The sequence below is a fragment of the Paramormyrops kingsleyae genome, chromosome 4 (assembly GCF_048594095.1).
Source record: "Paramormyrops kingsleyae isolate MSU_618 chromosome 4, PKINGS_0.4, whole genome shotgun sequence".
NCBI lineage: Eukaryota > Metazoa > Chordata > Actinopteri > Osteoglossiformes > Mormyridae > Paramormyrops > Paramormyrops kingsleyae.
Genome location: NC_132800.1, coordinates 13,134,463 through 13,408,329, shown reverse-complemented (window position 1 = coordinate 13,408,329; position 273,867 = coordinate 13,134,463). Strand labels below are relative to the sequence as shown.

The window sequence follows — 273,867 nt, the reverse complement described above, 5'->3', positions numbered from 1 at the left end:
AGATGATTCGGTCGACTAATAGTAATAACAAAATTAAATGGTGCTTGCATCATGCTGTGATATTTAGTTGTGGATAAATATTTGGTTAAACAATATGTTACATATATGTTTGTGCGACATCAGATGTTTTTTCTTTCCAGGACTATCTAATTATCACTGTGCCGACGGTATAGTTGTAAATTTGAAGTTTATGTTTTATATGATCTGTTCTACTGTGATTATTATCACTCAGTGGTGGACACAATGCACAGGGTCACTGGTGTATGAAGTTGGCGAGTTTTTAGCCTGAAAGCACTTGAGTTTTGTGGGGGGAAATGTGTACTGAGCTTATTTTCAGTTTGCATTAACAATATGTGGTCAGTAGTGGGTGTAGCGTTTCAAGTGTTATTTGTAAAGTGCCATTGCATGCCTGAGCATCATATCGAACCCCAATTGTTTCATTAATAATATAGTTTCATAGATACATAAATAACGTTTTCCATACATTTTCTATTAAGACAAGTACAAAACTTTCATAAACTTTAGAATATGAGTATAATCCAGAAAGGGACCGATTTATATTTCAGATAAATAACTGCTTTTGCAACCTTGACAGCAGTACCTCCCTTGCTAAAGTAAATATATAACAATTGGAAATTGCAAAACGTTTAATTTGGATGAAGGTATTCCCTGAGCAAATAGATGTCATTTTCATGACTTAAGAAGCATTCTTATGCAAACAGTACGAGAGAGCTATCTCTGCCTTGTGTCATAGACACTGAGCAGCGCATGACAGTGATGGTCGGTCTGCAGTTTCGAATGCTGCAACTTCTGTTTGGAAGCAATTAAAACCTAGAAACTGCAGTGTGACAGAGCTGTTCCGAAAGGTATGAAAGCAGGAAAGAGTGTGGTGTGATGTAATAGTTTTTATAAGGAACAAAAACATGCTGCTCTATATTTTGATTATTGTGATTTAGATGATGATGATGATTATTATTATTATTATTAGTAGTAGTAGTAGTAGTAGTGGTAGTAGTAGTAGTACTACATGCAAACTTCTTGGAGGAAATGCAGGTATTATGTTCGTTAAATGACTTGCCTTGAGTAATGTTCAGGAGCATACACTCACATATAATTCAGAAGAAGATGCTCTGTGGTGACACTTTATGCTTGATGCTGACTAGTCGCGGATTACGCAATAATGACACTAAAACATAATTATATTTCCATTATAGAATAGAGGTAATGCCTCTTCCACATTAAAGTGCATTGTGTCTACATGCCATCACTATTGTCAATTGTGTCTGATGAACAAAATGAACTCTTGTACAGCCGTCACTTTCAGTGTTTTTTTGCAGCAATGATAGCACACAGATAATGGAAGGATCGGTTTAAAATAGAGCCACACATGGTCTTAATTCCTGTCTTACAGCTTAGGTGGGGCTAATACCCAGGTCAAGTATTGGGGGTGGGGGGCTACATGGAGGGAACAAAGCCTTTAATTGGCCAGGCACTGTTATTATCAGGGAACTGGTCAGTACGTGGCGTAATAGCTAAGGAACCAAACTGACAAGCAAGGGCACCTGCATCTCCCCCCTAGGAGAAATCCTGCTACCCCCCCTTAAGCTTCTTAACCTCAGTGTTTGAAAAGGCTGATTTAGCTCTCTGTACTTAAGATAAAAGCTTCTAATAAGCAGCTAATTAATTACATTAGTGAACCTGTGGATTAAAATAACAACAATGGGATTGCTTTTATGTGGCATTTCCTAGTTCTATTAATGTTTTACATTAAGTTTGGGGAGTATTTCCTTTCAGTCTCCATCCTCGGCTACGGATATATTTGTAAACCATGTTAATGACACTTTCTTCTATAAATGTATATGTCAAATTATAGTAAAGAGTGTTTAGTAACACTTTACTTAAAGCAATCACATAAATGCATTATAGATACCTTCATAATGCATTATAAAAGTATTGTGAAGATAACTATTTATAAAAAGACTTTACGTGTTATAGCCATGCTTAGTATGTATTATGGATGCTTTATAAAGCTCTAATCTATAATGCACTATAAATACCTTCGTAAGGCAGTATAATTCCTTAATTCTTATACTGACCATTATAATGCAATATGAAGGTATCTATAGGCGAAGGCGTCTATAATAAACATGGAAATAATGTGTTATTCCTTTTTATAAATAGTCATACTCATGTTTATAATATGCATTGTAAAACATTATAATGACTTTAAGTAAAGTGTTACAGAGTGTTTCTTTCAACTATGATACTTGTTCTCTTTGTTAACTCTCTGAAACATCCGTTCTGGGAGTTCAGTGTCATGAAGCACCACAGAATCACCCAAACAGTCCATCCATCCATCCATCCATCCACCCTTTCCTAATCACTTATCTCAGGGCACATAGCCCATAAGGCAGAGGACACTCAGGATTACAGGCCAGTCCAAAGCAGGACATATAATCTTATGCACATCATCCCACAATCTTGGAGGTGCCAATTAATTTGCCATGTCAATGTGGTCCAAATTCCATCAGTCACACAAAGCCACAGTACGTCGGGGTGGGGGTGATTGGGCAGCCTCCTTTCATAAATTTTGCTGACCGCTGGGGGGATCGCATTATGTCCACCATTTCTGTACGCAAGTTCTATCAGAATAAACGAGCTCCTGAACCCACACGGATTAATCCTGCATTTAGAATAGGCCTTCCAGAACAGTCCGTGACCATGTGACAGCGTTCAATCAGCACACCAATGTAAGCTGATCCCATGACCACCAAGGCCTCATTAGGTATGCTAATCTTATACAATATGAACACAAAGGTTTATATAACGTTCTGAAATTGGTATATTGGCATATTCATGTACACGTTTGCAAGGACATTCAGCACAAACTAAGCAGTCAGCATTATTTAATGAAAGCCTCAATGCACCAAATATATGATCCCTGAGGAAGTATTCAGCACAGGTATTATTTTTGCAAGGGAAAGTGGAACAGAGTCATTCCGCTACACTTTTTCCATCTTTGTAGCGCAACAACTGATAACTGAAATCCTTTTGTCTAAAATCATTGGTGCTGGCAGTTGGCAGCACTTATTAGCGGAATAACGTTATATCGTTTTTTATTCTGTGGAAAAGGAAAGATTGATCAGCTGTCCAGATTTAATCATGAATTATAAACTGGTTGTGGGTTATATAAATAACATATGAATAAAAAGCTGTTTTGATTGTGATCGATCCCCCCAATAACTAACAAATAATTAACTAAATTACTTGTTTATCCACCATTGTTTTGGGGTGGCTGAGTAGTTTTTCATGAAATTACGTATTTATTTAACATAAAGGTCACAGTTCCTGTTGTGTGGTGGGAAAGTACTACCAAAGTGGCCAAAAGCTGCAAAAGTTCCCATCAAGATGGCCCAGGAACTAGGTTCCTGAACTTAGGTGAGAAAGCGCCTTACGATAGCGGCTGTGTCCTAATTCAGGGGCTGCATCCTTCAAAGGACATGGTCTACGAATTAGCTGTGTTTGAATTCAGGGGCTGCGTCCTTCTTAGGCTGCATTTGAAGACCAGGCAGTGTGATAAGGCTGTCCCATTTTGAAGGTCCCTTCAAATGTGGTCTAGAAATGCCTCCTTCATTTGCTGGGTAGCAAATAATGCACCCTATGGATCCTTTGCAGCCCAACATGGGATCTGGGTGTGTCCCAGCTAGGTGATAGGAGTGGCACTTTGTGAGTCAAGGGTAAAGGCGGGAACAGCTGGTGGCACACATTGGAAGTTATCCGTAAGCCAGACTGTACCATTTGACAATGCTTTCTGTTCAACCTTCGAAGAATGCAGCCTGCAAAGGCTACGCCTTAGTAGACCACGTCCTTCAAAGGATGCAGCCCCTGAATTCGGACACAGCCATAGCCTTTGCTGGCTGTGTCCCTTGAAGATCTGTGCAATGAATCTTGGGGTACGTTGGGCTGCGAAGGATCCACCTGTCGGATGATTTGCAGCCCAACGTACCTCAAGATTAATTAAAGTTACAGTTTCATTGTACTTCGTACACGATGCTTCTTTCTTAGAGACTTAAATTGCCATTAAATTTTGAAGATGCTGTACACAGAGGGACATTCTTAACAAAACAGATGTTACTAACTACCGAATATAAACACATAGTCCCATGACAAAAGATGACCGTATTGCCACCCCAATTTTTGGTGTACTGCATCTCAGCTGATGCCACCCTCCTCTAAGTCGATCCCACGCCCCTCTCAGTTGATGCCACACCCCTTTCCACAGATACCACGCCCATCTCAATTGATGCCATGCCCCTCTCCGCTGATGCCACGCCCCTCTCAGTTGATACCATGCCCCCCTCAGTTGATACCACGCCCCTCTCCGCTGATGCTATGCCCCACTTCGCTGACGCCACACCCCTCTCCGCTGATGCCACGCCCCACTTCGCTGACGCCACGCCCCACTTCGCTGATGCCACACCCATCTCAGTTGATGCTATGCACCTCTCCGTTGATGCCACGCCCATCTCAGTTGATGCCATGCCCATACGCCAAATCAGTGCCAATTAAATTAACAAAACTATTGGCCCTGATTTAGCACCATATTCCCAGTTTTTGTTGTTTGGTGTGAAAGCGACGCACAAAAGTGGCCAGAAGCTACAATGGTTACATGTACAGATAGTCCAGGGTCAATGAACCAGGAGCAGGTTCTGGAACTTCAGTGTGAAAGTGCCTAATGACGTGATCAGCATTTAGTCAACATCGACGACAGACTTCACTCCACGACTCAAAGTTACCACCATTGTTGGAAGACGAACCAGAAGCAGCCCCTGTGATCACTCTTCCTCCCTTTGCCTACATCTGCTGATCCTTCCCATTCCTGAAATTAAAGAGACATCATCAGCCCCAGCTCGCACTTTAATTTCAGCCCCGGAAAGAATAAGTGAAGCATGACTTCAAATTTCCCAGGCGAACTACGTCAGAGGTAAAAATACATCTTCACAACATCAAGTCCCTCAGCTTTCTTGGCGGTTCACCACCCAACATACGAATCTTTTCTTTGTGGAGTAACAGTGACTGAAAAAAAATCTATTTTTTAAAACAAACACAGAAAAGCCCAGCCCAACATCAGGTTCTCACTGTCAGTAGTCCTGGGATTTTGCCGGCTGTCTTCTTTCCAAAGGTGTCCCTGTATACTTTCTTGGATTAAAAAGTCTCCTAGCTGATCCTTTTTTATCACCTGAGCTTTCAGGCATCGATCCTGTCGAGCTGTGGGGATGCAGCCTTCCTTCTGAACAGGCCACCTAATGAGCCATCTTAACAAGCTAGCGCTTTGCTGCTCACCCATATATATTTTCTTAATGTTGATGTTTGTCAAGCCCAAAGGTTACACTTCAGCTCTGTCATGCTTGCTGAATCTGCAGCGCTTGGAGGACTTTAACTCATCGCCGCCTTGGCGTCGCACGGTTCCCGGCACCTCTGAAGTCTTGCCACACAGGCTTTGACACCTACGAACAGGACAGCAGCACTCAGTGTGAGTTTTCAGAGCTCCTTCTCCTCGAACTTGAAGACAAAGGGATTTAGGCCCTATTTGGACAGAATCAGTTTGACCTGGGGATTTAATGTAATTGAAGGAATTAACAGAGGTCTGTAATTTTAATCCAGTCTGAATCTGCCATATCTGCAATTGTTACATGCCTTCACAGTAAAAAATCAGAGGCAAATTCCCTTCTGTGACTTCACCGAACAGGGACGTCTTTCGGTAAATAGTAGTCTAGTCTGAATTGTCATCTCGGTAATAATGTCTTATCTGCAAAGGCTTCTTTATTGTAAAGTGGAAACAGCATTTATAAACTAAAAATGAAGTTTGAATTGGGTATTGAGTCATCCACATAAACATCTGGCAACCGACACCTACTGCCTTTTTCTGCATTAAGGATTTCACCGATGTATAAGTGACTATATGATTGCGGGGAGAAAGTTAGGTTTTTCATGCTGGATTAGCATGCAAAGGGACAAATGAAAATTCTGCTGTCATTTGCTGCCTAAACATGCTAACTCTGACATTAACATCAACTGATGGAATTTGTCGTATCCCCATTATCTTTGGTAATTTGGGGAAAACATACACATTCCTTATCCCGCCTGAATCAGCCAGACAAATCACTTTACAAACTATCCACTGAAAGTAGCTCAGTGTGCCAGCCCTCTCCCAGAAGGTTGTTGGTTTGAGCTGCAACCTCAGCAGAACAATCACATGTCTGTGGGCCCTTATCCAAGGCCCATAGCCCCGAGCTGCTGGGGTGCTGCATGGACAAGCCTGTGCTGTTACCCCCAGGCTTACTCTCCCCTGCATACGTGTCTGTGTCCCATGGTGGGAGAGATGGCACAGGCAAAGAGAAGCATTCCAATGTACTTGTATTCATACTTGTATTCATGAAAATGACAAGTAAAGGATCATTTCATTTCACCCTCTCTATGTAAAAATGCTCCCATCCAAATAGGACTTTAGTGATGCAAAAATGTGAGAAAGATGTGATGCAGCTTTGCCCATCAGGCCTTCTCCTCTAGTAGTGGGTGGAGCCTGAGAATGACAAAGGCCTTCTGATAGGATGCCTGAGGCAACAGCTTCCCCACCCTGGTGATGGTGATCCCCTGACAACCAGGGTAAATTCAGATACGTTGCAGGGCAAGGGGACAAATCTCACCTTGTGCCACAGTCTGGAAAACAATTATAGTTTTAAAAATAATTATCCAGTAGCTCAGGAATGATCGTTGGTGTTGGTTAGTGTCTTAGCTCCCCTTAATCGATGAAATATTTAAAAAATTGTCTAAGAAATCTGCAGGTCTCCTCCAGGACAGTGAACCCCTCTGAGTGGTGGGGTCCATTGGGAGCTTCAAGTTGGCTGAGGACAACAGAGGGTGTACTCCCACCCTCAGTACATCCGTACTATGGCCAGGCACGTTAGACCCCACAGTCTAGTTCCTTTGAGTAGTGTGATCACTCTGCACTGTGCCCTGGCCCGCTTTAAGAGGTGGACCATTGGATGGTTGGTCAGACTTGGGCACGGTGCGCATCTAGTGTGATCTCCAACCGTGCCTGGGTGTGAAACGCAGACATGGCATCAGTGATGCAATTGACACACGCTTGTGCACATGTACACTATACATGAACCGGACCCGGAAGGAATGAGATTATTTGTTTTGTTCGCAAAACTGCATTGTGAAACAAAAGGAGGTGTTTAGATTGGGTAGATGACAAACGATAAGCGATTTCACAAAGAAGGCAACAAAAGATCACTTTGGCCTAAGGCAGAGGTGCAGTGTTTGCCGGAAATCTGGGCTGTCGAGAATATCCAGTAACAAATGGATGCAACACAGAACAAGTATTTGGTAAAAAAATAGAACTTCTTATTATACACGCAGCACGAATAAATAAAAATCACTGCCTTGCATACTAGATACATTTATCTGTGCCATCATGCCCAAAGCCAATCCAAAAGAGCCACAAAATAAGGACTTTGATTATGAATTTCATTCCGCTGTGTGATGGCGCTTTCCTTCCTATGTTTTCTTCAAAACAAAAAAGTCACATGTGAGCATAGACCAGCGGTGGACTGGGGAGGGAAGACAATCATGCTTGGTCACTGTACAAGGCAACAGGGCAGAGTGCAAGCACACCCTGAGACAGGTAGTCAAAACATTATCAGTCAGAAGCTTATCGTGGATTTAAGAAACACGGCACTGCATCATTGACTGCCTGGACAATCTCCCAAGGACTCAGGCTGACTCAAGTGAACCAAAGAGGGAACCGGTGTTATACACAGGGACAGGTGTCTGGGGCCCCACCTAAAAAGTCACCCCCTCGGTGCAGTGACCGTTTGTGGCCAATAGGGGGCCCCCTTGCAAATGCATTGCTAGAGTGGTGCTAAAGTTATGGGGGCCAGGGAAGTGCAAAGTTCTACGGTGTGGGATTAATCAGAGTGTTAGTGCGCATGCAGGTACCTGCGACTGTGTGGGGGAATGTCAGTGCTGTGGGTGGCCATGGCCTTTGGGCACTTATTATAGAGACAGTGTGGAAGTGATCACCTGACGCAGGCCATCCGTCTGACATCAGGCTTGTACAAGCTGGCCCTCACTCTTCACTCAGCAGTAACTGTAATGTAGGTGTTTTGGTATGATGGCTCAGCGGGTAGCACCTCCTGGGTTGTGGGCTTGATTATTTCCCCATATACAACGGGGAAAATAAGTATGGAACGCGTCAACATTTTTCTCAGTAAATATATTTCCAATGGGGCTATTGACAGGAAATTTACACCAGATGTCGGTAACAGCCCAAGTAAACTACAACTAGAAAGACATCAAAACAAATAAGTCCATAAATTATGTGATGTGTAATAAAGTGAAATGACACAGGGAATGAGTATTGAACAGACTTACTGAAATGTATTTAATACTTAGTAGAAAAGCCTTTGTTGGTAATGGCATCTTCAAGACGCCTCCTGTATGGAGAAACTAGTGTCATGCGTTGCTCAGGTGTGATTTTGGCCCATTCTTCCACACAAACTGTCTTCCAATCTTGAAGGTTCTGTGGGCCTCTCCTATATGAACGCTGATCTTCAGTTCTTTCCATAGATTTTCAATTGGATTCAAGTCTTGTGATTGACTGGGCCATTCTAGCAGCTTTATTTTCTTTCTCTGAAACCAAGTGAGGGTTTCCTTGGCTGTGTGTTTGGGATCATTGTCTTGCTGAAATGTCCACCCTCGTTTCATCCTCAGCGCCCCGGCAAATGGCAGCAGATTCTTATCAAGAATGTCTCGGTAAATTTCTCCATTCATCCTTCCTTCAATCATATGAAGTCTGCCAGTGCCGAATGCTGAAAAGCAGCCCCACACCATGATGTTCCCACCCCCAGAACTTCACTGTTGGTGTGGTGTTTTTGGGCTGATGCACAGTGCCTTTTCTCCCCCAAACATGGTGTGTTCTATGAGAGTTCAATTTTGGTCTCATCTGACCAGACTTTATCTCTCAGTATTTCATTGGCTTGTCCAAAAGTTGTGCAGCAAACCTTAAACAAGATTCAACATGCTTTTTCTTCAGCAGTGAAGTCTTGGGCAAGAAGCATGCATAGAGGCCATGGCGGGTTGAGTGCATTACCTTTTTATAGGCCATCAATTATGACTAAACCAGCTGATATTTCTTTGCACTGAAAGGGGGCAGGATTGCTTTCTAAATATTGCCAGATTTCAGCTGGTTTCTTTCCATGCCTTTTTGCTCCTGCTTTTTTCTGTATTTGTGGATTACTTGGGTCCTTGCCGACGTCTGGTGTAAGTTTCATGTCAATAGCCCCATAAGAAATATATTTACTGAGAAAAATGTTTACGCGTTCATTGCTTATTTTCCCCGCTGTACGTGACGTTTAACAACCCCCCGTGTGGGATTCAACATTGTTCTTAGCGTCTATGTGTAACTGCACTAGTTTTCCACACGTGTCAGCTAAACCGTCTTGGATTTTGAAACTGAAACTTAACACGCGCCTGTTTGTGTTGCTGTTGCTTTATTGTCTGGGAGTAACAGCTGATCTCGGTATAATGTTACGGTTTCCGCTTTTGGGTTTTGTGCTGATTAAAATATGACCCCCTCCCACCTTTGTCTATCGTGATATTACCCACGACTTTATGGGATTTCCATTAATAATAGCATTACAAAAAATAAAATGGAATATGTGTTATAAGTTTCCTAATCCTTCTCATTTCCCTCCCATGCCCTCTTTCAAAGCGGAATGAATAGTATTTAAAAGCGGCCCCGCCGCTTGTCATTAGATGCTCTTACACTCGGCGGTTTTTCTTTAGAAAAATGATGCGTTCGCGTATCAATCCGCATAATCCGGGATAAAGGCTGAAAATAAGTATGATTCCTCTGACACCTGTAAATTAAGCGGTTCTGCCTCTCCTGCACACGACGGCTTCAGCCTATGGCTGGAGGTTGAGAATATTAATCCCCGGAGGGACGGACGCGTCACTTTGCAAACCCTTTATATGTAAGGGTTTAAGATACACTGGGAGGTGAACGTCAGACTCAGACATCCCAGTTGCTTTTCTAATAGTAGAATAACGGCAGGAGGCATTAAATGTGATGTTTAGTTATTTATCATTTTTGTGATTAACTCCATGAAAAACATCTCTTATTTATTTTGTGGATCAATAAACTGAGACCAAGATTTATGAAAAAATGTGTAATTTCTGCTGTCAGCCAGGAAACAAATACTGTCAGTGTTTGATACGAGAAGGAACATGTCAGAACAGTAACTACAGCTAATTAAAGTTTAATTAAGGCTATGCAAAGCCTACATCTTAAATGTAATTAAAATTTGCTGAAACATCCAATTTGCTGCCGTAACACGGACCAGTCATTGTTTAGGCTTATTTTCTATATTCATTTCAAAACAGGAACCCACAAATTACTCCAAATTGCTATTGACTGACTTACATAAAGAAAGCGCTACATCAATCTAAATTCTACCAGTTAATTAATATCCGTAGCATGTGTAGCATACATACCAGTTTTCTCCTGCTCTTTCATAAATTGTGTATATATTATCTATGATTCTGTTTGCAATCATTTTGCTGGGTTTTTGCCCTTTTCAAGAGCATTCAAAGCTGTGTCTGACCCTGCTGTGAACAATGACAGTCTGGGCTCCGGATGCACAAGAGGAAAGTTTCTTTGTTGTGTCTATTTTTAGATGCTGCTTCCTCAGACATGACCAGTCGATTCCCTGTCCACTTCATAAAGCCTGACCTGTTGGCCTACAAATGAATCTTGTCTTCACTACAATGCGCACCTTGCCTTCTCGATGTTGCCGACTGTGAAGGGGGGAAATTTTCAAGGGCCGCCCGGTGTCCATTCAAGGGCAAGTCTCTGTCAACTCGGAGGAGTGCAGTTGCTAAGAAGTTGCTAGGCAGGATGACCTTGTAACCTGGCAACAGAAGGGTCTGATAAAGGCTTCAGATCTGTGGCAGCATTCTGGAGCTGCTGGATCTGCAAGTTCCTAAAAGGGGAATATGATTGTCTGAAGGAAAACTGAAAATAAAGTGTTTCTTTATAATATAACCATCTAAAATCGCTCCAAATTATAAACAGAAGCTGGATAAACAATAATATTTATTGACTAGAGTGCCTGTGCTATGTGATTACAAATTTACATTTCCATTATTTTTATTTGAATTTGAAATTGTTAGCTAAGAGAATGCTACAAAAGGGAGGTCCTTGAACAGTGCACATGAAAAGATAATAATGAATTGATTCTGAGTACCCCATTCCAAGGATAATGAATCCACCCCTTTGCCCCTTTGCTTCATGTACCAGCAGCTCCAGGTAAGTTTTGGGGCTTTGTATGATATATACATTGCCGATTGTGTAAAATTAGTGAGTTGGGAAAGATGTAAGGACACAAAGTTGCAAAGGAAGAAGCTATCTGAGAGGAAGTGTGGCTTGCTCGCAAAATTATATTGAAGCCATGTTTTTGAAACTGTAGAGAATTAGTTCATGATAGGTGATTAAGGTTATGCTATATCCTATAGGGTGAGAATTGTGAAAATGGGACAGTTAAACTTTGAAGTTAATATATGTGTTTAGTAATACTTTATTGACTCATCTACAGTATATTGTATAAAAGGGGCATTCATGTATTTAGAATGGCATCAAGTTGGCATTCAAGACATTGAGATGATTTTTCCCGAAATCAAAATTTCCGAATGTGCCCCATTTTAACAATACTCACCCTACAGTATTTATATAAGGCTACAGTTTAGCCTATATCCTATATTTACCTTGCATCAGAAGCATGTTTATGACAATAATCACAACAAAGGATAAGGAAGTGAAACGATGACCTTGAAAAATACTTCTGATTCTGGCTAGACAGGAAATTAAAAGAGAAGTGAAACTGTACACAAGTATACTAAGGGGCAGGCCCTAGACAGAGATAACACTGGAGCTCCGTCACTGCCTGCTCTGTACATCTCTCCAGTGGATTGCAGTGAAGAACTCAAGCCTCGACCTGTTCTCGTAAGTGTCTTATTATTGTCTCAGGACAGTACAGGACAGGACTGGCATTGTTCTGCTTAGATGCCAGGGGAAAACTTCACAGGGAGAGAGATGCTGATGTAGTGACAGATAATCTCCCTCGGTGCAGTTAAGAAAAGACCTGGGTAATCACATTCAAAAAACAAAAGGCCTGCTATGTAATTACTTGGAAAAGCACAAACTACGGTCTCAAACTCAAAGGAAGTTTCATTGAGCTCGAAGTAGCTCAGTGATGGTGTGATTCTGGTAAGACAATGGTACTTTTCCATCACCTTTAAGAGATTATATTAACTGTGGAAAATGCTTGAATATGGCAATAAATATGTTCCAGTTACTGTATTAGATTTTTAATTGTCCTATAGGTCTACTAAATTAATATATTGCGATAGAACTATAGCCCTATGTAATACACACTAACCTGAAGCAGACAGTACAAAGGAATAATTTAACATATTAGCTGATATATCTGGTTTATGAGTGTATAATTTCCAGGAAACGATTCCCCCAATATTTACCTTTTAACAAATGCTACTCACAGTGATACCTCCAATGTAGTTAAAACCTTCCCACCGTTTTCCTTATGAGTGTGAAAACCTGACTGTTAGCATTTTCAAGCCAGGTGGGGCTGAATTCTATGATTTGAAGGGATGATTAAAAATGATTAAACGTTATTTATCGCTTAAAATTGTTTGGATGACAAAGACAAGACCAGCAGTCTTTGGCTTGACGTAAAAGGAAGGGGGGGGAATCGCCGTTTACCCTGCAAATGCACAAATAATACCGTGCCTGTCTTTATAAATAGGCTTAAGTGCTAAAATGTAACGTATTTGAAATAATCATGTGTTATTTATATGTAAACCTAAAACTTTAATACCTATAATAATACAAATAACCCGCATACAATTCATTTCTAAAGTTGTTTTATTTTGCCAACACCTGGACATGAAACAAAAGCAACGGATTAAAGAAAATAAAAAACAAGGTTTTGATTTTGGCTAAAAGTTAAAATAACAGTGCGGTAGCTAAACGTCATATGTATAAGTTTTCACATCTGTATGATTCACCACAGAAATTATAGCGAGGGAGAACCGTTATAATTCACCAAGCGAGTGCCAGCGCTTTAAAGGAATGACCGTTTAGTGCGCACGCTCAGCACCGCGAGCCCTCCCGTGTCCCAAAATACACTGCGGCGGCCGCCGTCCGCCATATTGCGATAATGTTGAGAAAGCGCAGATTGGTTACGGGGTACACCGAAAACCGTATGCTACACTAAATCAACCAACTTGTTCAATGCACTCCGCAGGCGGTTAAGGAGCTCCGCGCAGCGCCCTGAAGCCGTCCGCCATGGCCGCCAACGCCCGGGGTACGAGGTCGCCTCTCCGCAGTACAGATTTAACCGCAACGGTCTGAAGGCTTTAAACAAAACGAGGCCTGAGTGAGCAACCCCGTAGCCGGACTGTGTGGCCCGTGCCGTCCGTTCGGTGGGGGGTCACTGAAATGTACCCTTTGAGGTATTTTTACGTGGCTAAAAGACCCTTAAACGTCTCCAGGGTCAAGGAGGTTGTCCAGAAAGAACGAAAAATGAAAATGTCAGAGGGTCGCCATCGCGTCCGACTTTCTGCTGTGGTTAACTAGCAGTGCGTGTAGCCGCTTATTTACACCAAGGCCCTCTTTCGATTACAGTAAACAGCGTTGCACGGTGATCTGACGAGAATCGCGTAATAACCCCGAATTATCTCACAAATTTAGTATTGTTATTGTAACTAGGTGTTGGTATGGTAGTAATCCGGGGGCTGAATAAAACAGGCGGTGGTTTTCGTCTCAGTACCCGTACGTACAGCTGCAGATCGCCTCCTTATATATGCTGGAGATGGTCTGGCTTGTAAATAAAGTGCCGTGGACATGCAGCACCGGGCATTGTCTCGGATGGTCACCTTTGTTGATGCAACATGCTGTGGTGCCTGGCCGGCTCCTTGTCCCGTGTATTATAAGCTGGTCTGAAAGGCCGTGCATTGTTTCCCGAATTTGGCTGAAATGTGCCATTGTGATCGCGTGGCCTCCCTTTCCCCCCTCAGATGACGACTTCGACGAGTACGACAAGCCAGGAGCTGAGAGATCGCGAAGGAGAAGGGGAGATGAAGATTTTGACAGGTAATCACCGCCTTGTTTTCGTTTCTAAGGTGGCACCATGCGGACGCGGTAGTCCGTGGGACCTAGGACTACACATGAATGTCTTTTTGTCATTCAGATGATAAAGCATCTGACTTGAATTAACAGTATCTAGTCAAATCACAAACTCATGCAACACCTAGCCTAACCATTTCTATACGATAAACTTAATTTAAGTCTCCCTCTAAATTATTTGTAATTTTATGGCGCTGATTCTTGTAGCGAATGCTCTGTTGTCTTTGTGCCAGTAGTTATGCCAATATATTCATAAACATGAATCGATCTGAAGAAGTTTGTGTGTTTTCTCCCTCCCGCCCAAAAGTGACCTGGAAGGGGAATTGCTTGAGGAGGACTGGCTGACGTCTCGGAAGGTAAGCTTATTGGCCACAGGCAAGGAAGGGGTGGATGTGTCGTGAAAGAATTTAAAACACCTGCCATCTGGAGGTGTAGCCAGTACATGTCATTAAACTTTAAACGTGCGTTCTGTTTATTTGTCCTGTTTTGAGACTGGTCTAAACGATGTTTTAAGTGCAACTATACAGGGGCTGAAAAGCGACAGAATCGCTGTCAAGCTTAGTAACACATTCCCTGTCCCACTAGTGCATTTTCTTTCCGAATGCCTGGTGGTGTGCGTCTCCCGTGTCTTTCTGTTTGTGATGAAATGCAGATGGACCAGGTGACGCTTCAGCCCTTCCCAAAAAATGATGATGATCAAGGGGACACTGTAACGGGCGTGAGCTGGATTTCGGATATAATAAGAATCCTGCTAGGCTAGAGTCATTTTTGGCAGGAGTGGCTTCACTCTGCCCTGATATTGGGTTTGGAGATGATCCTATCAATCGGCAGCTGATTTTAAATCCGCCAGCATTTAGTCTAACCTGATCGGCAACTTTTAATTTGACTGATCTCAAATGTCAACTTTGCTGATAACGTAATAGCTGTATGTTGACGATTATGTGCATGTAGTTTCAAACATGGAAGTGACACTGTCTCATCTCCGGTCTCGCAGTTTTGCCAGATATTTATTAAAGATGAAAAATTTGCAATTTGCATCGTATGTTGAAGTTGGTCGTGGAGCATCATCTGCTAAAGAATTCCATACTAGGAACTTCATTTGACTTTTGTGCCTTCACTGAGAGGAGTACTAGAAATATGAGAGCCCAAGTGCCTTTGGACGCTTTTCCACTGCACTAGGTACCATTCTTTTGGTACTGTGAAAAAGTGTGGTACTTCAGGGTGTTTGGTTTCCCATGAACATATAAACTGGTACAGCCACTGAATGACATCACAATGCGAGGCAGAGTATTTCTTACCGAATTTGAAAAATGGTTGCTGTATATTATAGGGCTGGGCGATGTGTGACGTTATGCATGTGCAATTCTCAATCTTAACTATCACGCTAACTAGATTGAGGCTTTTCATGACTTCATACTATCCAAACACAATAATGTGGGAGTTTAGGTTTCACTTTAAACATTTTTTACTTTTTCATAGGAAACGAGACTTTGTTAGCATTGCAATTTTAATGATTGTTCCTTTTGAAGGTTATCTTGTATATGTTTAAAAAAATCAGTTAAATCAGTTAAAATTTACTATCGTTGCTTTTGCATGAACGCTGCATGCTCTTTCCGAGCCAATCATAATCATTTTCATACTTACTGTTTAAATCTCTCCTAGATGGGTCTATGAGCAATTTATTATATACTCCTTTTTTTTGCTTTATAAATATCCCAATATTTGTTACAACAAATCACAGTGTGATATTAGAATTTTGTCCAATATCGTGTAGTTCTAGTATCATATGTAATCTGTTTCTTGTCATGCTATCCAGTCCTCCTCCTGGTTCTTTTCAGCAGATTGCAGTTAAAGTTTGAGTCTCTTCTTTTGTCCACACATACAGTATATTAGTATTACATATATCACTTTATTTTTCTTCATTATCTTCTGTGTATGTTCTGCGCAAGTAATTTCAAGGCTGGGGTTGTATTTTGTTTCGGAGGCAGGCTATTTATATAACAAGTCAACAGTGGACACGTTTGCAAATCTCACCTCAAGGTGCAGAAGTACCAAAGAAGTATTCCAGCTGGTTTGGTACTTTTGGTACTGGTATTTGACTGGAATTGAACGAAAAAGGGAAAGTACCATACCTGGTGCAGAGGAAAAGCGCCTTTATGATTGTGGAGAGTGTGTGGTTGTTCAGTACAGCTGCACAAATTTTGGTTGAAAAGAGTAATAGACTTTCTTCAGTAAATGCAGAGATTTTTATATTTCTTTTAAAGAAATATACCTTAGTTTCTTGGAGGAACATAGGCCTGTCACCAAGAACCAAGTGCTGGATCGGCCCCAAAAACCCTGATCAGAGCATCTCTAATCAGAATGTCAGCAGTTCACATCCTGTTGCCCAGGGACTGTTTGACCCTGCTTTCTCGTTGTATAAAAGCATTCACAAAATAACAGTGAATGCAAATGTATCTTCCACTTTCCTGCTGCACATTTCTTCTGTGTTTCATAAGTAGGGGCTGGGAGATAACAACATGTTTATCCAGCATTAAGTTAATGTGTTTTAGAAGACAATATGCCATTTGTGTTCCACATAGCGATTCCTTGGCTATTTAAAGTGATGACGATGACTGTAGGACGGGCCTCAAAAGTGATAAATACTGCACGTCTTTTTCATGATTTTAAGCCCTATATTTACATTTATCAGACTCTCTCGTTGAATTGCGTTATGTCTGAGAAATCAGGGTCAGAGATTACCTGGAGCAGTTGCCGGTTAAGGGCCTTGTTCAGGGGCCCGATGGTGATGTCACTCTATCGACTCTTGGATTTGAACCGGCAGCCTTTCTTGCTCCCTCCCATCTTTTTGCCCTAAACGTGAAGACCCTGGGGGTCCTTAGCACTAGTTTGAGAAACACTACTCTAGAACACACTGAAGTCGTTTGCATCGGGCACCCATCATCAGGAAATCGAACCACTGCAAATAAACACATGATCAAAGCCTCGAAGCTCATACTTTACAAGAGGTAGAGCTAGTGCTGGGTGGTATACGGGTTTTCATTTCCGGTATGCTATGAATCTTTCATATACCACTATACCGTTACATAGGTTATGCAACAGCTGTAATGCTAGGCAGCAAATTATATAACATTGCTTGCTGCTAGAAGCACTGTGGATTTTTTTGTAGAGTGGGGACCCCTGTTAACTGCGTACCCATCTTACTAACTGTTACAACTTTTAACACGAGCTCTTCATATATAACTGTTCAGCATTATAGGGTTTAGCTACTGTTTGTCTGTGTGTGAAAATTTTGGTTATGTGTTATATGATTAGGTCTGTAATCAAATGTGTATCCCTAAAGCAGAATCTCTGTCGATTTATCACAGAAATAGTTAACATTTGCTCGACTGGCATGATTTTATCAAGCTAAATATACTGTTATAATCAATAAAACATCTTGATGGAATTAATGAAACATGTTGCTATTAGAGCTGGGCGATATGGCCTAAAAATAAAATCTGATTTTTTTCCACAATAAATCCGATTTTTGATTTTAATCGATTTTCCCCTCCCCTACTAAAAATCAAACTACAGATGACAAATAAATGGTTCAACACAAGTTTTAACTTTTTTTTTTTTTACTTTATAGTTAAAGTGCAATCTGACAAGCCAAAAAAGATGCTTATGAGATGGCAGACCACGCCATTGTAAACACTTTTAGAAACTTGTACAAACTTTTAGCATGTTAATGAATCCCAGGTTTTCCACACTATATATGGGCACCATGTCTTTTGCAATATACATCGCGACAGCGTTTATCGCTTTCCACTGTGCCCCATTCTTATCATATGGCACACAGTTCGAAAACGTGTCGGGGACGGTTGCTTGCTTAACTTTGGATGTTGTGCTGGTGCTGCGGGTATTTTCATTTCGCTGGGAGCTGCACTTCTCCCACTCCGCCGCGTGCCTCTGCTTTAGATGCTGGAATAAATTTGTCGTGCTGCTTCCTTTGGTTGCAACAGTTTTTAAACAGCCTTTGCAACTTGGACTTGTTTGGTCTGTGTGCGACGGCGCAAAACTGAACCATTGCCATGTTGTTTGTGAATCCGCTACAGTGTTTGGGTGCATCGCGCTAATTTATCGAAAAGAACGGTGCGTCGCATCAGTTCCGCTTTTGGCGCTCTCGTGTAAAATAAGTAATAACATTGATTTTCATAAAAACACATCGTCCTGAACTGTAAATTCGAATTAATCGATAAAATCGATTTATCGCCCACCTCTAGTTGCTATCTAGCTAAATACACATTAATCTAATAAAGCATGTCAGTGAAACAATTCTTATCCTACTAAGTACACGTTTATAATCAATGAAACATGTTGCTGTCAAGTTGAATATATATGAATAATCTAATAAAACATTTTGGTTATACCATCAAGCTAAATATAAACGACTTTTTACTCTATAGGTAAAGTGCAATAGGCCAAATTAATAAAACAGATCTTTTTAAAAACCTCTGTAAACATTTTATCTATGTAAAGGCTTGCTGCTGGAAGGGTGAACTTGAGGAAAAAATACCAAGATATACTGTGAAACTGCCAGAATATTTAAAAATACTGTTAAGGTGTGCATGTCCGTTCATGTTTGAGGGAGGGGATGGTTTGGCCATCACGTTAAGTAATTCTTTACACATTTTGCGCCTTGCTTTTCTCCCTTACTTGTATTTGGTGAGCTCCACACCTTGTGACCTTCAGCATGGGCTGAGAAGTTGTTTTCAATATGGCACTATCAAATCTGTTAGGTCGTCTGTTAGTGTCTTCTGGAAAATCACTGCATCGTATCCTTGGCTTTGAGGCTAAGATCACCTTCTTTGTGGAGGGCCCCAGACTGGTTGAAATGCTGAAATGAACTTACACATTTTTCATAGATCCACAATTATTTTTTTTTGTTTAATTTTGAATTAAATTTTACTTTAAATTTACTACACTCCGGAATAGGGCTGTGCGATATGGCATAAAATTAATATTGCGGTATAATTTGAACCATACACGGTATATATTGCGGTATATAATTTGATCTGTAAATTTCAACATAACTGTTTTTGAAAGGGTAACATATGTCCATAGCAAAGGCATTGCAGCAGGAAGTTGTATAATAAACTGTTAACACATTTCAAAGTAGTCGTGAACGTAGAATATTTATTGTACAAATCTGCAATTATAGAAAAAATATGAAAACATTTCAGGTAACTTCCCTGGTTTTTTCTTATATTAAAAACACTGGTTGGTTTTGTAAACTGTAGGTAAGCAGAAAACAAGACAGAACCAAAAGCTACAAAACTAATACAATTAGACTAGTTTCATAACTTCATCTATATTAGTATGACCATCTCTCCCATAAAGGTCCTGCAGGCTGAGTCCTGCACGGGTTCAGGTACCTGATGGGTGACCCGCAAATTTTGATGAAACGGGTGAAAAATATTCTACTTTGTCGGATATGGGTTTGGGTCGGATGCAGGAGGTCGCGGGCCTAAATTGCGGTTTTCAAAACATCATGTGGCAACAAAAAATACCCTAGGACTATATTTTAGTGACACACAAAAAATCCCTGCATTCAAGATGGTAAAACGTTAAATCCATATCAGTTTATGCCTGCAAGCGCATTCCCGGAAATCTCTCCCACTTTCATTTTCAAAAAACGCTTTAGATCTCCTGCAGTTGTTTGAAATGGATGCTGAGGAGTTGAAAAGAAAACTAGCAAGTGTACAGTTTAAAGTTGTGGCCAATACCTCCACTAAAATCAAGTGTGGGAGAATTTCGGAGTTATCTCAGATAACGAAAACAACTCTTTTGACGTCTTGTCTTGGTGGAGAGAGCATGAGTGTTTGTTTCCCAATATTGCTCATATTGCGAGATCTACTCCTCACTATCCCGGCATCCAGTGCCGCAAGTGAGCGAGATTTCTCATGCGCCGGAAATGTCATCCAGGAATGATGGAGTCCACGATATCCTTTTTTACACAGTAATATAAAGCACCACACCAAACACTAGTCTTCGCCTTCGCGTAGGAATTCCAATCGGGTAATCAAAGGAAAATGGACAGTGCATGTAGGTAGCCTATAAAACCCAATACTGTGCAGGGTAGCCTAATGTACATTTTATATCATTTTAGTTTTATTAACACATTTAATTGTAAGCTGGTAAGGCTATGTGTGGGCATGACAATATCAAACGTTATTTGAGTTTGGAGGTTAAGCTACTACCGTTTGTTTTGCTTATTATTAGGTTGTTATTAAGTAGCGTTTTCATTTGGCTATGCCTTTTCAACTGATGTTGCACATGTCACTGGTCATTTGTTGTGGCAATAAACTTTTGTCTTTAATTTTGGCTGTCTGATTATCATTAAGGTGCGGGTCGCGTGTCGGTATTTATAGCGGGTCGAATCGGGTGCGGAATTTTATTTTATTTCTGTCGGATAACGGTTCGGATACGGGTTTAATTATGACTGTATTGGTGGGTGCGGTTTGTCAAAATCAGTCCTATGCGGAACTCTGCTGCCAGGTGCAGCAATAATCATATAAATAATTTTTATATAAATTATATAATAAGTTATTTATTATTTGACACGATTTGATTGTGTAATTTTTGCGGGTGAGGAGCGGAAATTTCTGCAGTAGGGCGGTATAATCAAAATCTCTCCTGTTGACCAAATTTATATCGTATACCATTTATGCTGTATATAGCGCACAGTACTACTCCGGAACTCTGGTCAGTGGTGTCCTTTTTCTTTATTCCAGTCTAGTAGTTTAGGCTTTAGACGAAAGGAAGGTTACCAGAGTTTTTTTCCCCACGTTTTCTCGCACGTCGTGTGTGTGTGTTGCCCTCTGGGGCTGCGGTGTCCTCCTGCTGTGCCATGAACACCATCTCTGTGATCCCTCTTCCCAGAATCCTTCAGAAGGCTCCGATGAAGAGCTAAACGATGACCTTTTGCAGAGTGACGAGGAAGACCAGAACATGAGGTAAGGCGACGCCGTCGGCCCGCATCCTGCCGTAAAGGTCACCCACACCCGAAAGGTTGATATTTTTCGTGCATCGTTCTGTAGCTTTTCGGCCAGGTCGCGTCACGTTCCTAACAGAAAGCCTGAACGCCTGCTTTCGACCCTCGATGGAATTATCACTCCGGTGAAGTGTTGTTCTCCTCATCTGTGCGGTTAAAGCAGGAAAATGCTCATTCCCATTGTGTGGCTGACATTTAATATGCTGGTGCTGGCAGGACGCTAGCTTAGCAGGCCTTGGGGATTAACTGTCATGCATTCCACATATTCCGAAATGGAATATTATTTTTAATTGGTTTTGAGCCCCATTGCTGTTATTCTTAGCAGCTGTAATAGAAAATTATAGCAATCTCATGTATTTTTAGCAAGCAACTAAACTAATCCTGTCTCTTAGTCCTCTGTTGAGTGTTTCAGGAAAGCATGCTAATGATTTCTTCTAGAGAGTTTTCAAGTCATGCAGCAGTGTAGTAAAAGTGTACATGAAGTGGGGGTTTTAGCAGAGTACTGGCCTATAACCAAACTGCATTATTGAATAAACATGGCATCTCGCCGCCGCACTGTTGGTCTCTTCTGTTCTCTTTAGACCAGTGTTTCCCAACCCAGTCCTCGGGGAACCCCACACAGTCCACGTTTTTGCTCCCACCTAGCTCCCAGCCAATCAGGAACACCGAATACATGATACAGGTGCTCTGGGAGCTGAGATGAAGCAAAAACGTGGACTGTACAGGGTTCCCTGAGGACTGGGTTTGGAAACACTGCTTTAGACAGTCTGTTGTGGATGAGTTTATCTGGTTGGAGAAGTCTGTTAGTTTTATTTCCGTATGTTTGTGTAGCGTAGTGTTTGTCTTAATAACTTGTACCATCAGATTTGACCATATTTGTCTTTGGGATGTTGGTACCCTATATATTTGGTGTCGGTCCTTTTGAACTTCAATGGATTCATTTTGGTGAAAAGTGAAATTGTTTAAAATCTTTTTAAAACCATCAGATTCTCAGACCCCAGATTCCAGTTAACCATGTAGATGCTTTAACCTTGTGTTGTGTGCTTTCAGAGAGGTTCCATAGAAAGACCAGCCTGTTTGCAAGTGGTTATTGAAGATGTGTGGAAAATATTTATGAATTAACTCCCTATATGTCAGTTCTATACTCGCCGGTCTACAAAGCCTTTTGGGCATAACATAAACGTTTCATTGTGTTACTTGAATTCCCCTCATAATAAACAAAAATTATAGGTTGTACACAATTTTGGTGTTTTTTTTTCTCATGCATAGGTCTAGATGTTCAAAAAAGAGATGTAAAAATTAATTTCTGATGCTTAGATGAAATCCCTTCACAGAAGGTCTGCAAGCAGCAAAATGCTTGTTAAATAATTTAAAGGAAAAAAGTTTAAGGGTTAGTCTTAATATTTGATCAAATTCTGCTCCGGTTGGTTTCATTCAGAGATGAGATTCCCCGGTTTCATTTTCAGGTGGATTTTTGGGGGACAGTTTGTCTGAAAAGCTAAAGGTGGTACATCCAACAATGATCTGGAAAATTGTTAAATTGTTACTTTTATGCCCTTTGGCAGAATTCAGGAACGGACAGGTGACCTCTGTGAGGGAGTCAATGAGCGGTTGCCAACCAGTGTATCATTGTGCTTTGGTGGATGGCACCCCCTACTTTCCAGAGAGAGGCTGGATGATCAGTTGTAGGCCTGTTCATACTTCTCCGAATGCATACATATGGAGGTGTCGAGTGAACATTTAGGCGGTGAATTGCATAAACATGGTTCTCTGTGGTTGGATCGGGTCGAATCTGAAGTGAAGTTCGTGATAGATTTGTATGACCTGTAATGTTTGAATTATAAAGATTTGTTGTAGTTAAGAGAGTGTGCTTTTGTAATTTATGATTCAAACAGTGTAACTGTTTCAAGATTCAGTTTGCAATTGTGACAGCTGTTTTTGTTCGACATCTAAAATTTATAAATTTGATGCCTGTTTACCTGCTGTTTCAAGAGTTCAAAGTTGTTTCAAACACAGAGATGGCATGTTTTACCTTATTCCAAACACAACATTATTCACAGATTTATCACTGTCTGTTATAAATGTTGTTTTACCCCCAAAAGACACTGGCTTATGCTCAAACTGAAATGCCCTTTAGAACTCAGTCACTTTTGTTGTACACTATTGTAGATAAGTATTTATTGTAAGTAAATAAGTATTTATTGTGCCTTACGGAGAATTCAAGTTCCTGGTCTTGGTTGTGTTGCTGGAAATCCCTCGATTGTCACTTTGTGATTTTTGTGCTTGAAAATAATGGACCTTGTGGATTTGATCTGGATAATGCTTGTAGTCTGCAAACTTCATGTACTTCCCTCTGAAGTAGTGTTTCTCAACTCAGTCTTTGGGGTCCCCATGACAGTCCTCTTTTTTTTGTCCTTGTACCAGGTAGTCAGTGTTTTTGGTTGACTGGTTCAGGAGCTCGCAAGGAGTGGACTGTCTGGGGATCCCTGAGAACTGGGTAGCAGAATACTGCGTTAAAGGAAAGAGTAACTTAATCAGTTTACTGGCTATACCGTGCCATCACTGTGAATGCAGCATGTTCAGGAAGATCAGTTTCGGCTTGATTTTGAAATTTGGTCTGTCTCCGTCCATCCATCCTCCATACCTTCCTGTCCTATTCAGGGTTGTGGGGTTCCATAGAAGCAATGGGCACCAGGCAGGGAATAACCCAGGATGAGGCCTGTTTTGTTTAGTATGGACTGTATCTTTCCCAATCACTGTGCAGTGGCCAAGCAATGGTCATAAGCCTAAATGCCACAGCCGGCTTGGACGTGACCATTGACCTCCAAGAGCAGTCGCTGGAGGAGACCGACTATGCGGGTGATGACGCCGATGGCATGGGCGTGGAAGAATACGAGGGCGGAGACGGGGCAGCGGAGGGATATACGCATGAGGACTACGCGGAAACCTATGGAGCGGACGGCTCTGGGCTGCCCGAGGACCAGCTGGAGTATGGTGAAGAGCAGGCTGAGGAGCAGGCCTACCAGGACGAGGTCCTCGACCTAGAGATCAGCGAACCCCTGGATGACGAGTTTCAAGTGAGTCCTCTGGGGGGGGAGGGGGTGACACACACGATCCACAATGCTGATCCATTATCAACCTCTACCAGTTTATTCATCTGCTGTCTGACAGAGTTGCTGTTGACAGCTTGTTTGCTGGACGGTGATGCCGCTCCACCAGATCATAGCCGTCATGGGATTGTGACCTTGGGTACGGGGGAGGGGGAGGGAGGAAGGGGGGGGGGGACTTTGTGTCCTGCCGGTTTGCAGCTGATTGTCAGAGATGGTTAAAGCCGCAGTCCTTTATCTGGGCTTGAGACAAAATCTGATGGTTCCACACAGGTGAAAAGATAATTGACCTTTTTAAAGACGCGGGTACAGTTCTGTGGGGTGGGGGGGGGCACGGTGACATGATTGATGCTCCTCTCTATTTAGGCCCCTTATATCCCTGTAACAAGCTTAAAGCATGGATCTGGGCGGCTGTCCGTCTGCGGCGGCCCATTTATCATCACGTGAAAGAGACGTGTTACTCTGCTTATCTGAAGATAAGCTCTATTTCTTTGAAATTGGTTTTATGTGGAAAGCCTGAATGGCTGTGTGCAAGGTCGGCTCCACCCCTTTGGGGTCAGCGTCGCCATTCACGGGTATTTAGATGTGACGTTTTGGTGTAAGGGGTTAAGCTGCCTTGGCTGGCTTGGGGCGATGGTGTTTCCTGCTGTGGCCAGATCTTCGCGGGTTTGCATGGGTAATAATAGACAGTTTCCTGGGTAATTACCTATGTCTGGGTCTGTGTGCTGCCTCTGTGCCCAGCATGTGGGATCAGAGTCGCCTCTGTAGGCAGTATTTTGTGATTACGCAGATTGGGGCACGTAAATCGGGTTGCTCGTGGGCCCTGTATCTCTGATGTACACTCAGGGTCGCCGATCGGAAAAGCACGCAGGGTTTCTGTCTGTTCCCCAGTGATGTGCCTTCAGGAATCTTGCCTGCCGTGCATGAGGCTCTGCGTAGGCTTGGGTGATTTTTATTATGACCCTTAAAGGAATGAAAACAAGGGTTATGATGGTTGAGCGAACTCTTTTTGTTATAGCTGAAACCTGAAGCATTTTTTAAAAATGGAACTGTGTGTAAAAAATGTCTGTTACGAAAATAAAGAAGAAAGTGGTGTATCTCTCGTTCGAAGAAGAAACATTAGGAGGAAAAAAGGAGCAGGATCCTTAAAATAAATCTCTAGATAATAATCAATAAAATATGTTGCTATCGAGCTAAATATAGGCTACATTATTAATGTAATAAAACATCAATGAAACAGTTCTTATCAAGCTGAATATATGATTATAATCCATAAAACATATTACTATTGAACTAAATATACATTAATCCAATAAAACATGTCATTATACTATGAAGCTGAATGTAAATGATTTTTAAATAATAATAAAATATGCCTTTTAAAAAACATTTGTAAACGTATTTTAAATGCTCCGTGAAATGTTTTTTTTCTTCTGATCCTACTGATTTGGAATGATATAAATATGTTGGCATCAAATGCAAAATATGCAGAATGAACCAAAGTATGGCAAAATCCCATATTGCTAGATGGTAGTAATTTCAACTGATGGAAATATGCACTAATTTAAGTTATGGGATATTTAGGTAATAGTGTTGATCCAGTAGCAGGAAATAGCCGACCGGAGTGAGTTCTGAAATCAGAGGCCACCTTCTGCCTCTGCTTGCAGGTCGAGGACTACGCTGACGACGGCAACCACGACATGGGGCTACCTGTGGGTGTGCCGGATGTCCCCGATGGTGCCGAAGCCCAGGTGGCCTCTCAGGTCCTGGAGGCTGAAGAGGTGGGGGTCCCGGCCCGTCTGTGGGTTCACGTCAGGCTGTGTGGCGTGCAGTTGGATTCCAGGGTCATTGTGGAGCTTATCTCCCGGCGGGTTTACTGTAACTAAGCTATGCATGCAGGGTTGACATTGATGAGTTTCAGGTTAAAACAACTCGGCCTCAACCAAACCAACTTAACTGTCCCATTAACCGCTGGATGCCCCCTTTGAACTTAGCTAGCTGTTTAGCTCAAATCCAGCTACTTAATCATACTGCCCCCTTCTGTTGGGTGTGTCACATGACATGAGTCTTTTATTGGAGCTCATCCTGCTTTATAGGGCCATGTTTGACTTACGGGGGTCGAGCTCGACACCTTTTGGTCACTGCTCACTTCTGTGAGTCCTCACAGCCATCATCTCTGCCCCCCCCCCCCCCCCCCAAACAGTTGGAGAATGAGAGAGAGCGCGAGGAGGACCTGAGGGAGGAGTCAGATGAGGAGGACGATGAAGATGAGCAGTCAGGCCGACTGCGCTTCAAGACGGAGAGGAAGGACGCCACTGTCATCCGGCTGTCCGATACCTCCAGTAAAAGACGGGACATCCCCGAAACTCTGGGTAACAGGACCCGACGTGTGTCTGCCCTGTGAGGGCCCGGCGGGGTGGCTCTCTGCCCTGTGAGGGCCCGGCTGGGTGGCTCTCTGCCCTGTGAGGGCCCGGCGGGGTGGCTCTCTGCCCTGTGAGGGCCCGGCGGGGTGGCTCTCTGCCCTGTGAGGGCCCGGCTGGGTGGCTCTCTGCCCTGTGAGGGCCCGGCGGGGTGGCTCTCTGCCCTGTGAGGGCCCGGCTGGGTGGCTCTCTGCCCTGTGAGGGCCCGGCGGGGTGGCTCTCTGCCCTGTGAGGGCCCGGCTGGGTGGCTCTCTGCCCTGTGAGGGCCCGGCTGGGTGGCTCTCTGCCCTGTGAGGGCCCGGCTGGGTGGCTCTCTGCCCTGTGAGGGCCCGGCTGGGTGGCTCTCTGCCCTGTGAGGGCCCGGCTGGGTGGCTCTCTGCCCTGTGAGGGCCCGGCTGGGTGGCTCTCTGCCCTGTGAGGGCCCGGCGGGGTGGCTCTCTGCCCTGTGAGGGCCCGGCGGGGTGGCTCTCTGCCCTGTGAGGGCCCGGCTGGGTGGCTCTCTGCCCTGTGAGGGCCCGGCGGGGTGGCTCTCTGCCCTGTGAGGGCCCGGCTGGGTGGCTCTCTGCCCTGTGAGGGCCCGGCTGGGTGGCTCTGTGCCCTGCTGACATTGGTAGATGAAGCAAAGTGGCGTTTCTTGTCCGCATGCGTCCCGTTGACCTTATAAGGTGGATTACCGCTGTTTGAGGGAAAACCGCCTTTATTTGCCAAGTAAAATCACCACCTTAAGCGGACGCTCAAATTAACAGTGACATTTACTCCCCCCTCCCAACACTAATCACTGATTATCAGGGGCAGTAACAAATTTGTGGGAATTGAGTCTATGAGAAGCGAGGATGTGCTCTGCGTCTATTCGCTTCTCGGGTCTGTGTGTATTTAGGGGTTTGATATGGTTGTGTCCATGTTCAGCAAGCACTCTCTTCAGATTAATACCTTTTGTGTGTATGGATCTTAAATATTACAGTCGTTCCTCAGTATCCCCTGGGAATTGGTTCCAGGATTCCCCATGGATACCAAAATCCACGGATACTCAAGAAAGGCATTGAATTTGCTTAGAACCTATGCACATCCTTCATGTATACTTAAAATAATCTTTAGATTACTTATAATACCTAATACATTGTAAATGCTCTGTAGATAGTTATTTTGTATTCTTTAGAGAATAATGACAAGAAAATATAAATTCATTCTTTCTCTCTCTCTACATATCACTGCATCCGTGTGGATTCTGCCTAGTGCTTGGTGTGTGGCAAATAAAAATTTTGCTCTCTGGATCATTCAAAATTTTTTCCCCCCAAAATATTTTCGATCCACAGTTGGTTGAATCCGTGGGTATGGAGCCCACGGCTACAGCAGGCCGTCTGTACTTATGTAATTTATTTTGATGGTTGCTGTATGCAGCTTGGTCATTAAAGAATGGCATTAACATGCATGTTGAGTTTGACATTTTGGGATTTTCCCATCTCGTTTATTTTGTAAATTTAATTTGTCGCCACCCCCCAGAGCTGTCAGAGGAGGCCAAAGCGGACCTTCTGGAGTTCGAGGAGAAGGAGAGGCTCAGGAAGCAAGGGCGCTTCGGAGGTCGGGGCCGTGGAAGGGGAGGAGGAAGAGGACGCGGCGGACGGGGCGGGTTCCCCTTGTTCGGGCTGGGAGACTTCAGGGGGGACATCAGGGGACGCATGAATGACCAGAGGATGGCGCCGCTGCTCACCATGCCCATGGGGGTGCAGGTAAACCGGGGGTCGGGTTTTAATGTTGGGAGTTAAAGTGTCTGTGTCCTCCGGTGATGCCGGAGGTGTCCGTGCGTCGGCTGAAAAGTGTTACACTTGATTTGCTCGTCCTCATTCTCTCCTCCACGGTCTTCCCAGAGTAAACCTCACCCTTATGATAATATTAGCCGGGGTTGCAGCTGGCGAGTGTGATATTTGACTTTAATTTGCTCCCCCTCCCCCCGATTGTGACCTGTTGGATCAGCCCGGGTTTGCTTTTGCACAAAGTCAATTATCCGCAGCACCCTTGTTGATATATGGATTATACCAAATGACTTGGCTCGGGTGGGCCTGCAAAGCGTCATGTGAAATTAAATTTGTGACCCTGGCCTGGATTTAGCCCCTATGGGTTTTTTTTTTTTTAATGATTATTCAGTGTGTACCGAAGCGTGTAATCTGCCCGTTTAGATAGTCGGGGCGGTGGAGCGACTTCTGTAAACTGACAGCCAAGTCGTCGTCCTGCTGGTGGTCACATGACACATTTGTCTGTGTGTCCGTGTTTGTGTGCGTGTCACAGTCACCCCCCCGGATGTCGCCGCTCCACCCGCATCACCAGCTCCACCCGCCACCCCGTGGGCCCTTCCAGGAGCACGGCCCCCCCAGGCAGCCCCCGCAGCCGCTGATCCCACCACACCTGGGCCACCGCTCGGCGCCGGTGCCGCCACCCCACGGCCCGCTGGGTCGCCCCCCCGTCGACGCGGCACAGATGCTGAGCCCCCAGCCGGTGCGCTCCCCCCAGCAGCAGCATCAGCAGCAGCAACATCAGCAACAACCCAAGAACATCCATATCAACCCCCACTTCAGGGGCTTGGCTGCCAACTCCCCCATGCAAGGTCAGCAGCTCCCGGAGACTGGAGGGGAGAGAGATATCAGTCCTGGCACGTGGCATCTCTCACCACGTCGGCCACACCAATCACCCGGCGCTCTGTGTCCCCAAGCTCTGCTTCCTGGCCACTGATTTGCGGCTCTGATTACTGGGCCTGTCTCCTGCCCACAAACACAAAGCACTGCAATCAGCGGCCGTGCCTCCTGGCCCCCGTCCAGTTAGTCTGGCCCCGCCTCCTTCCTCCCGACGCGGGGCTGTCCAGTCACTAGCCCTGCCTGTGGATGTGCATTCTTCCCGACCTCCCCCAACTGGATGCAGACTTAAGATTCGTGCATCCTTTCAAAATCTAAATCGGCCCAGTGAATACCCAGGTGTATGAATGGGGGGGCAAAACACGGATGTATAGGATTCTGGGGATGAGTGTACCTCCCCTGGTAGGAGGGGGGGTGCAGTGCGGTGTGTCCTGTGCTTCAGATTATGGAATGAAAATGTGTACTGAAGGGTTAGGGATGCCCCACAGGGTGGATGCAGGGACACTGTCATATCAGGGCGCTGTCCACATCCTGCCTCCAGACATTATTAAATTCTGGGGGGGGGGGGGGGGGTTGTAGGGGGTATGGGGTTGTGACTGACAAACAATGGCGTGTGTGTGTGTGTGTGTGTGCATGCAGGCACACGCTCCCCAGACATGAATGCCATGCGATGCATATTTCAGTGTGAATTGAGCCCGCATCAGCTGACCTGAGCGGATGCTGTGATTGGCTGACTTGTCCCAGCACCCTGCCATACATGCCCATGTGGCTTGTCATCAGGGCAGATGTGACTCTCACCTGGCCAGGGCCCTGTGGGGTTGCTGAATGCTATCATCTTTTTCCTCGCAGTGCCCCTGATGCCCACCCAGAACCAACCCCGGCCCGCTGTGGTTCCCCCAAGGTTTCCGGTAAGGACTGGACGTGTGAGGGCTGGGTCATTTGTGCTGGTAAAGTTTGGGACAGCTGGTAACTTCTAGTACTTAGTTGGGAGTAGTAGTTTAATGGCTAGTGAATTGGGTTACCTTGGAAACGAGGCTTTGGGGGTAGGAGTGTGAGAGTTTGGGATAATTAGGGATAAAACAGAATCTATTTGATGTTAGTCATTATAAATGGCAGCTTTAGGAAATACTACTTTAATGGAGTGCCACTTTTACACAACACAAGTAGGCTATGGTGGACATGCAGGGACAAAAAGCACCCAAATGCCTCAGTACAAATGACAAGCCTCATCAGTGGTAATAAAAACACTGTGGAATATTATTGATAAAAATAAACGTGTTTAACAGTTAGTTGCTAATTCTGATTGGGAGGCCCGGGATGTTCTTGAAGCTTCTTTTTTTCGCCGGAGTAGTGTGTCGTGACCGTCTGTGAACGGGCAGCTGCGTGTTGCCCGCCGCCGCGCCCGCCAGCCGCTCGCTGGCTCGGATACGGATCGCCGAGCGTGCCCCGGGTCCCCGGGTCCTCTTCCCGGAAAATGCCGCTGGGCAGCAGGTGCTGGCGATTGACACATCCCGGGAAAGGGTGTTTGTTGGCAGTATTTATGCAGATTGGGCCTCGTAGGAAGGCGTCTAGGCCCTGGGGGGGCATCTCCCAGAGCCCCCTGCATTTTTCGCTCATTTCAGGATGTCATCCAGCACTTTTTAATGCCCCCCCCCCCCAAATTCTGTTTACAGCGCATGTGCCGAGCCCATTCGGAACGCCAGGATCACTGTCTGCCTGTGCCATATCCCCGACGGCTAACCCGCCCCCCCCCCCCCCCCAAGCGCACACATACATGGCCGCAGGACTGTCAGGCGAAGAGGGGGAGGGGAATTTTAAAATGCCGGTTACAAAACAGCCAGTGACATCCATTTGCCAGTGGGCATCTGATTAATGGCGATTATCATACATTATCATACTTTATCGTACTTTCTGATTTAACGATAGCTGGCCGCCTGTCTGCAGAGGGGCTGAGCTTCGGCGTTAATCCCGCCCAGCGTTTACAAACTCAATTTGGGGAACTGTTAAAGGCCGCAGGGCTCTGACGTGCTGCAGGGGGCGCTGGGCAGGGTTATGGGGACCAGTCGCAGGCCCACTGCTGATGGCGGAGGACTGGTTAAGGTCATGTGACAGTAGTTGTCTCGAATTATATAATTCTGTATGTGGCTTCATATAACTGCCTGGGATTATAGTTTTAAATTTGAAAGTGTGCAAAATGTCTTTCTCTTTGTGTATCACTGAACAAGGCTCTGGCATATAGGGGTGAGCTGAGGGGAACTGCTGATATTCTGGTGTAGTTGAGATTAATAGGTATACAGTCCCAAACAAAGCCTAATAAATCTTTCCATTGAATGGGAAAACTCGAGCCTCCTGTTGCTCGAATGCCCAAAAGGCCCATGTCACTTATGGCCGATGGATCGCGTGATGCTCATTTCCTGGAGTGGTGGCTGGGCCTTGCGTAGCCCTGTCTGGCTCTCGTTACGCTTCTGTCGTCGGGCGTCACGTGTCCGTGCTGAAGTCGGTTGTCTGGATATTTAAGGATCCCGAGTGCCAGTTGTGGCAGGTTATCGAGCTGCTGGGTCATCATTTCGATTGGGGTGGGAGGTGAAGAGGAGGTTTATATGGCCTTTTGGGAGGACGAGGATTAGGAACGATAGCGTCAAGCCATTTACAATGCGCCTAATTCGGGTTAATCGCCACTTCCCGCCGAAAGGTTAATTTCTTAAGCGAAAGAGGGGTTTGGAAGAATAATGGAGTAATGGAAAAGGTTTCTTATTCGGCGGGCGGATTACGGGATTTTTATCGGACTTTCATGGGAGGATGGTAGGTGTTGCTTATTGAACGTCATTTACGGAAATCTGGTGACAGTAAATTCCGAGACGGGTTCCGTCTTAAAGGCCTGCCGGTGACCCTTTCGGGTTGTGCCAGGATTTTCTAGCGATGTCACCCGATCGTCCTGCCAAGAAGAATCAGGAATGGATGTAGGTTATAGTTATGGGAATGTGGATATGAAAAATACATATGAAAGTGGGCATCATGCTAACTTAAAGTCCATCTTTACCTGTAGATAAGCTCTGTTTTGTGGTCCTTTTCCCCCCTGGGACTCATGAAATCACCATAAGTAAATGGTGACTGAGGTCTGTTAGCAATGACTCCCTTCCCATTACTTTTGTTGCTTTGATAGTTTATTCTTAGATTTGTCCCAGCTTTTGGCAGCAGGGGGCGGTAGCTGCTGTCGTCACACCAGGTGCCTCCGCTCCATTTTTTTGCCTTGTAGTTCAAGCTATTTGCAGATTCCCCCCCACCCCCTCTATCGGAGTTGACCAGTCTGAGGATTAGTGGGGATGGTCTTCTGTGTACTGTAATGTAGAATATCTGTAATGTAGAAATCAGTAAGAATAGGGGACTGGCTGACGGCTTATTTGCCCATTTTGTGAAGATCATCTGTTAAACCATCAAGCAGCTTCACCAAATAGACGCCAGCTGGAGTTGGGAATGTCTGCTTTTTCCAGAAAGAGCAGGACACCGTCACCCCCCCCCCACGCCCCCTTTTAATCTCACCCCCTCCTCCTGTCTCCTCTAGGGACCAGCGGATTTTCAGCAGCACATTCCTCGTAACTTCACCCCCCCACACAGGCCCCACCCACCGGAGCCCTGGAGGGCCCCCCTGCTCCCCCAGGAGAGAGAGCCTTTCTTCATTGGCGGTGAGACAAAGGAACCCCCCTCCCCCCGATCCCCATTTTCATCCCTCCCCCCACCCCTTCCAGAAAGCTCCGTAGCACCTGTGCCCGCAGATTGAGCGCAGGCAGGCTCTCCTCCGTCACCTCCCCTGTTGTGTCTCTCCCTCGAAGTCCCCTGTCCCCAGCTTGAGATTTGAAAGGTCATGCTGTCGTGGTCCCGTGTCCCCCCGGTATACCTGGCGAGACGCCCTCGTTAGCTGCGGCCAGGTCCACAGACTCGGACCCCCCGATCCCGCCAGCCGGTTGGACACCCTGCACGGTTTCCACCCCAGGATTCTTATATAAACACTGGTGCTTGGGGGTTACTGGACGTGCCACACTGGGGGTGATAACTAGTAATTTAATCTGCCCTGTTTTCTGGTCCAGTTGTCTAGGTGGGCGGTTTGTTTTGCAACAAGTATATGTATTTTCAAGGTTGCTGTAGATGTTTTAGATGAGACAAACGATGTGTTATGTATATATACCCTTGTGTATGTACACTATGGACATAAGTGTTGGGACACCTGGCCATTACATCCATAGGAACTTTTATGACGTCTTATTCTTATAAATCCAAAGGCATCAATATGGTCCCACCTTATATACAACATATTGGAGTGTGTCTGTGGGAACAGAATTGTCCAAAATGCCTTGATATGCTAAAGAGTTTGCTTCACCGTAACTAAGGCGGCTTGTCCAGCCCCTGAAAAACAGCCTCATATGTTTATCCCTCCTCTACCAAACTTTACAGTTGGTACAGTGCAGTAAAGCAGGGAATGTCCTGCTGGCATCTGCCAAGCCCAGATTTATCCATCAGACCACCAGACAGAGAAGCGTGATTCGTCACTGCACAGGACGTTTCCGCTGCTCCAGAGTCTGGTGGTAGTACCTTACGCCACTCCATCCGACGCTTCACATTGCGCTTGGTGATGTGAGGCTTGCATGCAGCTGCTCGGCCATGGAAGCCCGTTCCATGACGCTCCCAGTGGTTGTGCTGCGGTTAATGCCAGAGGAAGTTTGGAAGTCTGCGGCTGTTTAGTCAGCAGAGCGATGGTGGCTTGCGCTTTATGTGCCTCAGCACTCTGAGAACCCGCTTGTCGCTTCCACGGTCAGCCACTTCTTGGCTGAATTTCTGTTCTTCCTAAATGCTTCCACTTACAGTTGACCGTGTAATATCTAACAGGGAAGAAATTTCACGAACTGACTTATTGCAAAGGTGGCATCCTGTGACAGAACCACGCTCCAGAACAACTCATCCTTTCACAAATGTTTCTAACCCTGACTGCATGGCTAAGGTGCATGATTATATACACTTGAGGCAGGTGGTCTGAATGAAACGCCTGGATTCAGTGATTCAGAGGTGTATCCCAGTACTTTTGTTCATATAATGTATATAAACCAGCTCCCCTGTTTCACACTGTCCTGTGTTTTGCACCATAATTGCTGTCTCTATGTCACATTGTGGTCTTGTGGAACAGCATTTCATGCCTCCGTATACATGTGTATGGATGGTTCGGCTGTGAATCCTACTTACACGACTAAGCGGCTCCTTGACTGGCAAGGATGCTGGGCAGCGGCGTTACTCTTTGGTGTGTGAAACGTGACCGTCGCCTCCTCTTGATCCTGATTCCTGTGTTACGGGCTTAAACTGTGTTAATCCTTATGTTTCATAGCGTTAGTGATTGACTGTCCCCTGTGCGACAGGGCAGATTAGCACCAGACCAGCAGCAAATGGAGCCCGGCTGTTCACAGGCCCTTTGAGGGCCCGATCGGGTTTCTTCAGTACCCCCCGGTGGCCTGTTGAGTAACCCCGGACACCCCTGGCCTGCCCCTCTGTTAACAAGCTGGTTACCTCTTACCTCACTGCTCTCACATGTCACCGGTTTTCGGGGAGATGAGATGTCCGGAGCTGCCTTGACGATTCCTTAAGGGATACCGTTTTGTCCGTTAAGGCCACGCGTGTCTTTTAATGACAGGGTGATTTCTAGCTTCTCTGCTCTGATTTCGTCTGCTGTCCACTGAGACACAGCTCATATTCACGTCTGAGATAAATTGAACCTTGAGCCCTGCCCATAAACGGTGTGTCGACCATTAGCGAGAACTTTGTGTCTGCAGTCACTTGTTGAAATGTGTGGCGTTATTTAGTTTTTGGATACCTGGAGTCTGTTTCAGTGGAACGTCTTGGTTGTGAAAAATTACCCCAGAATAAGTTTGTGGACTGAAACCTTCCCCATCAGACCCCCCACCCATCACTATCCGCATCTGTATTTCTCTAATTTTTGCTTGATCTTTGTGCCATTTAAATATTACCATATTCCCTTGATATACCACCTGTGCACTGAAATCCCTGTTTGTTAACTTCGATATCGATTTGCCTGCAGTCCAGTTGGACCAGGTGTTGTGATGATTCTGAAGGGTGTGTTTGTGTCCTGTGTGCTCGCTGCCCCTTACCAGTGAGCCACCATGTGCTGATATCGTCCCCCCTCCCCCCCACCGGTCCCGCAGAGCCCCGCTTCCCCGGCCACCACATGCTGGATCAGCAGAATGCCCCAGCTCCCTTGATGAGCCACGGTCACCCCCTTCCTGGCCCCGGCCCCGGGCCCCTGACCTTCGGCCAGGGTCAGCAGCAGCCTCCACCGCCTCCACAACCCCCGCTGGCCCAGCAGCAGCCCCCACCCATCTTCCAGAGGGAGCCGATCCGGCCCGGCCTGCCGCCACAGGGGCCCCTGGGCATGCAGGGCCTGGGCCAGCATGGGCCGCCCAACCCCAGGCAGCATTTCATGCCACCCCGACAGCAGCAGCAGCAGCAGTTCCCCGGGCACCAGCCGGGGCCTCCCTTCCCTCCGCAGCACTTGCAGTTTGGCATGCAGGTACGACAGAGAGTAAGTTGCAGCGCCCTCTGTTGGTGGCACCCGGTGCGGCATGACATGCTTCGTCGAAAATGTTTATCAGGTTCTAATTATCCCTGATTTAAATCAGGGAGTGGTGCTGGCCCCTAAATAAGCTCTCCCTTTCAAGGGATAATTCTGTGTAAAGACCACAAAACCCAGACAAAATATTGGAATAATCTGCATGCGGAGCTTAGAATGCTGCACACTTGACAAATGCCAAATCTACTTTTAACAAAGGGTGTGGGCAGCAGTGGTGGTGTCCCCCTACTCCTGTGCCTTTGTAGTTATAGACGGGCTCCACATCCAGCTGCAGACTGGAGCGCCCTCTAGTGTCAGCATTTGAGTATGACCCCCTTTTCCTCTCCCTGACCTTAGATGGGGTCAGTGCTTGCATAAAAGGCACAGGGAATGGACCTGGTCAGTCACTGTTTTTGAGGAGGGGCTTAGGGGTGAAGTGGACACCCCCCATAAGGCTGCTCCTCCACATGGCACCACACGATCCTAGATCACAGTCCCAGATTCCAAACAGGTCTCTGTTTGGCGGTATAGAACGCCAGTTTGGATGAGCAGTCTGCCTGGTGTTTTTCTGGCCACGCCGTTCCACAGTGTCGCCTGTCAGTCCTGATTACTTTTATATTTATGCAGCAAATTCTCAAATAGTTTCAGTTTTTTAATTTTATCATTATCATGTAAATGAGGACGTTCGTCTTGGGGCTGGGTCGCCCTGAGCTCTTATATATCGTTAGTATATGTTAATGCTTCGATATTCCCTGCTGGGATCCCCGCGTCCCGAGCCAAAATTGAAATGGCCCCCCCCCCCCCCAAAAAAAAAAAAACAGAAAGCCACCAAAGGTTATTTGGTGAAAGGACGGATCCGCTGGCTTGTGGTGAGATTCTGGGGGCCACTGTGGTGCTGATTTGGTCGAGGTTCCAGGCCAGTCCGGTGTTTCACGTTTTTGTTTATGGCTGTTTCAGGGTCTGCCCCCCCCACCGCATGGCCAGCCCCAGCACCACGACATGCAGCAGCAGCCGCCCCCCTTGCCTCCACCCCAGCACCACCATGGCCAGCACCCCCACCACCCAGGGGGCCACGCACAGCCACAAGCCCCCTTTCGGCAGCCCCCGCCACCCCACGGCATCCAGCCACAGCTGCACCACCACCTGCAGCACCCGCCACGCCCGCTACGCCCCCAGCCTCGACTTGTTCCCATCAAGCCCCGCATGGTGAGGACACCCCCACCCCCCCATCATATGCTAAAACTGTCTGTTGCCCTTGTCACTCGCTCGCTCTGTCTCTCTCTCTGTCTGCCTGCCTGTCGCAATCTCTCTAGCTGTCTCGCTGTCGTCTATTGCTCTCTCTCACATTCTATTGCTTTCTGTCGCTCAGTCACTTGCTTACTGTCTGTTGCTCTCTCGCTCTACCACTCTATCAGTCTGTCTCAGTCGCTCACTCGCCCTCTGTGTCTGTCGCACTGTCTGTGTCTCTCTCTCTCTCAATCGCCTGCTCTGTCTCTCTCTCTGTCTGCCTGTCTGTCACAGTCTCTCTGTAGCTGTCTCACTGTCTTGTCTTTCTCTGTCTCTGTCTGTCACATTCTATTGCTTTGTCACTCTCTCACTTGCTCACTGTATCTGTCGCTCTCTCTCGCTCTGTCTGTCGCTTACTTGCCCTCTCTGTGTCTGTCTCCCTGTTTGTCTGCTGGTCTTTCTCTCTATCACTCACTCGCCTGCTCTGTCACTCTCTCTGTCTGCCTGTCAGTCTTTCTGTTGCGCTCTGTCTCTCTCTGTCTACCTGTTTGTCTGTCGCTCTCTGTCACTTGCTCACTGTCTGTTGCTCTCTTGCTCAGTCTCTGTGTCTGTCGCTCTACCTGTTGCTCTACCACTCTCCATTGCTCTCTCTGCCTGTCTGTCATGCTCTCAGTGTCTCGGGCTCTCTGTCGCTCTGTCACTCGCTAACTCTGTCTGTCGGTGGCTCTCGCCGTCTCCTTTCTGTCTTTCCCGTTCTCCTAAATGTGCTGAATTGCTTAGTGTTCTCTGGTTTTGCCAGGTACAGAGCTGAGGGCATTTTGGGTGGCATGCCATTCCTTTGCCCACTTACACACTTTGGGTAATCTGAAGACTGCATTTTCTCATGTTGCGATTTTTTTTATTTGGGGAGTGGGAATCTAGAACAGTGTTTCCCAACCCAGTCCTCAGGAAACCCCACGTTTTTGCTCCCACCTAGCTCCCAGCCAATCAGGAACACCGAATACCTGGTACAGGTGCGCTGGGAGCTGAGAGGAAGCAGAAACGTGGACTGTGTGGGGTTCCCTGAGGAGTGGGTTGGGAAACGCTGCTTTAGAGTACCAAGGCAAAACAAGGGGGATTCCACACGCACACAGGTGGGGAGGAAATCGAACCTGCAGCCCTGGAGTTGAGACTGCACTGCTGTCATTAGTGTTTGTGACGTGCTGCTAACGTGATCTGAAGCCAGGGGTATGAAGTGACTGCCTGACCCGTGGTTAACCAGCACAGCCTGGAAGAAGCAGCTTCCAGCACGTCTTCAGTGATCCAAGTGTGTTGGATTGGCTTAATTATTTGTGAGCTCTGCTGTTCGTGCCCAGGGTGCCCTCTTCTGGCCACAAGTGTAACTGCACTCTCTGTGGTTCAGATTGCGTTAAAGCTGCTTTTGCTGTTTGCTCCAGTGCTGTGTGTGGGTGACCTTTCTGGATCTTCCCACCAGAACCCACCGGCCCCCAATATGATGAAACCCCCCATCCAGCAGGTGCAGGCCCTCCAGCGCAACAGCAACCTGCGCGAGCTCCCCGTGGCCCCCGCCAGTATGAGTGCCGCCGCCTCCCCCCTGCCCACCTCCATGCCTGCCGCGCAGATTCGGCCCACGGCCCGTCGGCTGCCTCCCCCTGGTAAGATGGAGGTGCCCAGGACCCCCGACCGGACGGTGCTTCAGAAGGTCAAGCCGGAGCCCCCAGTTGTGCAGCCTGGACCCAGTCAGATGGTCGAGCCGGAGGTCGGTTGCTCAGCTTTGGTGTGGTTAAATCTTGCCAGCTGGGGCTATAAATGCACCAGCATGCATTGTTCATATGATATGGGCCTGTGTCCTTTGGAAATGTCACAGCTGTCCTGAAGTGTCCAGCCCCCAAGGTGGTAAAATGCAGCTGTAAATGTTATGTGATATCAGTCACCCTCAAGGCTGCAGTTTAAACGCTGCCTGAGATGTTGCTCCACATCGCCCCCTTGTGGGTGCATTTATACGGCCGCGAGTGTGTCGCGCTGCTGCCTGCTCACGCTGCCGTTTATTCCTCTGGTGCCCCAGGACCCAGATGAGGATGAGGAGACCCGCCTGTACCGGCTGAAGATTGAAGAGCAGAAGCGTCTGCGGGAGGAGATCCTGAAACGCAAGGAGCTGCGCAGGCAGCTGCAAGCTGGCATGAGGAAGAAGGAGCTGTTGGAGAGACTGGCCAGTCAGCAGCAGGGTCCGCAGCCCCCCACGCAGCCGCCGCCACAGTTGCCCCTGCCCCAGCCACCTGTGCAGACCCCAGCCTCTAATGGAGCGGCCCAAGCCCTGCCTCCACCCGGCCCCGCCCCCTCGCCCCGGCCCAACGTCAAGGCCCGCCTCCTCCTGAACAAGCCCCCCACTCAGGGATGGCCGGGCCCTCCCCAGCAGAACATCCAGCCCCAGCAGGGCCCCGAGTTCGCGCCCCCGCTAGCCAGGAGCCCCACCCGGCCGGGCCCCCAGTTCCAGAGTCCGCAGGCCCCCGGCAGGCAGCATGTGACCCCGGTTCCCATGTCGGGGCCACAGCCACTGCAGCAGCACCCACCCCCTCCCCAGCAGGCAATCGCCAGGGACGCCCAAAGCCGGCCACAGGACCTGAAGCCCGGCGTGAAGCGCACTGTCATGCAGAGGGCCAATTCCGGAGGGCGGGACGGACACCTGCTGCCTCAGAAAGTCCGCGTGGTCAAGCTTCTCGGGGGGGTGAGTGCTCAATCTGCTGAGAGCACCTGGTCATATTAAACTTGATTATCGCTAGGATGGGCTGTGGCTGCTTATCCCCTTGACGCTCACTCCATTCCTGCTGGCGATCGATCGGTGCCACTTTCGTCGAGACATTGGGGGGGGGGTTCACGCTCGGCATGGGTGGGTGTTAAATTGGCAGGTGGGGTGGTGACATTTATCTAAAGAGCGTAATGGCACATTGGGAAGCTGAGATGGATGGCATCTTTGAAACAGAGATGTCTCTCTCTCCCTCGCTCACGTTCTCTCTCTTTATCTGTCTCTGTGTTACTTTTCTCTTTTAAAGGGGATTTAGGGTGGGGGCTGTAGATAGGTATGAAATATGCCATTCCCCCCCCCCCCCCCCCCCCCCCCCCGCAACCTAACACGTCGTCCCACGCCGCTGATGAAGATAGGGCTGTCTGCAGTAATAAAAACTCGCATCTCAATGCTTGGAGGCTGGGGGGTGGGGGTGGGGTGGGGGGGGCAGACAGGAGCTCGGCACTGCTTAGGACCGCCAGCCTGCAGTCTCTCTCCCGCCTGCTGACTCTGTTATCTCTCTCAGCTTCCGGAAGGGTCCGATATCTCTCAGGTGTGCCGCAACCGATGTCACTCCAAGACATGCAATTAATCTTGCACAGCGTGGCTCGCGAGGCCTGGGCGGGGGGGGGGCGGGGGGGGTTAGCTATAATACCTAAGAAGAAAGAGTTCCCAGTTTGGCAGATTCGGATTTCAGGAGCTTAACAGCCGATAAGGGAAATTAATTTTTCAGAAGGAATAATGCAGGATAAGAGAGACAGGAAGCCTGGGGGCGGACGCGAGGGGTGGGGGGGGGGCTGTGAGGCGTCGTTACCCTGAGCGAGACGCCGCGCGCCGGACGGCTGTGAGGATTATCCTGTCTGTGCCCATGGAAATGGGGGCCCCGTGCTTCTCCGCGACTGAGCCGTCAGATTCCCATCTTACAGCTTTTTAAGGAACGTCATGAGAGGATCCCCTCCCCCCTTACCGCCGAGCTCTTTGTGCAAGCCTAATGGAAATGTCGTCCTGACAAGTCCATCCCATAATTAAAGGCAAATGGCAGCTTTCGTCATAGAAACGTTAAGGTGCATGCTGCCCCCTTGTGGCTGGTGGTCGTTATAAGTGCCGGAGACTTTTAATGAGAAGGGGGGGGAAGTTAATTTCGGCCTCTCCTAACCTCCCCCCTCTAGGGAGGTGAGCTCTGCGACAGCGCCAACGCCCCACCGCACCTGCAGAGGGCGCGCCCCCCCCCCCAGCTGCGGCAGGTGCCTGTGAGGAAGGTCACTGTGGGCAACTTGGGCCAGAACCCCCAGATGCAGGCTCACCCACAGAACCTGCAGCAGCTGACGCCACACATGGGCCGGGGCGCCCCCATCAACCCGTTACAGGCCCGGGTGAGACTCCACTCGCACGCCCTCTCAGGCATGGGGTTAGTCAGCTGGTTTGATGATCCCGGTCCTTAAAGGGGTCTGCAGTCATCACACATATCATCTGATATTGTCAGTTGGCTATTATGGTGCTCTAATGGCTGTGCCCCCCCCCATTTCTGTTCTCACTTCCAACCTGAGGCTTTACCTCCTGCTGTCTGTGACATTTTAACATTTTTTAACAGCTTTTGCCTTAAGCAGTCGTATAACTTTAAGGGGGGGGTTTGTGTGTCTGTGTCTCCCCCTGTATAAAACCATCATTCCAGGTATGAATTGGTGATTTGCTCATCCTTGCAGGGGCGTGGCAGGGGCGGAGCCATGGGGGGCATGGGGGGGCGTGGCAGAGGCAGGGCCATGCCGACCAGACAGGGCATGCGTGCCCCCGACAACCAGCTGTGTGGGGTGTCCATCGAGGGCCTGTCGTCCTCCACCACCGACGTGCAGCTGAAGAACCTTCTGATGTCCATTGGTCCCATCCAGGTAAGTAAGCCCCCCCAAAGCCAGGAGGGCTACAGGGAGAAGCCTGTGGTGGGTGGCCGCTGCTACTAATGCCTCCTCATTCCCCCCACCCCCCCGACATGCCCATAGATGTTCAAGATGATTCCGCACCAACGGAAGGCCATTGCGAAGTTCACCAACCCTCAGCATGCATACAGTTTCCAGCAGAGTTTTCACAGGTAAGTTGTGGTGTCCTGCACCTCCCCTTGTGGCCAGAGGAGGGCGCCGTGAGGAGTAACTCTAACCCCCCCCCCCCTCCCCCGCCACCGATAAATAAAACACACTGTACGTTGTCCCACGCAGGCACATGATAGATCTGTCGCATATCGATGTTTCACTGATCGACGGCTGAAATGAGGCAGTCGAGGGTTGGGGGAGGAGCAGACGGCGGAGGGCGGTCTGGCCTTTGCGGGTGTGACGGCAGCAGCGACGGCGGCAGCGACGCCGGTGACCGCGCACACCTTCATGGCGGGGATTGCCGGACTCCAGCGGCTGTCTGTCCTTGGACGTCATCCTGCAAGACACTCAAAAGAGAAATTGCTCATTTCTGCCCTGCGGTCGTCAAATGTTCAGTCGGGGGTGCAGAAATGGAGGGGCCTCCGTGCAGACCTCCTCCAGTGAAGACTGGGACCTGCTGGCGAGGCCCTTCCCACGTCTAACGGCGAGATTGAGCGAGGACTGGAACCGGAAATAATGGTTGTTCCCATCTTGCGGAATTTCAGTACATCGTCTCTCCTTGAGATGGAAAGCTGTGGCTCCATCTGTTGTACCACAGGACAACTTTATTAACTTACATTCGGGTCTTTGTTCTTTTTTTCAATTCTTGACAATACCGTGTAGAGCCTCTGGGTAGCACTCAGTCAGGTTATCTGACACTCCATGACTTCTGGAATACTTAGTAGTTTTCTATAGCACCACCTACTGGACGAAATATGTATTTGTAAGCCATTATCTTCCTTTTTCTCCGTGGATGAATGTAACGCTACTGTCTAGTGGTTTAAATTTGCAGATCGTCTGTTTTGATATGGGTCTGAGACTCCGGCTTTGATAAGACAGTGTGCCCTTACCAAAATGTGCATGTTTCTCTAGAGTATAAACTGCATAACAGGATTTGCTGGGCTGGCTTTATGGTCCGTTCACACGATGCGAGGAACACCGAAGAATCTTGCAAGCATTTATCTTGCATGCAGATTCGGGCTGATGTGATGTAGCACAGGGAAATAATAGCACCCGTACAGATACGTTTAGGATGCTGTGTAGCTTGTGCAGCTAACTTGATTGGGTCTTCATTCGACACCACATGACCTTAGAGGACCTGTAGAACACTCTCAATTTTGTCCCTGCCCTCTAATGACTGTGCATGGATTTGTTGCCCTCTAGTGACAATCTGTCAAGTCCCTGTGTCTGTCTCCATCAGGGATCCTTAAATGCCTGAGGAACCTGATTTGTCTCCTCGCTGACCGTGATTTTGCTCCATTGTGGATTTTTTTTTTTTTTAATTGTCGCTGCGGTTAGAGTACCTGAGAACTGTGGCTAAATGTATATATATTTTTTACATTTAGAAAGTAGTTTTAATTTTCCTCTGCACGTCTGGTATAGGTGAGACCGACAGAGGGGGGTTTCCGTACCTGTGTGTGTAGCTCAGCCGGGTACCTGAATTGCTTTGTGCGCGGTGACAGCGTTACCCACCCCCCTCTTAAGGGTAAGCCAAACAGTGTAACCCGCTGTGGCTGTGCTGAGTTTAGCTTCCCTGCTTTTTAGCGGGATGTAAAGCTCTGTTACAATGCCTGGATATTCAGGGCCACGTTAGCGTGCCTTGCTTAGGGTTCCCTGTGTTCTCTTGCCTCAAATATTAGTTTTTTTTTTTTTTTTTTAGCAGTGTTCTTTGAAGGTAGACTGAAAAGTCTGTGAGATCGCGCCTGTTGCGTATAGGGCTGAGCAAGTTCAGAACCTGTAGCTTACTACTACAGATTGACTATGTGTCTACTTAGGTGCAGGCTGAACACAGCGTGAGCAGGTGTAGATCTCCGTGCCTTAGCAGGCACCAGGCACCGAGACGTTTAGGTATGTCCAGCTGTAAGACCTAGCCTAGTGGGGTCTATTCCTTCAGATGTTCTGGGGTCTGTTCTGTTCAGATGCTGTCATCAGCACTTGGATAATGCCCCCCTGCTCAAGTCTTTCACCAGAACGTTCTTTTATATGGCATTTATTCTGCGAACGTGGTTTTAATCCCCAGCTTCTTCTTCTTCCTTTAACCTTAGTTGTGCCAGTTAAATACCTTTCAAAGCAAGATGAGTTGACCTCTGAGCCCTTTTAGTCACGGAGATAGTTTTTTTCGCCACGTTATGGTACCAGACGTGTTTATGCCAGTGAAGGAGATGCTGAAGGTAGTTGAGGTTGTAAATTCCTCTATCTAGTGGTATGGTTTCTGTTTCTCAACTAGTCACACTAAAACCCACTATTCTAACTAAGGACCATGAGGGTAGCTGGAATATACCCGTGTTGGGTGGTTGTGTAGAATTAAAGCAAGTGGAATCCCATTCTGCAGGTTATCTCCATTTCAAGCAGCTCACCACAGCATACTGTCTTATCAAAATAATGCCTTTTCATTTTATGGAACAAACAATTTTTTTGACTGTATTCAGATGTAACAGGAAAGGGGGATTTGAACAGTCTTGTGGAAACATGTCCCGATGACTTGGATATGATCCATGTGGGATTCTGATACCCGGGAGAGATTGTTCTTTGGTAAGATGTGGGACAACCATTATCGATTTCACCGGCTGTGTACATTTTAGACCGAGAGGATCGGTCAGGATTCTGTTGAGCACTGTTTATAGATCTTGTTTGAGTTCGTGTGCGTAATCTTTCTCCCCCAGGTTCCTTAAACAGTAACTCCTGTTGCATGTATTAAGTAAACCTTTTTTATGACGATGTTGACATTGGTCTTTTATTTATCATTTCAGTTGATGCTGGTTTTATGAGTCTTGGGTTCAGTTTAGAAGCTTTCGGAAACAGAGCATTTTGGAAACCAAAAGTGTCAAAGAAAAAAATGTTTTTGTGTATTAATTGTGTGTCAGGTGCTTCACCTTTATGACCCTACGGTTTGTCTGACTCGTCCATTTACCCTTTTTCTGTTCTCCTGTCCTTTACGATGATCCGGCCCCACAAATGGAAGAGGTTTGTGTTTCCATCAAACGGAGGGGGGCAGCACTGAGTGCTTGTGTGACATATCAGCTGGAAAACAGGCAACATTTCTGCTTGTTTTGTGTCTGAAGGTTTCAGTTCTCATGTTGGTTTGATATTGTAAGTTCTTATGCAGTGTTTTGGGAAAGTATGAAATATCTTCATCTGCCTTTAATGTTCTTAACAGTTAAATTTATCACTAAGGACTCCTCAGTTTCAGCTCAGTCGAAGCCGATGCTGAAGTGTGTGTGTGTGTGTGCGCGTCTGAGTGTGTGTATGCTGTGTCTGCACTGTAAGTCCGTGGTAAACTACCATTGTTTTATATATATTTGCAAGAGCAATGGGTGCATATTTTTGTTTTTTGTTTTCTTTTTCATTAGTACTTTTTTATTTCTATTTTATGGTCAGAGGTCATGACCTTATGGGTTGAGCACCCGTGGTGCTTGTATGTGCTGTTGTTTTTCTTTTTTTATGTCCCCCCCCTCCCCTCCCCCGTCAGGGGCATTTTAACCTGACCAGTAAAATGCATTTTAAGAAGGTTCTTAATTCTGATGGTTTGCTTGTTTGTGGTGGGTGTACAAACTTTAATGTAAATCCTATGGATTTGGAGAGTTTGTTACACCAATTCCTACGCTAGTTTTAAGCATTTGCTTATGCAGAAATCCAGGTCCATATTGGACCTCCTCGTATCTTTTATAAGACTTAGTCTGGCTAGAAACAGCCTCTGTTATCCTGTATCAGGGTGGCTGTCACCTTCTGTTTAACTTGAAGCTTTGTGGTTGCAAGTTAATTGGTTGCTTTACTTTTTATAAACCTGTAAGGAGGCTTATTTCTAGAAAATTTTCATTAATTGCTGCTAAGCAGCTGTAATACTGTTTTACATCGTTATGTAATCTGTGTAATACCTTGACCAGCTAAGGCATCCTAATCAAAATAACTGCAGGTAAAATGTAGTTCATATTTGCATTACTCTTGCCATTGATATAAAATGGGCTGGGGTTAGGGGTTAGGGGTGTGGGGTGTGGGGTGGATTTTGAGGTATGTGACTGTCATTTTGTCTCTGTGTTTCTCTGGTGTGATGTGGAAACACTGAAATTTGACCAAATATTTGCCTTGTCTGGGAGTAGGGAGGTGTGTTCTGTGTTTTTGTGGGAAGGGCAGTCTGGCATTTTCCCAGTGACCTCTAACCTTTTCTTCCTACAGGGACTCTGGACATGTGCTGATCTCTCAACAACTTTGTTTATCTATCAGATTGCTATTTGCCCCCCCGGTTGGTGCCTGAGGATGTGGCGTGCCCCCTGCATCCCCCCCCCCCCCCCCAAATGCTGCTTGGTCTCTTCCAGTTAATGTGACTCTCTTTTTTTTACAGGTCATTGCTTCCTGGGTCACCCTGAACACTCTCAGCCATGCTAACCAGTCTGTCTGTTTTCAGATGCCCCCCTTGAAGGACTCTGGACCCGTCCCATGTTGTTTGTGCTGTATTTTTAATGACCTTTAACCTCACACTCTCTACACACACATACATAAAATGGGCTTCTATTTTCGTGGGTCTTCTGGAGGTGGGAGGGAGGGTGCACTGTGTTATTAAATGAACTGAACCATTGTGTGTTGAATAGGTCCTGGAACAGCCATTGTTTTGTTAGCCCAGGGGACGGAGGTTCTGGACAGCGACCAGGCTGGCGCTATCATAGTCGGATACTTGCCCCGCTCTCTCCATATCAGCCCCCCACCCCACCCTGTGACCTTGCTCCTCAGGTGCTTGGTTTCTGTGAGGTACCGAGGGCTTCTGTATTACGCTTAAAGGAAGCAGCCTGTTCGTTTTGTTCTCCGAGTCTGGTCGATATAATCCTGTCGTCTGAATTGTTGCAAAGACAAACCCTGTGTGGTACATCTTCTGTATAACGATGATTGGCCTCGCGTGTAAAACGAAAGCCTCTTGTGCAAACCTGTACAAACGAATAAAGCGTCTGACAGCAAATGTTTGCAGTCAGATATTCTCCATTGTTACAAAAGCATTGCTTATGTCCTAGAAGAACAAACGAATAATAAATTTTATATTTCATCAAATCAACTTGTTTGTGTTTGCATCTGTCTCCAGGCTTTATCTTTGGTCATTGTGCGTAAAATATATGCACATCCATCACCCGACACTGGTGTAACACTGTGTGAATCAGTTAATGGCAGAAGACCCCGGTCATTTATTTTATTTTAACCCATTCTTCTTGAAGGAATATGTTGCATGAAGCTGTCAGGTTAAGTACAAATGATAGAGAATGCATGTATAATGACACCATCTTTGCACATCAATGATAAAAGGTGGTAACAGTGATATACTGATACAGATCATGGCAAAGGCATGTACAGACGGTGAATGGCAAACCCACAAAATGCTCAAATGAAAAGTCAAGCTGATTTCAGTTTCGTTTTGCCTCACTTGGATTATTCATGCGGTGCGTTTCCTAGCTGCTTTGTGTCCTGTCGTCCAACTGCCTGCCCCTTTAGAAACATGTGCAACACCTGCGTTTTTACTCATTTATAAGGGTATTTTATTCTAATGATCTTCCCTTAGGGAATACCTGTTACCCAAGGCTAATTGCATGGCTTGAAGTTGTAGTCAAATCCATACGGCTGAGTGTTTCCAGGTAGAAATATGTTTTTCGGGGGGGTGGTTGAGCTACATTCTAATCTGTAAACTAGTCTCTTAACTACTGTTTAGGTTTTGTTGATTGAGTGAACCAATAGTGGAAGGTTTTCTGAGTATGTCCCTCCTCCTCCCCTTCCTGATTGGTTGATTGATAATGTTAGTCTCCTAAATGGCTCAGCAGTTTAAATGAGGGGAAAATCAGATCCTATATCCTTCATGCTGGCACCTGGGTTTCTGTTTTGCTTCCATCCATCTTCCTTCTGGGTGTCCATCTCAGACATTGACAGGGTGTCCGCGGGGTTTTAAAAAGTATTAAAAGGTAGTAAATCACATAAGCAAAAATTAAAGCCATTAAAAAGTATTAAAAGGTATTACACGCAAATTTACGAGGTATTAAATTTTAGATTTTTTTTAACTACAAATTGTCCATTTGTGTTTTAAAGTTTATCTGCTAAATTTCTCGCAAATTATTTTAAATGTGGATTAGCTCATAGATGATCTCTGTGATGCTGACGTCATATTCGGTGGTCGAGCGACGTCTTGCGACAGTTTGCGCGCTGAAGTACATGTTGGCTGCTTACTTTTCAAACTAGAAACCACGCGAAGAAACATTCGCACGCAAACTCGATCAACATCACACCAGCAATAACAATTTATGTTTCATATTTGCCTGTTTTTTTTCCCTCTACAGATCTGATCTGGTATTTGGTACAGAAGTAATGCGTAATGTTTTATGCGTGTAAACTAAGTTAGCTGTGGTAGAAATTGTACGATCGTCAATATGGCACGTGTACATTGCTCAGTGCAATAAGACGACGTAGCCGTCGTCTTCTCGCATTAGATAAACTTTGTGCTTCTTTAAAATAACTGATATGTCATTAAAGAAAATACAATACAGCTTCTTGATGGATCCATTTCGTCAAATCACTACGTAATGCATTTCCTCTTTCCGGTAAAGAAGACTGTAAAAAGGCGCTGCGAGGGCAAGTCTGTCTCAAATCTTTCTTGTGACAGTTACCTTCAGTTTAAGTGCATAGGGCGTGTTGTGAGGGTGACTCGGCGGGAGTGTGACTCGAAATGAAGGCGGAGTGTCGAGGGTATAGTTTGGGATTGGGCCATAGTCATCATGGGTAAGTGCAAATTTGCACGTAAGTGGTTAGAGGACCCAGCGTTTAAGGACTGGAAGTAAATTAATGACAAAAGTCGTTGATGAAAAAAACACGTTGAATTACACTTATCGAATAAAAATGCATTGCATTAATGACGCTTTGAATTTTTGGGGACTGTAATTTAATATGTGCATACATTTAAACATTGAACATTTCAACTGAAAACATTTCAATCGTAATTTCATTGCTTAAATATTCAGTACAAAAATATTCGGCTTCCAAAATTCAGTTCCAAAAGATACGCAGTTTAAAGTGCATGTTTATAATTCAACCACATGAATTAAGTTCATTTAATTTCGCCTCAAAATAAATTTCAAAAGAACAAATTCAGTTGAAAATATTCCATGTGTTTTATTCGCATCTTTATTATTCAAGCAGTAACATTCAGTCCTCTTATTTCTGCTTTACAATATTCAGTCCCGTTATTTTCGTTGTTTCAAATACGCTGCCACAATTTCAGTGGTTTAAAATACGATCCGAAATTCAACCCTCTACACCCGGGACTAGCAGGATGAGCCATAGATTGCAGATAGAGTTCTCTTCGGGAACCGCGATCAAAATGGAGCAAGCGATCAGTACAAGTACTGATTGACTTGGCAGCAGATTTTTGTTGTTAAGGGTCCAAAGCACGTAGTTCTATGGAACCTTATTGTTTTTGTATTTATGTTTCTTGTCGTTTACTGGTCAATACGATAACTTATTGCAACCCCAAGTAGTAGGTTTTTATGTAAGTAATTCGCTAGCTGCATTAATTATCACCAAACTTATCTTGCTAACGTAAGATGCCTGCAGGCAACTACAAGGTTTACACACCAAGAGTTTAAATCAGCGTGATAAATTTATGATAATGACCGTCAGCGCTCTCTTTTCGCATATGCGATGCACAGCTCATAAATCAGGAATGCATGGATGAGAGCAGTTGGTCAACTGGTGCAAATCGACAAACTCATTGAAGAAAAAGCCAAACAATTAAGGCACTTGCCATGAATAGCCTAGTGCAGGGCTATTCAATTCAGGCCCTCGATTCCAAATCCAGGCCTTGTTTTCAGTTCTCCCAGGTAGTTAGTTTAATAATTACTGATTCTATTTGGTCAGAGGCTTCACACCTGACTCACAGGTGAAGGAAGGCTGGAAAATCAGCAGGGCTCGGCCCTTGAGGACCGTGAGTTGAATAGCCCTGGCCTAGTGGATAAAGATATGGACTTGTGACTGAAGAAGTTAAATGCAAGATGTTTTCAAAATCACAGTCACTAAATTTATTCTGTTGACCCATGTTCCCTATTTAAATTCTGTTGTACAGGCCAAAATTGTGTAACATTATAAATCTTTAAATCAGTTTGAAACTTGTTTAAAAACGGTTGCAACTCAATGCCGTGCGGGTTTTAAAAAATATTGAGAAAGTATTAAAAAAGGTATTAAAAAGTGTTAAATTTAACCTCTGGATTTCTGTATATACCCTGATTGACCTGCTACGTCACCAGGAGCAAGTGTCAAGGATCAACGGTATCTTGTCCTTGATGGGCAATTTGTATGGATACTGCTGACTGTACAACAAACATCAGACAAGCAATAATAAATAGGTGATTATAAATCACTCTGGGTTAAAAATAAAAAGTTGACAGACAATAATTACAATATAAAAATTGTCCAAACTGACATTTAAACAGCCAGTGGCACCTGGGACAAATGCGTGTCAGCACAGGTTATAAACCACCACACGCTCCAGAACTGCTGCCTGTTGGTTTTTGCAGCACCAGATGGTTGCTGGGAGAGTGTTGTGTGATTCCTCCAGGGAATGTGGGTTTGACTCGAGACATTTAAATAATATTTAAGCGCGCACGCAAAAGTAAGATCATATAAAATTTTTGCTCCGGTCCCTCCAGGGCCTCCGTATGGCTCTGAGGCTATAAGCTGCTTAATACTCCTGCATTGAGCATTAACTGTAGCCTTGGGAAGTGGCCTAGGCTGCTGTGAGCATTTATACTTGTGCACTGGTGTGTCTGTTGCTCTGCGAATACACCGCCGAAGCGCTATTTGGCTGAGCGTAGTGGGCTTTGTAGTTTCCTAAAACATTCTTACTTTGTTATATACGGAGCCCCCGAAGGGACCTGTGCAAGAAAATAAAATGTTTTTACTTACTTTCACGTGCGCAAATTTTCGTTTGATGAAATGAGGAGATTTCATTGTACACCTGTGCATTGATTGTTTAGCTAATGACTGCCATCTCCCCTGGTCCTAAATGACTGGGGAGACTTGCTTGTTTTCTTCAGGCAATCATTTTTATATGTTTCATTAGAACCGCACCAGACAAAAGTTCCAGCATCATCTCCTTGGCCAATGTAGATCCATGATTCATCACTGAGCATCACTTTCATCCAGTCATCCTCACTTCATGATTGCTTCTCTTTAATCAACTGATACCTTGTTTTCTACTGTTGAGGTATTAGTTCTGGTTTTCATGTAGCTTTTGTATTTGTAAATCCCATTTCATTCGGTCGATTTCTTATAGTTACTTCACAAACATTGACTCCTGTTTCTGCCCATTCGCTTGTCTTTTGTTTTATTGTCCATTTTCTGTTTTCAAGCCATATTGCTTTTAGTTTTCTATCTTGATGCTTTGGCATCTTCCTCGGTCTGCCTGTATGTTTTCCTTTTACATCCTTCCCAGTTTGCTTATACCTGCACCAAAGTTTAGACACAGGTGACTGGGAACAACCAACATGTTTTGCCACATTCCATGTTGCATTTGCCTCTTGAATGAGTTTTATAATCAGTCCTATTATTTTAATTGACAACTCTCTTGTTGGGGGCATTTTTCCTTTCAATCGGCAAAGTTGACAAGCTTGCACAAGATCTGTAAGCACTCTCCTCTAACTGCAGACTAATTTGCATTGTTAGACTTGTGCCACTATTTGTTTTCGAAATGCACATTTGAAATGCAAAGGTGGTTCCATATTTTTTTTCTCTACTTGATCTGAACAAAACCATGCCATTAATTAAAATAATTCTGTTTAATTTGTTTGAGATACATTGAAAATGTTCAGCGATCAAACAAAAATTGTTTCATGGCATATGTGTAATTTGTTTATTGGCCATGAAGTTAAAAAGTTGAGTGAACGTCCTCTAAGTTGGTGATTGCATAATTTTTGCCAGGGGTTGTATGACACCCCCCTCCCTATATAATTTCTTAAGTAAACCTGCTCTTCCAAACAGATAACACATATTAATGGCTCGTGGGTCTGTATGTCATGATTAACCATGGAGACACTGTTGACAGATTGAAGCAGCTATCTGGAAGTTAATGATGGAAGACTGGGTTCAAAGCAAAACCTGTTCATATTTCAAACCAGAATCCATATCTGCCTGTGAAGCATTTTCAGTCACATGTCCACAAGATGGCACTCCTACACTGTACTTTCTAGCAAGTATGGTGGTGTCCAGATTCCCAGAATTGTTAAAAGGGATTTGTTCACTTGATATTGAACTTCTTCTAGTTGGTTTTTTTTAAAGCTTATTTCTAGGCATGCATACGATACTCATCAAATCTTTGCTTCTATTATATTAAATCAATATTGTGGGACAGGTATTGCTGTAGCAGATTTCACTCTGTTTCACATTTGTTCATGTGGGATAGTATGAAGATGCGCCTTCCCGAGCAAAAAAATGTGATTAAGTGTCTTAAGGCAAAGTAACCAACCCCTCCACAAAATCCCAGCATCCTCAGCCCAGTGGAATACTGGGAACCACTACTATAAAAGGTACTGCTACTCCTAAGTGGTGAGAAAACATGAAGAAGTGCCCAAACAGGTGCTGCTCCAGGGGGGCAAAATGTATTGGTGTGCTGTAAAGGTTGTCCATTCATGTATAAGAATATGGGGAATTGTCCTAATGGATGCCCCTTCAGTGGAGAAAATGTGATTTAGTGCCCTCTAGGGTGCCCTTATAACTTAGTAAACCAGAGGTGCCCTCTAGGGTGCCTTTCCAAGTGAGCAACCATGATGAAGTGCCCTTGGGGGTGCCCTTCCAAGTGAGCCACCATGATGAAGTGCCCTTGGGGGTGCCCTTCCAAGTGAGCCACCATGATGAAGTGCCCTTGGGGGTGCCCTTCCAAGTGAGCCACCATGATGAAGTGCCCTTGGGGGTGCCCTTCCAAGTGAGCCACCATGATGAAGTGCCCTTGGGGGTGCCCTTCCAAGTGAGCCACCATGATGAAGTTCCCTTGGGGGTGCCCTTCCGAGTGAGCCACCATGATGAAATGCACTTGAAATGGAGATAAAAAATATCTCTGATGGATGCCCTTCTAGTAAGAAAATGAGATATTAATTCTGTTTAACTCAGTTTACCTCAGACCTAGGGGGTGTAAATCATTGGCTACAAGGATTTGATTTGATTATTGAGGGAATAGGCTCACGGTAACAGTTGAAACAGAACATGAATATTCGGTAATAAACACTGCTGAATAATCATAATGGATTAATAAGATATCCAACAAACACACTACTAGAAATACCAAACAAGCAACTAACTTAATTGTAGGACATTATACTTACATTTAGACGTATACACATGGACTAACTCTGAACCTAAACTTTCAGCAAACCATTCGAACTTCCTCCTCACTCATGCTGAATAGAGTCCATGCTCAACAAAATCTGTCAGCTTTTTATACAATAACCATGTCTGGCCTGCTTGCCTGCTTCCAATTCTGCCCCAATCTCATTCCCTGCAGACATCCCCAAGTGCCCCCTCCCCCCAGTTTTAGACTGACTCCCTGGCTTCTGAACTCCATCACCCTGACTAAGGTTCTACTTGCCGAGTCCATTTCTGTCTGCCTGGTCCCCGATTAAATTCCCTGTGATCCAGACTTGGGTCATTGTGCTTTCTCATACCAGAATATCTTACCAATACCATGGACCCAGCGGACATGCAGTGCCAGTTGCAGGGTACACTGGCACAGATTGAGCAGCTTACCACCTTGCTCCAGCAAGGCACCACTACCACTGTTCTCCTGCGTTGATCTTCTGGACTCCCGATAGCCATGCCAGAGAGGTATATAAGCAACCCTGGCCAGTGTTGCACCTTTGTCATACAGTGCAGGCCCTTCATTGACCACTGCCTTGAGATGTTTCAGGGAGATATAGATAGGGTCATCTCCCTGCTGACAGGAAAAGTCTGCAAGTGGGAGTCTGTGCTCTGGATCGATAAGAGCCTGGTCCTGACTTTGTCGGTCACGTTCCAGGGTCCCTCCAGGACATCTTTGACCACCGTGCTGTTAGACGGAGCTTGGAGTTCGCGCTGGAGTTCTGGATGCTTGCCGCTGGCTTGGGCTTGCCCCTGTGTTCCCTGCAAGTCCTCTACCAATTGGCGCTACACTCAGACCTCAAAGCAGAGCCTGCCTACAATGGTGAAACCTGGAGGTTCAACAAGTATGACCAGCTGGCCATAACACTGGACATTGTCTGGGACCGCTGCTGGTCCCGTGTCCAGACCGAGTTCTCCCACCTCGGCTAACCCCTCCCCCTACCTGACCCTGAGTCCATACAGATCAGCAGAGCTCTATTCTCTCCCACCAGATATCAACGACAATTCCAGCCCTGCCTCTACAGTGGAGAAGCAGGGCATCCAGTCCACACCTGCCTGGTGTGACCTTCCCAAAGTCCTCCGGCTTCATCCCAGGTAGAAGTGCTCTGTAGAGTGGTGGTGACTCAGAAACAGGCTGTGGTCCTGGCCACTCTGTTCTGGGGAGGGGAGCAGGTGGATGAGTGTTGGGTAACAGCCCATCGGCCAATGAACATACTTGTGGCCTCACAAGGCAGGATCGGATGCATGTACTTCATTGTCCCTTCCAAGTGCCGATGGGCCCAAACAATCAAATGTAATTAAAGAAAATAAAAAAGAAAAAGGAAAACCAAAGTAACTTAATTATCACAAAATTCTCCCACACTCAATTACTGGGATTAAGTCCTTCATCAGGACTGAACCAGCACCCTCTGCCTCTGCCTCTGATTGCTGTCTCTCCCTGCTAACCTGGTGAAGCTTCCTTATATCCTGCTGGATCAAACCATATGATTACCAATATGCATATCAATGATACAGATACTACACAACTATTCAAAACATCAACTATACCCCCATAAATATATACTAAAATTGACCAATTACATTTTATAAATGTCAATCATAATAAATTCACAATGAAAAGTCCACTTAATAATACCTTAATACAAATTCAAACTTTCGAAAATATACGGGGATGGAGGTGATGGAGACCTACATCTGGGAAGCACTGGCCTAAGGCGTCATCTGCCTGTTGACCTTCTCCCGGCACCTCCAGCTTCTTCTTTGTGAAGAAGAAGGATGAGGGTCTGCTCCCATGCTTTGATGACACCGGTATACAGTGATTTTGGTGCCAACGATGTCTGAACGGTTTCATATTAAGTTTATGGTGCTGATTAAGAATATTATTTTATTTTTTTTTGGCCAGACTGGCTCTAGTTTCTGATATAATTAATTAATTAATAACGCAACACGTTTGAAAAGCATTCAGAATTGCAAGAATATTTTTATTTTAGTTACAACTAGTAAGTAAACAGTCTAACATCACACAAAAAAGAAATTAAAAATATCTAACAGTGACAGGAGAAAGTTAAGTATGATTTGATTAAATAATACAATATTAATTACTTATTAATTGTTATTAATGTCAATGACTTGGCAGATTTGATCTGGGTAAATATTCACCACCACAGTAACAACAGCAATAAATGAAAATGCAAACACGCACATGTGAACTTTACTCTAATTTTATTTTCAGACTCTCCTTCAACGCTTCATCATTCATTTCATTACCTAAGACAAGTTAAAGAGTCAAAGAGGCATTTGTTATCACACACAAGTCGCATTGGGGGAATGCATTATTTTCATGGATGTCCATTATCTCAAAAACTAGAACCACTTCAGCAAAATAATGTGATTTTTTAATTCAGCCCCCTCAACATACTCTAAATCCATTCAAAAAAACTTGGCACCTGAATTTTTTTTTTTTTTGTAGACCTGTGTTATCAGGCCCTGTATGCCATCAACAGCAAACACCAGGAGCTGCTGCTCCTCATCCCTTTGGCCCTGGAGCAGCTGCGGCCTGACGGCATCTTCACAAAGCATGATCTGTGTAGTCCATATAACGTAATCTGCTTCCAAATAAGTGGTACCTCAGAACTCGAACTTAATCTGTTCAGAACTCCGGATCAGATCCTAAAAAGTTCGAGTTCTGATAGAATTTTCTCCGTAATAAATAATGGAAAACCAATTAATTGGTTCCTGGCCCCAAAAATTACACCTAAATAAGTTTTTTTTAGCATTTAAACACAAAATGAACCGGATAAAACAAGAGCAGCATATACTGTACTAAACACATCTAAGCACATTTATCAAAACAGTATTTTGATCGTCTGCTCCTTCCGTGTGCCACGCCCCCTCGTTAACCCCATGTGGAATCCCCATGTGATCAGCTGTATTTTAGTATGTATTTTATTATATAATAATAATTACTGTTACTGTCTATCATTCTCTAAATGTATTTTTACTGTCTAAATATGTGTTCAGCTAGTGTAAACATGCACGATGCTATCACAGCGAATGCGAGAAGCCTCTTGACTGAGAGAATATCATCCATCCATCCATCCATCCATCCATCCATCGGTCCATCCGCTGACAGACGTGCCTCTTCACTCATTTCCCAGCACGTACAAGTTATCTTAGGTCGGCGTTCACGGTTTGACTTCTGAGACTCAGATCGAGTTCTAGGTAATTTTTTTTCGAACTGGTTGGTTCGACTTTGAGTTCTAATGAGTTGGAGAACTGAGGTACCACTGTATACCTAAAAGGCAGGGTCATGCAAAATTCGAATAGTATTGCTGCTCCATTGAGTAACTTGCTTAGGCCAAAGGTCCCTTTTGTTTGGACTGAGGCCTCTCAATTAGCATTTGAAAATCACTAAACACTGTTGAGTAGCGGTCCTGTGTTAGCCACCCCTGCTTTTAGCAGAACCTTTAAACCAGACGTTGAAGCAAGTGATGCTGGGCTAGGAGTCATCCTACTCCAGGACGATACCTTATGGGTCGAGCATCTCTGGTTTCCTCTGGTTCTCCACTTGTGGTCTATACTGTTCATAACCTCTTTGGTTATTCTAAACAACATGGAAAATGCTAATCAGTGCTTAATGCACTGTAGTTGGCTTCCACAGAGTTACGAGTTAAAGTTCTGCCATATGTGGGGATGGGACAATGTGCTGGCAGGTGCCCTGTCTAGGTTGTAAGTGTTTATGCACACCTGCATTGCCACACGGGTGGATTAGAGTAATCTAGGTTGGATTAGAGTAATCTTAAGGGTGGATCATATGCCTGTGCACCTATGGTTCAGTGTTTGCACTGGGGGTGGGGGCATATAACTGCCCCACAAAAAAAGAGCACAGGTGACATGTCGTCTGTTTGTTGTGGACTGATGCCACCCCACCCTCATAGTCAATAACTTTAACCATCGCCTGTTATTGCTTGACTCACCTGTGGTCTGTTACACTGTGCAGACATGTCTGCTGCTCATTGCTGCCACCTGCTGGTTACCTGTAAAGGACCTGGCCACGTGAACCATTCTATGAGATTCTAACAATAATATCTTGTGATGTCTTGGTCCACAGTCCACTGATCCAGAGGGAAATACACTCTACACAGGTTGAGTATTAACCTCCGTCCATGTTTGATAACCACTTTATACAGGTCAGGGAGCCTATCTCAGGAAGCATAGGGCACAGTTTTATATATTTATATAATGTATATTATGTATAATGCCTTTTAAATATATTCATATTTGCATAATGGTAAATAGACATTTATATAAAAGTAGAGTACAAAAACAGCAACGTCAACTGCAAAAAAGTTCAAATTTATTAGCTTGGCAAATTTTAACTGGGAAAAACACAGAAATCGTTTTAAAAGTTATCATTTACCTTAAAGCAGTCACTGTTAATTATTCAAACATGTAGCTGAATTATTTGAGGAGAGCGTGTGGCTCAGCTGTCTTTGGCAGAATAGTCACATATCTGTGGGTCCTCACAAGGCCCTGAAACAGCCCCCCCATTCCCCCAGCTCCATGGGCGCCGCTGCAGGTGGCTGCCCTTCACTGCCAAGCCTGCTCTCATCTTAATATCTGTTTTTACGTAAGTGTCAGGCAGAGCAAGATGGGGTAGGCAAAAATTTCCCCACAGGGATCAATAAGAAATCAAAACAAAAAACAAAAGTCACTATTATTATTATTATTGCTTGGTAAAAGAGGTATAATTACTGAAATTTTACTGATTTTACTCACTCCAAAAAATACAACTCACTATGTAAAAAATTCATTGTTTCCTAAAAAAAGATCATTTGTAATCGATGGAATTAGTTATTATAAATAATTTTCTAAACAAACTAAACCTTCTATTAGTATTTAAAGGAAACATGGCAGTAGAATAGAATAGAATAAATGTATGTATACAGGTGAGAGCAAACGTGGGAGTCACTGCACAGGGTCCAAAAATTCACATAATTTTCTATAAGTGCATTGATTTTTACTTTTATTTTCAGTTGCAAATCACCTAAACACATAATTCCTGCTCTGTGATGGACTGACATCCCATCCAGGGTGTCCCTAGTGCTGGAAGACACACCTTGGCTTGATCTGTGCACTGATCTCCTGGAATCACTGCCTGCTTCTGTCTTTATAATCCCAGATGGCGCAGTTATAGGGCTCACTGGGGTAAAATGAAGGTCCATTCTGTAGTCGGCAGCAAACTGGTCATAGCCAGTAACCATGTTTTGTAGTATTAGTCATTTAGTTCATTGTTTTTGAGATACTTTTAACAGCCTGTTAACCTAGTCAGCACAGTTTGACTGTACTGTCTTGGAGATAAAACCCAGGATAGAGGGGTTCAGTGAACGTGGTCTGGACCCTGTGCAGGAGGGTCATTGTGTTAGAGACGCTGTAGAAGGACAGAGATCCTGCCCTGTGATCCAGGTACACTCCTATCCTGGAGGAGGGGGGGCCAGATAGAACAGTTTCTACTTTATTGTGACAGAATGAGCCTGAGCAGTACAAACACCAGGACTTGTCATTGTATCCAAGCCCGCTGTTGTTAATTCCTCCTTTCCTGTCAATCCCTTTATATGTGACGGCTATACCAACCCATCCCCTGCTCCACTTAACCTCCCAGTAGCAGCGCCCAGTCAGACCCTCTGTACACAGCACGTGGGTCCATGAGTCAAACCTCTCCTGGTGATCAGGATATGACTGTGTCTCTCTCTTCCATGTCACCACTCTGTTCCCCTCAGACAGATGGAGGTGTCTGTTTGCTGTGTTGGGGTCCAGAGCGAGTTGACAGGAATCTGATGGAGGAGAAGATCAGAAGGTGATGGTTTGGTCTCATTCACTCCTTATATTAAACAAGATTGTGTGCTTTTGGGTATGTTGTAATGCTTTGAAACATAAAGCTAATTTATGTAGTATGCTAATATTCTGTAAAGATTTTTCATCATATGTAATAGCATTTCTTACGTTTTTGAAAAATACATTTTAGAGGAAGTAATTCATAATATCACTGAAAAAAGCCTTTAGTAAATGTTTTTCTCTCCATTTTTAAATGATAATATTCTCAACCTCACAGAACAACCTCATAAGCACAATAATATTAAACATCAGCAGTTGTGTTGCAAACAGATTCAAAGGCTCCTGACATAAACAGCTCATGTAAATGTGAAAGGAGGCAGAGGGAGAGAGAAAGAGAAGCTCATCTAGCAGAAGAAAACGAAAGACAATAAAACACACTCCACCTCATACAGGGAGAGAGAAGCGTGTGTGTGAACAGACTCACATTGTAAGAATTCTGCTCTGGTCCTGGGTACTAATACCGGTAGGATGGTGTCTTTGGTAACTAGAAGGAGACAGAGAGAAACAGGGATGTGAGTAAAAGGAATTTACTTAACAATAATAATATAATACATTGTATTTATACTGCACTTTACATTACCAAAGAATCTCAAAGTGCTTACATAATCAAAAAAGAATAAATAAATTACTATAAAAAATTACTATAAAAAAGTTTAATAATTAAATGCTTTACTAAAAAGAAATGTTTTTAGTCCTCTTTTAAAACTGTCCGTAGATTGCGAAGCCCTCAAATTATCAGGGAGAGCATTCCACAGACGAGGAGCAGCGGCACCGAAAGCCCTGTCCCCCATGGTGCTTAATCTGGTTCTGGGTATTCGAAGTCGGTTTGAGTAGGAAGAGCGAAAGGAACGAGTTGTGGTTTGTGGAATGAGTAGTTCTTTGAGATAGGGAGGGGCATTTCCATAGATACATTGATGGGTGAGAAGAGCAATCTTATATTCAATCCTGGTGGAAACGGGAAGCCAATGAAGTGAATGCAGAATGGGAGTGATATGTTCATATTTCTGTACTCTCATCAGGATCCTGGCTGCAGAGTTTTGAATGTATTGAAGCCTCTGAAGACTCTTGTTAGCAATCCCAATGAGAAGAGCATTGCAGTAATCCAGTCTGGAGGAAACAAAAGCATGGGTCAACTTTTCAGCATCTGGTAGAGTGAGAGTAGGTCGGAGTTTGGCAATACTACGAAGCTGGTGGAAGGAGACCTTGCAAAGGTGATTTATATGAGATTCAAATGTGAGGTGAGAGTCCAATTTAACACCAAGGTTAGTGACTGATGAGGATAGAGCAATATTATGACCAGAGAAAGTGATACCGGTTATGGATGAAGATTTAACCTGCTGGGGGGTACCTATCATGATGGCCTCAGTTTTAGAACTATTTAGCTGGAGAAAATTGTGGCCCATCCACTCCTTTATCTCCTCCAAACATCTGGCAAGTCGAGATGATGATGATGACAATGACTTAGATGTTGATGAAGGTAGGGCCGCAGCAGTTGTTTTAATGTACAGCTGCGTGTCATCAGCATAACAGTGGAAAGAAATTCCATGGCAACCGATAACCTGACCAAGGGGAAGGAGGTAAAGGATAAAAAGGATGGGGCCAAGGACTGACCCCTGAGGAACCCCACAGGTAACTGTATGTGTATATGATCTGGACTGTCCAAGGAAAATGAATTCTGTTCGATTTGTGAGATATGACTTAAACCAGGTAAGAGCAGTGTCTGTAAGTCCAATTGTATGTTGAAGCCGATGAAGGAGGATACTATGGTCAACTGTATCAAATGCAGCAGACAGGTCAAGGAGAATAAGAATAGACGGAGAGCCAGCGTCTGCTGCCATGAGAAGGTCATTTGTGACTCTTAGCAGTGCTGTTTCAGTGCTATGAGCAGAACGGAAACCGGACTGGAATTTTTCATACAGATTATTTTGTTTCAGATGATGCTGAAGGTGGACAGCAACTGCTTTCTCCAGTACTTTTGATAAAAATGGAAGATTAGAGATGGGTCTGTAGTTTGATAGGGTATTTGGATCAAAAGTGGGTTTTTTGAGCATCGGTCTGATCACAGCCATTTTTAAAGCAGGAGGGACATGACTAGCTTGGAGAGAGTAATTGATGACTGAGGTAATAAGGGGACCTAGTGCAGAGATATATGATTTCACCAAAGCGGTTGGAAAAGGATCCAGGAAACAGGTAGAAGGTTTCATCTTCCTGACAATGTCCTGTACCTCTTCCAAAGTGACTTCAGGAAAACAATTTAAAGAGTGATCTATAGCAGGCGGAGCATGTGTTGAATCAAGAGTACGAGTGGAGGGACCAGAGAGAGTAGAGCGAATGGATGTAATTTTTGAACTAAAAAAGGCATAAAATTATTGCATACTTGTGGGAGATGAACTTCACTCACTGTGGAGACACCAGCAGTATTATTACAGTGGGGACAACTTTACTATGTGGGATGACATCAGGCAGTTTAACAAACCGCTAATCCTTCTACATTAAACATATTACATATTGTTGATGTGTTTAATTTTGAAGAATCGTGATTCAGGTTTTGCAGCCTGTAGAAGGTGGAGCATTTTTAAAGCTTTTCATAAAGATTTAATCTAATGAAATCTTAATAATGCTGACTACTGCAAACTCTCTCTGCGTGGTTTATATCAACATGAACAGACAGGAAAATGTATTTATTAACCTGCATGATGCATCTCTGTAGTTTTCTTTTTGCAAACATTCTCCAGTTGATCCTTCAGTTCAGAAACCACCTTCCTCACATTCTCAAAAGAGCGACGTGGATAGACAGAGATTCTGGGTCCAAATCCAGCTTCAGGGGTGACAGGAAGACCCTGGCAACTCTACAGACACACAGTCTGATTAAACAGCTTCATCGAAACAAATGTGTATTGTAATCAGATTAAAAATGGGTTATTGATTTCAGACATGCGACAAACAATTTGAAATACCAAAGAAAAAATACATCCATTTGAATACTATGGTTCTTATATTGTCAAAGTAGCTGTTCTGTTACCTGGAGGAAATGGATGTGATCCTCTGTGTGTGAAAGCTGCTCCAGCTCAGAGTGTCTCCTCTTCAGTTCATCAATATCCTGCTTCAGTCTCTTCGTGTCTCCTTCAGCCTGACTCACTGCAGCTTTCTCCTGATCTCTGATCAGTTTTGTCACCTCAGAGCGTCTTCTCTCAATGGAGCGGATCATCTCAGTGAAGATCCTCTCACTGTCCTCCACTGCTGACTGTGCTGAGCTCTGTTGGTGACACAGGGAGCAGAGGACGGTAAATTACAACTGGACCCTTTTGAGACTCCAGAGAGCCTCATTGTACAATAGTGATGTGAGCTGACAGGAGGTATAAAAACAGCACAGGGCTGGGGTTTGGAGCGTCACCATGCTGGATGCCTCAGGTACTGAAACCCAGCCAGCACTGATTGGAAATGATCCCTCATTAAGCTCATACACTGTCAGATGCAGGGATTTGGCAGAGACTGGTGGCTGTATGGGGCAGGTTGGTTGTCACCATTGGGTCTCAGTTTAATTGGTGACTTTTTGGTGTTTCTTCACATTATACTGGTGTATGAAAAGTTGCTTCTGGGTAACAGGAATACCATTTTATGGCTGTTAGAGAAAGACCTTTGGTGCGTTCAGCTCTCCTGTTCAGTGCCTTTATCCCAAACCTACACTAGAACCCTGACTCATTATAACCCATAGTGACCTTAATTTACCGTAAAGAACTCAAGTCACTTATCTGTGGAAGAACCTCAATTCACGCCTGAAATAGTTCTTACAAGCCAGCTGTTGTTTTCTCTTCAGGTTCATACTCACTGTGATTGAGGCCACAGCCTCTCTCAGCTCCTGCAGCTCCTTCTCTCTCATCTGAATTCTCTGCTGAAATTTCTTCTGCACTTCGCCCATTTGTTTCTACATGTAGCAAAACACATGATAAAATGAATTTATTAACAGGGATTACATTTTAACCATCCTGTGCAGGGTGGACCACAGCCTTGTGCCCTATGCTGCCCTGGAAAGGCTCCTGACTCTCACTGTGACACTGACCGGGTGGTTAGGAGATGGATGGATGGATGATATTCTTAAATGATTTATTCTTGCTGTATTTATTCAGGTGCAGCTATATTATTCACTGTTTAAAGTAGTTTTCAGTATGAATTCAATCTGAACTTTTTAAACTTCTTCACAACATTTTCACGCAGTCAAGGGGTTGAAAATTTCCCCCTAATCAGTTATAGCACATTTTCAGTACCACGTTATTTTTGGAGACATTTTCTTTTGACTTTACCAAAGCAAACTTGATTTCTGTGTCTTCAAATCGCATATAGTCACAAATACATAGACAGAAAAATGTATGCAAGAAAGTTGCTTGTCTAACCTGTAACTCCTCCCTTCCTGTAGCAGCAGAGACTGTATCATGGCCTCTGTGTTTATCCATCGTACAGAGATAACAGATACACTGCTGGTCGGTGCGGCAGTAGACCTCCAGGGGTTTGTCATGGTGAGAGCAGACCTTGTCCTGCAAACAGCTGATGGCATCAATGAGCTTGTGTTGTTTTGTGTGGTGGAGTTTATTGTGAAGTTGCAGGTCAGTGTCACAGTAGGAGGCCAGACACACCAGGCAGGACTTGACAGCTTTGTGTTTTCTCCCAGTACAGATGTCACACTCCACATCTCCAGGTCCAGCATAATGGTCAGCAGGAATAGTTGCTTGTAGTCCAGTATTCTTCAGTTTCTCCACCACTTCAGCCAGCATGGTGTTTCTGCCCAGAACAGGCCTGGGTGTGAAGGTCTGTCTGCACTGGGGGCAGCTGTAAACTCCAGCATGATCCTCCTGATCCCAGCAGCTCTTAATGCAGCTCATACAGTAACTGTGTCCACAGGGAATAGTCACTGGATCCTTCAGTAGATCCAGACAGATTGGACAGCTTAACTGGTTCGGATCCAGTGCTGAACTGGCTTCTGCCATTTTATCATGAACACTGATAGGTTTCAGTTCGTTTTCTTTCACAGTCGTCTGTGTGAGAGTGGGAGGAAGTTCCTGCTTCTCAGGCTGCAGTAGGTGTGGTTTTGGACTGAGGCCAGACTGAGGAGAGCAGACTGGGCAAACACTGGGGTTGGACTCTAAAACAGTACATTATATAAATTATTTACCTAAAACCTCAGTGTCTATTTAGTTTATATTTAGAATTAACTATTTTATAAGTCCTAGCATTAAGCGTTAAAACTGTTTTAAAAGCCTTAGTATAAACACCTCCTTGACAGCCTGGTGGGAATTTTTAAAAATAACTTGGTCTCCACTTTTCCCGTCTAAACTAACACCTATTTGGAACAATCCAGATATTTGCCAGAAAAAGAAAGCATTGAACTTTCCCTTATGGCACGATAAAGGGATTAGAAATCTAGAACATGTCATTCAAAACAGGAAATTTATCCCATTTGATGAACTTGTCTCAAAATATGGAATTAGCAACAATAAATTTCTTGAGTATCAGCAAGTGAAGTCCATTATTCAGGCAAGGTTCAATCCTAATCAGCTTCATTTAGAAATACCTCCATGGGTACTCGAATTTTTAAATCTCTCTTGCCCCAAATTATTATCAAAAATGTATAAGTTATTGTCAAAAATAGATGGTTCAATTTCCCTCCCAACCTCAAAATGAGATCTATCCATCGATCCAGAGCAAAAGTTCTGGAAACAAATATGTTTAAACACCTTCAAAATGACTAAAAGCCCCAACTTACAGCTTATACAATATAAAACTCTCTATAGAATACACTACACAAGACAAAGTGTGACGTTCAGGCGCGGTGCGCGGAACGGGGAAGCAGGAGAGGGACGCGTAGGTCTGGGGAATACGGGATTTAATGGGAAAAGGGTGCAGGGACATGGGACAGGCAATGACAGTGTAGGGGAACCGTCCACTAGCCCAATGTCGGAATCCAATTGGACAGCCGAAGGCTTGAAATGCGTGTGGATCCTTCCGAGCGCTTATGTAAAGTTACTTACCCGTTTTAGGTAAAGACCGAATTATATCTGACTCCAATTTAATTAAAGATCTTTATTGGCAATTTTAGTCATGACATTTCTGTTATTTAGATTACTTCTGGGCTGTGCCTTCTATTGCTGAACTCTCACTAATCCCGGACGATGGGGCGCATCGGATTCGCCTCGGCCGATAAGGCGATCCGTGGATCTGCTATGTAGGTTTAGAAGTTGGACAACCACTACAATGTAATACAGTGCCAGCCTAGATAGCCAAGAAGTAATCAAAACACAGGTTGTTCACAATTAATATACATTACACCAATTTAACCAAATATAGCATTCCAATAATTTTAACATGTGGCCACAATTCCTAAACTATATAATATAATTAAAAGTATACAACAATTCCATACCTCAGCTGAGTGGACACATAGTAACTGCAGAAAATATCTGATTACAGATGAAGATTCATACAGCACTATGTGGGAGCTCTGATTACAGAGTGACTCCCCGTGCTACTCTCGAGCTCTTCCTTAAGTATCCCAAACCAAGTGACAGACTGTATCAAAGGTTGTGATTGATTATTTTAGGGCCTGCTCTGATCTTGTGTGTGTGTCCTGGAGAACTGTTGATCTTATCAATTCTCAGGTCCTCAGCCAATCAAATTGCTATAGGAGGAATGTGACAATTCCTTTGTTCTACCAGGTGATAAGATCCTCCACTTTGGTGGGTTTAGTCTTATTTTCTATATTTCTCTTATGTGAAAACATGCCGCTTTAAGGTTGAGAGTATTGTGCTCGTCGTACTGTGACCATTCAAACGAGACCAAACATGGGTGTATGTGTCCCTAATGTTAGTCTGGGGTAATACCTCCTGTATTGGTGTGAGTTAGTGAGTGTAGGATGCATCTGTGTCTTGACGCAACCAGGCCTTGTCGCTGGAATTTGGCTGCGGGATTCTGGCCGCCCAGTGGGGGTGAGGTGTCCCTTTTGATGTGGTGATCAGGTGATTTGGGTCCAGTCTTGTCGGAGCCGGTGGACCTTTGCTTCAGGACCCTGGGTGGAGCATTACAGGCTTGCCAGAGCTCAGACCGACGGGGCCTGCAAGGCCTCCAGCCTTACAACAGGTAACACTACACAGAGAGACTTTAATGACGAATCTAGGGAGAGAGACTGAACGTGGACTTAAATACACAGGATAAATCAAACTGACAGAAAACAGCTGATCACAATCGAGGCAGCACACGTGGTTAATGAGGGGGCGTGGCACACACGAGGATCGTACGAGCAGGTCATGACACAAAGGATGTTCCAAATGGGCCTTATACACTCAAGCTTATGCACCCATTGCTCAGGCAACTTTGTGGAGAACTACATGCATGCCATATGGTCCTGCAAACCAGTGTGAAGTTCTGGCAGAGGATATGTGAAGATCTATCAATTTGGTTTAATTGTTATATCCCAACTTCACCCACATTGTGCATTGCAAAGAAAACTATTGTTACATCCCTCTTCTTCTGCTTGAAGTGAAATCCTTACACTATAACTAAACATTAACATTACCATGGCTTCTGTAGCCTCCTGAAAGAAATTACGGTTTTATAATTCAGTAAATGTGGGATCTCTTGTCTGGCAAAGTGTGCTTTTAGTTTTCTAATCACTGTGCTTGACTTTGTGTCTGGGGGGTAATCAATTTCCCAAAAACACGGAATGTGAGTCTACCATTATCAGACAGTCTCTGTCTTTCGTAAACAAGTCAATGCCTACTTTTAGTCCATGGTCTGCTTGTAATCTCATGAGAGTATAGTGTCTCTTTTTGCTGTTTTGTACCTGAAGACCTACAGATGTTAAATTTTGCAATAAATGCCTTCATATGCTTGTTCATACCTTGCCGACAGACACATTCCCCGGATCTCCTGAGACATCCCTCAGTCCCCAAATGTGAGGAATGGATGTTCTGAATGATGTAGCCCCTGAATACTGTCCAATCCTGAAACTCAGCTCCGTCTGAAAGGAATAATAATGCCCAGTTTCTACCCGTGTGTCTCTCTTATTCTGTGGCCACCGTCACCTCATGCTGTTAATCAGTGTCTGCAGTTTTGCGTCTGCGTCTGCAACAGAACAAACTGCACTTAGTCTCTCTGCTGACATTAGAACATAGTCTACCCTTCTGTGTCCATCCCTGTTTCAGCTTTGGGGCCCATTGGCAAGTTTTTTTTGCTCTAAGTGTCTGCTAACAACGTGGCGTGTCCTGGAACATAATTGACACTGGCATCATACCTCTGGAATTGCCATAATTATACTGATGGAATTTCTCCACACCAGAAACTATGACGAGGCTCAATCTCTATTTCTGTTTAGGCATACAGTGGCCCCTTCCAGTTTGTGTGAGTGCTCTGCTCCTGTATGCTACGGGTTTACCTCACTGGCATCGCACTGCAACCACAGCTGTTCCTCAGGACTATATTACCTTAAGACTGATACATTTGCTGTGTTGTGTTTCAGTCTAGTGAATGCATCCTCATGCACTGCAGACTAATCCCACGTAGACTCTATGTGTGTGAGCTGTGTCAGAATCTCACAGTTATCTAAAAGGTGTTTATATAACTTTGACCAATAGTTCACCATGCCTACCGGTCTCTGGATGCCTTTCACATGCGCTGGTCATGGCATCTCCTTCATGGCACGCACTTGTTCAGGATCCACTGTGCGTCCTTCAGCAGTAAGAAGATGCCCTATGTATGGTACTTCCAGCCCGTCACTGTCTCCTGTGGTCAGTATATCATCTGCCATGATGTCTCTGCCAGGTAAACCCTCCAGTACTTGGGTTAGCTTATACTGGAAACCTTCTGGTGCTGGGCTAATCCCTATCGTCATCCTTAGCCAATAAAATATGGCGAATGGAGTGGCAAAGGTGGTGAGATACCTGGATTCCTCTGCCAGTTGCACATGCCAAAATCCATGCTTGGCATCACAAACTGTAAAGACTTTAGCTTTTGACAAGTCTGGTGAAATGTCTTCTATGGTTGGCAGGGGGAAAAAGGTAAGTTTTAATGTTCTATTTAATGTTGCGGATCTATGTAGATTCTGGGCGTGTCATTCGATTTCTGCTCTCCAGAGGCATAGTGACCTTTTGCCATCTACAGGACATGTTTTGTGCTGCCCCTGTCCTCCAGCACAGGGTTACCACCTGCATGGATTTCCCTGAACATGTCCTCTTTTTGGGGCCCTGTCCGAGTGTCCAGGCCGTTTTCCAAAACTCTGCAGTTTGTCTGCGTTTAGCACTGCAACCGATATGACCCAGTGCTGCAAGTTACAGTGGAGAACCAAGTGAAGGAAAAGACGCCAATTTTCAGCAAACGTCAGTCACTCTGAGTGAGCCTCTTGCCTTCGCTTCAAGCAAGAAAAAACTGAGTCCAAATCTCAGGGTTGATAAGGTAAAAATCATATTTATTAGTGAGACGATGCAATATAGCGTGACAGAGTGCTCTGCATAACCCGGGTGTTTGCACACCCCCTAAAAGAAATGCCCCCCTTTCAAGACCTTCTTCCACATGGTTGGTCACCATATAGCATGTCCATCCTTGAATTTCCTCTTGCAACCTCCAATCTTGCTTAGTAAGTGCATAAATAATGATTATATGATTGATTAATTACCTATTGTTCTATCGTTACATATTGTTTGTACTGACAGTGGTTATACTGTGATATACCAGTGACATCCTATAATGATGGAAAGCACTTCATATTATTACCTCAAATTATGGCAAACAGGATAATAGGTCTCTCCTCCCAAATGCTCATGCACTGTTCACCAGTATCACGACAGCCTTCCCTTACAAACCCAACAGATGCACCCTTTTCCCAATTAGGACAGTTGTTTGACTGGTGCCAGGTCAGCGTGTTCCATAGTATGTTTTCCCTAGTATACTTCCTCTCATGAGTTTTCCAGAACAACAACACACTCTCACCCAAAGCCCAGGACAAAGTGTTGTTCCCACTCCCCCAAATGTAACAACATCTAAACCTAAGGTCCATCCACAATCCCAGAATGCAACAATATCTTCTTGCCTAAGGTCTAAGACAAAACATTAACCCCATAATTGGGACAAAAATAAGAATTGGGACACACCTCTTAATGATTGAATTCAGGTGTTTTACTCATTGCCATAGGTGCATAAAATAATGTAGTTGTCACGCCCCGCTCCGTCCGCTCCCGATGTGTGCCACGCCCACCTCATTACCTCCTGTTTTCACCCTGATTGTTCTCACCTGTGGCTCGTTCTCCGTGGCATGTCTTGTGTATTTAGTCTTTGTCTGAGTCTGTCTTCGGCAGACTCACCATTAATGTTGCCTGTCGTGCTTCCCCGGTCCTGTTTTCCCAATAAATCCCCGTTTGTTCCGTACGTTCTGGCTCCGATCGCTTGCTTTCCTGCTCGCTTGCCCGCGATCGTGACAGAATGGTGAGTCTCTTGAATAAGCTCAGCGCTACTGGGGAAATCCTCCCCATGGAGGAGGAGGTGATCCGATGGACGGACCAACTCGATCACCACCCGGATCCCGAAGCCCGCCGGCTTGTAGACAGCTGCTGGGAGCTCCTCGACAGGAGGTTCCACACCGGCGAGGAACAACTGCTCCAGCAGGTGGGCGACAACCTGCAGCAGCTGAGGGAGAGAGCGGCTGTTTGGCTACCCCACCCGGGGTATGCCACCCGGGAACCGCCCCCCGACTCGCTACCGGCCACCTTCCCGGTCTCCAAAAGGACTGGGAATAAAAAGCGCAAGACTGAGCTTCAAGCGGCTTCTGCCGCTCAAACCCCGCTTCTTCCAGTAAGTTCCGGCCGGCGGAAGAAGAAGAGACGACGGGGAAAGGGAGAAGACGCCGCCCCGTCTCTCTTCCTGGGAGCCTGCTCTCTGCTCCCCGCCTGGGAGCTACCCAGGGAGCATGACAGCTCACCGCCCGCCTGGGATGACATCGCCTCTGCCCGCCTTGCCAGCTTCCACGCGGAGAAGCCACCTCCGCTGGAGGCTTATTCTTACCGGCCGGAGCGTCTGGGGCACGGCGGCATACGCGCCGTTAGAGACGGCATTCCCCGGGTCTCAAGAGCCCTTAAAGGGACAGCGCCGACGTGCTCGGCATCCCTCCTGCCGGCTCCGGACCTGCCGGCAGCACTGCCTGCTGCTGCTGCCGCCGATCTGCCCGCGGCTGCGCTGCCTGCTGCCGCCGCCGATCTGCCCGCGGCTGCGCTGCCTGCTGCCGCCGCCGATCTGCCCGCGGCTGCGCTGCCTGCTGCCGCCGCCGATCTGCCCGCGGCTGCGCTGCCTGCTGCCGCCGCCGATCTGCCCGCGGCTGCGCTGCCTGCTGCCGCCGCCGATCTACCCGCGGCTGCGCTGCCTGCTGCCACCGCCGATCTACCGGCAGCAGCCGCCGCGATGCCAGCAGCACCGCCCGTCCTGCCCGTCCTGCCTGTCTTCCCTGCTGCAGCTGCTGCCGCTCTGCCTGCGGCACCGCTTGCTGCAGCTTCCGCCGCTTTGTCAGCGGCACCGCCCGTCCCATCTGACCCGCCGGTCCTGCCTGGCTTGCCTGCCGAGGCGGCCCCTGCTGGCCGCGTGGAGGCTGCGCCTGCCGAGGCGGCCCCTGCTGGCCGCGTGGAGGCAGCGCCCGCCGAGGCGGCCCCTGCTGGCCGCGTGCTGGTGGCGCCCGCCGAGGCGCCCCCTGCTGGCCGCGGGGTGGCGACACCCTCCAGGACGCCCCCTGCTGACCACGAGACAGCGGCGCCCGTCCTGCCGGCACCTGAACTGCCTGTCTTGCCTGTCCTGCCGGCACCTGAACTGCCTGTCTTGCCTGTCCTGCCGGCACCTGAACTGCCTGTCTTGCCTGTCCTGCCGGCACCTGAACTGCCTGTCTTGCCTGTCCTGCCGGCACCTGAACTGCCTGTCTTGCCTGTCCTGCCGGCTCCTGAACTGCCTGTCTTGCCTGTCCTGCCGGCTCCTGAGCTGCCTGTCTTGCCTGTCCTGCCGGCTCCTGAGCTGCCTGTCCTGCCGGCTCCTGAGCTGCCTGTCCTGCCGGCTCCTGAGCTGCCTGTCCTGCCGGCTCCTGAACTGCCTGAGGTGGCCACGGTTGCGACCCCTGCTGACCACATGACGGCGGCGCCCGCCGAGGCGCCCCCTGTTGGTCGCACGCCCGAGGTGCCTGCCAAGGCGCCCCCTGCTGGACACACGCCCGTGGTCCTGCCTGAGGCCGCCTCTCCCGCCCTGCCCGCGGCCCTGCCTGCGGCCACGCCCGCGGCTCTGGCTGCCCCGCCTGCGGCCACGCCTGCAGCCCTGACTCCCTCGCCCTTACCCCGGCAAGGCCGACGCCCCCAAGGACCCCGCCTTTCAGTGTCCCGCAAGGGACGGGGACACAGGCGTCGGGCCCGGGTCCCGCCCTCCCTGCCCCCTGGCTCGCCCGTTCGGCCCCTGGCTGTGGCTCGGTGGCTGCCTACGGGTCCTCCGGCTCGGGGTCGGCGGTCTCCTCCGGGTCCCCCCCTGGATCCTCGGTGCCGGTCCTCGGTCCCGCCTCCGGGTCCTCGTCGGCCGCCTCCGGGCCCCCCTGCTCCGGCTGGGCGTCGGACGGCGCCTTCGCCGGCTTCGGCTGCGCCTCCGCCTGCCGCGGCTTCCCCCTTTGGCCGGCCTTCACTGGTGTTCCCTCCTGCTCCCTCCGTGTCCCCTCCGTCACTCCCTCGTCCCGTTCCCTTGGCCCCTGGGTGGTCCCCTCCTGCTCCCTTCTCCCTCTCCCCTGCGGCCCCTCCGGCCGCTGCCTGTCGCCCGCCTGGGCTCCCTTCTGCTCCCCTGTTTCCGCCTCCGTTTCTCTTTGTCCCGCCTGTCTCTGCTCCTGGTCCCTTTGTTCCTCCTCCGTGCACCCCTGGCCCCTTCGTGTCGCCTGTGGGTGTCCCCGCTGGGTCTCCTTTTTCTCTTTGTCTGTCTGTTTTCCCCGTTCTCTGTCAGGTCCTGTCCTTCTTCTCGTCCCTCTTTCTGTTTTGTTTCTCGGTCTTGTTTCCCTGGTCTTGTTGAGGGTTTTGTTCTTGTCTTTCAGGTCCTGTTCCGTCGTCCCGTCCGTCGCCTCCTCCCGGGCGCGCCCGGTGTGCGCGCCTTTGGGGGGGGGTTATGTCACGCCCCGCTCCGTCCGCTCCCGATGTGTGCCACGCCCACCTCATTACCTCCTGTTTTCACCCTGATTGTTCTCACCTGTGGCTCGTTCTCCGTGGCATGTCTTGTGTATTTAGTCTTTGTCTGAGTCTGTCTTCGGCAGACTCACCATTAATGTTGCCTGTCGTGCTTCCCCGGTCCTGTTTTCCCAATAAATCCCCGTTTGTTCCGTACGTTCTGGCTCCGATCGCTTGCTTTCCTGCTCGCTTGCCCGCGATCGTGACAGTAGTCAGGTTTACAAACATTTGTGAAGGTATGGGTCATTTTGAAGAGCTCAGTGAATTCAAACGTGGTACCGTCATAGGATGCCACCATTACAATAAGTCAGTTTGCGAAATTTCTTCCCTGCTTGATATTCCATTGTCAACTATAAGTGGTACTATTGCAAAGAAGCAGCATTTAGGAACAACAGAAACTCAGACAGGAACTGACAGACTGTGTAAAGTAACAGCAGGGTTGCTGAGTGCTGAGGCTCGTAGTCTGTAAAAGTCTCAGTAACCTCAGACTCAGTAACCTCAGAGTTCCACATTTCCACAAAACCTGTTCTGGGAGCTTCATGCTAGCCTCACTTCATCAAGCGTCAGATGGTGAAGATTATATGTCTGGGCCATGTTAACCTGCTGAAACTGTATAATGACCGGAACCTAACTGTGTGCAGAGGTTAAGCCTGCAGTTGTGCTGAAGTCTTTATCTGCTGGTGATGAGTTGATGCCCTTTCTAAAGCAGTTTCTCAGGATGTCTCCATTGATCAAGTTGACTCTGCAGCATTTGTGACCAAGCTGGATCTCTTGAAGGGCAAGTCCCTTTAACACCTTGCAGTCAAGAGTTGTTGGCAATTGTGACACTTGATGACCATATAAGGTCATTGCATTTTTGCATTTGGGGTGTGGAATTCTCCAGAAACAGTCCAGTGCCTGGTTAATGAGGTTTTGGAAAGAGTCGGTGGTTGTGAGTCTTACTTTGATGATTTGGCCTTGGTGAAATACTTGGGTAAAATTCTTGGTCAAATTTGTCCCATAGGAACTAAGATATAGGCCATTGTAAATATCCTTGTTCCTTAGAATGGCAGATTACTATAGGAGTTTTTGCAAAGATTTCGACTAGTATTGCTGCTCCATTGAGTAACTTGCTTAGGCCAAAGGTCCCTTTTGTTTGGACTGAGGCCTCTCAATCAGCCTTTGAAAATCACCAAGCACTGTTGAGTAGCGGTCCTGTGTTAGCCACCCCTGCTTTTAGCAGACCCTTTAAACCAGACGTTGATGCAAGTGAGGCTGGGCTAGGAGTCATCCTACTCCAGGACGATACCTTATGGGTCGAGCATCTCTGGTTTCCTCTGGTTCTCTACTTGTGGTCTATACTGTTCATAACCTCTTTGGTTATTCTAAACAACATGGAAAATGCTAATCAGTGCTTAATGCACTGTAGTTGGCTTCCACAGAGTTATGAGTTACAGTTCTACCATATTTGGGGATGGGGCAATGTGCTGGCGGATGCCCTGTCTAGGTAGTAAGTGTTTATGCACACCTGCATTGCCACACGGGTGGCGGTTTGTTGTGTTCTAGGTTGGATTAGAGTAATCTTAAGGGTGGATCATATGCCTGTGCACCTATGGTTCAGTGTTTGCACTGGGGGGTGGGGGCATATAACTGCCATACAAAAAAAGAGCACAGGTGACGTGTCTTCTGTTTGTTGTGGACTGATGCCACCCCACCCTCATAGTCAATAACTTTAACCATTGCCTGTTATTGCTTGACTCACCTGTGGTCTGTTACACTGTGCAGACATGTCTCCTGCTCATTGCTGCCACCTGTTGGTTACCTGTAAAGGACCTGGCCACGTGAACCATTCTATGAGATTCTAACAATAATATCTTGTGATGTCTTGGTCCACAGTCCACTGATCCAGAGGGAAATACACTCTACACAGGTTGAGTATTAACCTCCGTCCATGTTTGATAACCACTTTATACAGGTCAGGGAGCATATCTCAGGAAGCATAGGGCACAGTTTTATATATTTATATAATATATATTATGTATAATGCCTTTTAAATATATTCATATTTGCATAATGGTAAATAGACATTTATATAAAAGTAGAGTACAAAAACAGCAACGTCAACTGCAAAAAAGTTCAAATTTATTAGCTTGGCAAATTTTAACTGGGAAAAACACAGAAATCGTTTTAAAAGTTATCATTTACCTTAAAGCAGTCACTGTTAATTATTCAAACATGTAGCTGAATTATTTGAGGAGAGCATGTGGCTCAGCTGGCTTTGGCAGAATAGTCACATATCTGTGGGTCCTCGCAAGGCCCTGAAACAGCCCCCCCATTCCCCCAGCTCCATGGGCGCCGCTGCAGGTGGCCGCCCTTCACTGCCAAGCCTGCTCTCATCTTAATATCTGTTTTTACGTAAGTGTCAGGCAGAGCAAGATGGGGTAGGCAAAAATTTCCCCACAGGGATCAATAAGAAATCAAAACAAAAAAACAAAAGTCACTATTATTATTATTATTGCTTGGTAAAAGAGGTGTAATTACTGAAATTTTACAGATTTTACTCACTCCAAAAAATACAACTCACTATGTAAAAAATTAATTGTTTACAAAAAAAAAAGATCATTTGTAATTGATGGAATTAGTTATTATAAATAATTTTCTAAACAAACTAAACCTTCTATTAGTATTTAAAGGAAACATGGCAGTAGAATAGAATAGAATATATGTACGTATACAGGTGAGAGCAAACGTGGGAGTCATTGCACAGGATCCTAAAATTCACATAATTTTCTATAAGTGCATTGATTGTTACTTTTATTTCCAGTTGCAAATCACCTAAACACATAATGCCTGCTCTGTGATGGACTGACATCCCATCCAGGGTGTCCCTAGTGCTGGAGGACACACCTTGGCTTGATCTGTGCACTGATCTCCTGGAATCACTACCTGCTTCTGTCTTTATAATCCCAGATGGCGCAGTTATAGGGCTCAATGGGGTAAAATGAAGGTCCATTCTGTAGTCGGCAGCAAACTGTTCATAGCCATTAACCATGTTTTGTAGTATTAGTCATTTAGATAATTGTTTTTGGGATACTTTTAACAGCCTGTTAATCTTGTCAGCACAGTTCGACTGTACTCCCATGGAGATAAAACCCAGGATAGAGGGGCTCAGTGAATGTGGTCTGGACCCTGTGCAGGAGGGTCACTGTGTCAGAGATGCTGTAGAAGGACAGAGTTCCTGCCCTGAGATCCAGGTACACTCCTATCCTAGGGGAGGGGGGGCCAGATACTGCAGTTTCTACATTATTGTGCCGGAATGAGTAACTGGAGCCTGAGCAGTACAAACGCCAGGACTTGTCATTGAATCCAAGCCCACTGTTGTTACCCACTCCTTTCCTGTCGATCCCTTTATATGTGACGGCTATAGCAACCCATCCCCCGCTCCACTCAACCTCCCAGTAGCAGCACCCAGTCAGACCCTCTGTACACAGCACTTGTTGGAGTGAGTCAAACCTCTCCTGGTGACCAGGATATGACTGTATCTCTCTCTTCCATGTCACCACTCTGTTCCCCTCAGACAGATGGAGGTTTCTGTTTGCTGTGTTGGGGTCCAGAGCGAGTTGACAATAATCTGATGGAGGAGAAGATCAGAAGGTGATGGTTTGGTCTCATTCACTCCTTATATTAAACAAGATCGTGTGCTTTTGGGTATGTTGTAATGCTTTGAAACATAAAGCTAATTTATGTAGTATGTTAATATTCTGTAAAGATTTTTCATCATATGTAATAGAATTTCTTATCTTTTTGAAAAATACATTTTAGAGGAAGTAATTTATAATATCACTGAAAAAAGCCTTTAGTAAATGTTTTTCTCTCCATTTTTAAATGATAATATTCTCAACATGGACACCTCACAGAACAACCTCATAAGCACAATAATATTAAACATCAGCAGTTGTGTTGCAAACAGATTCAAAGGCTCCTGACATAAACAGCTCATGTAAATGTGAAAGACCAGGAGGCAGCAGGAGAGAGAAAGAGAAGCTCCACTTGCAGAAGAAAACGAAACTCAATAAAACACACTCCACCTCATACAGGGAGAGAGAAGCGTGTGTGTGAACAGACTCACATTGTAAAAATTCTGCTCTGGTCCTGGGCACTAATACTGATATGATGGTGTCTTTGGTAACTAGGAGGAGACAGAGAGAAACAGGGATGTGAGTAAAAGGAATTTACTTGTGGGAGATGGACTTCACTCACTGTGGAGACACCAGCAGTATTATTACAGTGGGGACAACTTTACTATGTGGGATAACATCAGGCAGTTTAACAAGCCACTAATCATTCTACATTAAACATATTACATATTGTTGATGTATTTAATTTTGAAGAATCGTGATTCAGGTTTTGCAGCCTGTAGAAGGTGGAGCATTTTTAAAGCTTTTCATAAAGATTTAATCTAATGAAATCTTAATAATGCTGACTACTGCATACTCTCTCTGCGTGGTTTATATCAACATGTACAGACTGGAAAACATATTTTTTTATTAACCTGTATGATGGATCTCTGCCGTTTTCTTTTCGCAAACATTCTCCAGTTGATCCTTCAGCTCAGAAACCACCTTCCTCACGTTCTCAAAAGAGCGGCATGGACTGACGGAGATTCTGGGTCCAAATCCAGCTTCAGAGGTGACAGGAAGACCCTGGCAACTCTACAGACACACAGTCTGATTAAACAGCTTCATCGAAACAAATGTGTATTGTAATCAGATTAAAAAGGGTTATTGATTTCAGACAAGCGACAAACAATTTGAAATACCAAAGAAATCATACATCCATTTGAATACTATGGTTCTTATATTGTCAAAGTAGCTGTTCTGTTACCTGGAGGAAATGGATGTGATCCTCTGTGTGTGAAAGCTGCTCCAGCTCAGAGTGTCTCCTCTTCAGTTCATCGATCTCCTGCTTCAGTCTCTCCATGTGTCCTTCAGCCTGACTCACTGCAGCCTTCTCCTGATCTCTGATCAGCTCTGTCACCTCAGAACATCTTCTATCAATGGAGCGGATCATCTCAGTGAAGATCCTCTCGCTGTCCTGTACTGCTGACTGTGCTGATCTCTGTTGGTGACACAGGGAGCAGAGGACAGTAAATTACAATTGGCCCCTTTTGAGACTCCAGAGAGCCTCATTGTACAATAGTGATGTGAGCTGACAGGAGGTATAAAAACAGCACAGGGCTGGGGTTTGGAGCGTCACGATGCTGGAAGCCTCAGGTACTGAAACCCAGCCAGCACTGATTGGAAATGATCACTCATTAAGCTCATACACTGTCAGCTGCAGGGATTTGGCAGAGACTGGTGGCTGTATGGGGCAGGTTGGTTGTCACCATTGGGTCTCAGTTTAATTGGTGACTTTTTGGTGTTTCTTCACATTATACTGGTATATGAAAAGTTGCTTCTGGGTAACAGAAATACCATTTTATGGCTGTTAGAGAAAGACCTTTGGTTCGTTCAGCTCTCCTGTTCAGTGCCTTTGTCCCAAACCTACGCTAGAACCCTGACTCATTATAACCCATAGTAACCTTAATTTACCTTAAAGGACTCAAGTCACCCATCTGTGGAAGAACCTCAATTCACACCTGAAGTGGTTCTTACAAGCCAGCTGTTATCTTCTCCTCAGGTTCATACTCACTGTGATTGAGGCCACAGCCTCTCTCAGCTCCTGTAGCTCCTTCTCTCTCAACTGAATTCTCTGCTGAAATTTCTTCTGCACTTCGCCCATTTGTTTCTACATGTAGCAAAACACATGATAAAATGAATTTATTAACAGGGATAACATTTTAACCATCCTGTGCAGGGTGGACCACAGCCTTGTGCCCTATGCTGCCCTGGAAAGGCTCCTGACTCTCACTGTGACACTGACCGGGTGGTTAGGAGATGGATGGATGGATGATATTCTTAAATGATTTATTCTTGCTGTATTTATTCAGGTGCAGCTATATTATTCACTGTTTAAAGTAGTTTTCAGTATGAATTCAATCTGAACTTTTTAAACTTCTTCACAACATTTTCACGCAGTCAAGGGGTTGAAAATTTCCCCCTAATCAGTTATAGCAGATTTTCAGTACCACGTTATTTTTGGAGACATTTTCTTTTGACTTTACCAAAGCAAACTTGATTTCTGTGTCTTCAAATCGCATATACTGTAGTCACAAATACATAGACAGAAAAATGTATGCAAGAAAGTTGCTTGTCTAACCTGTAACTCCTCCCTTCCTGTAGCAGCAGAGACTGTATCATGGCCTCTGTGTTTATCCATCGTACAGAGATAACAGATACACTGCTGGTCGGTGCGGCAGTAGACCTCCAGGGGTTTGTCATGGTGAGAGCAGACCTTGTCCTGCAAACAGCTGATGGCATCAATGAGCTTGTGTTGTTTTGTGTGGTGGAGTTTATTGTGAAGTTGCAGGTCAGTGTCACAGTAGGAGGCCAGACACACCAGGCAGGACTTGACAGCTTTGTGTTTTCTCCCAGTACAGATGTCACACTCCACATCTCCAGGTCCAGCATAATGGTCAGCAGGAATAGTTGCTTGTAGTCCAGTATTCTTCAGTTTCTCCACCACTTCAGCCAGCATGGTGTTTCTGCCCAGAACAGGCCTGGGTGTGAAGGTCTGTCTGCACTGGGGGCAGCTGTAAACTCCAGCATGATCCTCCTGATCCCAGCAGCTCTTAATGCAGCTCATACAGTAACTGTGTCCACAGGGAATAGTCACTGGATCCTTCAGTAGATCCAGACAGATTGGACAGCTTAACTGGTTCGGATCCAGTGCTGAACTGGCTTCTGCCATTTTATCATGAACACTGATAGGTTTCAGTTCGTTTTCTTTCACAGTCGTCTGTGTGAGAGTGGGAGGAAGTTCCTGCTTCTCAGGCTGCAGTAGGTGTGGTTTTGGACTGAGGCCAGACTGAGGAGAGCAGACTGGGCAAACACTGGGGTTGGACTCTAAAACAGTACATTATATAAATTATTTACCTAAAACCTGTGTCTCTAGTTTTTATTTAGAACTGTTATTGATATTTTCCCCCAAACAAGCTACAATCCATCAGTTTGATGTTCTCTATAGAAAGCAGCTAGAAGGCAGAATGGTAGAAGAGAGCAGTTATATTAGGACTGAATCTCTGTGTCTGTTTAGATGCTGTTTCAACTTGTTATGTCCTTCTTGATTCTACAAACTGGATGATTAAAGCAGCTGCTCTTGCTTGCTGGATTATATATTAAACAACTATACACATGATGGATTGTACTCACACACTACTAGCAGCCAAGCTCGCCTCCAGCTAACTTCCCGATCCACCTGTGCACACATCAAATCCGCCCATGATGCACCAGTGTAACTTACCAATCCTATCGTTACATCCCTCTTCTTCTGCTTGAAGTGAAATCCTTACACTGTAACTAAAAATGAACATCACCATGTCTTCTGTAGCCTCCTGAAAGAAATTACAGTTTTATAATTCAGTAAATGTGGGATCTCTTGTCTGGCTGTGCTTTTAGTTTTTAGTTTTCTAATCACTGTACTTGACTTTGTGTCTGGGAGGTAATCAATTTCCCAGAAATACGGAATGTATTTATCAGATAGTCTCTGTCTTTCGTAAACAAGTCAATGCCTACTTTTAGCCCATGGTCTGCTTGTAATCTCATGAGAGTATAGTGTCTCTTTTTGCTCTTTTGTACCTGAAGACCTACTGATGTTAAAGACCTACTGATGTTAAATTTTATAATAAATGCCTTCAAATGCTTGTTCATACCTTGCCGACAGACACATTCCCCGGATCTCCTGAGACATCCCTCAGTCCCCAAATGTGAGGAATGGATGTTCTGAATGATGTAGCCCCTGAATACTGTCCAATCCTGAAACTCAGCTCCGTCTGAAAGGAATAATAATGCCCAGTTTCTACCCGTGTGTCTCTCTTATTCTGTGGCCACCGTCACCTCATGCTGTTAATCAGTGTCTGCAGTTTTGCGTCTGCGTCTGCAACAGAACAAACTGCACTTAGTCTCTCTGCTGAGATTAGAACATAGTCTACCATTCTGTGTCCATCCCTGTTTCAGCTTTGGGGCCCTCTGGCAAGTTTGCTTTGCTCTAAGTGTCTGCTAACAACATGGCGTTTCCTGGAACATAATTGACACTGGCATCATACCTCTGGAATTGCCATAATTATACTGATGGAATTTCTCCACACCAGAATCTATGACGAGACTCTCTATTTCTGTTTAGGCATACAGTGGCCCCTTCCAGTTTGAGCGAGTGCTCTGCTCCTATATGCTACGGGTTTACCTCACTGGCATCGCACTGCAACCACAGCTGTTCCTCAGGACTATATTACCTTAAGACTGATACATTTGCTGTGTTGTGTTTCAGTCTAGTGAATGCATCCTCATGCACTGCAGACTAATCCCACGTAGACTCTATGTGTGTGAGCTGTGTCAGAATCTCACAGTTATCTAAAAGGTGTTTATATAACTTTGACCAATAGTTCACCATGCCTACCGGTCTCTGGACGCCTTTCACATGCGCTGGTCATGGCATCTCCTTCATGGCACGCACTTGTTCAGGATCCACTGTGCGTCCTTCAGCAGTAAGAAGATGCCCTATGTATGGTACTTCCAGCCTGTCACTGTCTCCTGTAGCCAGTACATCATCTGCTATGATGTCTCTGCCAGGTAAGCCCTCCAGTACTTGGGTTAGCTTATACTGGAAACCTTCTGGTGCTGGGCTAATCCCTATCGTCATCCTTAGCCAATAAAATATGCCGAATGGAGTGGCAAAGGTGGTGAGATACCTGGATTCCTCTGCCAGTTGCACATGCCAAAATCCATGCTTGGCATCACAAACTGTAAAGACTTTAGCTTTTGACAAGTCTGGTGAAATGTCTTCTATGGTTGGCAGGGGGAAAAAGGTAAGTTTTAATGCTCTATTTAATGTTGCGGATCTATGTAGATTCTGGGCGTGTCATTCGATTTCTGCTCTCCAGAGGCATAGTGACCTTTTGCCATCTACAGGACATGTTTTTGTGCTGCCCCTGTCCTCCAGCACAGGGTTACCACCTGCCTGGGTTTCCCTGAACATGTCCTCTTTTTGGGGCCCTGTCCGAATGTCCAGGCCGTTTTCCAAAAATCCGCAGTTTGTCTGCGTTTAGCACTGCAACCGGTATGACCCAGTGCTGCAAGTTACAGTGGAGAACCAAGCGAAGGAAAAGACGCCAATTTTCAGCAAACGTCAGTCACTCTGAGTGAGCCTCTTGCCTTCGCTTCAAGCAAGAAAAAACTGAGTCCAAATCTCAGGGTTGATAAGGTAAAAATCATATTTAGTAGTGAGACGATGCAATATAGCGTGACAGAGTGCTCTGCATAACCTGGGTGTTTGCACACCCCCCAAAAGAAATGTCCGCCTTTCAAGACCTTCTTCCACATGGTTGGTCACCATATAGCATGTCCATCCTTGAATTTCCTCTTGCAACCTCCAATCTTGCTTAGTAAGTACATACATAATGATTACATGATTGATTAATCACCTATTGTTCTATCCTTACATGTTGTTTGTACTGACAGTGGTTATACTGTGATATACCTGTGACATCCTATAATGATGGAAAGCACTTCATATTATTACCTCAAATTATGGCAAACAGGATAATAGGTCTTTCCTCCCAAATGCTCATGCACTGTTCACCAGTATCACGACAGCCTTCCCTTACAAGCCCAACAGATGCACCCTTTTCCCAATTAGGACAGTTATTTGACTGGTTCCAGGTCAGCGTGTTCCATAGTATGTTTTCCCTAGTATACTTCCTCTCACGAGTTTTCCAGAACAACAACACACTCTCACCCAAAGCCCAGGACAAAGTGTTGTTGCCACTCCCCCGAATGTAACAACATCTAAACCTAAGGTCCATCCACAATCCCAAAATCCCAGAATGCAACAGTATCTTCTTGCCTAAGGTCTAAGACAAAACATTAACCCCATAATTGGGACAAGAATAAGAATTGGGACACAGCTCTTAATGATTGAATTCAGGTGTTTTACTCATTGCCATAGGTGCATAAAATAATGTAGTCAGGCTTACAAACATTTGTGAAGGTATGGGTCATTTTGAAGAGCTCAGTGAATACTGTCATAGGATGCCACCATTACAATAAGTCGGTTTGCGAAATTTCTTCCCTGCTTGATATTCCATTGTCAACTATAAGTGGTACTATTGCAAAGAAGCAGCATTTAGGAACAAGAGAAACTCAGACAGGAACTGACAGACTGTGTAAAGTAACAGCAGGGTTGCTGAGTGCTGAGGTTCGTAGTCTGTAAAAGTCGCAAACACTCTGTTGACTCAGTAACCTCAGAGTTCCACATTTCCACAAAACCTGTTCTGGGAGCTTCATGCTAGCCTCACTTCATCAAGCGTCAGATGGTGAAGATTATATGTCTGGGCCATGTTAAATCTGCTGAAACTGTATAATGACCGGAACCTAACTGTGTGCAGAGGTTAAGCCTGCAGCTGTGCTGAAGTCTTTATCTGCTGGTGATGAGTTGATGCCCTTTGTAAAGCAGTTTCTCAGGATGTCTGCATTGATCAAGTTGACTCTGCAGCATTTATGACCAAGCTGGATCTCTTGAAGGGCAAGTCCCTTTAACACCTTGCAGTCAAGAGTTGTTGGCAATTGTGACACCTGATGACCATATAAGGTCATTGCATTTGGGGTGTGGAATTCTCCAGAAACAGTCCAGTGCCTGGTCAATGGGGTTCTGGAAGGAGTCGGTGGGTGTGAGTCTTACCTTGATGACTTGGCATTCGGCTATGGTGAAATACTTGGTCAGGTTTGTCCCATAGAACATAAAACTTGCAATCTTTCAATCACAAGGGCGTTTCCCTAACCGTTAAGCCACTACTGCCTTAGGAACTAAGGTATAGGCCATTGGAAATATCTTTGTTCCTTAGAATGACAGATTACTATAGGAGTTTTTGCAAAGATTTCGATTAGTATTTCTTCTGCATTGAGTAACTTGTTTAGGCCAAAGGTCCCTTTTGTTTGGACTGAGGCCTCTCAATTAGCCTTTGAAAATCACTAAGCACTGTTGAGTAGCGGTCCTGTGTTAGCCACCCCTGGTTTTAGCAGACCCTTTAAACCAATCGTTGACACAAGTGATGCTGGGCTAGGAGCCATCCTACTCCAGGACGATACCTTACGGGAAGAACATCTCTGGTGTCCTCTGGTTCTCCACTTGTGGTCTATACTGTTCATAACCTCTTTGGTTTTTCTAAACAACATGAAAAATGCTAATCAGTGCTTAATGCACTGTAGTTGGCTTCTACAGAGTTGTGAGTTAAAGTTCTGCCATATTTGGGGATGGGACAATGTGCTGGCAGGTGCCCTGTCTAGGTAGTAAGTGTTTATGCACACCTGCATTGCCACACGGGTGGCGGGTTGTTGTGTTCTAGGTTGGATTAGAGTAATCTTAAGGGTGGATCATATGCCTGTGCACCTATGGTTCAGTGTTTGCACTGGGGGTGGGGGCATATAACTGCCCCACAAAAAAAGAGCACAGGTGACATGTCGTCTGTTTGTTGTGGACTGATGCCACCCCTCCCTCATAGTCAATAACTTTAAGCATCGCCTGTTATGGCTTGACTCACCTGTGGTCTGTTACACTGTGCAGACATGTCTCCTGCTGATTGCTGCCACCTGCTGGTTACCTGTGAAGGACCTGGCCACGTGAACCATTCTATGAGATTCTAACAATTATATCTTGTGATGTCTTGGTTCACAGTCCACTGATCCAGAGGGAAATACACTCTACACAGGTTGAGTATTAACCTCCGTCCATGTTTGATAACCACTTTATACAGGTCAGGGAGCCTATCTCAGGAAGCATAGGGCACAGTTTTATATATTTATATAATGTATATTATGTATAATGCCTTTTAAATATATTCATATTTGCTTAATGGTAAATAGACATTTATATAAAAGTAGAGTACAAAAACAGCAACGTCAACTGCAAAAAAGTTCAAATTTATTAGCTTGGCAAATTTTAACTGGGAAAAACACAGAAATTGTTTTAAAAGTTATCATTTACCTTAAAGCAGTCACTGATAATTATTCAAACATGTAGCTGAATTATTTGAGGAGAGCGTGTGGCTCAGCTGGCTAAGCCTGACTTTGGCAGAATAGTCACATATCTGTGGGTCCTCACAAGGCCCTGAAACAGCCCCCCCATTCCCCCAGCTCCATGGGCGCCGCTGCAGGTGGCTGCCCTTCACTGCCAAGCCTGCTCTCATCTTAATATCTGTTTTTACGTAAGTGTCAGGCAGAGCAAGATGGGGTAGGCAAAAATTACCCCACAGGGATCAATAAGAAATCAAAACAAAAAACAAAAGTCACTATTATTATTATTATTGCTTGGTAAAAGAGGTATAATTACTGAAATTTTACAGATTTTACTCACTCCAAAAAATACAACTGACTATGTAAAAAATTCATTGTTTACAAAAAAAAAGATCATTTGTAATTGATGGAATTAGTTATTATAAATAATTTTCTAAACAAACTAAACCTTCTATTAGTATTTAAAGGAAACATGGCAGTAGAATAGAATAGAATATATGTACGTATACAGGTGAGAGCAAACGTGGGAGTCACTGCACAGGGTCCTAAAATTCACATAATTTTCTATAAGTGCATTGAGTTTTACTTTTATTTCCAGTTGCAAATCACCTAAACACATAATGCCTGCTCTGTGATGGACTGACATCCGCTGGAAGACACACCTTGGCTTGATCTGTGCACTGATCTCCTGGAATCACTGCCTGCTTCTGTCTTTATAATCCCAGATGGTGCAGTTATAGGGCTCAATGGGGTAAAATGAAGGTCCATTCTGTAGTCGGCAGCAAACTGTTCATAGCCATTAACCATGTTTTGTAGTATTAGCCATTTAGATAATTGTTTTTGGGATACTTTTAACAGCCTGTTAATCTTGTCAGCACAGTTCGACTGTACTCCCATGGAGATAAAACCCAGGATAGAGGGGCTCAGTGAACGTGGTCTGGACCCTGTACAGGAGGGTCACTGTGTCAGAGATGCTGTAGAAGGACAGAGTTCCTGCCCTGTGATCCAGGTACACTCCTATCCTGGGGGAGGGGGGGCCTGATACCGCACTTTTCTCCCCATTGTGCCGGAACGAGTAACTGGAGCCTGAGCAGTACAAACACCAGGACTTGTCATTGAATCCAAGCCCGCTGTTGTTACCTCCTCCTTTCCTGCTGATTCCTTTATACGTGACGGCTATAGCTACCACCTGCCCGCTCCACTCAACCTCCCAGTAGCAGCACCCAGTCAGACCCTCTGTACACAGCACTTGTTGGAGTGAGTCAAACCTCTCCTGGTGACCAGGATATGACTGTATCTCTCTCTTCCATGTCACCACTCTGTTCCCCTCAGACAGATGGAGGTTTCTGTTTGCTGTGTTGGGGTCCAGAGCTAGTTGACAATAATCTGATGGAGGAGAAGATCAGAAGGTGATGGTTTGGTCTCATTCACTCCTTATATTAAACAAGATCGTGTGCTTTTGGGTATGTTGTAATGCTTTGAAACATAAAGCTAATTTATGTAGTATGCTAATATTCTGTAAAGATTTTTCATCATATGTAATAGCATTTCTTACGTTTTTGAAAAATACATTTTAGAGGAAGTAATTTATAATATCACTGAAAAAAGCCTTTAGTAAATGTTTTTCTCTCCATTTTTAAATGATAATATTCTCAACCTCACAGAACAACTTCATAAGCACAATAATATTAAACATCAGCAGTTGTGTTGCAAACAGATTCAAAGGCTCCTGACATAAACAGCTCATGTAAATGTGAAAGGAGGCAGCGGGAGAGAGAAAGAGAAGCTCCACTAGCAGAAGAAAATGAAACACAATAAAACACACTCCACCTCATACAGGGAGAGAGAAGCGTGTGTGTGAACAGACTCACATTGTAAGAATTCTGCTCTGGTCCTGGGCACTAATACCGGTAGGATGGTGTCTTTGGTAACTAGAAGGAGACAGAGAGAAACAGGGATGTGAGTAAAAGGAATTTGCTTGTGGGAGATGGACTTCACTCACTGCAGAGACAACAGCAGTATTATTACAGTGGGGACAACTTTACTATGTGGGATGACATCAGGCAGTTTAACAAACCGTCAATCATTCTACATTAAACTTATTACATATTGTTGATGTGTTTAATTTTGAAGAATCGTGATTCAGGTTTTGCAGCCTGTAGAAGGTGGAGCATTTTTAAAGCTTTTCATAAAGATTTAATCTAATGAAATCTTAATAATGCTGACTACTGCATACTCTCTCTGCGTGGTTTATATCAACATGAACAGACAGGAAAACATATTTTTATTAACCTGTATGATGGATCTCTGCCGTTTTCTTTTCGCAAACATTCTCCAGTTGATCCTTCAGTTCAGAAACCACCTTCCTCACATTCTCAAAAGAGCGGCGTGGATAGACAGAGATTCTGGGTCCAAATCCAGCTTCAGGGGTGACAGGAAGACCCTGGCAACTCTACAGACACACAGTCTGAGTAAACAGCTTCATCGAAACAAATGTGTATTGTAATCAGATTAAAAAGGGTTATTGATTTCAGACAAGCGACAAACAATTTGAAATACCAAAGAAATCATACATCCATTTGAATACTATGGTTCTTATATTGTCAAAGTAGCTGTTCTGTTACCTGGAGGAAATGGATGTGATCCTCTGTGTGTGAAAGCTGCTCCAGCTCAGAGTGTCTCCTCTTCAGTTCGTCAATATCCTGCTTCAGTCTCTTCATGTGTCCTTCAGCCTGACTCACTGCAGCCTTCTCCTGATCTCTGATCAGCTTTGTCACCTCAGAGCGTCTTCTCTCAATGGAGCGGATCATCTCAGTGAAGATCCTCTCGCTGTCCTGTACTGCTGAGTGTGCTGATCTCTGTTGGTGACACAGGGAGCAGAGGACGGTAAATTACAATTGGTCCATTTTGAGACTCCAGAGAGCCTCATTGTACAATAGTGATGTGAGCTGACAGGAGGTATAAAAACAGCACAGGGCTGGGGTTTGGAGCGTCACGATGCTGGATGCCTCAGGGACTGAAACCCAGCCAGCGCTGATTGGAAATGATCACTCATTAAGCTCATACACTGTCAGCTGCAGGGATTTGGCAGAGACTGGTGGCTGTATGGGGCAGGTTGGTTGTCACCATTGGGTCTCAGTTTAATAGGTGACTTTTTGGTGTTTCTTCACATTATACTGGTGTATGAAAAGCTGCTTCTGGGTAACAGGAATACCATTTTATGGCTGTTAGAGAAAGACCTTTGGTTCGTTCAGCTCTCCTGTTCAGTGCCTTTGTCCCAAACCTACGCTAGAACCCTGACTCATTATAACCCATAGTGACCTTAATTTACCGTAAAGAACTCAAGTCACTTATCTGTGGAAGAACTTCAATTCACGCCTGAAATAGTTCTTACGAGCCAGCTGTTATCTTCTCCTCAGGTTCATACTCACTGTGATTGAGCCCACAGCTTTTCTCAGCTCCTGCAGCTCCTTCTCTCTCATCTGAATTCTCTGCTGAAATTTCTTCTGCACTTCGCCCATTTGTTTCTATATGTAGCAAAACACATGATAAAATGAATTTACTAACAGGGATTATATTTTAACCATCCTGTGCAGGGTGGACCACAGCCTTGTGCCCTATGCTGCTCTGGAAAGGCTCCAGACTCTCACTGTGACACTGACCGGGTGGTTAGGAGATGGATGGATGGATGGATGGATGATATTCTTAAATGATTTAATCTTGCTGTATTTATTCAGGTGCAGCTATATGATTCACTGTTTAAAGTAGTTTTCAGTAAGAATTCAATCTGAACTTTTTAAACTTCTTAACAACATTTTCACACAGTCGAGGGGGTGAAAATTTCCCCTTAATCAGTTATAGCACATTTTCAGTACCACGTTATTTTTGGGGACATTTTCTTTTCACTTTACCAAAGCAAACTTTGATTTCTGTGTCTTCAAATCAGATATAGTCACAAATACATAGACAGAAAAATGTATGCAAGAAAGTTGCTTGTCTAACCTGTAACTCCTCCCTTCCTGTAGCAGCAGAGACTGTATCATGGCCTCTGTGTTTATCCATCGTACAGAGATAACAAATACACTGCTGGTCAGTGCGGCAGTAGATCTCCAGGGGTTTGTCATGGTGAGAGCAGACCTTGTCCTGCAAACAGCTGATGGCATCAATGAGCTTGTGTTGTTTTGTGTGGTGGAGTTTATTGTGAAGTTGCAGGTCAGTGTCACAGTAGGAGGCCAGACACACCAGGCAGGACTTGACAGCTTTGCATTTTCTCCCAGTACAGACGTCACACTCCACATCTCCAGGTCCAGCATAATGGTCAGCAGGAGTAGCTGCTTGTAGTCCAGTCTTCTTCAGTTTCTCCACCACCTCAGCCAGTATGGTGCTTCTGTTCAGAACAGGTCTGGGTGTGAAGGTCTGTCTGCACTGGGGGCAGCTGTAAACTCCAGCATGATCCTCCTGATCCCAGCAGCTCTTAATGCAGCTGATACAGTAACTGTGTCCACAGGCTGTAGTCACTGGATCCTTCAGTAGATCCAGACAGATTGGACAGCTGAACTGGTTCGGATCCAATGTGGAACTGGCTTCTGCCATTTTACCACAAACACTGATAGGATTTAGTTTCGTCGTCTGTGTGTGAGAGTGAGATGAACTTCCTGCTTCTCAGGCTGCAGTAGGTGTGGTTTTGGACTGAGGCCAGACTGAGAAGAGCAGACTGGGCAAACACTGGAGTTGGACTCTAAAATAGTACATTATATAAATTATTTACCTAAAACCTCAGTGTCTATTTAGTTTATATTTAGAATTAACTATTTTATAAGTCCTAGCATTAAGCGTTAAAACTGTTTTAAAAGCCTTAGTATAAACACCTCCTTGACAGCCTGGTGGGAATTTTTAAAAATAACATTTTTTTTGCCAGATATTTGCCAGAAAAAGAAAACATTGAACTTTCCATTATGGTACGATAAAGGGATTAGAAATCTAGAACATGTCATTCAAAACAGGAAATTTATCCCATTTGATGAACTTGTCTCAAAATATGGAATTAGCAACAATAAATTTCTTGAGTATGAGTAAGTGATATCCATTATTCAGGCAAGGTTCAATCCTAATCAGCTTAATTTAGAAATACCTCCATGGGTACTCGAATTTTTAAATCTCTCTTGCCCCAAATTATTATCAAAAATGTATAAGTTATTGTCAAAAATTTTCACAACCTCAAAATGAGATCTATCCATCGAACCAGAGCAAAAGTTTTGGAAACAAATATGTTTAAACACCTTCAAAATGACTAAAAGACCCAACTTACAGCTTATACAATACAAAACTCTCCATAGAATACACTACACAGGACAAAGTGTGACGTTCAGGCGCGGTGCGCGGAACGGGGAAGCAGGAGAGGGACGCGTAGGTCTGGGGAATACGGGATTTAATGGGAAAAGGGTGCAGGGACATGGGACAGGCAACGACAGGTAACACTACACAGAGAGACTTTAATGACGGATCTAGGGAGAGAGACTGAGTGTGGACTTAAATACAAAGGATAAATCAAACTGACAGAAAACAGCTGATCACAATCAAGGCAGCACACACGAGGATCATACGAGCAGGTCATGACACAAAGGATGTTCCAAATGGGCCTTATACACTCAAGCTTATGCACCCATTGCTCAGGCAACTTTGTGGAGAACTACATGCATCCATATGGTCCTGCACACCAGTGTGAGGTTCTGGCAGAGGATATGTGAAGATCTATCAATTTGGTTTAATTGTTATATCCCAACTTCACCCACATTGTGCATTGCAAAGAAAACTATTGTTACATCCCTCTTCTTCTGCTTGAAGTGAAATCCTTCTGTAGCCTCCTGAAAGAAATTACGGTTTTATAATTCAGTAAATGTGGGATCTCTTGTCTGGCAAAGTGTGCTTTTAGTTTTCTAATCACTGTGCTTGACTTTTGTGTCTGGGATGTAATCAATTTCCCAAAAACACGGAATGTGAGTCTACCATTATCAGACAGTCTCTGTCTTTCGTAAACAAGGCAATGCCTACTTTTAGCCCATAGTCTGCTTGTAATCTCATGAGAGTATAGTGTCTCTTTTTGCTGTTTTGTACCTGAAGACCTACAGATGTTAAATTTTGCAATAAATGCCTTCATATGCTTGTTCATACCTTGCCGACAGACACATTCCCCGGATCTCCTGAGACATCCCTCAGTCCCCAAATGTGAGGAATGGATGTTCTGAACGATGTAGCCCCTGAATACTGTCCAATCCTGAAACTCAGCTCCGTCTGAAAGGAATAATAATGCCCAGTTTCTACCCGTGTGTCTCTCTTATTCTGTGGCCACCGTCACCTCATGCTGTTAATCAGTGTCTGCAGTTTCGCGTCTGCGTCTGCAACAGAACAAACTGCACTTAGTCTCTCTGCTGAGATTAGAACATAGTCTCCCATGTTACTGGATTCTGTGTCCATCCCTGTTTCAGCTTTGGGGCCCTCTGGCAAGTTTGCTTTGCTCTAAGTGTCTGCTAACAACATGGCGTTTCCTGGAACATAATTGACACTGGCATCATACCTCTGGAATTGCCATAATTATACTGATGGAATTTCTCCACACCAGAAACTATGACGAGGCTCTCTATTTCTGTTTAGGCATACAGTGGCCCCTTCCAGTTTGAGCGAGTGCTCTGCTCCTATATGCTACGGGTTTACCTCACTGGCATCGCACTGCAACCACAGCTGTTCCTCAGGACTATATTACCTTAAGACTGATACATTTGCTGTGTTGTGTTTCAGTCTAGTGAATGCATCCTCATGCACTGCAGACTAATCCCATGTAGACTCTATGTGTGTGAGCTGTGTCAGAATCTCACAGTTATCTAAAAGGTGTTTATATAACTTTGACCAATAGTTCACCATGCCTACCAGTCTCTGGACGCCTTTCACATGCGCTGGTCATGGTATCTCCTTGATGGCACGCACTTGTTCAGGATCCACTGTGTGTCGTTCAGCAGTAAGAAGATGCCCTATGTATGGTACTTCCAGCCTGTCACTTTCTCCTGTGATCAGTACATCATCTGCCATGATGTCTCTGCCAGGTAAGCCCTCCAGTACTTGGGTTAGCTTATACTGGAAACCTTCTGGTGCTGGGCTAATCCCTATCGTCATCCTTAGCCAATAAAATATGCCGAATGGAGTGGCAAAGGTGGTGAGATACCTGGATTCCTCTGCCAGTTGCACATGCTAAAATCCATGCTTGGCATCACAAACTGTAAAGACTTTAGCTTTTGACAAGTCTGGTGAAATGTCTTCTATGGTTGGCAGGGGGAAAAAGGTAAGTTTTAATGTTCTATTTAATGGTTGCAGATCTATGTAGATTCTGGGCGTGTCATTCGGTTTCTGCTCTCCAGAGGCATAGTGACCTTTCGCCATCTACAGGACATGTTTTGTGCTGCCCCTGTCCTCCAGCACAGGGTTACCACCTGTCTGGGTTTCCCTGAACATGTCCTCTTTTTGGGGCCCTGTCCGAGTGTCCAGGCCGTTGTCCAAAAATCCGCAGTTTGTCTGCGTTTAGCACTGCAACCGGTATGACCCAGTGCTGCAAGTTACAGTGGAGAACCAAGTGAAGGAGAAGACACCAATTTTCAGCAAACGTCAGTCACTCTGAGTGAGCCTCTCGCCTTCGCTTCAAGCAAGAAACAACTGAGTCCAAATCTCAGGGTTGATAAGGTAAAAATCATATTTATTAGTGAGACGATGCAATATAGCGTGACAGAGTGCTCTGCATAACCTGGGTGTTTGCACACCCCCCAAAAGAAATGTCCCCCTTTCAAGACCTTCTTCCACATGGTTGGTCACCATATAGCATGTCCATCCTTGAATTTCCTCTTGCAACCTCCAATCTTGCTTAGTAAGTACATACATAATGATTACATGATTGATTAATCACCTATTGTTCTATCCTTACATGTTGTTTGTACTGACAGTGGTTATACTGTGATATACCTGTAACATCCTATAATGATGGAAAGCACTTCATATTATTACCTCAAATTATGGCAAACAGGATAATAGGTCTTTCCTCCCTGTTCACTGTTCACTGTTCACCGTTATCACGACAGCCTTCCCTTACAAGCCCAACAGATGCACCCTTTTCCCAATTAGGACAGTTGTTTGACTGGTTCCAGGTCAGCGTGTTCCATAGTATGTTTTCCCTAGTATACTTCCTCTCACGAGTTTTCCAGAACAACAACACACTCTCACCCAAAGCCCAGGACAAAGTGTTGTTCCCACTCCCCCGAATGTAACAACATCTAAACCTAAGGTCCATCCACAATCCCACAATCCCAGAATGCAACAGTATCTTCTTGCCTAAGGTCTAAGACAAAACATTAACCCCATAATTGGGACAAAAATAAGAATTGGGAAACACCTCTTAATGATTGAATTCAGGTGTTTTACTCATTGCCATAGGTGCATAAAATAATGTAGTCAGGTTTACAAACATTTGTGAAGGTACGGGTCATTTTGAAGAGCTCAGTGAATTCAAACGTGGTACCGTCATAGGATGCCACCATTACAATAAGTCAGTTTGCGAAATTTCTTCCCTGCTTGATATTCCATTGTCAACTATAAGTGGTACTATTGCAAAGAAGCAGCATTTAGGAACAACAGAAACTCAGACAGGAACTGACAGACTGTGTAAAGTAACAGCAGGGTTGCTGAGTGCTGAGGCTCGTAGTCTGTAAAACTCGCCAACACTCTGTTGACTCAGTAACCTCAGAGTTCCACATTTCCATAAAACCTGTTCTGGGAGCTTCATGCTAGCCTCACTTCATCAAGCGTCAGATGGTGAAGATTATATGTCTGGGCCATGTTAATCTGCTGAAACTGTATAATGACCGGAACCTAACTGTGTGCAGAGGTTAAGCCTGCAGTTCTGCTGAAGTCTTTATCTGCAGGTGATGAGTTGATGCCCTTTCTAAAGCAGTTTCTCAGGATGTCTCCATTGATCAAGTTGACTCTGCAACATTTGTGACCAAGCTGGATCTCTTGAAGGGCAAGTCTCTTTAACACCTTGCAGTCAAGAGTTGTTGGCAATTGTGACACCTGATGACCATATAAGGTCATTGCATTTGGGGTGTGGAATTCTCCAGAAACAGTCCAGTGCCTGGTCAATGGGGTTTTGGAAGTAGTCGGTGGTTGTGAGTCTTACTTTGATGATTTGGCCTTGGTGAAATACTTGGGTAAAATTCTTGGTCAAATTTGTCCCATAGGAACTAAGGTATAGGCCATTGTAAATATCTGTGTTCCTTAGAATGGCAGATTACCATAGGAGTTTTTGCAAAGATTACGACTAGTATTGCTGCTGCATTGAGTAACTTGCTTAGGCCAAAGGTCCCTTTTGTTTGGACTGAGGCCTCTCAATCAGCCTTTGAAAATCACTAAGCACTGTTGAGTAGCGGTCCTGTGTTAGCCACCCCTGGTTTTAGCAGAACCTTTAAACCAGACGTTGACGCAAGTGATGCTGGGCTAGGAGTCATCCTACTCTAGGACGATACCTTATGGGTCGAGCATCTCTGGTTTCCTCTGGTTCTCTACTTTTGGTCTAAACTGGTCATAACCTCTTTGGTTATTCTAAACAACATGGAAAATGCTAATCAGTGCTTAATGCATTGTAGTTGGCTTCTACAGAGTTATGAGTTAAAGTTCTGCCATATTTGGGGATGGGACAATGTGCTGGCGGGTGCCCTGTCTAGGTAGTAAGTCTTTATGCACACCTGCATTGCCACACGGGTGGTGGTTTGTTGTGTTCTAGGTTGGATTAGAGTAATCTTAAGGGTGGATCATATGCCTGTGCACCTATGGTTCAGTGTTTGCACTGGGGCGTGGGGGCATATAACTGTCTTGTCCCCCCCGCCCACAAAAAAAGAGCACAGATGACATGTCTTCTGTTTGAACCATTCTACAAGATCCTAACAATAGTATTACTGGGAAAAACACAGAAATCGTTTTAAAAGTTATCATTTACCTTAAAGCAGTCACTGTTAATTATTCAAACATGTAGCTGAATTATTTGGGGAGAGCGTGTGGCTCAGCTGGCTAAGCCTGACTTTGGCAGAATAGTCATATATATGTTGGTCCTCGCAAGGCCCTGAAACAGCCCCCCCATTCCCCCAGCTCCATGGGCGCCGGTGCAGGTGGCCGCCCTTCACTGCCAAGCCTGCTCTCATCTTAATATCTGTTTTTACGTAAGTGTCAGGCAGAGCAAGATGGGGTAGGCAAAAATTTCCCCAGAGGGATCAATAAGAAATGAAAACAAAAAACAAAAGTCACTATTATTATTATTATTGCTTGGTAAAAGAGGTATAATTACTGAAATTTTACAGATTTTACTCACTCCAAAAAATACAACTCACTATGTAAAAAATTCATTGTCTACAAAAAAAAAGATCATTTGTAATTGATGGAATTAGTTATTATAAATAATTTTCTAAACAAACTAAACCTTCTATTAGTATTTAAAGGAAACATGGCAGTAGAATAGAATAGAATACATGTACGTATACAGGGACGGATTATGGGTTGTGTGGGCCCCTGGGCAAAACGTTCGCGAGGGTCCCCCCCACCACCACCAGCACCACCACCACAATTCAAGGGCCCTTGGCAGCCAAACGCCCTCCCTCCATGTTTCCATCAGAGGCCCTATAGGGTTAGGGGCCCTTGTAGGCAGAGGATCAAAGAATGTAGGCCCTCTAAAATAGACAAACGAAAATACATTGTTGATAAGCGTTGCAAATTGTTTTGGGCTAGGGGCCCCACGGGTGGCCCGGTCCGTAATCCGTCCCTGTACGTATACAGGTGAGAGCAAACGTGGGAGTCACTGCACAGGGTCCTAAAATTCACATAATTTTCTATAAGTGCATTGAGTTTTACTTTTATTTCCAGTTGCAAATCACCTAAACACATAATGCCTGCTCTGTGATGGACTGACATCCCCTGGAAGACACACCTTGGCTTGATCTGTGCACTGATCTCCTGGAATCACTGCCTGCTTCTGTCTTTAAAATCCCAAATGGCGCAGTTATACCTGTAGGGCTCAATGGGGTAAAATGAAGGTCCATTCTGTAGTCGGCAGCAAACTGTTCATAGCCAGTAGCCATGTTTTGTAGTATTAGTCATTTAGGTAATTGTTTGTGAGATAATTTTAACAGCCTGCTAATCTAATCAGCACAGTTTGATTGTAGATTGTTGATAGAGATAAAACCCAGGATAGAGGGGTTCAGTGAACGTGGACTGGACCCTGTGCAGGAGGGTCACTGTGTCAGAGACGCTGTAGAAGGACAGAGTTCCTGCCCTGTGATCCAGGTACACTCCTATCTTGGAGGAGGGGAGGACAGAAACCGCAGTTTGCACAGTATTATGCCAGAATGAGTAACTGGAACCTGAGCGGTACAAACACCAGGACTTGTCATTGAATCCAAGCCAGCTGTCCTTACCCCCTCCTTTCCTGCTGATCCCTTTATATGTGACGGCTAAACCAACCCATCTCCCGCTCCACTCAACCTCCCAGTAGCAGCGCCCAGTCAGACCCTCTGTACACAGCACGTGAGTCCATGAGTCAAATCTCTCCCAGTGATCAGGATATGACTGTATCTCTCTCTTCCATGTCACCACTCTGTTCCCCTCAGACAGATGGAGGTGTCTGTTTGCTGTGTTGGGGTCCAGAGCGAGTTGACAGGAATCTGATGGAGGAGAAGATCAGAAGGTGATGGTTTGGTCTTATACACTCCTTACATTGAACAAGATTGTGTGCTTTTGGGTATGTTGTAATGCTTTGAAACATAAAGCTAATTTATGTAGTATGCTAATATTCTGTAAAGATTTTTCATCGTATGTAATAGCATTTCTTACGTTTTTGAAAAATACATATTAGAGGAAGTAATTTATAATATCACTGAAAAAAGCCTTTAGTAAATGTTTTTCTCTACATTTTTAAATGATAATATTCTCAACATGGACACCTCACAGAACAACCTCATAAGCACAATAATATTAAACATCAGCAGTCACATTGCAAACAGATTCAAAGGCTCCTGACATAAACAGCTCATGTAAATGTGAAAGGAGGCAGAGGGAGAGAGAAAGAGAAGCTCCACTAGCAGAAGAAAACGAAAGACAATAAAACACACTCCACCTCATACAGGGAGAGAGAAGCGTGTGTGTGAACAGACTCACATTGTAAGAATTCTGATCTGGTCCTGGGCACTAATACCGGTAGGATGGTGTCTTTGGTAACTAGAAGGAGACAGAGAGAAACAGGGATGTGAGTAAAAGGAATTTACTTGTGGGAGATGGACTTCACTCACTGTGGAGACACCAGCAGTATTATTACAGTGGGGACAACTTTACTATGTGGGATAACATCAGGCAGTTTAACAAACCGCTAATCATTCTACATTAGACATATTACATATTGTTGATGTGTTTAATTTTGAAGAATCGTGATTCAGGTTTTGCAGCCTGTAGAAGGTGGAGCATTTTTAAAGCTTTTCATAAAGATTTAATCTAATGAAATCTTAATAATGCTGACTACTGCATACTCTCTCTGCGTGGTTTATATCAACATGAACAGACTGGAAAACATATTTTTTTATTAACCTGTATGATGGATCTCTGCCGTTTTCTTTTCACAAACATTCTCCAGTTGATCCTTCAGTTCAGAAACCACCTTCCTCACGTTCTCAAAAGAGCGGCGTGGACTGACAGAGATTCTGGGTCCAAATACAGCTTCAGGGGTGACAGGAAGACCCTGGCACCTCTACAGACACACAGTCTGATTAAACAGCTTCATAACAGCAAATGTGTATTGTAATCGAATTAAAAAGGATTATACATTTCAGACAAATGATTTTGAAATACCGATGAAAATATGCATCCATTTGATTACTCTGGTTCTTATATTGTCAAAGTAGCTGTTCTGTTACCTGGAGGAAATGGATGTGATCCTCTGTGTGTGAAAGCTGCTCCAGCTCAGAGTGTCTCCTCTTCAGTTCATCAATCTCCTGCTTCAGTCTCTCCATGTCTCCTTCAGCCTGACTCACTGCAGTCTTCTCCTGATCTCTGATCAGCTTTGTCACCTCAGAGCGTCTTCTCTCAATGGAGCGGATCATCTCAGTGAAGATCCTCTCACTGTCCTCCACTGCTGACTGTGCTGAGCTCTGTTGGTGACACAGGGAGCAGAGGACGGTAAATTACAATTGGCCCCTTTTGAGACCCCAGTGAGCCTCATTGTACAATAGTGATGTGAGCTGACAGGAGGTATAAAAACAGCACAGGGCTGGGGTATTGAGCGTCACGATGCTGGATGCCTCAGGTACTGAAACCCAGCCAGCACTGATTGGAAATGATCACTCATTAAGCTCATACACTGTCAGCTGCAGGGATTTGGCAGAGACTGGTGGCTGTATGGGGCAGGTTGGTTGTCACCATTGGGTCTCAGTTTAATTGGTGACTTTTTGGTGTTTCTTCACATTATACTGGTGTATGAAAAGCTGCTTCTGGGTAACAGGAATACCATTTTATGGCTGTTAGAGAAAGACCTTTGGTTTGTTCAGCTCTCCTGTTCATTACCTTTGTCCCAAACCTACGCTAGAACCCTGACTCATTATAACCCATAGTGACCTTAATTTACCTTAAAGGACTCAAGTCACTTATCTGTCAAAGAACCTCAATTCACACCTGAAGTGGTTCTTACAAGCCAGCTGTTATCTTCTCTTCAGGTTCATACTCACTGTGATTGAGGCCACAGCCTCTCTCAGCTCCTGCAGCTCCTTCTCTCTCATCTGAATTCTCTGCTGAAATTTCTTCTGCACTTCGTCCATTTGGTTCTACATGTAGCAAAACACATGATAAAATGAATGTACTAACAGGGATTATATTTTAACCATCCTGTGCAGGGTGGACCACAGCCTTGTGCCCTATGTTGCCCTGGAAAGGCTCCTGACTCTCACTGTGACACTGACCGGGTGGTTAGGAGATGGATGGATGGATGGATGGATGGATGGATGATATTCTTAAATGATTTATTCTTGCTGTATTTATTCAGGTGCAGCTATATTATTCACTGTTTAAAGGAGTTTTCAGTTTGAATTCAATCTGATCTTTTTAAACTTCTTAACAACATTTTCACACAGTCAAGGGGGTGAAAATTTCCCCTTAATCAGTTATAGCACATTTTCAGTACCACGTTATTTTTGGGGACATTTTCTTTTCACTTTTCCAAAGCAAACTTGATTTCTGTGTCTTCAAATCACATGTAGTCACAAATACATAGACAGAAAAATGTATGCAAGAAAGTTGCTTGTCTAACCTGTAACTCCTCCCTTCCTGTAGCAGCGGAGACTGTATCATGGCCTCTGTGTTTATCCATCGTACAGAGATAACAGATACACTGCTCGTCGGTGCGGCAGTAGATCTCCAGGGGTTTGTCATGGTGAGAGCAGACCTTGTCCTGCAAACAGCTGATGGCATCAATGAGCTTGTGTTGTTTTGTGTGGTGGAGTTTATTGTGAAGTTGCAGGTCAGTGTCACAGTAGGAGGCCAGACACACCAGGCAGGACTTGACAGCTTTGTGTTTTCTCCCAGTACAGACGTCACACTCCACATCTCCCAGTCCAGCATAATGGTCAGCAGGAGTAGCTGCTTGTAGTCCAGTCTTCTTCAGTTTCTCCACCACTTCAGTCAGCATAGTGTTTCTGCCCAGAACAGGTCTGGGTGTGAAGGTCTGTCTGCACTGGGGGCAGCTGTAAACTCCAGCATGATCCTCCTGATCCCAGCAGCTCTTAATGCAGCTCATACAGTAACTGTGTCCACAGGCTGTAGTCACTGGATCCTTCAGTAGATCCAGACAGATTGGACAGCTGAACTGGTTCGGATCCAGTGCTGAACTGGCTTCTGCCATTTTATCACGAACACTGACAGGTTTCAGTTTCGTTTTCTTTCACAGTTGTCTGTGTGTGAGAGTGGGAGGAACTTCCTGCTTCTCAGGCTGCAGTAGGTGTGGTTTTGGACTGAGGCCAGACTGAGAAGAGCAGACTGGGCAAACATTGGAGTTGGACTCTATGAATAAAACAGTACATTATACAAGTTATTTACCTAAAACCTCAGTGTCTATTTAGTTTTTATGTAGAACTAACTGTCCTAGCATTAAATGTTATAGCTGTTTTAAAGGCCTTAGTATAAACACCTCCTTGACAGCCTGGTGGAAATTTTAAAAAATAACTTGGTCTCCACTTTTCCCCTGTAAACTAACACCTATTTGGAACAATCCAGATATTTGCCAGAAAAAGAAAGTATTGAACTTCCCCTTATGGCACGATAAAGGGATTAGAAATCTAGAACATGTTATTCAAAACAGGAAATTTATCCCATTTGATGAACTTGTCTCAAAATATGGAATTAGCAACAATAAATTTCTTGAGTATCAGCAAGTGAAGTCCATTATTCAGGCAAGGTTCAATCCTAATCAGCTTAATTTAGAAATACCTCCATGGGTACTCGAATTTTTAAATATCTCTTGCCCCAAGTTATTGTCAAAAATCGATGGTTCAGTTTCCCTCCCAACCTCAAAATGAGATCTATCCATCGATCCAGAGCAAAAGTTTTGGAAACAAATATGTTTAAACACCTTCAAAATGACTAAAAGCCCCAACTTACAGCTTATACAATACAAAACTCTCCATGGAATACACTACACAGGACAAAGTGCGACGTTCAGTCGTGGTACGCGGAACGGGAAAGCAGAAGAGGGACACGTAGGTCTGGGGAATACGGGATTTAATGGGAAAAGGGTGCAGGGACATGGGACAGGCAATGACAGGTAACACTACACAGAGAGACTTTAATGACGGATCTAGGGAGAGAGACTGAACGCGGACTTAAATACACAGGATAAATCAAACTGACAGAAAACAGCTGATCACAATCGAGGCAGCACACGTGGTTAATGAGGGGGCGTGGCACACACGAGGATAGTACGAGCAGGTCATGACACAAAGGATGTTCCAAATGGGCCTTATACACTCAAGCTTATAGACCCATTGCTCAGGCAACTTTGTGGAGAACTACATGCATCCATATGGTCCTGCACACCAGTGTGAGGTTCTGGCAGAGGATATGTGAAGATCTATCAATTTGGTTTAATTGTTATATCCCAACTTCACCCACATTGTGCATTGCAAAGAAAACTATTGTTACATCCCTCTTCTTCTGCTTGAAGTGAAATCCTTACACTATAACTAAACATTAACATTACCATGTCTTCTGTAGCCTCCTGAAAGAAATTACGGTTTTATAATTCAGTAAATGTGGGATTTCTTGTCTGGCAAAGTGTGCTTTTAGTTTTCTAATCACTGTGCTTGACTTTTGTGTCTGGGATGTAATCAATTTCCCAAAAACACGGAATGTGAGTCTACCATTATCAGACAGTCTCTGTCTTTCGTAAACAAGGCAATGCCTACTTTTAGCCCATGGTCTGCTTGTAATCTCATGAGAGTATAGTGTCTCTTTTTGCTGTTTTGTACCTGAAGACCTACAGATGTTAAATTTTGCAATAAATGCCTTCATATGCTTGTTCATACCTTGCCGACAGACACATTCCCCGGATCTCCTGAGACATCCCTCAGTCCCCAAATGTGAGGAATGGATGTTCTGAACTATGTAGCTCCTGAATACTGTCCAATCCTGAAACTCAGCTCCATCTGAAAGGAATAATAATGCCCAGTTTCTACCCGTGTGTCTCTCTTATACTGTGGCCACCGTCACCTCATGCTGTTAATCAGTGTCTGCAGTTTCGCGTCTGCGTCAGCAACAGAACAAACTGCACTTAGTCTCTCTGCTGAGATTAGAACATAGTCTCCCATGTTACTGGATTCTGTGTCCATCCCTGTTTCAGCTTTGGGGCCCTCTGGCAAGTTTGCTTTGCTCTAAGTGTCTGCTAACAACATGGCGTTTCCTGGAACATAATTGACACTGGCATCATACGTCTGGAATTGCCATAATTATACTGATGGAATATCTCCACACCAGAAACTATGACGAGGCTCTCTATTTCTGTTTAGGCATACAGTGGCGCCTTCCAGTTTGAGCGAGTGCCCTGCTCCTATATGCTACGGGTTTACCTCACTGGCATCGCACTGCAAACACAGCTGTTCCTCAGGACTATATTACCTTAAGACTGACACATTTGCTGTGTTGTGTTTCAGTCTAGTGAATGCATCCTCATGCACTGCAGACTAATCCCACGTAGACTCTATGTGTGTGAGCTGTGTCAGAATCTCACAGTTATCTAAAAGGTGTTTATATAACTTTGACCAATAGTTCACCATGCCTACCAGTCTCTGGATGCCTTTCACATGCGCTGGTTATGGCATCTCCTTCATGGCACGCACTTGTTCAGGATCCACTGTGCGTCCTTCAGCAGTAAGAAGATGCCCTATGTATGGTACTTCCAGCCTGTCACTTTCTCCTGTGGCCAGTATATCATCTGCCATGATGTCTCTGCCAGGTAAACCCTCCAGTACTTGGGTCAGCTTATACTGGAAACCTTCTGGTGCTGGGCTAATCCCTATCGTCATCCTTAGCCAATAAAATATGGCGAATGGAGTGGCAAAGGTGGTGAGATACCTGGATTCCTCTGCCAGTTGCACATGCCAAAATCCATGCTTGGCATCACAAACTGTAAAGACTTTAGCTTTTGACAAGTCTGGTGAAATGTCTTCTATGGTTGGCAGGGGGAAAAAGGTAAGTTTTAATGTTCTATTTAATGGTTGCGGATCTATGTAGATTCTGGACGTGTCATTCGATTTCTGCTCTCCAGAGGCATAGTGACCTTTCGCCATCTACAGGACATGTTTTGTGCTGCCCCTGTCCTCCAGCACAGGGTTACCACCTGTCTGGGTTTCCCTGAACATGTCCTCTTTTTGGGGCCCTGTCCGAGTGTCCAGGCCGTTTTCCAAAACTCTGCAGTTTGTCTGCGTTTAGCACTGCAACCGATATGACCCAGTGCTGCAAGTTACAGTGGAGAACCAAGTGAAGGAAAAGACAATTTTCAGCAAACGTCAGTCACTCTGAGTGAGCCTCTTGCCATCGCTTCAAGCAAGAAAAAACTGAGTCCAAATCTCAGGGTTGATAAGGTAAAAATCATATTTATTAGTGAGACGATGCAATATAGCGTGACAGAGTGCTCTGCATAACCCGGGTGTTTGCACACCCCCTAAAAGAAATGCCCCCCTTTCAAGACCTTCTTCCACATGGTTTGTCACCATATAGCATGTCCATCCTTGAATTTCCTCTTGCAACCTCCAATCTTGCTTAGTAAGTACATAAATAATGATTACATGATTGATTAATCACCTATTGTTCTATCGTTACATGTTGTTTGTACTGACTGTGGTTATACTGTGATATACCAGTGACATCCTATAATGATGGAAAGCACTTCATATTATTACCTCAAATTATGGCAAACAGGATAATAGGTCTTTCCTCCAAAATGCTCATGCACTGTTCACCATTATCACGACAGCCTTCCCTTACAAGCCCAACAGATGCACCCTTTTCCCAATTAGGACAGTTGTTTGACTGGTTCCAGGTCAGCGTGTTCCATAATGTGTTTTCCCTAGTATACTTCCTCTCACGAGTTTTCCAGAACAACAACACACTCTCACCCAAAGCCCAGGACAAAGTGTTGTTCCCACTCCCCCAAATGTAACAACATCTAAACCTAAGGTCCATCCACAATCCCAGAATGCAACAGTATCTTCTTGCCTAAGGTCTAAGACAAAACATTAACCCCATAATTGGGACAAGAATAAGAATTGGGACACACCTCTTAATGATTGAATTCAGGTGTTTTACTCATTGCCGTAGGTGCATAAAATAATGTAGTCAGGTTTACAAACATTCGTGAAGGTATGGGTCATTTTGAAGAGCTCAGTGAATTCAAACGTGGTACCGTCATAGGATGCCACCATTACAATAAGTCAGTTTGCAAAATTTCTTCCCTGCTTGATATTCCATTGTCAACTATAAGTGGTACTATTGCACAGAAGCAGCATTTAGGAACAACAGAAACTCAGACAGGAACTGACAGACTGTGTAAAGTAACAGCAGGGTTGCTGAGTGCTGAGGCTCGTAGTCTGTAAAAGTCGCCAACACTCTGTTGACTCAGTAACCTCAGAGTTCCACATTTCCACAAAACCTGTTCTGGGAGCTTCATGCTAGCCTCACTTCATCAAGCGTCAGATGGTGAAGATTATATGTCTGGGCCATGTTAACCTGCTGAAACTGTATAATGACCAGAACCTAACTGTGTGCAGAGGTTAAGCCTGCAGCTGTGCTGAGGTCTTTATCTGCTGGTGATGAGTTGATGCCCTTTGTAAAGCAGTTTCTCAGGATGTCTCCATTGATCAAGTTGACTCTGCAACATTTGTGACCAAGCTGGATCTCTTGAAGGGCAAGTCTCTTTAACACCTTGCAGTCAAGAGTTGTTGGCAATTGTGACACCTGATGACCATATAAGGTCATTGCATTTGGGGTGTGGAATTCTCCAGAAACAGTCCAGTGCCTGCTTAATGAGGTTTTGGAAGGAGTCCGTGATTGTGAGTCTTACTTTTTATTTATTTATTTATTTATTTATTTATTTATTTATTTATTTATTGCCCACCACCACCCCCCCTCTTCGGAGGACAACTTTATTTTGCATTACATTCAAGAGCAAAGAGTGTAGCCGCTCCGAACTCACCAGTACCGTGGAAAAAGGAAAAAAAAAAAAGAAAAACAGGGGGGGTGGGGGGATACAGAAACAACAAGCGTAACAATAACAGACATCAATCACCATGGGGAGAGGGGGAGAGAGAAAAAAAGGTATACAGAAATAATAACACTAATAATGTAGGTGGGATGGAAAAAATGAAGTATAGGGGAATACAGAATACAATCAACCATAAGAAACATAACACTCGTCAAACAACAAGAATTATAACAACATCAGTGATAATAATAATAATTAATAATGTGACAAATCGGTATTATATATATGTAGCATACACACACGTGATCGTACCCTTATACATGTATATTTCAATTCCTAAATCTATAACATACCATAAAAAGTAATAATAATAATGATATTGATCGCTCAACCACCCTTGTATGTATGTGCAAGTGTAGGTGTGACCTGATTTGTCATTGGATGTGTTGGCATTTGATGCCGTCAGGGGAGGTGGCAACACCTTACTTTGATGATTTGGCCTTGGTGAAATACTTGGGTAAAATTCTTGTTCAAATTTGTCCCATAGGAACTAAGGTATAGGCCATTGTAAATATCTGTGTTCCTTAGAATGGCAGATTACTATAGGAGCTTTTGCAACGATTTCGACTAGTATTGTTGCTCCATTGAGTAACTTGCTTAGGCCAAAGGTCCCTTTTGTTTGGACTGAGGCCTCTCAATTAGCCTTTGAAAATCACCAAGCACTGTTGAGTAGCGGTCCTGAGTTAAAGTTCTGCCGTATTTGGGACAATGTGCTGGCAGGTGCCCTGTCTAGGTAGTAAGTGTTTATGCACACCTGCATTGCCACACGGGTGGCGGGTTGTTGTGTTCTAGGTTGGATTAGAGTAATCTTAAGGGTGGATCATATGCCTGTGCACCTATGGTTCAGTGTTTGCACTGGGGGGTGGGGGCATATAACTGTCTTGTCCCCCCCGCCCACAAAAAAAGAGAACAGATGACATGTCTTCTGTTTGAACCATTCTACAAGATCCTAACAATAGTATAACTGGGAAAAACACAGAAATCGTTTTAAAAGTTATCATTTACCTTAAAGCAGTCACTGTTAATTATTCAAACATGTAGCTGAATTATTTGAGGAGAGCATGTGGCTCAGCTGGCTTTGGCAGAATAGTCACATATCTGTGGGTCCTCACAAGGCCCGGAAACAGCCCCCCCCCCATTCCCCCAGCTCCATGGGCGCCGCTGCAGGTGGCTGCCCTTCACTGCCAAGCCTGCTCTCATCTTAATATCTGTTTTTATTATTATTATTGCTTGGTAAAAGAGGTATAATTACTGAAATTTTACTGATTTTACTCACTCCAAAAAATACAACTCACTATGTAAAAAATTCATTGTTTACAAAAAAAAGATCATTTGTAATTGATGGAATTAGTTATTATAAACAATTTTCTAAACAAACTAAACCTTCTATTAGTATTTAAAGGAAACATGGCAGTAGAATAGAATAGAATATATGAATGTATACAGGTGAGAGCAAACGTGGAAGTCACTGCACAGGGTCCTAAAATTCACATAATTTTCTATAAGTGCATTGATTTTTACTTTTATTTCCAGTTGCAAATCACCTAAACACATAATGCCTGCTCTGTGATGGACTGACATCCCCTGGAAGACATACCTTGGCTTGATCTGTGCACTGATCTCCTGGAATCACTGCCTGCTTCTGTCTTTATAATCCCAGATGGTGCAGTTATAGGGCTCACTGGGGTAAAATGAAGGTCCATTCTGTAGTCGGCAGCAAACTGTTCATAGCCAGTAGCCATGTTTTGTAGTATTAGTCATTTAGTTAATTGTTTTTGGGATACTTTTAACAGCCTGTTAATCTTGTCAGCACAGTTTGACTGTACTGTCATGGAGATAAAACCCAGGATAGAGGGGCTCAGTGAACGTGGTCTGGACCCTGTGCAGGAGGGTCACTGTGTCAGAGACGCTGTAGAAGGACAGAGTTCCTGCCCTGTGATCCAGGTACACTCCTATCCTGGGGGAGGGGGGGCCAGATACTGCAGTTGCTACATTATTGTGCAGGAATGAGTAACGGGAGCCTGAGCAGTACAAACACCAGGACTTGTCATTGCTTCCAAGCCCGCTGTTGTTACTCCATCCTTTCCTGCTGATCCCTTTATATGTGATGGCTATACCAACCCATCTGCCGCTCCACTCAACCTCCCAGTAGCAGCACCCAGTCAGACTCTCTGTACACAGCACTTGGGTCCATGAGTCAAACCTCTCCTGGTGATCAGGATGTGACTGTATCTCTCTCTTCCATGTCACCACTCTGTTCCCTTCAGACAGACGGAGGTTTCTGTTTGCTGTGTTGGGGTCCAGAGTGAGCTGACAGGAATCTGATTGAGGAGAAGATCAGAAGGTGATGGTTTGGTCTCATTCACTCCTTATATTGAACAAGATTATGTGCTTTTGGGCATGTTGTAATGCTTTGAAATATAAAGCTAATTTATGTAGTATGCTAATATTCTGTAAAGATTTTTCATCGTATGTAATAGCATTTCTTACGTTTTTGGAAAAATACATTTTAGAGGAAGTAATTTATAATATCACTGAAAAAAGCCTTTAGTAAATGTTTTTCTCTCCATTTTTAAATGATAATATTCTCAACCTCACAGAACAACCTCATAAGCACAATAATATTAAACATCAGCAGTTGTGTTGCCAACAGATTCAAAGGCTCCTGACATAAACAGCTCATGTAAATGTGAAAGGAGGCAGCGGGAGAGAGAAAGAGAAGCTCCACTAGCAGAAGAAAACGAAAGACAATAAAACACACTCCGCCTCATACAGGGAGAGAGAAGCGTGTGTGTGAACAGACTCACATTGTAAGAATTCTGCTCTGGTCCTGGGCACTAATACCGGTAGGATGGTGTCTTTGATAACTAGAAGGAGACAGAGAGAAACAGGGATGTGAGTAAAAGGAATTTACTTGTGGGAGATGGACTTCACTCACTGTGGAGACACCAGCAGTATTATTACTGTGGGGACAACTTTACTATGTGGGATGACAACAGGCAGTTTAACAAACCGTCAATCATTCTACATTAAACATATAACATATTGTTGATGTGTTTAATTTTGAAGAATCGTGATTCAGGTTTTGCAGCCTGTAGAAGGTGGAGCATTTTTAAAGCTTTTCATAAAGATTTAATCTAATGAAATCTTAATAATGCTGACTACTGCATACTCTCTCTGCGTGGTTTATATCAACATGAACAGACTGGAAAACATATTTTTTTATTAACCTGTATGATGGATCTCTGCCGTTTTCTTTTCGCAAACATTTTCTAGTTGATTCTTCAGTTCAGAAACCACCTTCCTCACATTCTCAAAAGAGTGGCGTGGATAGACAGAGATTCTGGGTCCAAATCCAGCTTCAGGGGTGACTGGAAGACCCTGGCACCTCTACAGACACACAGTCTGATTAAACAGCTTCATCGAAACAAATGTGTATTGTAATCAGATTATAGAGGGTTATTGATTTCAGACAAGCGACAAACAATTTCAAATACCAAAGAAATCATACATCCATTTGAATACTCTGGTTGTCAAAGTAACTGTTCTGTTACCTGGAGGAAATGGATGTGATCCTCTGTGTGTGAAAGCTGCTCCAGCTCAGAGTGTCTCCTCTTCAGTTCATCAATCTCCTGCTTCAGTCTCTTCATGTCTCCTTCTGCCTGACTCACTGCAGCCTTCTCCTGATCTCTGATCAGCTTTGTCACCTGAGAGCGTCTTCTCTCAATGGAGCGGATCATCTCAGTGAAGATCCTCTCACTGTCCTCCACTGCTGACTGTGCTGAGCTCTGTTGGTGACACAGGGATCAGAGGACAGTAAATTACAATTGGCCCCTTTTGAGACTCCAGAGAGCCTCATTGTACAATAGTGATGTGAGCTGACAGGAGGTATAAAAACAGCACAGGGCTGGGGTTTGGAGCGTCACGATGCTGGATGCCTCAGGTACTGAAACCCAGCCAGCACTGATTGGAAATGATCCCTCATTAAGCTCATACACTGTCAGCTGCAGGGATTTGGCAGAGACTGGTGGCTGTATGGGGCAGGTTGGTTGTCACCATTGGGTCTCAGTTTAATTGGTGACTTTTTGGTGTTTCTTCATATTATACTGGTGTATGAAAAGTTGCTTCTGGGTAACAGGAATACCATTTTTTGGCTGTTAGAGAAAGACCTTTGGTTCGTTCAGCTCTCCTGTTCAGTGCCTTTGTCCCAAACCTACGCTAGAACCCTAAACTCATTATAACCCATAGTGACCTTAATTTACCGTAAAGAACTCAAGTCACCCATCTGTGGAAGAACCTCAATTCACATCTGAAGTGGTTCTTACAAGCCAGCTGTTGTCTTCTCTTCAGGTTCATACTCACTGTGAATGAGACCACAGCCTCTCTCAGCTCCTGTAGCTCCTTCTCTCTCATCTGAATTCTCTGCTGAAATTCCCTCTGAGTTTCACCCATTTGTTTCTACATGTAGCAAAACACATGACAAAATGAATTTACTAACAGGGATTATATTTTAACCATCCTGTGCAGGGTGGACCCCAGCCTTGTGCCCTTTGCTGACCTGGAAAGGCTCCTGACTCTCACTGTGACACTGACCGGGATAAGTGGTTAGGAGATGGATGGATGGATGGATGATGTTCTTAAATGATTTAATCTTGCTGTATTTATTCAGGTGCAGCTATATTATTCACTGTTTAAAGTAGTTTTCAGTATGAATTCAATCTGAACTTTTTAAACTTCTTAACAACATTTTCACACAATCAAGGGGGTGAAAATTTCCCCTTAATCAGTTATTGCACATTTTCAGTACCACGTTATTTTTGGAGACATTTTCTTTTCACTTTACCAAAGCAAACTTGATTTCTGTGTCTTCAAATCACATATAGTCACAAATACATAGACAGAAAAATGTATGCAAGAAAGTTGCTTGTCTAACCTGTAACTCCTCCCTTCCTGTAGCAGCAGAGACTGTATCATGGCCTCTGTGTTTATCCATCGTACAGAGATAACAGATACACTGCTGGTCGGTACGGCAGTAGATCTCCAGGGGTTTGTCATGGTGAGAGCAGACCTTGTCCTGCAAACAGCTGATGGCATCAATGAGCTTGTGTTGTTTTGTGTGGTGAAGTTTATTGTGAAGTTGCAGGTCGGTGTCACAGTAGGAGGCCAGACACACCAGGCAGGACTTGACAGCTTTGTGTTTTCTCCCAGTACAGACGTCACACTCCACATCTCCAGGTCCAGCATAATGGTCAGCAGGAATAGTTGCTTGTAGTCCAGTCTTCTTCAGTTTCTCCACCACTTCAGCCAGTATGGTGTTTCTGCCCAGAACAGGTCTGGGTGTGAAGGTCTGTCTGCACTGGGGGCAGCTGTAAACTCCAGCATGATCCTTGTGATCCCAGCAGCTCTTAATGCAGCTCATACAGTAACTGTGACCACAGGGAATAGTCACTGGATCCTTCAGTAGATCCAGACAGATTGGACAGCTGAACTGGTTTGGATCCAGTGCTGAACTGGCTTCTTCCATTTTACCACGAACACTGATAAGTTTCAGTTTCGTTTTCTCTCACAGTCGTCTGTGTGAGAGAGTGGGAGGAACTTCCTGCTTCTCAGGCTGCAGTAGGTGTGGTTTTGGACTGAGGCCAGACTGAGGAGAGCAGACTGGACAAACACTGGAGTTGGACTCTAAAACAGTACATTATATAAATTATTTACCTAAAACCTGTGTCTCTTTAGTTTTTATTTAGAACTGTTACTGATATTTTCCCCCAAACAAGCTGCAATCCATCAGTTTGATGTTCTCTATAGAAAGCAGCTAGAAGGCAGAATGGTAGAAGAGAGCAGTTATATTAGGATCGAATCTCTGTGTCTGTTTAGATGCTGTTTCAACTTGTTATGTCCTTCTTGATTCTACAAACTGGATGATTAAAGCAGCTGCTCTTGCTTGCGGGATTATATATTAAACAACTATACACACGATGGATTGTACTCACACACTACTAGCAGCCAAGCTCGCCTCCAGCCAGCTTCCCGAACCACCTGTGCACACATCAAATCTGCCCATGATGCACCAGTGTAACTTACCAATCCTATCGTTACATCCCTCTTCTTCTGCTTGAAGTGAAATCCTTACACTGTAACTAAAAATGAACATCACCATGTCTTCTGTAGCCTCCTGAAAGAAATTACAGTTTTATAATTCAGTAAATGTGGGGTCTCTTGTCTGGCTGTGCTTTTAGTTTTTAGTTTTCTAATCACTGTACTTGACTTTGTGTCTGTGAGGTCATCAATTTCCCAGAAATACGGAATGTATTTATCAGACAGTGTCTGTCTTCAGGAAACAAGTCAATGGCTACTTTTAGCCCATGGTCTGCTTGTAATCTCATGAGAGTATAGTGTCTCTTTTTGCTCTTTTGTACCTGAAGACCTACAGATGTTAAATTTTGCAATAAATGCCTTCGTATGCTTGTTCATACCTTGCCGACAGACACATTCCCCGGATCTCCTGAGACATCCCTCAGTCCCCAAATGTGAGGAATGGATGTTCTGAATGATGTAGCTCCTGAATACTGTCCAATCCTGAAACTCAGCTCCGTCTGAAAGGAATAATAATGCCCAGTTTCTACCCGTGTGTCTCTCTTATACTGTGGCCACCGTCACCTCATGGTGTTAATCAGTGTCTGCAGTTTCGCGTCTGCGTCTGCAACAGAACAAACTGCACTTAGTCTCTCTGCTGAGATTAGAACATAGTCTCCCATGTTACTGGATTCTGTGTCCATCCCTGTTTCAGCTTTGGGGCCCTCTGGCAAGTTTGCTTTGCTCTAAGTGTCTGCTAACAACATGGCGTTTCCTGGAACATAATTGACACTGGCATCATACGTCTGGAATTGCCATAATTATACTGATGGAATTTCTCCACACCAGAATCTATGACGAGGCTCTCTATTTCTGTTTAGGCATACAGTGGCCCCTTCCAGTTTGAGCGAGTGCTCTGCTCCTATATGCTACGGGTTTACCTCACTGGCATCGCACTGCAACCACAGCTGTTCCTCAGGACTATATTACCTTAAGACTGACACATTTGCTGTGTTGTGTTTCAGTCTAGTGAATGCATCCTCATGCACTGCAGACTAATCCCACGTAGACTCTATGTGTGTGAGCTGTGTCAGAATCTCACAGTTATCTAAAAGGTGTTTATATAACTTTGACCAATAGTTCACCATGCCTACCGGTCTCTGGACGCCTTTTACATGCTCTGGTCATGGCATCTCCTTCATGGCATGCACTTGTTCAGGATCCACTGTGTGTCGTTCAGCAGTAAGAAGATGCCCTATGTATGGTACTTCCAGCCCGTCACTGTCTCCTGTGGTCAGTATATCATCTGCCATGATGTCTCTGCCAGGTAAACCCTCCAGTACTTGGGTCAGCTTATACTGGAAACCTTCTGGTGCTGGGCTAATCCCTATCGTCATCCTTAGCCAATAAAATATGCCGAATGGAGTGGCAAAGGTGGTGAGATACCTGGATTCTTCTGCCAGTTGCACATGCCAAAATCCATGCTTGGCATCACAAACTGTAAAGACTTTAGCTTTTGACAAGTCTGGTGAAATGTCTTCTATGGTTGGCAGGGGGAAAAAGGTAAGTTTTAATGTTCTATTTAATGTTGCGGATCTATGTAGATTCTGGGCGTGTCATTCGATTTCTGCTCCCCAGAGGCATAGTGACCTTTTGCCATCTACAGGACATGTTTTGTGCTGCCCCTGTCCTCCAGCACAGGGTTACCACCTGTCTGGGTTTAGCACTGCAACCGGTATGACCCAGTGCTGCAAGTTACAGTGGAGAACCAAGTGAAGGAGAAGACGCCAATTTTCAGCAAACGTCAGTCACTCTGAGTGAGCCTCTTGCCTTCGCTTCAAGCAAGAAAAAACTGAGTCCAAATCTCAGGGTTGATAAGGTAAAAATCATATTTATTAGTGAGACGATGCAATATAGCGTGACAGAGTGCTCTGCATAACCTGGGTGTTTGCACACCCCCCAAAAGAAATGTCCCCCTTTCATGACCTTCTTCCACATGGTTTGTCACCATATAACATGTACATCCCTGAATTTCCTCTTGCAACCTCCAATCTTGCTTAGTAAGTACATACATAATGATTACATGATTGATTAATCACCTATTGTTCTATCCTTACATGTTGTTTGTACTGACAGTGGTTATACTGTGATATACCTGTAACATCCTATAATGATGGAAAGCACTTCATATTATTACCTCAAATTATGGCAAACAGGATAATAGGTCTTTCCTCCCAAATGCTCATGCACTGTTCACCGTTATCACGACAGCCTTCCCTTACAAGCCCAACAGATGCACCCTTTTCCCAATTAGGACAGTTATTTGACTGGTGCCAGGTCAGCGTGTTCCATAGTATGTTTTCCCTAGTATACTTCCTCTCACGAGTTTTCCAGAACAACAACACACTCTCACCCAAAGCCCAGGACAAAGTGTTGTTCCCACTCCCCCGAATGTAACAACATCTAAACCTAAGGTCCATCCATAATCCCAGAATGCAACATTATCTTCTTGCCTAAGGTCTAAGACAAAACATTAACCCCATAATTGGGACAAGAATAAGAATTGGGACACACCTCTTAATGATTGAATTCAGATGTTTTACTCATTGCCATAGGTGCATAAAATAATATAGTCAGGTTTACAAACATTTGTGAAGGTATGGGTCATTTTGAAGAGCTCAGTGAATTCAAACGTGGTACTGTCATAGGATGCCACCATTACAATAAGTCGGTTTGTGAAATTTCTTCCCTGCTTGATATTCCATTGTCAACTATAAGTGGTACTATTGCAAAGAAGCAGCATTTAGGAACAAGAGAAACTCAGACAGGAACTGACAGACTGTGTAAAGTAACAGCAGGGTTGCTGAGTGCTGAGGCTCGTAGTCTGTAAAAGTCGCAAGCACTCTGTTGACTCAGTAACCTCAGAGTTCCACATTTCCACAAAACCTGTTCTGGGAGCTTCATGCTAGCCTCACTTCATCAAGCGTCAGATGGTGAAGATTATATGTCTGGGCCATGTTAACCTGCTGAAACTGTATAATGACCGGAACCTAACTGTGTGCAGAGGTTAAGCCTGCAGCTGTGCTGAAGTCTTTATCTGCAGGTGATGAGTTGATGCCCTTTCTAAAGCAGTTTCTCAGGATGACTGCATTGATCAAGTTGACTCTGCAGCATTTATGACCAAGCTGGATCTCTTGAAGGGCAAGTCCCTTTAACACCTTGCAGTCAAGAGTTGTTGGCAATTGTGACACCTGATGACCATATAAGGTCATTACATTTGGGGTGCGGAATGCTCCTGAAACAGTCCTGTGCCTGCTTAATGGGGTTTTGGAAGGAGTCGGTGGGTGTGAGTCTTACCTTGATGACTTGGCATTCGGCTATGGTGAAATACTTGGTCAGGTTTGTCCCATAGAACATAAAACTTGCAATCTTTCAATCACAAGGGCGTTTCCCTAACCGTTAAGCCACTACTGCCTTAGGAACTAAGGTATAGGCCATTGGAAATATCCTTGTTCCTTAGAATGGCAGATTACTATAGGAGTTTTTGCAAAGATTTCGATTAGTATTTCTTCTGCATTGAGTAACTTGCTTAGGCCAAAGGTTCCTTTTGTTTGGACTGAGGCCTCTCAATTAGCCTTTGAAAATCACTAAGCACTGTTGAGTAACGGTCCTGTGTTAGCCACCCCTGGTTTTAGCAGACCCTTTAAACCAATCGTTGACACAAGTGATGCTGGGTTAGGAGCCATCCTACTCCAGGACGATACCTTACGGGAAGAACATCTCTGGTGTCCTCTGGTTCTCCACTTGTGGTCTATACTGTTCATAACCTCTTTGGTTTTTCTAAACAACATGAAAAATGCTAATCAGTGCTTAATGCACTGTAGTTGGCTTCCACAGAGTTACGAGTTAAAGTTCTGCCATATTTGGGGATGGGACAATGTGCTGGCAGGTGCCCTGTCTAGGTAGTAAGTGTTTATGCACACCTGCATTGCCACACGGGTGGCGGGTTGTTGTGTTCTAGGTTGGATTAGAGTAATCTTAAGGGTGGATCATATGCCTGTGCACCTATGGTTCAGTGTTTGCACTGGGGGTGGGGGCATATAACTGCCCCACAAAAAAAGACCACAGGTGACATGTCGTCTGTTTGTTGTGGACTGATGCCACCCCACCCTCATAGTCAATAACTTTAAGCATCGCCTGTTATGGCTTGACTCACCTGTGGTCTGTTACACTGTGCAGACATGTCTCCTGCTCATTGCTGCCACCTGCTGGTTACCTGTAAAGGACCTGGCCACGTGAACCATTCTATGAGATTCTAACAATTATATCTTGTGATGTCTTGGTCCACAGTCCACTGATCCGGAGGGAAATACACTCTACACAGGTTGAGTATTAACCTCCGTCCATGTTTGATAACCACTTTATACAGGTCAGGGAGCCTATCTCAGGAAGCATAGGGCACAGTTTTATATATTTATATAATATATATTATGTATAATGCCTTTTAAATATATTCATATTTGCTTAATGGTAAATAGACATTTATATAAAAGTAGAGTACAAAAACAGCAACGTCAACTGCAAAAAAGTTCAAATTTATTAGCTTGGCAAATTTTAACTGAGAAAAACACAGAAATTGTTTTAAAAGTTATCATTTACCTTAATGCAGTCACTGATAATTATTCAAACATGTAGCTGAATTATTTGGGGAGAGCGTGTGGCTCAGCTGGCTAAGCCTGACTTTGGCAGAATAGTCACATATCTGTGGGTCCTCGCAAGGCCCTGAAACAGCCCCCCCCCCCATTCCCCCAGCTCCATGGGCGCCGCTGCAGGTGGCTGCCCTTCACTGCCAAGCCTGCTCTCATCTTAATATCTGTTTTTATTATTATTATTGCTTGGTAAAAGAGGTATAATTACTGAAATTTTACTGATTTTACTCACTCCAAAAAATACAACTCACTATGTAAAAAATTCATTGTTTACTAAAAAAAGATCATTTGTAATTGATGGAATTAGTTATTATAAATATTTTTCTAAACAAACTAAACCTTCTATTAGTATTTAAAGGAATCATGGCAGTAGAATAGAATAAATGTATGTATACAGGTGAGAGCAAACGTGGGAGTCACTGCACAGGGTCCTAAAATTCACATAATTTTCTATAAGTGCATTGATTTTTACTTTTATTTCCAGTTGCAAATCACCTAAACACATAATTCCTGCTCTGTGATGGACTGACATCCCCTGGAAGACACACCTTGGCTTGATCTGTGCACTGATCTCCTGGAATCACTGCCTGCTTCTGTCTTTATAATCCCAGATGGCGCAGTTATAGGGCTCAATGGGGTAAAATGAAGGTCCATTCTGTAGTCGGCAGCAAACTGTTCATAGCCATTAATCATGTTTTGTAGTATTAGTCATTTAGTTAATTGTTTATGAGATACTTTTAACAGCCTGTTAACCTAGTCAGCACAGTTTGACTGTACTACTATGGAGATAAAACGCAGGATAGAGGGGTTCAGTGAACGTGGTCTGGACCCTGTGCAGGAGGGTCACTATGTCAGAGACGCTGTAGAAGGACAGAGTTCCTGCCCCGTGATCCAGGTACACTCCTATCCTGGGGGAGGGGGAGCCAGATAGAACAGTTTCCACATTACTATGCCGGAATGAGTAACGGGAGCCTGAGCAGTACAAACACCAGGACTTGTCATTGTATCCAAGCCCGTAGTTGCTACCTCCTCCTTTCCTGTCAATCCCTTTATATGTGACGGCTATACCAACCAATCCCCCGCTCCACTCAACCTCCCAGTAGCAGCACCCAGTCAGACCCTTTGTACACAGCACTTGGCGGTATAAGATAAATCTCTCCCAGTGATCAGGATATGACTGTATCTCTCTCTTCCATGTCACCACTCTGTTCCCCTCAGACAGATGGAGGTGTCTGTTTGCTGTGTTGGGGTCCAGAGTGACCTGACAGGAATCTGATGGAGGAGAAGATCAGAAGGTGATGGTTTGGTCTTATACACTCCTTACATTAAACAAGATTGTGTGCTTTTGGGTATGTTGTAATGCTTTGAAACATAAAGCTAATTTATGTAGTATGCTAATATTCTGTAAAGATTTTTCATCGTATGTAATAGCATTTCTTACGTTTTTGAAAAATACATTTTAGAGGAAGTAATTTATAATATCACTGAAAAAAGCCTTTAGTAAATGTTTTTCTCTCCATTTTTAAATGATAATATTCTCAACCTCACAGAACAACCTCATAAGCACAATAATATTAAACATCAGCAGTTGTGTTGCCAACAGATTCAAAGGCTCCTGACATAAACAGCTCATGTAAATGTGAAAGGAGGCAGCGGGAGAGAGAAAGAGAAGCTCCACTAGCAGAAGAAAACGAAAGACAATAAAACACACTCCACCTCATACAGGGAGAGAGAAGCGTGTGTGTGAACAGACTCACATTGTAAGAATTCTGCTCTGGTCCTGGGCACTAATACCGGTAGGATGGTGTCTTTGGTAACTAGAAGGAGACAGAGAGAAACAGGGATGTGAATAAAAGGAATTTACTTGTGGGAGATGGACTTCACTCACTGTGGAGACACCAGCAGTATTATTACAGTGGGGACAACTTTACTATGTGGGGTGACATCAGGCAGTTTAACAAACCGCTAATCATTCTACATGAAACATATTACATATTGTTGATGTGTTTAATTTTGAAGAATCGTGATTCAGGTTTTGCAGCCTGTAGAAGGTGGAGCATTTTTAAAGCTTTTCATAAAGATTTAATCTAATGAAATCTTAATAATGCTGACTACTGCATACTCTCTCTGTGTGGTTAATATCAACATGAACAGACTGGAAAACATATTTTTTTATTAACCTGTATGAGGGATCTCTGCCGTTTTTTTTTCGCAAACATTCTCCAGTTGATCCTTCAGTTCAGAGACCACCTTCCTCACATTCTCCAAAGAGCGGCGTGGACTGACAGAGATTCTGGGTCCAAATCCAACTTCAGGGGTAACAGTAAGACCCTGGCAACTCTACAGACACACAGTCTGATTAAACAGCTTCATCAAAACAAATATGTATTGTAATCAGATTAAAAAGGGTTATTGATTTCAGACAAGTAACAAACTATTTCAAATACCAAAGAAATCATACATCCATTTGAATACTGTGGTTCTTATATTGTCAAAGTAGCTGTTCTGTTACCTGGAGGAAATGGATGTGATCCTCTGTGTGTGAAAGCTGCTCCAGCTCAGAGTGTCTCCTCTTCAGTTCATCAATCTCCTGCTTCAGTCTCTTCATGTCTCCTTCAGCCTGACTCACTGCAGCCTTCTCCTGATCTCTGATCAGCATTGTCACCTGAGAGCGTCTTCTCTCAATGGAGCGGATCATCTCAGTGAAGATCCTCTCACTGTCCTCCACTGCTGACTGTGCTGAGCTCTGTTGGTGACACAGGGAGCAGAGGACAGTAAATTACAATTGGCCCCTTTTGAGACTCCAGAGAGCCTCATTGTACAATAGTGATGTGAGCCGACAGGAGGTATAAAAACAGCACAGGGCTGGGGTTTGGAGCGTCACGATGCTGGATGCCTCAGGTACTGAAACCCAGCCAGCACTGATTGGAAATGATCACTCATTAAGCTCATACACTGTCAGCTGCAGGGATTTGGCAGAGACTGGTGGCTGTATGGGGCAGGTTGGTTGTCACCATTGGGTCTCAGTTTAATAGGTGACTTTTTGGTGTTTCTTCATATTATACTGGTGTATGAAAAGCTGCTTCTGGGTAACAGGAATACCATTTTATGGCTGTTAGAGAAAGACCTTTGGTTCGTTCAGCTCTCCTGTTCAGTGCCTTTGTCCCAAACCTACGCTAGAACCCTGACTCATTATTACCCATAGTGACCTTAATTTACCTTAAAGGACTCAAGTAACTTATCTGTGGAAGAACTTCAATTCACGCCTGAAGTGGTTCTTACAAGCCAGCTGTTATCTTCTCCTCAGGTTCATACTCACTGTGATTGAGCCCACAGCTTCTCTCAGCTCCTGCAGCTCCTTCTCTCTCATCTGAATTCTCTGCTGAAATTTCTTCTGCACTTCGCCCATTTGTTTCTACATGTAGCAAAACACATGAGAAAATGAATTTACTAACAGGGATTATATTTTAACCATCCTGTGCAGGGTGGACCCCAGCCTTGTGCCCTATGCTGACCTGGAAAGGCTCCTGACTCTCACTGTGACACTGACCGGGATAAGTGGTTATAAGATGGATGGATGGATGGATGATATTCTTAAATGATTTAATCTTGCTGTATTTATTCAGGTGCAGCTATATTATTCACTGTTTAAAGTAGTTTTCAGTATGAATTCAATCTGAACTTTTTAAACTTCTTAACAACATTTTCACACAGTCAAGGGGGTGAAAATTTCCCCTTAATCAGTTATAGCACATTTTCAGTACCACGTTATTTTTGGGGACATTTTCTTTTCACTTTACCAAAGCAAATTTGATTTCTGTGTCTTCAAATCACATATAGTCACAAATACATAGACAGAAAAATGTACAAAAAACATTGCTTGTCTAACCTGTAACTCCTCCCTTCCTGTAGCAGCAGAGACTGTATCATGGCCTCTGTGTTCATCCATCGTACAGAGATAACAGATACACTGCTGGTCCGTGCGGCAGTAGACCTCCAGGGGTTTGTCATGGTGAGAGCAGACCTTGTCCTGCAAACAGCTGATGGCATCAATGAGCTTGTGTTGTTTTGTGTGGTGGAGTTTATTGTGAAGTTGCAGGTCAGTGTCACAGTAAGAGGCCAGACACACCAGGCAGGACTTGACAGCTTTGTGTTTTCTCCCAGTACAGACGTCACACTCCACATCTCCAGGTCCAGCATAATGGTCAGCAGGAATAGTTGCTTGTAGTCCAGTCTTCTTCAGTTTCTCCACCACTTCAGCCAGCATGGTGTTTCTGCCCAGAACAGGTCTGGGTGTGAAGGTCTGTCTGCACTGGGGGCAGCTGTAAACTCCAGCATGATCCTTGTGATCCCAGCAGCTCTTAATGCAGCTCATACAGTAACTGTGTCCACAGGGAATAGTCACTGGATCCTTCAGTAGATCCAGACAGATTGGACAGCTGAACTGGTTCGGATCCAGTGTTGAACTGGCTTCTTCCATTTTACCATGAGCACTGATAGGATTCAGTTTCGTTTTCTCTCACAGTCGTCTGTGTGAGAGAGTGGGAGGAACTTCCTGCTTCTCAGGCTGCAGTAGGTGTGGTTTTGGACTGAGGCCAGACTGAGGAGAGCAGACTGGGCAAACACTGGAGTTGGACTCTAAAACAGTACATTATATAAATTATTTACCTAAAACCTGTGTCTCTTTAGTTTTTATTTAGAACTGTTATTGATATTTTCCCCCAAACAAGCTACAATCCATCAGTTTGATGTTCTCTATAGAAAGCAGCTAGAAGGCAGAATGGTAGAAGAGAGCAGTTATATTAGGACTGAATCTCTGTGTCTGTTTAGATGCTATTTCAACTTGTTATGTCCTTCTTGATTCTACAAACTGGATGATTAAAGCAGCTACTCTTGCTTGCTGGATTATATATTAAACAACTATACACACGATGGATTGTACTCACACACTACTAGCAGCCAAGCTCGCCTCCAGCCAGCTTCCCGATCCACCTGTGCACACATCAAATCCGCCCGTGATGCACCAGTGTAACTTACCAATCATATCGTTACATCCCTCTTCTTCTGCTTGAAGTGAAATCCTTACACTGTAACTAAAAATGAACATCACCATGTCTTCTGTAGCCTCCTGAAATAAATTACAGTTTTATAATTCAGTAAATGTGGGATCTCTTGTCTGGCTGTGCTTTTAGTTTTTAGTTTTCTAATCACTGTACTTGACTTTGTGTCTGTGAGGTCATCAATTTCCCAGAAATACGGAATGTATTTATCAGACAGTGTCTGTCTTCAGGAAACAAGTCAATGGCTACTTTTAGCCCATGGTCTGCTTGTAATCTCATGAGAGTATAGTGTCTCTTTTTGCTCTTTTGTACCTGAAGACCTACAGATGTTAAATTTTGCAATAAATGCCTTCGTATGCTTGTTCATACCTTGCCGACAGACACATTCCCCGGATCTCCTGAGACATCCCTCAGTCCCCAAATGTGAGGAATGGATGTTCTGAATGACGTAGCCCCTGAATACTGTCCAATCCTGAAACTCAGCTCCGTCTGAAAGGAATAATAATACCCAGTTTCTACCCGTGTGTCTCTCTTATACTGTGGCCACCGTCACCTCATGCTGTTAATCAGTGTCTGCAGTTTCGCGTCTGCGTCTGCAACAGAACAAACTGCACTTAGTCTCTCTGCTGAGATTAGAACATAGTCTACCATTCTGTGTCCATCCCTGTTTCAGCTTTGGGGTCCTCTGGCAAGTTTGCTTTGCTCTAAGTGTCTGCTAACAACATGGCGTGTCCTGGAACATAATTGACACTGGCATCATATGTCTGGAATTGCCATAATTATACTGATGGAATTTCTCCACACCAGAAACTATGACGAGGCTCTCTATTTCTGTTTAGGCATACAGTGGCGCCTTCCAGTTTGAGCGAGTGCCCTGCTCCTATATGCTACGGGTTTACCTCACTGGCATCGCACTGCAACCACAGCTGTTCCTCAGGACTATATTACCTTAAGACTGATACATTTGCTGTGTTGTGTTTCAGTCTAGTGAATGCATCCTCATGCACTGCAGACTAATCCCATGTAGACTCTATGTGTGTGAGCTGTGTCAGAATCTCACAGTTATCTAAAAGGTGTTTATATAACTTTGACCAATAGTTCACCATGCCTACCGGTCTCTGGACGCCTTTCACATGCGCTGGTCATGGCATCTCCTTCATGGCACGCACTTGTTCAGGATCCACTGTGCGTCCTTCAGCAGTAAGAAGATGCCCTATGCATGGTACTTCAAGCCCGTCACTGTCTCCTGTGGCCAGTACATCATCTGCCATGATGTCTCTGCCAGGTAAACCCTCCAGTACTTGGGTTAGCTTATACTGGAAACCTTCTGGTGCTGGGCTAATCCCTATCGTCATCCTTAGCCAATAAAATATGCCGAATGGAGTGGCAAAGGTGGTGAGATACCTGGATTCCTCTGCCAGTTGCACATACCAAAATCCATGCTAGGCATCACAAACTGTAAAGACTTTAGTTTTTGACAAGTCTGGTGAAATGTCTTCTATGGTTGACAGGGGGCAATAGCTGCTTTTTAATGCTCTATTTAATGGTTGCAGATCTATGTAGATTCTGGGCGTGTCATTCGATTTCTGCTCTCCAGAGGCATAGTGACCTTTCGCCATCTACAGGATATGTTTTGTGCTGCCCCTGTCCTCCAGCACAGGGTTACCACTTGTCTGGGTTTCCCTGAACATGTCCTCTTTTTGGGGCCCTGTCCGAGTGTCCAGGCCGTTTTCCAAAAATCTGCACTTTGTCTGCGTTTAGCACTGCAACCGGTATGACCCAGTGCTGCAAGTTACAGTGGAGAACCAAGTGAAGGAGAAGACGCCAATTTTCAGCAAACGACAGTCACTCTGAGTGAGCCTCTTGCCTTCGCTTCAAGCAAGAAAAAACTGAGTCCAAATCTTAGGGTTGATAAGGTAAAAATCATATTTATTAGTGAGACGATGCAATATAGTGTGACAGAGTGCTCTGCATAACCCGGGTGTTTGCACACCCCCAAAAAGAAATGTCCCCCTTTCAAGACCTTCTTCCACATGGTTTGTCACCATATAGCATGTCCATCCTTGAATTTCCTCTTGCAACCTCCAATCTTGCTTAGTAAGTACATACATAATGATTACATGATTGATTAATCACCTATTGTTCTATCGTTACATGTTGTTTGTACTGACAGTGGTTATACTGTGATATACCTGTGACCAGTGTTGGGGAAAGTTACTTTTAAATGTAATATATTACAATACTGAGTTACTCCCCGCAAAAAGTAACTAATTGCATTACTTAGTTACTTTTTATGGAAAGTAATGCGTTATATTACTTTTGAGTTACTTTTGCGTTACTTATTTCTTACCTGGCTAAAGCTTTATCTTGTTCAGGCCTTAGACGTGTTTTTTTGACTAAGGAATTCAGCATTCAACAGCCTTTATAACCCTAACCTTCATTTTCTTTTAAAAACACATACAGTATATAGAATAATAATATAGAATTATATAATATTCTCAGAACTTTCAGAGCTATGCATGCCATTTAAAAAAAATGTCTTAACATTAATTATTGAAAGTTGAAAATTAATGTGTTTAAGTTTTTATTTTTGTTTTGGTAGGCTATGGCCTACATAAAGTAAATTCACTGTCCAATGAGATAATAAAGAGTGCAATATAGGCTAGATAATTGCCATTGTGAAATAAGTTATATTAGGGCAAAAGACAGATCTTAAACATTTAAAATGTTTAATAACTTGTTAGAGAACAATGAAATTGTACTAGAGAACAAACAACATCCCCAATTAAACATAAATCTTTCAGCTATAATTTGAAAAATTGCTTGACATAGCCTAAACAAATGTATAAGCTGATTCCAATAGACCAAAACTCTTGAGTTTTCTACTAAGTGTGCTCAAACAAAAATTAGTTTTATGCAAAAAAAAATAAAAAATCCAGATCATTTCTGCAATTCAATGAAAAAAAAAAACCACAACACCATACATTTGTGTGCATGTGCTAGAATATTCTTAATAAGTTCACTGTTTCATCTAGGTTTTATTTTCAAAGTAACGATTATAGCGCAGCAGGAGAAGTCTCTCAAAACGCTGGTCTGTGAGACGGTTTCTTTTTGGGGTGAGAATGAGACTTCCAATGCTAAACAGCCTCTCAACTGGCGCACTGGAAGGTGTTGCTGTGTTAGCTTTTAAGAAGATCTTCAAAATTCTGGGGAAATCATGTAAATTTCCCATATCAGCTGATTTCAGGTATTCACATATCTCCATGTCCACAGTAGTTGCTTGTTTGTCATGTTGATTCTCCTCTTCAGGAAATGCAAAGAAGTCATGTTCATCGTCTCTGCTTTCAGGAGACTGCAGTGGCTCTTTCTGTGGTAGCTCAATGATGAGAGCATGACACTGTGCTGCCAGAGCCATCTTGATGCTGTCTTTTCTGGTTTCATCCCTCAGCCAGCGCAACTTGAATTTTGGCAGGGTTACCGCAGCAAGCAACGCTTCATCACTGTCAAGGATGGTGCTAAACCGTGTCTTGATAGCCTGCAAGAGAATTTTTGAATTTTAGGTTACACAGCTTATAAACTAATAGACATGCATTCATACTAGATTAATTGAAATTATGTCAGGAAAAACGTAAGTAGATTAAAACTTAATAACAAATACATAAACATATTGACTTGAATGCACTGACACTATTGTATGAGAATTAAACTGAGCTGGATGATGACATCACTGTTTTCTCCAGAGCTGCCTTATATGCCAGATCTCATTTTAAAATTGATTAACTACAGTTACTGAACCAAATTAAATAAACACTGAACTGATTTCAACCCTATAACTGTTTACTATTTTCTTCACACCAGAACTGAATTACATTTGTATTTGTAGTTCCTTTTAAAATCTATATTGTATAAAGCGCTATAACTACAATAATGATAATAATAATAATAATAATTATTATTATTATTATTTAACAGACTTACCTGAACTATGAGGTCTGGGAGGTCGGCCATCATATTGGAGAGGCCCTCTTTCAGTGCCAAGATTTTGGCCATCAGGATTTCAAGGGTAGGTTGAAGGGTGCCGTAGAAACAGTCATCTTCACCTTGAAGTATATCCAATGCCATACAGACAGGTTTCAGAACCTTGCAGTATTCTTTTAGGAACTGATATTCTCTCTCTGTAATGCATCTGATGTCCAGGCGAGTGCAAAGTTGATTGAGGTCTACTAATGGGATGTCTGTGACTCTGCTAAGCGCATCATGAAACGAGTTCCACCTTGTAGTTGCAGGGACCAGCAACTTTCTTTTGCTGAATTCCACCAGAATCTCTGATGCCACAGTTGATCGACTAACTTTTGACCACAAAGCTGAACACTTTCCAGTTGCACTCCTGTACAAGGCTTTGCAGTCTGCCTTCGCCGTCAAAAATTTAACGACGTCATTCGTGCATATAAGGTTAAGGGTGTGGGATGCACAACGGTGATGTGGAGGGAGAATATACCTTTCGCTGGTCTCACTGTCATCCCGTAAGACGTCGTGCAAGTCCGTAAAGATGACCTCGTCTTCATTATTTTCTGCTTCATCATCATTATCATCAGCTTGAAACATTCTGAATGCTTTAACAAAGTTCGCGCCATTGTCCGTGACAGTGTCAGTTATCTTACCACAAAGAGCAAATGAGCTGTGAATTTGCTCTATCTCCGCTGTGATGGCATCATATGTGTGTCTCCCACGAAATCGTCTGCAGGCGATTGCAGCTTTTCGGCGATGCAAACTAGCAGGGTCGATCCAGTGTACAGTAATGCCCAGAAAACTTTTATTCTGAGCAGTCCATAGATCTGCGGTGGTGGAAACATATTCTAGGTCGGCAAAAGTTTTCTTTAGTTCGGTCTCCATTTCCATATATGCATTGTCCAAAAAGTTTGTAAAGGTTTTGCGATCAGGCATCACGCCCCTCGTCATTTTGCCTGTCACTGAGATCTTGTTGATGATATTACGAAATGTAGGTGCCTCCACAGTGGACATTGGCTGCATCTCCTGAACAATAAAAGCAGCAACCAATTTGTTGAGTTCAGTCGAACTTATTGTTTTACCTGGTGCTGAACTGAAATCAAGCTTCTGTTGTTTAGCTTGAGGCGGGGTGCAGGTATCATTCGGCTCTCTATCGTGCAACTCTGTTGTGCTGTGCTTTGCATGCAGATGTTTTTTTAAATTTGAAGTGGTGTTTTTTGCAGTTGACAAGAATTTTTCACCGACACATAATCTACACTTAACGACAACCCCCTTCTCCTTTTCTTCGACGAGTTCAAAATAATGAGAATATACTTCCACCGCAGAAATGTACAACTGTGGCCTGTCATCTCCCTAACTGTGTTCCCGCTCATGCACTGAGTGCGTGATTCTACGTGACTACGTTCGTTTTAATTAAATATTTTTTTAAGCAAATTAATTAAAATAAAAAAGTAACTCGCGCTACTTTTTTTTAAAAAGTAACTCAAATATTAATGTGTAAATTTATAAAGTAATGCGTTATATTACTCGTTACTTAAGAAAAGTAATATTATTACGTAACGCACGTTACTTGTAACGCGTTACCCCCAACACTGCCTGTTATGGCTTGACTCACCTGTGGTCTGTTACACTGTGCAGACATGTCTCCTGCTGATTGCTGCCACCTGCTGGTTACCTGTAAAGGACCTGGCCACGTGAACCATTCTATGAGATTCTAACAATAATATCTTGTGATGTCTTGGTCCACAGTCCACTGATCCAGAGGGAAATACACTCTACACAGGTTGAGTATTAACCTCCGTCCATGTTTGATAACCACTTTATACAGGTCAGGGAGCCTATCTCAGGAAGCATAGGGCACAGTTTTATATATTTATATAATATATATTATGTATAATGCCTTTTAAATATATTCATATTTGCTTAATGGTAAATAGACATTTATATAAAAGTAGAGTACAAAAACAGCAACGTCAACTGCAAAAAAGTTCAAATTTATTAGCTTGGCAAATTTTAACTGAGAAAAACACAGAAATTGTTTTAAAAGTTATCATTTACCTTAATGCAGTCACTGATAATTATTCAAACATGTAGCTGAATTATTTGGGGAGAGCGTGTGGCTCAGCTGGCTTTGGCAGAATAGTCACATATCTGTGGGTCCTCACAAGGCCCTGAAACAGCCCCCCCATTCCCCCAGCTCCATGGGCGCCGGTGCAGGTGGCTGCCCTTCACTGCCAAGCCTGCTCTCATCTTAATATCTGTTTTTACGTAACTGTCAGGCAGAGCAAGATGGGGTAGGCAAAAATTTCCCCACAGGGATCAATAAGAAATCAAAACAAAAAACAAAAGTCACTATTATTATTATTATTGCTTGGTAAAAGAGGTATAATTACTGAAATTTTACAGATTTTACTCACTCCAAAAAATACAACTCACTATGTAAAAAATTCATTGTTTACAAAAAAGAAGATCATTTGTAATTGATGGAATTAGTTATTATAAATAATTTTCTAAACAAACTAAACCTTCTATTAGTATTTAAAGGAAACATGGCAGTAGAATAGAATAGAATATATGTACGTATACAGGTGAGAGTAAACGTGGGAGTCACTGCACAGGGTCCTAAAATTCACATAATTTTCTATAAGTGCATTGATTTTTACTTTTATTTCCAGTTGCAAATCACCTAAACACATAATTCCTGCTCTGTGATGGACTGACATCCCATCCAGGGTGTCCCTAGTGCTGGAAGACACACCTTGGCTTGATCTGTGCACTGATCTCCTGGAATCACTGCCTGCTTCTGTCTTTATAATCCCAGATGGCGCAGTTATAGGGCTCAATGGGGTAAAATGAAGGTCCATTCTGTAGTCGGCAGCAAACTGTTCATAGCCAGTAACCATGTTTTGTAGTATTAGTCATTTAGATAATTGTTTTTGGGATACTTTTAACAGCCTGTTAATCTTGTCAGCACAGTTTGATTGTACCGTCATATAGATAAAACCCAGGATAGAGGGGCTCAGTGAACGTGGTCTGGACTCTGTGCAGGAGGGTCACTATGTCAGAGACACTGTAGAAGGACAGAGTTCCTGCCCTGTGATCCAGGTACACTCCTATCCTGGGGGAGGGGGGGGCAGATACAACAGTTTCTACTTTATTGTGACAGAATGAGCCTGAGCAGTACAAACACCAGGACTTGTCATTGTATCCAAGCCCGCTGTTGTTACCTCCTCCTTTCCTGTTGATCCCTTTATATGTGACGGCTATACCAACCCATCTGCCGCTCCACTTAACCTCCCAGTAGCAGCGCCCAGTCAGACCCTCTGTACATAGCACTTGGGTCCATGAGTCAAACCTCTCTTGGTGATCAGGATATGACTGTATCTCTCTCTTCCATGTCACCACTCTGTTCCCCTCAGACAGATGGAGTTCTTCGTTTGCTGTGTTGGGGTCCAGAGCGAGTTGACAGGAATCTGATGGAGGAGAAGATCAGAAGGTGATGGTTTGGTCTTATACACTCCTTATATTAAACAATATTGTGTGCTTTTTGGTATGTTGTAATGCTTTGAAACATAAAGCTAATTTATGTAGCATGCTAATATTCTGTAAAGATTTTTCATCGTATGTAATAGCATTTCTTACGTTTTTGAAAAATACATTTTAGAGGAAGTAATTTATAATATCACTGAAAAAAGCCTTTAGTAAATGATAATATTCTCAACCTCACAGAACAACCTCATAAGCACAATAATATTAAACATCAGCAGTTGTGTTGCAAACAGATTCAAAGGCTCCTGACATAAACAGCTCATGTAAATGTGAAAGGAGGCAGCGGGAGAGAGAAAGAGAAGCTCATCTAGCAGAATAAACGAAAGACAATAAAACACACTCCACCTCATACAGGGAGAGAGAAGCGTGTGTGTGAACAGACTCACATTGTAAGAATTCTGCTCTGGTCCTGGGCACTAATACCGATAGGATGGTGTCTTTGGTAACTAGAAGGAGACAGAGAGAAACAGGGATGTGAGTAAAAGGAATTTACTTGTGGGAGATGGACTTCACTCACTGTGGAGATAACAGCAGTAGGGTATTATTACTGTGGGGACAACTTTACTATGTGGGATGACAACAGGCAGTTTAACAAACCGCTAATAATTCTACATTAAACTTATTACATATTTTTGCAGTGTGTAATTTTGAGGAAACATGATTCAAGTTGTTTGGTTTTTGCAGCCTGTAGAAGGTGGAGCATTTTTAAAGCTTTTCATAAAGATTTAATCTAATGAAATCTTAATAATTCTGACTGTACTGCATACTCTCTGTGCGTGGTTTATATCAACATGAACAGACAGGAAAACATATTTTTATTAACCTGTATGATGGATCTCTGCCGTTTTCTTTTCGCAAACATTCTCCAGTTGATCCTTCAGTTCAGAAACCACCTTCCTCACATTCTCAAAAGAGCAGCGTGGACTGACGGAGATTCTGGGTCCAAATCCAACTTCAGGGGTAACAGTAAGACCCTGGCACCTCTACAGACACACAGTCTGATTAAACAGCTTCATCGAAACAAATATGTATTGTAATCAGATTAAAAAGGGTTAATGATTTCAGACAAATGATAAACAATTTCAAATACCGACGAGAACATGCATCCATTTGAATACTCTGGTTTTCTTATTGTCAGAGTAGCTGTTCTGTTACCTGGAGGAAATGGATGTGATCCTCTGTGTGTGAAAGCTGCTCCAGCTCAGAGTGTCTCCTCTTCAGTTCATCGATCTCCTGCTTCAGTCTCTTCATGTGTCCTTCAGTCAGACTCACTGCAGCCTTCTCCTGATCTCTGATCAGCTTTGTCACCTCAGAGCGTCTTCTCTCAATGGAGCGGATCATCTCAGTGAAGATCCTCTCACTGTCCTCCACTGCTGACTGTGCTGAGCTCTGTTGGTGACACAGGGAGCAGAGGACAGTAAATTACAATTGGCCCCTTTTGAGACTCCAGAGAGCCTCATTGTACAATAGTGATGTGAGCCGACAGGAGGTATAAAAACAGCACAGGGCTGGGGTTTGGAGCGTCACGATGCTGGATGCCTCAGGTACTGAAACCCAGCCAGCACTGATTGGAAATGATCCCTCATTAAGCTCATACACTGTCAGCTGCAGGGATTTGGCAGAGACTGGTGGCTGTATGGGGCAGGTTGGTTGTCACCATTGGGTCTCAGTTTAATAGGTGAATTTTTGGTGTTTCTTCACATTATACTGGTGTATGAAAAGCTGCTTCTGGGTAACAGGAATACCATTTTATGACTGTTAGAGAAAGACCTTTGGTTCGTTCAGCTCTCCTGTTCAGTGCCTTTGTCCCAAACCTACGCTAGAACCCTGACTCATTATAACCCATAGTGACCTTAATTTACCGTAAAGAACTCAAGTCACTTATCTGTGGAAGAACCTCAATTCACACCTGAAATAGTTCTTACAAGCCAGCTGTTGTCTTCTCTTCAGTTTCATACTCACTGTGATTGAGGCCACAGCCTCTCTCAGCTCCTGCAGCTCCTTCTCTCTCATCTGAATTCTCTGCTGAAATTCCTTGTGCGCTTCGCCCATTTGTTTCTACATGTAGCAAAACACATGAGAAAATGAATTTACTAACAGGGATTATATTTTAACCATCCTGTGCAGGGTGGACCCCAGCCTTGTGCCCTGTGCTGCCTGGGAAAGGCTCCTGACTCTCACTGTGACACTGACCGGGTGGTTAGGAGATGGATGGATGGATGGATGGATGGATGGATGATATTCTTAAATGATTTACTCTTGCTGTATATATTCAGGCGCAGCTATATGATTCACTGTTTAAATGAGTTTTCAGTAGGAATTCAATCTGAACATTTTAAACTTCATAACAACATTTTGACACTGTTTTGGCCCATTGAGAACACATGTTATGACAAAAGTCAAGGGGGTGAAAATTTCCCCTTAATCAGTTATAGCACATTTTCAGTACCACGTTATTTTTGGGGACATTTTCTTTTCACTTTACCACAGCAAACTTTAATTTCTGTGTCTTCGAATCACATATAGTCACAAATACATAGACAGAAAAATGTATGCAAGAACGTTGCTTGTCTGACCTGTAACTCCTCCCTTCCTGTAGCAGCAGAGACTGTATCATGGCCTCTGTGTTCATCCATCGTACAGAGATAACAGATACACTGCTGGTCAGTGCGGCAGTAGACCTCCAGGGGTTTGTCATGGTGAGAGCAGACCTTGTCCTGCAAACAGCTGATGGCATCAATGAGCTTGTGTTGTTTTGTGTGGTGGAGTTTATTGTGAAGTTGCAGGTCAATGTCACAGTAGGAGGCCAGACACACCAGGCAGGACTTGACAGCTTTGTGTTTTCTCCCAGTACAGACGTCACACTCCACATCTCCCAGTCCAGCATAATGGTCAGCAGGAGTAGCTGCTTGTAGTCCAGTCTTCTTCAGTTTCTCCATCACCTCAGCCAGTATGGTGTTTCTGCCCAGAACAGGTCTGGGTATGAAGGTCTCTCTGCACTGGGGGCAGCTGTAAACTCCAGCATGATCCTTGTGATCCCAGCAGCTCTTAATGCAGCTCATACAGTAACTGTGTCCACAGGGAATAGTCACTGGATCCTTCAGTAGATCCAGACAGATTGGACAGCTGAACTGGTTCGGATCCAGTGCTGAACTGGCTTTTGCCATTTTATCACGAACACTGATAGGTTTCGGTTTCGTTTTCTTTCACAGTCCTCTGTGTGTGAGAGTGGGAGGAGCTTCCTGCTTCTCAGGCTGCAGTAGGTGTGGTTTTGGACTGAGGCAAGACTGAGAAGAGCAGACTGGGCAAACACTGGAATTGGACTTTATGAATAAAACAGTACAGTTATCCAAGTTATTTACCTAAAACCTCAGTGTCTATTTAGTTTTTATGTAGAACTAACTGTCCTAGCATTAAGTGTTATAGCTGATTTAAAAGCCTTAGTATAAACACCTCCTTGACAGCCTGGTGGGAATTTTAAAAAATAACTTGGTCTCCACTTTTCCCCAGTAAACTAACACCCATTTGGAACAATCCAGATATTTGCCAGAAAAAGAAAGTATTGAACTTCCCCTTATGGCACGATAAAGGGATTAGAAATCTAGAACGTGTTATTCAAAACAGGAAATTTATCCCATTTGATGAACTTGTCTCAAAATATGGAATTAGCAACAATAAATTTCTCGAGTATCAGCAAGTGAAGTCCATTATTCAGCCAAGGTTCAATCCTAATCAGCTTAATTTAGAAATACCTCCATGGGTACTCGAATTTTTAAATCTCTCTTGCCCCAAATTATTATCAAAAATGTATGTTATTGTCAAAAATCGATGGTTCAATTTCTCTCCCAACCTCAAAATGAGATCTATCCATCGATCCAGAGCAAAAGTTTTGGAAACAAATATGTTTAAACACCTTCAAAATGACTAAAGCCCCATATTACAACTTATACAATACAAAACTCTCCATAGAATACACTACACAGGACAAAGTGTGACGTTCAGTCGTGGTGCGCGGAACGGGGAAGCAGGAGAGGGACGCGTAGGTCTGGGGAATACGGGATTTAATGGGAAAAGGGTGCAGGGACATGGGACAGGCAACGACAGGTAACACTACACAGAGAGACTTTAATGACGGATCTAGGGAGAGAGACTGAACGCGGACTTAAATACACAGGATAAATCAAACTGACAGAAAACAGCTGATCACAATCGAGGCAGCACACGTGGTTAATGAGGGGGCGTGGCACACACGAGGATCGTACGAGCAGGTCATGACACAAAGGATGTTCCAACTGGGCCTTATACAATCAAGCTTATGTACCCATTGCTCAGGCAACTTTGTGGAGAACTACATGCATCCATATGGTCCTGCACACCAGTGTGAAGTTCTGGCAGAGGATATGTGAAGATCTATCAATTTGGTTTAATTGTTATATCCCAACTTCACCCACATTGTGCATTGCAAAGAAAACTATTGTTACATCCCTCTTCTTCTGCTTGAAGTGAAATCCTTACACTATAACTAAAAATTAACATCACCATGTCTTCTGTAGCCTCCTGAAAGAAATTACGGTTTTATAATTCAGTAAATGTGGGATCTCTTGTCTGGCAAAGTGTGCTTTTAGTTTTCTAATCACTGTGCTTGACTTTGTGTCTGGGAGGTAATCAATTTCCCAAAAACACAGAATGTGAGTCTACCATTATCAGACAGACTCTGTCTTTCGTAAACAAGTCAATGCCTACTTTACTTTTATGATGTTGATGTCGGACAAAAGATTTTGTTGTCCGAGTTGCCCCTGTGACGTAATTTCAACATGGCGGCTTAAACACTCAACAGTAATTCTATTTTATAAATCTTTAAAAATGTTTATTTTGTTAAATGTATTAATAGTTGTAAATGTAATTGCACGTGTTCGATTCAGAGAATACCATATCATGACCGTAAACAGTATCCAGGCATGCAGTATGAGTTTTTTTACCAGACTTGTTAGTATCTTTGGTTTGTTTGCCTCTCGAAAAAAGAATATCGCTCTGAATGTACTAAAATATTTTATAAAGCTTTTAATGTGGTTTGAGTAGTTTGTGTTTCTTGTTTGTTTGTCTCTCTGAAAAAATAATCTCACTCCAAATCTGCTAAAATATAAAGCAACAACACACAGCAGCGTGTTCATGGAGGCAGCCATGTTTGTTCCAAGATGTGGGTAGCTTGAATGGGAGATTGTCGGACATGATGTCACTCAACTCAGAATTTCAGAGTTCCGAGAGAAAAACGAACGCACCATCACCCCTGTGATGGGAAATAAGATGGCACATCAATTCTCGTGGCAAATGGCTTTCAGCATATTTTATTCTGCCAGTCATCACACATAAGAGTTAACAGTTCTCTATTAAATGCACCAAATCAAGCTGTGTTCCAGACATGACTTATAACTCCATTAACATCCGATCATAAAGCCAATTAACACCGTGAAAGCATTCACTTAACACTGCACAATATGATGCATGCAACTTTTCAAATGGCATTAATACTGTTTGCATTTCAATATACCCATTTAAATAAGAATATGTTGTCTACCGGACTCATATTCAAATACTTTGGCATGAAGGTGTCCAACCCATTATTCATTACATATGCCGAAACATCACTGAGCATGCATCACAATTATATTTCTTGCCGTGATACCGGCGCGAATCCCTGTGAATTTCCTGTAGCCGGAGCTAATCTCCTTGTTCGAGCCATTGCCCGTCTTCCAATCCCACCACTTTTGGAGCGCCATCTACAGGCCTGGAGATGAACTAACCAAGACTATTTCAGTACCTTCTGTAAGGTTTCAGATCGCAGGTAATAATGAAAATAACTGTACGAGACCAACTTCCCTTTTAAACAAACGTTTTCTCCAGCTGAGATTTTAGTGAATGAACAGAATAGAATAAATTCCATATCATGCATTGTGTGAGTCTTTCTGAGTGGAAGTGTTGTATTGTGATATTTGATTGTGTGTATGGTAGAACAACCCTCTACAACACCAAACTTGGGAGTCCTAAAATTCACATAATTTTCTAGATATGCATTGAGTTTTACTTTTATTTCCAGTTGCAAATTACCTAAACACATAATTCCTGCTCTGTGATGGACTGACATCCCATCCAGGGTGTCTCTAGTGCTGGAGGACACACCTTGGCTTGATCTGTGCATTGATTCTGGAATCACTGCCTGCTTCTGTCTTTATAATCCCAGATGGTGCAATTTTAGGGCTCACTGGGGTAAAATGAAGGTTCATTCTGTATTTCACAGACTTGGCAGCAAACTGTTCATAGCCAGTAACCATGTTTTGTAGTATTAGTCATTCAGCTAATTGTTTTTGAGATACTTTTAAGAGCCTGTTAACCTAGTCAGCACAGTTTGACTGTACTGTCATAGAGATAAAACCCAGGATAGAGGGGCTCAGTGAACGTGGTCTGGACCCTATGCAGGAGGGTCACTGTATCAGAGATGCTGTAGAAGGACAGAGTTCCTGCCCTGTGATCCAGGTACACTCCTATCCTGGGGGAGGGGGGGGCAGGTACTGCAGTTTCTACTTTATTGTGTCGGAATGAGTAACTGGAGCCTGAGCAGTACAAACACCAGGACTTGTCATTGTATCCAAGCCCGCTGTTGTTACCTCCTCCTTTCCTGCTGATTCCTTTATATGTGACGGCTATACCAACCCATCCCCTGCTCCACTCAACCTCCCAGTAGCAGCACCCAGTCAGACCCTCTGTACACAGCACTTGGCGGCATGTGACAAACCGCTCCCAGTGATCAGGATATGACTCTGTCTCTCTCTTCCATGTCACCACTCTGTTCCCCTCAGATAGATGGAGGTGTCTGTTTGCTGTGTTGGGGTCCAGAGTGAGCTGACAGGAACCTGATGGAGGAGAAGATCAGAAGGTGACGGTTTGTTCTCATTCACTTCTTATATTAAACAATTTTTAAATGATAATATTCTCAGTACGGACACCTCACAGAACAACCTTATAAGCACAATAATATTAAACATCAGCAGCCACATTGCAAACAGATTCAAAGGCTCCTGACATAAACAGCTCAGGTAAATGTGAAAGGAGGCATCGGGAGAGAGAAAGAGAAGCTCCACTAGCAGAAGAAAACGAAAGACAATAAAACACACTCCACCTCATACAGGGAGAGAGAAGCGTGTGTGTGAACAGACTCACATTGTAAGAATTCTGCTCTGGTCCTGGACACTAATACCGGTAGGATGGTGTCTTTGGTAACTAGAAGGAGACAGAGAGAAACAGGGATGTGAGTAAAAGGAATTTACTTGTGGGAGATGGACTTCACTCACTGTGGAGACAACAGCAGTATTATTACAGTGGGGACAACTTTACTATGTGGGATGACAACAGGCAGTTTAACAAACCGCTAATCATTCTACATTAAACATATTGCATATTGTTCATGTATTTAATTTTGAAGAATCATGATTCAGGTTTTGCAGCCTGTAGAAGGTGGAGCATCTTTAAAGGTTTTCATAAAGATTTAATCTAATGCTGACAGTAGGCCTGCTGCATACTCTCTCTGCATGGTCTGTATTAACATGAACAAATTGGAAAATGTATTTATTTATTAACCTGCATGATGAATCTCTTTTGTTTTCTTTTCACAAACATTCTCCAGTTGATCTTTCAGTGCAGAAACCACCTTCCTCCCGTTCTCAAAATCAAAACATGGACTGACAGAGATTCTGGGTCCAAATGTAGCTTCAGGGGTAACAGTAAGACCCTGGCAACTCTACAGAGAGACAGTCTGATTAAATAACTTCATCAAAACAAACATGTATTGTAATTAATTTAAAAAGGATTATTAATTTCAGATAAACGAGAAACAATTTGAAATACCAAAGAAAACATCCATCCATTTGAATACTCTGTTCCTTATACTGTCAAATTAGCTGTTCTGTTACCTGAAGGAAATGGATGTGATCCTCTGTGTGTGAAAGCTGCTCCAGCTCAGAGTGTCTCCTCTTCAGTTCATCGATCTCCTGCTTCAGTCTCTCCATGTATCCTTCAACCGGACTCACTGCAGCTTTCACCTGATCTCTGATCAGCTGTGTCACCTCAGAGCGTCTTCTCTGGATGGAGCGGATCATCTCAGTGAAGATCCTCTCACTATCCTGTACTGCTGACTGTGCTGAGCTCTGTTGGTGACACAGGGAGCAGAGGACAGTAAATTACAATTGGCCCCTTTTGAGACTCCAGAGAGCCTCATTGTACAATAGTGATGTGAGCTGACAGGAGGTATAAAAACAGCACAGGGCTGGGGTTTGGAGCGTCACCATGCTGGATGCCTCAGGTACTGAAACCCAGCCAGTACTGATTGGAAATGATCCCTCATTAAGCTCATACACTGTCAGCTGCAGGGGTTTGGCAGAGACTGGTGGCTGTATGGGGCAGGTTGGTTGTCACCATTGGGTCTCAATTTAATAGGTGACTTTTTGGTGTTTCTTCACATTATACTGGTGCATGAAAAGTTGCTTCTGGGTAACAGGAATACCATTTTATGGCTGTTAGAGAAAGACCTTTGTTCATTCAGCTCTCCTGTTCAGTGCCTTTGTCCCAAACCTACGCTAGAACCCTGACTCATTATAACCCATAGTGACCTTAATTTACCGTAAAGGACTCAAGTCACCCATCTGTGAATGAACCTCAATTCACACCTGAAATAGTTCTTACAAACGAGCTGTTATCTTCTCCTCAGGTTCATACTCACTGTGATTGAGGTCACAGCCTCTCTCAGCTCCTGCAGCTCCTTCTCTCTCATCTGAATTCTCTGCTGAAATTCCCTCTGTGTTTCACCCATTTGTTTCTACCAACAGGAAAGAAGATGACAAAAGAAGTTTGTTTCATTAGCTGAGATCATATTCATTAATCATCCTGTCCAGGATGGACCCCAGCCTTGGGCCCTATGCTGCCTGGGAAAGGATCCAGGCGCTCTCTGTGACCCTGACCTGGATAAGCGGTTAGGCGATGGATGGATGGATGGATGGATGGATATTCTTAAATGATTGATTGACTGTATGTAGGATAAACTGGTCATAGATCCTTTGACTCACCACCATTGTACCGAGCTGTTATTTTTGCACTTGAGGCCTTCCTGTTACCTAACCCTTATCTAATTTTGGTCTGGTTGCTCTGATGGCTGCCATACTCAGGGAGTAGCTGTTGCTGTGGTAGATCGGCTCCTCCCGATTGTGTCTGATGTCACTCCTGATGGCAGCGTATTATGAGACTCAGGTAAGGCACTCCTTGAGTATCTTGCCGGCGTCTCAGTGTATGATCCGACCGCGGTGAAAGTGACTGGGGTGAAAGTGGCTCCATGTTCCTTGACTTTGCGAAAGGTCAGGGGCTGTGGGTCGCTGGATTCTGGTTCCAACACCCTGAGCTGCATCGTTGGACTTGATATTCCAATACTGGTGGTGTGGCGAAGGAGATAGATCACTTCCTTGTGGGCAGATGTTGGAGGCCCCTGCAGAACTTCAGGGTCTACAGAAGTGCCCAGTTTGTGAATTCTGACCACAGACTTGTTGTTGCTACTCTGAAGATTAAGCTTTCAAACAGGTTATGATATTCATGCAGCACAGTGCCCCTTCCCGTGATATGCATGCAGGACAGTGCCCCTTCCCATGATATGCATGCAGGACAGTGCCCCTTCCCATGATATGCATGCAGGACTTATTATTATTTACTTAATAGGACTTATTAACTTATTATTTTTGTTAATGGTGAAGTGAGAAAAATCCACTTAGTTTCTGATTGCCTAATAATTCTGCACACTAATAATCAAGTGCTTTTTTATTTTATTTTTTTGTGAAAGTCTAACAGGACAGTGCCCACATTTTATCTCTAAATACAATTACTTGGAGAAAAAGAAAACTTCAGAATTTAGTTTTATAAGTCTGCCCAACTTTTGCTAAAAAATATCTCCAGAAAATATACTTGCCTAATAATTCTGCACACAGTGTAGCACATTTTTAGTATCACGTTTTTGGGGACATTTTCTTTTTACTTTACCACAGCAAACTTGATTTCTGTGTCTTCAAATCACATATAGTCACAAATACACAGACAGGAAAATGTATGCAAGAACGTTGCTTGTCTGACCTGTTTCTCTGCCCTTCCTGCAGATGCTGAGACTGTATCATGGCCTCTGTGTTTATCCATCGTACAGAGATAACAGATACACTGCTGGTCGGTGCGGCAGTAGACCTCCAGGGGTTTGTCATGGTGAGAGCAGACCTTGTCCTGCAAACAGCTGATGGCATCAATGAGCTTGTGTTGTTTTGTGTGGTGGAGTTTATTGTGAAGTTGCAGGTCAGTGTCACAGTAGGAGGACAGACACACCAGGCAGGACTTGACAGCTTTGTGTTTTCTTCCACTACAGACGTCACACTCCACATCTCCAGGTCCAGCATAATGGTCAGCAGGAGTAGCTGCTTGTAGTTCAGTCTTCTTCAGTTTCTCCACCACTTCAGCCAGTATGGTGTTTCTACCCAGAACAGGTCTGGGTGTGAAGGTCTCTCTGCACTGGGGGCAGCTGTAAACTCCAGCATGATCCTTGTGATCCCAGCAGCTCTTAATGCAGCTCATACAGTAACTGTGTCCACAGGGAATAGTCACTGGATCCTTCAGTAGATCCAGACAAATTGCACAACTGAACTGGCTTGGATCCAGTGTTGAACTGGCTTCTTCCATTTTACCATGAACACTGATAGGATTCAGTTTCGTTTTCTCTCACAGTCGTCTGTGTGTGAGAGTGGGAGGAGCTTCCTGCTTCTCAGGCTGCAGTAGGTGTGGTTTTGGACTGAGGCCAGACTGAGGAGAGCAGACTGGGCAAACACTGGAGTTGGACTCTAAAACAGTACATTATATAAATTATTTACCTAAAACCTGTGTCTCTAGTTTTTATTTAGAACTGTTATTGATATTTTCCCCCAAACAAGCTACAATCCATCAGTTTGATGTTCTCTATAGAAAGCAGCTAGAAGGCAGAATGGTAGAAGAGAGCAGTTATATTAGGACTGAATCTCTGTGTCCGTTTAGATGCTGTTTCAACTTGTTATGTCCTTCTTGATTCTACAAACTGGACGATTAAAGCAGCTGCTCTTGCTTGCGGGATTATATATTAAACAACTATACACATGATGGATTGTACTCACACACTACTAGCAGCCAAGCACGCCTCCAGCCAGCTTCCCGAACCACCTGTGCACACATCAAATCCGCGCATGATGCACCAGTGTAACTTACCAATCCTATCGTTACATCCCTCTTCTTCTGCTTGAAGTGAAATCCTTACACTGTAACTAAAAACGAACATCACCATGTCTTCTGTAGCCTCCTGAAAGAAATTACAGTTTTATAATTCAGTAAATGTGGGGTCTCTTGTCTGGCTGTGCTTTTAGTTTTTAGTTTTCTAATCACTGTACTTGACTTTGTGTCTGGGAGGTAATCAATTTCCCAGAAACACGGAATGTATTTATCAGACAGTCTCTGTCTTCAGGAAACAAGTCAATGGCTACTTTTAGCCCATGGTCTGCTTGTAATCTCATGAGAGTGCAGTGTCTCTTTTTGCTGTTTTGTACCTGAAGACCTACAGATGTTAAATTTGCAATAAATGCCTTCATATGCTTGTTCATACTGTAGCATGTTTAGAAATTGTGTTACAGATGTTGCTGGGAGGGATATTTTCTGTGGGCATGCACCCATCTGGGGGAGAGTGTGTGGGAGGAGCCAGAGGAGGCGGGAGAGCAGAGAGGCTGGTGGGAAGAAAAATAATGATCTAGAATAGGTAAGAAAAAGGGGTGTAGTGCAGGACTGTTCTACAGGAATATAGAAAGTGTGTACGGTGTGGCTGTGGCCCACAACAGCCAAATAAAGTTAGTTTTCAGCCACTTGCCTCCTCATTCCCATAACGGGAACTTTACAATACCTTGCCGACAGACACATTCCCCGGATCTCCTGAGACATCCCTCAGTCCCCAAATGTGAGGAATGGATGTTCTGAATGATGTAGCTCCTGAATACTGTCCAATCCTGAAACTCAGCTCCGTCTGAAAGGAATAATAATACCCAGTTTCTACCCGTGTGTCTCTCTTATACTGTGGCCACCGTCACCTCATGCTGTTAATCAGTGTCTGCAGTTCTGCATCTGCGTCTGCAACAGAACAAACTGCACTTAGTCTCTCTGCTGAGATTAGAATATAGTCTCCCATGTTAATGTTTCTTCCCCTGCCATTTTTCTAGAAACTCTCTCAACTCTCAATCATTATCTTTGCAGCCTGTCACTGTCTCCTGTGATCAGTACATCATCTGCCATGATGTCTCTGCCAGGTAAGCCCTCCAGTACTTGGGTTAGCTTATACTGGAAACCTTCTGGTGCTGGGCTAATCCCTATCGTCATCCTTAGCCAATAAAATATGCCGAATGGAGTGGCAAAGGTGGTGAGATACCTGGATTCCTCTGCCAGTTGCACATGCCAAAATCCATGCTTGGCATCACAAACTGTAAAGACTTTTGTTTTTGACAACCATCTTAGATTTAGTCTTAGTCTTAGTCTTTTGGACTAAAATGCTTATTAGTTTTAGTCAAATTTTAGTCACTTCTATATGTGATAGTTTTAGTCCAGTTTTAGTCGACAAAAACTCAAAAAGGTTTTAGTCTAGTTTTAGTCAAAAAAAAGAAAAAAGAAGTATAGTCTTTTAACAAATTAATTTAGGTCAATAAGTATTGGAGATTGCTGCTGGGCAGTGTCACACATAAGTTGTGAAAATAGCAGTAGATCTATAAGTTCAACACATTGTGAGCTTGCAGATCAGATATTTTCACCAATAATTACAATAATAAAGGAATGGTTTTAGACATATAAGGTTTCCACCCAACTGCAAATACTTTCTGATCTAATGATTGTGCATTACACACAGATAAAGTGGTAACAGTGGAATCAATGTTCATTACTCCAAAAAAGCCAAAAACAAAAACATTCTACTTCAGCAATTGTGGCTTTTAGACTGAAGCTAGCAGACTCTTCGTATAACAATAACTCGACCTGTTTAACATATCAAGTTACACGCTGACAGAACATAGACACACAAAGAGATGACCACACCGTCACTGAATGTAAACATGGCTAAACATGCTGCTAAAGTAACACACACACAATGAACTGACGTTAGCGTAACAAAAGCTAACTTTAGCCTGAAGTTAGCAGCCCATTTGCGGCAGGAGTATGTGGAAAACTTACTAATTTATAAGCTTACTATGAAATTTATCACGAGCCGATTGTCGAGTAACATTGTAACGTTACGTAGGCTATACGATATGTTAACAGCACTTGTAACTTACCTTCGAAAAAATATCCTTGTGGTGAGCCTTCAGGTGCCGCTTAAGGTTGGTCGTATTTTTTCCGCCTACTTTGTGGCCACATTTGTCACCGTCTTCCTTCACAATACACTCTGTTTTATTATCTGCTGGGTTATATTTAAAATACACCCATATGTCGTCTCTACGTTTGCGACCACCAAGCCCCTGTGTTGAAACTGCCGCCATTGTGGTCCATTGTCTGTGATGAGTGACAACAGTGTGACGTGTTGAGCACGTTGTGCGCTGCATGCCAGGTGATGGGCATGACCAAACAAGGATAGAATGCAGCAACAGATACTTTTTAGGTTTTAATTGACACGCACAATAAGCAGAAATGTCATGCATTTTAAACGTCTGACAGACCACCCACTAACATTTTCGTCCATTCTCGTCTCGTCAACGAAAACTCACACAAGTCTCGTCATGTTTTAGTCATCAAAGACCAGTGTTTATCTCGTCACCGTCTCGTTATCGTCATGAAAAAAAGTGGCGTCAACGAAATGATTTCGTCATCGTCATCGTTGACGAAAACAACACTGGTTGGCAGGGGGAAAAAGGTAAGTTTTAATGCTCTATTTAATGGTTGCAGATCTATGTAGATTCTGGGCGTGTCATTCGATCTTTGCACTCCAGAGGCATAGTGACCTTTTGCCATCTACAGGACATGTTTTGTGTTGCCCCTGTCCTCCAGCACAGGGTCACCACCTGTCTGTGTTTAGCACTGCAACCGGTATGGCCCAGTGTTGCAGGTTACAGTGGAGAACCAAGTGAAAGGAAAGACACCAATTTTCAGTATCATCACACAATTTTTGCAAGGCTCATGATCACATTTACTTTAAAAACTAAATGATATGCACATACGTACGTGTCATGCTGCTCACAAGTGATGAAACCATTGGCACTTTGAGTATTTATTTTTGTTTTCTTTAAACAGTGAATCACGTTGCTTGCTTGAAGTTTAGCAAACGTTAGCTTAGCATTTTGTAACTGTTGAAAAAGACTTGTATACATGTATATTGTGTCAATTGTGCGTATATTGTAAAATGAGAGTTAACAGTAAGGTTGCCATTGTGGAAGCGAAAGAAATTAACTCTGAGTGAGCTGCTTGCCTTTGCTTCAAGCAAGAAAAAACAAAGTCCAAAACTCAGGGTTGATAAGGTAAAAGTCTTCTTTATTAGTGAGACGATGCAATATAGTGTGACAGAGTGCATAACCTGGGTGTTTGCACACCCCCCCAAGATCTTCCACATGGTTGGTCACCATATAGCATGTCCATCCTTGAATTTCCTCTTGCAACCTCCAATCTTGCTTAGTAAGTACATACATAATGATTACATGATTGATTAATCACCTATTGTTCTATCGTTACATATTGTTTGTACTGACAGTGGTTATACTGTGATATACCTGTAACATCCTATAATGATGGAAAGCACTTCATATTATTACCTCAAATTATGGCAAACAGGATAATACTGTAGGTCTTTCTTCCCAAATGCTCATGCACTGTTCACCGTTATCACGACAGCCTTCCCTTACAAGCCCAACAGATGCACCCTTTTCCCAATTAGGACAGTTGTTTGACTGGTGCCAGGTCAGCGTGTTCCATAGTATGTTTTCCCTAGTATACTTCCTCTCACGAGTTTTCCAGAACAACACCACACTCTCACCCAAAGCCCAGGACAAAGTGTTTTTCGACTCCCCCAAATGTAACAACATCTAAACCTAAGGTCCATCCACAATCCCAGAATGCAACAGTATCTTCTTGCCTAAATGCCTAAGACAAAACATTAACCCCATAATTTCCCCTACCCCAGTACGATTCTTCCACTCCATGTGTCTGGGTTTCTCCAGACACAAATTTTTGTTTTACAGGGTGGCCACGGAAGACTCATACGGAAGAAGCACTGCCTGGCCGGTGGGCGCAAAAGCTCAATAATATTCTGATCCCCAGTCTCACAAAATATGGTAACCCTGCTCCAGCAGCCTGATCTATCTCTACCCTTCATGGTGGAAGTGGACACCTGAGAGGTGGGAGCTGGAGCTGTTTTATCCCAAAGGCAGGATGAATCTGGAAGAATGCATCCTTTTTGTAGATGTTAACTCCCACAAAATGCAACTATGACATCAGAAACTGGGGACTCCAAGCTATGAAGCTGGCTTTCAGTGAGTGGTGACTGGCTGGAGGGAGCTGTCCACCCGTTCGTGGTCCTCACCAGTCACCACAGTCTGGAATACCTCAAGACTGCCAAGCATCTACACTCCAGACAGGCAAGACAGTCTTTATTGTTCACCTGCTTCAATTTTACTGTTTCCTATATCTCAGGCTCCAAGAACATGAAGGTGGAGGTCCTCTCCCACCAGTTTGAGCCCCCTGTTGTATGAGCAGAGTCAGTCTCTGTTCTGCCTACCTCCTGTTTCCCTGGGACCTCAAGGATTCCATTCACATATCCCAGTGACAAGAACCTCCGCCTGATGCTTCTCCTCCAAGTGAATTGTTTGTACGTCAAACCCTTTGCACAGCTGCCGTCTAATGGGTTCACACCTCCCTCAGCTCTGGTCACCCAGGCGTCTCCTCCTTGGCCCCACTGCTCTCACGGTGGTATTGGTGACTAGGAGTTCATAGCTTCCTGTCCAGTCTGCGCTCAGAACAAAGCATCTCATCAGGCTATTGCTGGATTACTTCAGCCGCTTGCAACTCTGACTTGGCCATAGTCTCAGATCACTCTGGATTTCTTCACCAACCTCCCAAAGTCACAGAGCTACACTGTTATCCAGAACATTGTTGGCAGGTTCTCTAAGATGTGTAGACTAGAGCTGGGGGATTCATGACTCACGGGGGTGAATAACCCGGATCCGTTAAATAACTCATGAGAGACGAATCTGAGGTGTCCATTAACCCGAATCCATCGAGTCCTAACTACTCCATGACTAAACTATAAAGCCCATCACGTACATACCTCTTATAATCATTTCAAACTCATTACAAGATCAATACAGCTATAGTGGCAAGTATAGCTGCTGCAACTTCATACGCTATGGTGGCCCAGAGAGCTCAATGCGCTGCAACTTCAGAAAACACATGCAAACACAAAAAAAACATGCTGCAACTTCAGAAAACACATGCAAACATAAAAAAACCACAACAAATCTGGTCCTCACCTGCAGGTTTAGGGGCATTCTCCACGACAAAACTAACATTTCGCCCACATGAGCTACAAAATTTGTGCAAAGTTGGCCGCTGAAAGCCACAGAACGGACAATACATTTTGATCTGAAAAAACAAAAAATAACAATGTTACCGATTTTAGCATGCTTTATTTGTATTCCATTGTTCTTTATTATTAAGGGTCTGAATAAATTGTAAAATATATTTTTTTCTATCAATCTATAATGAATTTTGACCTGATTTTAACCATTAATGAAGCACTGCAGAATTTTGTCATTTATTTGCATATATTTATTTAGATATTTATTGGCAATTAAATTAATAATGTTCCACAGTTAAGTGTGTGATTCGTCAGATTAGTCTAATAATATCCAAAAGACCAATGAATCGTATGATCAGGTTGTTTAAAAAAAAAAACACCTTTTAGTTCACGCACAACACCTCTGCTCTGACCAAAAGCCACTGAACAAATAATCAGCTCCCAGATGGGTTCGTCACTTTTTGAGGTCCCCCTGAAACATTTCCGTTGTGGTCCCTGCTATTTGCAGCGCATTTTTTGTGTTTGCTGCGCGTTCGTGTGTTTGCAGCGCGTTTCCGTATTTGCAGCGCCTGTGTTGTCAAACTGATGGAGACGTTTTCTTAATTTGTTGTGGTTTTTTTATGTTTGAATGTGTTTTCTGAAGTTGCAGCATGTTTTTTTTTGTGTTTGCATGTGTTTTCTGAAGTTGCAGCGCATTGAGCTCTCTGGGCCACCGTAATACGCACCTGGATCACACACTGCCATGAGTGAATTAGCGCCCTCTACAGCCGGAATCATGCAGCCGGTTTGGAACCACTCACCCGAGCGGGTTAGCGCACCCTGGATCGCACACAGCCATGAGTGAATTAGCTTCCTCTATAGCCGGAATCATGCAGCCGGTTCGGAACCGCTTACCCGAGCAGGTTAGCGCACCTGGATCACACACTGCCATGAGTGAATTAGCTCCCTCTACAGCCGGAATCATGCAGCCGTTTCGGAACCGCTTACCCGAGCGGGTTAGCGCACCCTGGATCGCACACAGCCATGAGTGAATTAGCTCCCTCTACAGCCGGAATCATGCAGCCGGTTCGGAACCGCTTACCCGAGCAGGTTAGCGCACCCTGGATCGCACACAGCCATGAGTGAATTAGCTTCCTCTACAGCCGGAATCATGCAGCCGGTTCGGAACCGCTTACCCGAGCGGGTTAGCCCACCCGGATCGCACACAGCCATGAGTGAATTAGCTCCCTCTACAGCCGGAATCATGCAGCCGGTTCGGAACCGCTTACCCGAGCGGGTTAGCCCACCCGGATCGCACACAGCCATGAGTGAATCCGCCGGTTAGCTCCCTCTACAACAGGTGTTACCATGCAGCCGGTTCTGAACCGCTCACCCGAGCGGGTTAGCGCACTGGGATCGCACGTTCGTTTATCCCGACGAATTCTGAGGTGCGAGACCCGACAAATTTCGCGATCAAGCTACACATCTCGGAACAAACATGGCTGCTTCCACGAACACGCTGTTTTGTTGTTGTCTGAGCACAAAATTTCATGGAAATTAGACATTTATCACTTCACATGAAAGACCGTGTGCGATTACACTCATGACTAATAATACCTTTAATAAAATAAACATTTTGAAGTATTTATGAAATATAGACGATTTTTCCAGCTTCTCAGACAGGAGGAGCAGCCTCAGCACTTCAAAAGTGCAACAGCTGGTATATTTAAATGCTAACCTATAAAACAAATTCCATAGTATGTATATAGTTATTTATTTCCCTACAATACTTCTATATTGACTATAGACGTGTTATTCTTAGTTTTCAGTTGCACTTGTTGCTTGTTTACTCCAATTGATTGATTGATTGATTCCCTTTATTGCTGTTGCAATTCACCATGTCACTAGTCACAAGTACCAGCGAAAAGCAGGCCATCAACCCGACCATACATACACAAACATTATAGGGGGGCAGACAGGTCAGGAAGACAGGGGACTGTAGGAAAACTCAGAGAAACAGATTACGTGAGGAGAGTGGAGGTGAATAAAAAAAACAGCCCCCAGACTGTACTCCAGTAGGAAGTACAATATAGGAACAGAAAAAAAACACCCCAGCAATAAGCACATAGTCACCACAGCTCACAATACTAAGTCGAGACTTGCAACAGGGGAGGGGAATGGGGAGGTGGAGGTAGTCCAGCATAGACAAACAGCCGTCCGTTCCTGCAGCCAATCCGCGCTGTACAAGGACCCGCTCGTTCACGCTGGGGGTATGAAGCGGCGAAGGCGTGGGATGGGGGTAGGGTGTCCTTGTGGTTGGGGGAGAGGAATGCAAGAGAGTCTCACTGCCTTGTTCTTCAGGGGGAGTTGTTGAGCTCAGCAGAGGCCTTGGCCAAGACCCGTGCTGATTAGGGGGGAGCCAGAAGCAGATAGAATGGGGTTGTTTGGGTTTTCAGGCGAGAAACTGTAATTTCGCAGCTCCTCTAATGTCCATGCTGGTCTCCACCATCCAAGATCCTCTGCAGAGCCGTGAGCCTCTCCGTGATGTTATCAAATCTGCGGTCCATAGTCACGGTGATGTTATTATCCGCGGTCGTTAGACACAGTGATGTTATCCAGTTTGCGATCTATAGCCATAGTCTGGGCGCCAACAGCTCTGCCAAGTCCGTCAATCATCCCGGCCAGCCTAGTTGGGCTTTGAACGGCTGTCACCGTCTTCTTCAATTTCCGATAACCCAGGGCAATGCCTAATCCAATCAGCATCAGACCTGTAATCACGGTTCCGAATAGGTAAATGTCTTCGATGTCCTCCACGGAAAGAGCTGCCAGACACACGACCCTCCACTTCTCCCATCCGTCCATCGTGTAGCCAGCTGCGTATGTTCCTGCAGGACAGTCAGGTTCCCCTGAACCTGGGCTTCTCGTCGAGAAGATGGTGTCAATTGCGTTGAGAGACCAGTTGATCAAATCCATAATTTCCTTAGTTGTGAAGAGCAGGGCTGAGAGAGTCTCTCAAGTATAGACAGTAAGACTAGACGAGACGAGAGAAGCAAAGCAGGGAAGATAAGGGGAGGGAGAGGGAGAGAAGTGCGTCCGCCTCCGATGAGAGCTAACAGTTGGTGTTTTTATATTTAATTTTTAGCCTATATGTTCAGCAATTTGCACATTTTCCATTTTTCTTCCATTTGCTGTTGTTCTTATATTTAACACATTTGTTAGGTTAAAAGTAATTTGCACATTTTGCATATATATTATTTTATTTTATTAGTACATTTTGCATTCTTCTTTCATTGGCAGCTTTTATTTGACATTTCATTCTTAGGCTATGTTCTAAGTAATTTGCACATTTTGCATTTTTGTTCCATTTGTTGTCATGTTGTCATGTGTGTTTACATTTTGTATGATTTTTTGGTGTGTGCCACTTGAAAATAAATATTTGCCACTCTTGTCTTAATACTTTGTCATTTATTTCAAAGTACATTCATTCTCATCACAAGCCAGGTATACTTTCTTTTATGAAAAACAAATGTTTTGACTGGCAATTTGGCAATACTGACTCAAGTGACTCAAGTGAATCGCACAACCGGATCAGTTTAGTGAGTGACTCAGAATGAGCCGAATCATAAAAAGGAACCGAACATTACAGCTCTAGTGTAGACTCATGTCCCTGTCTAAATTACCCTCGGCTACTCAGGTAGCTGAATGTTCCCTTACTATGGTGTTCCAGAGGACATAGTCTGTTATCGTGGACCCTAATTCACAGCCTGAGTCTTCCAGGCTTTTTGCTCCATTTGAATTCCTCAAAATAACATCCATAAACGAACAGATTTCTGGAGAGGATGAACCAGGAGGTGGCTTAGACACCTGGTTTTTTGTGTGTCTCCTGACTGACAAAGTGGGCAGGTACCTCCCTTGGGCTGAGTACACCCGTAACTCTCTCATTCAGGGCAGGCACCTCCGTTCCCGTGGGACTCTCAGCCCAGCTCAGTACCTTCTGTACAATGAAGGTACCACAAGAGCAAACATGGAAACGAGTCCATCAGCAGCTGAAGTTCTAGGCCCAGCTCCAGAAGATACAAGCTGATTGTCACCAGGTGTGGTTGTCCACCCAAAACCCCATCCTGCTATAAGTTGGCTCTTTGTTTTATTGGTCCATTCTGGATCATCTGGCAGATCAGCCCAGTCTCTTATCATCTGCAGTTACCCAGGGTTTGCTGGATTTTGCTCACCTGCCAGATCTCTCTGCTCAAACCAGTCTACTATAGCATAGCCCATCCTTTGGTGGACATGGTGGTAGATACAAATAAACACATAGAACCTTTCAGGTTGATTTGTGTTCTGGTTTGACCTAGAAGAGTCTGTCAGGAAACGACAACCAAGGTGGTTTACTAAGGAAATTAAGAATAAAGTCAGGAGGAAAAGGGCTCTGTTCCACAACTGGAAAATAACTAATGATTTCAAAATCAAGCAGGAGTATCTAAGTCTACAGGCAGAGTTAAAAAATGACATTAGGCTATCAAAGAGGGATGTAGAAAGAAAAATTGCATTGGAGGCTAAGCATGACAGTAAAGGTTTCTTCCAATATTTTAACTCCAAGAGAGCACTAAAAGCTGAAATCACTAATTTACAGGATAGTAAGGGCCTTATAATTGATAACGAAATTGATATGGTAAATGAGTTTAATGATTATTTTTCAAGGGTGTTCACAATAGAGAACACAAGTAACTTACCACCAATTAATACGAATACAGCATCGTCTATGACCAATATATGTATAACTGAGGTTTATGTGATACTAAGCCTAGCTAAACTCAAAATAAATAAATCACAGGGGCCTGATGGCATCTTACCTTTAGTCTTGAAAGAGATGAGGGATATTATTAGCCAACCTTTGACTTTAATATTCCAGAAATCGTTATCTGCGGGTGTGGTACCATCAGATTGGAAGCATGCTAATATAACACCCATATTCAAAAAAGGGGATAGAAGTAATCCGGCAAACTATAGGCCAATCAGTTTAACTAGCATTACTGGAAAAATAATGGAAGCTATAATTCAAGTGAAAATGGTAGATTACCTAGATGCAAATAACATTATAAAGGATAGCCAACATGGATTTAGGAGAGGTAGATCCTGCTTAACGAATCTGCTTGAGTTCTTTGAGGAAGCTACAAGTGAAATTGATCACAAAAAGGCCTATGATGTGATTTACTTAGATTTCCAGAAAGCCTTTGATGTTGTCCCCCACAAACGGCTCTTGTTAAAGCTTAAAGCTGCAGGAATTTTAGGAACTGTGGCAGCTTGGATCAAAAACTGGCTAACTGATAGGAAGCAGCGAGTAGTTATTAGAGGCACTATGTCACAGTGGGCCTCCGTTTATAGTGGGGTACCGCAGGGTTCAATTTTAGGACCACTATTGTTCCTAATTTACATTAATGATATTGACACGAATACATACAGTAAACTGGTTAAATTTGCAGACGACACTAAGGTGGGCGGGGTAGCGGATACTAATCTAGCAGCAGAGAGGCTCCAACGGGATCTGGATTTAATTAGCGAATGGGCTGATACTTGGCAGATGAAATTTAACACAGATAAATGTAAGGTAATCCATGCAGGGAGCAGAAATATACAGTACAGATATTTTATGGGTTCCACTGAAATAAAGGTAGCTGATTATGAGAAAGATCTCGGTATGTATGTTGATGCTTCCATGTCCCACTCTCGCCAATGTGGGGAAGCAATAAAAAAGGCGAACAGAATGTTGGGTTATATCTCTAGATGTGTGGAGTTTAAGTCAAGGGAGGTGATGTTACACTTATATAATTCCTTGGTAAGACCCCACCTAGAATACTGTGTGCAGGTTTGGTCACCATACCTCAAGAAGGACATTGCTGCCTTAGAAAAGGTGCAACGAAGAGCTACGAGAATGATTCCTGGTCTTAGAGGAATGTCTTACGAGGAGAGGTTAGCGGAACTGAATCTGTTCAGCCTTGAGCAAAGGAGACTAAGGGGGGATATGATTCAGGTCTATAAGATTCTAACGGGTCTGGATGCCGTTCAGCCAAATGACTATTTCAATATTAGTCTAAATACTAGAACTCGTGGCCATAAGTGGAAATTAGCGGGAGAACATTTTAAAACAAATTTGAGGAAGCACTTCTTTACACAGCGTGTAGTCAGAGTATGGAATAGTCTTCCTGCTATTGTAGTGGAAGCTAAAACCATGGGTTCCTTTAAATCAGAGCTAGATAAGATTTTAACAACTCTGAGCTATTAGCTAAGTTCTCCCCAAACGAGCTTGATGGGCCGAATGGCCTCCTCTCGTTTGTAAATTTCTTATGTTCTTATGGTAGAGTCACACAGTACATAAATTATATGGATAAAAGTACTGGGACGCACCTCTTAATGATTGAATTCAGGTGTTTACTCAGACCCATTGCACAGGTGCATAAAATCAAGCAGTTACCCATGCAGTCAGGTTTACAAACATTTGTGAAAGAATGGATCATTCTGAAGAGCTCAGTGTATTCAAGCAACAGCAGGGTTGCTGAGTTCTGAGGCGCATAGTCTGTAAAAGTCGCCAAAACTCTGTTGACTGAGCAGAGTTCCAAATTTCCACAAAAAGCTGTGCTGGGAGCTTCATGCTAGCCTCACTTATTATTATTATTTTATTTAGTGACTAATTGTCATTGTTCACACCACAGCACACAACAATGAAATGTGTTCTCTGCATTTAACCCATACGTGCCAATGTGACATAGCAGGGGGCAGCATATTCAGTGCTGGGGGAGCAGTGCTTGGGGGAGGTATCTTACTCAGGGTACCTCAGTGGTGCTTTGCTAGTCAGGGATTCAAACCTGCACGCTTTTAATTACAAGTGTGCTTCCCTAACCATTAAGCCACCACTGCCCACATTAAGCCACCCAGCGTCAGATGAAGTGGTGTAAAGCATGCTACCACTGGTCTCTGGAGCAGTGGAAACGTGTTCTGTGGAGTAACAAATCACACTTGGGGCAGTGTGTGGCTCAGTGGGTTAAACCTGTGTGCCTGTAATCACAAAGTCACTGGTTTAAACCCAGCCTCAGCATGTCTGTGGGTCCTTCAGCAAGGCCCTTAACCCCCAGCTCCCTGGGCACTCTAACAGGTGGCTGCCCTTTGCAGACAGCTTACTCTACAAAGAGCAAGTTGAAGGAGACATAAAAAAGAATTTCCCCACAGGTACAATAAAGGGTTAATTATTATTATTCTCTGTCTGGCAGACTGATGGATGAATCTGGGTTTGGCAGATGCCAGGAGGATATTACCTGTCTGTCTGCACTGTGTCAACTGCAAAGTTTGGTGGAGGAGGGATAATGGTATGGGGTTGTTTTCAGTGGTTGCGGTAGGCCCCTTAGTTCCAGTGAAGGGAACTCTTAATGCTTCAGCTTATCAAGACATTTTGGATTCTTCTATGCTTCCAACTTTGTCAGAACAGTCTGGGGAAGGTCCTGTTTTGTTCCAGCATGTCTGTGCCCCAGTGCACAAAGCAAGGTTCAAAAACATGGTTGGGTGAGTTTGGTGTGGAAGAACTTGATTGGCCCACACAGAGCCCTGACCTAAACCCCATCAAACACCTTTGGGATGAACAAGAATAGAGTTTGTGAGCCAGGCCTTCATGTCCAACATTAGTGCCTGACCTCACAAATGCTCATCTGCATAAATAGACAAAAATTCACAGACACAAAATCTTGTGAAAGACCTTCCCAGAAGAGTAGCAGCTGTTATAGCTGCAAAGGGACCAACTCCATATTAATGCCTATAGATAAAGAATGGCATGTCATAAAAGTTCCTGTGGGTATAATTGCCAGGTTCGTTAATACTTTTGTCTATGTGGTGTATCTTCTGATGCTGAACTTGCTCCACAATACGTGCTGATTATAAACCTCCATCCATGTTCGATAACCACTTTATACTGTTCAGGAAGCACTGTTTTATATTTATTTACATAATGGCAAAGTAGAGAAGTAGAGAACTCATTATCAGTCCTGAATTTATGATTTGAATATAAATTTTATATAAATCAATATGTAAAAAAAATATTCTTTGATGGGGAAAAAAATCAATTTCATTTGAAGAATTTTCCAAACTAAACATTTTATAATCATTTAAAGTAAACATGCCTACAGAATAGAATAGAACAAAATACAATAGAATAGAAATAATAGAATAGAATGATACTTTACTCATCCTATTTTTTCACCTATCCCATTAATCTCCCCATTAGACAAAGACACATACACAGGCAAGCTTGGCGGTCACTGCACAGGGTGCGAAAATTTCACTAACTTTCAAGAAATGCATCACTTTTTATTTTATTTCCAGCTGCTAACTACCTAAATAATGCCAGTACTTGAATCCCATCCAGGTTATCCCCAGAGCTGAAGGACACACCTTGGTTTTCTGAGCTCCGCTTCTCTTTCTCTTCTGTCTTTATAATTCCAGTTGGCGCGGTTTTAGGGTTCGTTGGGGTAAAATGCAAACAAGTCACAGCTCGCAGTCTCGTTCTGTAGTATAAGTTATCTTGCTAATCTAATGGGATGCATACAACCGCCTGTTTACCAAGTCAGAACAGTTTGGCTGTACTGTTCCAAAGAACAAACCCAGGATAGAGGGGCTCAGTGAACGTGGTCTGGACCCTGTGCAGGAGGGTCACTGTGTCAGAGACGCTGTAGAAGGACAGAGTTCCTGCCCTGTGATCCAGGTACACTCCTATCCTGGAGGAGGGGGGGCCAGATACTGCAGTTTCTACTTTATTGTGCTGGAATGTGTAACTGGAGCCTGAGCAGTACAAACGCCAGGACTTGTCATTGTATCCAAGCCTGCTGTCATCACCCTCTCCTTTCCTGTTGATCCCTTTATACGTGACGGCTATAGCGACCACCCGCCCGCTCCACTCAACCTCCCAGTAGCAGCACCCAGTCAGACCCTCTGTACACAGCACTTGGGGGCGTACGTCAAATCTCTCCTGGTGATCAGGGTATGACTGTGCCTTTCCAGTCATTGTCACCACTCTGTTCCCCTTAGACAGACGGAGTTCTTCGTTTGCTGTGTTGGAGTCCAGAGTGAGCTGACAGTAATCTGATGGAGGAGAAGATAAGAAGGTGATGGTTTGTTCTCATTCACTCCTTATATTAAACAAGATCGTGTGCTTTTGGGTAATGTAATGCTTTGAAACATAAAGCTAATTTCTGTAGTAGGTTAATATTCTGTAAAGATTTTTCATCTTATGTAATAGCATTTCTTACATTTTTGAAAAATACATTTTAGAGGAACTAATTTATAATATGACTGATAAAAGCCTTTAATAAATGTTTTTCTGTTAATTTTTAAATGATAATATTCTCAGTACGGACACCTCACAGAACAACCTCATAAGCACAATAATATTAAACATCAGTAGTCACATTGCAAACAGATTCAAATGCTCCTGACATAAACAGCTCATGTAAATGTGAAAGGAGGCAGAGGGAGAGAGAAAGAGCAGCTCCACTAGCAGAAGAAAACGAAACACAATAAAACACACTCCACCTCATACAGGGAGAGAGAAGCGTGTGTGTGAACAGACTCACATTGTAAGAATTCTGCTCTGGTCCTGGGCACTAATGGCAGTAGGATGGTGTCTTTGGTAACTAGAAGGAGACAGAGAGAAACAGGGATGTGAGTAAAAGGAATTTACTTGTGGGAGATGGACTTCACTCACTGTGGAGACAACAGCAGTAGGGTATTATTACTGTGGGGACAACTTTACTACAGTATGTGGGATGACAACAGGCAGTTTAACAAACCGCTAATCATTCTACATTAAACATATTACATATTTTTGCAGTGTGTAATTTTGAAGAAACATGATTCAGGTTTTGCAGCCTGTAGAAGGTGGAGCATCTTTAAAGGTATTCATAAAGATTTAATCTAATGCTGACAGTAGGCCTACTGCATACTCTCTCTGCATGGTCTGTATTAACATGAACAAATTGGAAAATGTATTTATTTATTAACCTGCATGACGAATCTCTTTTGTTTTCTTTTCACAAACATTCTCCAGTTGATCTTTCAGTGCAGAAACCACCTTCCTCCCGTTCTCAAAATCAAAACATGGACTGACAGAGATTCTGGGTCCAAATGTAGCTTCAGGGGTAACAGGAAGACCCTGGCAACTCTACAGAGAGACAGTCTGATTAAATAGTTCCATCAAAACAAATGTGTATTGTAATCAATTTAAAAAGGATTATTAAGTTCAGATAAATGATAAACAATTTGTAAAAAAATTCATAAATACATATGAAAATATGCATCAATTTCAATACTCTGGTTTTCTTATTGCCGAAGTACCTGTTCTGTTACATGGAGGAAATGGGTGTGATCCTCTCTGTGTGAAAGCTGCTCCAGCTCAGAGTGTCTCCTCTTCAGTTCATCAATCTCCTGCTTCAGTCTCTTCATGTGTCCTTCAGTCAGACTCACTGCAGCCTTCTCCTGATCTCTGATCAGCTTTGTCACCTCAGAACATCTTCTCTCAATGGAGCGGATCATCTCAGTGAAGGTCCTCTCGTTGTCCTGTACTGCTGACTGTGCTGACCTCTGTTGGTGACACAGGGAGCAGAGAACAGTAAATTACAATTGGCCCCTTTTGAGACCCCAGAGAGCCTCATTGTATAATAGTGATGTGAGCTGACAGGAGGTATAAAAACAGCACGGGGCTGGGATTTGGAGCTGGATGCCTCAGGTACTGAAACCCAGCCAGCACTGATTGGAAATGATCACCCATTAAGCTCATACACTGAGTCTCTTGGAACCGCACGGAGTTTGCCGGTCATTTCCCGCAGGTCACCGTGATGCCTATGGCTACTGTGCAATGTAAATGCCCTGTTGTGTGTTGCTTCTTTATGATCGCTTAATTTAGCCATGCAAGTGCTGCTATTTTCACGGCAACTAAAACTGTATCAAAACTGTTTTATTTTTTTGTGGAGCGATCCTGTGGTTTTTCTTTGCGGATGTCTAGACTTTTATTTTGAAATTGCGGCGCTGCTATCCCCGTAGCGTAAGCACGTCGGACCGGCACGACAGTACAATGCCAACGGAGCAGAAAATGGCGTTTACTAAGTTAGAAGAGACATTTTTCCTTTTTCTTTTAGTACCTGGCTGATTAGGGCACAAGGTCTGTCAGTATTTTGTTGTACTTGTATAATATTAGATGGTTCTTAACCTCTTTATTGTTCATATGAGTTTTAAACTTTAAAAGTGCTATGTTAGCAAACTGATATTTTGGATCAATGCTCCGTACTCCTGCGTTGCCTTAATTTCATGTATTCCGTATAACTTAATTCAGTTAATAAGTGCGTTTCATGGAGGTATTCGCGTTGTTTCCCCATTTACAGCATTTGTAAGAGATTATCGTTAAATAGCTTATAGGACTATAGGTCATAATATAAAGGGAATGTAATATTTTTTTGTTTTGGTTCCTTCCCCCCTTTTTCTTTAGCTCTTTGGTTCTGTTCACCGTTTATGTGCATCTCAATAAAACCCCTTTATGAAACATCAGTTGAGAGTTTCATCATCATTCAGGGATGCTATACACCACTTTTACAAAATAATTGTTTGCAACACTTAAAGAGGAAATAATATTGTAATCTTCAGTATTACAACCAATATAAGGCCTTTATGGATGATGTAATCAGTAAGGGTGATGCTGAGCTAGCACCATAGACATGTGATGGAGAGATTGTATTCTGTCATCATAGCTTCCTTGTGCATGTGGCTCCATTCATCCTGAGTGGGAGGTGTGTTCTACAGGAGTTTTGTCACAGAAATGCAGGATGTGATGATCTACTTCCTCAGGACTTAAGTCTACGGTGGGAGGAATGGAAGTCTGGTCTCCTAAGGCTTAGAGGGCTCTCAATCTCAAGATCTTATCACCCATGAGACTTCTGTAAGATTGTTAGAGGAGAATTGCATCATTCCTCAGACGCTTGCAGTGTAGGATATGGTGTATATTCCTACCGTAGGTATAAAAATGACAAGAATGAAGTTCACTGCTGTTTTGTTATGACAAAGGCCAGTGTTGCTCCATTAAAGGTTAGAAGTATTCCTCATTTGGAGCTTTCAACCACTGTGATTGCAGTCGGACTGAGTGTTCTGAAAGGAGATCTCAACATGAAGATTGATGAGGAATTCTTTTGGATAGATTTCCAAGTCACTTTAGCCTATATTAATAATGAAACATGAAGATGTCACGTATTGTTCGTCAATCGTGTCCAGATGATCAGAGAAAATACAAGGTTCATTCAGTGGCATTATATTGATACTACTGAAAACCCAGCCGATCATGCCTCAAGGGGTCTTCGTGCATCAGATATGCATTCAGCAAACTGGTTAACAGGTCTGAAATTCTGCTTTTTGAGCATGAGGCTGCGGTTCTTCTCAGAACGGCAGACGCTTTCGCATTTGTCTTATATGATATATACATTATGATAATACTTTCGTAAATATAAATTATTTATAGGTTAATATTTTTCATTTAGATATTTCTTTAGCTGCATTTGAATGAGGTGGTCCATCGCGCGCTTCTGTGATGTCTTAATTGCATAATTTACATCTTCCTCAAAGTCATTCTCTACAATGAGATTACATCTCCAGTCAAATGGTATGCTTTCCGGAGTTTTCTTCAGTGTCTGAGATTGGATGTAAGCTTGAAAATCTATTGGGATTCTTAATTCTTTCATATATTTTTCGTAGTAAATATCACCACGCCTTTCCAGATCTTCATAAACTTGTTATATTTTCTCCGATTTACATATTATAGCCTGCTGAGTTCGGAGTGGTGAGGACATTTTGCGCTGCTCAGTCAGCACAGTTACAACTAGTGGAGAGTGATGGGCAGACAACTGCCGAGCCAAACGAACTTGGGTGAGGGGGAAGACTCGTTACAGAACTGAAGAATCTTGTGATATTAGTCACCTTTGCACTGTTACGTGTCCTAATGATTTAAAACTAAGAACCCCCACCGAAATTGTTTTTCTTTATTTTTTGTAAGTACTGGTACTTGAAGTTTTGTTTTTGTGCTAAATGCTTATATACTGATATTACATTAAAAATCGTATCTCAAACCCTCTTCTCTATTCATTGCAGCTCTTTGTAAATCTTAGGTCAGACATTTAGGATAAAATGGCTCTTTGCTTTAAAAAGGTCGCCGACCTCTGATCTAGACCTTCAATTATAGAAAGGCCAATTCAAAAGTTAGTTTTCCTTCTTGAAAGTGTATAATCAAATCAGAGTCCTTAGAGTAATAATATGTGAGCCTGTAGTTTTAATAGTTTAGTTAATGATTTGAAAATCAAGTATAATTAATGGAGTTCATTCATCATTAAATGATTGGTGGGAGTGTAAATGATCATTTAAGTTTGTATTTTGACTTGGGCTCTAATTTATTGGTGTGATACACAATAGAGGAAACATTTAAGCACCAGTTGAGACCCTTTCATTTCAGACACTCAAGGGCCTCTGACCCATAGTGACCTTAAACCTAATTAAACCTCAAAAGACTCAAGTTGCCCATCTCTGAAAGAGCCTCAGTTCAACCTCTTTCAAGCCAGCTATTGTCTTCTCTTCCAGTTCATACTCACTGTTATTGAGTCCACAGCCTCTCTCAGCTCCTGCAGCTCCTTCTCTTTCATCTGAATTCTTTGCTGAAATTCCTCCATTTGTGTCTACAAAAAAAAAATATGACAAAACAAATTTGTTTTATTGACAGATATTATTCTTTAATCATCCTACCCATGTTTCATATAAAATCTTTCGATGGGGTTAAGGTCAAAACTCTGTGGTGGCCAATCCATGTGTTCCTCATGCTTCCTGGACCACTCTTTCACCATTCGAGTCCTATGAATCGTTGGCTCTGCTTGATGATTTAAATTCAAACAGTGACAATTTTTGGCCAGGCAGTGTATTTGAGAGTTTCTGTCCTGACCTGTTTCTCTGCCCTTCTTGCAGCAGCAGAGACTCTATCATGGCCTCTGTGTTCATACGTCGTACACAGATAACAGACACACTGCTGGTCGGTACGGCAGTAGACCTCCAGGTGTTTGTCATTTTGGGAACAGACATTGTCCTGTGTGGAAAATAAAAATAAAAATATCACTACTACTATAATTTCTAATCAACCAACCCTTGTCCCTTACTGAAATATTTATTTAGGTTCTTGAAAAATAATTCTAGTTGAGACTCTGTAAGCTTCCCTAAAAAGCTTATTGACATTATGCTTGCCTACCTCTCTAATAAACAAATAACCTATCAAAAAGCTGCTCATTAAGTGTGATTGGTTATTACTTCAAGAGGAGTGTCAATTATAATTTGTTGCTACCTCAAAAGGCACATAACTTGCAATTAAAAGAAAGACAGCTGTACCAGTTATGACCGGTTTCCCCTGTTCACTCCATCATGTGACTTAAACACCCCTCAATGTACATTTCTTATCATAGCACAATCTGTGCTGCCTCCTTGCTTTGAAACGGAGCCCATCTCCTATTGAATCTCTACCCCCATAGTTGAATATTATTGCTACTACTATGATTTTAAGCTTATATCAGAATCAGAATTCAGAAACAAGTTCCCTGTTTGTCTCTGTTTTTTCCTATTTGACTATCAGTGACCCAGACACCGCGTGGCCTAAGACATTGACAGCAACCACATAATGCCTCCCTCCCATCCTATACCAGCAGCTCACCTTCCACACCTGCAGACGTCCAGCGGCATCAGTCAGCTTGTGCTTCTTAAAAGCTGGAGACTCATAGTGAGGCTGGAGGTGAGTTTCACAGTAAGAGGCCAGACACACCAGGCAGGACTTGACAGCTTTGTGTTTTCTCCCAGTACAGACGTCACACTCCACATCTCCAGGTCCAGCATAATGGTCAGCAGGAGTAGCTGCTTGTAGTCCAGTCTTCTTCAGTTTCTCCACCACTTCAACCAGTATGGTGTTTCTGCCCAGAACAGGTCTGGGTGTGAAGGTCTCTCTGCACTGGGGGCAGCTGTAAACTTCAAGATGGTCCTCCTCATCCCAGCAGCTCTTAATGCAGCTCATACAGTAACTGTGTCCACAGGGAATAGTCACGGGATCCTTCAGTAGATCCAGACAAATTGCACAACTGAACTGGCTTGGATCCAGTGTTGAACTGGCTTCTGCCATTTTACCATGAACACTGATAGGATTCAGTCTTGTTTTCTCTCTAAGTCGTCTGTGTGTGAGAGTGGGAGGAACTTCTTGCTTCTTGTGCTGCAGTAGGTGTGGTTTTGGACTGAGGCCAGACTGAGAAGAGCAGACTGGACAAACACTGGAGTTGGAGTATACTCTATGAATAAAATAGTATATTTTATACAAACTATACACACAACAAACTTTTATTTAGTTTTTGTGAGTATTGATACTGATATTGCTTTTACCCCAAAACAAGCTATAATCCTACATTTCCATGATATAGATAGTAATTTGGTAGAAAGGTAGAAGAGAGCAGTTATACTGAGAATGAATGTCTTTGCCTGTGTGGATTTTTCTCCAGATTAGGCACATTTACAGCAAAATGGTGATGGGATTTAAAGCTTCCCTGAGTTATCAGGTACAACATGCAGGTATCATGCAGTTATAGATTGACTGTGTGAAGTTTGACAAACAAAGCTTTTATAAGTAAAGTCAATCCACAAATTTGTGTTTTAAAACTTTTAACATAATCCACATGAAAATGGAGAATTTAGTGCATAAATGTCAGATTTCTTCATTTTGTTTCTCTGTGTGTGCTGGGAGTGTATCTGTTTTAGGAAGGAGACTCAGGTGACCAGGTTCTAAGTGATTATTAATTTGCCACCAGAAAGTTTTCCAGAATGTAACTATGTCAATTTATTCTACATATTCATTAAGCACTACTAAGTTAAAATATCAAATACATGCCTAAAGTAACAGGGTAAGCTTCAGCCAAGCCCAGAAACAGAAATATTGAAACTGAATTTTTTCCCAACAGATTCCAATAATCCCCTTATCAAGTACAGGCTTACAGCATGGAACCTTTCAAAGGAAGCACAGGGCAGAACTGGAGTGCTGACATTCAGGGACTCCCCATGCCTGCGTTCCCACCTGCCTCTCCCTCCTACTTACTGTATGCTGCCATAGCCATATCTGCCAGAGCTTACATATTACACTCATCTAACTGTATTTGCTGCCTCTAGTCTCCCAGACTTTGCCTGATGCACTTTTTAATTCCCCCTCCCCTCCTGGGGTGGGCTACCTGGAGACCCCAAAAAAAAAATCAAGATGTTCTGCCTACCCTGCAGCCTGTGACACCTCTGCACCTGACTCTCAAGCTGGCTGCCACAGTTTCTTGGTTCTCCTGTCTTTGTTAACTTCATGGGTTTAAATGTGTGTTTCAGCGCCTCAAGCTAAGTCCACGCTATCTGATTCTAGCCCCGATTTTCTGCTCACCGAGAAAATCCCCAAATCGGAGGCAAATCGGTGCACGATCAGTGCTGGCAAAGTGGTGCTCCATCTCTATATGTGAAGTTATCAAAGATGCGACCTGGCTGAGTTGCCCATGTGCTGCAGACTCCCACTAGATGTTTGGCGTGCTTGATGCTTAGACCTTGTTGGCGACTCCAAATCCTATTGGCGTGAAAAGTGTCAGAGTCACAGCCAATGAGAGTGCAAGACACGGGGAGAACTGAAACCCGAGAGAGGTGTTAGTAAAACTGATTGATTGATTGATTGACAAGGCAGGGACACCCTGGATGGGATGCCAGTCCATCACAGGGCAAACACTCACTCACAGGCTGAGGACAATCAAGAGACACTAATTCACCAAACTGCATGATCTTGGACTGTGGGAGGAAACCTGAGGAAACTCACAGGAGCACGGGGAGAACATAGGATACTAATTTATAGCAGAGCACACACTCACACACACAATCACACAGTAAGGACAGCTTAGAGATCACAATTGCCTGACCACATGTTTTCAGTCTCTGAAGGAACGAGGGGAAAATCCACGTTGGGAGAACATGCAAACTTTTAGTCACAATTTATTGCTACCGAATTATGAATTTCATTCTTGTGACGTGTGTTGAAATTTAAGCTCAATTAAAGAATGTTGACATATAGGATTTACCTGTTTCCCCACCCTTTACCGAAGCAGGCCTGGTCTCTGTGCCACGTGGATATTTCACAACCAAATTCATCATATATGTTTATAAATAATTCTAAAATGTTCCTGCTCTGACCTGTTTCCCCACCCTTAACCTACAGTACATAGGTATGATTAATGTGCCTTCAAAACTGACCTACTTGCATGCATACAGACACATAACTTTACGATTACTTCAAGGATCTCTAATTGGGATCCACCTCCAGCCAATCCTCCCTCCTCCCCCAGGTATGTTCTTGTATCAAACGTGTGACCTTTCATATGTTATTCTTTGTTCAAGTAGCTCTGCCTGTAAATAAAGCTTATTTTGGATAATTGAATAGCAGACATGCATCTGCTTTTTGAATCATTTCCAGGGTTTTGACTGCACAAGTGGGTAAAACTGATAGTAGAGTTGCACTATTTCATCATAAGATATCCAGTGCATAGACTAGTAGTTGAGCTACATACTCAGACAAAAACTTCCTGATGTGATACAGGGGGAATCTGCAGGACAGGGAAAGTGCTGCTATGTACTCAGCAAAGGACAGCTGGTCATATACCATTAGCCCCAGGATCCTGGCTGAACTAAATGGAGACAGTGTAGATGATCCAAGCTGAACAGCGATGTCATGGTGGATGGTAGGGCTGGCATGGTAGACAAGAGGTTCGACCTTGGAGAGATTTAACTAGAGGTGATGATTGTTCATTTGGGCTACAGTGTCAGCAAGGCATGCGGAGATCCAAGCAGAGAACATGGCATCTTTAGGAGGGAAGGTATATCTGGATATTTTTAGTGTAGTAGTTGTAGGAGAAGCCATGCGACTGGACCTAGAGAAGTAAGTTAATGGGAGAAAAGGAAGGGACCAAGGATAGAGCCTTGGTGGGATATCACTTGTTTCCTGATGTGACTCTTGATGTGACTCCACATGTGATTCTGCACCCCAACACACTTGGAATAATCTACCTGAAAGGTACAAGTCAAACCAGCTCCATATGATTCCAAGAAGAGAGAGCTTTGTCAGGAGGATATGGTGATTTACTGAATGCTGCTGGAGCGGTCTAGCAGGAACAGGAGAGATGACTGAGCATCAGCTTGTGTGACTCTCAGAGCATCCATGACATTCATGAGGGCAACCTCAGTGTCCAGTTCTGAAGTCACACTGGACTGGGTCCTGGAGGTTGTTCTGGCTGAGAATTCAGAGACTTGACTGAAGACGGTGTCGTATACGGTATAGTCTAATGCGGCTGTACATATATGGGGAGATACTGTATACGGTAAAAGAAAACTTCAACGAGACTACATGTTTGCTGGTGGGCTACCTGAGGTTGTTGTAATAAACAAGCCAAAATGGAATTAAGTCTCCATTGCAATTATTTAGGCACATTGAAGAGTTTTAGACATGAAGGAGAGGAGAGAGAGAGTCAATAATTTTCAATCTCGAATGTGTTCATGGATTTTATAAGCAGTGGAGTTATACGAGCCTGCTAAAATGTGGCAGGGAATATGCTGGTTGTGACAAACATGTTGAATGCAGTGAGTGAGTGAGCAGGTTGGCCTGTGTTGAGGCAGATGAATGAGGGGAACGATGGACTGCGTGTAGCGGGTGCAGAAAATTGGCTTACAATGTCTGCCACTAGTGATAGGGACGAGACCACCTATTCTGAGTCTGATTCAAAACCTTGAGGGTAGAGACTGATTTTGAGGGAGGCAAGGCTGAGTTGAGACACAGTCCAGAAAAATTCTTAAGATCATGATTTAAATTTACAATCATCACCCCTGCTAATATTTAAAAGTAAAATTGTTATTTAAACATGGTCGTAAACATTGTCATGAGATGTATTTCAATCAATGACAGAAGGAAGAAAATCCTTTGATTGCAAACATTAGTATTTAACCAAAAATGCACAGCTTTTAACCCTAACCCTAACCCTGCACATCAATAAACAACAATTTGTCCAGTTAGTATAAATTAAAAATGCCTGCAGAAATGGCAAAATAATCAAAGAACTCATATAAACAAGCAGTTAACATAATACCTGTGTAACTCACCAGAGCTTCTGAGATCTAACCACATGGGACCTAAATGGTGAAAAAAAACAGCTAATAACCAGCTTATACTGCTAGCTGGTTTTAGCTGGTCTACGATGGTCTAAGATGGTCTTAGATGATTATGTTCCAGCTCTTACTGGTCGTTGATGGTGTAGCTGGGTGGGTCACCAGCTGGTCACGCTAATGTGGCCAGTCTATCATGCTGGTATGGACCTAATCAGCTAAATCCCCTATAATTACCATAATTTGCTGGTTTGATAAAAACCAAACCATCAAACCATCATGCAAAAAGATAAGCTGCTTGTGCCAGTTAAGCTGTGTTTTCAGCAGGGTGGTCATCTACTGGTAGACTATGGAAGAAAATTAGATAATCGAGCAGCACCAGTTTGTTAATGTGGGGCACTGGGGTGCCACCCCCTCCAATTTTCTAGAGAAAAAAATATTCTTAAACACACTAAACATAATTAGATAATTGGAAATAATTACGAAGTAGAATTTGTTTACTTGTACAATGCACCTGGTAGTCTGTTAGTAGTCATTAAAAACTGGTTCCAAATTGTATTTGGTTAATTTTTGTTACACGCTACCACAGTTGGCCGGCATGTTCATGTGCTTAAGTACTTAAGAGTGTCCCGTCCCTCAAATAAGCAAAGTGCAGCGCTATTGACATGCTTCTATGGTTTTTGGCTAAGTTTGTAGACCACAATTCACCGCATCAGTGATGCCAAATGTTTACATCAAAGATGAGTAAGCATACCAGCTAATCAGAGTCTGACATGCCTTGGAGGAAGTTTCAATTTAATTGCGCAAAGTTGCGTAACAGATGTTGACATTGGTTAGGCTACAATGAAGGCAAACACAACCAAGTCAAAAGACAACATAGTTGTAGCGTGTCTCTTGTTTACCTCTTCAGATATCAAGTGTGTCCCATTGCTTTCAAGAAATCCCCACACATTCTTCACATACACTTTGCATCTTACATCAACATACATCCCCACAGTGCGTAGTATTTCAGGCCTTGTCCGCGCGTACACAGGTATTTTAAAAACATGGCTTTTTCTATGCATTTGTCCACAGGTAAATGGTGTTTTACGTCACTGAAAATGGCCTTTTCCATATACACTTACCCAGTACAGGGTCATGTTGAGCCTGGAGTTTATCCCAGGAAGAAAAGGGCAGGGGGACACCCTGGACGGGATGCCAGTCCGTCACAGGGCACCAGGCAGGGGGACACCCTGGACGGGATGCCAGTCCGTCGCAGGGCACAAGGCAGGGGGACACCCTGGACGAGATGCCAGTCCGTCGCAGGGCACAAGGCAGGGGGACACCCTGGATGGGATGCCAGTCTATTGCAGGTCACACAAGGACACACACATCTTGTCCAGACTAAAGGGTTTAACACAAGTTCTGAAGTCACGTTAAAGGAACACATTGTTTAGTATGCAGAGAATTCACTTCCTTAAGTTAGACTCTCTAAATGCTTCTTGGAATGTCCCGCCCTTTCTGCTGTTTAGCTTTCCTGTGTGAGAAAATCCCCTGATGATTTCACAGCACCTGTGTCTGTCACGCCCGCATTGGACCAACCACACCTGTGCCAAGCCGCACCGGCACGGTCCCGCCTACACCGATCATCATCCCCGGGGTTCTAACCCGCTGCAGTTCATTTCACATGACTGGCACTTAGTGTTTATACAGCCCAATTACTGCAGTAGCCCACTGTGAAGTATTGAGTATCTGCACTGTATCCAGAGTTTCTTGTGGTACCCATTGTTGTGCCACATGTGACCCATGTTTTCTGTTCCTTGGACCTACGATTCTTGCCTGTTTGTATCTCGGGATCTGGCTGCCTCACCGATTGCCTGTACCTACATTTTGTCTCCCGGATCCTGTTTTGCCTTGTTTTAAATCTCTAGTATGACCAGTTAGGACTTCATCTGCTTTTTGACCACTATGTGTGTGTTTCATTAAAACAGCCACCTCTGCACCTGGATCCTCACTGTATAATCATTGTAGTCTCATTTTAATTTTTATAAATAGCTTCAAGAGTGTTTTTGGTAAATACCCACCTTAAAGACATATCTAATACTAAAGGCTTATTGCTTAAAATGTATTAAAAAGGTGTCAATTATTTTGTAGATCCTGATAGATAATGTCTTGTGATATCTTAGTCCAATGTCCACAGTCCACTGATCCAGAGAGAGATACACTCAATAGGCATTGAGAATAAACCTCCTTCCACAACAGGGCATGAAAGAATGATCCACTGAGCAGCCTTCAGACAGCAAGAAGAGTTGTATTGGGGTCTTGAACTCAAGACACCAGAAGCAAAAGGGTGAACATGAGGGGTGAGAAGGTAGGTGGAACAAGAACTAACAAGGGGTGGAATTAACACAGAAGAAAAGCTAGCAAGGACCACTTATATGGGCAAGAAACATAAGCACCACCTACAACATCTATAGCACATCCAACGACTGAGAGAGCAACAGGACATACTGTAAGCAGACACATATATACATAGATGGCAAGGTTTCAACAAGGGACAGATGTGGGCTATTACCAATACACACAGGCAACTGGGAGTTACAGCAAACAGGTCAGGATCATTAACAAGCACAAAATCCCAAGGAATCAAACACTAAGAAATAAAAGGAACATAGAAGAAACAGGCAACCAACCAAGAACAAGGGTGCAAAACAAGACTCAATACGGAAATACACAAGAAACATAATAAGCATCGAATCAACAGATAAAGAGTCAGGGCATGAAACATCAAAAACCACAACTGTCAGGGATGTTGGATTACTTGGGTGCACACTCAGGACATTCAGCTTGGTGGTGGCCCAGGGAGCTGGGGGAAACATTAGGGACAGTAAAGCTGCTCAACACAGAGAAGTGAATGGAATGGCCAGTGACACCTGCTGGCCAAATGGGAAAACAACGGACAGAATGGGACATGAGAGGGACCAATCCTGAAACCTCTTTACGTTTTCGGTAACCGCTGTATACAATTCAGGTATCCTGTTCCAGGAAGCACAGGGCACAGTTTTAAATATATTTCACTTTATTTTTATATATCGCCTTTCACAACAGAGTCGCCCTAAGGTTTTATAAGTGGGCGTGTTGTGATACATAAGAATATCATTAAGACAGAAGAATACAAAAACAGGAAAAAGGAAACATTAAAGCAATCATTGGTAATTTTCCACAAACATGTCTTACATGACAACACAACATTTGGTGAATTAATACTGATTTTAGTACTTCTGAAAAGTATCATAGTGAAAAATGTAAAAAGTAAAAATAGCGATTTTCATATGACAGAAGGAATAATATTGAACAATATGCTAACTAAACCTGTTATTATTTAAAGGCACAGGAACAGGTAAGAGAAAGCTTAGGTTCCGTTGACCAAGTCCCTTATCCCCCAGCTCCCAAGGCTGACCAAGGCCCTTTACCCCCAGCTCCCTAGGCTGACCAAGGCCCTTTACCCCCAGCTCCCTAGGCTGACCAAGGCCCTTAACCCCCAGCTCCCAAGGCTGACCAAGGCCCTTAACCCCCAGCTCCCTAGGCTGACCAAGGCCCGTTACCCCCAGCTCCCTAGGCTGACCAAGGCCCTTAACCCCCAGCTCCCTAGGCTGACCAAGGCCCTTAACCACCAGCTCCCTAGGCTGACCAAGACCCTTAACCCCAAGCTCCCTAGGCTGACCAAGTCCCTTAACCCCCAGCTCCCTAGGCTGACCAAGGCCCTTAACCCCCAGCTCCCTAGGCTGACCAAGGCCCTTAACCCCCAGCTCCCTAGGCCAAGGCCCTTAACCTCCAGCTCCCTAAGCGCTGCTTTGGCTGGCTGCCCTTCATAGCCAGCTTACTCTCGCCTACAGATTAAATATTATTATTAAATTTAATGAGATGTATTTATTAGCCTAATTAGCACAGTTTGGCTGCACTTCTCCAAAGCGCAAACCCAGGATAGAGGGGCTCAGTGAACGTGGTCTGGACCCTGTGCAGGAGGGTCACTGTGTCAGAGATGCTGTAGAAGGACAGAGTTCCTGCCCCGTGATCCAGGTACACTCCTATCCTGGGGGAGGGGGGGCCAGATACCGCGATTTTCACATTATTGTGCTGGAATGAGTAACTAGAGGGATAGCAATACAAACGCCAGGACTTGTCATTGCATCCAAACACACTGTCATCACCCTCTCCTTTCCTGTTGATCCCTTTATATGTGACAGCTAAAGTGACCACAGTCCCACTCCACTCAACTTCCCAGTAGCAGCGCCCAGTCAGACCCTCTGTACACAGCACTTGCTGGCGTGTGTCAAACCTCTCCTGGTGATCAGGATGTGACTGTGTCTCTTCCTTCCATGTCACCACTCTGTTCCCCTCAGACAGATGGAGGTGTCTGTTTGCTGTGTTGGGGTCCAGAGTGAGCTGACAGGAATCTGATGGAGGAGATCATCAGAAGGTGATGGTTTGGTCTTATACACTCCTTACATTGAACAAGAGTGTGTGCTTTTTTGGCATTTTAATGATTTGAAAAGTATAAATAACCAAATAAATGAAATAAATAAATAAAATGTTTACCTGTTCATGTTTATATGGTCATATTCTCAACATAGAGATCTCAGAGAACAATATAAAAAGCAAAATAATATAAATATCAGCAATTTCATTGCAAACACATTCAAAGGCTCCTGACATAAACAGCTCATGTAAATGTGAAAGGAGGCAGCGGGAGAGAGAAAGAGAAGCTCCACTAGCAGAAGAAAATGAAAGACAATAAAACACACTCCACCTCATACAGGGAGAGAGAAGCGTGTGTGTGAACAGACTCACATTGTAAGAATTCTGCTCTGGTCCTGGTCACTAATACCGGTAGGATGGTGTCTTTGGTAACTAGAAGGAGACAGAGAGAAACAGGGATGTGAGTAAAAGGAATTTACTTGTGGAGAGAACAACAGTAGGGTATTATTTTTGTGAGGGACAATAACAGGCATTTTAAGAAACCGCTAATCATTCTGAGTAAAACAATACAAAGTTCTCAAGGTTTTTGGATTGAATTATTTAGAAGAAACGTGATTCATATGATCTACGTTTTGCAGCATGCAGAATGTGAAGCATTATCTTAATGGAAACAGAAATCTCTCTGCTGTCAAGAGCTGTCCTGGCCATCTCCCAGTTTGACCAGCAGGGGTCACTGCTGGCCCTCCAGATCCTTCTTAATTCTCCTTAGTTGTGTCTTGCTTGTTATCCCCAATCCAATTGTGCTAAACGTTCACGCCTGCATCATGTCAGCCCCTCGTTAGTCATGTGTACAAGTGCTCCCAAGTCCTGTGTTCCCCAGTTCGGTCATTAATGTTAGTCCTCCTGTTACCTTCCCATTATTGGTCTTCCCATTTTGACCACTTATGCTCCTGTTTCTTTTGGCTTAAGTTCTTCTGATACCTGCCCTCAAGTCCTTCATTCCTTCATGTGGCAACTGCATGGTGTATATTAAAATGAACAGACTGGAAAATGTACGTATTTATTAACCTGAGTGATGGATCTCTGCTGTTTTCTTTTCACAAACATTCTCCAGTTGATCCTTCAGTTCAGAAACCACCTTCCTCACGTTCTCAAAAGAGCAGCGTGGATAGACAGAGATTCTGGGTCCAAATCCAGGTTCAGGGGTAACAGGAAGACCCTGGCAGCTCTACAGACACACATAAAAACAAATGTATAAATTATATTTTAATAAACTATCATTAATTTCTGACAAATGACAAGTTGAAATACAAAACAAAACATAAACACATCTGAATACTATGTTGTCAGGATCGTTCCCTGTCTTTCCCCGTTTGGCAGGTAGGTGTCGCTGGTCACCCTGTTCTTTATGTGTTTAGTTTGCTTCACTATCCCTAGTGTGTTCCCCAACTCCCAGGGACTCCATGTGGCTGAATGGCCTGAATGTGTGGCTGTAAACTGTACTTCCCTGCCATCATGGGTTTAGGGCTGAACTCAGCCTCAGCTTTATAGGACATTATCAGTTGTTTCCCCCTGGTTAGTTAATGTGCCTTTGTTAGTTTTCCCTGCTTATGTTTAGTCTTGTAGTACAGTATGTTCTGAAATCCCAGTACCTAGTTTCTCCTAGTGTTACGCGATTATGACCTCACCTGTGTCTTGTTACTCCTAATGTCTGGATAATCGTCATTTCTTGACTAGCCTCGGTACATGTGTATGTATTGTCACCAAACCTCACCAAGCATCATCCCTTCCGTCATGCCATGCCATAATACTCTGCTTCTCATACTGTCAAATTAGTTGTTCTGTTACCTGGAGGAATTGGATGTGATCCTCTGTGTGTGAAAGCTGCTCCAGCTCAGAGTGTCTCCTCTTCAGTTCATCAATATCCTGCTTCAGTCTCTCTATGTCTCCTTCTGCCTGACTCACTGCAGCCTTCTCCTGATCTCTGATCAGCTGTATCACCTCAGAGCGTCTTCTCTCAATGGAGCGGATCATCTCAGTGAAGATCCTCTCACTGTCCTCCACTGCTGACTGTGCTGATCTCTGTTGGTGACACAGGGAGCAGAGGACGGTAAATTACAATTGGCCCCATTTGAGACCCCAGAGAGCCTCATTGTACAATAATGATGTGAGCTGACAGGAGGTATAAAAACAGCACAGGGCTGGGGTTTGGAGCGTCACGATGCTGGATGCCTCAGGTACTGAAACCCAGCCAGCACTGATTGGAAATGATCCCTCATTAAGCTCATACACTGTCAGCTGCAGGGATTTGGCAGAAACTGGTGGCTGTATGGGGCAGGTTGGTTGTCACCATTGGGTTTTATTGGTGAATTTTTGTTGTTCTATTGCTTTACACAGCTGTATGAAAAGTCACCTTTTATTATGAGAAATATCACTTAAGGACTGTTTGAGAAAAACTTTAGCTCAGCCCTCCTGTCTGGTGCCATTGTCTCACCTTTCTGGTAGAACCCTGACTCATTATATCCCACAGTGACCTTACATTAAACCTTAAAGGATGTAAGTCGCCTGTCTTGGAAGAGCCTTGATTCAAGCCTGAAATGCTCCTTACAAGCCAGCTGTTATCTTCTCTTCAGGTTCATACTCACTGTGAATGAGCCCACAGCCTCTCTCAGCTCCTGCAGCTCCTTCTCTCTCATCTGGATTCTCTGCTGAAATTCCTTCTGTGTTTCTCTCATTTGTTTCTACAGACAGGAAACAAGATGACAAAACAAGTTTGTTTCATTAGCTGAGATCATATTCATTAATCATCCACTCCAGGGTGGACCCCAGCTTTGGGCCCTATGCTGCCTGGGAAAGGATCCAGGTCCCCATGACCCTGACTGGGATAAACGATTAGGAAATGGATGGATGGATGGATGGATGGATGGATAGATGGATGGATGGATGGATGGATGGAGGGAGATATTCATAAATGTTTTATTGACTGTAGGTAGGATAAACTTGGTGAAGTCAAACGCAATAGCAGAACAGGTCAACTTTAATTAGTGTGAAGAGAAACAAACATAGTCCAAATATGATCCAAATTTGGCAACAACAATCAACTATGCACACACACACACACACACAGACCTGTACTCATATATTTGTGGAGATTGTCCATAAATGTCTATGTGCAAAACCATATTCCCAACAGTGACAACCTTAACCCCTACCCAGCCCTAACCTTAACCACAAGTAACCAAACAAAATACTGTCAAAACTCTTTTGACAGTCCCCACACCCTCAAAATAACAGGTTTTTATCGTAACGTATACCTGGACCACACACACACACACACACACACACACACACACACACACACACACACACACACACACACACACACACCTTTCCCGATAAGAAAAAAGAAGCTTCCTGTGTATGAGGCAGCCAGACCAAACCAAGCCGGACTCCGCCCTCAGCCATGGTAAAGTGATGTGATTGGCTAATGAATGAGTATAATCCAGACCCCAGACCCTGGGGCTGCTGAAATAACTGCATGTTAAAGTAAATCACAATTTTCCTTTTTAAATAAATAAATGATTATGCAAGTAACACCGCAAACTCTATGTTAAACAGTAATTTTAATGTGTGCAGTCATGCTGCTCCTTTAGTCACGGAAGAGCGGTCAGTGATATTACTGTTTTATCCAATTATTTGCCAGCATTATGTTTTTAATTCATTAAAAACAGCTAAATTTAAATGCATGATGGAAATCTGGATATTTTAAGGCATAACACTGCACGCCATACGGGGGCACAATGAAAAGGTACAGGTACGTTTTATGTTGTAAGGAAATACAGCTTGACTTGGAACGATATGTCAGAAACGTTGTGGGACATACTGTCACGCCCCCCTCGTAAACTCACCGGCTGATTAGCAGCGATCTGATGCACCTGTAGATAACTGCATTTAAGACCTTGCCCCACATCACTTCACTGCATGTTTGAGATATTAATATTGCCTGGTGTCAGGCTTCTCCGCCTCCAGTTTCCATCTAGGTGCACAGTTGCACATACTGATGTGCTAATGGTTTGGGGAGAGTTGTACACTTTCAACAAAATTTCAACAAAACCTTAAAGACTCTTATTGTTCATGAGTCGCTATTAATGAGTCGAAGTCAAGTCCGAGTTAAAAAACAGGTTGAGTCAGAAATAGAGTCATTTGTCAATTTAAGAGAGATTCGAGTCCGAGTCACAAACTTGAGTTCCTAGCTCTGGCAAGTATGACAAGAAAGCATACCGAGAGGAGGTACAGTGGCTAACAGACTGATGCAGAGCCAACAATCTGTCTCTGAATGTGGACAAAACAAAAGAGATGGTTGTTGACTTCAGAAGAACTAGGAGCAACCACTCTCCAACATCAAAGATTCATCTGTAGAGATTGTTAAGAGCACCAAATTCCTTGGTGTTCACCCAGCAGAGATCCTCACCTGGTCCCTCAACACCAGCTCCATAGCCAAGAAAGCCCAGCAGCATCTCTACTTCCTTCAAAGGCTGAGGAAAGCCCATCTCCCAGCACCCATCCTCACAATGTTCTGCAGAGGGACTATTGAGAGCAGCCTGAGCAGCTGCATTACTGTTTGGTTTAGGAATTGCAGTGTCACAGGTCACAAGACCCTACATTGGATACTGAGGACAGCTGAGAAGATCACTGGAGTCTCTCTTGCCTCCATCGCACATATTTACACCACACTGCATCCATGATGTGACCAGCATTGTGAATGACCCCACACACCCCTCACACAAACTCTTTACCTTCCTGCCATCTGGAAAAAGGTACCAAAGCATTCAAGCCTTCACAGCCAAACTGTGTAACAGATTCATCCCTCAAGCCATCAGACTCCTTAACACTCAGAAACTGGACTGATAATAATAATATCATTTACATTTATATCTAACATTTTACTAATACATTGTTACTTTTCATTTCTTCCATTGTCATGTTTACACTTGTTTTTATTAATGTGCCGCACGATCTCTGCACAACCTGCTACATTTTGTACCTGTAAATATCAGAACTGTGCACTGGTCAGCACTGCATTGTCTTCGTTTGTGCCACTGTCTTGTCTTATTGCAGTGTCCTGCGATGTCTGTACATGTTTGCACACACATGCATTTTATGTAATTCTTTGTAGCTTTGCAGTCCTGTGTTGTTTTATGTAGCACCATGGTCTTGGAGGAACGTTCACTGTGTACTGTACCAACTGTACATGGTTGAAATGACAATAAAAAACCACATGACTTGACTGGACTGTTAAATGGACTGTTAAATGATCTTCATGTTGATGTAAAAATATGACAATGTTTGATGAAGTGCGTCAGCTTAACCATTACAAAACCTCTCCTAAGGAGACCACAGTATGTGCAGCAACCATCCAACACACACGTGTTTTTGCCCCAACCACTACCCACCTCGTTTAGCTAATCAATACTTCATTTAGTTATTTAACCAATTCATTCAATCATTCAACCAATCAATCAACCAGGCAGTCAATTAACTGAACTGGTGGTGAAATTTAACGAATGCGTGGAATGGCTACACTGCCCCTGAAGAGGGGTTTGGGAACCAAAGCAGTCACCAAACAAAGTATCAGTAACTATTTGCAAAACATAAGAAATTCTTGTTAAGTTTTATTGTTACTGTTAATTCACATATATATTTTAATGTTAAATTGTGTTTTTTTTCTGAGCAGATAACTACCCAGTAAGTAGCTTTAAACATTTTCTTTGACTCTTGAGATTTATGTACAATACTGTACTCAGAAACATGAACACAGAAAATATTTTCAGGTAAACTTTATACAAAAATTCCTAATTTTAATAAAGAGTCTCCTGACCTGTATCTCTGTCCTTTGTGCAGCAGCTGAGACTGTATCATGGCCTCTGTGTTCATCCATCACACACAGCAGACAGACACACTGCTGGTCGGTACGGCAGTAGACCTCCAGTGGTCTGTCATGGTGGGAACAGACCTTGTCCTGCAGACGTCCAGTGGCATCAGTCAGCTTGTGCTTCTTAAAAGCTGGAGACTCATAGTGAGGCTGGAGGTGAGTTTCACAGTAAGAGGCCAGACACACCAGGCAGGACTTCACAGCTTTGTGTTTTCTCCCAGTACAGACGTCACACTCCACATCTCCAGGTCCAGCATAATGGTCAGCAGGAGTAGCTGCTTGTAGTCCAGTCTTCTTCAGTTTCTCCACCACTTCAGCCAGTATGGTGTTTCTGCCCAGAACAGGTCTGGGTATGAAGGTCTCTCTGCAGTGGGGGCAGCTGTAAACTCCTAGATGATCCTCCTGATCCCAGCAGCTCTTAATGCAGCTCATACAGTAACTGTGACCACAGGCTGTAGTCACTGGATCCTTCAGTTGATCCAGACAGACTGGACAGCTGAACTGGTTTGGATTTAAAGCAGAACTGGCTTCGGCCATTTTACCACCAACACAGACAATATTCAGTTTCACTTTCTCTCACAGTCGTCTGTGTGTGAGAGTGGGAGGAACTTCCTGCTTCTCAGGCTGCAGTAGGTGTGGTTTTGGACTGAGGTCAGACTGAGAAGAGCAGACTGGGGAAACACTGGAGTTGGAGTTTATAAACAAAATTGTATATTATAGAAATACTACACACAACAAACATTTATTTAGCTGTTACTGACATAATTTATCCCCAAACAAGCTATAATCCTACAATTTAATTTAAGCTTTTTAAAAGCAGCACACTACTTGTCAAAGTCAACAAGTTGTAATGCTAAAGTTGTACAGCCGTGCCGTCAATCAGGCAACACCACGGACAAATGTTAAGTTGGCGACATCACCGTTATTTGTTAAAGAAAGTTTTATGGGGGTTAAATGAGATGTTCTGGCTGCTAGACGTTAATTTACACTAAGAAGTGGAGATTTTTCAATTTGTCACATTCAGACTCACACTTTAAAGTCCGATTTAATTTTAGATGTATCGGTAAAATGTTTACATGATGTTAAGCTTAGTACTTCCTTTAATATCATCGATCTTTAAGCGTCACTTGCCAATCATACCTAACTCCACTTCCAACGAGATGGCAGGTTGCCATCTTTTATATTGTCCCTTTTTTCCCGTATTATAACGGGGATTATGCAAAAGTGGCAACCCATCTGCACAACACTCGCGCTACAATACATTAGACACGTATTCCATTACTGTCCTTCTCGGAGTGTATGTCAACAATATAAGCCGGTAAATTTGTAATTGATCATGAAATATTCATATATAGAGATATATACAGAGTGCTAAAAAACAGAATTCTAAAAACAGACAGATTTTTGCACGCGGAGTATTTCGCCATTTAATCTTATCTGTTTAGAAAAGTAATCGAGGATCATGAGGAATGTCCATGCTACTTACTCCTGGTACACGGAGAACAGCGATAAATTCCATGGACAAGATCAACCCCCCAAAATCCTTTCAATGGAATATCATGAAGCTGTTGAGGCAATAACACTTCATTCTATTTTGTCAGTCAAAAGGCACTTATTTCTTATGGAAGTATGGGTGAAAAGGGGAATCCCTGTGTACTGTGCTTGCAGTGCTGCTAAATCAGAAGATGGGTGCTAGGAGTGTGTACATAAAAGTGTGTAAAAAAGTGCTAAAACAACCAGTTTGTCTCCGCGATTGCCTTATGAGCATCCAGCTGTCCTTGTTTTACAGTATAATCATACTGTATATGCCTTCTTTAATTGTCAGCTACAGTTCACTTATAGTTATCGGCTGCGTTTGTTTAAATTTATGGATGTATGGAATAATTTACAATTTAGGACCAACCGTAATCTATCATATCCGATTTGTTCCAGAAGCAGGAATGGGCACCTCAGCAGTAGCCTGTTTTTTAAACGTCCAGATCACGGGTTCATAATCCTAGTCCCCGCGACCCCCTGTCCTGCACGGGTATTTCCTACCCGAAAACAGCTGATCAGGTAGGTTGTAGGGCAAGGGATCGCGAACGAGGACCAGGAACGAGTACTGCTGGTCTAGGTATACCATATTCGCCGTTTAAAACAAACATGCTAATGGAGGTTAAACAGTAGTAGCGGTATCATAATGCGAACGGTATTCAACCAAGTTAAGCAGTAGTCGTGGCGTTGTAGACCAATGAGAACTATTTATATTCATTAATGTCTTAGAAGAAAACGGTTTTAACATGTAGCCTATAAGTAAAGCCGGAAGCCCCCAGCAAAAATCTTTCCTGGCGTGGGCTATAACGTTGGTGTTAACGTAGTGGCGTAAGAACCAATAAAAACCGCGAGGGGCGTTTCCGTCGAGGGCGTTCTTTTACGGGAACGCCCCTCACTGCAATTCGACCCTTCTTGAAATAGGCGCTTTCACATCGCCATAGCTTACTGATTGGTTGACCACAAAGTATTATTATACATACAGAAACCTATTGAAAGTGCATGTGATGTGTAACTTTGCCTTCAACCATACAAAAGCTGTTTTGAAGCTTGGCATCCTGATCAGGACTGACAATTTATTGCTCTAATATTAATTTATTTTATTAATAAACGTTAAATCCGTTGCATGTTACAAACTGTAAAACTGCTATTATTGGCTATTATTCCTTTCTTGTAATTCAACTTTTTATTGAGTTTTCATGAAAAAAGAGAAGAAGAAAAAACAGAATAGACAGCATTGGTATTATACAATTGTACCGTTATGTCCTCATTTCGAGTATCCAACCAGCACAGAAAAATATTATTCTTTTCTTAAAATTCACACTGCCTTTCCACACCGACATTCCAGACTGATGGGCCATTGACAGTATGCAAACAATTACAGGTGTGATGACACCTATCTCATCAATATTCATTGTGTAGGCCACTGACGTAATAGTCACCCCAAAGTTCTAACACTTTAGTAATCAAACCACATAAAATTTCAGAATACAGTGGTCCCTTGGTTTTGCAAGTATAATTCGTTCCTGAAACATGTTTGTAATCCAAAGCACTTGTATATCAAAGCGAATTTTCCCATAAATAATGTAAACTCAGATGATTTGTTCCACAACCCAAAAATATTCATACAAAAATGATAAAACAAAATATAAAGTAAAAATACATAAACAAATTATCCTGCACTTTACCTTTGAAAAGAATTGTGGCTGGTGTGAAGGAGACGAGAGAGAGGAGAGGAGGGTTATTTTGTAGGACAACTTTCACTATACAGTAACTAACAGAATCATTGCTATCTGTTGGCTCACTGGAATCGTTTTCTTTTTGTGTGACTTTAACAAGGAACCTATCCAATGACAGCCGCTTTTGCCTCCTTTACGATTCTTCGGAAATGTGGACCTTGCATTGTCGTCTAAGAGATTCATCGCTTGCACTGCTACGGCCTTATTCAGGTGGTGCTTTCCTACTAAATTTTGACTATACGAGTGAGGCACGCCGACTGAGACCGAGCATGGGGGACGATTAATTACAATCCTGCAGCAAGAGAGAGAGAGAAGAAGCATCGGCTCAGTTGTGATCACGTGACGCTCGGCAGACAAAGCGTATACGTAATACTCGTATTGTAAGACCTCGCTCGTTTATCAAGTTAAAATTTATTTAAAAATTTTGCTCGTCTTGTATTATAGTGTGGGGTTGTTTTTCAGAGGTTGGGCTTGGCCCCTTAGTTCCAGTGAAAGGAGCTCTTAATGTTGCAGCATTCAAAGCCAATTTGGACAATTTCTTGCTCCCAGCATTGTGCGAACAGTTTGGGGATGGCCCCTTCCTGTTCCAACATGACTGTACACCAGTGCACAAAGCAAGGTCCATAAGGACATGGCTGAGCGAGTCTGGTGTAGAGGAACTTGACTGGCCTGCACAGAGCCCTGATCTCAACCCGATAGAACACCTTTGAGGTGAATTAGAGCGGAGCCAGGCATTCTCGTCCAACATCAGTGCCTGATCTCACAAATACTCTCCTGGAAGAATGGTCAAAAATCCCCATAAACACACTCCTAAACCTTGTGGACAACCTTCCCAGAAGAGTTGAAGCTGGTATAGCTGCAAAGGGTGGGTCAACTCCATATTACAGCCTATGTATTAAGAATGGGAAGTTCATGTGTGTGTTAACGCAGGTGTCCCAATACTTATGGCAATATAGTGTAGTATATTTTCAAAAATAGTTTAATTGCCCCCCCACCCCCACTTGAGACAAAATACCTTTAGCCCAATCCATCAGCTAGTGGTGGATGCTTTCCAGTTCATCATCCTTTTCCTCAACCAGTGACACACCTGTTGCACCTAGACAGACGGGGCTGAGCTGGAACCCACTGCTAGGCCAACAACAGGTGCTTTCCTTCCCTTCATAGAGAACTCGGGGACCTGAGGAACAGCATCCATGGGAGTCTGGAACACTAAAGCCGAGCATGTCCCTTACCACACTCTCAGGGAAACAGCATCATGGTGTCTGGGCTGGTCAGGGGCAAAATGTGATCCAGAGGGTGGGTGCTCCAACCAGAGCACCACTGGGGCTGAATCAGGTGCCAGAGACACATACAGCATGTGTTTATTAACAAAATGGATTATTTGGGAACATGGGTGAGGCATGAGGAAAATGTTGATGTCCAGACTTTCTTGAGGGGATTTGACTTTCCAGAGCGCATTGACCCTTGTAGCGTAAAATAAATAGCAATGAGCCGATAGATTACTATGACTTTATGAGTCTTTACCCTCTGTCAACAAGTTTAAGGAGTATCCGACAGGACATTCCAAAATGATCTACTGTGATTTTTGATGTGTATTGAAAATTGTTTCGATTTAATCGAAGCCAAGGTTTACCCCCCAAGAAGGCTTTATCTGCTGGTGTTGCTTTACAGGTACCCCGGCACACTGCAATCATTCATATGAGCAGAGGGCGCCGTTCGGCACGTGGTGCAGTGTTGAAATTAACAAGGGTGTTGAAAAGGGTGATAAAATTGCCAAGATTTATGAGGTCTGGCATTTCACCAACAGAACATCCGCTCTCTTTGCAGACTATATTAATAACCACTTAAAAGTAAACAAGAGGCTTCAGGTTAGCCCTCCTGGGTAAAGATTGATGAGGATAAAGAGAGGTACATCCAGACCACACAGTACTTTGAGAAGGAGGGTATCCGTTTTAACCCTGAAAATATCAGTGTGAACAAAGTGAAACTCCAAATTTCCAAATTGTTCTTGAACAGCCTCGGGGAAAGTTTGGTCAAAGATATCAAAGATCCAGAAGTCTTTGAAGAATGTTTTCAAAGCAGTTTGAAGTGGACACTTTTGTATTTCTGAATGATGATGTGGCATTGGTTCAGTGGTGGGACATAAAGGGGTTCCCTTTTGCGGTGCGACTTGTCAATGTGTTTATTACGGCTTTCACTACAGCGTATGCTAGGCTTGGGCATTACAACCTCGTGGATCGCTTAGGGACGAGCACGCTGTATCACGACACGGACTCTGTCATATTTGTCAGCAAGCCATAGGACTGGATGCCCCCTTTGGGTGACTTTCTCGGAGAGCTGACGAGCGAATTGGACCCTGGTGACCACATCGTGGAATTTGTTTAAGGGGGTCCTAAAACATACGGGTAGAGAACAGTGAAGGGTAAAACATGCATGAAAGTGAAGGGAAACTAACAATGCCACACTAATGTCCCTTTTTGTCGTTTCAGCAATTTTACTGTATTATGTACTTTCTGTTTTTGAAGAAGGGTTATTGTAAATTGTGAAGACAGGTTTTGCACACAGTTAAATAGGTGTTTTTATGCCCTAATAACAAAAATTATTAGAGTATGAAATGGCCATGCAGTTAAATTTGATGGGTGTTTTAATGCCCTAATAACAAAAATGAAACTGGGGAAAGTATGTGTGAAAAAATACGACCTGTGAAGGAAATATGATTGTATTGATTTTTTTAGGCCTTCATTTTTGTATATGAAAGAATTATTATTAAGTGAGTAACACATTTCCAGCCTAAATGACTAAGCATCATAGGATATACTTACGTATAAGGTATGCTTATATTTCAAGGGTATTTGTACAGTCAGGAGGAATATCCTTCAGTAATAATGATAAAATTATGACAAAAAAATTGACTAAAATTAAACCGGAGTTCTGGTGACTAAGACTAAACCTAAATTAAAAATTCTTGCCAAAATTAACACTGATAGGCAGACACATACGTACACAGATTACATGGTTTCAACCAGGGGAGTTTCTAGCTATTGCAAAGATCAAGGGCTAAGTCAAGTTTATCTGGTTCTTTTTTTTCCTTTTTTTTTTGAAGGAAGTTTGGTATCATGTATCATGGCTAAAATACTCAGGGCTAGGCTTAAAATACTCAGGGCTAGGCTTAAAATACTCATGGTTTCAACAAGGGACATGCGTGGGCTGCTACAAATACACACAAGCAACTAGGAGTTACAGGGAACTGGTCAAGTTCATTCACTATCCCTGGTCAACTTTAGGGACAGTGAAGCTGTACAACACAGCGGAGTGAATGGAATGGCCAGTGACACCTGCTGGCCAAACAGGGAAACACCCCATCCTGACACTTCTCCCCATTAATGGGTAATCACATTATACAATTCAGGGAGCCTGTTCCAGGAAGCACAGGACAGAGTTTTAAGTATATTTCAATTTAATTTTATATATTTATATAAATTTTTATATAAAAATTGTATACAAAAACAGGGAAAAGGAAACATTACAGCAATCATTGTTCATTTTCCATAAAGATAACTTACATGACAGCACGACACTTAGTAAATTTATACTGATTTTAGCATCTCTAAAAAATATCACTGGGTAAAAATATTGATTTTCATATGACAGAAGGAATAGACACAGACACATGAACAGGTAAGAGAAAGCTTGGGGTCACAGCACGGAAATTTCATGTAAAAACGTAGAAAAGATTTTTATTATTATTTTTTATTTCTACCTATAAATCACCAAATTCATATTTTATAAGAAATATGTAATATTGTATGTTTATTGTATTTATTTCTATGTCCATTATTTCCACTTTTTATACAAAAGATTAAATAAACCAAACTTAATGAAATGTGTTTGTCAGCACAGTTTGGCTGCACTTTTCCAGAGCTGAAACCCAGGATAGAGGGGCTCAGTGAACGTGGTCTGGACCCTGTGCAGGAGGGTCACTGTGTCAGAGATACCATAGAAGGACAGAGTTCCTGCCCTGTGATCCAGGTACACTCCTATCCTGGGGGAGGGGGGGCCTGATACCGCACTTTTCTCCCCATTGTGCCGGAACGAGTAACTGGAGCCTGAGCAGTACAAACACCAGGACTTGTCATTGTATCCAAGCCAGCTGTCATCACCTCCTCCTTTCCTGTTGATCCCTTTATATGTGACGGCTATACCAACCGAACGTCCGCTCCACTCAACCTCCCAGTAGCAGCACCCAATCAGACCCTCTGTACACAGCACTTGGAGGCGTGAGTCAAACCTCTGCTGGTGATCAGGATGTGACTGTGTCTCTTCCTCCCATGTCACCACTCTGTTCCCCTCAGACAGACAGAGGCGTTTGTTTGCTGTGTTGGAGTCCAGAGTGAGCTGACAGGAATCTGATGGTGAGAACATCAGAAGGTCTCATTCACTCCTTATATTAAACAGGAGTGTGTGCTTTTTGTATGTTTTAACACTTTGAAAAGGATAGATAGATAGATAGATAGATAGATAGATAGATAGATAGATAGATAGATAGATAGATAGATAGATAGATAGATAGGTTTACAGTATATGGTCATATTCTCAACATAGAGATCTCAGAGAACAATATAACATGTAAATGTGAAAGGCCAGGAGGCAGCGGGAGAGAGAAAGAGAAGCTCCCCTAGCAGAAGAAAACGAAAGACAATAAAACACACTCCACCTCATACAGGGAGAGAGAAGTGTGTGTGTGAACAGACTCACATTGTAAGAATTCTGCTCTGGTCCTGGGCACTAATACCGGTAGGATGGTGTCTTTGGTAACTAGAAGGAGACAGAGAGAAACAGGGATGTGAGTAAAAGGAATTTATTTGTGAATACAACAGCAGTAGGGTATTATCATTATGAGGGACAATAACAGGCATTTAAACAAATTGCAAATTATTGCAAATTCTCAAGGGTTTTGGATGAATTAATTAGAAGAAACATGATTTTATCTTAATGAAAACAGAAACTGACTTGGTCACACAAACGTGAGGCTCATTGTACTGCAAACCATTTCTGTTGTGAAGACCTGTCCTTCATTCTCATATTGTGATAAGTGCATGGTCTATATTAACGTAAATGGACTGGAAAATGTATTTATTTACTAACCGTTGTCATGTATGTCGGCCGTGTTCTTTTCACAAACATTCTTCAGTTGATCCTTCAGTTCAGAAACCAACTTCCTCACATTCCCGAAATAGCAGGTTGGATTGACAGAGATTCTGGGTCCAAATCCAGCTTCAGGGTTGACAGTAAGACCCTGGCACCTCTACAGACACATGGTATGAATAAACAGCTTCATAAAAATAAATTCAATTCAATTCAATTTTATTTGCATAGTGCATTTTCACAACATTACATTGTCTCAAAAAGTATTACAATATCCCTGCCCAAAGCCCTTATTGAGCAAGCCAGAGGTGAGAGTAGCAAGGAAAACCTGCCTAGAAGGAAGAAACCTTGGGAGGAACCAGACTCAGAGGGGGAGCCCATCCTCCTGGGGCCGGCAGAGGAAGCCCTAACCCTAACCAGACTCAAAGGGGGAGCCCATCCTCCTGGGGCCGGCAGAGGAAGTCAAATGAACAAGAAGTCTCAATTCACCCTATTTTTTATCATTTGAGTCTCAAATGTGTATTGAATTCTAATTAAAAGTGACGTTCATTTCCGACAAATGACAAACAAGTTGAAATACAAAACAAAACATACATACATCTGAATACAATGTTGTCAGGATCGTTCCCTGTCTTTCCCTGTTTGGCAGGTAGGTGTCGCTGGTCACCCTGTTCTTTATGTGTTTAGTTTGCTTCACTATCCCTAGTGTGTTCCCCAACTCCCAGGGACTCCATGTGGCTGAATGGGCTGAATGTGTGGCTGTAAACTGTACTTCCCTGCCATCATGGGTTTAGGGCTGAACTCAGCCTCAGCTTTATAGGACATTATCAGTTGTTTCCCCCTTGTTAGTTAATGTGCCTTTGTTAGTTTTCCCTGCTTATGTTTAGTCTTGTAGTACAGTATGTTCTGTAATCCCAGTACCTAGTTTCTCCTAGTGTTACGCGATTATGACCTCACCTGTGTCTTGTTACTCCTAACGTTTGGTTAATCGTCATTTCTTGTCTGGCCTTGTCACATGTCCCTGCATGTGCCTGCCCTTGCCTTTTTCCTCAGTCGGTCTTTGTATGTGCTTGGATGTACTGTATTGTGCTCAGTCCTGTGTGTTTCCTGTGTGTTTTCTTTGTGTTTATATCCTGTTTAGTTCTTGTTTTCTCTCCTGCCTTTGTTTTGACCCGCCCATGGTCCCTTTTGTTTTTCTTTGCACACTTTCAATAAAACCCCTTGTCAACAAACCTCACCAAGCATCATCCCTTCCGTCATGCCATAATACTCTGCTTCTCAAATTAGTTGTTCTGTTACCTGGAGGAAATGGATGTGATCCTCTGTGTGTGAAAGCTGCTCCAGCTCAGAGTGTCTCCTCTTCAGTTCATCGATCTCCTGCTTCAGTCTCTCCATGTATCCATCAGCCTGACTCACTGCAGCCTTCTCCTGATCTCTGATCAGCTTTGTCACCTCAGAGCATCTTCTCTCAATGGAGCGGATCATCTCAGTGAAGATCCTCTCACTGTCCTCCACTGCTGATTGTGCTGAGCTCTGTTGGTGACACAGGGAGCAGAGGACAGTAAATTACAATTGGCCCCTTTTGAGACTCCAGAGAGCCTCATTGTACAATAGTGATGTGAGCCGACAGGAGGTATAAAAACAGCACAGGGCTGGGGTTTGGAGCGTCACGATGCTGGATGCCTCAGGTACTGAAACCCAGCCAGCACTGATTGGAAATGATCCCTCATTAAGCTCATACACTGTCAGCTGCAGGGATTTGGCAGAAACTGGTGGCTGTATGGGGCAGGTTGGTTGTCACCATTGGGTTTTATTGGTGAATTTTTGTTGTTCTATTGCTTTACACAGCTGTATGAAAAGTCACCTTTTATTATGAGAAATATCACTTAAGGACTGTTTGAGAAAAACTTTAGCTCAGCCCTCCTGTCTGGTGCCATTGTCTCACCCCTCTGGTAGAACCCTGAGTCATTATATCCCACAGTGACCTTACATTAAACCTTAAAGGATGTAAGTCGCCTGTCTTGGAAGAGCCTCGATTCAAGCCTGAAATGCTCCTTACAAGCCAGCTGTTATCTTCTCTTCAGGTTCATACTCACTGTGATTGAGGCCACAGCCTCTCTCAGCTCCTGCAGCTCCTTCTCTCTCATCTGAATTCTCTGCTGAAATTCCCTCTGTGTTTCACCCATTTGTTTCTACTCATAGGGGAAAAATGAGAGAAGAAGTTTGTTTCATTAGCTAAGATTATATTCTTTAATCACCTTGTCCAGGGTGGTCCCAGCCTTGTAACCTGTCCTGATCGGAAAAGGATCTCCATGACCCTGACCGGGATAAGTGGTTAGGAGATGGATGGATGGATGGATATTCTTAAATGATTTATTGACGACATACTTAGTGCGCACACCCAAGATATTTAAGAAGCCCGAATGAATGGATGAACGATAGATAGATCAAATGAGTAGGAAAGCGTGTAAAACGAGAGTGGTGTTTTTTTTCGCCGCAGAACAAACGCTGCTGATGGAGCTGTATGAAAAATACAAAGATGTAATCACTAAAAAAGGCAATACTGTGGCCATAAACACAGCCAGGGAGTTGGCTTGGCCAAGAATTGCAGACAGACTAAATGTGTAAGTTATGTAAATGTTACACGAGCCTAGTACAGTGGCATGATGGTACAGTGGTTCATGTTGTCGCCTTACAAAGTTGCTGCTTCCATAGCCAACGGGGAACTTCTTTGGTTGAGTTCACGTGTCATTCTTACTGTATATGACGCTTTTCAGCCGCCCCTCTCCAGCCACCGACATCACATTTCTGATCACCACTTAGTATCCTTTACCATCACCCTACCTGTCTTGCCCAATCCTGGCTTTCAACATTTCTCGCCCACTAGACCAAACCTCTACTCTGTCTCTCCTTCACCTGTTGCTTCTTGCACCCTGCCCTACCTTCCTGACCTTAACTCATTTTCCTCCCTTGCACTGGAGCCTGCAACTGATACTCTCCTCTCCTCACTTTCCTCATCCATTGATCACCTCTGCCCACTGTCTCTTAACCCCAGGAAAACTCGCCCTGCTCCTTGGCTTTCAGCTGCATTACGCAGCAACCGAAGGGAATTGCGGGTAGCAGAGAGGACATGGAAGAAATCTAAACTTGATGCAGATCTGTCTTCCTATCGTACTCTGCTATCCAAATTCTCTTCGGATGTGACTGCAGCTAAAACTGCCTTTTATAAGGAAAAACTTGAGCTATCCTCACATGATCCCCGTAAACTCCATAATATCTTTATATCAGTAATATCAGTCTGGCTTCAAAGCAGCTCACTCCACAGAGACTGCCCTCTTAGCAGTCACTGAGAAGCTGCATGCTGCTAGGTCAGCCAAACTGTCATCTGTCCTCTTCCTTCTTCACCTATCAGCAGCATTTGACACGGTTAACCACAAGACTCTCCTGTCCATCCTTAGGAGTCTTGGCATTGGTGGTTTGGCTTGGCGATGGCTTGCATCCTACTCCGAAGGCCGATCATACCGAGTGACATGGAAAGGACTCACATCTACCCCACGTAGTCTCTTCATCGGTGTCCCTCAGGGCTCGGTTCTTGGCCCACTCCTGTTCTCCCTCTATACCAAATCTCTTGGTGAGGTCATATCCTCTCATGGCTTCTCTTATCACTGCTATGCAGATGACACTCAACTCATCCTCTCCTTCCCTCCTTCAGACACTCATGTCTCCACTAAGATATCTGCATGTCTAGCAGATATTTCATCTTGGATGACCGCTCACCAACTGAAACTCAACCCTAGTAAAACGGAACTGCTGTACATCCCCGCTGACTCATCCCCCCTCCTGGACCTTGCGATCTTCCTCGACAACTCCCTGATCCGTCCTTCGGTTACTGCTCACAACCTTGGGGTTACCATGGACAATCGTCTGTCCTTTTCCTCACATATCGCCAACGTTTCCCGCTCTTGTCGGTTTCTCCTGTTTAATATCAGAAGGATACGTCCATTTCTTTCCTCACAGGCTACCCAGATACTCGTTCAGTCCCTCGTCATCTCCCGTCTTGACTACTGCAACTCGCTTCTAGCGGGTTTACCACTGAACGTCATTCGTCCCCTCCAACTGATTCAGAATGCAGCTGCTCGACTTGTTTTCAACCTTCCCAAGTTCTCCCACACCACTCCTTTGCTGCGCTCCCTACACTGGCTTCCTGTGGCTGCCCGCATCAGATTCAAAACACTGATGCTCGCATACAAAACCAAAAATGATCTGGCTCCATCCTACCTAAAAGACCTTATCACACCCCGCACTGCACCACGATCTCTCCGATCCTCCAGCACTGCTCGACTGGTCCCACCACCCCTCAAGGCACAAGGAAGGCACACCTCTCGGCTCTTCTCTGTTCTGGCACCAAGTTGGTGGAATGAACTCCCCCTAGATGTCCAAACAGCTGAGTCACTGAATGTCTTCAAAAGACGACTTAAAACACACCTTTTCCAGAAATACCTGAATTAGCACTTCTGGCATTATACTCAGTTTGTTTCCTTTTATAAAAAAAAAAAAAAAAAACGCACTTTCCCAACAGAGTATTAGATCGATGGTATTCATAGCCTTGGTTTTATTGAACTAGTATCGGGAAAAATTCATTGTAGAGTCTTAAAGCACTTATGTAAATCACTCTGGCTAAGGGCGTCTGCCAAATGCTGTAAATGTAAATGTAAATGTAAACATCAAAGTCCATGGAGATTGTCAAGAGCATCAAATTCCTAGCAGAGATCCTCACTTGGTCCCTTAACACCACCTCCATAGCCAAGAAAGCCCAGCAGCATCTCTACTTCCTTCGATGGCTGAGGAAAGCCCATCTCCCAGCACCCATCATCACAATGTTCTGCAGAAGGACTATTGAGAGCAGCTTGAGCAGCTGCATTACTGTTTGGTTTAGGAATTGCAGTGTCACAGGTCATTGGATACTGAGGCCAGCTGAGAAGATCACTGGAGTCTCTCTTGTCTCCATCGCAGACATTTACACCACACTGCATCCATGATGTGACCAGCATTGTGAATGACCCCACACACCCCTCACACAAACTCTTTACCTTCCTGCCATCTGGAAAAAAGATGCCAAAGCATTCAAGCTTTCACAGCCAAAGTGTAGAACAGTTTCATCCCTCAAGCCATCAGACTCCTTAACACTCAGAAATTGAACTGATTATATCTTACATTTACATTTATATCTTACATTTTGCTAATATATTAATCCTTTTCATTTCTCACATTGTCATGATTACACTTGTTTTTATTAATGTACTGTCACGTCTCTGCAGAACCCGCTACATTTCCCACCTGCAAATATCAGAACAGTGCACTGGTCAGCACTGCACTGTCTTCGTTTGTGCCACAGTTTTGTCTTTTTTTCTGTACGTGTTTGCACACACATGCACTTTATGTCATACTGTGTAGCTATTGTGTTGTTTTATGTAGCACCATGGTCCTGGAGAAACATTTTTTGTTTCACTGTGTACTGTACCAACTGTGTATGGTTGAAATGACAATAAAAAGCCACTTGACTTGACTTGACTTGAAAATGACTGTTAAATGATCTTCAGGTTGATGTAAAAATATTAATTTATGTTTGATGAAGTGCGTCAGCTTATTCACTTCAAAACCTCCCCTAAGGAGACCACAGTATGTGCAGCAACCATCCAACACACACATGTGTTTTTGCCGCAACCACTACCCACCTCGTTTAGCTAATCAATACCTCATTTAGTTATTTAACCAATTCATTCAATCAATCAATCAATTGAGCTGGCGGTGAAATTTAATGAATACATTGAATGGCTAGACTGTCCCTGAAGAGGGGTTTGGGAACCAAATCAGCCACCTAACAAGATATCAGTAACTATTTGCAGAACCTAAGAAATTCTTGTTAGTTTTTATTGTTACTGTTAATTTCAATATATTTTAATGCATAGTACTGTACTCAGAAACATGAACACAGAAAAACGTATTTTCAGGCAAACTTTATATAAATTTTCCCAATTTTAATAAAGAGTCTCCTGACCTGTATCTCCTCCCTTTCTGTAGCAGCAGAGACTGTATCATGGTCTCTGTGTTCATACATCGTACAGAGATAACAGATACACTGCTGGTCGGTACGGCAGTAGACCTCCAGGGGTTTGTCATGGTGGGAACAGACCTTGTCCTGCAGATGTCCAGTGGCATCAGTCAGCTTGTGCTTCTTAAAAGCTGGAGACTCATAGTGAGACTGGAGGTGAGTTTCACAGTAAGAGGCCAGACACACCAGGCAGGACTTGACAGCTTTGTATTTTCTCCCAGTACAGACGTCACACTCCACATCTCCCGGTCCAGCATAATGGTCAGCAGGAGTAGCTGCTTGTAGTCCAGTCTTCTTCAGTTTCTCCACCACTTCAGCCAATATGGTGTTTCTGCCCAGAACAGGTCTGGGTATGAAGGTCTGTCTGCACTGGGGGCAGCTGTAAACTCCAGCATGATCCTCCTGATCCCAGCAGCTCTTAATGCAGCTCATACAGTAACTGTGTCCACAGTTGATAGTCACGGGATCCTTCAGTAGATCCAGACAGATTGGACAGCTCAACTGGTTCTGATCCAGTGCGACACTGGTTTCTGCCATTTTACGATGAACAATAATAGGATTTAGTTTTGTTTCCTCTCATAGTCATCTGTGTGTGAGAGTGGGAGGAACTTCTTGCTTATCAGGTTGCAGTAGGTGTGGTTTTGAACTGTGGCCAGAGTGAGAAAACAGACTGGGCAAACAGGCAAAATAGTTGGAGTTCATGAACAAAATTGTATATTATACAAATAATACACACAACAAACATTTATTTAGCTGTTACTGACATAATTTATCCCCAAACAAGCTATAATCCTACAATTTAATGTTGTGGATAGAAATTGGGTAGAAGGTAGAGAGAAGAGATCAGATATATTGAGAATGACTGTTCTGAATTACAGCAAAAAGGTGCTGGGATCTGAGGCTATCGTGTGATATTGGTTGAATCATGTAAGTATAGGCAATTATAGAAGAACAGTCAAGTGAACAGGTTTTGACTGACTATCAATTTGTCACCAGAAAGTAAACATATCAAATTTAAGCCGAATGAAAAGGACTAGCTTCAGCCAAGCTAAAGAAGAGAAAGATAAAACTCACATCTTGGGCTGTGGGAGGAAACCTGAGGAAACCCACAGGAACACGGGGAGAACATGCAAGCTGTACATGCAGAACCAGGAGTGGGAACCAGACCCACAAGCCTGGAGGCGTGAAGTGAGAGCAGCTGGTCTGCAGTCCTGAAGGAGCTGGAGCCCTTTCTTTGCAACAGTGCGGATCCGTCCTCCATTACTGCTTATCCTGTACAGGGGGGTGGGAGCCTGGAGCCTGTCCCAGGGGGCACAGGGCGGGGGGCACGATGGATAGGATACTAGTTTATAGCAGAGCACACACTCACACACACAATCACACACTAAGGACAGGGGACACGATGGATAGGATACTAGTTTATAGCAGAGCACACACTCACACACACAATCACACACTAAGGAACACGATGGATAGGATACTAGTTTATAGCAGAGCACGCACTCACACACACAATCACACACTAAGGACAGGGGACACGATGGATAGGATACTAGTTTATAGCAGAGCACGCACTCACACACACAATCACACACTAAGGACAGGGGACACGATGGATAGGATACTAGTTTATAGCAGAGCACGCACTCACACACACAATCACACACTAAGGACAGGGGACACGATGGATAGGATACTAGTTTATAGCAGAGCACACACTCACACACACAATCACACACTAAGGAACACGATGGATAGGATACTAGTTTATAGCAGAGCACGCACTCACACACACAATCACACACTAAGGACAGGGGACACGATGGATAGGATACTAGTTTATAGCAGAGCACACACTCACACACACAATCACACACTAAGGAACACGATGGATAGGATACTAGTTTATAGCAGAGCACGCACTCACACACACAATCACACACTAAGGACAGGGGACACGATGGATAGGATACTAGTTTATAGCAGAGCACACACTCACACACACAATCACACACTAAGGACAGCTTAGAGATCCCAATCGGCTGGCCACATGTTTTCAGTCTCTGAAGGACGAGGAGAAAACTCATGCAGACTTCACACACAGAGTGGGGGGACCAGAAACACCCTGAGACCCACAACCCCCCACATCCACGCATACTTTTGCCATTTATTTAGAGGCACATTTTGATGCTATAAATGATTATGAACTTAATTTTCATGAACTTGTGTTGGAATTTAAGCTCGTTAAGAATCTTAACTTACTGGAATTACTGGTTTCTCCACTCTTGACGTGCTGTACACAGACTGAAAATATTTGACACGCAAGACATCATATTATTATGATTATGTCAAGCATAGGAATTTGGTGACTGGAGAGGGCGGGACAGGGTATTAAGGAGGTCTTAAGGAGCTCCTTGATAGAGAGGAGAGTCTGTTTATTTTTGCTTCAAAGATTAGTTGAACAGGTATACCTAATAAAGTGGCCAGTTAATGTTTATATCTAAATCTGGAATGGGCAGGGCTTAATAATTGGTGTGGGTGTGCTTTAATATAGAAGTGTGAAATATTGTGGCCGTTCCCATATGAAATGTCTTGTAAGAATCCATGAAAGCAAAGAAGACAGTGTTGGACTTCAGGTGTAGCAGGAGTCATACATCAGCACCGATGGCTGTCTAAAGGAAACTCAGTAACTTAAGGTTCCACAGATTCCATTCCTCTGAGAGGCTGAGCTGGACAGAGAATGCAAATCGATGTGTACAAAAGCCTCTGCGCCCCTTCACCTCTTGAGACAGCTATGGATGTGGGGATGAGCAGGGTTACGGTTGCTAGCTGGTGTAATAGCTTTTAATTTTACTACAACTACTACCACAACTAAAACTAAAAAGACAATAAATGAAAGGCATGACAGAGCAGCAGATAACACTGTTATGAGGTGTGTTTCACATCACCTGTGTCATTTCAGTTTTTGCAAATTCTGCCCTGGTCCTGGGCACTGATACTGGTAGGAGGGTGTTTGTAGGCCTCATGCCCTGTATTCCTTCCTCCTCATTCTCTCCCTAGTTTGGCTCATACTCATTCTCAGTATTTTGAATCCAAAGGTTATGGCTATCTGCATTTTTTTCACTTACCTCGCTCACCCTTATTAGCCAACTACCAATCGCATCAGGTGCACCACGAATCTTACGATTGTTAAGCTCAGGATGCCGTTTTAACTGCCTCATGGCCGAGTCCTGTGCAACAGCCATGGCCTCCTGCAAGCCTCTTTTCAGTGACAGGACATACTGGTCATAACATACGACCCCTGGGTTACTAAGAACAGAGCCAAAAATAACATCTACAGGTAGTATCAGTGTCTGTCCAAACAGGAGCAGGAACAGTGCAAAGCCCGTTGTCTCATGGATAGTACAATTGTACGCAAACGTCAGGGATTTCAGAGCCTGTAGCCATCTATGCTTAGCTCTCGGAGGCAAGGCCCTAATCATGTTACCCAGTGTACAGTTCACAGCAGGCGCGCAGTTAGCACCAGGGACAGATGGGATGGGTCCCCTTCAGACTCAGAGTGACCTCGATCCGATCCCCCCAGTTACAGGATGAAAAACAGCATCTGCCGTCTCTGCATAAGGAAAAAATATCCTTGGTCTCCCCCAATTCAAAAATCCTATCTGCGCCACTGGTTCACAGGGGCGTTGCCTATAGGATGGTAAGGTATTGTACCAGATCTGGCTCCCTGGTCCGAATGGATCCTCTGCGGAAAGTCATAAACACAAAAGAAATTGTTCCATAACTGGTGAGGCGCTGCCTTTGCAGACTAGCTGGGGCACAAAGAGGCATGAGCCATTTCTGTGAAATGATCAGTCCCAACATGTACATCTGTAGATCTATTGGAAGAGTCTCCAGCTGAACAGAAATCAATGCAGACAAGCTGAAGGGGTTCAGTAGCCCAGATATTCAGTAATGCTGCTCTAGCCTCAGGTTCTGGAGCTTTGCTGAACACACACCGTCTGCAGGACTTCACACAGTCCACTACATCTCACTCCAGTCCCAACCAGAAAAATCTCTGTCAAGCAAGATACAGAATCTGTCACCGACCCTGACGGCCAGCCTCATCACAAATACCCTTCAACCCCTTTCCATGCATGGACAGCGGCCCTACATACAGGTAAGCCTTGTTCTTGGAGATGACATTACTTGAAACCCGATACAGCACAGCCCTCTTCACTGTGACTTTATGCCAGTAGACCAGCAGCCGCAAAACTTCAGCTCCTGGGCACGCTGTCTTCTAGAAGAACAACGTCCTCTTTCTCGATACAAGATTACCTCACCAATAACTATATCCTGACTTTGTTCACTCATCACCTCCTCATGCGACAGAGACTGCACATCAGATGACTCCCGTGCCAGTACAGCTTGAGGCATTTGTAGAAGCAGCAGTGATTGTGGACAAGTCACTATCACACTGCCTGTGTGAACTGCAATACAGCTGACACATCCGCCCTCAAAATGTTCCAGGAGAACTAGTGAGAGCCACACCACAAGGCAGGATCATTCTATCAGCCTCAGAGACCCCCTCCCAGGGATCAGAAGACCATCGGAAAGTATCCTGTACAGGGTCAACACACACATCTGCTGCATCCATCAGCAGCCTACAATAAGGGATCCTATTCAGCCAATGTAAAGTGCTAAAGTCGCACAAAGGGCTCCCTACTCCAAATATCTGCCACAGTGTTCTTAGGACGAGGGATATATTTTATATCAAAATCATATGGAGCCAATTTAGAAACCCACCTCTATTCAGAAGCAGCCTTGGACAAAATATATGTCAAAGGGTAATTGTCTGTCCACACAGTGAACATATGACATATGAGTTTATAGCAGAGCACACACTCACACACACAATCACACACTAAGGACAGGGGACACAATGGATAGGGTACTAGTTTATAGCAGAGCACACACTCACACACACAATCACACACTAAGGACAGGGGGCACGATGGATAGGATACTAGTTTATAGCAGAGCACACACTCACACACACAATCACACACTAAGGACAGGGGACACGATGGATAGGATACTAGTTTATAGCAGAGCACAAACTCACACACACAATCACACACTAAGGACAGGGGCCACGATGGATATATGATACTAGTTTATAGCAGAGCACACACTCACGCACACAATCACACACTAAGGACAGGGGACACGATGGATAGGATACTAGTTTATAGCAGAGCACACACTCACGCACACAATCACACACTAAGGACAGGGGACACGATGGATAGGATACTAGTTTATAGCAGAGCACAAACTCACGCACACAATCACACACTAAGGACAGGGGACACGATGGATAGGATACTAGTTTATAGCAGAGCACACACTCACGCACAATCACACACTAAGGGCAGCTTAGAGATCCCAATCGGCTGACCACATGTTTTCAGTGTCCAATATCCAACACACCTCCCACATGGGGGGACAATATTGAATGTTCAGAACAGAGTGGGGCGGGGGGCAGTAAAGCAGCTCACAGCCTGAGACCCCACACCTCATACACAGTTTTAGGATTTATTTACATTTTACTTCACAATTGATTACTACAGTGAATGAGTTTGTACTTCGTTTCCAAGAACTGTGTTGAAATTTCAGCTTAAAGCATCACCTTACGGGATTTACCCGTTTCTCCACCCATTTCCTAAGCAGGTGTGGTCTCTGTGCCTTCAGAGCAGACATACTCACATACATACAGTCATGCCACATATTTCACACCTGCAAACATACTTTTATGTTTACTTGAGGGATCCTTAAGCAAGATCCCTTAAGCACCTTTGGTGCTACCATCCCTCCCCAGGTGGTATATTCTTGTATGAAAGGTGAAGCTCCCCATATAATTTACAGACAATACACAATATACAAGCCATATATAGATTAAATACAAGACAGGTCATATATCTAAAGTGCCAAATGCAATAAGGATTACGTAAGGGACTGAGATTGCAGATGATACTGCTCACCTATTTATGAGGGTGTTAGCATGAGGAAATAAGCTGTTCCCCCACTGAGTAGTTTTGGTACAGGGTTCTGTAACATCTGCTGCAAGGGAGGAGCTGAAAAAGCTTGTGTACAGGGTGTGAGGATTCTGTAATGATTTTCCCTGCCTGTTTCCTGGTTCTTTCCTGGAATCATTCAAGTTCTGGAATGCGGACTGCAGACCGTGATGAATGCACATACGACGGTTTCCATGATTGCGCTGTCGACGTGTCTCAGCAGCACCTGTGACAGGCTATACTTCCTCAACTGACACTGAAACAACATCCTCTGCTGGGCCATTTTCAGGATGGAGCTGATGTTGGTCTCCCACTTTAGGTCTTGGGAAATGGTGGTTCCCAGAAACCCGAAGGTCTCCTTGGTTGACACAGTGCTGATGGATATTGTGAAGGGGGACAGTGCTGAGGAGTACCTCTTAAATCCGACAAATTGTGTTATGGTTTGGTGAGACCAAGGAAGAGTATGACGATCCACTGAGCGGCGCCAAGACAAAAAGGGATTTATTAAGTAACAAAAACAAAGGGAAAAGCACAAAAAGAAAGGGACCACGAGGGGTCAGAACTAAATGGGAGAAATAACTAACAAGAAACCATAAATGAACATGCTAAGGTAACCAGGCAACAAGGGGAAGCAGGAGCTAGAAAAACCAAGCAGAGCAACAACACACAGTAACATGAGCAATGGCACAACAAATAACAGGGTAGAAACAAGCAATTAAATAAAAATAGACAACCGGGCTAATGAGGGAGCAGGTGTGGCACATATACAAGACAATGAAGAAATAACAAGGGGATGCAAGAGATTGGGTAACTTACACTAATGAGCACAGGACTAGGAGCTCTACAAACACTGAAACTAGGAAACACCAATCACACATTGGGAACACCATACAGAGGAAATAAATATGGAATAAGCAGAACATAATAAAACAAGGAAGATGCTAAACAGGGAAATAAAGAACTAATAACAAGCACTAAGGAAAAGAGATGACCAATAATTGAATAAAACAGGTAAAGCTGGTTCCTGGCCAGAGTCAAACCCATAACCAGAGGGCTCACAGCCTCTGAGGGGGGGGGGGGGGTACACTTAGCCTGTTGAGTTACACAGTAATCCGGGGAGTTGGGGAAACACAATAGGGATTTAGGATTAAGGTAGAGGAGGGAACTGGATGGCCAGCAGCAACTGCTGGCCAACCGCTGACGACATACTTGGGACAGGTACCGACTCTGGCAGTTACCGGCTAAGCAAGAAATCCAGCTTTGTGATACAGGCCCACCATCTTCCTTTATTAATTAATAAAGACAGTCTTAATTAACAAACAACACACTCATTCTATGTTGCTGTATTGTTTGTCCATCGAGTGGATAAAGAATGAAGGTCATTTAAGAAAAAGGATAAGGATCTTTTGGAGGGAAGATAATTTGGGTCAGGCATCGATCAGACCTGAAAGACACCACACAAGTGTTTACCCACTGTTCAATAAATGTTTCAAGTACATGTGAACAAATTAGGACACCCCATTAAATATTTAGTTATGTATTAAGAAATATCAACATATCAATATAAAATCTTCTTTTCAATTATATTTGTAGTTAAAGGTGATGTAATTATATCACTTATGCAAAAACAAGGGAAAAAATCATTTATTCAACAAAAGAAATTAACTAAGATGCCCATTTCCATTGAGGAAAAAGTTAGGAGGGATATAAGAAGGTCTCAAGAGTTTGGAATCAACAATTCGATTGTCCAGAAAATTAAGTGGAACATTTAAAACAACTGCCAACTTGGCCAGGTCAGGCTGTCCTAGCAAGAGCCCGAGGACAGACACAAGATGCTGAAAGATGTCGCCAAAAATCCTACCATGTCATCACAGGACATACAGAAAGCTCTTGCCACAGAAGGACTCTATTAAAAAGCTGATGTACACTGTGTAGAGACTCACCTTGTAATCTTTAGAGAATGCTGACCAATTACTGCTGTGCACAATGTGATAAGAAACAAGTATGAAGTAGCACCTTGTGTTGGCTTAGAAGTTTCTTAGAAGTTCAGCCGAGACACCAAACAGTAAAAGAGATGATTGACAAACTTATCATATAGGGGTGTGGATTAAGGGAGAAAACAACGACGGTGATTGTCTGAGGGAATGATGATGCTTAAGTGGCGAGATATTGTTACACAATGAGAAAATGTATAAAGATTGGTGTAAAACAGTATTGGACAGACTTGTAAGTGTCCGGCCTTGGTTGTAACTTCATTGTTGCAATAAAGGCTGAATCTGAATATCTACACAAAACTCCTGATTGGCTGGGAAGAAAAAACCACAACATCAGACCTGGTCAATCAGGAAATTACTGAAATAGAACCTGTCTGACAAAGTGAAGTAGGCGAAAAGATCTCAAAAAGCAACACGTCCTGCCACGATCTAAGGAAACTCAAGGACAGATGAGAAACAAAGTCACATAACGCCATAGGTCACAAGTGACATCACCGTGTCCCTGGATGAACAGTGTGACCAGAAGCACCTGGGATTCATTATGCAAAGGGAAAAATGTACCACGATGCTTTTGCACTAATTCGTAATAGAGAATTTAAGAATTTAAAAGGTGCCTGTAATTCAGCGCAGAGGAGAAAAATAACGGGAACAAAAGTGAAAAGCAGCCGCAGCACGGCGACAAATGTGAATAGTGACTCGTGATCTAATCGTGGTTAAAGTGTCACTGCAGAACCGCGTTTTATATGCACAAATATAATGCAGAATGTGCGTTATATCAGAATTCGGTGGCGGCGGGAGCTTGTTCCCTTTCGCTTATCATTTATTATTAAGTCACGTGGATAATATCCCCTAAAACGGTCCGCGGTGCCACTGAGTCCGTGCCCATTTCTGCTTCCTTATTTGACACGAAGTGGATAATTTTCTGTCTGAAAATAAAAGTGAAAGTGATTTAAAGCTGGAATCGCCATTTTGTCAAGACACACGAATAAGATTCTGGAAAAAAATAAAGATATTTTTCATTGCCAGGTAAGATTATAGTTAACAGACTGAACTAATAATAAAATTAACATGTATGACACACTTATATAGAGCGGCGGTGCCACTGATTTAAGCGCTACTTCACTTTTTTGTCTTTCTCCTTTAAAGTAAAACGTCATTTTGTTATTTCTGTAAATTGTAGATTTATTGCCAAAACATTTATCAGTAATACAGTTAAGATGTGTTACATTGCATGTCGATCTATGTGCTGAGCCTGAATTTTGTGCTGGTGCTCCTAAAATTTTCAGTAACTTTCTCAGTACTACTGGAGAAAGTCAGTCTGCAGCCCGGATATGAAATGTGTCAGAGTAACAGAGTGGAGACCCAGTGCGCTGATTCGGTGTAAAAGTGCTGAGTACTAGATATTGTTTATGTATGTATCTATTTACCCTTCATGTTCACAGAGGCCCCAGCAGGAATCATCTGGTCTGGATCGGCACAAAAATGGAGGAAGCTGCTTCTGAAATGCGCCCCCCTGTGGTGTGTAACAGAAAGAGCCCTGAGAGGTAACAGTGTTACAGCCACTAGCATGCATGTCTCTCTGGGTCTATAGTCAGGCTATAACATAAAGTAAACTGGGCTCCTAGCTAGGGCTGGCTCAGTGGGCAGCACTGTAATATGTGTAGCTTAATATAAAGACCTCGCCATCTTCTTTCTTCACCTTTTTCTTCCACAATCAGCCAGTTCTTTTATACTAGACGCAAGTAACAGATCATCCCTCCTATACAAAATGGCCACATAACAAAAAATAAACAAGCAAACAAACATATATATAAAAAGGAGAAAACTACCAAAGACCCATCTAATGATGTAGCTTTTATCAATGATACTAAACCTACAATAATCTAAATTATAGGTGTGACTATTTCATATTAAAGTTAACTGTAAACTAGCCTGTTTACACCAAGAGCTTCACAGCATATCAAAGTACATGAAGGCAGAGCAGAAGCTAAACAGCAGTGTGATGCCGTCCCCATTGTATGAAGTATATTTATACCATGAGGGTTTGTTTCCTCTCGCTGCCCACAGTGTCCTGATGGAGAGAGCAGACTCCCCTGTACCCAGCTGTGTTTCCATGAAGAGTGACAGGTCAATGGAGCCCCCAATCTTCTTCAGAGATGGACCTTTTCCTACAGATCAAAGGTAAATGTGCATTTAAACAAACACTGTTTAAAACACTCAAGCTCTCAGTCAAATGGCAAAGAGACACATACAAGCTATGAGGAAAGAAACTTTATAATGAATGCATAATTTTTTAACTTGTCAAATGCAGTTGTCTTTGAGAATTTAAACAGATGTTCTGTCTGTATTCTGTCTGTGTTCTACACTGTCCAGCCAAAAAAGTCGGCATTTGAATTTAAATCGGCAAATACTTAAAAGCCAATGACTGGATCAGTTTTATATCTCAGCAACGTCGTGCAGCAATAAAGTGAAGTCAGCTGAGAGCCTGAATCTACTGACTGGCCAGGTTATCACATCAATGGATGTTTTCTTTTTATTTAGTCTGTGGTTAATTAATACATAAGTAATACGAGCTGGAGGAGTCAATGATGAACATGAAGTAATAAGTCTTACTATTTAACCTGATGTTTTTCTGAGTTAAATCTGCCTACTTTTTGTAAATGAAGTATAAAATGTTTTAAATAATATGTCCAGTGCCAATTAAGATAAAGGGTCGTGTTCAGCATCTGGTGCAAAGTGGTACCAGGCATGATGCATGTGTCTCTGCCAGCATGAGCCTGATGCTGCTTCCTGTCCAGCTGGGAGTTAAGGGCTTTGCTCAAGGGCCCAAAGACATGTGACTGTTCTGCTGAGGCTGGGAATAAACCGGCGACCTTCTGATCACAGGCCCAGAGGCTTACTCTGCCGAGGCTGGGCGTAAACCGGCGACCTTCTGATCACAGGCCCAGAGGCTTACTCTGCTGAGCCACATGCTGCCCCCCCTCCTCAAAAAAACCCACTGTCGCCTCTGGCTGGCTCTCTGGGGGCATTCGGCAGGGACGATGTGAAGCGCTTCGAGACAATATAATATTGTGAAAGTGCACTAAGTAAATAAATATGCATTGGATTGAATTAGATTAACTTTTCTGCCTTATTCACAGAGACCAAATTGAAGAATGCAGTTCAGATCTACATGATAAATTGGGTTTATCATCCATATTGAAGGTCTGTATTTGTTGCTGATATGTTTTCTTAGCTGTTATGTGAATTAACTTATATTTTATGCAGCTGAATAATAAGAAATTCATCATGTTAAATGAAATATATTTAGAAATATGATTCACATTTAAAACTTTGAAAAAGTTTGGTGCAAGTAGCAATAATTAACTGTGACTGTTTATTTTAGTCACTAGAGGAAAAAGCTGTAAAGTTCCTAAAGGATGAGCTGAAGAAGTTTGTGAGGTACCTAGATCAGAATGACCCAGATTGCTCTGAGCCTCAGCTTGAGGAGGACAATGACCTGGACAGTGATGGTCAGATGCAGAAGACCTTTGGCAGAGAGGGAGCTCTGAAGATCACACTGTACATCCTGAGGACCATGAAGCAAAATGATCTTGCTGACATACTGGAGAAGAGTAAGAGCCTCATGACATTCTGTACATGTACAGTACTGTGCTAAAGTCTTAGGCAGCCAGAGAGAAGGATCTTCATGTTGGTGTGTGAGCCAATCCAAAAACTTTCCTAAAATCACCCCAGTGTTTGCAGAAATCATACATCCATGTATTTTTTGACTTGACCACTACCACACTTCATATGGCTAATCAATATCTCATTGACATTTTTACTAATTTAATTAGTGAATGAAGTGAGCTGGTGGTGAAATGTAAGGAGCACATGGACTGGCTGTGGTGCCCTGAGGAGGTTTGGGGGCTGAAGCGATGCTTTAGGGTTTTTTCTACAGAGCAACTTACTTCCCAGATAAATGGCTTTAAACTCGTGGTGTCAATCGATTCAAAAATAATCCAGTTAATCACAATAATAGGTTGTGATTAATTATGATTAATGACACGTTTAAAATGGTGGTCGGCTATTTGCTAGTAATTTTTGGAAGATGAAACAAATACATGTGTGGTCTTGGAACAAAGAAATGCAGGACAAACTGGTGAAAGGAATCACACGTTTTTTTTTTAATATGACATCTTGGTTTTGAGGATTTATGACTTAGAATTGGAATTCTGGCTTTACAAAAAACATAGCACATACTATAAATACTGTATAACTCATCACATAATGTACTTTTTTCTCTGACCGTTTTCACCAAGAGACCCCCTACCCTCTGTTAAAATGGTTCAGTCTCCCGCTCTGGGCTGCATTTCCCAAAAGCACAGTTGCTGACTTACATAGTTAGGAAACACGCCCCCTGCTGGCAGACGCTCTCTCACAGACCCATAAGCAGAGAGACACCACACTAAACCACCATACTGGCCCTATAATGCGACGTGACGTCACACCTCTGGTCCCGATATACCCGCCCCCCCAATGTTAACACTGTAGCGCCGGTGGGAGGGCTTCCGTATAGCGGGGGCCTATTAGCATATCCCAGGATGCTCGCCGGCCATGTACATAGCCCTGTTGTATCTGTTATTGTAAATCCCTGTGCTGTTCCCCATTGTCCTGTGTGCCCTTGCCTGTGTCTTGCATGAATCCTGCCTGATCCTCACGTGTCTTTAGTCATTATATAAATTACCCACAGTTTGTGTGCCTGACTGTCCGGTATCTGACCTCCCTGTGTTTCCATCTTATGGTGCTTTGGTGCTTGTTGAGTACCTGTGTTAGTCTTTTTAAGGCCTTAATAACAGGACATTGTTCCCCCCTTCAGAAGAGCCTCCTCGTCTTTCGCTGTCGCTGCTCGGTCTGCCGAGAACCACGATACGAGACCTCTGACCCTGGATCAGTGTACAGGATTAATTTACATTTAAAAAAAAAAAAAATAGAACATTAAGGTTTCCTGATTAATCGCATGCATTAACGCGTTAATGTTGACAGCATTATTTTAAACATTTTCTTTGTTTGCCTAACACTTATGCACAATACTGTATGTGGTGTTACAGTAAAATTTGTATGGTAAGACTACATTTCACATTTGTCAAAGTTAAATATCTGGACTTGTATGTGTAAAAAAGTCTGTTTTTGGAAAATATTCTTCCTCTCATACTGATCAGAATCACAGTAAGAATTAATGCATTTTCCTCTCATTACTTTTCAGGACAGCTCATGCCGCAATATCTGCACAGAATCAAAAGTAACCTGAAGCAGAAATTTGAGTGTGTATTTGAAGGGAAAGCTAAGGAAGGACAGCCAACACTTCTCAATGAGATTTACACAGAACTCTACATAACTGAAGGGGGAGCTGGAGGAGTCAATGATGAACATGAAGTGAGACAGATTGAAACAGCATCCAAGAAAAGGCAAACAGAAGATACTACAGTCAAGTGCAATGATATATTTAAACCCTTACATGGGCGTGTGACACCTATCAGAACTGTACTCACTAAAGGGGTCGCAGGTATCGGGAAAACAGTCTCTGTGCAGAAATTTATTCTCGACTGGGCAGAAGGAAAAGCAAACCAGGACGTTCACTTCATATTTGCTCTTCCTTTCCGGGACCTGAATCTGATTAAGGAGGAATACAGTCTGATTGAACTGCTTCACCGCTTTGTCCCAGAACTGAAATCACTTGAATCCACTCAGCTGTTTAAGTACAAAGTCTTGTTCATCTTTGATGGTCTGGATGAGTGTCGCCTTCCTCTAGATTTTCAGAGCAATGAGAGCTGGTTTGATGTAACAGAGAAAACGTCACTGGATGTGCTGTTGACTAACCTCATTAAGGGGAATCTGCTTCCATCCGCTCTCCTCTGGATAACCTCCCGGCCAGCAGCAGCCAATCAGATACCTCCTGACTGCATCAACCAGGTGACAGAGATACGAGGGTTCAGTGATGCCCAGAAGGAGGAGTATTTCAGGAAGAGATTTAGTGATCAGGGTCTGGCGAGCAGGATTATCACACATGTGAAATCATCAAGGAGCCTCTTCATCATGTGCCACATACCTGTGTTCTGCTGGATTTCAGCCACTGTCCTTGAAAGGCTTTTTAGTGAGACTGACAAGGGAGAAATTCCAAGGACTCTGACTGAAATGTACACACACTTCCTGATCTTTCAGGCAAGTTTAAAAAAAGACAAATATATGAAAAACTATGAAACCAAGCTTAAAGAATACAGCAAGGAATTCCTTTTAAAACTTGGTAAACTGGCATTTGACAACCTAGAAAAAGGCAATCTCATATTTTATGAGCAAGATCTGAAAGAGAATGAGATTGATGTCAGTGAAGCTTCAGTTTACTCTGGAGTGTGCACAGAAGTCTTTAAGGAGGAATATGGGTTGTATCAGGAGAAGGTGTACTGCTTTGTGCATCTGAGCATCCAGGAGTATCTCGCTGCTTTATATGTGTTTCTGTCAAACTCATCAGCTGACCTGCTGAAGACTGCAGTGGATCAGGCATTAAAGAGCAAGAATGGACACTTGGACCTCTACCTCCGCTTCCTCCTGGGCCTCTCAACAGACTCCAGTAAAACTTTGTTACAAAAACTACTGGGGCAGACAAGAATCAGCTCACATTCCACTTTTAAAGGATCCTTAAAAAGGCTACTGGGACAGACAACAGCCAAATACATCAAGGAGAAAATACAGGAGAATTTATCTCCAGAAAGGACCATCAACCTATTCCACTGTCTGAATGAGCTGGGTGACAATTCTCTAGTAGAAGAAGTACAAAGATACCTGAATTCAGGAAGCCTTTCAGCAGAAGACCTCTCACCTGCACAGTACTCAGCTCTGGCCTTTGTGATGCTGATGTCAGATGAGGAGCTGGATGTGTTTGATCTGAAGAAATTCTTTAGATCAGATCAAGAGCACTGGAGGCTGCTGCCTGTGGTCAAGAACTCCAGGACGGCTCTGTAAGTGACGTGGGATGGGAAATCATGTCTGGTCTGGCAGTAATACATGAATATTGTTTGAAATGTCTGATGAATATTATTACTTTGATAATCTCAGCTACAGCTGTTTCTATAGCAGTAGCTAATCTGGACCATAGACTTTATAATGACTGAAGGTAGTGATGTAGTAACAAACAAAAAAGTGACGTTTCCGTTCCCATCCAGTCTGCCTTCTGATCACAAGCACAGCATCCTAACCTGCTATAGAAACAGTGAGGGCTCTTTATCCACAGGGTGTATAAGTGGTATGTGAGTGTTATTGTCAGCAGGCGTGTTCATGTGATGGAGCCCAGAGCTGGGAGCTTCTGTATGACTGCTGTCTCTGGCTGCTCACTGTCGCCCTCTGCTGGCCTTAGCTGCTCCTGGCTGAGGAGAGAATAGAACAGAATATCTTTATTGTCACAGTACATGTACAAAGAAACGATGTCTACTTTCCCACCAATAACAACAACTGCAGTTATATATTAACATTGTTTAAAGTATATAATGAAAGTGTAACATTTATTTCCTCTGTGGATTAATCACGAGGCTGGATTTTTTCTCTCCATGACAGTCTGGAAGCCAGATTTTATACTGACTGTCAGTCATGTTAGTGATGTAGTAAAGTGACAGGTTTTCTATGACCTTCCTTTGTGTGACAAACAGCCAAGAGCCAGAATATCACAGAATGTTCAGACTCTGTCCCATGAGTGGAAGGCCGCTGGTTCAGATCTCCTGGCCGGCAGAGTGATGTCATCACTGGGCCCTTGAGCAAATCCCTTAATGCCAATCACTGCAGGGGCACTGGATGCTGGTCGACCCTGCGCTGTGACCCCAAACTTCCTCTCACCTGTGTGTGTCTATGTGTCTCATGGAGCAGAATGGGATGGGTGAAAAGACAATTTCCCCATGGGGATAAATGAAGTATCACTGTTCATAAATATTTCTTTTAAATGAATGTTCCTTTTAAAAGCATATCTGATAGAATTGGTAGTCCAACAGTTAGGGTTTTGGTGATTTTATAAGTTCCCAGGTAAAGCAATTTAGGATTTCACTCACAGGATCAGGAATTCAGTTGTCATTTAAAAAGCATAAACTCCTCTGGACATCATTCAAATCCCACATAAACACACAAACACACACACACACACACACACACACACACACATACATATATCTCAGGCAGGAACTGAACCCGAAGCCTTAGATGTCGGCTGTAGTGCTGATCACTGAGCCACAGCGCTGCTCAGAGCTTTATGAAAATGCTTATGCAGATATTAAAGAGTCTCAGGGTAACTGGCCCTTTAAGATCATTAAACAGCAGTGCATTAAAAATTGGTTTGCAGTTGGTTACCGAGTTTCAAGGACATTGAAACAACAAGATATCTGATATATTTTAATTAACCTGTGTGAATGGATTTTAGAGCATATTCACACTCATGCCCTCATTCAAACTGGCTCTGGAAGATTCTGCACACAAAACCTTTCAGGATATTTGTGCTTTGAAATGAAAATGTTCACTGTATTCTTCATGACAGGGAACATGATGAGCATCAGAGGATTGGCCAACATTAAAAATGTACCATAGTTAATCACTTTTCTAACTGGTGATTTAATTTTTTGTTGTGTTTATCCACTAATTCTCTTTAAACTATAATCTGTGCCTTTTATTATACTGAAAAAAAGTTTGATTGGATATTTTGTATCACTCTGATCACTGATGTGTAGGATTTATACTGGTCTCTGTGTGTGTATAATAACACGGCTTCTTTTGCAGGCTGAACAGCTGTAATCTCACAGAGAAATGCTGTGAGGTGCTGGCTTCAGCTCTCAGATCAAACTCCTCACCCCTGAGAGAGCTGGACCTGAGTGACAATGACCTGCAGGATTCAGGAGTGAAGCTGCTCTCTGCTGGACTGGGGGATTCACACTGTAAACTGGAGATACTGAGGTCAGTATTACTGGGTATTCCACACTGTAAACTGGTGATACTGAGGTCAGTCATATTTGTCCGGTCAAATAGTAAACTGGTATTTCACGGTGACACTGCAACTGGGACACAGATTAAACCACAAGCCAAAGGTATTTGACAGCACAATTGAGACACCCTCCACCCTGCAGACACAGATAGGAGTGTCCTGGGAAGGGCTGAGGGATCAGCCACATGGCCAGTTCATTTACTCTGACTTAAGCTCCTGTTTAGGCCTCTAGATGCAGCAGAAGGACTGTCCCCCACAAACAGTACAGATATTTTATGGGTTCCACTGAAATAAAGGTAGCTGATTACGAGAAAGATCTCGGTATGTATGTTGATGCTTCCATGTCCCACTCGCCAGTGTGGGGAAGCAATAAAAAAGGCGAACAGAATGTTGGGTTATATCTCTAGATGTGTGGAGTTTAAGTCAAGAGAGGTGATGTTACACTTATATAATTCCTTGGTAAGACCCCACCTAGAATACTGTGTGCAGGTTTGGTCACCATACCTCAAGAAGGACATTGCTGCCTTAGAAAAGGTGCAACGAAGAGCTACGAGAATAATTCCTGGTCTTAGAGGAATGTCTTACGAGGAGAGGTTAGCGGAACTGAATCTGTTCAGCCTTGAGCAAAGGAGACTAAGGGGGGATATGATTCAGGTCTATAAGGTTCTAACGGGTCTGGATGCTGTTCAGCCAAATGACTATTTCAATATTAGTCTAAATACTAGAACTCGTGGCCATAAGTGGAAATTAGCGGGAGAACATTTTAAAACAAATTTGAGGAAGCACTTCTTTACACAGCGTGTAGTCAGAGTATGGAATAGTCTTCCTGCTATTGTAGTGGAAGCTAAAACAATGGGTTCCTTTAAATCAGAGCTAGATAAGATTTTAACAACTCTGAGGTATTAGCTAAGTTCTCCCCAAACGAGCTTGATGGGCCGAACGGCCTCCTCTCATTTGTAAATTTCTTATGTTCTTATGTTCTTAATATTATAAGAGCTTCTCATGTCTGAATTGTCTCAGCCAGTAAAGCGGCTGATCCTGAATCCAAGCTGCCTAAGCATGAACTATGTCAGTACTTTATAATATAAAGTGTTTCTTTGACGTTTGCAAGGCAAGTCACAGCACTCACACCATTTCATTCCCACTAAGCAGGTATAGATCTCAGCTTTTTATTTCTCAGAAATGAGGACATGATGCGGATGTTTTGTTTTAATATTGTTATACTGACTTAATATTGTTACACTGTGTACTAGAGTAAATACCTGGTCTGGACTTTTCACAGTTTCATAGCAGAGGAACCTAAATCACATTTCCTCAGGTGGAATTACACCAAATAAAATGCTCCTTTATTTTGGGTACCTGCTGCATGGACCCCTTCCTGTGTCACATCAGCCGCCTGTCAGCTATGAGAGAGGAATCACTCCTGTAATCAGCTCTCATTGCACTGTACACATCTGTGTGGACCACAGTGTTTAAAATGTTCATGTGCTAAGGTCTCTCAAACAGGATTCCTGAAAGTCCTATTGCATCCATAATTTTTTTCAAGATTAACTTTTACCTTCATAATTTGTACGATTTTAATATAAAACACGATGTGCATCAGGTAGGTCGGCCTGACTGGCCTGCATTAGCTGCTGGGGATGTTCACATCTCCTCCGGTCAGAGTTCCTAGTCAGTTTGGGGACACCTGGCAGAAAGATGGCTGACCACTGCCAGTCATTCCTGTTGCTTGTCTAACCCTCTGGAAAACATGACAGAGTCAATATTGTTTCTTTGCCCTGGACACTAAGCAAAGCAAAACTTCCCAGGTTTCACTGATAAAATGTCTTGGCAGTTTCAGCTGCTGCTGAGATGCTCAGCTACAGAACGGAATATTCTGGGCCTTCAAAATACTGCAGCAGTAATTGGTCCACATTCCCTAAAGGTTACAAGGTCACACTCTGTATGGTTCACATCAACTTCTGGTTACATCTTCTTAATGGCGTCCTAATGATTACATTCTCTATGTGTTATACAGTACCATATAATATTCCATATGGACACCCCCAAAGGGGCGGTCTTTATTTTAGGCGGATAAGGGGGGGCATTTAGGAAGGGCAGCTTAAGGGCAGCCGGAGTGTGGATTCTAGCTCCTTCCTCACGCGGCTGGACCCGGCTCCTTGGTCGCTGAGCAGGTGGGGGGTGGTAGTTCCTTCTGGGTGGTCATCCTCCAGGCGTTTGTGTTCAGAGAGAGAGACGACAAGCAGGCTGTTCATCAGTCACCCTCCCCCCCCCCCCCCCCCCCCCCTGCCCACGATGCAGGCTCTGAGCCGTGCTGGGGGAGGCGATCCCGCCCCCTCTCTGGGGCTGTTATCAGCTGCCAGCTGCCTCCTGTTGACATTCCTCACTTCCTCACAGGTGGTTCTGCAGCTGACCGTGGGGATCTTGTGGTTTCTGTCCGGCGCTGTGGTGCTGATCGTCCTCTTTGGGATTTAGCCGACTTTCCTGCCCCTGTGGCGTCACACTGTTTGCTCTTGGCGTCACTGCAGGGCCTCATCCTCTCTGCCATCAGTGCTCTTCTTGTGGCAGGACTGTGGATGAGGGAGTCCAGCTCTAAGTTTCATGCAGTGGGTCACTGTCACTGGATGGTTTAATTTTGAACTGAGCTGATTATTCATGTGTGTTGCTACACAGTCAGTGAGGCTAAAAGGTGAGCTTCAGTGAACAGTGTGTGGGGGCCGCAGGAACAGAGGCACACAGGTGAACCCGGGTGCAGAATAATGCCCCCAAATGGAAGCTTTTTATCAGGAGCAGGGAGAGCAGGGATGGAGGAAAGGGGGGAGGATCTGAATGGCTGCTTTGTCTGGGGGGGTCCAGGCCAGTCGCTGGTCCCAGTCAGGCTGTGGCTTTGGGCACGTCAGCACTGGCGTTTTGATGGGTTGCTGCCACCTGTATTTTGTCTGATATTTAGTGATTTCCTTTCTGCAGGCTGCCATTCTGTAGAGTCACAGAAGAAGGCTGTATTTCCCTGGCTTCAGCTCTGAAGTCAAACCCCTCTCACCTGAGAGAGCTGGACCTGAGCTACAATCACCCAGGAGACTCAGGAGTGAAGCTTCTCTCTGCTCTACTGGAGGATCCCAGCTGTAAACTGGAGAAGCTGAAGTGAGTATAGAATGTGTGTCTGACACGCTACAGATACTTATGCATGTCTGTGAAGAAGAGGCACCAATAAATAAATGGATACAGCAGTACTATGTTATGGCTTAATGGTTAGGGAAGCGCCCTTGTAATTGAAAGATTGCTGGATGGAATCCCTGACCAGCAAGGCACTACTGAGGTACCCTGAGCAAGGTACCGCCCCCAAGCACTGCTCCCTGGGTGCTGAATTAGCTGCCCCCTGCTATGTCACGATGTCACATATGGGTTAAATGCAGAGGACATATTTTGTTGTTGTGCACTGTGTGCTGTGGTGTGTCAACAATAACCACTGATCATTAAATTCTAATTCTAAAATTCTAAATTCTGCTTTTCCTATAGTGTGGACCACTGTGGAGAGTGCAGGACCAGACCAGGCGTACAGAAATGTAAGTGTGTCTGCATGTTCTTATTAATAATGCCATTAAAACCGTTTTATGATTGTATTCATGCAATTGTTGTGATGAGTGTGGCTTTTTGCACTGTATGTAGATGGATTTCCATGTTTGTATTTAGGTGAGTTTCTCTGTGTGTGACAGTTTAGACAGAATCCAAAGGGAAAGAACAAAACAGACAAAACATCCATCCATCCCCGTAACCACTTAATCCCAACTGGGGTCAGAGGGGACTGGAGCCTATCCCAGGAACAAGGGGCACAGGCGGGAACCAACCCTGGGCACAGACACACACACACACACCAATCAGCCTGGCCTGCACGTTTTTGGACCGTGGGAGGAAACCAGAGCCCCCTGCAGAATCCCACACAAACACAGAGCGTGTGAACTCCACACAGAAAGGACTCGGGACCAAACCCAGGACCTTCTTGCCGTGAGGCAGCAGCACTAACCACTGCAGCACTGTGCCGCCCACAGACAAAACAGGCATCACCAAAAATACTATTAATTCATTAATCTTTTTTTTGTACAAACAAATACTTTATAGATGCTTATATCGTCTGTGTGTGGGAGTGTAACAGGGTTAAAATATGTTCTGATACAGTTCTGCGTCTTTGATTTCACAAAGAAATCCTTTGCATTTGTTCTTCATGCACATGTGGTGAGTTTACTTTTATCTTATTGAGATTCATTAGTATTTTCCTAGATGGCACCCGTAGTCTCCCCCAAACCGGGAGAATGGTCTGACTGCAGAACACTGGGCGTCTCCGCTAGGAGGATCTCCACTGTGGAACCAGAAATCACATGATCTCCCCTCCTGGGCCGGACATGACGTTATGCAAACTTCAGAAACAGAGCCGAAGTATAGGATAGAGTTATCATTTTTATTGTTAATAATTATTATTGCATTATTATAATAATTTGTATAATATATGTATATATACATATGTGTCTGTATAATGTTAAACATTATCGCAACATCTTATATATAATTATCCCATATAAAAGTATTATTATTACTAATAATAAATCATAATAATGTACAATAATAATATAGGATAGGATATTATTATTATCATCTCCACTGGGATTATATAGCATCACTCTGTATAACGTAGGATATACCACCACTAGGGGGCGCCGAATCACATGACTTCCACAATAGCGTGGAGTGGCGTCAGTGCAAGATCGTGAACTAACTTTAATAATCCAGCCTGCTGAGTTCTCTTTAGTAGCGTCGTGTCCGGGCAGGAGTGGAGTTTCCAGCCCCACAGTAGAGACCCTCCTGGCGGAGTTTGCAGCCAGATGTAATCAGTTCGTGCTCTTTATCTTTCTCTCTTCTAAACCGGCGCTGATGCCGAACTCTGCTCAGTCTGCGGGTAGCGCTGCTGTGAAGAGGCTTGCGGTTCGAAGGAAGGTTATATTTTAAACTAAAGACGCTCACTTTTAGTATTAATCTCTGATGCCGTCTTGTGGTAAATATGCTTGTGATGAATATGTCTGATGAATGTCGCTGCTTTGTAATTTTATTTATCCGTAATTAAGCTGTTAGTTTAGCTCGCGCAGCATTTCCCGCCGGCGTCGCGCGCCGTCCGATATTTCCTGAGCTATTTCATAAACTTCAGTTCCCGCTTCGTTAAGGGAAGCTGTGCTGTTTTTATATTGTACAGAAACATAAAGTACAGGCTGCCTGATGGTATTAATAATAATAATTCTTCCTCTTGCCTACAGACTCCTGCCAGCTGACGCTGGACCCCAACACAGCAAACAGAGTCCTGTCTCTGTCAGAGGGGAACAGGAAGGTGACATGGGGGGCAGAGCAGCCATATCCTGATCATCCAGAGAGATTTGACTGCTGGCCCCAAGTTCTGTGCAGAGAGAGTCTGACTGGTCGCTGTTACTGGGAGGCGGAGTGGAGTGGAGATGTAGCCTGGATAGGAGTGACTTATAAAGGAATCAGGAGGAAAGGAGACAGTGATGACTGTCTGCTTGGATTCAATGACAAGTCATGGATGCTGTTCTGCTCTCCTGAGAGTTACTCTGTCTGTCACAATAATAGACAGACTGTCATACCCATAAAGCTCTCAGGCTCCCGCAGAGTAGGAGTGTATCTGGACTGGGCGGCTGGTACTCTGTCCTTCTACAGAGTCTCCTCTGATGGACTGACCCTCCTGTACAGCTTCACCTCCTCATTCACTGAACCCCTCTGCCCAGGGTTTTATGTTTATAACTCCTCTGTGTCCCTGTGCATGCTGGGATAGCTCACTGTGTGCTGGAGGAATCATTTTTACCTTATCAGAGTGTCACATGTCGCTGCTTCTCCATGGCAAAAAGGTAAAATCTCTGCTTTTTAACCTTTATAATCCTTTTTACTCTGAAATGTATGTTTGACAGAAATAAATGTCTGTGTTCAGGGAGCTGAATAAACATGAAAAATATTTAATAGTTTTTCTCTCTGATTAAAATGCAACTAAATGTAATCCTGATGACTGGGGGGGCCTTTCCCCCTCCCCTGTATATGTACATTTTATATATTTATGCCTATTTACTGTATTTCCTGCCTGTACAATGACAATAAAGGCTTTCTGTTCTGTCCTATTAATGTCCTGCTTCAGCGTCACCCAAAGCATAACTGAGTAACATAATGAAACCACAGTCTGGTGGATTAAGTTAAATTCACTTTACTGCTGCAGCTGAACATAACTTACACAATGACACTAAATCAATGTATATAATAATCATTTAACTGGAGACATAACAGAAACAAAAAACTTTAAATTATATTGTGTTACTGCTCTGGTTCAGTGGATTAAAGTAAATAAAATTATTAATTTATTATATAAAAATTTATTTTATGAAACAATTATTAATTACTTTAATTAAGAATAAAGTACTATTATGGTACTCTCTCTCTCTATATATATATATATATGTGTGTGTGTGTGTGTATATATATATATATTCATTCATACATACATACACATACACACACAAATAGCACCCAGATAGATCACACACACAGGTTTGTAATTATATCTTTGTGTGGACTCTCCATTCATTACTATGGGGAAAATCTAATTAGCATAACAACCTTAACCGGGCACAGTATATGGGTAAGTGTGTGTGTATGTGCATGCATAGTGTAACTGGGCACTGTACGTGTGTGTGTGTGTGTGTGCTCTAACTGGGCGTTCGGTGTGTGTGTGTAGGTGTATATGCTCTAACTGGGTGCTCTGTGTGTGTGTGTGTGTGTGTGTGTGTGTCCTTGTCACTGCACTGGGACACTGGGATCCACACTGACCACAGGGTGGACTAACCTGTTGGCCACACCAACACCTCTTCCAGCAGTAGCCCAGCTTTCCTAGTTGGTCTCCCATCCAAGTACTGGCCAGGCCCAAAGCTGCTTCAGATGCATTACCTGGTCTGGCCTGCAGGTGGTGTGGCTGCTGACGTCTCAAAAAGAAAGAAAGTGATTGATCAATCAATCAAATAAACAGTATATGATAACTGTTGAAACACTTTACCATGAAATGTAGGTAATGATTCAAATCCTTAAAAATCTTTTTGTATTAGTGAGCAGGACCAGGTGACAAACTGTTTCTGTCAGTGTTCTAGGGTTCTAGGTAGCTCTTATTAATATTTTACATTATGTATCTTACATTTGCAATGAGGACATTGTGGAGGACAGTTTGTTTGAAATAACATGTATTATAAAGCTACTTTTCATGCATATTTATGCCTATAATGTTCTGGGGACAGAAACGGCACGGATTTGGCAGAATGCCCCGAAACGGCTCGTCCATGAGGATCCTGTGGCTGCGGTAACGTTAGCTGTATGTTCCATATTCAGTCCTCCGGCTGTAGCATCATTCAGCATTTCAGGTAGAGGTCGACCGATGTATCGGGCCGATATTTGGCATTTTGTAATGCAGTGGTTCTCAACCTTTTGCAAGCTGGTCCCCCCCAAAGCTGGCTCATTGCAGTTGGGGCCCCAAACATTTATGCTTTATTATTGTTTGACAGACACACACACACTCCCCCTCCCTCCCTGTCAGTTTCCCAGACACACACACACTCCCCCTCCCTCCCTGTCAGTTTCCCAGACACACACACTCCCCCCTCCATCCCTGTCAGTTTCACAGACACACACACACTCCCCCTCCCTCCCTGTCAGTTTCCCAGACACACACACACTCCCCCCTCCCTCCCTGTCAGTATCACAGGCACACACACTGCCCCTCCCTCCCTGTCAGTTTCCCAGACACACACACTCCCCCTCCCTCCCTGTCAGTTTCCCAGACAAACACACACTCCCCCTCCCTCCCTGTCAGTATCACACACACACACACACTCCCCCTCCCTACCTGTCTGTTTCCCAGACAAACACACTCCCCCTCCCTCCCTGTCAGTTTCCCAGACACACACACACTCCCCCTCCCTCCCTGTCAGTTTAACAGACACACACACACTCCCCCCTCCCTCCCTGTCAGTTTGACAGACACACACACACCCCCCCTCCTTCCCTGTCAGTTTGACAGACACACACACACTCCCCCTCCCTCCCTGTCAATATCACAGACACACACACACTCCCCCTCCCTCCCTGTCAGTTTCACAGGCACACACACACACACTCCCCCTCCCTCCCTGTCAGTATCACAGACACACACACACTCCCCCTACCTCCCTGTCAGTGTCACAGACAGACACACACTCCCCCTCCCTCCCTGTCAGTTTCACAGACACACACACACTCCCCCTCCCTCCCTGTCAGTTTCACAGACACACACACACTCCCCCTCCCTCCCTGTCAGTTTCCCAGACACACACACACTCCCCCCTCCCTCCCTGTCAGTTTCCCAGACACACACACACTCCCCCCTCCCTCCCTGTCAGTTTAACAGACACACACACACTCCCCCTCCCTCCCTGTCAGTTTCACAGACACACACACACTCCCCCTCCCTCCCTGTCAGTTTCACAGACACACACACACTCCCCCCTCCCTCCCTGTCAGTTTCACAGACACACACACACTCCCCCCTCCCTCCCTGTCAGTTTAACAGACACACACACACTCCCCCTCCCTCCCTGTCAGTTTCACAGACACACACACACTCCCCCTCCCTCCCTGTCAGTTTCACAGACACACACACACTCCCCCCTCCCTCCCTGTCAGTTTCACAGACACACACACACTCCCCCCTCCCTCCCTGTCAGTTTAACAGACACACACACACTCCCCCTCCCTCCCTGTCAGTTTCACAGACACACACACACTCCCCCTCCCTCCCTGTCAGTTTCACAGACACACACACACTCCCCCTCCCTCCCTGTCAGTATCACAGACACACACACACTCCCCCCTCCCTCCCTGTCAGTTTGACAGACACACACACACTCCCCCTCCCTCCCTGTCAGTTTGACAGACACACACAAACTCCCCCTCCCTCCCTGTCAGTTTGACAGACACACACACACTCCCCCTCCCTCCCTGTCAGTTTGACAGACACACACACACTCCCCCTCCCTCCCTGTCAGTTTCCCAGACACACACACACTCCCCCCTCCCTCCCTGTCAGTTTCACAGACACACACACACTCTCCCCTCCCTCCCTGTCAGTTTCACAGACACACACACACTCCCCCCTCCCTCCCAGTCAGTTTAACAGACAAACACACACTCCCCCTCCCTCCCTGTCAGTTTCCCAGACACACACACACTCCCCCTCCCTCCCTGTCAGTATCACAGACACACACACACTCCCCCTCCCTCCCTGTCAGTTTCTCAGACACGCACACACTCCCCCTCCCTCCCTGTCAGTTTCACAGACACACACACACTCCCCCTCCCTCCCTGTCAGTTTCACAGACACACACACACTCCCCCTACCTCCCTGTCAGTTTCCCAGACACACACACACTCCCCCTCCCTCCCTGTCAGTTTCACAGACACACACACACTCCCCCCTCCCTCCCTGTCAGTTTAACAAACACACACACACTCCCCCTCCCTCCCAGTTTCACAGACACACACACACTCCCCCTCCCTCCCTGTCAGTATCACAGACACACACACACTCCCCCTCCCTCCCTGTCAGTTTCACAGACACACACACACTCCCCCTCCCTCCCTGTCAGTTTCACAGACACACACACACTCCCCCTCCCTCCCTGTCAGTTTCACAGACACACACACACTCCCCCCTCCCTCCCTGTCAGTTTAACAAACACACACACACTCCCCCTCCCTCCCAGTTTCACAGACACACACACACTCCCCCTCCCTCCCTGTCAGTTTCACAGACACACACACACTCCCCCTCCCTCCCTGTCAGTTTCACACACACACACACACACACACACACACTCCCCCTCCCTCCCTGTCAGTTTCCCAGACACACACACACTCCCCCTCCCTCCCTGTCAGTTTGACAGACACACACACACTCCCCCTCCCTCCCTGTCAGTTTCACAGACACACACACACTCCCCCTACCTCCCTGTCAGTTTCCCAGACATACACACACTCTCCCCTCCCTCCCTGTCAGTTTCACAGACACACACACACTCCCCCCTCCCTCCCTGTCAGTTTAACAGACAAACACACACTCCCCCTCCCTCCCTGTCAGTTTTACAGACACACACACACTCCCCCTCCCTCCCTGTCAGTATCACAGACACACACACACTCCCCCTCCCTCCCTGTCAGTTTCTCAGACACACACACACTCCCCCTCCCTCCCTGTCAGTTTCACAGACACACACACACACTCCCCCTACCTCCCTGTCAGTTTCCCAGACACACACACACTCCCCCCTCCCTCCCTGTCAGTTTCACAGACACACACACACTCCCCCCTCCCTCCCTGTCAGTTTAACAAACACACACACACTCCCCCTCCCTCCCAGTTTCAGAGACACACACACACTCCCCCTCCCTCCCTGTCAGTTTCACAGACACACACACACTCCCCCTCCCTCCCTGTCAGTTTCCCAGACACACACACACTCCCCCCTCCCTCCCTGTCAGTTTCACAGACAAACACACACTCCCCCTCCCTCCCTGTCAGTATCACAGACACACACACACTCCCCCCTCCCTCCCTGTCAGTTTGACAGACACACACACTCCCCCTCCCTCCCTGTCAGTTTCCCAGACACACACACTCCCCCTACCTCCCTGTCAATTTCATAGACACACACATCCTCCCCCCTCCCTCCCTGTCAGTTTTCCAGACACACACACACTCCCCCTCCCTCCCTGTCAGTTTCCCAGACACACACACACTCCCCCTCCCTCCCTGTCAGTTTCCCAGACACACACACACTCCCCCTCCCTCCCTGTCAGTTTCCCAGACACACACACACTCCCCCTCCCTCCCTGTCAGTTTCACAGACACACACACACTCCCCCTCCCTCCCTGTCAGTGTCACAGACACACACACACTCCCCCTCCCTCCCTGTCTGTTTCACAGACACACACACACTCCCCCTCCCTCCCTGTCAGTATCACAGACACACACACACTCCCCCTCCCTCCCTGTCAGTTTCCCAGACACACACACACTCCCCCTCCCTCCCTTTCAGTTTCACAGACACACACACACTCCCCCTCCCTCCCTGTCAGTGTCACAGACACACACACACTCCCCCTCCCTCCCTGTCAGTATCACAGACACACACACACTCCCCCTCCCTCCCTGTCAGTTTCACAGACACACACACTCCCCCCTCCCTCCCTGTCAATGATTCAGATGTATGCAAAGCATTTAATAGATCCACATCTTCAGTAGATCCCTGGAGCTGTGTGAAGTTCCCTCCTGCATCAAACGCTCCACCATTATCCCAGTCCCCAAGAAACCCTCCATCACAGGACTGAATGACTACAGACCTGTCGCCTTGACGTCTGTGGTCATGAAATCCTTTGAACGCCTGGTTTTAGCCCATCTGAAGGACATTACAGGACACCAGCTGGACCCCCTGCAGTTTGCCTATCGGGCAAACAGGTCGGTGGATGATGCAGTGAATATGGGGCTGCATTATATCCTGCAACATCGCGACCGGCCAGGAACTTATGCCAGGATCCTGTTTGTGGACTTTAGTTCGGCTTTCAATACCATTGTGCCTAATCTCCTCTCCTCCAAACTCTCTGAGCTCAACGTGTCACCAGCTACCTGTCAGTGGATCACCAGCTTCCTGACAGACAGGAAGCAGCAGGTAAGGCTGGGGGAGATCACTTCTGAAACACGGTCCCTCAGTATTGGTGCCCCCCAAGGATGTGTCCTCTCCCCACTGCTCTTCTCCCTCTACACCAATGACTGCACCTCCAGGAACTCAGCTGTAAAACTCCTGAAGTTTGCAGACGACACCACCATCATTGGACTCATGCAGGATGGTGATGAGTCTGCATACCGGCAGGAAGTTGAGCGGCTGGTACTCTGGTGCAGTCAGCACAACCTGGAGCTGAACACGCACAAGACTGTGGAGATGACAGTGGACTTCAGGAGACATCCGTCGACACTGCTCCCCCTCACCATATCAGACAGCCCGGTGTCTACTGTGGAGCTCTTCAAGTTCCTGGGTACCACCATTTCCCAGGACCTGAAGTGGGAGACCAACATCTCCTCCATCCTCAAAAAGGCCCAGCAGAGGATGTACTTCCTGAGACAACTGAGGAAGTACAGTCTTCCACAGGAGCTGCTGATCCAATTCTACTCTGCAGTCATTGAGTCTGTCCTCTACTCCTCCATCACAGTCTGGTATGGAGCAGCCACTAAACAGGACAAGAACAGACTGCAGCGGGCTGTACGGACAGCAGGAAAAATCAACGGTGCCCCCCTGCCCTCCATCCAGGACTTGTACTGCTCAAGGACTAGGAAACAGGCTGATAAAATCATTTCAGATCCGTCACACCCTGGACACAATCTCTTCCAGCTCCTCCCCTCTGGCAGGAGCTACAGAACTCTGTACACAAACACCACCAGACACAGGAGGAGCTTCTTCCCTCAGGCCATCACCCTCATAAACAGCTAAGCTGTCATCTGCCTTCTGTCAATCTCCCCCCTGTTGCTCTCTACCTCGCACCTTAATTGCACAGTGTTACCCACGTGTGTATATTTAGAATATTTATAATTTGTCACATTTGTATTTCTTATATAGTGTAATTTATTGTTTGTATCCTGTCGCTTATTGTCTGTGTATGAGAGTCTCAAGCTGCCGGAAACAAATTCCTTGTGTGCCCCAGCACACTTGGCGAATAAAAGCTGATTCTGATTCTGATTTGTAGATAAAGGTGATGTAATTATATCACTTATGCAAAAACAAGAGAAAAATCCATTTATTCAAAAAAAGAAATTAACTATGATGCCAATTTCCATTTAGGAAAAAGTTAGGACACCCTCACATTCATGACTATTGAAAATGCCCAGAATTTGATTCCGGGCACCAGATTAGGTGAAAATGGTTAGAACATTGTTACACAGCCCAGGAGTTGCCGTTGCTGTTTTGCCTGTACATTTTTTATTTTGTTTTCTTTTTGTTGTTGTTTGTGATTAAGGTCATGTGGCTTGTTCTTTTGTAACTTGTTTGTAACTTGTGTGAACAAGTGATTGGGCAATGACTACTGCTGGTGCACATGCTTCTTTTCTGATTAGGGTTAGTTTCTGGGTACTGGCTGGTCTAACTTTGTGTGTGTGTGTGTGTGTGTGTGTGTTTGAGTCTATAATGCTGACCAATTACTGCTGTGCACATTGTGATAAAAATCAAGTATGAATGAGCACCTTGTGTTGGCTTAGAAGTTTCTGTATCTGTTAGCCATTTTGTTAGCCTTTAGTGTATGAATATGTACTTTATTAGTGCTGCAGCTTATCACTATGTTGAAGGACAAATACCTTATTAACCTTCTAGCCAGACAATCTGCAACAAGCAGAAGCTGCCAAGGTTTGCTACTGAAGGAAGGGATTCGCCTGAGTTCACCAAAAGTTCACGGCTGGATATTTAAAAAAAACTGAGTAGAGATGGTCAGGCCACCATTATGTTCAGCCGAGGCACCAAACAGTAAAAGAGATGATTGACAAGCTTATCATATAGGGGTGTGGATTAAGGGAGAAAACAACGATGGTGAATGGCTGAGGGAATGATGATGCTTAAGTGGCGAGATATTGTTACACAATGAGAAAATGTATAAAAGTTGGTGTAAAAACAGTAATGGACACACTTTAAGTGTCCGGCCTTGATTGTAACTTCATTGTTGCAATAAAGACTGAATTTGGATCTACACCTGTGGCTTCTGACTTCTGATTTGGCGGAGAAGGAAAAACCACAACACCATCAGAAAAAAGACTCCACAAGTTCAGTTTACATGGGAGGTGTGCAAAGAGTTAAAAAATATTAGGGCAAGACCAGGACTTTTGGAACAACGTGCTTTGGGCAGATCAATCTAAAAATGAATTATTTGTACATAGTAAGAAAGTAGAGCTGTACTGTAATCCCAACAATATACAATTAGTAAACAGTGAGACGAGATATCGTTCTCCTTGACCATAAGTGCAACATAAACCACAACAACACACAAAACAGATCACAATGAGGGTGAGAGAGGCAATAATTTACAGTACACACACACACACACACACACACACACACACATTGGCCGAAGATGATGGGATATATACACTCACCTAAAGGATGCACATCCAGGGCACGAAGCTCCCGTTCCACCACATCCCAAAGATGCTCTATTGGGTTGAGATCTGGTGACTGTGGGGGCCATTTTAGTACAATGAACTCATTGTCATGTTCAAGAAACCAATTTGAAATGATTCGAGCTTTGTGACATGGTGCATTATCCTGCTGGAAGTAGCCATCAGAGGATGGGTACATGGTGGTCATAAAGGGATGGACATGGTCAGAAACAATGCTCAGGTAGGCCGTGGCATTTAAACGATGCCCAATTGGCACTAAGGGGCCTAAAGTGTGCCAAGAAAACATCCTCCACACCATTACACCACCACCACCAGCCTGCACAGTGTTAACAAGGCATGATGGATCCATGTTCTCATTCTGTTTACGCCAAATTCTGACTCTACCATTTGAATGTCTCAACAGAAATCGAGACTCATCAGACCAGGCAACATTTTTCCAGTCTTCAACTGAAATTTTGGTGAGCTCGTGCAAATTGTAGTAGCCTCTTTTTCCTATTTGTAGTGGAGATGAGTGGTACCCGGTGGGGTCTTCTGCTGTTGTAGCCCATCCGCCTCAAGGTTGTGCGTGTTGTGGCTTCACAAATGCTTTGCTGCATACCTCGGTTGTAAGAGTGGTTATTTCAGTCAAAGTTGCTCTTCTATCAGCTTGAATCAGTCGGCCCATTCTCCTCTGACCTCTAGCATCAACAAGGCATTATCGCCCACAGGACTGCCGCATACTGGATGTTTTTCCCTTTGCTCGCCTGAAATATCACGACGGCCGTGAGGGGAGCTTTGCTACCAGTCGTTTACATTACCTGGTGATGCAGCTTGGTGGACGAGCATTCTAAGCCAGGTTACTAAGCGATACTGGCAATTAGTGAATCCCATTTAAGTCTTACATTAACAGACTCACTGGGATACCGCAATTGAGTTTGGAGGAGCCGACCATTCAGCATAACAATTGGTTGATAATCATCATTAAATAATAATTAATTAAAATTGTATTAATTTCCCTACACATTGGTGGAGACATTAAAATTTACTTGAGCTAATTTTTCCTACACCAGAGAATTTACAGTGAGTGAGTGGGAGTGCTGATGATATTTCTATCATACGACAGACATGAAAACGGAAGAATACAAACATTACAGAGGGTGAAGAACAAGGGTCATTTTCACACGCGGGGCCCCCCAGCCTGCCGCTGCCTGAGGAGCTGGGGGTCGTCGCCCCCCCTGCACCCTGCTGCCCAGGATGGCAATTCTCTCCTGCATCCTCGTTTCTCCACCTTGCGATGCTCAGGGAGAATCATCAGCTTCCCCCGTTTTCCCTCCTTTTTCTGAGCCAGGGGAGTTTGTTCTTTGATATCTCCTAAATGGCGGCGTCCTCGCTCTGCTCAAAGTGCTCCATGCGGATTGGACTCTTATCCGAACAAGACTGTTGCCATTTTGAACACACTTCCACCAAATGAGATTCATACTAAACTACTGTGTTTTATTATTCCAAACAAAGTTAATCAATGAATCAACTATACTGATTAAATTGACCTTGAAATAAATGAAAACATTCCAAAAACAGTCACGCAAAGTGAAATAATGTGGCCTAAAAATTGCTTGACCACACTTACCCCTTCTGACATTTACCTCCCCCAAAGTGATATCTGCACCCCCCCCCTCCCCAGACTAGACACAGTACCTCCTTAAACTTAAAGACCAGAATAAACATTCACAATTCAATATTATTATTAAAATGAATGTGACGTTCGGTCGTTCAAACAGGAAGCGGTGAATCAGGGTTGGGAGTCCAAAACAGGAGGTTTATTGGCAAAACACGCAATGGAGAACAACAAGGTAGAGACTTCAATGAACTGGGGAAACACACTTGAACGCGGACTTAAATACACAAGACTACTGAGAAATAACACGAAACAGCTGAATACAATCAGGAATTCACATGAGGAAACGAGGGGGGCGTGGCACACGGAAGGATTGTACGAGCAGGTCATGACAATGAATCAAGCCTATATTATCAAATACTTTGAAATACATTTTTGGATGCCGTTTAAATGTTTACTTATTTATTTACATATGTACATATGCATTTGTTTGAGAATTACAAGAAATATCTTTGCAGGGTGAGTGGAAAGTTTGGAAACAAACAAATTATTATTTAGATGCTCAGTGTAGCAGTGATGTAACTGATATCATTTTGCAAGAGGCCAATAGCTCATCACCAGAGGAAGGAGAAGGACGTCACAGTAAGAATCCACCTTTCCTTTTGTTACGCGCCGCTGTTGTTTGGCTCCGCCCACGGCCAGGATCACTTAGCTCGGCCCTTGCTCCGCCTCTCCGTCCGGACCCCGACCACGACTCCCCGCAAGAACGTCCGTCATTTCCGGACCGCGATCTCTTAATTGCCTGGTTTTTGGTTTACGTCTTCACGCGCCCCTCGGATTCTAACACTTTCCTCTGTGTATGTTCCATGTGTGTGCAAGGTGCGTAGGGAGTGATTGCCAGTTTTGTTTGCAAGTTTTTGTGTATCAGGGATATACAGAAATCCAGAGGTTAAATTTAACACTTTATACTAATACCTTTTTTAATACTTTCTCAATATTTTTTAAAACCCGCATGGCATTGAGTTGCAACCGTTTTTAAACAAGTTTCAAACTGATTTAAATAGGGCTGTAACGATACGCGATATGAAACCGAAATCGCGATACTCAGATCCACGATCCTGTGTCGCGCTGTGATAAGGGAGAATCGCGACACACCCCGTGACTACCTTTCCAATCATGTGACGCCTGCCTGCAAAAGTTGAGCTAGTTGAAGAAGAACGTGAGGAAACATGGCAACCAACCCAGAGATTGCGGACCCTCCCTCCTCTTTTAAGTCAGCAGTATGGCAACATTTCGGCTACCCGGTGGAGATAAAGGATGGCAATCGTGTAGTCGACAAGACCCACACAATTTGCCGTAAGTGCTTTAAGAAGCTTCCCCAAGTGACAGGCAACACAACCAACATGCAGATGCATATCCTACGGCACCATCCAGAAATCAATTTAGCTGCAGCACAGAAAACAACCCAGCAGCAGCCTACACTACCTAGTTTCTTCCAAGCAAAATTTCCAGCGAATTCAGATCGAGCACAGAAAATTACAAATGCAATTGCAATTTTTATGGCACTGGATATGCGACCAGTTTCGGTTGTCGATAATGAGGGGTTCAAGTATTTACTCAGTGTGCTCGAGCCCCGTTATCTATTACCAAGCCGGGCGCATTTCTCGGAAAATGTGCTACCAAAACTTAAAGAGAAAACGAAGGTTAAAGTGGAGGAAGGGTTGAGTACTGCTGAATCTATCGCAATCACCACAGATGGATGGACGTCCCGTGCCACAGACAGCTACGTGACCATAACCGCACACTATATTACGGGCAATTGGCAAATAGCAAACCACGTCCTCCAAACACGCCCGGTGTATGAGAGCCATACAAGCGACCATTTATCGGGAATACTTAAAGAGGCTGTGATAGATTGGAAGATCAGCAGATCAAACGTCCCCGTTCCCGTGACAACAGACAACGCCAGAAACATTGCCAATGCTGTCGAAGCGGCCGGATTTTCACCGCATATACGATGCTTTGCTCACACTGTTAATCTGGCTGCGCAGAGAGGGATGGGCGTTTACCAGATGTCCCGACTCCTCGGCAGAGTGAGGAAAGTTGTCACGTTTTTTCACCGCAGCACAACAGCTGCAGCTGTGTTGAAGGAGAAACAGGTGATGCTACAGCTGCCCTTACACAAGCTGGTCCAGGATGTGGCTACTAGGTGGAACTCTAGCCACGACATGCTCGAGCGCTACCTTGAGCAGCAGGCTGCTGTTTTCTCGGCATTAACAGACAAGAGTGTCAAGAAGAACATTAAAGACATCGTCACTCTGTCTGATGATGATGTGAAACTAGCTGAGGACATGGTCCAGGTTCTTAAACCTTTGAAAACTGTGACAACCCTCATGAGCACTGAGCAGATTCCAACTATTTCAATGATCTTGCCATTGAAACACAGAATCCTGGCCTCCATGAAGCACAGTGGCTCTGACTCAACAGTAGTGAAAGACATCAAAGCTGCTATTGCACATGACTTCGAGGACAGATACCCTGATACGGATAGGGCACTAATTCAGTTTCTTCATATGAGCACTGCACTTGACCCCCGTTTCAAATCTCTACCTTTCCTTGATGAGACCACCCATGACACAATCTTCAAGAGTCTGACTGAGAGAATTCTGGACGATTGTTCAGGTATTTGATTGTTTTAATATTAATATAATTAAATAAATTTAATTTAAATATTACATTATAAAATATAATTAAAAAATATAAAAAATAAATAAAGTGCTGTGTAAATCAGTTAGGCCTATTTATTTAAAGTCAGTATTTAAATATAGTCAGATAATAATAATGCTTAACTTTAATAAATTAGCTTCATTCATCCTGGATTTCATATCCTTCATTGTATCTAACATTATGCTGCAATTATGTTATGGATTTGGTCTTACAGGCCCAAACTTCCAGGGATGAGACAGAGGAGCAATCAGAGATAGCCTCCAGCAGCAGTGACTGTCCTCCTCCAGCCAAAAGAGCACCAATGGCTGAACTGTTTGGAGACATCTTTCCAATTGAACAGGCATCATCATCATCCAAGTCTTTGTCTGAAGTGGTGGATGAGGAGGTGCAGCATTACAGAGCAGTGCAGAGCCTCTCAGTGGACTCAAATCCACTTGTGTGGTGGAAGGACAACCAGAACCAGTTCCCCCATTTAGCCAAGTTGGCTAAAGGTTACCTTGGAATCCCAGCCACATCTGTCCCCAGTGAGAGAGTATATTCTACTGCGGGTGACATTGTCACAGCACAGAGAGCAAGCCTCTCACCAGACAATGTTGACATGATGGTGTTTCTGAAGAAGAATTTTCAACTCCCTTAAATCAAACGAGTTTGGTTTTCTTAAGAGAAATAAGTTGTTTATTTGTTTAATGTTTACTTGATTAGTGGTTTGCAGCACAGGCAGTAAGCCTCAGTTACCTCAGTGTGAAACAGTAGCCATTTAATTTACTTTGTAAATGTAAGAGAACTTGATTGAAGAAGAATTTTCAACATGCTTGAATCATCTCCACAATGGAGTTTAGTTCTGTTTCAACAGTATTTTGTTACAAAGAAAACAGAAGTGTTATAGCTTTGGCTATTCATTTATTTTATATATGGCTATTTATATTGTTAATAATTTGCATAGTTAATCTTGTTCTTTGGTGTTCAGTTTATAAAGATTTTTCAAATGTTATTTAATAAAAAATATTGTTTTAAAAATCGTGATACGAACAGAATCGTGGGTCAAAAATCGTGATACGAACCGAATCGTGGGTTTGGTGTATCGTTACAGCCCTAAAGACAACATAATCGTTGTCGCTATTATAAAGTCTGTCAGATTGTCACCTACTGCACTAGCCACTCAGTCAGCTAAAGTCAAATAACACAGCATAAGCTATTTTGCATTGTTTTTGTAGCTAGGTTAGCAGAGTTAACTTATTCAATTGCAACTTCGGCTGACTATTCTAATGTTAACCCTTTAAAACCCATAACGGCCATCGACAGCCCTTCTCTAGAAAAACTTAGATGATGCCATTTGATTATTTTTAATTATTAAATCATCTCTCTCTCTCTGTCTTTATGTATAGTCAAGACAGGTTGAGTTAGCAGTGGAGGAGAGAGACAGGGAGGAACAGGCTGTAGACTACTTTGCCCGTCCTGAGCCTGCCATGATGCAGGTGTTTTTAAATCATCACCCCAAACAGGATGCTTAAAACCCTGTGGTGAAGAAGGTGTTCACCAGTAAAGATGGCAAAAGCAGAAAGTGGCTGACATATTGTCATGAACGTCATGCTTTATTTTGTTTTTTACGTCTGGCCTTCAGCAAGCCAACTGACTCCAACATTTTCATAAATGGAATGTCAGACTGGAGACATGTGCACCAGAGATCGGAAGAGCATGAAAAAAGCATGGCACACAGAGATTGTGCTGAAGCTTATTCTTTTAACTGCTCAAAAGCTGACATCAAAAACCTACTGGGGGGCAGACAGCTGACAGAGCACAGAAATCAGGTGAAGAAGAGGCGTCAGGTTTTGGAACGGGTAGTGGAGGTCATGAAAGTGATAGGAAAGAGGTGGAGACAGGTGGAGAATGAGGCTGCGTATACCCTGGACAATGATGGCCTCGACCATGGACATTTTTTGGAGCTGATCATTTTATTGGGAAAATATGATGTGTGTTTAAAAGAGCATCTAAGTAATGATTGAGAAGAGCAAAAAGTTGCATGTGTCACCAGGATCAAGAGGCAGAGGTTCCCTCATCTCTCTACTGTCTAAAACGACCGTCAACTCTGTGATTGATACCATCCGGAACTTAATTCAGCAAAACATCTCCACTGAGATCCGGAAAGCTGGAATGTTTTCTGTCCAGCTGGATACAACGCAAGACATAACAGCGCATGACCAATGCTCAGTCATTTTGAGGTATGTGACTGATGTTGTCAATGAGAGGCTTGTCGCAGTGGTCCGGTGCAGCGCGTCCACTGGACAGTCCTTTGTCGACTTGCTAAAAGAGGTCCTTGAGCATCTGAAACTGGACTCAAGTCTGTGCATTGGAAATGCAACAGATGGAGCTTCCAATATGCAGGGGCATTACAGAGGCTTCTCTGCGCTGCTGGCGTCACAGTCCCCCAACCATGTACACGTATGGTGCTATTCACATGTCCTCAATCTCGTGCTGTCTGATACCACTCAAATAGTGATAGAGAGTGGATCACTGTTTGATCTCCTCAATGACACAGCAGTGTTCATCAGGGAGTCATATCAGAGAGTGAACATTTGGGAGAAGGAGAGCCATGACAAGAGACACAGACGCATTGCTCCAATTGGAGAGACACGTTGGTGGGCTAAGCACGATGCTCTGAACAAAATATTTGGATCATTTGGAAAGCCTCAAGACAGTTTGTACATTGATGTGTTGTCCACGCTCACAGCCATACAGGAACTGAAGACTGTGAAAGGAAATGTACGCACCAAAGCCAGAGGATACAAAGAGGGCCTACTCAGGTATGAGACAATACTGACAGCTCAATTATTCCTTAGGATATTTGAGCATACATCACCATTGTCAAAGTACCTGCAGACAGAAGGGATGGACATCCTCTCTGCCCATAGGATGGTCATGTCAACACAAGATGCCCTAAAAAGGTGGCGAGAGATTTCCAGGCTGTCAAGGCTGCTGCTGATGACTTTGTGAAATGGGCAAATGAAAAACTTGAGCAGCAAGATGAGGAGACTAGGGGTGTAACGATACACCAAAGGCACGATTCGGTTCGGTTCGCGGTTTTGGAGCCTCGGTTCGGTTCGGTTCGGTTTCTGTTTGCTGTGGGTTAGGGTTGATGTCATCTTAACAGCAATGCTAAGGAACAATAGATTCACTTAATAACAAGAACAACTAAACTTTTTCTTTATTAACTTTGCCATCACATTTTTAGTGCAGTCAGGATACCTGAGTAAACAACAAAAATTAAATAAATACCTCCAATATAGACTAGTCAGAAAAAAACAATTCTAATACTAACTTTAGAATATAATATTTAGAACAAAATTTAGAACAAAAGCTCATCATTACTAATACAATTTAATCAAATGTGATAAAATAAAGATGTGTTTAAATTGGTTAAATTAGTTAGAGACAAGTGACGTCAACCTCAACAATGGGCAGCAGGGGGCATGAGAGTACCGCGGTACGCCACGAGAGTTTCGCGATACGTATCGTGGTTGGTGTATCGCGATATTTCGGTTCGGTTTGTAATATCGTTACACCCCTAGAGGAGACCGACATGGAAGTGGAGGCTGCACTGCCACAGAAAAGAAGAAAGAAGAAGAAAGCCATGCTGGGTGAGATGTCTCAGGATGACACCATAATTGATGCTGAGAGAGCCTACGAGGTAAAGGTTCATAACCAAATTGTTGATACAGCTATTGAGGCCATCCACCAAAGATTTCTGACACATGGCACTCTTTATGCAGATTTGTCATTTCTGGATCCCAAAAACTTCTCCCTGATCCGAAACCATGCTCTTCCTAAATCTGCACTTCAAGACCTCAGCAAGTGCCTGGCTAAAGTTGATGATAGGGCAACAGTTGACAGCCTGCAGTATGAGCTGAAAAGCTTAGCGGGACAGTGGGACAAGCTGAAAGAGTCACCACTGGATGAATATGTGACCAGGACAGTGGAGGATGGACCTGATGGAAAGGAAGAGGACATGGAAATCATCAACAAAAGCTGTGCCTCCTGCAAAGACTGCCCACTGTGCTGCTATCAGATTCTCCAGAGATTCAACAAGCTCACTGATGCATATCCCCTGCTTGGACTTGCGTACAAGTTTTTGTTGACACTTTCAATAACCCAGGTGGCCTGCGAACGATCATTTTCAACCCTAAAATATATCAAAAGCAGACTGAGGAGCAGCCTGTCTGCCAGCAAATTGGAAGCCTTCATGTTGATGGCCACTGAAAAGGACATCCTTGTGGCTTTGGACACCGACACTGTAATAGACAGAGTTGCAGAGAAGAGCAAGCTACTGAGGAAACTGCTGCTATTGTAAGGTGAGATGAGATTATTGATATTATTAAAAAAAATATTCATAATATTGTAGACTGAAAATGTGACTTATTATCTCCCTCTCTCTCTCTCTTTTAGGATGCCCTCACTTTAGTAGTTCATTGTTTTTGAGGATGTTCAGAGCACCATGGAGCTATTTCCACCAAGTAAGTATAAAATATGTGCAACCATCTCTCTACATTGTTATATATTAAAGATACTTGTATGGTGATCATTTTACTCATTCAGTTATCATTCTTGTCCCTCTCTCTCTCTCTCTCTCTCTCAGGATGCCCTCACTTCGTGTAGGCCCTACTCCTCTGCCACCTTTGATCACCACCAGGGACTAAAGAGAGAATGAGTACACTGGTCTATGGCACTTAGTTCTCAGCTTTGTAGGGGTTTCTTGGAATGAAACAGTAGATATGCATATCTACAGGGACCGCAAGGATGGTGTACTTGTTGGGTGTGTCCGACCGATTGTGGTGGGCCGGTCTGAGCAAAAATGCCAGGGCCCTTTTTTTGTCCCAGTCCAGCCCTGCTGGAAACACCATACAGAGGAAATAAATATGGAATAAGCAGAACATAATAAAACAAGGAAGATGCTAAACAGGGGAATAAAGATCCAATAACAAACACTAAGGAAAAGAGATGACCAATAATTGAACAAAACAGGTAAAGCTGGTTCCTGGCTAAAGTCAAACCCATAACCAGAGGGCTCACAGCCTCTGAGGGGGGGTACACTTAGCCTGTTGAGTTACACAGTAATCCAGGGAGTAGGGGAAACACAATAGGGATTTAGGACTAAGATAGAGGAGGGAACTGGATGGCCAGCAGTAGACCTGTCGCAATTATCTATTAATTGCCTGATCGCGATAGTTTGAGCTGACCGCGATCATTTTTTGGATAATTGTCATAATCGTTATATAGCCTACCTATAAACTGAAATGTTTTTACTCACTATTTAATAGTCTTTGCAGTACAGTTTTGGATTTGTGCTTGTATCTTCTTTTTCTCATTCGGTTACTCCCGTTTGATTGGTTTGATTAATGACGTCTTTTCCGTACGCTGCTATTGTTTAGCCGCGCACCGTCCCGCCCTAGCAGAGTAAACGGCTTCAGAGACCAAACGCGGCGCGCACTGCGCTGCGCTCTGAAATCCATTATTTAAGGCTTACGCGGCACAAGGACGGTTTCGTGATGCGCCGAGCAAAGCGCAAGCGCAGCGCCAGAGCGGTACCGCGCGCCGCTCACGGAGCTTGTGCGAGCACCGCGGTCAAAGTTGAATTTTGTTGAACTTTGATCACTGCGCGCTGTGACGCATTGTCGCGCGATCAATAGAAACAAGGCAAAACTTTGACAAGCAATATGAATTACCAGGGAAAACTTACATGTCCAAAACTGCAATCCCCAATTTATACAACCAACTAAAGGATGAGGTTCTCTAGGATTTAAAAGAAATCGGAATCTGCCTAGCCAGTAATGAAATGAGCATGATCGGTTATGTGTGAAAAGGATATTGACTGTTGTATTGTCATAATAGGTTTGGTAATTATTACTGGTTACTGACTGTTTCTGCCTTTTTACATGTTATATATAAGGTTCAAAGTGAATAAACAGGGTTTCTTCATAAGGTGTATGCATATTATTAAACTATGAATATGTTCACTTTATACAAAGAACAGGAAAAAGACAATTAAATCAAATCCTGCTTTGTGATACAGGCCCACCATCTTCCTTTATTAATTAATAAAGACAGTCTTAATTAACAAACAACACACTCATTCTATGTTGCTGTATTGTTTGTCCATGGAGTGGATAAAGAATGAAGGTCATTTAAGAAAAAGGATAAGGATCTTTTGGAGGGAAGACAATTTGGGTCAGGCATCGATCAGACCTGAAAGACACCACACAAGTGTTTACCCACTGTTCAATAAATGTTTCAAGTACATGTGAACAAATTAGGACACCCCATTAAATATTTAGTTATGTATTAAGAAATTTCAACATAGCAATATTAAATTTTCTTTTCAATTATATTTGTAGATAAAGGTGATGTAATTATATCACTTATGCAAAAACAAGGAAAAAATCATTTATTCAACAAAAGAAATTAACTAAGATGCCAATTTCCATTGAGGAAAAAGTTAGGAGGGATATATGAAGGTCTCAAGAGTTTGGAATCAACAATTCGATTGTCCAGAAAATTAAGTGGAACATTTAAAACAACTGCCAACATGGCCAGGTCAGGCTGTCCTAGCAAGAGCCCGAGGACAGACACAAGATGCTGAAAGATGTCGCCAAAAATCCAACCATGTCATCACAGGACATACAGAAAGCTCTTGCCACAGAAGGACTCTATTAAAAAGCTGATGTACACTGTGTAGACTCACCTTGTAATCTTTAGAGAATGCTGACCAATTACTGCTGTGCACAATGTGATAAGAAACAAGTATGAAGTAGCACCTTGTGTTGGCTTAGAAGTTTCTGTATCTGTTAGCCATTTTGTTAGCCTTTAGTGTATGAATATGTACTTTATTAGTGCTGCAGCTTATCACTATGTTGAAGGACAAATACCTTATTAACCCTCTAGCCAGACAATCTGCAACAAGCAGAAACTGCCAAGGTTTGCTACTGAAGGAAGGGATTCGCCTGAGTTCACCAAAAGTTCACGGCTAGGTATTTAAAAAAAACTGAGTAGAGATGGTCACGTCACTCTTATGTTCAGCCGAGGCACCAAACAGTAAAAGAGATGATTGACAAACTTATCATATAGGGGTGTGGATTAAGGGAGAAAACAACGATGGTGAATGGCTGAGGGAATGATGATGCTTAAGTGACAAGATATTGTTACACAATGAGAAAATGTATAAAGATTGGTGTAAAACAGTATTGGACACACTTGCAAGTGTCCAGCCTTGGTTGTAACTTCATTGTTGCAATAAAGGCTGAATCTGAATATCTGCACAAGTGGCTCCTGACTCCTGATTGGCGGGGAAGAAAAAACCACAACACCAGACCTGGTCAATCAAGAAATTACTGAAATATAACCTGTCTGACAAAGTGAAGTAGGCGAAAAGATCTCAAAAAGCAACACGTCCTGCCACGATCTAAGGAAACTCAAGGACAGATGAGAAACAGTCACATAACGCCATAGGTCACAAGTGACATCACCGTGTCCCTGGATGAACAGTGTGACCAGAAGCAGCTGGGATTCACTATGCAAAGGGAAAAATGTACCACGATGCTTTTGCATTAATTCGTAATAGAGAATTTAAGAATTTAAAAGGTGCCTGTAATTCAGCGCGGAGGACAAAAATAACGGGAACAAAAGTGTAAAGCAGCCGCAGCACGGCGACAAATGTGAATAGTGACTCGTGATCAGGGCTGGACTCCCATATACTAAATACACACAAAACTAAACTAACGCAATTTTTCCTAAGCATTTGATGGCTAAAACGTATCACTTACATTTCAATTGTGACTTGCGATTTTATATATTTCTCATTTTTATTATACATTCTAATTATGGTGGGTGTATGGTGTAATTTATAATTTTTTAAAAAGAAAAAAAAACCTGTAAAATCCCTACAACAAACTTAAAATATAATACATAGTAATGTTTTGAAGTCAAACTAAGCTGATCGTTTTGTATTTAATGGTTTTCCGTTTGAGGGATTTGCAAAAAACTACAGTGCATGATGGGTAGGATCTAAAGGTTGCCTAACGTCCTCATTCGTCTCACGACTGTTGTGTATGTTGGTCCAGAAAGTAATTCAATTTCGCCATGTAGGCTACGTTCTTAAAAACTGCTATAAATCTTTATACTTACCACAGATAAACCCATCTAAAGACGAAATTGATCAGTTTCTTGATAGTATAACCCTTCCGAAATTATCAGATAATCAAACGATAGAACTGGATTCTCTGCTGACACCAGGTGAACTCCAGGAAGCTTTGAACAGTATGCCCAATAATAAGGCTCCAGGCCCAGATGGATTTCCAGTAGAATTCTATAAAGAATTCTGGACAATTCTGTCACCAACATTCTACAGAATGTTGCAGGAAACCAAGGAAAATGGTAGACTACCACCAAATATGAATTCTGCCAACATTAGTCTCTTGCTAAAACCAGGCAAAGACCCTATATTGCCTACCAGCTATCGTCCAATATCACTTATTAATGTTGACCTTAAAATAATCTGCAAAGCTCTCTCAAAAAGAATAGAGAAGATAACCCCTCACATAATTCATCCTGACCAAACTGGTTTCATAAAAGGGAGGCACTCATCAACAAACACACGTAGATTACTCAATCTGATAGACTATTCGTGCAATAAAAACCTTCAAATCATAATATTGTCTCTAGATGCAGAAAAAGCATTCGATAGAGTTAGTTGGAGTTTTTTATTTGCAACATTACACAAATTTGGTTTTGGAACCTCTTTCATAAACTGGTTAAAAATATTATATAGTTCCCCAACAGCATGTGTTAGGACAAATGACCAAACATCCTCTAGCTTCTGTCTCAAGAGGGGCACCAGGCAGGGATGCCCTCTCTCCCCCTCACTGTTTGCAATTTTTATTGAACCACTAGCAGCAGCAATTAGACAGGCTATAGTGATTAAAGGCATCAAATGCAAGAATGTGGAACATAAGGTCAGTCTTTATGCGGATGATGTGTTACTTTTTCTCCAGCATTCACAAACCACTCTCTCTGAGGTAATTACATTAATAAACTCTTTCTCAAGAGTCTCAGATTATTCAATAAACTGGTTAAAATCTACAGTTCTTCCAATTAACTGCTCCTTTCAGAACTCTTCCTCCACTCCACTGCAATCTGGGGATATTAAATATTTAGGTATTAATGTTTCACCTAGGCTGGCAGACTTAACTAAATTAAACCACATCCCACTTTTAAAGAAGGTAGAGGATGAGCTGGTTAGATGGAAGTCCCTGCCCATATCACTCATGGGAAGGGTTGCATCAATAAAAATGATGGTGTTACCAAGAATTAATTATTTATTTGCAATGATTCCAAGTAAACCATCACCTGACTGGTTTAGATCTCTGGACTCCGCCATCTCTAAATTCCTTTGGAAAGATAAACCACCGCGTATTAGCCTAAAAACGCTGCAAAGGACCAAGGACAAAGGAGGACTAGATCTGCCTAACTTTCACCACTACTTCTTAGCCAACAGGCTTCAAAACATCTCAGGATGGCTAAAACATACCTTCTTAGATGAACCTTGGCTAGACGTAGAACAGGCTCTATGCAATAACATAGACATTTCGGATCTACCATTCATTAGCTCAAACATTAAACGACATGAATGCTTCAAAAGCATCAGTATCAGCTCTTCTCTGACAGCATGGTGGGAGTTTCTTAAAATGACTGAGTCTTCATTAATCCCATGCAAACGTACTCCCATCTGGAACAACCCTGACATACTACTAAACAATAATATCATAAATTTCCCGGATTGGAGTTGTAAAGGTATTAAATACTTGGAACATATATTTGAAGAAATAGACTTTATCCCCTTTGACTTATTAGTTAAAAGACATGGGATTAACAAGAATAGATTTTTAGAATATCAACAAGTTAAATCTATAGTAAAAAGGAAATTCAAGTCTACTCAAATCAAATTACAAATACCACCAAGGGTGGCAGAATTCCTTAATCTCAAAACCCCCAAATTACTGTCTAAAATATACAGGACACTTTCTAAAATGGATGATTCAATATCCCTTCCTATTGCAAAATGGGAGGCAGATTTATCAATCAGCTGGAACCACAATTTCTGGTCTAAGACATGCTTAAAAACCTTTGAACTGATTAGAAGTCCCAATTTACAATTAATACAATACAAAATCCTGCATAGAGTGCACTATACAGGGCATCGGATGTTCAGGATGGGTTTTACATCTTCTAACAACTGCTCACACTGTCAAGGGGATACACCTGACAATTACATCCATGCTCTTTGGTTCTGTCCACCTGTTCAGATGTTTTGGCGCAGGATTTGTGAGGACTTATCAAAGTGTCTGAAATGTACCATTCCAGCCTCTCCTTCAGTCTGCTTGTTGGGTGACTTAGATGGTGTCACTACCGAGATTAACACAACCCACATGGCTTTCACCGCTTTATGCATTGCTAAGAAGACTGTCCTCATGAACTGGAAAAATAAAAATAACCTTAATATCAACCAATATAGAGAGAGTTTGCTGGACCATATTAGTCTTGATACAGCTTCTGCCGCCACATTAGACCAATCTCTCTGGGCTCCTTTGATCAGCTCCATCACCTAGTGGCGGTGGGGGGTCGCAGGTTTGTCCCGCTTCGGTCTTTGTTGTTGGTGTGGGGGGGGGCCTATGGGCTTGGGGTGTCTGGGGGTTCCCTGGGGGGGGGGGTTTCTGGGGGGGTTCGGCGCTGGGACTGCGGTCCTGGCCTGGATGGGGCTTTGGTGGCTCTTGGGTGGCGTCTTTCTGGTGGCTGCATGCAGCGCTGCTGGGGTAGCCTGTGCCGGCGGACGTAGGGTACCAGCCTGGCGGCCGTGCTGCTCCTGGGTGGGTCCGGGGCGGGCTTGGGGTTCTGGGGGCGCTCTGCCTCCGGGCTGGGGTTCCGGCTGGGCTGGGGGGGCTTGGGTCCTGGTGGGTGGGTCGCCGGGGTGTGGGCTGGCTCGTGCACTGGGGCCCGGCCCCGGCGCGGGGACCTTCGGCGCATTGGAGGGGCTGGGGGCCTCTTTAGCTGGTGGGGAGGTTGTTACCATCTGCCCGCAGGTGGTCCCTGCCTTAGGGGTATCCACTCTGCGGGGGTGGGGGGGAATCCAATAGAGTAGGAGAATGGACCAAACCTGGGTGTCTGTTGTCTTATGTAGTCTGGGAGTTGACTGAATGGTGGGGTGGGTGTAGTTTTTCCCTCTGTGGTGGGGTCTGGTTGGCTGCCCCGGGCTCTGTGGTGCCCGGTGGTGCCGCTGCTCTGGGCCCCCGGACTGGATGGGCCTCGGCTCTCCCGCCCTGGGTGGATTTCGGGGAACGGGGGTGCTTATGGGGGTCAGCGGGGGGGCTGGCTCCAGAGGGGGGGTACTTTGCCCCCCCCGATCCTTTCCTCCCCATCCCTAAATGCTTCCCTCCTCCCGCTCCGTCACCCCAACACACATATAGGGCTTTGAGGTGCAGGTGCGTCGCTGGGATGCAGGGGATTCCTCCTCTGTCCTCCCGTGGCCACCTGTGTCTCAATCACACATCACAACTTAGACACTCTCATTACTTACTCTCTCATGACACATACATTTAGGGCCTTGGGGGTGGGCACAAGGAATGGCGTCCAGAGGGCGGTCTGTTCATTCAGCCTTACCTCTGGTGCCAGTGCCCACTTCTCAATTTTAAGTTGCATATAGACATTGAGGGTTCTGGGGAGGGGCCGAGCTGACACCAGCTGCTGATTGGCAGAGGGTGGTTAGCACCATGCCCTTCCCCTGTTTTAAAGCACTTTAGAACAACACGCACCAACACCACATATGAGCGGGCGGAGGGAAGCATGGGATCTTTTCACACCCCCGTTCTCTGTTCACCATCTGGGGCCGGGGGCTGGGAGGAGCTGGCCGTCCGGTCGGGGTCTGGGCTGGTGGGCTTCTCGGCTGCTGTGGGGTCCGGGGTGGTCTTCTTGTCCCCATGCCAGAGGAAAAAAGGGATCCATCTCCGAGGTCTGGTGGCGGATTGCCCCTCTGGGGGCGGTGGTGCCTAGATCTCGGAGTATAGAGTATATATGGGGAGTGTGAGTGTGTGTACGGCGTTCATTTCTGTGTCTTCATGTTGGGCGAATGGGTGAATATTTGTTTATGTGTGCATGAGGGTGGGAACGTATGCTTGTGTATGTGTGTGCCTGTCTGTCTATACGTATGTGTCAGGTTGGGTCTTAGACTCCACCTGAAATAACATCTCAGGCTCTATTACCCCCCGCCACACTCCCTGCTGGTGGATGAGGCCCCCGGCCGCCGATGCGTTGGTGGTTCTCGATGTCTGGGGCTGGATGCTCTGGTGTGTGCTGGCTCACTCTCGGCGGTTGCCTGCCGGGGCCTGGCCCTTCCGGCTCTGTCGGGGCCCTGGCTGGGGGGTGGGGGGTCCCTTGGATCTCTGGGCCCGGGGTCCGGTCTGCCCTGGTGTGGCCGGCAGCCGGCGGGGCCTGCGTGCTCGTCGCCACGGCCCCCTGGGGCTCCTGTGATGTGGCTGCCGGATGGCCCCCCTCCAGAGCGCTCCTCTGCCCTTTTCTCGGTGGGGGCTGCAATTGTCCCTGCGTTGGTCCTCCTGGGGTTCCCGTGCCCTGGGGGGCCTCTGGATATCTGGGGCCCGGGTCTCCCCCGTGTCGACTTCATGTCCTGGGTGGGCGGGGCTGTGGCTCCCCACACACACTACTAGACAATTACTTGGAGAAACCTTAGGAACACCAGCGCGCTGACACACAGGTGTGCACACAGGTGCTCACGGACACGTGCTCACGGACACACACTGTCTTGATCGGCTGTTGTTTCTGGGCATGGGTTGTAAGGCTGGTTGTGTGTGCTGTTCAACAACATTTAACGTTTGATGGTCGTTGTGATTAGTACAGATGTTGTATGTTGTCTTTCTCTTTTCAACAGACATGGAAGCAGATTATCTGTTTTGTTTTTTTCTTGGTTTTTTTGTTTTTTTTTGTTTTTCTTTTGTTTTTTTTTTTTTTCTGTTTTCTTTCCATTCCTCTCTCTCCCTCTCTCTCTCTTCCCTCCTTCTCCTTTGTCCCCCCCCCCTCTCCTTCTTTTGAGGAAGTAAATAAAAATATAAAATAAAATAAAAAATAAATAAATAAATAATAATTTAAAAAAAAAAAAAAAAAAAAAAAAAAATAGATACAGTCCCCCGCAGAGGGGGGGTGGAGGAGGGAATATAAAAAAAAAAAAAAAAACTGCTTTTTGTTGGATATGGCCCGATTATATGCCGTGGAGCTTTTAATTTGTTTGCAATTTCGCCAGGTAGGCTTCTTTCGTTTTGTTAGACTACATATTTCGGGATGTTGTATTGTAGTCTTTGTAAATATGTACAGTGGTACCTCGGTTCTCGAACTTAATCCGTTCCGGACTCTGGATCGAATCCTAAAAAGTTCGAGTTCTGATCGAATTTTTCCCATAAGAAATAATGGAAAACCAATTAATTGGTTCCCGGCCCCCCAAAATTACACCTAAATTTTTTTTTAGCATTTAAACACAAAATGAACAGGATAAAACAAGAAGAGCATTTTTTTCTTAATGGCTTCCAAAAAGATAAAGATCTTATCCCAGCATTACCCCTGTCCTGCCCCGATCGTCCGCTCCTTCCATGTGCCATGTATGGCGTCACATTAGAGTCAAAACTCGCACGCGTAAATATGCCACTCGCGAGCGCAAAGTCAAAACTCGCACGCGTAAATATGCCACTCGCGAGCGCAAAGTCAAAACTCGCACGCGTAAATATGCCACTCGCGAGCACAAAGTCAAAACTCGCACACGTAAATATGCCACTCGCGAGCACAGGGCGAAGAGCTGCGTGCGCGTTCATCATAATATCCTTCGGCCCCTCTCTGCGCTCGAGGGAAATTTCCGCGCTCACGTTCTGCCGGGGGAAGGTTTTGACAGTTTGGGGGCGGAGTCATGCCGTCTCTGACAGCGAACGTTATTGACGGATGGGTACTGGCTTTGTCATTGGCTGTAAACTTACCAGGATGTCAACAACATTAGTAACGTTAGTCATCGTATGTGGTTGCATAACGAGGTGTAGAATTTATGTATGGTCTATGGAAACTCGTAACACATGATAACGTTACTTTACCGTATGTAGATGCCGAACCTAATGCCTGCCTCAGCATCCCAATGATTTGTGTCGCTGCATTCTGTAACTGTATCTGTTTTATATTGATGGGGAAACAGGTAAGGGGGCAATGAGAATCGGTGAAATTATACTTATAATACAGATAAACCATATTTCTCACTTAACCTACCTGTCGCCGTTCTTCTTCGTCCGCCATTTTCCTCTTCTACTTCTCCAGATTTTATGCCAGATTAGACACTATCGGGCACAATCCCGCCACTTACAGTCTGCAGTCATCCTGGTAAGTTTACAGCCAATCACAAAGCCAGTACCCATCCGGCAATAACGTTCGCTGTCAGAGACGGCATGACTCCGCCCCCAAACTGTCAAAACCTCCCCCCGGCAGAACACGAGCGCGGAAATTTCCCTCGAGCGCAGAGAGGGGCCGAAGGATATTATGATGAACGCGCACGCAACTCTTCGCCCTGTGCTCGCGAGTGGCATATTTACGCGTGCGAGTTTTGACTTTGTGCTCGTGAGTGGCATATTTACGCGTGTGAGTTTTGACTTTGTGCTCGCGAGTGGCATATTTACGCGTGCGAGTTTTGACTCTAATGTGAAGCCATAGCCATGCCCCCTCGTTAGCCTCGTGTGGGATCCCCATGTGATCAGCTGTTTCTGGTTGTTGTCATTAGTCCTCTGTATTAAGTCCGCGTTTCAGTTTGTTTCCCGAGTCCGGTCATTGGGTGCATTCGACTTGCTTACAGCGCTGGCTTAAAGCAACGCATTCTGATCCTGACGTAATGCATTACGGTTAGATGCATTGCGACCTCTCACCCGGCTGCACAAACTGGAACCGCCTCCATGACGACACACCTTTGCCCTTATTGGCTGAAGAGTTTACACTGACCTAAAGGATTATTAGGAACACCTGTTCAATTTCTCATTAATGCAATTATCTAATCAACCAATCACATGGCAGTTGCTTCAATGCATTTAGGGGTGTGGTCCTGGTCAAGACAATCTCCTGAACTCCAAACTGAATGTCAGAATGGGAAAGAAAGGTGATTTAAGCAATTTTGAGCGTGGCATGGTTGTTGGTGTCAGATGGGCCGGTCTGAGTATTTCACAATCTGCTCAGTTACTGGGATTTTCACGCACAACCTTTTCTAGGGTTCTAGAGACATTCAAATGGTAGAGTCAGAATTTGGCGTAAACAGAATGAGAACATGGATCCATCATGCCTTGTTACCACTGTGCAGGCTGGTGGTGGTGGTGTAATGGTGCGGGGGATGTTTTCTTGGCACACTTTAGGCCCCTTAGTGCCAATTGGGCATCGTTTAAATGCCACGGCCTACCTGAGCATTGTTTCTGACTATGTCCATCCCTTTATGACCACCATGTACCCATCCTCTGATGGCTACTTCCAGCAGGATAATGCACCATGTCACAAAGCTCGAATCATTTCAAATTGGTTTCTTGAACATGACAATGAGTTCACTGTACTACAATGGCCCCCACAGTCACCAGATCTCAACCCAATAGAGCATCTTTGGGATGTGGTGGAACGGGAGCTTCGTGCCCTGGATGTGCATCCCACAAATCTCCATCAACTGCAAGATGCTATCCTATCAATATGGGCCAACATTTCTAAAGAATGCTTTCAGCACCTTGTTGAATCAATGCCACGTAGAATTAAGGCAGTTCTGAAGGCGAAAATTCAAACACCGTATTAGTATGGTGTTCCTAATAATCCTTTAGGTGAGTGTAGTTACACGCATGACGTTTGTATCCCAGGCAGTTCCGATGCGTAATCTGCAATTTCTCCTGAAATATCACGTAAAGCAGTGAGAACTGGTTTTCAGTTAATTTACCTGGTAAAATAAAGTTTAAATAAATAACATAAATGCTCTAATAGTACACGCAAGTTAGTGGTTTATTTATTGTTAGTTACTGTAATGTACGTTGCGCTGCTTTATTTGGTTAATCGTCCAGTCTGTGAAGAAGGCATTGGAGTAAGAATTGCATTGTAGTATGACTCATTTCCTGGCGCTTACAATTTATATTAGGTCAGCGTTCACGGTTCGACTTCTGATATTCAGATTGAGTTCTAGGTCAAACTGGTTTGTTTGACTTTCAAGAAATTCAAGTTCTAGTGAGTTAGAGAACCGAGGTACCACTGTATATAGTTTAGCCTAACCCAGCCACTTAAGGGAGCAAGCCAGCTCAACTAGGTTCCAGTCCCAAGCCCGGATTAATAGGGAGGGTTGGCGTCAAGAAATAGAGACTATCTTCACTGCATCACTGATGTCAAAATGTGGGAAATATGTGGTTGTATAAATAAATGCGTTAAAATAGGTTAATGATTCTGTGCTGTCTAAATTGTATAAAAAGTTAGGCTACATGACACTTGAATGGGCTATACCCGAATGCATGGACGCATTATGAGAATATGTTTATGTTTCTTTGACATCCACTTTCACTTCAAGGTGGGAATTGTGACACTGTGGCCATCTCTCCCAAGATGAATCCCTGAGTAGTGAAAGAGCATATCAATTTTTTTTAACATGGTTACTCTCTTCCTTGTAAGCTGCTGCGCTTTATTTTAAGTTTTGAAATCAACGTACACATATATCCTCTGGTATGTCATGTGCTTTCGCATATCGTATAAATAATCATAGTGGGCCGCCATGACCAAAAAATGCCAGGGCCATTTTTTGGTCCCAGTCCAGCCCTGCTCGTGATCTAATCGTGGTTAAAGTGTCACTGCAATTACCGCATTTTATATGCACAAATATAATGCAGAACGTGCGTTATGACAGAATTAGGTGGCGGCGGGAGCTTGTCCCCTTTCACTTATCGTTTATTATTAAGTCACATGGATAAAATCCCCTAAAACGGTCCGCCGTGCCACTGAATCCGTGCCCATTTCTGCTTCCTCATTTGACACGAAGTGGATAGTTTCCTGTCTGAAAATGAAAGTGATTTAAAGCTGGAATCGCCATTTTGTCAAGACACACGAATACGATTCTGGAAAAAAAATTAAGATATTTTTCATTGCCAGGTAAGATTATAGTTAACAGACTGAACTAATAATAAAATTAACATGTATGACACACTTATATAGAGCGGCGGTGCCACTGATTTAAGCGCTACTTCACTTTTCTGTCTTTCTCCTTTAAAGTAAAACGTCATTTTGTTATTTCTGTAAATTGTATAATTATTGCCAAAGCATTTATCAGTAATACAGTTAAGATGTGTTGCATTGCATGTCGATCTAAGTGCTGAGCCTGAATTTTGTGCTGGTGCTCCTAAAATTTTCAGTAACTTTCTCAGTACTAGTGGAGAAAGTCAGTCTGCAGCCCGGATATGAAATGTGTCAGAGTAACAGAGTGGAGACCCAGTGCGCTGATTCGGTGTAAAAGTTCTGAGTACTAGATATTGTTTATGTATGTATCTATTTACCCTTCATGTTCACAGAGGCCCCAGCAGGAATCATCTGGTCTGGATCGGCACAAAAATGGAGGAAGCTGCTTCTGAAATGCGCCCCCCTGTGGAGTGTAAGAGGAAGAGCACTGAGAGGTAACAGTGTTACAGCCACTAGCATGCATGTCTCTCTGGGTCTATAGTCAGGCCATAACATAAAGTAAACTGGGCTCCTAGCTAGGGCTGGCTCAGTGGGCAGCACTGTAATATGTGTAGCTTAATAAAAAGACCTCGCCATCTTCTTTCTTCTCCTGTTTCTTCCACGATCAGCCAGTTCTTTTATACAAGAGGCGAGTAACAGATCATCCCTCCTATGCAAAATGGCCACATAACAAAAATGAACAAGCAAACAAACAAATATATAAAAAGGAGAAAACTACCTAAGACCCGTCTAATGATGTAGCTTTTAACAATGATACTAAACCTACAATAATCTAAATTATAGGTGTGACTATTTCATATTAAAGTTAACTGTAAACTAGCCTGTTTACATCAAGAGCTTCACAGCATATCAAAGTACATGAAGGCAGAGCAGAAGCTAAACAGCAGTATGATGCCGTCCCCATTGTATGAAGTATATTTATACCATGAGGGTTTGTTTCCTCTCACTGTCCACAGTGTCCTGATGGAGAGAGCAGACTCCCCTGTACCCAGCTGTGCTTCCCTGAAGAGTGACTGGTCAATAGGAAAGCCACCCAACTTCAGTGAGGGACCTTTTCCTACAGATCAAAGGTAAATGTGCATTTAAACAAACACTGTTTAAAACACTCAAGCTCTCAGTCAAATGGCAAAGAGACACATACAAGCTATGAGGAAAGAAACTTTATAATGAATGCATAATTTTTTAACTTGTCAAATGCAGTTGTCTTTGAGAATTTAAACAGATGTTCTGTCTGTATTCTGTCTGTGTTCTACACTGTCCAGCCAAAAAAGTCTGCATTTGAATTTAAATCAACAAATACTTAAAAGCCAATGACTGGATCAGTTTTATATCTCAGCAACTTCATGCAGCAATAACGTGAAGTCAGCTGAGAGCCTGAATCTACTGACTGGCCAGGTTATCACATCAATGGATGTTTTCTTTATGTTTACTCTGTGGTTAATTAATACATAAGTAATACGTAAAGTCTTACTATTTAACCTGATGTTTTTTTTAGTTAAATCTGCCTACTTTTTGGAAATGAAGTATAAAATGTTTTAAATAATATGTCCAGTGCCAATTAAGATAAAGGGTCGTGTTCAGCATCTGGTGCAAAGTGGCACCAGGCATGATGCATGTGTCTCTGTCAGCATGAGCCTGATGCTGCTTCCTGTCCAGCTGGGAGTTAAGGGCTTTGCTCAAGGGCCCAAAGACATGTGACTGTTCTGCTGAGGCTGTGAATAAACCGGCGACCTTCTGATCACAGGCCCAGAGGCTTACTCTGCTGAGGCTGGGCATAAACAGGCGACCTTCTGATCACAGGCCCATAGGCTTACTCTGCCGAGGCTGGGCGTAAACCGGCGACCTTCTGATCACAGGCCCAGAGGCTTACTCTGCCGAGGCTGGGCATAAACAGGCGACCTTCTGATCACAGGCCCATAGACTTACTCTGCCGAGGCTGGGCATAAACAGGCGACCTTCTGATCACAGGCCCATAGGCTTACTCTGCCGAGGCTGGGCGTAAACCGGCGACCTTCTGATCACAGGCCCAGAGGCTTACTCTGCTGAGGCTGGGCGTAAACCGGCGACCTTCTGATCACAGGCCCAGAGGCTTACTCTGCTGAGGCTGGGCGTAAACCGGCGACCTTCTGATCACAGGCCCAGAGGCTTACTCTGCTGAGGCTGGGCTTAAACCGGCGACCTTCTGATCACAGGCCCAGAGGCTTACTCTGCTGAGGCTGGGCTTAAACCGGCGACCTTCTGATCACAGGCCCAGAGGTTTACTCTGCTGAGGCTGGGCGTAAACCGGCGACCTTCTGATCACAGGCCCAGATGCTTACTCTGCTGAGGCTGGGCGTAAACCGGCGACCTTCTGATCACAGGCCCAGAGGCTTACTCTGCTGAGGCTGGGCGTAAACCGGCGACCTTCTGATCACAGGCCCAGAGGCTTACTCTGCTGAGGCTGGGCGTAAACCGGCGACCTTCTGATCACAGGCCCAGAGGCTTACTCTGCTGAGGCTGGGCGTAAACCGGCGACCTTCTGATCACAGGCCCAGAGGCTTACTCTGCTGAGACTGGGCTTAAACCGGCGACCTTCTGATCACAGGCCCAGAGGCTTACTCTGCTGAGGCTGGGCTTAAACCGGCGACCTTCTGATCACAGGCCCAGAGGCTTACTCTGCTGAGGCTGGGCGTAAACCGGCGACCTTTTTATCACAGACCCAGAGGCTTACTCTGCTGAGCCACATGCTGCCCCCCCCCTCAAAAATCCCACTGTCGCCTCTGGCTGGCTCTCTGGGGGCATTTGGCAGGGACAATGTAAAGCACTTTGAGACAATATAATATTGTGAAAATGCACTAAATAAATAAATTTGCATTGGATTGAATTAGATTAACTTTTCTGCCTTATTCACAGAGACCAAATTGAAGAATGCAGTTCAGATCTACATGATAAATCGGGTTTATCATCCATATTGAAGGTCTGTGTTTCTTGCTGATATGTTTTCTTAGCTGTTATGTGAATTAGCTTATGTTTTATACAGCTGAATAATAGGAAATTCATCCTGTTAAAGGAAATATATTTAAAACTATGATTCACATTTAAAACTTTGAAAAGGTTTTGTGTAAGTAGCAATAATTAACTGTGACTGTTTATTTTAGTCACTAGAGGAAAAAGCTGTAAAGTTCCTAAAGGATGAGCTGAAGAAGTTTGTGAGGCACCTAGATCAGAATGACCCAGAATGCTCTGGGCCTCAGCTGGAGGAGGACAATGACCTGGACAGTGATGGTCAGATGCAGAAGACCTGTGGCAGAGAGGGAGCTCTGAAGATCACACTGTACATCCTGAGGACCATGAAGCAAAATGATCTCGCTGACATACTGGAGAAGAGTAAGAGCCTCATAACATTCTGTACATGTACAGTACTGTGCTGAAGTCTTAGGCAGCCAGAGAGAAGGATCTTGATGTTGGTGTCTGAGCCAATCCAAAAACTTTCCGAAAATCACCCCCGTATTTGCAGAAATCATACATCCATGTATTTTTTGACTTGACCACTAGCACAGGTCATATGGCTGATCAATATCTCATTGACATTTTTACTAATTTAATTAGTGAATGAAGTGAGCTGGTGGTGAAATGTAAGGAACACATGGACTGGCTGTGGTGCCCTGAGGAGGTTTGGGGGCTGAAGTGATGCTTTAGGGTTTTTTCTCCAGAGCAACTTACTTCCCAGATAAATGGCTTTAAACTCGTGGTGTCAATCGATTCAAAAATAATCCAGTTAATCACAATAATAGGTTGTCAGGAGCTGTCCTGGCATCTGACCTCCCTGTGTTTCTGTCTTATGGTGCTTGTTGAGTACCTGTGTTAGTCTTTTTAAGGACTTAATAACAGGACATTGTTCCCCCCTTCAGAAGAGCCTCCTCGTCTTTTGCTATTGCTGCTCGGTCTGCCGAGAACCACGATACGAGACCTCTGACCCTGGATCAGCGTACAGGATTAATTTACATAAAAAAAAAATAGAACATTAAGGTTTCCTGATTAATCGCATGCATTAACGCGTTAATGTTGACAGCATTACTTTAAACATTTTCTTTCTTTGCCTAACACTTATGCACAATACTGTATGTGGTGTTACAGTAAAATTTGTATGGTAAGACTACATTTCACATTTGTCAAAGTTAAATATCTGGACTTGTATGTGTAAAAAAGTCTGTTTTTGGAAAATATTCTTCCTGTCATACTGATCAGAATCACAGTAAGAATTAATGCATTTTCCTCTCATTCCTTTTCAGGACAGCTCATGCCGCAATATCTGCACAGAATCAAAAGTAACCTGAAGCAGAAATTTGAGTGTGTATTTGAAGGGAAAGCTAAGGAAGGACAGCCAACACTTCTCAAAGAGATTTACACAGAACTCTACATAACTGAAGGGGGAGCTGGAGGAGTCAATGATGAACATGAAGTGAGACAGATTGAAACAGCATCCAAGAAAAGGGTAACAGAAGATACTACAGTCAAGTGCAATGATATATTTAAACCCTTACGTGAGCATGTGACACCTATCAGAACTGTACTCACAAAAGGGGTCGCAGGTATTGGGAAAACAGTCTCTGTGCAGAAATTTATTCTCGACTGGGCAGAAGGAAAAGCAAACCAGGACATTCACTTCATATTTGCTCTTCCTTTCCGGGACCTGAATTTGATTAAGGATGAATACAGTCTGGTTGAACTGCTTCACCGCTTTGTCCCAGAACTGAAATCACTTGAATCCACTCAGCTGTTTAAGTACAAAGTCTTGTTCATCTTTGATGGTCTGGATGAGTGTCGCCTTCCTCTTGATTTTCAGAACAATGACAGCTGGTTTGATGTAACAGAGAAAACGTCACTGGATGTGCTGTTGACTAACCTCATCAAGGGAAATCTGCTTCCATCCGCTCTCCTCTGGATAACCTCCCGGCCAGCAGCAGCCAATCAGATACCTCCTGAGTGTGTCCACCAGGTGACAGAGATACGAGGGTTCAGTGATGCCCAGAAGGAGGAGTATTTCAGGAAGAGATTTAGTGATCAGAGTCTGGCCAGCAGGATTATCACACATGTGAAATCATCAAGGAGCCTCTTCATCATGTGCCACATACCTGTGTTCTGCTGGATTTCAGCCACTGTCCTTGAAAGGCTTTTTAGTGAGACTGACAAGGGAGAAATTCCAAGGACTCTGACTGAAATGTACACACACTTCCTGATCTTTCAGGCGAGTTTAAAAAATGACAAGTATATGAAAAACTATGAAACCAAGCTTAAGGAATACAGCAAGGAATTCCTTTTGAAACTTGGTAAACTGGCTTTTGACAACCTTGAGAAAGGCAATCTCATATTTTATGAGCAAGATCTGACAGAGAATGAGATTGATGTCAGTGAAGCTTCAGTTTACTCTGGAGTGTGCACAGAAGTCTTTAAGGAGGAATATGGGTTGTATCAGGAGAAGGTGTACTGCTTTGTGCATCTGAGCATCCAGGAGTATCTCGCTGCTTTATATGTGTTTCTGTCAAACTCATCAGCTGACCTGCTGAAGACTGCAGTGGATCAGGCATTAAAGAGCAAGAATGGACACTTGGACCTCTACCTCCGCTTCCTCCTGGGCCTCTCAACAGACTCCAGTAAGAATCTGTTACAAAAACTACTGGGACAGACAAGAATCAGCTCACATTCCACTTTTAAACGATCCTTAAAAAGGGTACTGGGACAGACAACAGCCAAATACATCAGGGAGAAAATACAGGAGAATTTATCTCCAGAAAGGACCATCAACCTGTTCCACTGTCTGAATGAGCTTGGTGACAATTCTCTAGTAGAGGAAGTACAAAGATACCTGAATTCAGGAAGCCTTTCAGCAGAAGACCTCTCACCTGCACAGTACTCAGCTCTGGCCTTTGTGATGCTGATGTCAGATGAGGAGCTGGATGTGTTTGATCTGAAGAAATTCATCAGATCAGATCAAGAGCACTGGAGGCTGCTGCCTGTGGTCAAGAACTCCAGGACGGCTCTGTAAGTGACGTGGGGATGGGAAATCATGTCTGGTCTGGCAGTAAACATGAATATTGTTTGAAATGTCTGATGAATATTATTATTTTGATAATCTTGACTTCAGCTGTTTCTATAGCAGTAGCTGATCTGGACCACAGACTTTATAATGACTGAAGGTAGTGATGTAGTAACAAACAAAAAATTGACGTTTCCGTTCCCATCCAGTCTGCCTTCTGATCACAGGCACAGCATCCTAACCTGCTATAGAAACAGTGAGGGCTCTTTATCCACAGGGTGTATAAGTGGTATGTGAGTGTTATTGTCAGCAGGTGTGTTCATGTGATGGAGCCCAGAGCTGGGAGCTTCTGTATGATTGCTGTCTCTGGCTGCTCACTGTCGCCCTCTGCTGGCCTTAGCTGCTCCTGGCTGAGGAGAGAACACAACAGAATACAGTGGTACCACGGTTCTCGAACTCACTAGAACGCGAATTTCTTGAAAGTCGAACAAACCAGTTTGACCTAGAACTCGATCTGAATATCAGAAGTCAAAATATAAATTGTACGCATCAGGAAATGAGTCATACTACAATGCAATTCTTACTTGAATGCCTTCTTCACGGACTGGACGATTGACCAAATAAAGCAGTGCAACATTACAGTAACTAACAATAAGTAAACCACTTACTTACGTGTACTATTAGAATATTTATGTCATTTATTTAAACTTTATTTTACCAGGTAAATTAACTGAAAACCAGTTCTCACTGCTTTACGTGATATTCGGGAGAAATAGCAGATTATGCATCGAAACTGCCTGGGATACAAATGTCATGCGCGTATCTAAACTCTTCAGCCAATAAGGGCAAAGGTGTGTCGTCACGGAGGCGGTTCCAGTTTGTGCAGCCGGGTGAGATGTTGCAATGTATCTAACCGTAATGCATCACGTCAGGATCAGAATGCGTTGCTTTAAGCCAGCGCTGTAAGCAAGTCGAACGCCCCAATGACCGGACTGGGGAAACAAACTGAAACGCGGACTAAATACAGAGGACTAATGATAACAACCAGAAACAGCTGATCACATGGGGATCACACACGGGTTAACGAGGGGGCGTGGCACACGGAAGGAGCGGACGATAGGGGCAGGACAGGGGTAATGTTGGGATAAGATCTTTATTGTTTTGGAAGCCATCCATCCATTGTCCAACCCGCTTATCCTACTGGGTCATGGGGGGTCTGGAGCCTATCCCGGAAGCAATGGGCACGAGGCAGGGAACAACCCTGGATGGGCGGCCAGCCCATCGCAGGGCACACTCACACACCAGTCACTCACACATGCACATGTCTTTGGACTGAGGGGGGAAACCTTAGTACTTAGAGGAAAACCCACGATGACACGTGGAGAACATGCAAACTCCACACACGTGACCCAAGCGGAGACTCGAACCCAGGTCCCAGAGGTGTGAGGCAACAGTGCTAACCACTGCATCACCATGCCACCCCTTTTGGAAGCCATTAAGAAAAAAAAGTACTCTTCTTGTTTTATCCTGTTCATTTTGTGTTTGAATGCCTAAAATAAAAACATATTTAGGTGTAATTTTGGGGGGCCGGGAACCAATTAATTGGTTTTCCATTATTTCTTATGGGAAAAATTAGATCAGAACTTTTTAGGATTCGATCCGGAGTCCGGAACGGATTAAGTTCGAGAACCGAGGTACCACTGTATCTTTATTGTCACAGTACATGTACAAAGAAACGATGTGTACTTCCCACCAATAACAACAACTGCAGTTATATATTAACATTGTTTAAAGTATATAATGAAAATGTAACATTTATTTCCCCTGTGGATTAATCACGAGGCTGGATTTTTTTTCTCCATGACAGTCTGGAAGCCAGATTTTATATTGACTGTTAGTCATGTTAGTGATGTAGTAAAGTGACAGGTTTTCCATGACTGTCCTTTGTGTGACAAACAGCCAAGAGCCAGAATATCACAGAATGTTCGGACTCTTTGCCCATGAGTAGAAGGCTGCTGGTTCAGATCTCCTGGCCGGCAGAGTGATGTCATCACTGGGCCCTTGAGCAAATCCCTTAATGCCAATCACTGTAGGGGCGCTGGATGCTGGTCGACCCTGCGCTGTGACCCCAAACTTCCTCTCACCTGTGTGTGTCTATGTGTCTCATGGAGCAGAATGGGATGGGTGAAAAGACAATTTCCCCATGGGGATAAATGAAGTATCACTGTTCATAAATATTTCTTTTAAATGAATGTTCCTTTCAAAAGCATATCTGATAGGATTGGTAGTCCAACAGTTAGGGTTTTGGTGATTTTATAAGTTCCCAGGTAAAGCAATTTAGGATTTCACTCACAGGATCAGGAATTCAGGTGTCATTTAAAAAGCATAAACTCCTCTGAACATCATTCAAATCCCACATAAATACACACACACACACACACACACATATCTCAGGCAGGAACTGAACCCGAAGCCTTAGATGTCGGCTGTAGTGCTGATCACTGAGCCACAGCGCTGCTCAGAGCTTTATGAAAATACTTATGCAGATATTAAAGAGTCTCAGGGTAACTGGCCCTTTAAGATCATTAAACAGCAGTGCATTAAAAAGTGGTTTGCAATTGGTTACAGAGTTTCAAGGACATTGAAACAAGATAACTGATATATTTTAATTAATCTGTGTGAATGGATTTTAGAGCATATTCACACTCATGCCCTCATTCAAACTGGCTCTGGAAGATTCTGCACACAAAACCTTTCAGGATATTTGTGCTTTGAAATGAAAATGTTCACTGTATTCTTCATGACAGGGAACATGATGAGCATCAGAGGATTGGCCAGCATTAAAAATGTACCATATTTAATCACTTTTCTAACTGGTGATTTAATTTTGTGTTGTGTTTATCCACTAATTCTCTTTGAACTATAATCTGTGCCTTTTATTATGCTGAAAAAAAGTTTGATTGGATATTTTGTATCACTCTGATCACTGATGTGTAGGATTTATACTGGTCTCTGTGTGTGTATAATAACACGGCTTCTTTTGCAGGCTGAACAGCTGTAATCTCACAGAGAAATGCTGTGAGGTGCTGGCTTCAGCTCTCAGATCAAACTCCTCACCCCTGAGAGAGCTGGACCTGAGTGACAATGACCTGCAGGATTCAGGAGTGAAGCTGCTCTCTGCTGGACTGGGGGATTCACACTGTAAACTGGTGATACTGAGGTCAGTATTACTGGGTATTCCACACTGTATACTGGGGACACTGAGGTCAGTATTACTGGGTATTCTACACTGTAAACTGGTGATACTGAGGTCAGTCATATTTGTCCGGTCAAATAGTAAACTGGTATTTCACGGTGACACTGCAACTGGGACACAGATTAAACCACAGGCCACAGGTATTTGACGGCACAATTGAGATACCCTCCACCCTGCAGACACAGAAAGGAGTGTCCTGGGAAGGGCTGAGGGATCAGCCACATGGCCAGTTCATTTACTCTGACTTAAGCTCCTCTTTAGGCCTCTAGATGCAGCAGAAGGACTAATATTATAAGAGCATCTCATGTCTGAATTGTCTCAGCCAGTAAAGCGGCTGATCCTCAATCCAAGCTGCCTAAGCATGAACTATGTCAGTACTTTATATTATAAAGTGTTTCTGTGACGTTTGCAAGGCAAGTCACAGCACTCACACCATTTCATTCCCACTAAGCAGGTATAGATTTCAGCTTTTTATTTCTCAGAAAAGAGGACATGATGCGGATGTTTTGTTTTAATATTGTTATACTGACTTAATATTGTTACACTGTGTACTAGAGTAAATACCTGGGCTGGACTTTTCACAGTTTCATAGCAGAGGAACCTAAATCATATTTCCTCAGGTGGAATTACACCAAATAAAATACTCTCTTATTTTGGGTGCCTGCTGCATGGACCCCTTCCTGTGTCACATCAGCCGCCTGTCAGCTATGAGAGAGGAATCACTCCTGTAATCAGCTCTCACTGCACTGTACAGATCTGTGTGGACCACAGTGTTTAAAATGTTCATGTGCTAAGGTCTCTCAAACAGGATTCCTGAAAGTACTGTTGCATCCATAATTTTTTCAAAATTAACTTTTACCTTCATAATTTGTACAATTTTAATATAAAACACGATGTGCATCAGGTAGGTCGGCCTGACAGGCCTGCATTAGCTGCTGGGGATGTTCACATCTCCTCCGGTCAGAGTTCCTAGTCAGTTTGGGGACACCTGGCAGAAAGATGGCTGACCACTGCCAGTCATTCCTGTTGCTTGTCTAACCCTCTGGAAAACATGACAGAGTCAATATTGTTTCTTTGCCCTGGACACTAAGCAAAGCAAAACTTCCCAGGTTTCACTGATAAAACGTCTTGGCAGTTTCAGGTGCTGCTGAGATGCTCAGCTACAGAACGGAATATTGTGGGCCTTCAAAATACTGCAGCAGTAATTGGTCCACATTCCCTAAAGGTTATAAGGTCACACTCTGTATGGTTCACATCAGCTTCTGGTTACATCTGCTTAATGGCGTCCTAATGATTACATTCTCTATGTGTTATACAGTACCATATAATATTCCATATGGACACCCCCAAAGGGGCGGTCTTTATTTTAGGGGGATAAGGGGGGGCATTTAGGAAGGGCAGCTTAAGGGCAGCCGGAGTGTGGATTCTAGCTCCTTCCTCACACGGCTGGACCCGGCTCCTTGGTCCCTGGCTGAGCAGGTGGGGGGCGGCAGTCCCTTCTGGGTGGTCATCCTCCAGGCGGTCTGTGTTCAGAGAGAGAGACGACAAGCAGGCTGCTCCCCAGTCACCCTCTCCCCCCTGCTCACGATGCAGGCTCTGAGCCGTGCTGGGGGAGGCGATCCCGCCCCCTCTCTGGGGCTGTTATCAGCTGTCAGCTGCCTCCTGTTGACATTCCTCACTTCCTCACAGGTGGTTCTGCGGCCGACCGTGGGGATCTTGTGGTTTCTGTCCGGCGCTGTGGTGCTGATCGTCCTCTTTGGGATTTAGCCGACTTTCCTGCCCCTGTGGCGTCACACTGTTTGCTCTTGGCGTCACTGCAGGGCCTCATCCTCTCTGCCATCAGTGCTCTTCTTGTGGCAGGACTGTGGATGAGGGAGTCCAGCTCTAAGTTTCATTCAGTGGGTCACTGTCACTGGATGGTTTAATTTTGAACTGAGCTGATTATTCATGTGTGTTGCTACACAGTCAGTGAGGCTAAAAGGTGAGCTTCAGTGAACAGTGTGTGGGGGCCGCAGGAACAGAGGCACACAGGTGAACCCGGGTACAGAATAATGCCCCCAAATGGAAGCTTTTTATCAGGAACAGGGAGAGCAGGGATGGAGGAAGAGGGGGAGGAGCTGAATGGCTGCTTGGTCTGGGGGGGTCCAGGCCAGTCGCTGGTCCCAGTCAGGCTGTGGCTTTGGGCACGTCAGCACTGGCGTTTTGATGGGTCGCTGCCACCTGTATTTTGTCTGATATTTTGTGATTTCCTTTCTGCAGGCTGCCATTCTGTAGAGTCACAGAAGAAGGCTGTTCTTCCCTGGCTTCAGCTCTGAAGTCAAACACCTCACACCTGAGAGAGCTGGATCTGAGCTACAATCACCCAGGAGACTCAGGAGTGAAGCTGCTCTCTGCTGTACTGGAGGATCCCAGCTGTAACCTGGAGAAGCTGAAGTGAGTACAGAATGTGTGTCTGACACGCTACAAATACTTATGCATGTCTGTGAAGAAGAGGCACCAATAAATAAATGGATACAGCAGTACTATGTTATGGCTTAATGGTTAGGGAAGCGCACTTGTAATTGAAAGATTGCTGGATGGAATCCCTGACCAGCAAGGCACTACTGAGGTACCCTGAGCAAGGTACCGCCCCCAAGCACTGCTCCCTGGGTGCTGAATTAGCTGCCCCCTGCTATGTCACGATGTCACATATGTGTTAAATGCAGAGGACATATTTTGTTGTTGTGCACTGTGTGCTGTGGTGTGTCAACAATAACCACTGATCATTAAATTCTAATTCTAAAATTCTAAATTCTGCTTTTCCTATAGTGTGGACCACTGTGGAGAGTGCAGGACCAGACCAGGCGTACAGAAATGTAAGTGTGTCTGCATGTTCTTATTAATAATGCCATTAATACCATTTTATGATTGTATTCATGCAATTGTTGTGATGAGTGTGGCTTTTTGCACTGTATGTGTCACGGCGTGTGTAGCACGGAGCGGGGAAGCAGGCGAACGGAAGCCAGGGATCGGGGAATACGGAGTTTAATGCCAAAACACAGAGCACGCAAAAACAACATCAATGACCGGACTGGGGATACAAACGGGAACGCGGACTAAATACACTGAACTAATGACAACAATCCGAAACAGCTGTAAAACACTGGGATTCCACATGAGGTTAACGAGGGGGCGTGGCACACATTAGGATCGGACGGAGCGGGGCATGACAGTATGTAGATGGATTTCCATGTTTTTATTTAGGTGAGTTTCTCTGTGTGTGACAGTTTAGACAGAATCCAAAGGGAAAGAACAAAACAGACAAAACATCCATCACCGTAACCACTTAATCCCAACTGGGGTCAGAGGGGGGACTGGAGCCTATCCCAGGAACAAGGGGCACAGGCGGGAACCAACCCTGGGCACAGACACACACACACACACACACACACCAATCAGCCTGGCCTGCACGTTTTTGGACCGTGGGAGGAAACCAGAGCCCCCTGCAGAATCCCACACAAACACAGAGCGTGTGAACTCCACACAGAAAGGACTCGGGACCAAACCCAGGACCTTCTTGCCGTGAGGCAGCAGCACTAACCACTGCACCACTGTGCCGCCCACAGACAAAACAGGCATCACCAAAAATACTATTAATTCATTAATCTTTTTTTTGTACAAACAAATACTTTATAGATGCTTATATCGTCTGTGTGTGGGAGTGTAACAGGGTTAAAATATGTTCTGATACAGTTCTGCGTCTTTGATTTCACAAAGAAATCCTTTGCATTTGTTCTTCATGCACATGTGGTGAGTTTACTTTTATCTTATTGAGATTCATTAGTATTTTCCTAGATGGCACCCGTAGTCTCCCCCAAACCGGGAGAATGGTCTGACTGCAGAACACTGGGCGTCTCCGCTAGGAGGATCTCCACTGTGGGACCAGAAATCACATGATCTCCACTCCTGGGCCGGACATGACGTTATGCAAACTTCAGAAACAGAGCCGAAATATAGGATAGAGTAATTATTTTTATTGTTAATAATTATTATAGCATTATTATAATAATTTGTATAATATATGTATATATACATATGTGTCTGTATAATGTTAAACATTGTCACAACATCTTTTATATAATTATACCATATAAAAGTATTATTATTACTAATAATATATCATAATAATGTACAATAATAATATAGGATAGGATATTATTATTATTATTATCACTGGGATTATATCGCATCACTCTGTATAACGTAGGATGTACCACCACTAGGGGGCGCCGAATCACATGACTTCCACAATAGCGTGGAGTGGCGTCAGTGCAACATCGTGAACTAACTTTAATAATCCAGCCTGCTGAGTTCTCTTTAGTAGCGTCGTGTCCGGGCAGGAGTGGAGTTTCCAGCCCCACAGTAGAGACCCTCCTGGCGGAGTCTGCAGCCAGATGTAATCAGTTCGTGCTCCTTATCTTTCTCTCTTCTAAACCGGCGCTGATGCCGGACTCTGCTCAGTCTGCGGGTAGCGCTGCTGTGAAGAGGCTTGCGGTTCGAAGGATGGTTATATTTTAAACTAAAGACGCTCACTTTTAGTATTAATCTCTGATGCGCGCCGTCCGATATTTCCTGAGCTATTTCATAAACTTCAGTTCCCGCTTCGTTAAGGGAAGCTGTGCTGTTTTTATATTGTACAGAAACATAAAGTACAGGCTGCCTGATGGTATTAATAATAATAATTCTTCCTCTTGCCTACAGACTCCTGCCAGCTGACGCTGGACCCCAACACAGCAAACAGCCGCCTGTCTCTGTCAGAGGGGAACAGGAAGGTGACATGGGGGGCAGAGCAGCAGCCATATCCTGATCATCCAGAGAGATTTGACTGCTGGCCCCAAGTTCTGTGCAGAGAGAGTCTGACTGGTTGCTGTTACTGGGAGGCTGAGTGGAGTGGAGATAGAGCCTGGATAGGAGTGACTTATAAAGGAATCAGGAGGAAAGGACGCAGTGCTGACTGTGAGCTTGGATACAATGACAAGTCATGGATGCTGTTCTGCTCTCCTGACAGTTACTCTGTCCGGCACAATAATAAACAGACTGTCATACCCATAAAGCCCTCAGGCTCCCGCAGAGTAGGAGTGTATCTGGACTGGGCGGCTGGTACTCTGTCCTTCTACAGAGTCTCCTCTGATGGACTGACCCTCCTGTACAGCTTCACCTCCTCATTCACTGAACCCCTCTGTCCAGGGTTTAGGGTTTATTATAACTCCTCCGTGTCGCTGTGATGTGTTGCTGGTTCTCCTGGCAAAAAGGTAAAATCTCTGCTTTTTAACCTTTATAATCCTTTTTACTCTGAAATGTATGTTTGACAGAAATAAATGCCTGTGTTCAGGGAGCTGAATAAACATGAAAAATATTTTATAGTTTTTCTCTCTGATTAAAATGTAACTAAATGTAATCCTGATGACTGGGGGGGCCTTTCCCCCTCCCCTGTATATGTACATTTTATATATTTATGCCTATTTACTGTATTTCCTGCCTGTACAATGACAATAAAGGCTTTCTGTTCTGTCCTATTAATGTCCTGCTTCAGCGTCACCCAAAGCATAACTGAGTAACATAATGAAACCACAGTCTGGTGGATTAAGTTAAATTCACTTTACCGCTGCAGCTGAACACAACTTACACAATGACACACAATCAATGTATATAATAATCATTTAACTGGAGACATAACAGAAACAAAAAACTTTAAATTATATTGTTGTACTGCCCTGGTTCAGTGGATTAAAGTAAATAAAATTAATTTATTTTATTAAAATTTCTTTTATGAAATAATTATTAATTACTTTAAGAATAAAGTACTATTATGGTACTCTCTCTCTCTCTCTCTCTCTCTCTCTCTCTATATATATATATATATATATATATATATATATGTGTGTGTGTGTATATATATATATATATATTCATTCATACATACATACACATACACACACAAATAGCACCCAGATAGATCACACACACAGGTTTGTAATTATATCTTTGTGTGGACTCTCCATTCATTACTATGGGGAAAATATAATTAGCATAACAACCTTAACCAGGCACAGTACAGTATATGGGTAAGTGTGTGTGTATGTGCATGCATAGTGTAACTGGGCACTGTACGTGTGTGTGTGTGTGTATGCGTGCTCTAACTGGGCGTTCGGTGTGTGTGTGTGTGTGTGTGTGTGTGTGTGTGTCCTTGTCACTGCACTGGGGCACTGGGATCCACACTGACCACAGGGTGGACTAACCTGTTGGCCACACCAACACCTCTTCCAGCAGTAGCCCAGCTTTCCTAGTTGGTCTCCCATCCAAGTACTGACCAGGCCCAAAGCTGCTTCAGATGCATTACCTGGTCTGGCCTGCAGGTGGTGTGGCTGCTGACATCTCAAAAAGAAAGAAAGTGATTGATCAATCAATCAAATAAACAGTATATGATAACTGTTGAAACACTTTACCATGAAATGTAGGTAATGATTAAAAACCTTAAAAATCTTTTTGTATTAGTGAGCAGGACCAGGTGACAAACTGTTTCTGTCAGTGTTCTAGGGTTCTAGGTAACTCATTAATGTTTTACATTATGTATCTTACATTTGCAATGAGGACATTGTGGAGGACAGTTTGCTTGAAATAACATGTATTATAAAGCTACTTTTCATGCATATTTATGCCTATAATGTCCTGGGGACAGAAACGGCACGGATTTGGCAGAATACCCCGAAACGGCTCGTCCATGAGGATCCTGTGGCTGCGGTAATGTTAGCTGTATGTTCCATATTCAGTCCTCCGGCTGTAGCATCACTCAGCATTTCAGGCACTTTTTAATCACAGACTTTTCATGTCCGTGGGCAGAGATGCACACCGATCATTTTTCATTTCGAGCCCTTTGCTGTCTGTGCCAAGTCTTGGTATTATCTAAGAAAAGAGGCGATCTCTGCTGTAACAAGATATCGCTTCAGAAATTGGAGTCTATGGTGACTCTTGCACACCGTTTGGTTTTCCTTATTACTTCACGGGTGAATATTAATTAATAGCTGAATGTTCGCATGTACACTTCACGTTCAATAGCTGGTGGTGATTGGACACAGTGCGGTTATTAATGAAGATGAATAAAAATCTGAAATCATCTGCAGTGTCATGATGTGAATTTCAAGTGGTGTGCATTGTGCCCCGTAGATCATTGCTTAAACCAGACTTTACTGAACATGTCTATATCTCATTAGGTTTAATGGTTAGTCGATGTAACTTTTGGCTGGCGCTGTATGAACATAAATGAAAGCATCAATAGCCATCTCTACAATATTCTTTGAATATTGATAGAGTTGTTTTGGTCAAAAGAATTATTTTGCCCATTTCTCCCAGCCTATAAATAACATCATACGAACTTGATGTCATGAACTTATGAACTCATCATGAAAACAAAAGCTTCACTATTTCCTAAATCCTCTTTGATCAATGAAGGGGTGTGTCATCTTTCATCACCAAACCCATCGAATTGTTCTTGCCTCTCAACAAAAACTCTACTCTCTCTGCCCAATTCAAAGAGCTCAGTGGAGTTTTGAAACCTTTGGCATGGGGATTGTGACTGTTCATGATGTCACAGAGCATGTCAATCATCTAAAAGCAAATATATGCATTATAACAGGAGGAATCTGAATCATCAGCATAAATAACATTTCCTTTTATCAGACACACACACACTCCCCCTCCCTCCCTGTCAGTTTCACAGAGACACACACACTTCCCCCTCCCTCCCTGTCAATGATTCAGATGTATGCAAAGCATTTAATAGATCCACATCTTCAGTACATCCCTTGAGCTGTGTGAAGTACCCTCCTGCTTCAAACGCTCCACCATTATCCCAGTCCCCAAGAAACCCTCCATCACAGGACTGAATGACTACAGACCTGTCGCCTTGACGTCTGTGGTCATGAAATCCTTTGAACGCCTGGTTTTAGCCCATCTGAAGGACATTGCAGGACACCAACCAGACCTCCTGCAGTTTGCCTATCGGGCAAACAGGTCGGTGGATGATGCAGTGAATATGGGGCTGAATTATATCCTGCAACATCTCGACCGTCCAGGAACTTATGCCACGATCCTGTTTGTGGACTTTAGTTCGGCTTTCAACACCATTGTGCCTAATCTCCTCTCCTCCAAACTCTCCCAGCTCAACGTGTCACCAGCTACCTGTCAGTGGATCACCAGCTTCCTGACAGACAGGAAGCAGCAGGTAAGGCTGGGGGAGATCACTTCTGAAACACGGTCCCTCAGTATTGGTGCCCCCCAAGGATGTGTCCTCTCCCCACTGCTCTTCTCCCTCTACACCAATGACTGCACCTCCAGGAACTCAGCTGTAAAACTCCTGAAGCTTGCAGACGACACCACCATCATTGGACTCATGCAGGATGGTGATGAGTCTGCATACCGGCAGGAAGTTGAGCGGTTGGTACTCTGGTGCAGTCAGCACAACCTGGAGCTGAACACGCACAAGACTGTGGAGATGACAGTGGACTTCAGGAGACATCCGTCAACACTGCTCCCCCTCACCATATCAGACAGCCCGGTGTCTACTGTGGAGCTCTTCAAGTTCCTGGGTACCACCATTTCCCAGGACCTGAAGTGGGAGACCAACATCTCATCCATCATCAAAAAGGCCCAGCAGAGGATGTACTTCCTGAGACAACTGAGGAAGTACAGTCTTCCACAGGAGCTGCTGATCCAATTCTACTCTGCAGTCATTGAGTCTGTCCTCTGCTCCTCCATCACAGTCTGGTATGGAGCAGCCACTAAACAGGACAGGAACAGACTGCAGCGAGCTGTATGGACAGCAGGAAAGATCAACGGTGCCCCCCTGCCCTCCATCCAGGACTTGTACTGCTCAAGGACTAGGAAACAGGCTGATAAAATCATTTCAGATCCGTCACACCCTGGACACAATCTCTTCCAGCTCCTCCCCTCTGGCAGGAGCTACAGAACTCTGTACACAAAAACCACCAGATACAGGAGCAGCTTCTTCCCTCAGGCCCTCACCCTCATAAACAGCTAAGCTGTCATCTGCCTTCTGTCAATTTCCCCCCTGTTGCTCTCTACCTCGCACCTTAATTGCACAGTGTTACCCACGTGTGTATATTTATAATATTTATAATTTGTCACATTTGTATTTCTTGTATAGTGTAATTTATTGTTTGTATCCTGTCGCTTATCGTCTGTGTATGAGAGAGTCTCAAGCTGCCGGAAACAAATTCCTTGTGTGCCCCAGCACACTTGGCGAATAAAAGCTGATTCTGATTCTGATTTGTAGATAAAGGTGATGTAATTATGTCACTTGTGCAAAAACAAGAAAAAAATCCATTTATTCAACAAAAGAAATTAACTAAGATGCCAATTTCCATTGAGGAAAAAGTTAGGACACCCTCACATTCATTACTATTTAAAATGCTGAGAATTTGATTCCGGGCACCACATTAGGTGAAAATGATTAGAACATTGTTACACAACCAAGGAGTTTCCGTTGCTGTTTTGCCTGTACATTTTTTATTTTGTTTTCTTTTTTTTTTGTTGTTTGTGATAAGGTCATGTGGCTTGTTCTTTTGTAACTTGTGTGAACAAGTGATTGGGCAATGACTACTGCTGGTGCACATGCTTCTTTTCTGATTAGGGTTAGTTTCTGGGTACTGGCTGGTCTAACTTTGTGTGTGTGTGTGTGTGTGTGTGTTTGAGTCTAAAATGCTGACCAATTACTGCTGTGCACATTGTGATAAAAAACAAGTATGAATTAGCATCTTGTGTTGGCTTAGAAGAATCTGTATCTGTTAGCCATTTTGTTAGCCTCTAGTGTATGAATATGTACTTTATTAGTGCTGCAGCTTATCACTATGTTGAAGGACAAATACCTTATTAACCTTCTAGCCAGACAATCTGCAACAAGCAGAAGCTGCCAAGGTTTGCTACTGAAGGAAGGGATTCGCCTGAGTTCACCAAAAGTTCACTGCTGGTTATTTTAAAAAAACTGAGTAGAGATGGTCATGTCACCGTTATGTTCAGCCGAGGCACCAAACAGTAAAAGAGATGATTGAGAAACTTATCATATAGGGGTGTGGATCAAGGGAGAAAACAACGATGGTGAATGGCTGAGGGAATGATGATGCTTAAGTGGCGAGATATTGTTACACAATGAGAAAATGTATAAAAGTTGGTGTAAAAACAGTATTGGACACACTTGTCAGTGTCCGGCACTGGTTGTAACTTCATTGTTGCAATAAAGGCTGAATCTGAAGATCTACACAAGCGGCTCCTGACTCCTGATTGGTGTGAAAGAACAAAACACAACACAAATGCATCGATACACATACCCCCCTGTATCGACCTAAATGTAAAGTTATAAAGCGGGTTTGAGGTGCTATGCGTCTTGTCTGCTGCATGTCTACAGCGCTCTCTGTGTTCTGTGCTAATAACCGGAAGCATCAGTCGAACTGGCGTTTAATATGGTGATCTGTATAAGCAGTGCTCTAAGTTGGACTGGTGTTTAATATGGTGATCTGTATAAGCAGTGCTCTAAGTGGAGAAATAAAAGTGTCGCTACTGTATTGACCGTGAGAACGGCGGCGGGGGTCTTGGGAACAACAGGAGCGCCTCAACAACACTGACGGTACGACGCGCGGTGCCCCGCCACTCTCGCGTGACGCTTGTCTCTGAGTAGCAGAGTACTGGCAACTTGTGAGAAGTGGTGGTACGATAAAGATTAAGATATAGCAGTGCCGGTACTGCTTAATTTTTATTACGTATATGATCCCGCATTTGCACTTGCGACACCCCGGCACACGCCTCCTCTTCACCCCGACCTGCAGAACTGTCGTAAACGTGGAAATTAGTTGCGTTGTGAATTTGCGGTCGATTACTTTTTCTCAAGGACCCGGATGTGTGTCACACTAGATTGAAATTGAATTCGCGAACTGAATTTTTCGAGGTAGGATAAGTGCTATTTCGAGTTTGAATTCAGATTCAAACTATTAAATTCAGATTCAGTTTTGTAATGCGGATAACTGCAGATTCAAATATACAAAATTCATATTCAGTTTCTAGTGGCACAAATATCAGCCCATATGGGAGCTTCCAGTGTGCAGGGTTATCAAACGATTTCTGAATGTTCACTAAAGAAATATCAATCATCCTTGTGAACCTTGTTTAGTTTAGACTGATTTATCTATGACTTTGTGTTTCTGTCACTTTCACCCCTTTCAGACATTCACTGCCACCCAAACTTTTCTTCACATTCCCCAGAGAGGCTGTACATGTGAACGCAAATGTCCGAATCAGTCGTACTGGACGTTAAAAGGAGTTTACCCTGCTAGCTCCTTAGTATAAAGTCGGGGTAATTTCTGATTGACCCCTGTGTGTGAATGGAGCAGGAAATTGTCCAGTGTAGGATCACACACACATACGACAGGGCTGAGATTCCAGGCTGCCTGAGACAAGGCCTAGCCTGGCATGAGAGGTACTCGTTGGCCAAGGCACAAAAGGGGGGTCAGTAACCACCCCCCCCCCCCCACACACACACACAGATAACAAGGGAGACCAGCATTCCAGCTTTTATGGCCCAAAGATTTAGGGACCTTCAGACGGCAGAATGGACCTCAAGGATAGGGGTCCCTCAACTTGGCACACAGCCCCCCCCCCTTTCCATCCTGCCTTACAAACCACAGACTCACCCAACACCCAGAAGAAAGTTCCCTTTTAAGTTTGGCCTGTATATACCCTGTATATGTGTTTACTTATTGTTGCTAGTCTCAGTATCCATATAGGTTATGTTTGTTTGTGTCCTTAGACAGTCTTAGTGTTTTGTCTGCCACCCTTATAACCGTGTTTCACAGAGTATCACCTATTTTACCTTCTCACTCCAACCATTATATAAATATGGATAAATATATATGTATAGCTACCCCTGCATACATGCTCTCATGGTTTCCCAGAGGAATCGTGAAAGTTAAATAATGTAACCAGGTATCTCAGTGGGTCTCCTAACTATCAGAGGTTTTTTCTTTCTTTGCTTAACAACCCCCCCTTTTTACATTCCTCTGTTGGCTCTTATCTGATCTTTGTGGTCCGTTAGCATTTCTTTGGCCTCTACTCTTCTGTGTTAAAAGACTGAATCAAGGTATATATTATCAATCCTGGAGAGCAGATCATTCCATTATTTTGTGTTTGTTGTTTAAGTGTCTGTCTTACGTTAGTATAGTGTTAGGTAGAAATAAATGCAAGCCTTTTTATACAACCTCAGCCCCCGTTCATTGAGTGCTCACAATAGTCACTGCCCCTGTGTGAGCTGGCTCCTAAGCTCTGAAACCTCAAGCTCGCCTGAAATATCACGACGGCCGTGAGGGGAGCTTTGCTACCAGTCGTTTACATTACCTGGTGATGCAGCTCGGTGGATGAGCCTTCTAACCCAGGTTACTAAGCGATACTGGCAATTAGTGAATCCCATTTAAGTCTCACATTAACAGACTCACTGGGATACCGCAATTGAGTTTGAAGTAACCAACCATTCAGCATAACAATTAGTTGATAATCATCATTAAATAATATTTAATTAAAATTTTATTAATTTCCCTACACATTGGAGGAGACATTAAAATTTACTTGAGCTATTTTTTCCTACACCAGAGAATTTACAGTGAGTGAGTGGGAATGTTGATGATATTTCTATCATGCGACAGGCATGAAAACGGAAGAATACAAACATTACAGAGGGTGAAGAACAAGGGTCATTTTCTGAAGAGCTGAGGGTTGTCACACCCCCCCCCCCCTGCAACCTGCTGCCCAGGATGGCAATCCTCTCCTGCATCCTCGTTTCTCCACCTTGCGATGCTCAGGGAGAATCATCAGCTTCCCCTGTTTTCCCTCCTTTTTCTGAGCCAGGGGAGTTTGTTCTTTGATATCTCCTAAATGTCGGCGTCCTCGCTCTGCTCAAAGTGTTCCATGCGGATTGGACTCTTATCCGAACAAGACTGTGGCCATTTTGAACACACTTCCACCAAATCAGATTCATACTAAACTACTGTGTTTTATTATTCCAAACAAAGTTAATCAATGAATCAACTATGCGGATTAAATTGACCTTGAAATAAATGAAAACATTCCAAAAACAATCACGCAAAGTGAAATAAAGTGGCCTAAAAATTGCCTGACCACACTCACCCCTTCTGACATTTACCTCCCCCAAAGTGATATCTGATATCAAAGTGATAAAAATATACCCCTTTGTCCACGTGTGTTCCCTTGTGCACCACACCCTGTGTTTCCCTTATTCCCAATCCCCTTTCCCTTCCACTCTGTTACGCCCCAACCCTAGACTGGGGCTCGTAACACTTTGTGTTCAGGGGTATATCTGTATTGCTGCAATGCCACTGTGAGTGTTTTGTGGGACACATTGCATCTGATAATCTTATTCCTAAATTGTGTGGATTAAAAAGAAGAAACAGACTAAAATATAAAGTAAATCAGATTCATAAAAATGAGATATTTTTTGGTCACTTGGAATCACATACAGTGCATCATAGATGATCAGGCATGTAGTGAAATCAGAATGCTATACACATTGGTCTTAAGGAAAAATAGAAAGGCTGCAGTCAGAATAACAAATCAGCTTAACTGTCCATTCTCGTTGTTGCTAAATATGCATGTTTTTTTTAACTTCACCAAATATTAGGAGTTTTATTGTAGACTATTTTTTATCAGGTTAATGTTTTATTGTGTGTAAATAATGACTGTACCTGTTAACCATATCTGGCGTGTTGTGATGGGGACGTTAACTGAGGGACCGCAGCGTCTCCTGTGCTGCGACCGACCGAAACCCGCAGTTACCTCAGGACGGCAGTAGGGGGCGGACGTGAGATTCAGCCGTCTTAAGTTAAACCGTATTTTTATTTTAATATGAAGTTAAAATGTGTTACGCTTTATTTTTACTTGTGTAATTATTTACTTAGGTAGTAAGGACTTAGTTCGGCTTTTAATGAGTCTTTTTATCGAGTTTTAATGGGGGTGAGAGAGAGAAGCGGTTTGCTAATTAGCTTGTCGATTGTCAGGTGTATCAGTTCATCGTTTTAGTTAGGAAATTTTTATTCTTGCTTGTTGTATTTTGATCATTTTATCTAACGTATGTTGCTAATGTGATTTATAACTTTTGTTTTTAACTCTATGGATATTTGTTTGCTTTCACTGTTATGTATCCCGTCTCCTTTTACATGGTTATTATATATGTTGATTTAATCTAATCATTAGTTATGTTCAATTACAGTAAAGTGAATTTATTTAATTGTATTATATGATTTATGTTACCCAGTTACCTCACGCTTTGAGCAGAGCTGAACCAGGACATTAATAGGATTGAATAAGAAGCCTTTATTGTCAGTGTACAGGTAGCAAATACAATATACAGACAGAAATACATAAAATGTAAATATACAGGGGAGTGGAAAAGCCCCCCCACTCAACATGATTACATTTCATTACATTTTAATCAGACAGAAAAACATTTTACGTTTGTTCAGTTTGCTGAACCCAGTCACTTATTTTCTCTAACATACGTCACACTTCAGACAGAGTAAAAGGGGTCATACTGGTTAAAAAGTAGAGAGTTTACCTTTTTGCCATGGAGAAGCAGTGACGTGACACTCTGATAAGGTAAAAATGATTCCTCCAGCACACAGTGAGCTATCCCAGCATGCACAGGGACACAGAGGAGTTTGGATAATAAACCCTAAACCCTGGGCAGAGGGGTTCAGCGAATGAGGAGGTGAAGCTGTACAGGAGGGTCAGTCCATCAGAGGAGACTCTGTAGAAGGACAGAGTACCAGCCGCCCAGTCCAGATACACTCCTACTCTGCGGGAGCCTGAGGGCTCTATGGGTATGACAGTCTGTTTATTATTGTGCCGGACAGAGTAACTGTCAGGAGAGCAGAACAGCATCCATGACTTGTCATTGGCTCCAAGCCGACAGTCATCACTGTTTCCTTTCCTCCCGATTCCTTTATAAGTCACTGCTATATCAGGTCCAGTTCCACTCCACTCAGCCTCCCAGTAACAGCGACCAGTCAGACTCTCTCTGCACAGAACTTGGGGGCACCAGTCAAATCTCTCTGGATGATCAGGATATGGCTGCTTTGCCCCCCCTGTCACCTTCCTGTTCCCCTCTGACAGAGACAGGCGGCTGTTTGCTGTGTTGGGGTCCAGCGTCAGCTGGCAGGAGTCTGTAGGCAAGAGGAAGAGCGATTAATCCCATCACGAAGCCCAACATCTCCATCATCATCACTGTCACACCTCACACACTCACTAACACAGAACTCGCTCCAATACACACATTTTATTCCCAATATACTCATGTAGCCGCCCGAGTCTGCGGCGCTCCGGCTGCCCCCTGCGCTGTGAGACACGCCGCGCTGAGAGACTCGCTGGGGACCGAACTGCACTTTAGCCTGCGCTCTATTATTCTGTACGATACATAGAATATAAAAACGAAGCAGGAATTCAAGTATGTGAAATACCTCAGGAAATGTCGGACGCCCGCGCGACGAAGGCGGGAAGACGGGGCGAAATGCTGCGCGTGCTAAATTAATAGCCTTAATTACAGGTAAATAAAATTACAAACAGCATTAATCAAACGTGTTAAACCTGAAATTGTACCACAAAGAGTACCACTAGAAGTTAATTTGTCTTTACTTCAAAATAAGAACTTCCTTCAAACCACTTCGGACACATACCCTCCTCCAGCAGCGTTCAGCGCCGACTAGTGATGTGTCTGTCGCGAACGAGCCGTTCAAAACATCCGGATCCTGACCGAGAGACATTTTTATTGAAACCAAAACATCTCCGCGGCTCAGCGCTCCATGCTGCTCTGGCTGTGACTGAAGTTTGTGTTAATGGCGTGTGAGCCGCGCGACCAATCGCGTGATGAGTCAGACAAGGGGAAGGGGGGTGCGCGTGCTGAAGGTGTACAGCAGGGGTCGCCAACTGGCGAACTCCGGTCCGAATCCGGACCGCGAGATGCGTCCATCCGGACTATGAAGCCTTTTGATTTAATGAAAAAAAATAAAATAATAATAATAATAATAAATAAATAATATATATATCAAACGCTATTTTGAAATATAATGTATATCGGGCACGTGAAGGTCAGCTCAGTAGAGCCATTTGGGTCCCACGGCGCCACGGGTTGCTACTACAGTTACCTCGCCAACCGTTACGTTCGGATGTGCGTGCATTGAAGAGAGCAGAAAGTGATAGCAGCGCACAGACAGATTACAGCAAAAAAAAAAATGTCACGTTCAAAAATTTGAAAAGTTGATTCGGAAAACCGAGTTTTCCGAGATGAATGGGTGGGAAAATATGCATTTATTCTTCCTGCATCAAGCTCTATGAGGCCTGTGTGTCTTATTTGCTCGGACTCTGTTGCGGTTGTCAAAAGTGGAAACATTAAACGCCATTACGAAGCTAAACATAGACACTTTGAAGAAACTTACCCCCAGCAGTCTGAGGTAAGGGCGAGGAAAATAAATGAGCTTAAAGTGCAGTATGAGCGATCTACAGTATACAGGTCCTCTCTCACTCACCGCCCAACAACGAGCATATGAATGTTCACTGAAAATACAGTGGATTTTAGGAAAACATAACAAGCCCTTTACAGATGGGGAAATAGTAAAGGAGTGCATGGAGGCTGCGTGTGAAACACTTTTAGATGGAAAAGAAGGACATGAACTGAGAGTAAAGATTAAACAAACCCCCCTTTCGGCCGCAACAGCTACAGTACAAGAAGAGCTGAAATGTTAGCACAGGATGTGCAGTCACAACTTGATGCTGCTATTCAGACTGCACCTTGCATTGCTTTGGCAGTTGATGAATCGACTGATATTAATGACAATGCTCAGCTTCTGGTGTACGTCAGATTTTACCATGCAGAGAAGAAGGATTTCATTGAGGACATCTTAGGTGTCACAGCACTTACAACACACACCAGAGGAGAAGTCATATACTTGGCCATAAAAGAGATGTTCACACAAAAAGGGATCAGCCTGAAACATGTGTCCATCACCACTGATGGAGCACCCTCCATGATAGGAAAAGAAAAAGGAGCAGTGACTCGGATGAAAGAGGATAATGCAGACCTCTGCTCATATCACTGTATTATCCACCAGTCTGTTCTGTGCTCCTCTCTGTCAGAAGGTTATGCAGAAGTTATGGATACAGTGATGAAACTGATCAACTTTCTCAGGGCATCCTCATCATATCAGCATCGCCTTCTTCGGGAATTCCTAGCAGAAATTGATGCGAATGCAGATGACCTACTGCTTCACTGCAACGTAAGATGGCTGAGTAAAGGAAGAGTGCTACCACGCTACTGGGCAGTTAGAAATGAAATAAAACTGTTCTTGGCACAACTAAAGAACCAGAAGGCGAGGTATTTTTCTCAGTTTTTAGAAGATGAGAGGAAAATGAATATTATGGCCTTCCTTGTTGACATAACTTCACACCTAAATGACCTCAACTTAAAACTACAAGGCAAGAACAACTCTGTGTGTGATTTGGTAGCAGCTGTCCAGTCTTTCCAGAGAAAGCTGGACATTTTCAAAGAGGATCTTAAAGAGGACTGCACACATTTTCCTGCACTCAAACAAATCAGTGAGAGAGATGCTTTCTCTCATGTGGAGTTCATGCTGAAACTGATTAGAAACTTCAGGGATCGTTTTGAGAACTTTAGCCTTGGAGACCAGCTTCTCCTTTGCATTCAGAATCCATAAAAAATGTAATTACATTTTCACAGGAGGCAAAACAGTCATACAAGTGGGCAGATGTGGGACAGCTACAAATGCAGCTTGTTGATCTCCAAACAAATATGGCATTAAAAGAGCAGTGTGGAGGTTGTGACCCTGCCACCTTCTGGATGCAGACTGTTCCAGAGGCTATTTTCCCTGGACTTAGAAAAGTGGCACTGCAAACCTCGAGCATGTTTGGTTCAACGTACAGCTGTGAGTCAGCATTCTCAACACTTAACATTATCAAAAGTAAATACAGGTCAAGAATGACCAATGAGCATTTACATTCCAGTTTGAGGATTGCATTGACCCCATTCCTCCCAAGATTCAAAGTGTTAGCTGGAAAGGTCACAGCCAATTTCTCCCACTGAAGTTTTCAATCAGAGAACGTATAGAAATACAATGTTTTTTCCGTAACTAGGACATTTTATGCTTCCATCTTTCAGTTCAACTTAACAGGCAATTTTATTTAATTTTTATTTGAGGTTATTTACATTTTTATGGACTAAAAAGAACAGTTCTAATTCAGAGAATAAAAGGGTTCTTGTACTCATTTGTCTAACACTGGCACTTTTTTGCCTGTTTGAGTTTCTGAATGATATTTGTGGACGTTCTTTTACCAATGCAACTTAAAGAGAGCAGTGTTCAACATTAGATACACATTAGTTAAACAGAGACACTACATGTGAATGAATATAAAATGCAATATGAGATTTATGATTTTTTTTGAACGAGGAAGGTTTGCATTCATTGATTGTGATAATTTGTTAATCTCAGTTCAGCAGAAAAAAACACTTTAGTTTCCCTTTTAAGTTGTTAATTTTGAAATTAATTTATGTTCTGTGCAGATTTAGAGATGAAGGCATTTTGCACTGTTTCCTTCATCATATTTTTGTCAGACATTGTTACTGGTTTAATTAAATTATTTTTACCAAAGCAACATAAAGGACAGAACAGAACAGCATTAAAATGAGATCCAATTTGTGAAGGATGTAAATTTATGTCTGTTTATACAAACGACATGTTTATCCATATGAGAACATATTATATTTTCTTCAATAAAAAATGTTATCTACACCTAAAGCATCAGTGCCTGTTTTGGGTTGTCCGGACCTTAGCTGGTGAGGAGTGTTCATTTACCGGACCTCAAGCAATTTTAGTTGAAGACCCCTGGTGTACAGGTACAGAACAGGAGGGAGGAAAAGGAGGAGAGAAAGAGGGAGTGTGGTGCGCGAATAATAGGCAAGATGAGTGATAGTTGGAAACGAAGCGGCATTTGGATGCATTTTAATAGCTATGATAACTCAAAGGCAGAATGCACAGTTTGCAAGATGAAGCTGTCATTTCGAGCAGGATCCACAAACAACCTTCACAGGCACTTAGGAACTGCGCATCCAACAGTTCAGATGGAAGGAAAAAGACAGGCTAGCGTGCTGCTACTGCCAGAAGCCGGATCAGCCCGTCTAAGCTGAGGCACTTAGCCTTTCTGCCCCAAAGGAAATGCTAAAGTTGTTAAAGTGGATATATACTAAAACTGTTGGATGCTGGTGTTTTGCACGTTATTTATTTATTATTTCTTTATTGTTATTTGTTATTTATGTTATTTGACTGTTAATGGCATCTGTCACGCCCCGCTCCGTCCGCTCCTAGTGTGTGCCACGCCCCCTCATTATCCACGTGTGCTTCCCCGATCGTGCCCAGCTGTTTCCTGTTTCTTTTGCCTTGTCCTCTGTATATGAGTCCGCGTCTCCCCATGTATGCCAGATCCGTCATTGTATTGTTACGTGTTGTCCGTCAGCGTCCAAATAAACCCCGTTTCCCTGACGTTCTGGCTGCACGTCGCCTGCTTCCCTGCTCGCCTGAGCCCGATCGTGACAGAATGATGGATCTCCCCGAAAGCACGAAGCAGCAGTCCGAGCACCACCGGCTCGGACTGCTGCAAGAGTTCGTGTACTGGCAATCACAGCCCGAAGTCCAGGAGGACCCGGTAGCCCTGGAGCTGGCTAGCCGGGGCCGGGACCTGCTCCAGAAGGAGCGCCCAGCCGGGCAACAATACCCGCTCCAGAGGGCACGTAAATGCCTCCGCCGCCTACAGCTCCGGCTCACAGAGGTACGGGCGGAGCGCGTTGCTTGGAGCCTGGGGGACGTGCCCGAAACGGCTCCGCTTACCGCCGCGAGCGCCCCGAAGAAGCGGCTGGAGGAGACACCACTCCTCTTCCTGGGCGCTTGTTCGCTGGTCCCTGCCTGGGAGTTAGCCAGGGAGCACGAGGGCTCCTCGCTTGCCTGGGATGACGTCGCCGCTGCCCGTCTGGTGAGCCTCCACCCGGAGAAGCCGCCTCCTTTGGAGGCTTACTTTTACCGGCCGGCGCGCCTGGGTCTAGGCGGGATACGTGCCGTGTGGGACGCTGTTCCCCGGGTGCCCAAAGCCCTTAAAGGGAAGGCGCCTACGCGCTCAGCACCCCTCCTGCCTGCTCCGGACCTGCATATTCCGGATCTGCCCATGGCTGCGCTGCCTGCTGCCGCCGCCGATCTGCCCGCGGCTGCGTTGCCTGCTGCCGCCGCCGATCTGCCCGCGGCTGCGCTGCCTGCTGCCGCCGCCGATCTGCCTGCAGCACCGCCTGACCCGCCTGTCCAGCCTGACCCGCCTGTCCAGCCTGACCCGCCTGTCCTGCTTGACCCACCTGACCCGCCTGCTCTGCCTGCAGTCCCTGCAGCTGCCACCACTCTGGCTGCGGCACCCCCTGCTGGCCGCGTGATGGCGGCGCCCCCTGCTGGCCGTGTGATGGCGGCGCCCGCCGAGGCGCCCCCTGCTGGCCAAGTGACTACGGCGCCCGCCGAGGCGCCCCCTGCTGGCCAAGTGACTGCAGCGCCCGACGAGGCGCCCCCTGCTGGCCGCACACCCAAGGTGCCCTCCGAGGTGCCCCTTGCTGGCCACGTGGCAGCGGCGCCCGTCCTGCCGGCACCTGAACTGCATGTCTTGCCTGTCCTGCCGGCTCGACCTGCCGGTCTCGCCTGTCCTGCCGGCTCTTGACCTGCCTGTCTCGCCGGTCCCGCCGGCGCCTGAACTGCCTGAGGTGGCCGCGGTTGTGCCCCCTGCTGGCCGTGTGATGGCGGTGCCCGCTGTGGCGCTCCCTGCTGGTCGCGTGCTGGCGGCGCCCGCCGAGGCGCCCCCCTGCTGACCGGACGCCCGAGGCACCTGCCCAGGCGGCCCCTGCTGGTCGCACGCCTGCAGCTGTCTCCGCTCTTCCTGAGGTGCCCGCCGAGGCGCCTCCTGCTGGCCACACGCCCGCGGCCCCGTCCGAGGCCGCCTCTCCCGTCCTGCCCGCGACCCTGCCTGAGGCCGCCTCTCCAGTCCTGCCCGCGGCCCTGGCTGCCCCGCCTGTTGCCTCCTTAGAGGCCCTGACTCCCTCGCCCTTACCCCGGCAAGGCCAACGCCCCCCAGGACCCCGCCTTCCCGTAAGGGAAGAGGACACAGGCGTCGGGTCCGGGTCCCGCCCGCCCTGCCCCCTGGCTCGCCCTCGCTCGCCTTGGCTGGGGCTCCGGGGCCGCCTGCGGTTCCTCCGGCTCGGGGTCGGTGGTCGCCTCCGGGTCCCCCCCTGGTTCCACGGTGCCGGTCCTCGGTCGCGCCTCCGGCTCCTTGTCGGTCGCCTCCGGGCCCCCCTGCTCCGGCTGAGTGTCGGACGGCGCCTTCGCCGGCTCCGGCTGCACCTCCGCCTGCCGCGGCTTCCCCCTCCTGCCTGCCTTCACTGGTGTTCCCTCCTGCTCCCTCCGTGTTCCCTCCGTCACTCCCTCGTCCCGTTCCCTTGGCCCCTGGGTGGTCCCCTCCTGCTCCCTCCTCCCTCTCCCCTGCGGCCCCTCCGGCCGCTGCCCGTCGCCCGCCTGGGCTCCCTCGTGCTCCCCTTTTTCCTCCTCCCTTTCCCTTTGTCCCGCCTGTCTCTGCTCCTCGTCCCTTTGTTCCTCCTCCGTTCGCTCCTGGCCCTTTTGTTCCGCCTTTCTCCCCTTCTGTGTCTCCCTTCTTGGACTGTCTGTCTGCGTTCCCCGTCCTCTGTTCAAGTCCTCTTGTTCTTGTTTTGTGTCTCTGTCCTGTTCCCTGTCCCTTGTTGATGTTTTGCTTTTTGTCTTTCAGGTCCTGTTCCCCGGTTTCGTCCCGTCCGTCGCCTCCTCTCGGGCGCGCCCGGTGTGCGCGCCTTTGGGGGGGGGTTATGTCACGCCCCGCTCCGTCCGCTCCTAGTGTGTCCCACGCCCCCTCATTATCCACGTGTGCTTCCCCGATCGTGCCCAGCTGTTTCCTGTTTCTTTTGCCTTGTCCTCTGTATATGAGTCCGCGTCTCCCCATGTATGCCAGATCCGTCATTGTATTGTTATGTGTTGTCCGTCAGCGTCCAAATAAACCCCGTTTCCCTGACGTTCTGGCTGCACGTCGCCTGCTTCCCTGCTCGCCCGAGCCCGATCGTGACAGCATCAAAGACAAAACAGATTTTCCACTTCTATGATGTTCAATACACGTGTAGTAGTGTTTGAGGTTTTTACATTTAATCTTTTTATACCAAACATAATGTATCATAAATCATAAGGTTTAGTACACATATCAGTCATGCGTCAAAACAGCGCTAAATCTGGCTGAGGCAGAAATAATAAAATGAAGAATCGTTTGGGAGCCAGAAGAGCCGGCTCTTCTTGGTGAGCTGAGCCAAATGATCCGACTCACTAAAAAGAGCTGAAATTCCCATCACTAGCCAAGGCTGAGGAGACGTTCAGTGTCACAGCCAGTTTGGGGAGATTACGGGTGCTGTCTTAGGACAATACTAACAAATCTCAAAACAGTACTACTACAGAAGTCCCCAGACTCCCATTGTTATTTAAGAAAATAGTAATTTTTAAACCCAAAAAAAGAAAAGAAAAACAATACAGACACACATCACTATAATTGTGTGAATGCTATCATAAAGTAGTATTAATGGTATTAAGG

The 273,867-nt window shown here is 44.1% G+C and overlaps 12 protein-coding genes and 1 long non-coding RNA gene across 26 annotated transcripts in view; 3 read left to right on the top strand and 10 right to left on the bottom strand.

Annotated features, from left to right (window-relative positions):
• Positions 1 to 11,998: 11,998 nt before the first annotated feature.
• On the top strand, positions 11,999 to 44,907 carry LOC111858560 (RNA-binding protein 33-like). 6 transcript variants are annotated; one of them, XM_023840441.2, is made up of 19 exons: positions 11,999 to 12,067; positions 14,161 to 14,236; positions 14,577 to 14,625; positions 21,194 to 21,267; positions 24,070 to 24,382; positions 26,080 to 26,193; positions 26,616 to 26,784; positions 28,333 to 28,559; positions 29,116 to 29,431; positions 30,306 to 30,364; positions 33,019 to 33,139; positions 35,660 to 36,036; positions 37,021 to 37,269; positions 38,765 to 39,049; positions 39,356 to 40,015; positions 41,242 to 41,445; positions 41,776 to 41,958; positions 42,067 to 42,155; positions 42,280 to 44,907. In XM_023840441.2, the coding sequence occupies exons 4-19, from the start codon at positions 21,263 to 21,265 to the stop codon at positions 42,326 to 42,328; spliced, it is 3,420 nt and encodes a 1,139-aa protein (XP_023696209.2). In that variant the 5' UTR covers positions 11,999 to 12,067; positions 14,161 to 14,236; positions 14,577 to 14,625; positions 21,194 to 21,262; the 3' UTR covers positions 42,329 to 44,907. The 6 variants fall into 6 exon arrangements, with proteins under 6 accessions (XP_023696209.2, XP_023696206.2, XP_023696208.2 ...); XM_023840438.2 differs by lacking the exon at positions 11,999 to 12,067 and adding an exon at positions 13,265 to 13,448 and having other exon boundaries at positions 35,660 to 36,024; XM_023840440.2 differs by lacking the exon at positions 11,999 to 12,067 and adding an exon at positions 13,265 to 13,448 and having other exon boundaries at positions 38,807 to 39,049.
• A 12,984-nt stretch (positions 44,908 to 57,891) lies between these two features.
• On the bottom strand, positions 57,892 to 64,465 carry LOC140588735 (tripartite motif-containing protein 16-like). Its single transcript, XM_072710686.1, has 6 exons — positions 63,843 to 64,465; positions 63,281 to 63,376; positions 62,474 to 62,707; positions 62,141 to 62,300; positions 59,876 to 59,935; positions 57,892 to 59,390 (listed from the first exon to the last, which is right to left on the bottom strand). The coding sequence occupies exons 1-6, from the start codon at positions 64,431 to 64,433 to the stop codon at positions 58,885 to 58,887; spliced, it is 1,647 nt and encodes a 548-aa protein (XP_072566787.1). The 5' UTR covers positions 64,434 to 64,465; the 3' UTR covers positions 57,892 to 58,884.
• A 10,876-nt stretch (positions 64,466 to 75,341) lies between these two features.
• LOC111852670 (uncharacterized) lies at positions 75,342 to 89,392 on the bottom strand. Its single transcript, XM_072711650.1, has 13 exons — positions 88,802 to 89,392; positions 88,231 to 88,326; positions 87,424 to 87,657; positions 87,092 to 87,251; positions 86,671 to 86,730; positions 85,678 to 86,185; positions 85,444 to 85,510; positions 78,894 to 79,532; positions 78,327 to 78,422; positions 77,520 to 77,753; positions 77,188 to 77,347; positions 76,765 to 76,824; positions 75,342 to 76,266 (listed from the first exon to the last, which is right to left on the bottom strand). Exons 1-13 carry the CDS (start codon positions 89,390 to 89,392, stop codon positions 75,752 to 75,754), a joined length of 3,420 nt encoding a protein of 1,139 aa, XP_072567751.1. The 3' UTR covers positions 75,342 to 75,751.
• Positions 89,393 to 95,900: 6,508 nt separating this feature from the next.
• LOC140588737 (tripartite motif-containing protein 16-like) lies at positions 95,901 to 99,761 on the bottom strand. 2 transcript variants are annotated; one of them, XM_072710690.1, is made up of 6 exons: positions 99,171 to 99,761; positions 98,593 to 98,688; positions 97,775 to 98,019; positions 97,460 to 97,617; positions 97,037 to 97,096; positions 95,901 to 96,543 (listed from the first exon to the last, which is right to left on the bottom strand). In XM_072710690.1, exons 1-6 carry the CDS (start codon positions 99,759 to 99,761, stop codon positions 96,026 to 96,028), a joined length of 1,668 nt encoding a protein of 555 aa, XP_072566791.1. In that variant the 3' UTR covers positions 95,901 to 96,025. The 2 variants fall into 2 exon arrangements, with proteins under 2 accessions (XP_072566791.1, XP_072566789.1); XM_072710688.1 differs by having other exon boundaries at positions 97,460 to 97,619; positions 97,786 to 98,019.
• Positions 99,762 to 105,357: 5,596 nt separating this feature from the next.
• Positions 105,358 to 110,196, bottom strand: LOC140588733 (tripartite motif-containing protein 16-like). Its single transcript, XM_072710684.1, has 6 exons — positions 109,606 to 110,196; positions 109,035 to 109,130; positions 108,227 to 108,460; positions 107,903 to 108,062; positions 107,480 to 107,539; positions 105,358 to 106,993 (listed from the first exon to the last, which is right to left on the bottom strand). Exons 1-6 carry the CDS (start codon positions 110,194 to 110,196, stop codon positions 106,479 to 106,481), a joined length of 1,656 nt encoding a protein of 551 aa, XP_072566785.1. The 3' UTR covers positions 105,358 to 106,478.
• A 5,203-nt stretch (positions 110,197 to 115,399) lies between these two features.
• LOC140588734 (tripartite motif-containing protein 16-like) lies at positions 115,400 to 120,546 on the bottom strand. Its single transcript, XM_072710685.1, has 7 exons — positions 120,491 to 120,546; positions 119,343 to 120,091; positions 118,773 to 118,868; positions 117,966 to 118,199; positions 117,634 to 117,793; positions 117,211 to 117,270; positions 115,400 to 116,725 (listed from the first exon to the last, which is right to left on the bottom strand). The coding sequence occupies exons 2-7, from the start codon at positions 119,931 to 119,933 to the stop codon at positions 116,211 to 116,213; spliced, it is 1,656 nt and encodes a 551-aa protein (XP_072566786.1). The 5' UTR covers positions 119,934 to 120,091; positions 120,491 to 120,546; the 3' UTR covers positions 115,400 to 116,210.
• Positions 120,547 to 123,225: 2,679 nt separating this feature from the next.
• LOC140588742 (uncharacterized) lies at positions 123,226 to 125,707 on the bottom strand. The gene is made up of 2 exons (XR_011989921.1): positions 124,492 to 125,707; positions 123,226 to 124,048 (listed from the first exon to the last, which is right to left on the bottom strand). It is a non-coding gene; the product is annotated as an uncharacterized lncRNA (long non-coding RNA).
• A 792-nt stretch (positions 125,708 to 126,499) lies between these two features.
• Positions 126,500 to 131,246, bottom strand: LOC140588736 (tripartite motif-containing protein 16-like). Its single transcript, XM_072710687.1, has 6 exons — positions 130,647 to 131,246; positions 130,033 to 130,128; positions 129,226 to 129,459; positions 128,894 to 129,053; positions 128,457 to 128,516; positions 126,500 to 127,994 (listed from the first exon to the last, which is right to left on the bottom strand). The coding sequence occupies exons 1-6, from the start codon at positions 131,235 to 131,237 to the stop codon at positions 127,489 to 127,491; spliced, it is 1,647 nt and encodes a 548-aa protein (XP_072566788.1). The 5' UTR covers positions 131,238 to 131,246; the 3' UTR covers positions 126,500 to 127,488.
• A 2,186-nt stretch (positions 131,247 to 133,432) lies between these two features.
• On the bottom strand, positions 133,433 to 138,828 carry LOC140588740 (tripartite motif-containing protein 16-like). The gene is made up of 6 exons (XM_072710697.1): positions 138,232 to 138,828; positions 136,841 to 136,936; positions 136,035 to 136,268; positions 135,703 to 135,862; positions 135,286 to 135,345; positions 133,433 to 134,978 (listed from the first exon to the last, which is right to left on the bottom strand). The coding sequence occupies exons 1-6, from the start codon at positions 138,820 to 138,822 to the stop codon at positions 134,464 to 134,466; spliced, it is 1,656 nt and encodes a 551-aa protein (XP_072566798.1). The 5' UTR covers positions 138,823 to 138,828; the 3' UTR covers positions 133,433 to 134,463.
• Positions 138,829 to 152,222: 13,394 nt separating this feature from the next.
• On the bottom strand, positions 152,223 to 190,300 carry LOC111858562 (uncharacterized). Its single transcript, XM_072711649.1, has 20 exons — positions 188,790 to 190,300; positions 184,828 to 184,923; positions 184,031 to 184,264; positions 182,732 to 182,891; positions 182,342 to 182,401; positions 181,481 to 181,992; positions 174,264 to 174,890; positions 171,031 to 171,126; positions 170,234 to 170,467; positions 169,454 to 169,613; positions 168,758 to 168,817; positions 167,854 to 168,363; positions 166,728 to 166,772; positions 159,435 to 159,886; positions 158,679 to 158,819; positions 158,335 to 158,418; positions 155,048 to 155,293; positions 154,715 to 154,874; positions 154,288 to 154,347; positions 152,223 to 153,796 (listed from the first exon to the last, which is right to left on the bottom strand). Exons 1-20 carry the CDS (start codon positions 189,378 to 189,380, stop codon positions 153,282 to 153,284), a joined length of 5,043 nt encoding a protein of 1,680 aa, XP_072567750.1. The 5' UTR covers positions 189,381 to 190,300; the 3' UTR covers positions 152,223 to 153,281.
• Positions 190,301 to 198,335: 8,035 nt separating this feature from the next.
• LOC140588730 (NLR family CARD domain-containing protein 3-like) lies at positions 198,336 to 212,056 on the top strand. 4 transcript variants are annotated; one of them, XR_011989917.1, is made up of 10 exons: positions 198,336 to 198,437; positions 198,961 to 199,074; positions 200,034 to 200,097; positions 200,279 to 200,507; positions 202,139 to 203,888; positions 205,684 to 205,857; positions 208,853 to 209,026; positions 209,402 to 209,448; positions 210,059 to 210,761; positions 211,186 to 211,301. XR_011989917.1 is itself a non-coding variant. In XM_072710676.1 (10 exons), the coding sequence occupies exons 1-9, from the start codon at positions 198,376 to 198,378 to the stop codon at positions 210,070 to 210,072; spliced, it is 2,628 nt and encodes an 875-aa protein (XP_072566777.1). In that variant the 5' UTR covers positions 198,336 to 198,375; the 3' UTR covers positions 210,073 to 210,115; positions 211,186 to 211,219. The 4 variants fall into 4 exon arrangements, 2 of the variants coding, with proteins under 2 accessions (XP_072566777.1, XP_072566776.1); XR_011989918.1 differs by having other exon boundaries at positions 209,599 to 210,115; positions 211,186 to 211,268; XM_072710676.1 differs by having other exon boundaries at positions 210,059 to 210,115; positions 211,186 to 211,219.
• A 29,808-nt stretch (positions 212,057 to 241,864) lies between these two features.
• Positions 241,865 to 273,867, top strand: part of LOC111837912 (NACHT, LRR and PYD domains-containing protein 3-like) — a 253,964-nt gene continuing 221,961 nt past the window's right edge. The window contains exons 1-9 of one of the 5 annotated variants that reach the window (XM_072710668.1): positions 241,885 to 242,226; positions 242,749 to 242,862; positions 244,685 to 244,748; positions 244,930 to 245,158; positions 246,064 to 247,813; positions 250,855 to 251,028; positions 253,324 to 253,497; positions 253,873 to 253,919; positions 255,805 to 256,619. In XM_072710668.1, coding sequence (XP_072566769.1) covers positions 242,096 to 242,226; positions 242,749 to 242,862; positions 244,685 to 244,748; positions 244,930 to 245,158; positions 246,064 to 247,813; positions 250,855 to 251,028; positions 253,324 to 253,497; positions 253,873 to 253,919; positions 255,805 to 256,328 — 3,207 coding nt within the window. In that variant the 5' untranslated portion in view covers positions 241,885 to 242,095 and the 3' untranslated portion in view covers positions 256,329 to 256,619. Of the gene's footprint in view, positions 242,227 to 242,748; positions 242,863 to 244,684; positions 244,749 to 244,929; positions 245,159 to 246,063; positions 247,814 to 250,854; positions 251,029 to 253,323; positions 253,498 to 253,872; positions 253,920 to 255,804; positions 256,620 to 273,867 lie in introns of those variants that run through there. The other 4 variants (XM_072710667.1, XM_072710664.1, XM_072710666.1 and 1 more) reach the window with 4 other exon arrangements.
• LOC111843700 (NLR family CARD domain-containing protein 3-like) overlaps positions 265,804 to 273,867 on the bottom strand; it is a 17,471-nt gene continuing 9,407 nt past the window's right edge. Inside the window, exon 10 of the mRNA XM_072711602.1 lies at positions 265,804 to 266,339. Within this exon, the coding sequence (XP_072567703.1) occupies positions 265,804 to 266,339 (536 nt within the window). The remainder of the gene's footprint in view (positions 266,340 to 273,867) is intronic.

Coding starts and splice junctions, on each gene's coding strand:
- LOC111858560 (XM_023840436.2), top strand. Junction 33,140..35,659: donor AGAGCCTTTCTTCATTGGCG/GTGAGACAAAGG, acceptor CCGGTCCCGCAG/AGCCCCGCTTCCCCGGCCAC. Junction 42,156..42,279: donor TTCCAGCAGAGTTTTCACAG/GTAAGTTGTGGT, acceptor TGTCCCACGCAG/GCACATGATAGATCTGTCGC.
- LOC140588735 (XM_072710686.1), bottom strand. CDS start 64,433: ATGGCAGAAGCCAGTTCAGCACTGGATCCGAACCAGTTAAGCTGTCCA. Junction 63,377..63,842: donor CAGGAAGGGAGGAGTTACAG/GTTAGACAAGCA, acceptor TGCTACATGTAG/AAACAAATGGGCGAAGTGCA. Junction 62,301..62,473: donor ATCACATCCATTTCCTCCAG/GTAACAGAACAG, acceptor GTGTGTCTGTAG/AGTTGCCAGGGTCTTCCTGT.
- LOC111852670 (XM_072711650.1), bottom strand. CDS start 89,392: ATGGCAGAAGCCAGTTCCACATTGGATCCGAACCAGTTCAGCTGTCCA. Junction 87,658..88,230: donor AAGCTGTGGGCTCAATCACA/GTGAGTATGAAC, acceptor TGTCACCAACAG/AGATCAGCACACTCAGCAGT. Junction 86,731..87,091: donor GGCAGAGATCCATCATACAG/GTTAATAAAAAT, acceptor GTCTCCTTCTAG/TTACCAAAGACACCATCCTA.
- LOC140588737 (XM_072710690.1), bottom strand. CDS start 99,761: ATGGCAGAAGCCAGTTCAGCACTGGATCCGAACCAGTTCAGCTGTCCA. Junction 98,020..98,592: donor AGGCTGTGGCCTCAATCACA/GTGAGTATGAAC, acceptor TGTCACCAACAG/AGCTCAGCACAGTCAGCAGT. Junction 97,097..97,459: donor GGCAGAGATCCATCATACAG/GTTAATAAAAAA, acceptor GTCTCCTTCTAG/TTACCAAAGACACCATCCTA.
- LOC140588733 (XM_072710684.1), bottom strand. CDS start 110,196: ATGGAAGAAGCCAGTTCAGCACTGGATCCAAACCAGTTCAGCTGTCCA. Junction 107,540..107,902: donor GGCAGAGATCCATCATACAG/GTTAATAAAAAA, acceptor GTCTCCTTCTAG/TTATCAAAGACACCATCCTA. Junction 106,994..107,479: donor CAGAGCAGAATTCTTACAAT/GTGAGTCTGTTC, acceptor CTCCTCAATCAG/ATTCCTGTCAGCTCACTCTG.
- LOC140588734 (XM_072710685.1), bottom strand. CDS start 119,933: ATGGAAGAAGCCAGTTCAACACTGGATCCGAACCAGTTCAGCTGTCCA. Junction 118,869..119,342: donor CAGGAAGGGAGGAGTTACAG/GTTAGACAAGCA, acceptor TGCTACATGTAG/AAACAAATGGGCGAAGTGCA. Junction 117,271..117,633: donor GGCAGAGATCCCTCATACAG/GTTAATAAAAAA, acceptor GTCTCCTTCTAG/TTACCAAAGACACCATCCTA.
- LOC140588736 (XM_072710687.1), bottom strand. CDS start 131,237: ATGGCAAAAGCCAGTTCAGCACTGGATCCGAACCAGTTCAGCTGTCCA. Junction 130,129..130,646: donor CAGGAAGGGAGGAGTTACAG/GTCAGACAAGCA, acceptor TGCTACATGTAG/AAACAAATGGGCGAAGCGCA. Junction 128,517..128,893: donor GGCAGAGATCCATCATACAG/GTTAATAAAAAT, acceptor GTCTCCTTCTAG/TTACCAAAGACACCATCCTA.
- LOC140588740 (XM_072710697.1), bottom strand. CDS start 138,822: ATGGAAGAAGCCAGTTCAACACTGGATCCAAGCCAGTTCAGTTGTGCA. Junction 136,937..138,231: donor CAGGAAGGGCAGAGAAACAG/GTCAGACAAGCA, acceptor TCCTGTTGGTAG/AAACAAATGGGTGAAACACA. Junction 135,863..136,034: donor ATCACATCCATTTCCTTCAG/GTAACAGAACAG, acceptor GTCTCTCTGTAG/AGTTGCCAGGGTCTTACTGT.
- LOC111858562 (XM_072711649.1), bottom strand. CDS start 189,380: ATGGCAGAAACCAGTGTCGCACTGGATCAGAACCAGTTGAGCTGTCCA. Junction 168,818..169,453: donor AGCAGAGATCCATCACTCAG/GTTAATAAATAC, acceptor GTCTCCTTCTAG/TTACCAAAGACACCATCCTA. Junction 153,797..154,287: donor CAGAGCAGAATTCTTACAAT/GTGAGTCTGTTC, acceptor CTCCTCCATCAG/ATTACTGTCAGCTCACTCTG.
- LOC140588730 (XM_072710675.1), top strand. CDS start 198,376: ATGGAGGAAGCTGCTTCTGAAATGCGCCCCCCTGTGGTGTGTAACAGA. Junction 200,098..200,278: donor GTTTATCATCCATATTGAAG/GTCTGTATTTGT, acceptor TGTTTATTTTAG/TCACTAGAGGAAAAAGCTGT. Junction 209,027..209,401: donor TGTAAACTGGAGAAGCTGAA/GTGAGTATAGAA, acceptor CTTTTCCTATAG/TGTGGACCACTGTGGAGAGT.